The sequence below is a fragment of the Leptosomus discolor genome, chromosome 2, assembly GCF_034619465.1.
Source record: "Leptosomus discolor isolate bLepDis1 chromosome 2, bLepDis1.hap2, whole genome shotgun sequence".
NCBI lineage: Eukaryota > Metazoa > Chordata > Aves > Leptosomiformes > Leptosomidae > Leptosomus > Leptosomus discolor.
The window spans coordinates 77,566,332-77,849,341 of NC_141392.1; the positions used below are offsets into that span (position 1 = coordinate 77,566,332).

The following is a 283,010-nucleotide window of genomic DNA, read 5'->3' on the forward strand; positions in this document are numbered from 1 at the left end:
CCATCTTCTGCCTCGCCGCCGGCCTGCATGGGAGCGGCGCGGGGCGGCGGGGCGGCGGGGCGGGCGGGCGAGAGGCAGCGCGGAGCGAGCCGGCCCCGCGCCTGCTGTGGCGCTGCTGGCGGGCTGCCGCGGAGGGGGCGGCGGAGGGAAGGGGGAGGCCGGCCTCGGCCCGCCGGCGGGCGGGGCTTGCCGGCACCGAATCGGCCGCCGCTGCCCGCCATGGGAGCCGCGGGGAAAGGGGGGGGGGGGGGGGGCGCCGCGCTGAGCACCGGGCGGAGCGGAGCGGAGGGGGCGGTGCGCCCCCGCCCCCAGCCGGGATGGGGGAGGGGGGGGCCGTGTGTCCCCACGCAGAGGCGGCGGGGGGGGGGGTGGGGTGTCCGCCCAGCCTGTCCCCGCCGCCGTGCCCCCCTGCCTGCCTGCCTGCCCGACCCGGCCCAGCCCGGCTCCCCGCGCTCGCCCGGCGCCCGTCCCGTCCCCGCCGCAGTCAGACGGGGCTCTCCGCCGCGCCGAGGTTTGGTTACTCTTGGTTTTCCCTTTATCAGCGCCTGGCAGGTGAGGATGAATGGTTTGGTGGGACGCGCCTCAGCGAGGAGGTGCTGGGTTACAGTACATACTGTGGGGGATACATTGATTATTCCTGGGTTGTGCTTTCCCGCTCCCTGGCAGTCCCTAATTACCCGATACTATACTGTACAGTACGGGGGTGTCCATTGTTCCATTAGTCAAAATTGTAATTGTACGGGATTTTTCATTATGACTGTGGTGTACCTTAAAATTACAATTTTTTTTTAAAAAAAAAAAAAAAAAAAAAAAAAAGGAAAAAACCAAAAAACCCCACAGTCAAAAGATAAACTGCGTTCCGTGTGGGTATGAGTAGGCTCCCCATAAAAATCTCTGTTTAGCCTGTCAAAGATAAGTTCGTTTTGCGTGCAACAATGTCTAATTTACATTCTCTGTTTCTGGAGCTTAAATCACTGACGTTTCTCAGTATGAAAAGTTGAGCAGAACTCCTTTGCTCGTTTCGTGACTAAAATGAGCCTTGCTTGCTTGCTTCAGATGGAAGAGTGATTAGAGGCACAAAGCACATTTTCCCCCGTGGCATTGAAAAGAGGAAGAAACTGGAATTTTGCATAGTCTTAGCTGTTAGAGCAGCGAGCATCAAAAGGTGAGATAGCAACCAGACCTCCCTCTGTAAAATCCTAGAGCCCATCCGCAGCGGTAAGGTCACAGCCACTGTGAAGCAAAGGTGCTGCCACTCCCCTCGCTGCCTGAAAGAATCAGGCAGATGTTGGAAAAAACCAGATCAGATCGTTCGTTTTCACAAAGCGGCAGGACCTGGTGGAGACCCTCGAGAAGGCTCTGCCGGCAGCAAGGAGCTGCAGGAGTCAGCCACAGAGAGGGTCGTGCCATGGGCTCAGTCCGTTCTGTGCACCCCAGGAACACAAGGTCCGGCCTCAGACTCACCAGCAGCAAACGCGAGAAGAAACTGAGATGTATTTTTTTTCTCACCTGCAATATTTTAAAATACAGTGAGTGCTGAAACTTGGTGAAACTAACCTATGGCTCCATAGGTAACTCCCAAAGGACGGTGCTTAATAAGGAGGTTTCCCTCCTTCTGTGCCCCACCTCCACCAGCAACCTCATCTCTTATGTTTTGTTCACTATATTCTATTACAAACAAATCGGTATGGTTGAGCTCCCCTCAAGTGTGGGAGATGTTCCCAGAATCTCAACGTATTCTATCGCACAGTAGGGATAAGACAGGCAACACAAGGTGGAGGCTACACAATCTCATGTGGCCTCGGAGCCCTTTGAAATTTTTAGCTGGAAAAAGCAAGACAACCTCCGACAACTGTTCTGCTTTGAATCGCCACCAGCTTGCTGATACATGAAGTCATTCTGATGGAAAAGGCAAAATTAATTCTTGTGTTAGGGACATATCACTAGTTTCTCCGTAGAGCTGATAGCAGAGTTTTAATGAAAACCTTAGAACTTCTGCTAAACAGAGTGAGTATTGCCTCAAATGGTTCTTGTTCAGTGAAACATCTGAAGACTACTTATCAATACTTACTATATATATTGTAATAAAACAATATTTTTTATGCATAACAGTCTGAGTTGATAATCTGACAAAAAGATTAATACCAAACTCTCAACATTAACAGCATTTTCTTTAATATTGGAAGGGATGTTGGAGAGTGTATCTTCAAGCCCGAATGATGCGAACTGTCTTCAGCGGGTTACAGTCAGAAGACCAAAAAGCATGTCTTCAGGATCAAATCTGCCATTCCAGTTTTCCTAACCAATGGCTGAAGGTTTGGTTGTAAATTGAAGCACTTCCCACTCCTGTTGATAGCAGCTCTGAATGCTGATCCTCACTTCTTGATTGCAAAGTAGTGGCTTTCGGTTATGTTTTTTTTTCTTGTTGCACACTGAACACTTTTGAATAGAGATGTGAACTTATGCCTCCTGACAGTAGGCTCACTTTTCTCAGCTGCTTCTGGTAATCTTAAAAACAGCCTACAGTCCCCCAGTAGCTCATCAACCACCAGATGAGAGCCACAGTTTTAGAGCATATTCTGGTTTTCCCAGTATCTAATATAGGCTTCGGATGGTTACAAAAGTTCTACCTCTGTGTCCTAATAATATCTCTTCATCTGACAGCAGGTTATTTCTGCAACTGTCATGATTCCTATTTTTCTAGAGCTGTTATTACCTTTGCATATTGCATACTATTATACCACGTATTCTTGGGAAGTTGTTCTTCTAGTGATAGCATATGGAGGACCATCAACTGTCAACACAGAAGTTCATTCATTTTGAGTGCTCAGACGTTATCTGACACACATCGTAGATACTGAAATAAGTTTTGGAAACGGTCTAATTATCCCACTTGTTACTGTGGAGGGAAAGACTACCAAAAAGGAACGCTTTCACTTTCTAATGGTAGCTCATGAACTCATAAGGAGAGGCAGAGTATCAGAATCTGTGGAAGCCATAAATTTGTCAGTCATACAATGGCATTGATCTGAACGTCTCCAAAAAGTTATGAGAAAATAAATCTGGTATTTACATTACAGAGACCCTAACATTAGATACATTTACTGAACTGTGACAGCACATACTTCTTGTGTGAAAACCTGTATTTTTGGTAAAGAAACCTGGTTCAGCAGTACTCAATATGGATTCTGCAAATGTCTTAAACAGGTGAATAAAGGTGGCTGATTGGATCAATAGGGCTGCTCGCATTTATTGTACCAGACAGAGATACTGGTGTAAGCAGTAAGCAGTTACCAGCCAAAGAAGAAATCCTGATGCTGTGGAAATCAGTGAAGATTTTGCTTCTAAGTTTAATGAGACCAAGTTCCTTGTGAAATTTCCAAGGTGATTTTAAATCTGTCTGTTGTATAGTGTACATTGGAAAGCAAGAATTCCGTTTTCTTTTAAAAAAAAAAAATAAATGCAGGGTTTTCAAAATACATTCCCAGTCTCATTCAAAGGAAAAATAAGAAAATGAGGAGGGAAAAAAGGCTTCATACTCCTTATTGTAACTCATCTCGGAAGGGAGTAAGAACTTCCTATGAGGCTTCCCACGACGAGTGTGTGCTCTAAGCACAGTGCAATAGAGTAAGTTTCTCACTGTCTTGCCTGTTGGAGGGTTTTGGGGTGGGTTTACTTGCTTTACTCACTGGCTTCTTTCAAAGTTGGGAAGAAAAAAGCCACTCAATCTGTCTTTTGGTGGTTGCTGTCACCTGCAAGACTGAGGTTCGGGTCCCTGCTGTACCTGAGTCACAGCAAGAACCTGAGCTTTTCCTTCCACTGCCCAAGCGCGTGTTTTATGCACAAGGCGCTTTGCCAAGCTCCATATTTTTACTCTACAGTGGCTTCGCATTCCCAGCTCTGAATTTGAACTTGGATTTTTGCAAGCGCAGTAATTTGGACCTCTGCTTACAAATGACAGGTGCAAGTGAGTTGCCTAAATAACTCTCCCCAGGTTTAATTCATATGCTGTTATCTATATTCCGATTTATTAGTGTTTACATGTCTTAAAAGGGCACCTGTCCATGTACTGGAGTTGCTTTTCAGATAACACGAAAGCAAGGCTTTGCTAGAACGAAGTTCTTCAGTTTGGTCTTTATTAATGTATAACTCTCTTTAATATTATTATTGAGCTATTTCTTCTTGTTATCACCCACCGGAGAGGACGAGATAAACAAGCCGGCCTGATTTTTCAGCTGGTAAATATGTAAGCGGCACCACGGCTTCAAAACGCAAGGTTTTAAAGGCAACGGCACCAAACAAACGGCACTCCGGGGCCAGGCTGGAGACGACGGGACGGGTTTCGGAGGCAGAATTGGGCCGACCGGGGTAACTGCCGGCGGGGCTGCGCTGCCCCGGGGGCGGGAGGCGGGAGGCGGGAGGAGGGAGCAGCCCCGCCCGGCGCGGCCCGGGCCGCCGCGGCTGCGGCGAGAGCGCCCCCTCCTGGCCCTCTCCTCCGCAGCACGGTGCGCGGGACCGCGGGGACCGACACGCGTGCGAGCGCCCGGCTGCGTGCCTTTGTGCACGTCTGAGCACCCGTGCACGCCCGCACACGCAGGAGGAAGCTGAAGGTGAAGAGGGAGGCTCCCAAGGAACAGCCGCAAAGTGAAGATGCGGCTCTTAACTGGTCTCTCTTGATATGGCTGACGATGTACCTTATTGTTCCCGGCTCGCCGAGGTGTTGTCAGCTCTCCACCAGGTTGCTTAGTAATGCCAGTCACCGTGGAAAACATATGTCTAAGCAGTGTTTCACAAGCTCACCCATCCTCATTTCACCTATATCCGAGGTGAAGCCGTAATAAACAGCAATTTAAATTCAGGTATTTGGTTTGCTGAAGTGTTTAATTAAACAAAGAAATTCATTATATATGTTCATCAAAAAGTACCGTTACATTGATTTTTTTTTTTTTTCATTTGACTTGAAGTGGGAACGTTCCTTTGACTTTTTGTATGACACACTAAGGTGATAGATTATTTATGCCATTGGAAGCAAATAAATACATTGAATGGTTAAAATATCGGCTTCCAATCTTTTTCTTTTCTTCTTGAATTACAGCCGGCCATTTTCATACATATGGAAAACACACGTGTGAACGTCTCCCTTGCTTCAGTTCCACCCAAACCCCACTTCCACTTCAGTGATGTTATTTCACCCATACCTTTGAGAAGGGGTAAATTCCACTCATTCCTGAGCTTGGACGGATGCCTGCAGCTTTACTCACACACAGTAGTGTCTGTAGATTCCTTTCTGCTGTGGCTACTAATCTCAATCCAGAGTTTCCTTAGACGATTAGAGACTGTTCTGCAAAATGTCAAGAGGTAGCCTCTCCGAAGCAGACACAGTATGGCAGCTGAAATGGGAGTAGTGGCGGCTTTCCAAATGTGAAGGTCTGGAAATGTTTGGAGGTACTTTAATATTGATAAATATTTTGGGGTTTGTGCTGCTTTAGGGTATCAGTGTCAAATCTGTACAGATTAATGGCAAAATAGAGCCTTAATACTGTTAATGCTTTTTAAATTCTGGCAAACAGAGAGAAACTTTATTTAACTTATTAAAACATTAATTAATGATTGCTCTTCTTGCCTGAAACTTCACGTAATTTGATAAACAGAAAGAAATGTTAACTTGTTTCTCTGGTTCTTTGTTAAATATTTCTGAGCCTTCTGTTAAAATGCCTTTTTGTTCCTTGTTTCATTTCTCATGTTCCCTACACCAAAAGTAAGCAAAGAGAAGTCTTCTCCTTCTTCAGCATCAGAGAACACCCACGCCATTAAAAATCAATCAATATCAAACCTTTAAAAAGGTATCAGCAATGCATTAAAAACCAAATTAGTAAAATATGCCCCGGACACCAGTATTGACTTTGGGGAAAAATCTTTATCATCTGTCTACTGCTACACCCTATCTATCCACTATGGTTCTTCAGTGGCTCTGCTGTTGACGCTTCCATATTGAATATAATGCCAAAGATCAGGTAGAGAAAAGTGAAGGACCTATGGATGAGCAAGAAACTTAGACACATTGTACCAGACTTGAACTCGGCTGTGACAAACTACGCATTTGCAGCCTCAAGACTTCATTACAGCTGAAGACTGTACCTTGGAATGAAACTTGTGAAACTGAAAAGGTTTCATTTGGTTCAAAACAGCAGTCTATGTGCTCTGTCATACAGGCTGGTAAGAGCATATACAAAGCCCTACTTTCCTGTAGGCTTCTTATTTCCCTGCAGCTGACACCCAAAATGCTGACCTCCAAAGGCTACTTTGGAGAAGGTCTGAGGTACCTGAGAGACCCTCCTACCTTCTATGCCCCTGTTTCTCACATACCTTGAAAGCAGGGAACTGTCAAAGCTGGAAGCGAAACTGGTGAGGGGTGGAGACTTGCACTCTGCAGCTATCCCACGGCTGTAAAGCTCCTCCGAGGTAAACTGAGAATATTTACAGCCAAGGCAAACTCATTTCTTTGCCTGTCATTTCCTAACAACAGCCATTTCCACCCCTTCTCATTCTTTTACCTCTCCATGCAGAAGAAGACAGGAGAGGGTGTTCTTCTTTTCACTTTAAGAAACGGGTAAGTCTCTGAGATGCTACAATGACAGGAGGAGAAGGGGAGAGGTTGTGTGGGATTGGGATACAGTGGAAAGTTCTCCCCTCTTTTTAACTTAATTCTTTTTTTTTTTTTAATAGATCAATTGTGCTGATACATTCCTGAAAATATTATTACAGTAATCTACATCAAGTTCTTCCTAAAAGGAATCCTTCCTCTCTTTGTCTTTCTGTGAAGAATAAAAGATTTTTTTACAGTAAAAATAGTGGTTTATACATTTTCTCATAATCCTGTATTCCCCCTGTGAGCTTTGTTACATGATATAGTATGTCAGTTTAAGTAACATCTGTCAAGGGATGGAAAACAATTACAGTTTCTTTTCATTCATAAAAGTCATTCTGGTGTTTCTTCATCCTTAATTTTCTTGTCATGCTTTCAAAAACATTGTATCATTTTGTCCAAATTACCTCGTGCATTGCATATACAAGATACAATGGGTTATTCACTTCTTTCCTGGACCCAAAGAAACATGTCAAGGTATCTGCCGTGACATATACTAAATGATTTAGACTTGGGTAAAGTTGGGCTTTGACATGTCATTATTTGACGATTACTCTTCTACTGCAATGCTTGCTTTCCTGCCAGCATCTCACCAGAATCCTACATGACATATGATTCAATCTCTTGATCTTCTCAGTTATATTTACAGGAATTTTACACGTCCTAATATATAATGGGAATGCATTCACATCACTGTGGCAAAAAGTCTGTCAAAAAAACCCCAAACATAACTTAGGAATGCATAACAGAAATGTATTCAGGACTAGGATGTGGCATGTATTTTTAGCGTAGGAAAATGTTCTTTATTCAGCAAATCAAAGAACATCTGAGATTGGAAGGGACCTCTGGAGAGTCCAACCTCCCTGCTCAAAGCAAAGCAGGTGGCTCTGTGTCCAGTCATGTTTTGAGTATCTCCAAGGATGGAGACTCCACAGCACTTTTGGGCTACCTGTTCCAGTGTTTGACCACCTTCACAGTAAAATAAACTTTTTCTTATGTTTAAATGGAATTCGCTGTATTTTGATCTGTGCCCATGTGCCCCTTGTCCTTTTACCGAGAAGAGCCTGGCTCCATCTTCTCTAGTCCCTCCCTCCTCCCCATCAAGTATTTATACATATCGATCACATCCCCCCTGGCTGAACAACCCCAAATCTCTCAGCCTCTCCTCATATGATGTCAGATGCTCCACTCCCTTCATCGTCTCCATGGCCCTTTGCTGTCTTTGTTCCAGTGCGTCCATGTCTCTCTTATATTGGGGAGCCCAGACCCAGACCCAGCACGCCAGACGTGTCTCACCAGGGCTGAGCGGAGAGAAAGGATCACCTCCCTCAACCTGCTGGCAGTGCTTTTCCTAATACACCCCAACCTTCTTTGCTACCAGGACACACTGCTGCCTCATGTTCAGCTTGTTGAATGCCAGGCTCCCCAGGGCCTTCTCTGAAAAGCTGCTTTCTAGCCAGCCCCCCACCTGTATTACTACAAATATTATTCCTCTCCAGGTGCAGGACTTCACATTTCTTTGTTGAACTTCATGAGATTCTTGTCAGCCCATTTCTCCTTCAATTTATTCAATTTGCTTTGATTTATGATCTTTCAGGTAATTAGTATAACAATTATCTGGAAAGATTTTGTTTTCCTGAACTGTGTTGCTCTTCCTAATTAAATCATGCATATAACATTAATGATAATAATCTATGTCTCTTACTGTCATACCCAAAAATAGATTTTGCTCAAAGACAATCCTGAGAATCCTTCTCTACACAGGTAGGATTTTTTGCCTTAAACCAGGATCGATCTATGTATCCATCTTCATCCAAGAATCCTGAAGTCATGTGTGGTTATCAATTCCTTTTCACAACACTACTACTTAAAGCAGAATTGACATGTCCTCACCACTCCCTTTCAGATCACCAGAGGGTGCTGATGGGAGATGATCGCATACAACTTCCATCCCACCCAGCCATCCTGGCAAAGGCTTGCCACAAGATTTCAGCTTTCAGTAACTTCTGGGAGTCGAGGGTCAGGAACTCCGTGCATATCTCGATTAACATGTATTGAAATCCTGCCTACATACTATTCTGAGTATCACTAGAGGTCCCTGGTTGCACCACCATTCCTGCAAGCTCAGGAAGGAATTCTGTCGGCTTGCAGAGCCAAGGGTCTGTATTATTGCTTCCTCTCGCTCCCTGGAACAACATGAGAAATTGCCTCTTGCATCCTGTAAGTGTGTCACAGCTAGTGCCTCTTAAGGCCCAGGGGGAGGAGGAGCTGTAGATTGAGGTTTATTTGCTTTACCTGAACTGCCAACACCACAACCAGGTCCAAGGCCAACTTCAAAACCTAGCCACGCATATGACTGGTTGGGGTCTTCTTGTCTGTTGTTAACTAACATTACACATACCAGTTAGTATTACAGCTATTTTGCAGATGAGAAATCATCAGGAGAGAGATAAAGTGACAAAACACATGTACTTCAAGAGTCTCATGGCCTCAACTAGAGCATAGCTCTTATGCCTTGTAGGACAGTCCTGTCACCATTAGAACATGTAATCTAACCTTCTTGGAAAAAAAATGACATTTGAGCCTCCCTTTGAACCAGTTTGACTTTGAGCTCACTCATGAAATGCCAACGACCTTTGAAAGAACATGGGGATGGCACCATTGACAGATTTTGCCTCAGTTGGCTGCAAATAAAGTTATTTGAAATAACTGCCAAAGCTGTAATTTATCAGACTTTTTCACAGATTCCACAAAGGCAAAGAAATTCAAAGTTGAAAGGCTTTCTCCAGGCAGCACATGCCAGGCATTTGTGCATGAATTGCAGGAGGGGAAATGATATGTTTCTTTTAGAGCTGTTGTTGCCATCATGGAAAGCGAACAAGCATCTGTGCTTCGGAAATCAGGGGAAGGAAGGTGTTCCGTGAAAGGGAGCATGTGGGAAAGTCGCTTAAAATGGTGAGAGTGTATGAAAGTAGCAGGAGTTCTGAATGCCATTGGGGAGAAGAACTGGAACAAGGCTGACACATAGAAAGGTGGTGAGAAAGCAAAAAGAAATGCAAAGAGGAGTACACTGAAGGAAGAAAAAAAAAAAAAAAGGAGACTTTTGGCTAGAGAATAGGTCTGAGCAAATTTCAAGAGTGAAGAGGAACAGAGAAAGAGGAAAAATTATAGGGCAGATGGAAAGTGTATCTATTGGATGATGGTGCAGGTGAACATGTAAGTTTTGGTGTGTTTTACTGTGGAAACAGACATAAAGCTGAAAATCAGATGTCCAAGCAGGACTCCTGATACAGCAATGATCCATACATTTATACTACACAAAGTCTGTAAGATGACTGTCCTCTGTAGCACTTGCCACTGATCCTGCAAAAATGGGAAGATTCACATTTAGTAATATTTAATTCAAGAGGACTGCTCACCTTAAATTACCATAAGTAAGGGTTGCACCACCAGTCCTAAGGTTCTTAATTTCATTCTGGGGCTGACGATTTCCTGCATTACTACACTGTGAAGCTGAATCCAGAATAACAATTTACTACTTGAGTGCCCAGAGCCAGGCAGATGCTTTGCATAAAAGTGTTCTCTGGTGCGTGTGGAGTGCCTGCAACTCCCCCCAGGAGGTGGTGGGTGCTAAGCACCTCCGAAAACGAGGTCACTGTCACTTGGGAGCTCAGAAAGGAACTGAGGTGCCAAAGTTTAAGACTAAACTTACAAGCAAGTGACATCACCATGGAATAGTGTGTCTCTGAAGGACTGCCATGCTTCTGGTCATTTGAATTTTGGTACATAATAGGCATGCATTTGTAAATCAAATGCCTGTGTAGCTTGTAACACCCTCGAGAGATAATATGAGGATAAAAGAAAGAGGGAATGAGAGAGAAAAAAAGGAAGATGGGGGAATTAATAAAACAGCAAGGGATAGAAATGTTGTTCGAGGCTTCTTTTAGACTAGCTTGGGCATGCCTCGTTGGCTCTGAACGCAAACTATTAGGAGGCTTAAAATAAACATAATGAAGCGCGTTTTTTTCCACATAATGCATAATAAAACTGTGGAACACATGTCCACAGGGTGTTTGTGGGAGCAAAAGTCTAAACAGCTTCAAAGAAGAGCTTAGAAGAGCCAGACTTGGAAGTTCTGGAAAATAGATCCATTTTGGTTTATTAAACATGTTCAACTTGATAGCTCATCTGGCTCAAGAAGTCTCTAACGCGTGGTCAGGTGGAAGTTGGGCAGACATGCCACAGGACGTACTTCTTCGTACTTGCTCGATTTCTCATTCTCTTCCCTTAAGAGTTTCATACTGTCTCTTATCGGAGCCAGGGTATACTACCTTAGGTGCTCCTTTCATCTGGTTTCCTTTCTACAGCTTACTTAACCGTGTTGGCCTAGATCAATTGTTCTTCCTCTTGTACAGCAGCAGTAACTATGATTGCTATAATATTAAAATTTTAATCATTTTAGTGCATGTACTGAAGTGGCAGGAAGGCATTTTAATTACAGGGATTGAAAGGAGAACAGTCAAGTGCTAGGTAAAAAGAAATGCATCGCCCCTTGTACCCTGAGGGTCATCACTCTGTCTCCAACGGATTGACATCAGGATAAATTCAAACGCAGAGGGAATCGTACTGAAAATCACCTATATTGAACAGAAGGGTTTCCCTAGGCTGGGGGAAAGCATATAGTTAGTACAGTATAGTATAGATGAATACCTTTGTTTATCTTGTTTTAACTTCCCCAAAGCCATTTAGTCAGTATTTAAATTACATTATTTTGTTCAGACACAGAATTACAAGAACAGATTCAAATGATTTTGTTTAACTTGGGTTTTCTAACTCAAATTTTAAAATAATTTTCTTTATCATCCAGGTTGACTTTCATATATTGAGACCTGGTTCCCAGACAGACATTACACTCCACATGGTAGCGAGGCAGTGAGTGGGCACAGAAAGAGAGTAGCCCCTTAGAAAATCATTCCTCAAGTGCTCTGGGCTTTAAAGTTGATCAGTAAACAGCAAGCCAGTGCCGAGTCTCTGGTGCGGAGTGCTCGTGCTGTGTGTCACTGCTCAGGGAGCGGGTAGTGGCTTTCTCAGGAACTGGATCTTTCAGGCATGCTTCAAAGGGGACTCATAAATCGAAAGGTACAGAAACCCAGGTGGAGGCAACAAAGACACCGGTGACTTCTGCAAAGTTTACTTCAGAGGAAATGTGCAGCCAGCCTTGGTGGAGAATACGTAGCTTCCCGTCTAAGTAAAAAAACAGAGAAAGATAGAAAAAGGTGTACAGATCTTCTCCCCTCAAACCCAGCATTACTAGCAGAAAGAACACTTAGTATCATATCTATGTTTTGATTATGCATGTGACTAGCAAACAGCAAAATATAAATAACACTTCATAAATTACATATATTTAGTCCCTGAGAAACAAGCATTTCAACTTAGAAATGCTTCCATTTCTTTATTTAAATCCATATAAAATGTGTATGTGATATATGTTTGGCAGTTTGCTGCTATACTATCGCTTTAATCCCTGCCTTGTATTACCACCTGGTAATTGTGGAATGATTTAGGTAGAATTTTTCAATCTGTTTTTCACCTAACATACAAAACTCCGATTTTTTTCTGCTGGACCCTCCCAAATCACATCATCTTTTGTGATTTTAAGGGATGCTGAGTTGGAACACACTGGAAAAAAAAATCCATAGAAAATCTATAGATTTGTGTGGCAGGGAGTTTGACAGAGGGCATGTGAGTAAGCCTTTGTTCAGCATGGCTGTCATTTCCTCTTTGCTGCATTTCACTCTTGCCCAGACCATGAACTCCTTAGGCAAGGGGCCATCTCCTTTGTTCCAGTTTTGAAATGTGTCTGGTTGGAGTTTTCCACTGCTGCTAGGGTTCAATTAAATACAAATAATAAATAGTTAATGGGTTGCCAAGCTGCAGAGGTGGGGCTAATCAGCTGAGGCTTCATGGGGTGGTTAATGATGGATTAGGAATGGGGGAACTGATAAAGCTGAATATTTAAAAGCTAATATTGTACAGGGTGATGGATGCTTTGTCAGCTTCGATTGCATATGACCAGAACTAACATTGTGCTTATCTTCCTCCTCCTTCTTCTGTAGATTACTCGGCTCCAAAGCATTGCTGTTTCGAGAGTCTCTGTCCAAATTCCCCTGAGTGAAGCACTGCCTGTCAGAGGAGACGGCCTAAGAGGCTGTCTTACAATTGAAATTGAATTGGGAGGTGAAAAAACAGTGACTCTACGAAGGAGGGGCGTTATCAGCCACACACTCATCTGCTCCTGTTCCTATTCAGCTTGCTGAAATGGAGGGATATCCATTGATTTTGTTTTCTTTGCAATGCTGGCTGGCAAGCCAGTGAGAAGGGAGCTGTGTTCTGCGAGCATGCGGCACAGGAGGGGCATGTCCCACTGCATGTGCAGCGCTGCTGAGAGCTACCGGGAGCTTTGGCTTCTAGTCTGCACTGAGCACCGATGAGCTACTGTATCACTGCGTTTGTGTGCAGAGTGAAAAGGGTAACATACACCTACCCATACAAATGATCCCTACATATCACCTCTGTATGTATTTATTTGTCAAATAAAATAAAAATAATTATGCATTTATTATAATTTATTAGCCAGCAACGCACCATGTTCTGATACTGGTATGTCAGCAGGTCTATCTAGGCTTAAAAATTAATACCTTTTAGTGCCAAATTCTGTCCAAGGGATGTGACTCCTACTGAAATCAACTGACGCTAAACGATGCTGTTTTTTCAGTGTCTAACTATAGGATCAATAAGGCCTTCGTCCTTCCCTATAATCTGTCAGCTAGTAGGAAGACAGGCAGCCGTGTAGACAAGACACAGACAACGAGGTCAAGGGAAGTGGATTCGTTTCTCAGTCTGCCTGAGGGGTTTTGCAAAGCCTTGGACAAATCACACAACCTCTCTGTTAAACCTCCTGTCTTCCAAAATGAAAATGATCATAACTGTCTACTTCCCCAGGATGTCACAGAAGAAATCAATTCTCTGTGTGTATGGAGGGGAGAACAACTACTTGGATGCTTTGGAAGGAAGGGACATATTTCTGTTAGCTTTCATCTTCTTTAAATAGCCTTAGAGTACACCTAAGCTTTAATGTATTAAAAAATTAAGCAACATCTAGAAGATTAGGTTATATAAGCAGGGTATAGTTAGTATAATATATTAACATTGCTAGTCTCATTCTCCTATGAACATCATTTATTTTGGATAGGGCCAGAGTAACTGTGAAAGGTCAAATGTTCCCAATCAAATGAGAATACTTTGCAATTGTTTCACTTTAGATGGTAGTCAGGAAAATATTTCCACATTTTATTTGTCAGAAAAGATATCCAGAGCTGGCATGAGCGATGGCTTTGATGTATTCTCTGGTACATTAGTCCAGAGCATGCTGATGTAAACAGAAGTGTCTCTTCACCTTTCATCTTTGTTCTTCAACTTTGATACTGGCCCTCTGCAGTGGCTTCTTTCTCCTCCTGGGGCGGCTTAACAAAGTCAATTGATAGAGAAAAAGAGAGCTTCATTTTTTTGCTGTACTTAAGACTCTAAAGAAATAGACACATCTATTGTACCATCACTGAAGCTCTTGAAATAGTGTGGGTTTTTCTTTCGAATCCTGAGGGCAAGTGAGCAGAGAAGGGGGAGGGGGGGGAAGCATGGGCTTTTGTCCACAACTTAAAATATGATAAGTACATCACACTTTCACTTCTGATGTTTTTTTTGAGAGAAAAACTGAGAAACTCTAAATTATAGGCAGCACAAGCAGCAATGCCTATGGGTAAGTTGGTCCATCATTACCCATTATAAGACCCTGGCTTTTGATGCCTGTAACTGTCGAATATTAACTAATTTGTAATGATTCCTTCTGTGATTGGTGTGTCAGCCTGAAGCTGATTTTTAAAATAGTTCAGTCAAAATAAGATTAGCAAAAAATACATTTTGCTTGTGTTAAAAAAATATTGTTAGACTGCATGTCTCAAAAACTCTCCTATCTCCATGCTCTAAAATGGAAATTTGGCAAAGGATTTGCCAAGGATTTTATGGGTGGGGAATGTCTCAGACAGTTTCCATTAAAAAACATAAATTCAGACCTCTGATCAGAATGGTCTTTCCACATTCTACTGTCTGAAAAGTCCAACAGTAATGGACATGGATATCTGCTATAGGTTTGCTGGGGATGGGCAGGACTTTCTGGCAATGGCTTTTCCTAGCAACAGAGGCCTTTGTGGAGGTGAGCACAAGAACTCAGAGAATGTTCTGCTGTTGTTCCCCACAGTCCCACCCATAAGCTTGTATGAAAAGAAGAGTCCACGATTAGGATGTAGGCTGTGCAGTCAAGAGGATGATTGGAACTTAATGAGAAAAAGATGAGGAGGCTGTGACAGGAATGAAAGAACAGTAGCCAGTAGGGATGGTGTGTGGGACTGAAAAGAAGAAGTGAGTAGGTTGGGAGAAAGAAACCATGAACTTGGACCAGGAGTCAAAAATGGACTACTCAAGTAAGGCTGTTACATTGTTAAGAGAAGGGAAAGCGATGGAGGCATTGGGCTGAGAGTGAGACACAGAAGGTCCTTGGGTATTACAGTATAATCTTTTCAAAGAGTCTCTGTGGTCAAAAAAAAAAAAAAAAAGCCCTGAAACTCACTGACAAAACGTGTGCTTTATTTCTCCAGCAATTGCTGCATTTGAAGAACAACCTACCGTTGGCAAATCCCGAGGAAGGTCTAGTAGCAGTGTGCAGCGTTGTGGATATCAGGGGTCTTGTCCTAGTTCTAAACCATTTGGACTTAGGAGAATTCTACATAAAGGGGGCAGAGGTGTTCAGTTTCTTAGACTGTAACACAAAGAACAGTGATTTTTAAAAGCTAAAGTCTCACGTGTTAGAAGACGGTAGGTTTACTGCCCACAGAACCCTAATTCTCCTCAGTTTATATGTATTATTTTAAGCAGACTTTAATTGCATATCCATGTTAGTTTTCCACAGAACGCTTACCACATTAAGTGCAAGAATGGATATGGCTCAGGAAATGAATCAAGGAACTTGTCAACATTACAGGATGAGGTGCCTTGGTCGCTCTTAAGTGCATCCCTCCGGCAATTTTCATTAACTTAGTCTTTCTGCACAGAAACATGCCATTGCATTCTGTCATTTTTAGGCTGTGTTTACGAGCTGAAACTCCCCATTTAGCAATAGTCTGTTCTGTGACACCAGCTAACTAAACTGACTCAAATGCAGCTCTTTCAAAGCAAAGCTTTATTCTCTCACATAGGCAGCACAGAAAGCAAAGATTTGACACCAGAACCTTAACTCTCCTGTCATCCTTCCAGTTTTTGCAGGTTCTCTCCATTCTAGTTTTTCCCTTCTCCAGTTTGGGAGAGGCCACTTACGACATGCCACTTGTCGACTCCATAGTCAACCCCCCTTCTTTAGGTCAGTAACTTTTACAGTTTTGGTGTCCATTTTGAGTTGACTCAGTCGTAAGAAAAACAAACACCTTCTCATTGCCACTGGAAACAGGTAAGGGTGTTCCTTTGTAGCAGCTTCCCCCTTGTAACCTCAAAAGTTATTTGTGCTTTCCTGGACTGCCCTCCATCTTTCTTTGTGATGGAACTATTTTCTATTTGCACCTTCTTTCACAGTATCCTTCAATGTAACTCTCTTTAATCATGTGGAGTAATGTAAACAAAGTAAAGTGATTTGTGTCTTGTATTTGTAAAGATAAGAAATGTAATACCCTCACATGAACGTAGTCAATGGAACCTTTTTCTCATCAGAACTCTGCCTGATTTGTTGCAACAAAGCCTGGAAGTTATAGGAGGAATGAAAGTGAGGACTGTAAAGACAGAATAGATCATACTCTTGCTAAACTATTTGTGGAATTGAGGAAGTCGCTCAAATCCAATTTCTGAAGATGGCCAGCAAATTTTCCTCCTCTGGGGTACAGAAAATCCATTCTCTGAATTCACTCTGAAAGCTTTGTGTGCACATAGCTGCAAAGAGGAATCAGCGATGGTTGTGCTCAGAATAAATCACAGAATCACAAAAGGGTTTGGTTTGGAAGGGACCTTAAAGACCATCTAGTTCCAACCCCCCCGCCATGGGCAGGGACACCTTCCATCAGACCAGGCTGCTCCAAGCCCCATCCAGCCTGGCCTTGAGCACTGCCAGGGAGGGGGCAGCCACAACCGCTCTGGGCAACCTGTGCCAGTGTCTCACCAATCTCACAGTGAAGAATAGCTTCCTTACATCTGATCTAAATCTCCCCTCTTTCAGTTTGAAACGGTTACCTCTCGCCCTGTCACCACACTCCCTCCCCACCTTTCCTGCAGGCCCCCTTTAAGCACTGGAAGGCCGCTATAAGGTCTCCCTGGAGCCTTCTCTTCTCCGGGCTGAACACCCCCAAGTCTCTCAGCCTGTCCTCACAGGGGAGGTGCTCCAGCCCCCTGACCATCTTTGTGGCCTCCTCCGGACCCAATCAAGCAGGTACATGTCTTTCTTGTGCCAGGGGCCCCACAGCTGGACACAGCACTGCAGGTGGGTTCTCACCAGAGCAGAGTAGCGGGGGAGAATCACCTCCCTCATTGTGCTGGCCACGCTTCTCTTGATGCAGCCCGGGATGCAACTGGCTTTCTGGGCTGCGAGCACACAGGTGCTGGCTCATATTCAGCTTTTCATCTTCCAGTACCCTGGGATTCTCTGCAGGGCTGCTCTCGATCCACTCATTGCCCAAAGACTACATGATATACAGCAGACTACACTGTAGAATTGCAGAACCCATAAGTCTTCAGCTGGGCACTCAAAAATTAGTTGCCACTTTTTGACATTAACTTTTTGGTTCAAAGTAACTCTTCAGCTCACAAGGGAGCTGTCCCAGCGGAGCACCACAGGACGAACCTGCAAGGAAAGGCAGCGCATGCAGTAAATAAAGCCTGGTGCTGGTGCCACATCCCAAATTAACTATGGGGCAAGATCAAAAAGAACGCCCGTATGCTTCAACTATGGAAACAGAAAACGCGGCTGCGTAGCTAAAGACTGCACGTTGAACACCTTCTGTGGGAACTCGAACTCTCTTCCCTGTCGGTCTCTGCACGCCACGCGGGCAGCAGGCAGAGCACACCCCCTCCTGTGGGGCACCCCAGGCAGCCACGAGCCCTGGCCCAGCGCGGGAAGCGCCCCCCTCCAGCCGGGCCCTCTGCCACGGCCGCGGCTCTGGGAGGGAAGGAGCGCGGAGCGGCGAAGTGAGGCGGGTGCCCCTTCACCCAGTGCAAGGGCTGAGAGTGAAGAAAAACGGGCGGTACACCCTGTAGGTATCCCCCCCTCCCCTAGGCGCCGACCTCCCGCCTCCAGGACCCCCCAACACCCCCCCTCCCGCCCGGTTTCTCCGCCCGGCGGCTGCGGCTGGTGTGAGGGGGAAAGGGGAGCCCTGCCGCCCTCGCTTTACGGCCCGGCGTGTTTTACGACACCCAAGATGGCTGCCCCCAGGGCACAATGAGCCCGCTCCGGCCGCCGCCGTGCTGCCGCGGGGTCCCGCCGCCCGGGGCTGAACCGGCCGCTGACGGCGGGGTGTAGGGGTGTTCCTCCGTCCGCAGCGAGCGAGGAGGGGGCCTCGTCCGTGGCCGCTTGGTCTGCGGGGTCCCACCGGGGCGAGTAACGGGAGAGAGGAGCCGGCGGCGGCGGGGATGTGGGGCGCCTTGCTGCGGCGCGCGGGCCGCGGCGCCGGCGGCCTCCGGGGTCTGGCGGCGTCGGGCGGCCCACCCTGGAGCCAGGTGGTGTCGGAGGCCGAGAAGATCGTGGGGTACCCGACGTCCTTCATGAGCCTGCGGTGCCTGCTGAGCGACGAGCTGAGCAACATCGCCATGCAGGTCCGCAAGCTGGTGGGCACCAAGCACCCGCTGCTCGACACCGCCCGGTAAGCGCCCGGCCCGCCGCGGGGGAAGCTGCCCACCGCCCCGCCGGCTGGGGCGCTGGGGGGGGGGGGGCCTCGGCCCGGGCTTCCGCGGTGGAAACGGGCGGGAGGCTTGTCAAAACTTGCGGGAAGTTTTGGGCTTCGTTGGTTGTCAGAAGTTGAGGCTCGGGTCGGCGGTTGGCATCGCTTGGAGGGCCTTTGGGCGGGCGGGCGCCGTGCCGCGGAGGTGCTGTCACCGGCTTGTCCCCAGGGAAAGCCTGGATGGAGCCGGCAGGAGGCCTTGCTCCGTTCCAGGAGCTCCATTTCCCTGCCGCAACAGGTTTCCCCTTTGGTTTTCCTCCGTCGTTCAGAAGTTGCTTCGCTGTAATGCTGTGTGCAATGAATGATTTCCCCGTGCGATGTCTCTTCGTTATGGAAGAAGTCTGTCTGTCTCGCTAACAGTTACGTAATTTTTTAATATGAAGGACTGTGTTGTGAGGAATCCGGTGGAAAAAAACGGAGGAACTAAGCAACTTAAAAGCTCAAAATGACACTGCTGGGGACTGCATATTCTGTTACTAAGAGCTTCAGAAAACATTGTCTGTTTTGGAATATCTGTTTGGGAGCTCTGAGGTTTTGTATATTGTTGAGATTTTTAGGGTTACTAAGCTGATTATCCACTCTCTCGTTTTTAAGGCAAACTGGTGGAAGACTTGCATTCCTGCCAGTAAGCAGAAGTCGGGATTGTTGGGCAGTGTTTTCTTTGACTGTAAAACAAGAACTGATTGGCAATGGATTTTTAAACAATAAAATGCCAGAGGCTTAACAAAATGGAAAAAAAAAAAAGTGCAATTTTCCAAGGGCATTGGGTGATGGCTTTGGGTTTTGAGGGGTGTTTTTTGTTTGATAGAGAACTGTGTTTGCTATAACTGCAAATACAGCAATGTTACTAGAACCCAAGTTTAATATGCACAGTTTGTGTTTTTGTGGTTTTGTGGTTTTGAACAGGTGTAAAACAAAAATTAGCGTTTGTTCAAAACAGATGTTCTGCTTTCCTTTTAAAGTACAAAAATTGTATCTGTGTAGTGGACCTTGGCAACTCCACAGTCAAGGTGTGATGATATAAAAACAAGATTTGTTTTTCAAGCTCTCTGTCTCGTTAAGTGTGGTTGTCTGGAGTGAACAGAAGGAGTACAGGGGACAAACAGCTTCTTAAAGAAATATTATTTTCAGGGAGGGAGATTTAGATACTGGCTTTAAGCAGACTTTTCTGGAAGAAACACATCAACTTGTTGATAAAAGTGGGAAATACCTGACTTTAGAAAATGCTGGTGGAGGGGATTTTGTTGAATTGTTTATAAATGCAGGTTGTGATATTATGATAAGCTTAGGAAAGATTTTTGCTTTTCTTTTTTAAGAGGAGGGGCAAGAAGAAAATGTTTTTCCGCCTTTGGAACCAACTTTAAGGTTGGTTGATGGAATGCAGGGAAGAAGAGGACCGAAGCGCGATGTATTTGGGCTCTTAAGCTTCCACTGCAGACGCAGAAGTATCATAGAGACCCACAGTGCTGAAGTGGATGGCAGCGTTAGCTTTAGAGAGCCTGTTCAACGGGCAGTAGTTGCTGGTTCATTTGTGGATTCAGTTTGGTTGGAGGTTTCATGGTGGACCGTGCAGGTGTTTTTGTTGTTTTAAATGGGCTGCCTTGGGCTTAATTCTGTAAGCCTGTGGCTTGTGGAACATCAGTAGGAAGATAATCATGCACAGCATCAGCAGGATTGAATCCATCATTTTTATATTATATATATTATTATATATATTAATAGATGTTTAAGAGTACACTATTAACCTGATGTGTCATGCTGGAAACAAAAGTCAGAATTTACTCACATAAAACTGAAACCACGTGCCCTTATACCCACTGGTATTTCCAAAGGCTTCGTTGCAGATGCATTTCTGATGGCCTTGACCCTTGTATTCTAGGAAGAGTTAATTTCTTGCTGACAAGTTTTAGTACACCTGTAGCAATGCACAAATCGTACTTCACCTTGTTTTATGGTATGATTGTGCAATAAGGTGAACTTTGACCTTGTTCTTTCTTAATACTCTCTTTCTGAAATTTGACTGTTGTATGTTCGACTGTAAATGTGATTGATTTTTAGTTACGGGTCTTGAGATCTCTGCTCCGACTTACCACAGCAGTTGAGGAAAGAGGTCTTGATTTTTCAGTACTGGCTACATGTTTTAAATCTCTGACTCGTTACCCATGCTGATAAAGTAACATGGGTTTCCTTCTTGTGTGTTCAGGCAGATGTTTTAAAGCATGGGTATCTAAAATACGTTTTTCAGGGATTTTTTGAAAAACTGAAGTGATTGATACGTTCTGCAACTCTGACCTTTCAGATTGTGAGTGCATAAATGCTGTATATGTCTGTTAAGTGCTTCAACACTTAAAGAGATTTTTCTGTTTGTGGGAACACCTGAAAAATCTGTGCAGTAAAATTGATAAATTGCATGTGCCATTTCTCAAGTTTCTACTCATTTATTTTGGAGATTATAAGTGGTGACAATCAAATTATGATTACTTGCTGTCATCTCTAAGCGATATTAGTTTTATTTAACCTTCTTTGGTGACATTTTCTCATCAGTGTTTTTGTGTCTACCCTCCCTTGCTGTCTAAATGCTTTGATAGCCCTTGAAGTCTTCCTTAGACCATTAGGGGTTTCTTAAGCGTTGGTAGAAAAGCCCCCACTTTATCCACGCAGGATAGGTTCTGGGCTGAGGCAGCATAGGACATAATCACCACCACATTGAAAGCCTTTAGTGTAACAGGAGTGCAGATGAGCATTTGTAACCTTTTGCCGAGCTTTGGGTCACTGGGCTGTTAGAACGCATAGCTTGTGCCGAGAGCCTTAAAGAAGGCAGCTTAAAGATAACGGTCCACGTGAGATGGGACGTGTGGAGGAACAGCTGTTGGGGCAGTATATGTTTCTCTGATGATCCCATCCGTTTCTTCCTCTCGCTTGGATGCGTGGTGGCAGCTCCTGGGTGTAAGTGCCTGCCATGAATCAGGACTGCAGCAGGTGTTCTGCTGGGATGATGTGCGACCCTGATACCTCCTACTGAGCCTGTGCCTGGCCAGCAGCTTTAAAGCTGTGAGCTACTGCTGACTCTGCTCTTGGGAAGGCGGAGACGAGTAACTGAGCCCTACAGTGAGGGATTTGGGAGTTCTGTAATCCGTGCGGCAAAGTCGAGCTTATCCTTTTTTTAATATTTTTTTTTTTTTTCATTTTTAAGCTTTTGGTTTCTTAAAAGTCAGCCACATGAAGTGAACATCCTCAGTACTAGCTCTGCCAGACTTGTTGGAAAGAGGGCCAAATGTGGGGGAAAGGTTACATTTCATTTCAGAAAGGCTAATGTCTAGTGGTTAACAGATCATTGGACCTGGGGTATCTGGATTATATTCACAGCTGTGCTTTTGGCTCTCTGACTAGGGCAAATCACTTAATTTTTCATACTTGCATTTACTTATCTGTAAAATGAATAATGTAGCATCTGTTTTCTGGAGGTATTACACTTCATTCATTACAGCCTGTATTGATCACCATGATCTTGGAGTGGAAAATGGTGCATAAGCAATATTAATAAAGAATAATTTAAACAAATGCTATCATTAATATATTCACCTCTAATGGATACTCTGGAAACAAAATTGCAATCAGACTACTTCTGGATCTTTCTGTTTGTAGTCCTATGGGTCACTGTATGGTTCTTCAGAGCTTTCAGTTTTCTTTCCCTGTAATGAAGTGTTTTCAGCAGCTACTCAAAACTAACATTTAAGTTTTTTTTTTTTTTTTTACTCTTCAGTCTTTGTTGGACCAAAGGAAAACTTTTTCAGTGCATGAACGTATGACCTCCTTTTCAGTTGGGAAGCAAACAAATCTCCAATCTTCTCTCTTCACCACCTCCCCCTTCCTTTCTAGGCTAGCATACATCCTTAATGTAGGAAAGAATCTGTAACTGGCACAGAAATCTATTTTTCTCAAATACATAGTGTGAATAACGTTTTCTTGATTATTTAATCTCCCTTGAGAAGGGTATAGCTTGCTGCAGATTGTAAACAGTAAACGTTATGGCCAATGCATCACTTTTATAATATCACTAAATGAAATGGAACACTTCATACACGTAAAATTATTATGGGATACCGTTTAGCTCTAGCCATTCTGTCATTAGCTTGTGGGAGGAATGGTTATATTTCAGTTCTGTCAGAACTGTTTGTTGGTGATAAATGCTTTAGTAGATTTTGTTATGGTTTTCCTGGATTATTGCAGAAATAAAAACCCTTGATAGACCAGGTTTTGTTCTGTTGCAGCCTGCTCTATGTAGATCTCTAGCCATTTTAAGCACTGAACATAAAATGCAATCCAGAGTAGCTTCAACCGGAGTAGCTTCAAGATTACATGTTCTTCAGTTAAAATGTCCAATAACGTTGGTTTCCTGATAGTTCTGTTTCTCTGTCAGCTTGAAATGGCTTAGTTGAGTAACACCTGTCTTGTAACTTCAGATATGGCATGCATTTACCCTCTGATGTGGGTGACTGATTTCAGCATAGACCTAGGGTTTTGTCCCAACCTGGTGTTGATGGAATTGTTATTGCCAATTTATGTTTTGTCTTAACAGAATGGTGACCTTAAAACTATCCTTTTTTATGATTGTAGGTGCTCTGATTGACTACAAGTAGCTTTTTAACAACTTGCTTCTAATTTTTTTTATTTTTTTTTTTTTTTCTGGGCTAGAAAAGTGAAAGTGTCTATTTATTTGGGAGTGGCTAATAAGATAACTTTATTTGAAAACAGCCAGCAGCCGGATTACTCAAAGTGACAAGGAGAGGGTCTGGTCAATTTACAGCTTCTAAAACTTACTACGGTGTTTCAAATTTTACTGGGTTGCTCAATCTGTAATGGACCTTGGAGGCATAAAGTCCCTCTCCTGCTGTTGCTGGAGCAAAAGGTAAAGCATGTTTGCATTCACTAAATTGTACTATTTTTTTCAACCTGCTGTAGAGAGGTGTTTTTTATAGTTGTGGTCAGAATGCCTATGAAGTTAGCTATGAGGTAGCAGTTGTGTCATTTCCCGCATTTACTGCAGAGATTGTTGGACCTCCTGGAAGCACTGGCCACCAAAGCTAGCATGCACTTCTGCAGAAAGTCTTAGTAGTGATGTCAGAAACTCAGAAATGTTTTTCCTGCTCGATATGTTTGACACTATTCATTTGAGGTTCACAGTTCATGTTTAAGGGGCCTTAACTTTTTTTTTTTTTTTGTAAAACATTACATTTTTGTTGGGTTTTGCAGTGAGAATCTTGTTCTTGAAGGTAAAGCATGTTAGCCAGTCGTGTGTGTATATATATATATATATATATATTTAAAAAAAAAAAAAACAGTTTGGAACCTAACTTTAAAAAATCCGACATATACACAGTACTATTCTAAGCGAGACAAGTTGACAGTCTTAAGTTGTAGTGGCCTTCTTGTTTACCAGATCTGTACTGGGCAAACTGTAGTATAGTGATGAAGACATCCTGAAGGAGTCAAACAAGTGCTAACTCGAGTTTGGTGCTTTTATTCTCAAAGATTCATTCCTTTTTTTTTTTTTTTTTTTCCCCTCCCCCCCAGTATTAGTAAACCCTAGCTTAAGAAGTAAAGGCGGTCATTGTCATGATCATGGGTCTTCTACAAATGTTGTGAGAGGCTGAACTGGTGAGGTAACAGTGAGTTTTCAGATGTGGTACTGCTGAGTTCTTGTCTTGTTGTTCACTGGTAGTATTCATGTGGAGGAATTTATGCAAAGGATCTTTAATTGTATGGTACAATACCCAGGTTTGCTAAATATTTTGCCACCGTAGGCAAGGTAGGATTGAGTAGCAAATCTGCAGTATGGATCTGCAAAAGCTAGGCTGGAAATTAAATTCTCTTGCATTGGAATAATTGGTTGTTTGCAATGATTATGATTTAAATATCTGTGTTGAATCCAGGCTCTGTCCTTATGAGGAATGTATTATTTCAGCATGTAGGGTGGCCTTAGTAAATGAAGCGTATTCAGTAGGTGATGATGCTGTTTGGGATGTTCTGATAGAATTATTTACAATGAAAACTAATGTTCTTCCTGATACTGATAATTTCTAGTATACTTTTGTAGGGAATATGAGTCTGAAGATTTCAGCAGAATTTCATGTACAACTCATTCCAATTAAATAAAGACCTTGGGATTTCTTAAGCTTGCATTTCAGGCATGTGAAAATGAAACTGAATGTATAACGAACAGATCCAAGTGCCAGTCAGTCTTGAAAGGATGTAGTATACCACACCTAGAGAAAACTTGGTTTTAATTTAGGCACACGGTAGACTAAGCATCTTTTTAAAATAAAGGTAATTTTTAAAGTTCATATCTGTTCTCTCCTGCTTCAGGTACAATTGATTCGTAATGTGTGTGGGTATTGAATACCAAGTATAATGTACCAGTGAACAACTGTTATGTCAATGTTTGCTTTACACAGGAAAGGGGTACTGAATAAGTGGAAATAGTTTCAAAATAATTCTTTCTGTAACCCAGAAGAGGTTTACCTTTATATATGCCTTTATATAAAGTGCAAATGAGAACCAGTGTCAAAGATTAATCAAAATTCATATTTGGGTCACTGGAAATCGTTTTCAATCAGTGAATCTTCTTTGCCTTACAAGAGTAAGGCAAAAAGTAGTTTTCCTAGGGCTTTTACTGTTTCTGAGGTCTATATTTTGTAGCTTGCAAAAAGTATTCTCCCCCACTGAAGTTATTTCCCCCCTCCACCGACTTTTTTGTTGATGCTGCCTCTCAGTTGACTTCTTTCCTTGTTTTAGAGGCCCTGACAGGGGCAGGAGATTCCATTAAGAAGTCAGCGTGAGCACTTTCAGAACTCCTCCAAAAAACATGGGTAACACTGTAACCTCTACAGCACTTTGTAAATCTGTTCAGGAGAATACCAAGTTCCGAAAGGACAAACGTAAGCTCGGGAGTTAGAGGTTTTCGTACTTAAGACTATTGCTTTCTCCTAGGGGTGGCAGTCCACTGTCTTAAATTATTAATACCTTTCCTTTACCCCACATCTGAGTGTCTTAGTTTCCCTCAGGGTAGGCAGACTGTCTGCAGTGCTTGCCCTAAAGGAACTACTGCTAGAGACAAACCTGACAGACTATAAAGGAACACCATGAATTTAAAAATCGGATCTATTACAAAAATTAAGTTTAAAATCTGTAGCAGCTGCTTTGCTGTCCTTGAATTGTCCCTGCCAATTCTCTGGCACTGACAATCACTTTAGCTTAATTTTTTTTTTCTTCTTTCTTGCTGTGTGAAAGATTCATTTAAGGAAAGAAAAACTGATCATACAGGAAAACTGGTGAGACTCGTTATACGTGAGCTTTTATCAAACATATGCTGTGAACTAGCTAGATTCTACTTATAATGGTAGATAGGGCTTAGAAATTTGCCTCAATACCTTACTTAACTGCGAAACTCTAGGACCTGTTCAGCCTGCTGGACGTTGTTCAGGTGAGCTACAGTCATCTCTTCTGCAGTCTTCAGCTATTCCTAAAGAAGCATCAGGGGCTCCAGCTTTTGCATTCAACTTTTTCATTTCTTTGCTCTTAAATTACAAGTGATGGTTGTTCCTATTTCCCCCTGTTCTTTTCTCCAAAATAACAGTATTTAGTTCTTCTCCATGACTGGTTTTCTGTTTTGGGGAAAACCAAAGAAAGGCCTACAAGTAATCCTCTTTTTCTTAACAGAATGCAAGTATATAGTGAATATCTAGTTTGTTTTGTTCCCCTTTTCTTCTTCCCAGCTAGGGAAAGAAGTCATGCCTAGGAACTACTGATTCAGCTTTATTTTTTTAGTTAAAAAACATGAACAAGCAAACCCCACAGCCTTCACCCTCTCAAAAAGCACTCCCTTTAGAAGGAGCTTTCTTCAAAAGCAAGTAGAAATTATTTTCAATTATTTGTTACTTAAACAGTCCTATAAACATGGATTGGCTGGACAGCTGCCACTAAGTGCGCTCAAAATTGATTAATTTTATAGCATTTGAACTCTTTTTTAAAAAAATAATAATTCCCCTGACAACTTTGATTATTTGTTTTCTGTATCTTCACATTCATGGTGCAAACTTGCTGGAATGACAGCTCTTTTTCATTAGCTACCTGTTCAGCACACTGCACAAAATAACTGTAATCAAAGGGTTAATACATCTAAATGCTGTCACTTGAAATAGCTTACATATTGCACCCTTTAAAAAAAATAATAATCTGTATTTCAATCACAGAGTAGGTCTAGGTCTGTAATAGGATGTGCTTGTGTAGACCCGTCCTGCAAATGCATAGTCCCGATTAAGGCAATTTGAGGGCGATGGTCCGTGCCACCACACTTTGTGTCTGGTTGTCATCCGAATGATTAGCCGGTAGCAGAAGCACCGTAATTAGTTAATTTGGTAAGACTGCTTTTAATCAAGCTTAACAGAAAGTTCAGGTTGTTAAGAGCTAAATGGAATGCTTGTTAGGCCAAATACATAAGGCAAAGCTTTTTGATCACAAGTGGAAAATCACCTCTCTTTTGCGCGTTTGAAAAATGATTGTGCTAGCATATGTCTGTTAGTGATTTTTTTTTTTTCCCCAAAGATGCGTTGTGTTCATGTTAAATTAGTGGTGAACTTTGAGGCTGAATATGACAGAGCCACCATGTTTACATATTATGAAAATTCATATATTTTCATAGGCTAGAAGGTAAAGGCTCCTGTAATATATCAGTGCAGCCTCTGCGAATGTTTGTTATACAGGGGAAAGTTTTTATCCTAGTAACCTTCCTGTCTCTGATTCCTAACTGCTTTTCATTTAGTGTCGTTTGTGAAGATGAAGGTATACTGTGTGCATATTTTAAAATGATTTCAGTGATGTTAATGCTACATTATGAAGTTCATATTTGGTTCATTCTTTTCGAAGTTGACTTCTGAATGTAAATCTGTCTGGTATGACATATTTCAGTAATTAAAAACTAATCTACAGGAAAAACGTGTCTTCCCCAAACCTGTGTTGGCTTGTGGAGGTGAAGCTGAAGAGTAAAGGGCCGAGAGATCAATTAATTGTCTGTTCTTGATCCTTGGTTGTTAAAGCCAGAAATAGCGGGGAGGGTATATGCTCCATGTTTTATTGTCCACAGGAAAAACCACTTTCTGGTTATTTGCGAGTTTAGATAGTGAGTCATTGACGGGCTTTGCAAGAAATCAGATGCCATCTATCAGTAGGAGTAATAATGTGAAAAAAACGTTTTCAGAAATGAGGCTCAGAAGACTGGAGTAAGCTGGAAATATGGAGACCTTTAGGGTAGCTGTGGGGGAAGCCCTTCTTCCAATACGCATTAACTCAAGGAACTGAAAGCATTAAAGGAGCTTCTTCTATTAGAATTTATAGTATATTTTATATTTCTTTTGTCCATAATATAACTTCATAAAAATGAAACAAATAGTTTTGCCAGTTGGAAAGTAGGGAATGAATCCATGTAATGACTGTAATGTGTCATAGCAACCAAGTTTTAAAATAGTCAAATTCCAAAATAATGTTATAAAAATGACATCAGAGGAAAAAGAGTATTATGTGTTATGTTATAGCAACAGAACATAGGCTTGTTTGTTTGTTCGTGAATCACTTAGGATCATATTGCTGCCTGTGGATTTGGGGGGGCAGGAGGGGGCTGGAGCGATGCTGTAACACATAGTTTGAGGGGGTGTGGGGGGTTGTTTTTTGTTTGAGTGGGTTGGGTTTTTTTTTTTTTTTTTGGCCATCCCTGTTCCTGTGACACTTTGAAAGAGCTGAAGTTAGGTTTTCCTGTTTTGAATTTATTTTCAAATAAAATACTAACAATATTCACCTTCTCATTTTCTTTTCTGCTTTAGGAGTTCCCTTGAATCTTTTGTGTCTTGTCAGAAAATGATAAAGCTTTAGTAGCAAAATGTTATGAATGAAACTTTAAGAGGTTTGGGGTTTTTTTTATTAATGCGAGCATAACATTATTGGAGGATGCCAGCCTGCAGTGTGAAGTTTCGGCACTTCCCAGAGCAGCGGTGAGATTTGCAGTGGGTGCACGTGCGTCCCTCTGCTACCTTGCGCTCACACCGGGCTCCAAGCCGGGAGGAGCTGCCTGGGTGGCGAGGCAGGCTCACTCTCTTACCTTCTTACTTTACAGCTGAAACTACGGAGATCTGTTGTAAGGAGTCAGCTTGCGACTACGGTGTCTGGTAACTGTGTGAATGTAAACGGTTGGCAGCGTAGCTCTGTGTCACGTTCACGGTGTGGACCCAGAAATGGGATGGGTTGTATCTTGCTCTACTTGTACAGGTGTTCTGCTTTGTAAGATAAGCACACGCAGTCAGCTCCTTTGACTCTGTTTTCATTTCAGGGCTTTGATTTCTAATTTTGACTGGTTTCAATCTCAGTCCACAGCATTCTTTTGGATATACTATCTTCCTAGTAGTTAATTTATCCAAACAAACTTTTTCAGATAACTGCTTAGAATTAAACATGCATTGCAACCAGAAGTTGAGGTGTCATCACAACTAGAATTGTTCCTCTCTCTTTCCTCTTCTGTGGCAATTGCCAGGTGACTGACTTGCTAGAAATACCAAGTCTGGATTAATATATTGTCCCTGGGTGGTACCACTGCTTCAGATTACCTTGGTGTGCATGTAGGTATTAAATATTGAAAGCTGTTTTCATGTTCTCGTGTGGTGAAGCTCAGTGTAAACAAGTCTTATTTACTGAGCAGTTTGGGAAGTGTGTGCACACCGGTATGCCTTAGGAAATCTGCCGTTTAAGCCTTTGTCCTGATTTTCTCTGGCGATGACAAATGGAGTGGTAGACAAGGAACTATAATAATGACTGTTATTGACAGGAAGAAGCATTGTCCTGAGAATATGAACAAAAGCTGTTTAAGCTCATGAATAACTTAAATGCTTACCAACTACTGTCACTAGACCTCATGAAACATTTTTCAGTCTGTTTTTCAAAGGAATCTGAAAGCAAAAGCCTCTGATGTGTAAAATAGTATCTTTATGCTTTAAAGATTTGTACCCCATGTGTTAAATCTGGAGATAAACAAATATAAGCCCTTCTTCTGAATATAATTGTTAGGAAGGCAAGAAAATACGTTAAAGTATGAAGACATATTAATACTTTAAATCTACATGGAATGAATGTTGCCATGCTATAGAATGTAATAAACATATGAAACTTGAGAATGGTGTTGCTAATTACTGAGAGAGTATAGTTGTACACTTCACATTTAAAAAAACCCAACCAACAACAACAAAAAAAACCACTTTGGGAAGTGATAATGTACAGGTTTGGTTGGGCTTTTTTTGCTACCTCCCAGCGTGTATTGTTAAAAATGGCAGATACTCAAACCTTATATATGTTTAACCCTTGCTTTATTATGAGTAATTTGAAGATGTTTTTACACTTCTATATTAAGAATGGGAAATCTTTTCCTTCTTTGCTGAGTGCTAAATGAACCTTTCAGAGCTGTTCTAGCTCTAGAAGGAGAGAGGAAGAAAGAGTGAGCTAGCTCTCTTTGGGCTCTAAATTCCCTATTTATTATCTTTATGAATTCACAAACTATTGAAGATTTATTTATTTATTTTTACTACTGAGACACAAAAGGCAGAAACCTGAAGGATGGTTATGGTGAAAGGAAGTGTAACTGTGGGTAACCTGTTGTGTTTCCATACCTGATGTAATTTTATTTAAAAATGGAATTTTGTACTTGTTGACCTCAAAAATGTCATCATTTGTTGCTGCGAATAATTTAAAATTCTCCTCTCCCCTGTGAATGATGAGTTATTCTTTCATAAGAGATCTAGATTATTTTAATTAATTACTTGGGGGTTTAAATCTTTAAATTTTAAATTGTTACAGGTGAGTTAAGCTCTTCCCTGAGGAGCTTTTACTATGTTAGCAGTGGAAAAGGATAATATTTGCTGCATAATTCTCTAATGGGCTGTTGTACACTGCTCCGTTGAACAAGACTGCTGTTTTGCTTTTGATTTCTGGTCTGTGTCCAGGATTTCAGGGAACAACTTGGACAATTAGAAGATATCACCAGAAACATATTTTCCTGTCAGCTGTGGAAGAGAAGGATTAAGACCCATTGAAATATATTGCTTTGTGCGGTTGTTGGGGACTGCTGAAATTTAATGGAAAACTAAATGAGGCACTGATAACTGCATGTATAAAATTTTTGTACACAATAGGCAAAATGCAGTGGCACGTTTATTTCATATCATGATTTCAGTAGGTATTCGGCTTGCTTAAACTATTTTTCATGTATGTATAAAACCATATGCAATTATAAAAAGGTAACCTTATCAGTTGCTTATGGGCTATGGGGATTGAACCAGTGCTTATTTTCTTCTTCTCGAGTATGGTTACTTGTTGAAGATATGATACATTAAGCTCATATTTGGCATGTCTTTAAACTGAGCCTGAGACTGATTTATGAAGAAGAGGGAATAACAAACCTAAACTGTGTTTTCCCTTGTGTGGCTATTGCAGCCAAGCTGCAATTTATTTTGTAGTGTTTTAAGTTACGATAAAAGATACATTCATAAAACAAAGTAGGGTAAAGAGTTCAGTCATTAAACCTTTTTTTTTTTTAAAGTTAGCTTTCATCACTGTGCCTTTAATTGTGTTAATTACCTCAAAGAATTTTCTTGGAGGCTAGTTGAAGAGCAGAATCAAAGGCGAAGGAAAATTGCCTTAAGCAAAAACTTTTTTGTCAGGACATTCTTACAGTAACTTATGAGAGAGACATCACTAAACCAGTCACTTTTAAAATCCCCCCCTCTTCGTGCTTTTTTTAATCTTAATATTTTTGGTTTCCTAATGATCTTACAGAATACCATAGTTCAATGCCTGCGGCCAGTGGTAGAAAGCAAAGTGTTTGTCCTCTAATTAAAATTTTCTCATATATTTTGATTTTTTTTTTGTACCTGTGGAGGACAGGATGCTAAGTTAGATGAATTCAGTTGTTGAATTTGGTGTGCTCTCTGGGCTACGTTTTTTACCTTTCTCTGTCCCCCCCTAATGTTCAATGGTTAGAGTGCTAGCCTCTTAAGCAGGAGGCCCAGACTGGATTCTTCATTCTGCCTGTGTGACTGTTGGCAAGTCTCTCTTTCTGGGCAAATTGCGGCAACTTTGTGTGCAGCACCCTTGAGGGATAGGGGCTCAGAACCCTGGCAGGAGCATGCTGCCCCGGATACCCTGAGGTCAGAACTCATGTGTATGTCCTGCTTCCCACTCCATTGTGCTGGGGAGATCCCACTGAGGAGGCTATTAAAAAAAAAAAAAAAAAATGCCCTAGCCTGGAGCCGCTGCTTGCCAGGGTGCAAGAAAAGTTCATAAAAAAATTAAATGTGGGTAATGGCATTTTGTGAAGGTTGGGATATTTTTGTGTAGTTGGGTACCCTAGGAAGCAAGTGGTTGGAACTCCCCCATGATGTTGTGCAGTTGATATCCTTCAGTTTTGCTGTGTGGTGTTTTGGTTTTTGTTGGGTTTTTTTTTTTTAGATTTTTACCATCAGTTATTGTGAAGTCCTCCATTCAAACACTACCTGCAGTTAACTTGGAAAACGCCCAATTGTTTTCACTACAAATGATCAAGATTGCTTTGGTTGTTACAAATTCAATATAACTAACTTACTAATATTGAAACACAGTAACCATTTAGGATATCAAATAGCAAAAACATTATTTACAGAAAATGTTGAAATTCATAATGCCAAGTAAATGGGAACCTTTTATTGGCACCCTGTGATACTGAAAAAAAGAAAGTCTTTGTTTATTTCATATGTAAAGAAAGTTACATCCAACCTGATTTATTTATTTTTTGCTTCATGCACAAGTGGTCCTAACACATTTTCAGACTGAGGCAGAAAGTAATCTCCAGGTAACAATATTCTGTGCTATTTTAAGGATGTATGCCCTGCTGATGATTTTTAAAGCACAAAATAATGATGACATACCATGCAGAGGTCTTGCTTGCCTGAGGCAAATGATCTGAATGCACTAGATGCAGACTTCTGTTTGCTGATGAAAGTGTTGAAAAGGAGCTGGGTTTCATAGTGTTGTGGTTGGTTTTTTTTTTTTTAAAGTAACATTTATGTCTTTTAATTTGCTATTAATTATACTGCATTCAAATAACAGCTGAAATATTTTACATAGAATAAGAAGAGAAGCATAAGTGCTTCTGGGAAGGAAGTTGGGAGCTCAGTTTTGGCAAAACTAAGGTTCAGTTGACTGCTTGATAATGGCAAGAAGGATGCCAGGCAGTTTGGATGAAGCGTGCCGAGCCAGGGGCAAGGTAGCTTTTCAAGCAAGGGATAAGGGTCCTGACGGATTTCCTAGCAAGTAGGGAATAGGAGTGTTACCACTAAATTGTTAGAGAAACAGCTAATGAGAGAGGAAGGAGTCAAGACAACTAAGAAATCCCCGGATTTCAAGAAAGGAAAGTAAGAGGAGTACGTTACAGAAGTCAGGTGGAGTGTGCGTGCACTAAGGGCTCATCACAGTGAGGTTGTTAGAGATACATGTGAAACGATTCCAGTTTGTGTCCAGAGCGTTCCAGTGATTTCAGAAAGTTTTCAACTGTGTATGGCTTTTAAAAGCTAAGAACCACGTATACTCTTTGCATGGCTTTAAATTGAAAACAGCAGCAAAATGTAGTTCAGCGAGCTAGCAGCTCCCCTTATGGACAGCAGTTCATGAACTTTATTTGCCTTGCACTGTACGTCTGTATCGTGCAAACGTGGTCTGACAGCCGTTTTTCAGCAACAGTATATACCTGTCAAGGAAAATTGGCAATACTTAGTGTTTTTCAGACTAATCTTCAGCGAACTTATGATACATAGAGGAATGCAATGTGTCTTTTTTTTTTTTTTTTAATTGAAGAGGTATGTGAATAATATACTAGAAAAACTACAGGGAAGGAAAACCATGACTAATTAAAACTTTGTCCTAATACGGAAGTGAAGGTGGTGTCTGAGCATGCAGATGACCGAGCATTAGCTTATTGCAAGTGTGTTTGGATGCAGGAATAGGAAGTGCTTTCCTGTTCTGTTGGGACTTACACTAAATATTTCTAATAGCTTTATATTTTGTAATGAAGTAACTTCCATTTTAGTCTCATTATTTGCCAAGGGATTTAATAGTTCATCTGACATCTTGTATTGACTCCGGTACAAACTCTTGCAGTTTGAATCTCTGAAATAGAGAGAGGTGTTAAAACTCTACAAAGCTTTCCTTTGGCAAGGGAAGTTCTCAGGTATAGTGGGCTCTGCAGAGTTTTACTCCTGTTGCCTTCGCCAATGTGTTCTTACTTCTCAATCTTCTAGTTCAAAAGAGCTCTATAGAGGAAAAAAAAGTCCTTAGCAAAATGGGAGAGAGCAAGAAAATCCCGAATAAGGGTTAATCTCCTTTTCCTGGAGGACAAATGAAAGCTGTGCTGAAATTGAGGAATGTTGTGGAAAATTAGGTTTGTATCAGACTACTGTGTCAGAAGTTATAAACCCATATAGTCACCAGAGTTCAGAAATAAACTAAATCTTTGTTTTCTTTTCCCGATTTAGTATCAGTAACATTTGTTCTGTATAGCATTACCGTATGACATATATTTATTATTGCCGTATTGTTGTTGTTTGAGTTTTAATTATTTCTTTTGGGGAAGAAAATTTTTTAAGGTGGAAGGAAGAAAAATCTTTGCACCTACAAGAGGATGACTCATACTTTTGTGAGCTTCTAAATACGTGAGTTTTTAATGATTCAGGAAAAACTTACAGATAAACAGTTTTATGAACTGAAAAAAGTCTTCTTTCTGGATATATTGCACATCTTAATTCAGAAAGCATGCAAGATATCTATTTGTTTTGGTTGGCTGCTAAGTGATAAAGTAGGATAGTTTTAACAAGTGGCTTAGGGCTCATTGTGTTGAGTGGAAGAAGCAGAACTGCCGAGAGAGGTCTTGGATTGTGGTTTCACAAGCAGTTGAGTTGGTCTGATGGCTACTGCTGCTGGAAGGGAGAGATCACGCTCTTCTCTTCCCCTGCTCTTGCCTCTACAGGTCTACCCCTCCCATGCATTGGCTATGGTGTTCGTCTGGCCTTTCCGTGAACCACTGTAGTTTGTTAATCCAGGAAAAGAGGAAAAAGATGTGTTTTCTTCATTTTGGGTTTGTTTTCTGTTAGGCTGATGTGATTCACTGATGGAGGTAGTGTAATATGTACTCTCTTTCAATGCGTGATATTTAGGTTCCTTAGTGAGGCTGCTTTGCTGTGCAGCAGTTACTGCTTCCCTTTCTGTGTCGGCAGTCTGTAAGGATGCTCTTGCCCCTGCTTCTGAAGTAGCATCTGAGCTTCTAAATTCTGCCACACCTCGTGTGGTTCCTCTAGTTCTCTGCTATTTCTCCTTTAGTTGAAATTAAAAAAGCTTTAGCAATTCTCAGTTTGTCCTTGATTTGAAAATATGGATGAATGGCCTTGCATATTGTATTTCTCCTTCTTTGCTGTTAATCACAGGCTGGTTTCATTTATTAATGTAGCTCTACGAACAAAGAGTGATTATCAAGCCATGATTCCAAGCATGTGTCTAGATTTTCTCTGTTTAACCCTTCACTTCAGGATCAAGTTAGTAGGGGAGCACAACTGTTGGCATTCCTTGTATGTGTCTGGCAGGAGCGATCCTTTTCTAATTCCTCATAGTTTCGTATTAATACAGAGCTCAGTGTAGGATAGGATTCATTTGTCTTTCACAGGCTGTCTAGCCTTGTGAGGTGAATAGGTGTCAAATATGCCTTCAATATTTTAATAACTAGTTTTGTCTTAGCCATAAAAAGAGAAGATTACAGATTTATGTTCCTCTTAAGGATAGCCAAGGTCATGCCCAGTCACCTCTACTTTTGTTCTGAAGTTTAAGTTGCCTTAGGAACTAAATGCATTTCAGTGCTATTTTATAAATACCTCGTCTGAAGAATCTCAGATAGGCTGAGATGAGAATGGCTGCCCTCCCAGACACGGTAAGTGGGATGCTTAAAATCTTCCAGCTGTTTGTCAGATACTTAACTCTCTGCTCTGAACTGCTGTACCATCTGTCTAGCTAAAAAAGGTGCATGAGCAAGAAGAAAAGCGTGTTTCCAATTCAGATTAGTCTACTGCATCCTGTGAGATAATCAAGTCACAGATGATTACGAGAACAGTGAATTTTAAATTTTATACGAATAGCTTCATAAAAGACATGAAAGATGAAGTTTGAATGAATTCAGCTTCTGGGTATCTCAAAGGAGCAACATCATACCATCCTAAGTTTAAAGTCACATTTTTGTCTGCTGCATGGATTTATTTGTTATTCAACCTTGCAAGTAGATAATGAGGTTTGTTTCCTCTGGAAAATGTGCCATTTTATTTAAATTAATGGTGCTAGCTATCCATTACTTTATATTATTCGTCACAAATGCCTTACATTTGATGAATAAGATTATTTTTTTTTCTGAAATTTGTGAAGAGGTCCAAAAGGTACAGCAGGAAGACAGGGTAAATTTTATAGCTTTGAAATAATCAAGACACTTAAAAGATGAGTTCTACAATACAACTCAATGGACATTAGATGAATGAAGTGTAAAAGGCTTCCGACAAGAAAAATATGAAAGAAATTTCTTTAGCCCCTAGTGCCATCTGCAGGATTACCACTGGATCAGGCAGGGAAAGGAGGGGAACAGAAATTTGGGTGGCAGTTTGCAGTGTCCGGTAAGAAAACAAGAAAGTATCACCTCCAACAAACCTGATGAAACAGGATTTCTTTGTCATGCTGAGTTTTGTAACAATGTATATGTCAATTTGTTTTCAGCTTGTGAGGGGCATTTGGTTTGCTGGGCAGGGAATACACTGCACCATGAGGTTTCTCCATACATCTTGTTTTCTGCTCCTGCAATAGCAGGTGGCTTATCCAAGCTTTCTTTCTTTAGACTTCTTGAAAGAAATAACAATTACTTAAAATCATATATCCACTATGAGCCATTTTTGGAATGACTGGCCCTTTGACTCTGCTTCCTTTTTTAAAGCTGTTTCCTCAGAGACAAGTAATGGACCCTGAATATTTTCCTAATATTCCTTCCATTGGCATTTATGTAAAGGTACATGCCAAAAATAATGATGTAATCTGCAGCTCCACTGCTAAGTCTGTTCTTTGTGGTATTAGAAAAGAATTCTTCTCTCCACAGACCAGTAGGCAAGCTGACTGTAGATGCACATGCTAGCAGGAGGGAAATGATGTATACATGAAAGGATATAAGTAACAACCAAGAAGAATCAAAGTTGGGGTTTTGGGACAGGGGGTGTGTAAGCTGAAACCAAATGTGGGTAAGATGGAGGTCATAACGGTGATGGTATCTGGAAAATTGTTAAGCCCTAGGAAATTGCCATTGGTTAAGAGTACGTATCTGCTGCTTGGCATGTGGCTACAGCAAGACGCCTGGGAGTGTTCCCATCTGTTCTGCAAGAGCTTAGCATTGGCAAAGAATGTTTTCTCTTGCCTCTCACTGACAGGAAACTCTCCGTTGTCAGAAGCTGACCTGACCTCAATTACTTACCTATTCATCACTTTCCTCCTGACTGTTGTAGTGTGATACTCCTGGGCACGAATCCTGCAGTTCATCAAGCTCCAGCTGATTTAGGGTCTTGTGTGTCATCTCAGCAGCACTGGCTGCCACAAGTTGAATCTGATCTTTGTTTCTATGTTGACTTTCTGCAGAACAGCAAGCTGAGGTATTGGTCCTTAATCTTCAGACTGCTTGCTGATTGGGGTTCAGCATGTGTAAAAAGCTCAGGAAACTGCACGGGGAAAACTCTGGCTGCTTGCTGTGCTTTCTAGCATACTGGAGCCCTTTGGGGTGGAAATCGTATGTGGCAGAACATTCTCCGGGACCTGTCTCTTACCTACGGAGGTAGGTCCCTTTGGGACTAACTGCATTGGGCAGTTTTCTGGTAGATGTCTATTGTAAACAGAAAGTTAATCAAGTAAAATTTTTGAGTATCTTGGACTTGGGACAAGAATTTTAGTCTGTGTGTTTACATGTCTATCAGGAGTTAATTTTTACTGTGTCAGTGTCTGTATCTGAGTTTGTTGCTGTGGACAGCCTTTATAATGAACATAGGGAAATGAACGCTTCAGAAAGCACAATCTGTGGCATCCTGTGCTGTGTTACTCAAGTAAGTTCTATGGATACTTTTTTGAGGAGCTGTGCAGGAGGGAGGTGAATGATGCATGCTGACAGTGTTTCAGGTCTACGTAGGGCCTCGCTGCTTCAGCTGAAACTGTGTGAATCTCTAGACTTCTGTAGTTACTTTATTTGAAGGAGTCTTTGGATCAGCGTAGGGAAGTGAATATGGGAGGGAAAGATTTCAAAGGCGTATCAGAGGTCCATTGCACTTGTTGCACAATCATATGACGGTAAGTCAGGCTTACGGGGTTGGTACTGTGCTTTTGTCTTGTGAAAAACTGAATCGAAAGATTCTTTTAATCCTGGGAGAGCAGGGTTGGGTTTTTTTTCCCAGATATATGCATTACCATAGAAGAGACACCAAGACTTGCACAATAGGAGCTGGGTTAGTAAAGAGGCTTCAGTACCCAAAGAGTATCTTTACTCATGATGCTGTTCTGATGATCTTCTGAAAGCAAGAAAGAAGCACTCTAGCAGGTCCGGGGATAGGAAGAGGCAAAGGTCTTACTTTGTTAGGACTTCCTTTGTAAGTAAGCTTTTGCTTGTTTAAAAAAAGAAAAAAGCTGTAGTAGAACTATGTGTGCATGTGATAGAAAGACTATGTCTCTCCGGCCTGATTAACCTAGCATTATGTTGCAGAACTGTAAGAAGTTTGCATTTCTGAATCAGTTCTTTGCTTGGACCAGACCAAAACTAGAGTTCTGAAGTGAATTACTGCTCCTACAAGCCACCAGAGGAAAGTAAACAAATAGAAAACCATAGTTATATTGTAAGTGCACAGTCTTTGTCAAGATGCATGTTAAACAGGTAGACTCCTGGACTTGAGTTCTCCTAGGAATGGTCTATCTTTTTATTCTGTCTTTTTTTTTTTTTTATGAAAAACAAAATATGAAAGTGAACTTCTGATGTAGATCAGACATTTTCAAAAAGCAAGGGTGTTTAGAAATGGTGCTGATGCTAAATGAACAAATTACGGGAAGGTTGCCGTTGGGCATTTATTCATTCTGCACATTTAAAAGGCAAGTGTCTGCTCATATGAGAGCATCCAGAATGAGATGTTTTCATACAGAAGCATCAGTCCATTTCTTGTGACAGTAGTATTTTAATCTGCAGGATAATGCTGGCTTTCATTGTCATTTGTGTTGTGTTTGTTTTGATTCTGTCTTGGTTTAGAACATTATTGGTGTTTAGAAAGCATGCAGGGATAAAGAAAAGTCTCAAACAGCAGGCTATAGTACATGACATCAGTTCTATCTGCTTCATTAAAAAAAATAATTATCCATTCAAATCTTTTAGAAGTCTAATAGAAATCGGTATTTATTTGCTGTTGCTTATTAAGAGCTAAGTAGGAATGATAAACAGTTTGAGATCAGTAGAGTGGTTTGGTCAGAGTAGAAGATGTCTCATTGTTTAAAGGTGGATGCTAAATGAAGTGTCTTGTACTGTTCTTTAGCTGAACGTATACGTATATATAAGCTCTCTCTCAATAATTGATTTCCAAGCGCCTGTGGAGAAGAGAATAATTCCATTAGGCAAGTTCTTGTAATGAAAACATATGTGCTTTTGGCCCAAGCTCTCCTCTAATTTGAATGATTTTCTTCAAAAAGAATTTGCCTATGAATGCACGTGCACTGAAAAGCAAGGTTAGCATTAGCTAGAAAGAGTAAAAGTAGATGCCAGTTGATGCTCGATTAGAAGAGCTTTCCTCTCAGTTTTAAGTGACATGATTAGTCCTTCACAATGGCACGGTGGGGAGGGTTTTCAGTGCAGCCTGCAAGAGTGCAACAATGAGTTCTGTTCACAATGGGAATGGCGTAGTTAAATCCTCACAGGTCGTGCTGAATGTCTGTCACATCATGTCAGTTATTAAGATATGAACCTACTGGGCAAACCAAAGAGCAAAAGTTAAAACACTTCTCAGGATAATATTTTTACAGCCACTGGAAACTTCTATATTAGCAGGGCACCAAATTTATCTTAAGGTATTTGTGTGAATGTTTTTCTTTCTGTGTCCCTTTGTATGTGAGAACTTCAGAAGGGCGCTGTAGAAGTTATTAGGACCAATAATTAGTTTTGTAAGTTAGCTATACATGTGTAGTCATTACTTGTTCTGTGCTTGGATTGCAATGAAAAAAAGTGACATTTAAAAAAATCCATACCGTAGGGTGCTTATGTCCTTACAGCTTAAGTAGTCAACAATTTGATATTTATATTCAAAAGCAAGAGCATAGAGAGAGTTAGAAGTTTTTTCTCTTTAACCCTCCTAAGATAATTTGACCACAAAAAAATTATTATTCTTCTTTTCATGGCAGTGAAAAAGCCTGCCTGGACTGTGAAAACTTTGGATTCGGGGTTTTGGTTTCATCTCCTAGCTACTTTGAGCCTTTTCTCCCCTCTTTGTCTTTTCTTGTTAAAGAAAGAATTAAATAGCTGAGGTGCTTTTTTGGTTTTGTTGTTGTTTAACTGGATTCATGGCTGCAGGAATTCTGCTGGTAGTGAAAGTCCTGAAAGTGAATTGTTTTTCTGGTGTAGGGCCAGTCTCCTGACACAAAGCTTTCTCTTAGCTAAAGAGTGAAGCACCAGCCGATGAGAGTGGAAGATTACTCTTTGGCCAGGAGTCAGGAAAAGCCCTGGAGCCAGAGAAAACTGGGAGCTTTCCCTGTATGGATTCCTAGTTAAAATGTAAATTGAGGCACTCCCATTTGCTCTTACATTCTCTAGAACCTTCCAAGAGACCCTGTACCATAGAGTTGTGGCCTGATGGGATGGTGTTTTGCTGCATTTTTGAAAAGAGAGATAAATTCCATCGAAAGTCAAGTGCATTTTGGAGAGGAGGAATCAACTCCATTCGGTCACCTTTTACTCTGTTTCCTCACCTTTTTGGTTTGGGTTTTTTTTTCCTCTCCGTGTGTTCACCTTCCCTTCTTTCTGCAGTACCTTCCACTGTTCAACAGTGGCATGTCGTTCAAAAAGTTTCTGCAACAGCTTTCCAAAACGAAAAAGTGAAGAGCTCTGACCAGGAGCAGAGGAGTGGACTACTGTGCTTATCTGGGGAACTCCAGAGATATATATGCATCCATGTAGATTAAAACGCATAAAATGGACATTTGGGTCTGGTAAGAGTTGAAGGATGTTTTTATGGAAAAATGTCTGTTCTCTGTAAGTAACTGGATCTTTCCAAGCTGTCATGAAATTGATTTGGGTGTTCATTTGGGTGCAAGTTGTAGCAATATCTCACTTTAAATGGTAATCTACACTTAGAAAAATGGTGTCATTTTTTGTATCCTGCTTAACAAAAAAAAAAAAGAAAATTAAATCTTACGTGAGAAGAGGTGGACAGATGTTAACCACAGACTTGCAATGGCCCTTGTAGTGAAAATCCTGTAAATTCCTTCCGTGGTTTTAACATGTATTTAGCTGCACAATGGGGACTTTTTTTAGACTATATGCTAAATTTTCAGGATCTGTCCTTTGTATTGCCAGTGGTGGCATCCTGTAGCTGTACAACGTTATCTCAACACGTGATTGAGTCTTAAAACCAGAATTGTTTGTAAAGGGTCTGTGGTCAGGTTACTGCTCATAAGATGAGCTGTGAACACTGAATAATGTGCATTCACCTAGCCCAAAGCAAATGCAGAATAATGCCATGTAGCTTGACCTTTTCTCATTGCAAGTTAACCTGAGTCTAATTATCTTGGGTTTGCCTCGGGCTAAGAGTGGACAGGAATCACAGCTTGGCTGAGTAGTAACTTTTTAACTCTTAGTAACTTGCTTTTGTGTTTACATCCTGTGCTGCTAGGGGTGAGGCAGCGAATTGGGGGTAGAACAAAGGAAGACAAACCAAAAGTGCTTGTAGCAGCAGTGGTGGTCGCCTGCTATAAATCTTAACTGAAGTTCAGGACCCATCTACTCGGTGTTGTGGTATACTCTTCAGTAACTTACAGTCCAAACAGCTTTAGGACCAATCCTGCAAATGAAAAGGGATCAGTAACTTTGTAATGGCAGTACTGTTTGGGGTTTTTTTTAATTGTATTTTTTTCCCTTTTTGACATGGTGAGAAAATGAAGCTGAATTATAAATGTGCAGTGTTGAAACTTGTAGACGTGTCTAAAGTGAAGTTCTTAAGTTTTAATTTTGTTTGGCTTCATGGTATTTGAGGGAGCTACATTTTAAGTATCATGTTTATTTCTTTAAACTTGTGTAATTTTTATTAACAATTATGAAAGTGGTTTCACTTCAGAAGTCTGTTTTCTTCACTAACTCTAAATGAGGCTACTGAATTGGGGATTCAGTGCTCCAGGTTTAAAGTTTAGAACAAAGAAATACCCAGGTTTGGGAGATGCTTGGTTTTTTCTGTGCCCTGTAAATTCATGAATTTGTTGGTTTGCTCTGAAAGTACTCTAGATAGGGTTAATGAAGTAAGCTCTCAGTCATATGCCGAGGTAGCTGTTGTGGCAAAGCACTATCGGAACTGTCAGTAGGAGCTTTTTATTTCATATGAATGGTAAGTGCTTTCCTTGCTGTATGTTCTGCAGTGAGATCTTGGTCATCGCAGCTTGAGATACCAGTTGAAAAATTGGTAGCTTATGCTATCAGGTCACTTCCAGAAGTTCATGCAAATTTTTGAAGGTCATATTTGTGCCAATGTAACTGAAAAACAGGAATTTCACTACCTCACTGCAATTAATGTGTAAGGTCATGAAACTGAGAAATACGCAGCTACATTCCAAATTTGCGAAGTGCCATATAGCTCAGCATGAAATTCTGTTTCACGAGTTATCAAAAAATTCACTGTGTAAAGTTTAAAAACCCACACTTAGAAATAACTTTAGTTAAGCTAGTGATGGTATGCGCCAGGTATTCTCGATGTGTTTATGCCTTTATTTTGAGCATGGTTCAAAATCTCCAACACTTCAGTCTAGTTTTTCTAGCTAGGAATAAATATATCAAATAAGCAGCCTCAAATGGGAATGGATTTATGCCATAGCTTTTCATGTAGCCATAGCAAAATGAGAAGTGAGGTAGGGAAGTCTTCACTGATGAACTGGACTTCAAAACTATGTTAGCAAGTTTGCTATGAATTATTTGAAAATGCTGTGTATATCTGGACATATGAGACTCTTCATAACACGGTATGGACAAATTAATGCTACACTTGCCATGCGTGCAGCAGCTGCAGCATCCCTGGGGAATTGTTAGGAATGATTCAGAAAACCATTCTAGCTTTATTTTGAAGAAACAGTAGTCTTTTTTTCTTGTTAAGATTATGGCCAGCATCCATGTTATCCTGTTTCTTGGCTTTGCTTTGAAAAAATAGTTTTGGTCTGGAAAATGACCAGTTTTACCCTGAAGAAAAATGTTTCTGTAAAACTGTAGGAAAAAGGGTGAAGTCTGTATTATAGTACACTTGCAGTTTTGTTGCATTTTTTCCTTTTAACTTGAAAAACAGCCTTCTGTTTTCATCTGAAACAGCTTTAAAGTGTTTTCAACATCTCTTCAGACTTATGTAGGGTCTACAGCTGAAGAAAAAACAGTGTAAGTCCATTCATTGATAGTGTCAATAAGAATTTTGAGCCAAATCCTGCTCATCCTTTTTGACATCAGGAAAAATTTCTCGTGTACTTGGTAATTGACCTAGCTATGTATAGTACATCTAGTAATACACAATATTTTGCTGTTGACCTAGGAGACAGAAGGATCAGCCTATTGATTGCTTAAATGAAAAACTAACCTATTCACAACCCTCATACTCCTTATATAAAACTAACACACCAGACCATGCGCATGTCTTGGTGGTGGTGGATTTTGGTGTGTTTTTTAATAGGAACCTACCTAGCAATAGTGCTTTTCCTATGCACAGAATTGACTGGCACAACTACAGCACAAGAATCTATTCTGGAGGAGGGTGTAGACTGTCTAGAAGCGGCTTTATTCCAGAACAATTGTGGCCCTTTCTGAACAGTGCAATTATTTAAAATGGCTTTCTTAAGTGGTATTTGCCTATAGCTACTGAGATGACTAGTTTAAAGACCTGTAGGGGTAGTTCTCAGTCAGCATCTTGTGAACAATGTCTTGCTTATGTGATTCTTTGTAGCCCTGGGAAAGAAAAAGTCAAAGCTGATACTGCCACTGCTATATTGACATGGAGAGCAAGTTACTGTGGTAGCGCTTTGTAGTCCAGTTTGCTGAACATTTTCCCTGGGTCAGCAAATGTTTTGCATCACTCCTTTCTAGCTATTGGTGATAAACTTCATCCTTCAATTTGCTCTGTTCTCTTGTAAGAGAAAACAGTTGTCATCTTTTCAGTTGATGCCTGGTGATGCTCAGGATGTGGTGTGTAGTTCCCTACACCCAGCTGATTTTATCTGTTCTACATATATTCCAGGAAGAAGCCTTGATGAATGGTGTAGAGTCTGTGAATAGGGTTCAGGCCCCTTGAGGAGGAAGGCAAGGAAAGACAGTGAACTTCACTTGTGCCTTCTGTTAATGGATGTTTTGGTGTCATTCCCTCCGGAAAGAAATCTATTTGCCTGACTCCTTGAACAGTGCAATAGATGACCTCATCCCACACGTCACCAGTAGGGCTTAAGGACGCACTTAACTGCTGCCCAGTCTAAAATTTTAATTATTTTGCACAGGAATGAGATTGCTGATCACTGACCTGCAGTTGCTTAGAATTGTAGAATCATTAGGTTGGAATAGACCTCTAAGATCATCAAGTCCAACAGTTGACCTAATAATACCGTGCCCACCATGTCCTGAAGTGCCATATCTACACATTTTTTGAACGCTTCCAGGGATGGTGACTCCACCACTTCCCTGGGCAGCCTGTTCCACTGTTTGACCACTCTTTCGGTAAAGAAATTTTTCCTAATGTCCAATCTAAACCTCTCCTGGCACAACTTGAGGCCATTTCCTCTTGTCCTATCGCTTGTTACTGGGGAGAAGAGACTGACCCCCACCTCACTACAACCCCCTTTCAGGTAGTTGTAGAGAGTGATAAGGTCTCCCCTCAGCCTTCTCTTCTCCAGGCTAAACAACCCTAGTTCCCTCAGCCGCTCCTCATAAGACCTGTTCTCCAGACCCTTCACCAGCTTTGTTAGCCAACATCATTGGATATTCATAACCTTTGGGTTTAGATGAGGATACATTTCTAGAGGCATTCAAAGTGATTAAATGGGTATGAAATCAAGTGAGACCTCAGTGCCTATAGTGCTTATATCTGTCCATAACTTTGTGAAGTGTTATTCAACTTGGCTGTGGTGGTATGGCAGGAGTGAGTGACCCAGTACCGTGGTGGCTCTGATCCTCTTCAGCAGAACTCAGCACAATGACTTAACAACCATTACCCCTGCACTGAGCACTCCAAGGATAGCTTCTGAGCTCTTCCAGAGTAATGTGCTTCTTGGGGAGATATGTGAAAATACAAACCAAATATTGTTAAATCTTGTTTCCCCAAGATTTAGGGGAAATTTTAGAGTTTTGTTGTTCCCAGATAATAGCAAAAACCTTTGTTGAAAGATCCTTCCGTTGAAAGAATTTTAATAACCATAATCTTTCACTAACCTTAATAGCTAAAGGGGAAAATCTGCCTCTAATTCAGTTGAAAGTAAAGTATATTGATTCGAAAAGGAAAATAAAGCTTTTCTCAAGCTAAATTTTATCTTAAAATGTAACAGATGCCAGAGACCAAATGTACTCGGATATGGAATTTTCCTCTTGATTTCATGTGAGAGGTACAAGAAGTAGTGATGGACCTCAGTCAATTTTGTCCCAGGGTTACTAAAAGAAAAGAGTGCAATTTCTGCCTTTCACTCTTTTCCAGTGTGCAATGTTTTTTTTTTTTTCCTTCCCTAGTGCTTGATGGAGTAATTTTGACTGTAAAACTTAATTGGCTTAGTGCAGTTTGGCATGACTGCCACCTTTTCTGAGATGAGATAGGAGATTGCCTCTTCAGTGCTCTGCTTCAGCAGCCAACCTCCTCCTCCCCCATTCCCAGCTTGTTTAGGGCTGGGCTGTTTCTGGAGAAGGAGTTGGTGATCGTTAATCCACGTACATGTAGACTCTCCCACAAGAAGAGCAGCTTCAATGGGTGCTGTGACCTGTGGCACAGCTGCCACCCTCTCTCTGTCCTTTCTTTTTGCTTTCCTTTCGGTCTTGTCCCCCCTCCTTGGCCTGTAAGAGCAAGGACAGGAACTTCAGCGTGTGTGGCAGTAACTGTTGCGCTGAGGAGGAGCAAGGTTAATAGTAGCACACCGTAGGCAAAAAAAGGGGAGACTGGGAGCCAGCACTGCTGCGGAATGCTATGGGAAAAGGTCAGTGAGGGAGTAGCCCAGAGCTTTAGTGCCATCACAGAAGTTGCCAAGATTGTGTTTCCCAAGGGCCTCCCAAAAAGTCTCTGTTGCCTGGATTAAGAAATTGTTAACCTTAAACTGTATTGTATTCTTTCTCAAGGATTGAGGATAGTGGTGACGGAAAACAATTCTAACTCCTAAAATAAATAATAATAATTAAAAAAAAAAAAAAATCAAGTAGACACTGAGTCACATTCCCCAGAACAATGCTTTCTTGGTACTGGTGGCAATACTACCTTGTATTACACAGCAGATGTTTGTGTTCCATTGTGTATACAATGCTGCATTAGCTAAGATTCTTTCATTAGGTGTAGATTGTGTTGTGAGATCTGATTTGGGTTGCTGTGTGCTTTACTACATATCATTTATGAGGACAGTATTCTGGTGATGTCTAGTTGAATAGTCATTCCTCTCCCTTCCCCTCTATCTTGCCCTTCAAAAATGTGCAAAATTAAAAAAAAAAAAAGAATAGTGAGATACATGGCTGAAGTTTCACATTCAGGAAATGCTGATGTTGTGTTTGTTGTCTTGGAATAGTCATAGTATACTCTTAGATCAAAGAAGATGTTTTTGGTTTTCTTTTAATCTGCAGACTAATAGTAGGATTGTAGCAGATTCATGAATAAGAGAGTGTACCAGAAGCACCAGAAAGTCCATGCTCTTTGCAATAAGAGCTCATTTTCTTTTATTAATGGTACGTTACCCTTCGGTTAAATCAGTCCTGCAACAAGCTTCATTACTCTGTTAGTTACAGGATGCAGTTACACTCTCTGCGAAATTCGAAGGAAATGCAAGGTTAGCGAGGGATTATTTGTTCCCATCTCTGTTTATCTCATATGTTACACTGAAAACTTCCCTAAGAAAAGAGGTAATTCGAAGAGACCATCAGAAGAACTTTAATTGCACAGTCCTAAAACTGTGAAGTTAGTTTTCACTACAAACCATTTTTCACATGAAATTGATGGAAGATCATGACTCAAAGGAAGAATTAAAGTCCCAAGACAATGTAAGAGTAAAACTCTTCTGAGTGTTATGTTCATGGTTACTATTGTATTATACAAGCATAATCTATGTAGATATAAAAGTAATGCTTAATTTCTGTATAATGAAAAAGGGAAATTATTTGAGAAGAAAGACTTTGTGCTGTTTTATAAATTTTTGGCTTGAAGTAATTTAAGTCATCAGTCTGACATTTTGGTCTCTTTGGATATACCTGGAAATACAGTTTATGTATTTTACTTGTCATTTATACCAGCTAACTTGAATTTTCTGTTTGATGCACTGTCTCAAATGCTTCTCTTCTTCAGAGCCAAATTGAAGTGCTACAAATTCCAAAGTCATCTTTTTTATGGATTTTGAAGATATGTTTGGTAAATTTGATGCAGCATCATTGACTGACAAAAAAGAATTTAGATGTTCTGTTATACATTTCTTGTATTATTTTACAGAAAGAATGGTTTAAAATTTTGTGTTTTGATTCTTCTGCAAGCATAATAGGCCTTACAAAACTGGAAGACCAGTACTACAAAATCATTGTCACACATGGTAGTAAGAACTTGCGAATATAGGTTAAAGACAGTGGGATACTGGGCTTATCTTAATATGAAGTCTTTGAAAGAGGGGTTGCCCTAATACATGAATGTGCATGTCCCTGGTCAAGGACAGTATATTCTAGTAAATTTGATATTAAGTTAGCAGATGAAACACACCAAGAATTATCATGTCTATCCTCCCTTTTATTGCCCGGAAGAAGCATTTACATTAAATCATGCCGTTGTCATTCATGTCTCTAGATGGCATTAGCAATGTCCTCTGACACAGTCACCAAATTTCTGTCTAATATGAAGACTGAATACACTGTTTTTATTCTTTTATCAAAATAGGCTCCATGGAGTCAATTCTGAAAAGGTCAATAAGGGGAGCTAATTAAACTTTACTTGTTGAGAGTTTGCATCAGGATTGACATTTTCTATATACAGTCTATTAACATTTACAAGTTCTTACTTTTAGATTTCCAACTTATCTGTAACTTTCGGATGCACCCTTGACAGTTGAATTATCATTTTTAGTCATTAAATCTAGAGAACAAGAATCTGATTACTTAAAGACTACAAACTTTAATTTGATCTTACGTTCTGCTCAGTAAATATAAGTAGTAACTACTGTTTTGGTTAAATGTAGTTAGCCTGCATTGTTCTAGTTCCTGCCGTAGTGTTAAAGTGCCCTCAGAAGTTGCTGTGTTTTCAAAGCAGTGATTTCAGTATGTGACGAGAAAGTACTTCTCATGAATGAGTGTTTCTATACATATTGCGGTGGTTGAGAATGTGAAGTACTTTTGCTTGTGGATGTCGTTCTTTGTATTTTTGCTCCGTGTAAGGTAATGCAAGTGTGTAGTCTTCTCTGTGAGATAACAGGCTGTCAGTAATTTGAAGTTTATTCTCTGTCCAAGATGGGCGAAACTGAGGCTGTCTCCAAAGATGTTATTGTTGGGAGTTACCCTGCTTATTGAGAAGTGTTGCCATGGTACTATCATTCTGTTTTGTAGCACTGGTCAGCAGAAGTATATTTCTGTAAAGAGAACAGCGGTCTTCCTAAAGTGTGCAAATCCCAACGTGGACATGGTGGATCATGTTTGATTTTTGTCTGCTTGACTCTCTTGCTCCTAGTGCTGAAAGAATAAGAACCCTGACTCATCACTGGTTTCAAAGGTTTGGGGTTTGGTGTGGGTTGTTGTTTTTTTTTGTTTTGTTTTGTTTTTTTCCTTGTGGCTTGCTACTAAGAGCCTGCCCTTCTCTAGTTTATAATGTGGTGAAAGAGGAAGTAATTTGGGGAGCTTGTTGAGGTTGAGGAGGGCACTGCCTGGTCTCTGGTCTGCTGAGACAGCAAAGTTCTTGCAAGTTTGCTTTTGGAGTGGAGCCCATTTGCTGTGAGCGTGTGTGCAAAGAACTGAACTGGGTTTGTTCTTTGAATTTTTTAAATTTGGGAAAGTTAAGGAGGATGGTGAGCGTAATATCTAGAAGAAAGTTTGCTGTAGCATTATAAGCCTATAATTAAAGTTGCACTTCAGTACCTTTTAGTGTTTTGGGAGCTGAACTGAATGAAAGCTTGCCTGGCAAGTTGGACAGAAAAGTCAGGCTAAGCTTCAATGTATATTGATGGCTTTTTAATCACTGGCTTTTGCAGGTTTATCTGAAGGTTATCCAGGTTATAAAAAATGGGGTGTGTGTTCTTGGGTGTTTTTTTTCTTGTAAGAGACTGAATAACGTTTGTGGCAGGGGGTGGTGGATCCACAATTGTCTTCCCACGTAAGCACCTCTCCTGAGGCTCGGCTATTAGGGAACAGGGTAGATGAGCAGGAGTGCACATACAAACGTTTTTTGTGAATTATGTCTTTCTTGCCTCTGGGTCAGTGTGTTCATTGTGTCTGGAGATTTTTGTACAGTTTCTACTTTCTTACTTCCAATGGAGTAAAGTGTTTTCAGTTTCCTCACAGCAGCATTGCATGTGCCTGCAGAAATTTGTCATGAGAGGGAAGACCTTTGTGATTTTTATTTTTTCTTGAGGAGTGAGTAGCCAAAATAGAATAAAGAATAGAAACAGATACTGTTTTTTAAGGGAGAATCCAATTTCTTCCTTTTCTGCCTTTTCTTTATTTCTGATCACTGACACTTCACCACAAAATAATAATCGCATTTCATTTTAGAAACCTCAAGATCCGCTGTGGCTGGCCTCGTTGGCAGAAAGGAGACATCTGAGCGCAAATACAGAGGCACCAAAAGGTTCTAGCATTCTAGCTGGCTACCTCATAGTCTGGTGAAGAGTGAAAATGAAATCTCTGAAATTTTTTTGGAATAGCATCTAACAATGCTAAAAGCGGTATTTGCCAATTGGCAAAAGCAAAGTTGATAGGTAAAGAAAATTGTTGAGAACACTGTGTATTATAATTGTAGTGGTACTCCTTTTTTAAAAAGCTCTAATATATAATTCCAGTTACAGGCTTCTTAGATAGCTATACATCTTTCATTTACATTTTGACATTTAGATTTACATCGCTTTATGATCCTGTAATTTTACAGCTCATCTTACATACGCTTTTTTCAATGGCAAATTGAAATCACAGATGAAGTGTGCTTGAGGAAAGTAGAAGAAAAATGTTTAGTGGGATAGGAAAAAAAAAAAAATCATAGCACACAAACATATTCCTTGGCTGCAAGCTTGTATGTGCAAATTAAGCTCACATATGAGAATGACCTTTCTCATTTTTGCTTGTGATAACAAATCCCAAGGAAAATGCATATGCTTCCTCAAAGTATTAAAATGTATCCCACTGTTGGCATGGTAGGGAACACAGTTTGTACTACTCAAGAACTTGCCAGCAAACTGCAGTGAAAATATAACTGGACTGTTGGATTTATGGTGGAAGTTTAGCAAGTTTGCTAGAAGTACTTTGACTGTGATCCAAAGTTCTAGCCTTCAGATATAAGGTAACATAGGAGGGGAAAAAAAGTTCTTTGTTTATCTCTTTTGTCATGCTTATCTCTTAATTTTTTAAAAATATGTTATTTTGTAAGTCATGTATCTTGGAAGCATTTTCTGCTGAAGTATTTGCCCTAGAATTTGTCTTCTAAAAGAAACTTCATAATTACACGTGCGTACCTTAAAGATAATAAACATCACCATTATATGCAGCGTAGTGGGGAGAAAATTTTATTTGGATGCACAGTACTTTTTTTGACCAAAGATAGCCAAAGAGAAGACTAGAACAGGCTGGCAGTCATCATGGATTTAAAATCTTGAGCATGCAATCTTAACCTTTTTTTTTTCCCCGAACTGAAATTGTGTAGCGTGTGTTTCATTCATCATATCAAACATAAGCTCCTCAATTATCAAATGATTTTCTGTGTAAGTATTACAAAATGGCTATTTCTAAAATCTTATAGAATGATGTAGAAAGTGAAGTGAGAGTTTCAAGGCTGTCCAGTTGTGCTGAGATGGTCTTCTCAAATTCATTCAGATTTACTTACAGGAGTGTTTGTAGTTGCATGTCATAAGCAGAATGTGGTTATCATCATTGTAGTGATTAATCAAGTCACAGAACATCAGGCAATGTGTGTACTGGATTTTGTCTTTTCCGCTGTCTCAGGTGAACTAAGTGAGGTCAGGCATAGTTGGTGTTTAGCTAAAGTAACAGCTGGAAAACTGGTGAAGGGAAAACCAATGTTAACAGGTAACTTGTTAACTCGCTTCTGCACATCAGCGCTCTACTAATATTGACAAAGTATCGTTTAGGAAAGTCTGTTTCATAGAAGGTGCTAAATTTGGGGTGAAAGTTTAAAAAGATCCTGAAATCTGAGATTTGATTTTTACATATTTTTTTCTGCAGATGAGATGTAGCACTGCCAGTTGTGTGCAATAGTTGTTACAGGTTTTCTGGAACATTTTTCGTTTTTCAGAAGGTGATTTTTTTTTTTTTTTTTTTTCCCTTAAGGTCTTGCTTTAATTTTCTGACTGTATTGCTAGAGGTAATACTGAAATGGTGTTTGTATTTCATTCCAGAGGTGGCATATTTAACCAAAAACCTAAAAGGTAAAATAATGGAGTACTGGAGATAATTGTGGTTTTATTCATAATTGTATTTGCTGATTGATTTCCCACCCCCACCCCCCTGCCGAAATGTCAGTAAATTTGAGAGAATAAAAAGCCTGGGAGTTGTCATAGTTTTCAGTGAGTTACATCTTTATATGGGTTCCTTTTGCCATTGACGGTACTAACAGTTTCTTTTGGTACAGCTAAAGAATATTTTGAATAAATGTAGAATTACTTTCAGAAGCATTTGACATCTTTTGTCAGTAGGGTATTGTTGGTGTGGATAATGTTACGCTGTATGGCTGCAAGCAGCATTTTGATCATCTTCATTCCAGCCAAATTAGAAATCCCTCCCTTTTTTTTTGGGGTAAAAGTTTAGATATTTTTACACAGTGTTGAATTGCAGTTTATGTGAATGAAAGTACTAAGAAACATTCTTTTAGGTCTTTATAGAAGAAACATATATTCTTCAAAATAAGCTGGACTTCCTGTAGCAATTTGAGTTCACATTTTTTATGTAACATAAATTCTATCATAATTTATCTCAGATTAAGCTACTGCTGAAAATGCCAATCCTGTCCTGAGTTGCTGTCAATAGAAACTTTTAGTGTTGTGAGCTATGTGGCAAGATGTGTGCCAGGTTAGAGTAAAATATCAGGTACACTTGGATAATAAATCTGTATTATAAAAAACTACATGTAAACTACATGTAAAAAACATTAGTTACCTTCTTGTGTGTCAGAGGCAAAGGTTCTCTCTCCTCACTCCCACTCCACTTTGTCTGAGCAAAGGTTTAATATCAGTGCTATATTCCTTTGTCAGAGCCTGGCATTTCATTTTTATTTGCCTCTGTATCTCTTGGAGGCAGGATCAGAGCAGTGACTTAAATTTCCTTCCTTGTGACTCTTAATTCTGGGGTAATTTTGCTTCTGGCAGCTTCACCTTGAGCTCTCTTCTGTTTTCCCTAGGTGGTGGACCTTGGAAGAATCTTTATTTTTCAGGTTGCTTGAAAAAGATTCCTCTATTTTCAGCTATCCTATTACGATGTTTGTCTTGGAAATTTTTCCAAGGTTGCCTGACTTGATAGTGAATAACAGTTTTCCTTGTACTGTAGGCACCTGAAGTGGTAGATATGCTTCTGTAAAGTAAATTGACAAGTCTGGCATGTGAATAACTTTTCATTCTTACTTCTGCTCCAAGACTGACATTTTAGTAAGGCGCCCTCCTTTTTGGCAGTTCTGGAGTGGCTCTTTTTCCCCTATGTTAGCAGTGCTGCTTTCTCCTTGCTTGTCGTGCATCTGAGGTTACTCTGGTGGGGAGAAATGAGATTCCTGCTTCACACTCTGGCATTGCTTCCTCTTGCCAGGTTTTTGTCGTGGACTGCAGTAATTCCTACAGACTATGTTCCTTAACTTTGCCCTCCAGACTCTGGCACCAGGCAGTCTAGGAAAAATTGAGGTGGTCAGTACCACCACTGCTTTTCCTGAATAACTACATAGCTTTAGTACAGCAGCTCCATCTCTTCTTTAGTTGTGTTGGTGTACTGTTTTGAAATTGTGGCCATCTTTTTGTATTATGTCTTACAGAAATAAAGCAGTCGGGTTTATTTTATGTGAGGGCTGGGTTGTCTTACCTTACGTGTGTAGCCTAGAATCCTTTTGAATGATACAAAACATGGTTTTGGCTTTCACTTCCTACCCCATTCCAAATTTGGTGGTGTTCTGTATACTTACCGAACTGAAGTTCACGCTTTTCACACAGTGCTTGTTTTGGTTTGCCACCCCTTTTAAAAGGGCTTTGTTAAATTGAAGTCTCAGTTATTTGGAATGCTAGTTAAAGGTTTTACCCCTACCCGTGTACTTCCAGCTATCTTTGTAGTTTCTCAGCTTCTTCCTCACCCTTCTTGAGGGTAGGAGTGATACTTGCTTTCCTCCTGTTCTTGGGAACCTCCCCTGCTCACCATGACTTTTTAAAGTGACCTGTCAGTAATGTCAGGTAGTTTCTCCAGCACTTGTGGGTGCATCCATTGACTTATGCACATCTGATCTGTTTAAATGTTCCCTAACCTCAACTTCCTCTGCCTGATACTGGTCAAGTTTATGTATCAAACATAAAGATTAACACTGGATTTATGCTATGGTGGAGATAAGTCACCTGGAGCATGGAAGTGGTGGGTTTTGGTGTAGTCAACAGGTGAACGACAGTATCCTAAAATCATGGAAGTATACTGGGATTGCTGGAATGCTGATCACAGCAGTGGGCAGTGGCTTGATCCTTGAAGGCATAGACAACAACAGAGACTTGTCGTCTGAATGTGTACTTCTGAATAGGCTTGTGCAACTGAACCAAACTAGGAATTTTATGTTAAGTGCTGTTAGGTATCTACAGTTTAAGCACTGTTGGGATTTTGGCAGAACGGACCCCACCATTAAATTGTACTTGTGCATCATTTGCCCGGTATCAAACAGGCAAATATAAAACTAGCAACACAAAAATTGTGTGTGATTTTCTGTCGAACTTGTTCCTTAATGCAGTCCCATTTGATGTGCAGGAAGACTTCTCATCCATACCATAGCACATTTCTGGCTTCTCTGTGCATATTGAATGCTTATTATCCTCTTGATCTTTGCCAAACATATTCACATCTTTAGTACTTTGCAGTTCTCCAAAATGTGTTATTGGTTGGTTTATGAAGTTGAATGGGTTTTGAGAGCTTTGCGTTGTGTGGGGATTTTTTTGAATCTCCAGCTTATTAGTGAAAACTGCTGTGAGATTGGTAGCAGATCGGATACGAATGGACCTGGAAATTTATATTTGGGGTATAGAAAAGGTAACTTTTTAGATATTACATTTGTCCTTGAGATGCTACTGCTTAGTGAAAAAAAAAGCCAGATTTCACAAATTCTCTATTGTTTATTTTTGTTAACTATTTTGTGGGAACGTTATGTGCAGTCAGTGATTGAAATCGTCTGAATTCAGCAGGAGTTGGATCAGAATTACTGATATTTTTAAGAGTTTGATAATAAAATAATTTGTAATCTGGTTAGAATACAGGTGATACTTTGATCTAAAAATGTGTAACTTGGGCTCCTGACATGCAGTCAGAAAACCTGATTGGAGTTCTGCTTCTACCTTTCCTCTACTTTTTTTTTTTTTCTCCTCTGATTTATGGCATGAAACATATTAAACAGCTAAAACATGGGAGGAATAACCTGGGTGCAATAGCAAAAATCTCTATTAGCTTGCACTGCTAGCAGTTAGTGCTTCAGACTTTTCCAGAGAGGTACCAAATCAAATGCTGGACCAAATCAAATTCTCTTGCTACATCCAGCCATCTATGAAACAAGAAGACTTTATCTACATGGTGTGCTATAGCTACAGTTGGAAGATTAAAATACAGAGAGGTGGGGGTTTTAATTTTACAAATCACCTGCAAGAATAACCTCTGCTTATTATGACATAATGAAGGTGAGTTTAGTTTGGTACATCTCCTCTGAATAATTCTGAATGTAATACAACAAAACCATAATTCTAAATTACACTTTAATACCAGTGGGTGTAAATATAGTCACATTTCTATTTCCTGTTCAAATTATTTATTTTAATCCCTGTCAGATTCATATTTGTGGTAGTAATGTACCCTGCATGGCAAGTGCTGAGAAAACATTTGTAAAAAGCTTTGCCAGAGAAATATGACTATGTAGACTACAGTGACTTTACTGTTGAGAATCTTCATGCGTTTATGGGAAAAAAAGGTACTTGTTAAGCAAGTCTGATTTGTAGATTTTGTTGCTCAAATACCCGAGTTACTTAATAACTCTAATACATGAGATAGAGTAGTACAGCAGTTCTATTGATATGTTGGCAAAGAAGCAAACATGACCGGTCTTTACCATCTGTTTATAATGCTATATAAAGAAGACCTTACTGGTTGCCATGGTAATCAGCGTTTCCAAAACCACAAGTGTTTGCTTAAAATCTCAAGCCTTCTAAAGCCTTGTCTTTTCTGAAGGAAAAAGAATAGAAAATCTCTAAAGTTTTCCAGTGATTTTGTTCCCCCCCGCCCCAGCAGTTGCTTCGCTGTAAAATGCTTTTGGTGTTTTTGTGCTGTATCTTCTTTCATAACTTCATAAATTTAAAGCATGCCAGTGGTGACTTAATGAGCTTATTTGATGCTTAACAATGATCCAGGAAAAGGGGGCAGATATTTGTTGGGTTTTATGTTCATCTGTGTAAAAGGAGGTTTTCTTGTTCAGATGAACAAGGCTGGTCGTGACATTGACACAGCAGAGTGAGAACTATGGAATTTGGGTGGAGGTCAAATTAAAAATACTTCTTACCTGAGTAAAAACCCAAATTAATCTTAATTATCAGAGTCAGCTGCCTAGGTCTCACTGAAAAGAGCCTCGCTAGAATCAGTAATGCAGAGAAAAACATCAAATGAAGATAATACTGGCAAGAGTTAGGTCTAAGTTTGTCTGTGTTCACCACTGACTGATTTTTAATTTTTTTTTTTCCATTTGAAAGAAACCGTTGAGAGGTCCTCAGTGTATAGTAGTTAGAAGTGTATACATTTGTCATAGTATCTGGGAGTATTTATATTATTTCTCATTTGTGACTGTAGGTACATATTGCTGCCTTGCATTCTGTCCTATTTCTCCACTGTATTTTAAGGTGTTTTCTTCCCCCACCAGTTTACAAAAGGCTTCTGCTGCATATGACCGCTTAATTCTAATAGGTAGTGACACATGTAGAGGTGCTGCATTTGGACTAATGGCACTGGTTGTTTTCAACCACTTGAAACAATTTGTGTTTCTTTTTATTTAAAAAGAAGATTTGTGTTTACAGGACTCTTGGTGTGTATTTGGCTTAAGCTACTTACTTAAGTGTGAATAATCCACTGAAGCACAGAACTTGGAACCTCTTTTTCACTACTAGTGAAGATACTTCAGTGTTTTTAAGGAATAAATATTTGTGATGAATTTATCTGAATAATGCTGAAGATCAGTTAAGTTGTTATTTAGAAATATTGTTAGTACAGAATAGATAATTTAGATAATTCTGTAATGACAATACGTATCCTAACATTTTTGCCTCTTTATGTTTCATGCATTTGTAAAACATGCTGTGAGTGCTTTCAGTGTGAGATAATGGCCAGGAGTTGACCTGTTTCATTGTTACATTTCCCTAGTACAGTTTATTTAATGCAAAATACATTTTTACAACAGACTTTACTATTACAGTATTGCTGAAGTGACACTGGACTCCAGAGGTGTCTGAATCCATTAGCATCGTGAAGCTAATCATATTTCTCTCATTCACAGAACTCTTCCAAAATATTTGTATTGCTTTCTCTTAGCAGAATATGCCTGTGTCTGAAAGCGCCTGTTTTCAAAAAGGTAGTCTTGTGCTTGAGTAGATCTGTTCATATTGGTCAACAGTGGGGTGCTAGACCTCCCACAAAGTTTAAATAAAGTAAATATTGATGGAGAAATCAGACACACAAAAATTAGGCTTCTGTCTAAGTATTTGTGGTTATCAAAACAAGGGTGCCAGACCTGCAAGTTACTGTTGGTCAAACTAATTGCACTCAGACACTAACTGCATTTTTTGGTATTGGCTTGCTTGCTATCCACATCACATTCCACTATCCACATCACATTTCAAGAGCAAGTCAAACACTGACCAGGGAAAACAGCAGAGACTGGCAGTTGGTTTAAAAATACATTTTGGTGGTTTGTTTTCTGTGTGGTATTTTAGTGTCATCCTTAAGGTAGTCCTTTTTGCCCTGCCCCTGCCACTTGTAAGATCTAATGGGTAGAGGGTAGAATTATTTAAAAAAAAAAAAAAAAAAAAAAAAAAAAAAATTTCTGGATAATCAGTGTCTTTGAGATAAATGTCTGATTATAGCTGCCCTTTATTTTTATGGTGGTTTTTTTCCGTGTCCATAGTAGGCTGTTTTCAGATCTTAAATGACCATGTGACCTAAAACCAGGTCTTTTGAAACTTTAGTTTCAAACTGTTGCTGCTTGTCTTCATTCAAATGAAAAAACTTCCTTCTTACCAAGCAAAACTTTTTCCTCTTTGTCCTCAGTGGGTTATAAGTTTTGCAGAAAAGTGGGAGTTTAGTATGCTTTTGTTTGTTTGTTTTTTAACTGCAACTCTTCCCATGGATCCTGGACCATAATGTATCCTAAAGGAAGTAAGTACATCAAAACCCCTGTAAAATAATATGCCAGTACGTAGCTGATCTTCATGGCAATGATTCAAATAACCTCTGCCTTTGGGAAACTAGGTAAACCTGGTAGCAGTAGATGGTACACTGATACATGTGTCTAAATGAGGTTCTACAGGCTCCAGGGAAAACTTTGTGTTTTTCTTTCAAGAATTCGAAGGCTGTATTGGTTTCTAGGAGCTGTAAACGCTTAAGTATAATGAACTGCAAGTAACCAAGGCCAAATATCAGTATTTGCTTTGCACCTGCCCAAAAACCTCTGGTTTCTTAAACTTCACCTTTATGATAAGATTTGATTTTTGTGGGATCTTGTCCATTTGAATCTCCACAACTTTAACCTTTGACTTTTATAGTTTCCTAGAAAGGTCCATCTTTTGTGATCATTGCTCTTTTAAAAAGGTTGTTCAAATTGTCTTCCTGAAAGTAGTATGGTATTTGGGACATGTAACAAAGCTTGAAGAAATAGGTACATGTAGCAACTGCAGAAAGAGATCACTCTTTCTTCTGATCTTGAAGGGTGCTCTGACTTCTCCTACAAATCCTTCCAGAAGGATTTCTTCAGACTTTCCCTTGTGATAAATTAGTTCTGGGAATGATGCAATTGACCCCAGGTTCTGTGCACCTCCTCCTGTGCTAAGCATAGTTTTCTACACTCACAGGCCCTGCGAAGATCATATTTAATAAGCAATGGAGTGATGAAACTTTGCGTGGAATTTTTCACCTTTAGTTAAGAAATATTTCACCTTGTAAGCAAAATCCTGTGAAAACTGAGCAGCTATTTTCTACTCTTGTGGAGTCACTCAGGTTGAAAAAGACCTTAGGAAGTTCCTCCAGGAACTTCCTGGTCTAGAAGGTACGCTCCTGCAACCTTCTTTCAAAATAAAGCAACTGAGATGATCTTTGTTATGTTTCTATTCAGTTTGTGAAGAATATATTTAATGTTTTTAAGACACACCTTATGTGGATTTCTGGGGCACTTGAATACCTAAATTTTCATACAAGCTGTATTTTAAGTGTATGTTGAGTGATCTTCAGTCACTCTCTCCAGCTGACTAGGTGCCTGAGACTTCATAAATGCAAGACGAGTTACCCAAATCTATAAAGTTCTTTGCATCCTGAAAAATGCTGTGGCTTTGGTGGAACTGAGCATTCTGAGGCCTGTTTCTCACTGAAGGCTTTGGTTGTGATTCATGAAATATTCTTTAGACTAAGATTAGCCAAATGAAAGCACAGATACAACATTATCTGTATAAGTTATTCAGCGACTGTGCCTATAGAGATGCAGTGGTGGACCTGTGACTTTCAGGCAAGTACTTTCTCACAACCATTCTCTTGCACATGATTAAGTTACCATCTTGGCTTAGTCTTAACTGTCCAGGCATCATACCGTGTGGTGGCTGGGGTTATTCAAAAGTTGCTTTGTACCATAAGTGAAGGCCACACTACTTCTAAATTGCCTTTTTTATTATTTTTTTTGGCTTTTGTTGAAGAGCCAGTGCAGACAGGCCTCTGTCTTCTTCACGCCAGAGTCCTTTTTGGTTCTTGGTTGTGAAATCTTGTGTTTCTTTGTGATTGGCTTCACAAAGCTAATGGATTGAGACCCCTCATTTGCTCAGAGGCAGGGAGAGCAGGAGTGCCGTTAGAGACACCTCCCTTGTAACCTGCCATAAGAGCACCTTCCTGCAAAGTGGGACAGGAGGACCAATTCCCCTAAGCCTGGCCTGACCCGACCCATTACACAGGTCTGCTTTTACTGGATAAACCCTTTAATTTACTAAGCAGTTATGTGACAGTAATGAGCCCCATTCCCATCACAACCCTGTTTTTCAGGTAAAGAAATTCCGCTAATCCCAAAACTTATTTTCCATACGCAGAGATGTTTAGTTGTCCACGCCCAGGATTAAGTTTCTGAAACTCGCCTGTTCTCATTTGCAGCCTCCGGCGGGCTTTTGAATCAAGATGGTTTGTGGGTTCAGAGCATCCCTCCTTCTATCATCCCCTATCAGCTGGATATTTAATTTGAATCCCATTTTTAAATTCTGTTCTCCACATGTGAACTAAGTTTGTCTTCTCCCCACCGCTAAACCGTGCTCAAAACACATCATGACAAGGCTGATCCCCCTCTACAGATCTGGCCGTGGATATTGGAATGGACCAAGGTTTTTAATGTGTTTGAAAGTATTTTGTGCAAAAGGGTATTTAAAGTATACTTGAAACTTCAGTAGCAGGTGAAAGTAAGTTGCTATAGACTGCTGTCAGCTTACATCAAATACATAAAATTGAATGCTCAGAGTATTTAAATGTATGCATGTTTGAGTGTAATCATATGGTCTTAAGGTGAACCCAAGATTCAGATAAGCGCATCTATAATACAGCAGTTTAACATCCATTTGAAAAAAATGAGTATGTCAGAGAGTTTTCTCTTATTTACTTCTGACAAGTCATTAATAAAGCAAATTGGATAAAAGCCCTGAGGCTGGTAGAACTCTTGCATTTCTAATAAGGAAGCCGACATTCTTGCCAAATAGCCCCATGCCTTACCTCTAGCACTAGATATAGAATTGTCAATTATAATTAATTTTGAAAAAGTGGGGGGGGGGTTTCAAGTGTACCTGCACCTGTAACCATGAGTGCATCCTGATAACCCTTCTGTATTGAGCAAAATAGGTGTTAACTTTCCCGAGACGTTACAGATTTAAAACTGTGTTTATGTTGTCACATCTGGGATTGTCAGTTTGAATAGAGGGGTTTCTTTCTCAGAGCAGTTTGTATTTCAGCCTAAAACTAGCCTGTGCTCTCAATGACATTATCCTAGGCTTATAAATCTTATTCATCAACATAATTGATTTTGGTTGTGTTACAGACTTTCCCAGCTGCTTTTTATTAGAGCTCTGAACAGGTGATATTTTTTTTTCCTCCTTTTGTTTGACATCTGCAGTGTGAAGGTTGGAGGAATGGCTGATCACCACCCTGCATTCTCTCCCTGTTTTCCTTCCCCTTGTAGCTAAGCAGAGCTCATGTATGACCTGAAACAGAATGATTAATCTTATCAGTGGGACACCTTCAATAAAATGCGTGGAAAGGAAGGGCAAAATTGCCAGCGGAGGTGAGAGGAGGACTGAGCTGTTCACTTAACCCCTGCCAGCAGGCCGGCGGCTAGAGCACCATGGTGGAGGGGCTGCCACTGGCCTGCTGGGATATCTGCCTGAAGGTCAGCAGATCCTTTTGTCTGCTTTGGTGTCATGAGCAGAACATTTGGGAAATACTAAGAACATTTGACTAAAACTTTAACAGCCCCTTTTTGACCCTTCCCAAATACCTTATCATGTCTGTTTTGATAGGAAATTTATTTTGTAGTCTTAGTTAAATTTGAACTAGTACTACTACCTGTAAGTATGCTCTCTTCTGCTATACCCACTTGCAGAGTCAGCTGACTTCATAGGTGCCTGTGATTCCTACCCCCCCCATTTGATACCATCGAATTTCCCCCATGTCCATCTCTTCCTTACAATAACTGTTGTATTTACCGTATTTTCTCTCCATTGTTTAATTTAATGGAAAAAGTGGTAAGAACATTAGCTGGTTTTATCCCATGCAGATGATAATTTTAAATCTCTGCAGTATTTAAACAAGATTGCTCAAAACCTGCTTGCAATAAATAGTCTCTTTTTTTTAATGAAAGTGTATCTTACTGATGGAGTTAAACCTGACAGTTATTGGAGGCTAATATTTTAACTGCAGAGTCTACTGAAATGGCTGCACACGTGGAGAAATACACAAAGCATTAAGTGAAATGCTCATGTTTGCTTGATTTATTCTCTGCAGCAGACGGACACAGGTAGTAGGTGGTGTAATTTGCAGCACGTTAGCTATTAGCCAGTGTCATTGCTTGAGTGGGTGGTGTGAGTCTCCTGTGCCTGTACAGTGCCATCCTGCGCATGTGTCGGAGCTGGGCGCTTCTCCCCTGAGCTGTAAGGTGAATTTTGTGTGAACAGCGTTCTGTTTAAAACACCGAATCTGCCATTTTTCGAATGGGTTATTTTGTCACACAGATAATATCTAGAGTTAAATGCTTTTTGATCTTTTGGGAGTGGTGTCCCCCCCCCTTCCCATCCCAGATTCTTAATGTTTTGCAAAACTGAATTGTAGAAGTGTTTGTCTTTCCTACAGTATTTGGTATGTCGTCCCCTGCGGATGAAGTATGTAATTTGCAAGATACCCAGCCTGTAACTTCGAGCAAGCAAAATTGTGCTAATGTTTCTTTTTTGGGTACCCTGTGCCTGTACGTGTGGTGTTCAGCAGAGGTTTTCCGAGAGTCTCAGCTTGATGCATCTGGTTTTTGTGTGCACAATTTCACTTGGGTTGCTTTTAGTTCACTTTTTTCCCCTAGAGGCACCTGTCTCCTGCCACATACCCATCAAGACTAATTGCACCATCTGGAAGACTTTTGTGTAGCTGTTACTCGGGCAGAATATCTCTTGGGAGCTTAATTCAGAATGTGAATGTGACCCCTGAAGCCATGTCAAGTAGCTGCAGTGGTTTCTAGTGTCTAAAGGATGATCACCGTAGGCTTCATTTGTTTCAAGTTTAATGCGGTTTGCTTTAGTGTGGATATGTTGCATGTCAGCAACAACTTCAGTGGTGTTTTGAATGGGATTAGACTTTGACTACTGCTTTGGCAATTCATAGAAAATCCTGTCTAAAATTACTTCCAAACCATATGTAACTTATAGGCTATATGATAGGTGTAAGAATGACAGGCATGTTGCCCCTTATTATTACACTATTTGATTTTTATGTCCTGTTCTTCCCCTCCACCCACAGCTGCACTCTTTCTCTCCCCTCCCCCCCAATTTTCTGCTGAGAATGCAGGGCATTTCTTGCTAGTGGTGTTGCAAGCCCCCTGAACAGCTCTTATTCTTCTGTTCCTCATGTAGTCCAAACCAGGTAAAAGTACTGTACTACTTCACTTCTGGTGGTGTCTGTTTAGGCAGTGGCTTATTTGGCCTGTGCTTTATAGTCCTGTGATAAACAACTTTCTTCTCTCCTTCTGTAATAGCCTGTCCCTTGGAAAGCTGTAGAGCACTGAGCATGAAAAAACCAAAGTGTTCCATTTGTTGAAAGTATCACCATAATTTGCTATATTTTTTGGTGTTTTTTTTTTTTCCTAAAAAAAAGGTTTTGCTCATTTCTCATGGGATCCTGCATTTAGTAAAGCACAGTGTACATCTATGGAAAAAAGCAATTTTTTCCTAAACCCACTTTTCTTCAAAAAAGATTTTCTTTAAAGAAGGAGTTGTAAATAGTGTTGAGGAAATATATTTGTATTTAGTTGCATCATCTATGTGACTTGTGGTTCTGAGTAATGTGGTCAACTGAAGTTCAAGCCAGAGAAGTACTTACACCACCACAAACAATTATGAATTTGGTATACAGGATGTGTACACTCTTATGTATTATTCATGATATGTATTTTCTGTTTGTTTTGATTTTGTTGGGTTTTTGGTTGTGTTGGTTTGGTTTTGTTTTGTTTTTTCCTGGGTAGTTTAATGTTCATTGTGGTTCTGACTTTGGAAACCTGTAGAGTTTTGAGTGTTTAACTGTCTTGGCTGCATTCTGCTGACTGTATATTGGAACACGGTAAGAAAATAATTACTTATTTGTGTGCTTGGTGAGAGTAAAGGTATGTAAGTTATAAATTCACCAAATGCTGAGGGCAAGCAGCTGTCCGCTCCTCCTTAAAATCCCTCACTACATGTACCTGGTAAACAAAATAAAGGTGCACATTGCAGGACCACAGTGTGTGCTCTTGGGAAGAGATCTGAGCTGCACAAGCTTTCCTGGGTTTGAGTGGTTGGGAAGTACTGGGGAACTGATAAAAAAGAAATAATTTCTGGTCTGGGAAGTTATATACTATCTTCCCTTTACTGTTGTGTTGTTTTCTTTGGGTTTTTTTAGTGCTGTTTTACTCAGGGTTGTGTTGTTGGGGTGTTTTTTTATTTGTTTGTTGTGGGTTTTGAAGACTTTTTGAGGATGGAAGAAGTGAGAGCTGGTGGCTCTATGGCATGGTTTCTCCTCAGGAAGTTATGTTTGAATCTCACGTGCTAAAACCTGTGCTGAATGTCTTCCACCAAAATTTTGATTACCCACGTTCTCCTAATTTTGAGAAACATTTCAATTGGTTTATTTTAAGATAGTAAGGTAATATGTTAATTGTTATTTGCATTTTACTGCTCTGTTAAAGAGAAACTGACACTGTATTTTTGCAGATTAAGATTGATGGCTAGTGCTTGCTTTTGGCTGAATTTCAGTTTTGACTGCAAATGTTTGGTATCCACTTGGTTCTTGAAACCTCAGCTTAGTTGAACCAAACTTTGTTGCTGTCTGAGGCCATGCACACTCTTTTGGAAATTTAGCAGAAGTTGATACCTTCTCTAATGCCACAGGTGCCCGTGTTGCTGAGAGCATGGGGTATAGTGCTGCCAGGCTCAGTACACCCCACCCCTAACACAGCCTGGATGGGCCAGCCTGTTAGTCTGCAGGCAGAGCAAGTGGGATGTGGGCATATTAGAAAGGCACAGAACAAAAGGCCGTGGCCTCATTTGGCTCATTAGACCCCACCAGAGCTAAAAACGTTGTGGGTTGTGGTAGAAAGCCATACTAGCCATACTGGCCTCCTCTTGTGTTTGTGGGCTGCAGCTGCACTTAGTATGAGCTCAGGGCTTCTCTGGAGGGGGAAGTATTAGCCTGGAATCAGCGCAGATGTGAAGATTAAGCCCAGTAACTGTCTAGTACCAGCTACCTGGGTGGACCCTCTCATTCTTCTCCTAGAGCTGTTTGAGACAAGTAGTTTGGGCCGTTTCCCCATTGCTAGGAAAGGTTGTAAAGACTTGAGAAAAGAAGTCAAGATTTTTTTTTTTTTGTGGTAGCACAGGCATTTTCACACAGAAGGGTGCATTTAAATTATGATTTCTAAAATGTTTATATGTCTGTGTAAATGAAATAGTATACTGAAGATATTCTTGCGTTGTGAAGTGGTGTAAATGTAATGAAAAAAATACATATGAAACTTAGGGTTGCATCCACTGTTTTCTTTATTCAAACGTATTTCCAAGATCAACATCTTAGATTTTTCATTCAGATGTTTTAAAGACTGTTCTGTTTTGATTTCCTCCAGTGATTAGGGCTAAAATTATACTCTGGAATAAAATTAGTTGAAGTGTGTAGTAATCTGATGTAGTTCTTCTTATGATTTATTTAACAAATATTTAGATGATATCAGAGATGGGCTTTTATTTATTGGAAATTAGTTTACAAATTTAATAGCATCTGTAGTGTATTATCCTTTCTTCTAGCTATTTAGCCTTATTGATGAACATAGGAAGTAGAAAGCAGCTTGACAAGGACAGGAAAAATACGACTGGAGAGGTTGCAGTCAAAAAGGAAAGCTAAGCTTGCTTTTAAAACAAGTTAATTTCTGAATTAGAAATTAATTGGTCATTTAGAATTGCTTTCAACAGATATATTTTTGTGGGCAGTGCCCTTCTGACCCCAAATTTAAAGGTGCAGCATTTGAAACAGTTCTTTTGTTTAAAATGGCCCATCTGTACTTCATGTATCTCTTAACTTATATTTTAAACCTTTCATCAGTTTCTGCAAAGTCTATTCCTAATATACTTAGGCATGTTGTATGTATTGTGCAGTCTGGTCATAACCACTCTGATCTAAACCGTTTTCTTTCAGCAGGTTATAGATTTTTCGTTGTACATTTCCTTCTTTCCCTTTCTTCTCCTGAAGTATGAGGCTTCTTTCAGCTTTTTTGTACTTCAGACAACAAACTGAAAGCTCTTATGTTCCTGTTACAGTAGATCAAATTGAATTATTCTGAAATACTCCTTTCATGGCATGACATGGAATGCAGAACATGTGCTGCTCCTTGGAAAGAAACAAGATTTAATCCCGAGTACTTGCTTTTCTCTGCAATAGTAGTATGTCATTGTAAGTGTCAGGTAATGGATGACAAAAGATCGTGACTAATAATTGCAGCTTATTTCCATGCAAATGTGAATATTAAAGACTTGATGAAATGATGGCAGCCTGAGATTTGAGTCTGTCTTTCCACTTTGGTATGACCAGTGAAAATGGATTGTGAAAACATGCTTTTTCTTTTTTTTTCTTTTGTTTTTGCAGGGGTTTTGTGTACGATAGCCGAAATAATTTACAGATGCGTGGTTTGGTCATATTGCTTATTTCCAAAGCTGCTGGACCCAGCACGGCAGAACTCTCTTTCCAGCACAACATGGTCAGTGGAATTTATTCCAGGTACGTGGTAACTTTCTTTAGCAAGATACACCAAGGTACATTTGATGGGCAACTTCATGGTGGTATGAAAGCATCTTAAGTGGCCTGCTCAGCTGTTAAGGAAAATTAGTACTTACCTAATCACAAAACTTTGTTCCTCAGGATTATTGTGGGCTTTCCATGGTGAAAACAATTTCCTACTCTTTGTATAGCTCTTACAATATCCGCTTGCTTTTTGTCACAGCCAAATTAAAAACATTTGGATCAAGATAGTTATTTGAAAGTTTTTGTTAAGAGGTACTTGGAATAAAAAAAATAAAGGTGCTAGAAATGATCTTTTAATAGAGTATTTTCATATTGAGTTACTCAAGTGTTACTCGGGTACACCTACTTACTAGAAATTTCAGAGTCAGATTGCCAGTCTTATGGAATACCAATTGGATTTACTGAGCACATCAGTTTTGATGTAGTCCTTTGAAGGATATTTTCCCATGGAACAGCAATGTAGAATAAAGTTTTTACCTCCCACGCGTCACAGCAGAATTACTGAGCTTACCATTAAGGTTCCTCATGCTCTCACTGTGATAATGCAGCTTTGTCAAGTTCCTAAATATTTTTTTAAGTATTTAAACTAAATTACTTAATAGTAGTAACAACAATAATCGGAAGTAGTGGTTGTTCTGCTTTGTATGTTTGACAGTTAACTGTTCTACTGAATTAGTGAGTGAGATCTGATTGAAAAATTATAAAATTTGACTCTTTGAAATCCTTTTGGAAAATTGTGAGTGTTGCTTGGTTGAAGGAACAGACTGTCGTGCTTTCAGTTAATTGTGTTTCTGACAACTGTGATGTTTTAGATGAAGATGCACAAACTTAGTGACATGTTTGTGTCCTGGGTTGTTTTAAAAGTGCAGAGATAGCATTGTAAAATTGAAACGACTGAACAAATAAAGGTGTTAAAATATATGTAGTATCTCAAAATAACAGAGAAGGAAAATGTGTATAAATGGGTAAGACAGAAATAACAATAAGTAAGAAAAAAAGACAAGGGTATAAAAGAGACTTGTTATGAAGGGCTGTGTGGTCCCTTTAGCTGTTTAATTCCATTCTTGTTTTGTTTTGTCCTTAATGTCCCCTTAGGGTTGTAAGATTTTTATATTTATATGCAAATGATGCTATATGAAAGCATAATTCTAGTTCATTAATTATGGCACAAGAGGTATTTTAGTTTGTTTTGTAAATGATTAAAAAAGTTTACCTTAAGTATGCCTCATAAAAGGAGAGAAAAAGCATTATTTTTTGATAACTAAGTTCTTGATTATGATGATTCTGACCATGGAGAACATTTGGGGGTTTAAAGCTGCCATTGGGAAGGTGACTAGTGGAAGTATTCATTAAGGAGCAAATAAGACCTTGAATTAATAATGAGACATTTGGTATAAATGGACATCATTGGAACTATGCCAGTTCAACCAGCTGAAAATCTAGCCTAATAATCTAAGTTTGAGCAAGTCAATAGCCGTTATAATGTCTAGTTCAGAGTTACAAAGGTGCTCCAAAAATGAAGCAGTTTTGAAAACGCCCACACAGGTTCACTTAAGGTTCATTACTGTCTGCAAAAGTGATAGCTATGGAGTTGCTAATTTAAATGGATTTTCAATGACACTTCAAGTCTGTAGCATGGTGTAAATATGAGCAAGCTGATACACGCTAGGAGAATGTTGATGCATTGTTTAATTTTGTGCCGTAGTGGCCAGTTCTTACCCTCCACTGAAGTCACTGGGGGCTTTGCCTTTGCATGCCTTTATTTATAGTGCTTTTCCAAAACACTCTTAAATGTGAGTCTAATTTCTGATTTTGATTTCTCCATTGTGTAAGGCTAAGAGAACAGGCAGCTTGTAAAATTGTTATCTTAAAGGGCTTATGTGATGGTTTTAAGTATTACAAATACTGTTTTACAAACTGCTTTCTCCTGAATAAGAACAAAAGGACATTGTTTTCCATTAGTACATTTTTGTCTGCTATCTTAGTTACAATGGAATTATATATGGTGTGTATATTAGACATACATATCAAAGGCAAAGTATATCCCATAGTGATATGAAGTGAAGAAATACACTTAATTCTTTATTGTTCATATATGTCTCCAGCTTTGGAAAATATTTTTTTGAAATAGATTCTTACAGATATTCAGCTCAGCTGTAAACTATATAGCTCTTTTTGTTGCCATGCCATATAATTACTTCATCTTTATATATAATATTTTGCTGGAAATATTATTTCTGGCACTGTAAGGAGAATCTTTATTGCCTGATACTTACGTGCTGTGAACGTTATATTGTGGACTATTAGCTGGGCTATGGCTCACTTGATTTTAGGGTACTTAGTAGTGATTAATTAATTGCCTTCCTGAAATCTGAGCACGAGCTAAGTTGTTCCAGTACTTGTCAGTGATTGCACGAGCCCAGTCTTTCTTTTCCCACTGTTTGTATTGGAACCAGCTCTTGTGCTCTCTTTAAATATTCGGTCCCACAGCAGATAGCCAGGTTACATCACTCATCTATATCTCGTACTACGCTGAACGTACAACCTGTGACCAGAAAGATCTAACAATGCGATAATTATTTAACTTAGAAAACCACAAAAAATACATGGTGGACTTTTTCATCCTGGAATCTGGCATGTTCTACATAACCCCTTCTCCCTGTTTCATATTCTTTACTCGCAGTGTAAGCAAGCAATACGATAACTATAATTAAAACAGAAAGACACTGAGAGCTGAATTTGGAATAGCAAAAAAAAAAATATTTTTTTATCCTATTCTCCTGTTCTCTAGATATGTCAGTTCATGGGACAATTGACCTAAATGTATAAAAATAGATTAGCTAGCCTCTTAGCTGGCATCTGTTTTTTACTGGTACACAATAGAACAAAACTGATGCCTCTTACCAGAGAGCAATCTTTTTGCAGAATAATGAGGATTACAATTTAGGTAGTTACAGGAACAGGGCTAGTGTAGTTATATGGTGCTGCCTCTGGCCGGGATTGCCTCCAGCTTTAGCACTTCATAATTTGCAGAAGACGTGATCTGCCCGCATTAAGCTGGGGGTGTGGGGGTCATTGTGTGCAAGGATATCGTAGTAACTGCTGGTTGCCTTATGAGCTATGCTGAAGATAAGGGGGGAAGTGTTATAAAAGCTTATTTGGCGTGCTTTACTCTGCACAACCACCTCCATATCATGTTGTCAGCAACCTGACTTTATTCCTATTGGCGGGGAAAAGAACCTGGCTTTACTTACAGCTCAGCACCAGTGATCCCAAAAGAGGATGAAGAGAAGTAGCAGCGTGATAAACAGCTCTTTTTCAGCTGCTGGACAGATTTCCTAAAGTTGAAACTTTCTGTTGGTCTCAGCCTTTAGGAAAATATTTCCTTGGCTACAGAAGCATTGCAAATGTATTGATGAAGTGCAGCGCTCACTACAGAGTATGCAAGCAGTATCATTGTAAGGGCTGGTGTCGTTGCCTGTATGCAAGCAAAGCGTGCGTCCTGTAGTCCCTTGAAACTCCTTCCTACTCCTGTGCTGAAGAGAAGGCAGAAGTCACATTTGGGTTTAGGCAGAATCTAAGTAATGATAATTTATCATGCTAATAGTATCGGAGAACACCTTAGGTGTGACACAGGAACCTAGAGCTTCATAAGAGCTTGGAGATGCATTTCCTATCTGGTGCTTATAGTAGACTCTGGCACTCCTCTCTGCCTTCTTTCAGAGCAAAACTCATTTGGCTAGCCAAGTATGCAGCTTGCTGTTCTTTTACTTTGCTGCTGGAAGTGAGGTTTTTAGTTGAAGCTCCAGCATCATATGGTTTCTGAACACTTAGAACTTCATGCTTTATAGTTGGAGCTGGATTCTTACAGTTGAAGATACTAAGACTGGCTTGGGTCCTCTCACTAAAGACCAAATGGAGTATCTTTTCCTATCGTGTCTGGCACTGCCAGACACTACTGGCTGGGGACTGAGGAATCTCCTTGGCTTTATATTCTGTAATGAATTCCTGACATAGCCTCTATATTGCAGCTTGAAATGCAAGTGACACCAAAGAACAAACTTATACCATCTCTTCAGGCCTCTGTATCCTTGGCTCTAGTACAGAGAGTTATTTTCTTCTCTCCCTCATGTTTTACGTCTGTGGGTTTTTTCCTTGCCATTAGTGCCAGTTTCAAAAATACCCTCTAGTACTGACAGCCATTGAGTCAGCTCTGCAGATTTCCCTGGATGCTTGTCAGAGGTTTAAAAAAAAATTACAAAAAAAAAAAATCTTCTTTTCAGTCAGATCTGCCTGTGCATTCACACTGGTGAATCCCATGGTCATTGACAAGACCTTTTTATTCTACCATACTCAGCAAGTGTGTGTCTATGTGTATGTAGAGTGGAATATAGGAAGTACTATTTCAGATCTTTACTAAAACCTGGTATATCCAGCAAACAGATTGCTAGATTGGTACTATCAATACTGGGCTCTGTCCTGCCTCTTCTCCTTCAGAATGATGCAGCTGGCCCTTAAAGCTCTAGGAATTCGTCTCTTGCAAGATGAACATGCTTTCCTACAAGAAGGTACTCGTTGGATACAGAGAGTTCTTCCTGCTCCTTGGAAGAGTGGTGGTAATACTGTAGTCAGTGATCATGAACATAGATTCCTTTTACTTAGTGTTTTAGTAATGATTTTGGAACCAGCATTGATGCTGCTTCCAACAAAAGCCCAGTTTAAATGGAAGTTAGCAGCAGATGCCAACTCCTTGTTATGGTGATGGGTCTTTTGCTCATAGGGTTCCAGTAGCAATTCTTACTAAGTGCCCTGGGTACCCTTTTTTGGAGACACACACACAGGTTACACAGTCTGATTTCACATGGTCTTTGTCATTATGGCTATGCCAAAGTCATCTTGTTTTCACCTTCTCCAAAGGAACATTGATTTGCAATTTAAAGGTCTCCAAGAAATACCAGATCTTAACCAGAGGGTTCATTTATCCATTGGTTGCTTTTCATCTGCACGTTTCTTCAGTTGCAAAGAAGTCAGGAGGGGTGGGTGTCGTTCTAAGGATCCTAAGCACAGAGGACATACTGCTCTGTCCCTTTGCAGTTCCATCTAGCTTATTCCCAGCTCTTCTTTGCTATATGTGAAAACAAAGCATTGCTTTAACTTAATTTCCCTCTCCTGGATTCCAAAGAGCTTTACGCCGCCTTCAGGGAAGGTTCAGCCTTCCATTACCCTTCTTTCAGGGTAAACCAGATGCTGCTGATAAGTATGTCTTGGTTTGCAGGACAGTTCAGGTTGGAAGGGATCTCAGGAGGTCTGTAGGCCAACCTCCTGCTCAAAGCAGAGTCACCAATGAGGTCAGACTCATCTAGTTTTCTTCATGAAGGTCAGGACTTTCAAGAGCATAGTCTTCACAAGGTGATAATCAAAATGTTTTAAACAGAAGAGTGAACTTTCTACCCCCTGCCTCTAGCCTCGTGCTCTGTGTTTAATGCCATAGTTGGTGTGCATACATGAATATGTAGCTCACAAGAGGCTGCACTATGTTGGCAATCTAGCGTGTTAGGTGTCCTTAAGGTCATTTGAGAGCTAAAACATCCAAAGAACTTTCCATCCCAAGATTTTCAGGATTAGTAATGTGCCTACTATGGTTATATATATATATAAATAGGCCTACTATGGGAACACTAGTTGTCTGTCTTGGGACTATGCCGCCAAAAGTTGCTGTGTATTAGTGGGGACACTAGGAATCTCTTCCATTTCTCATAGGTGACAGCTCGCCATCTGCAGCTCTATCTGCTCTTTCTCCAAAACCCATGCCATGGCAGGCATAACAGAGGTGATGCTGTGCTTGTTAGAGCAGTCTTTAATTGCTGTATGCATGAAAGGCAATCAGGCTGTCTCCAGGGAGCTGAAGCTATGTGAGTGATGATCCTTGGACAACTTCAGTCTGTAAAGGTAAATATGGACTAGCGTATTCAAAAGTGTAGAGGTTATATACTGGTTTTAGTATGCTTTTGAGACATGCAGGCCTGTACAAATTTACACAAACAGACATTGGTTTGTTGACTTTGCTTCTGTGTGTGTCCTGCACTGCTGTTGAACTGGGATTTTGTGGTTGAGAGGGATTGGAAATGACAACGCTCTGTGTATTTAGCGTAATAGTGTATGAGGTGTGAGCACACTTTCTCCGGAAATTGAGAAAATGTAAGAGGTGTTCCACTTTGAGTGATAAACAGAATAAATACTCCATGAGCATGAGCACCTTGGGCTCTGCATTTCTCAAGAGCTCCAATTATTGGCAAGTAGCCTCTGTCCTGTCTTTGTGAATGCAACCAAACAGCTGAGAGATGATAATGCTGTTCTTGACTCACAAAACAGTCACATCTCCAGTTGGGAGTGCATGACTACAGTAACATAGGGTTACCTTCTGGTTTAGGAACAGATAAATGTTACTCTGGCAAAGGAGATCTACTGTGTAATGTGTCTTCACTTGCTCAGCTCATCAGTAAAGTTTTGCCAGCAAATTCTGTCTAGTGTAGACAAGTTTAAAGATGCTTGTAATTTTTAATAATTGTTTAAATGCTTTCCAACTGAATGTGAGTGTCTCCACATAAATCTGCATTTAATTAATTGATGTTTCTATGCAAAGAAATTGGATCGTCTGCCTTTAAAAGGAGGAAAGGAAAATGCAAATCCCTTAACAAAGCCGCTTGGCTAATAAGCCATGGCAAACATGAGTAAATTTTAGTGAAGGTGAGATTAATTGTATTGTTACAGTGTGACACTTAGAGGTTGCCTTGACCTGTTTGCTACTAAATTTTATAAAAACCTTCTTTCTACTTTGCATGGCGTAGGTTTACTTGTGGAAAAATTCCTTTTGAGAGTTATTGTGAAAGAGAAAACTCAAATGAAATAAAATCAAAGAATGACCATACCAATGATATATTTTTTAGGTACCAAAATCAAAAAGCATGTGTGTGACTTTTGACCTCATCTCCAGACCTCATGCTTCTTTCAGTTTCTGTACTCTGAACTGTCTAGTGTGTTAACTTGGGATATTGAATTGACTGGTTTACGTTCATATTTTGAAGTAAATAAATGATGCTTAACTTTACTCTTGAGATGACAGGAGTCCATTATACTTCCATATTTGTAAGAAGTGGGTTTTTTCCATTACAACTTGTCTGAGTTTACTAGTAATGGAAAACTAAGTTAGATTTACCCTGATCTGGTGCAATGCAGAGGGAGTGAACTACAGTTTGGGAGACTTAATGCTGCATTGCACCTATCCTCATCAGTGATGTAAATCATGATAGAACATGTTTATACAAAAAGCAAGAAATGAGAAAGGTGTCGTAAGACCAATAGTGTATGTTGGAACCCAAAACTCAAAAGAAGGCAGAGCTTTTTTCTTTTGTGTGGTGCAAGCATTCAGACTGGGAGTTTTAGGGCAGAATAGCTGTTGCACTTTAAATTCACGCTGGCTTATTGCACACAAGCCCTGGGTCTCAGCTGCAGATATTGCAGAGATTAATCTTATTAATGAAACTGCTAATTGGTGTTTGACTTCTAATTATAGTAACAATAGGCCATAACAATCAATCCTCACCTTTACTGGGGCACATTAGGACTCTTTATCATAAAAATGATTTCCTTTGGGACTTACTGTTCTTATTCCTATCTTCTGGAAGGCTGGCTTTCAGCAAAGGTGCAGTATCCCAACTAGATGTACTTTGAAAGCTTAGCTAATTAACTGGTGGAGAAAATGCATGGTCCTAAAATATTCAATATTGTAAGTACATTGATAAGTACAATGCTCTTGACAAAATTATTTGTTTGAAAGATAATGGGAAAAGTAACTCAAAATATGAGCAGTGGTGTCTTTTATAATCTTTAAGAAATGTATAATTTTGTTTCCCAATCCTTGGTAGTCTTCCCTTAGCTTTTAGTGAGAGGAAATGTAAATGATTATTCCAAATTATTCTATTTAGTTTTTGCTTTCCAGGATAAATCCTATGAGATTCTTCATCTCATTTACAAGATGAGTCTCAGGAGATGAAAAGCACATACAACTTGATTACATATTCCTATTGATCATCTTCCACCCACAACAATAAAAATCAACTCCAAATACAAATCTAACAATATTACTAATTCATTACAACCACTACTTTTCGACATTAACTTTTTATTGTTTTCAGCATACACAGCATATGCAAATACAGCAACTGTTTGCTGAATAAGAAAAGGTCCTCTCCTTACACTGTAGAATGAATCAAAAGGCACTGCATTAAAGCTAATCAAAGACCATGCAGAGATATGAACTCAAATCTTGTTCAAAATAAGTCTGTTTAGCACTAGACAGCTGAGCAAGGTAAACTCAGTATGTATATTACAACAGGTTTTGCTTTTGTTTTTTAAAAAGGAAGTAATTTTCAGTATTGTAGAAAGCACAGTAAGGATGACTTACCTTGGAGAGACCATAACGCTGCCTGCTGTCTGTCTGTCTGTCCAGCCCCCCCTTTTGCTGCCTGGCGCTTCTTCCTCCCACTGCTTGTGAAGTGAGTAGTGGACTACCACAATGTGCAGGATAGCATGCAAAACCGGAACAGCACTGATGAAATTCTGCAGTGGGTCAGGAGCACCTGTGGGAGCAACAAAGTCCTGCCTTCACCCTCGTGGGGAGTTTTTCAAAGAAAAGCCACATGACCTGTGGGTTATAAGACCTAGCACAGCGTTCCTGGGTCATGGCATCTTCACGCACCAGAGCACTTCACCAGAGCTGTTCTTTGGTGGTTTGTTGTAAAAATCTTTCCCTTGCAACAAATTTCTGCTTGAAAACTTACACATTTTCTTTGGGGGAGGAAAAAAAAAGTGTTTGCGAAGAGAAATTTGCATCCGTCACCTAAGCACAATCTAGTGCTGCGCCGAAAGCGCGCGATAGCTTTGGGGACTGCTTATCCCTCAGAACTGTGATGTCAGTATGACCAATTGCTTCATGGCAAGTTCTTAAGTAACTGCATCTATGTAATTTATTTGTCCTACAGTCCCAAAATATCTCCCATGCTTTCCCATCTGCTGAAGTACCAGCTGTCTTCTTCCCAGGCACAACCTATTAACTTCTCCCTTGACAAATTCTACAGTGCAATTATGTAGTTTCAGTACAAATCTCTACAATACTCAGAAAATTGTAGCAATATGAAGTTAAGTATTACGAGGCTTACTGAACCAATTTAGTCTCTTAATATGATTCAGTTAGTACACTGATATAATGTAACTGAAGACAGTGTAAAATTTTTCATCTGCTGGGATGGAGTTGAGGAGATGATCTTCATTATACTCCACAGGTGTATGCATATAAAAATATTTATGGGGAATATGTTGTTTCTGTGGTGGTAACAGATTGTTTTGGGGTTGAGTATAAGAAAGAGTGGACCTGACTGCTAATGAACGATACCTTCCTAGTCCAGAAGGTATCCTTTTTTCTTACAGTTCATGAGACTTTGTAAAGGCTATACCACATCCACTTGGAATAACGGCATGTTCTGGACCCTGATCACGTTATATGTTAAGTGAGTGAATATTTCTTATCACTTCACTAGTATATGGCCTTTCAGTAGATTTTCGTGTGGAATTTGACAGCTCTGAGATGCTTCTAGAGCGAACAATAATGAAAAAAGCAGCATATTATCGCGTGTGGTGTTGTCAGGGTATTGAGTTGCTGGGCAGAGAAGCTTGGTTATTTATCGTATATTCCAATATAAAGGCAGGCGTGTGAGTAAATACAGATAGCAGGTAGATAAAGAAAATACAAGGAAAGAGAGAGAAGTTACCACTTACTGTAGTGCTATAGCCAGGTTGTTTCAAGGTAGTAAGAAATTTTCTTTGGCAAAAAAAGCTTTGGCAAAATAAACCTTTCGTCTGTTTTTTATTATTGTTGTGTTGGTTTGTTTTCTGTTTGAAGGTGGGGAGGAAGGGTTCTAAGTTGAATTCTGGGAAAAAAATGTCAAAAATCCCTTATTTCAGAAACTGAGTTTTCTTTCTTCAAGGAGTGACAACTGGACTGGGAGAAACAAGCTTTTGGATTGACTCCCATTTAAGTAGATGTTGAATGTGAAGTAAAAGTTCATGCTGACATCTTCATATGGTAGATCTTCATCTTCACAAGCAAAGTGATTTTTTTATTTGATGCATAAGTGTAAGAGAAATTACTAAGGAACAATAGCAAGAATTAGCCTGATGTAAATGACTCATTAATAAAAATGAATGGTCTTTGCTGAAACATTTTCAATGGGCATGATATGGTATTTCAGTAGATTGGAATGGAGAGTTAGTCCTTGTTATGTTGAACCTTGGCTATAAGATGAAGAGGAAAGTTAAATTGTTACTTAAGTTAATATGAGGTTTTAGGTATGGATGGATTACAAGACTAGCAAGTCCAGATTTGAAGAGAATGGTTGCATTCTGACTTTAAATTGCTAGAAATATGTATGGTGACACTGATCAGTGATTTGAGAAGAGGAATAAGGAGTTAGAGAATTAGGAATAAAGATTTCAAGAATATTAATGTATGGTATTCTAACCTTGTTGTATTTGAGAAGGTGCTTAGGCAATCAGAAGATAAATCAGAAAGATCATGTTTTTTCTAGGGTTTGCAGCAATTGAAAACTTCTGATCAACACCGACAGCGTGATTATGGAGCATGTTCCATGCATGTGAGATTTTGGGAGCTTGATTGTCCAACTCTTGAAGTCCGCTTTTAATTTTTCCAAAGATTTGGCCAAATTTGTGTAAATTTTTGTGGAAAGAGAAGATGCAGCCAAATAAATTATACATCTAATATTTCCAGAAAGGGAAGAAACATAAAGTTTCAGATACTGTGCAGTATTTCTGATTTCTTTCTCATAATTGTTACGTTTCACCAAAACCATGTTTTGTGGAAAGCTTACTTCAGCGTCTTATAGCTGCAATTTCATTTTGCTTTCTGATATCCATGCAACAAAACCAGTGCAAAAAGTTCAGTTAAATTCATGTGCTGTTCCAGTCAGCAGACTGAATTTTAGCAAAACTACAGTAGTGGCTGCAATCAATATATGATCCTATTTTGTGGACTCAGGTAGGAATTCTGCAGAAATTAAGTTTGTTCTTGAAGGTGGTTTATGAGCATGTAGCTGTCTCTCCACCATCGCTTACTTGGGGTTAATGTTGCTTGAACTGATGTAATTTTATCCATTATTAAAATGTGTAGATTGAATCATTCTGGATGAAAGGATCAAAAAATGGAAGCATGAGATTTTCAAATACCTTACAGAACTGTGTCATGGTTTAGGTCCAGCCAGCAGCAAAGCACCACGTGGCCACTCACTCGCTCCTCCCTGCCCTGGTGGGATGGGGAGGAGAATCAGAAGAAAAAGGTAAAACCTCACGGGTTGAGATAAGGAAAATTTAATAGGATGACACAAGGAGAGAAGGCACAATAATAACAATTATACTAATAAATTAATATATAAAGCGAGTGATGCACAATTCAATTGCTCACCACCCGAAACCTAATGCCCAGCTCGTTCTGGAGCTGTGATCCCTCCTTCCCTCGGCTGCTCACCCAGTTTATATACTGAGCATGACATCATATGGTATCCAATATCCTTGGCTAGTTTGGGACAGCTGTCCTGGCTGTGCCCCCTCCCACTTTTTTGTGAAAATTAATGCTATCCCAGCTGAACCCAGGACAAACTGCTGTAAATGAGGTAAAAATAGATGGAAATTATACCAGTGGTATAATAGTAAGTAGGCTTTTTTTCGTTAAAAGACACATTTTCTCAATATCACACAATACTCCATTTGCATTAAATGTATACTAATAATCATGGTAAAACTTCGCAGACATCGACAGCACCAAATGCTATTTACTATGCTGATACGGTCCCAGAAGCAGCCGTCATTGCCTTGCTCTGAAAGGTTTATTACCCTCTCCCTGCTGGCAATTCTGGCAACACACCTGGTGTAAGGGGCAAGGTCTCTGAGAAGTCTGCCCTCTCCCTTTGGTTATTAGTCTTGTTCCTTGTACATGGCAAGCAATATCCATCTGCTGCATACTTCTGCTTTGTGAAAAGCAAAAACATTCCTAATAAACCATTTTAATACATGGTATTAATGTCCCTATCCAGTTCTGAACACTGAAAGTTCAGGGGGGGAGAGGAGAGCAGGTGCAGTGACCATACTTTTAATTGCTGACTAACATTAATGCAGTTACAGCTCTTAAGAATAGGATATGTTTCCTTGATGGTATGAGGTATCCGTGGTTGTGCAAGCAGTGTACCTTTTGATTATTTTTTTTTTTCCCCTCTGAGTTGGATATTTATTGGTATTTCAGAACATGCAATATGTTTTATATAAGCATGACAAAATATATATTTATATATATAAAATAAACCCCAGCCTTATCTGGTATAGTGTATTCTGGTGACTCACGTGTTATTTTTTAATGCCTTCTTCCTGTGCAGTTAAGAGAATAGATTGTTCATAGGTCTAACAGGATTGCTCATTTATCAGTTATTTGTTCTTCACTGCCTAAAAAAGGTTACCTTCTTTTCTCTTGCATAAAAAGGTTCCATGTATTTTGAGTGTCGTTAGTAGCAGAGCTTTAATGTCAAGGTTAGTGCACCTTAACTTTCAGCTACATTAAATACAATTATACACAAATTCTTCAGAGATATTTCAGAGAAACACTTGGAGTGGTAAGACATGCTAGCAGTCTCTGTATAATTGACAGTACACAGGAATGGGAATTTCTGTGGCATTGGTTCAAACAGTCTCCCATAGTCATAGCTATGCTTCAACGTCTTGGAGGGCTAAGAAAATACTAATGTAAAGTAAGAGAAAGTATGGTCGTAAAATTAATTGTTAGTAGCCTGTTTCCTCCATTTAGCTGCAAGTGGGACCTTTTACTTGCCTTCATATTCTTGCAGTTGAGATTAGTGCAGGTATTTAAATATTTTGGTTAAATAAATCTTTAAATCATGATGTGAAATTTGTTATGGAGTAGATGCATGAGATATAATTGGAGGATACTTTTTGTTGAGGGTCTGTAGAACAAATCTCGGGTAATCCTGGATGGATGGGCATCCTGGGTGATGCCTAGTCGTTCCGTAAGCAGTCTGGCTGACACATGCTGCCATCACGAGGGAAAGAATCTTGTTGTTTCCATAAAAAAATACAAGCTTTTCTCCATCATCTTGTTCCTTTTGATTTCTGCTTTGATGACAATACTGTCATCCAATCCACAAATTAGTCCTTCAGTTCATACTTCATCTTTTGGGTTTTTTTCATCAACATACGTTCTTCAGTTCTGAGTCTTGCTGTCTTTCCTTGCATCGTGTATCCTACCATCCCATTTTTTCCAAGGCCATGCTACAGCAGATGTTGCCAAAGTTTTTGATCACCTCCTATCTTGCCTTTTTTAGACTCCTGTTTACAATATCTAAAACTTGCTCGCTTCAGTAAGCCAAAAAGAAGACCTTTATGCTGGCTGCATTTTAAACTCTTCTTTTGGTTTGCTCTTCTTCCACCCCATCAGGTTCAAATGTCTTATTTTTACCTTCTTTTTTTTAAAAAAAATGTAATACTGCTGTTTTAAGGAAGCAGTAGTGGTTCTGCTGTTTCTAGACCAGTAGTAGTTGTGCAGAGGTAGGATTGCTTGTGATCAGCTTTCTTGGAGTTGACCACTGGTCTTCCGTTTTTGAATTAACATTACAGAATTTAAACTTACTCCGAAGTGTCTGGAAACTTAGCATGAAAATAACTATGTAAAACCTCTGCATAATGTTTTCCTTGCTAGACCTTTAAATCAGCCTGATGCCTTTAGGATTTTATAATAAATCAGGGGCTTGTATTTGTTTCACGTTGCACAGGTTTCATATTTCTTTCATATTTGCTGGTGTCTGCCTGCAAAAATGCCACTTCATTGGAGCAAATAGTTTGGTCAGTAATAAAATGGACTGTACAAATGGCAGGTAGTAGAGCGAACTTGATGCACCATACTGTTGTTGATAGAAAACTGTTTATTGTATTTAGTTATCAAAGTACCTGTTTAGTTATCATAGGCATGCATTGCCTGGAATTAATGGAATTCTTCTTAATTTTGTAAGCTGCTTTTTTTTAAGATCCTGTTATATAAAACGTGCTTTTTATCTTTCAAACAGTTGCAAAATACGGATAAGATTTGTTGGCTGGTTTAATTAGGGAATTATCTAGGTGGGACTCACAAACTGGAGATGTGCTGTTAACATTGCTCTGCATTCTTTAACCACTGACTGAGCATTCGCTGAGGATGCAGAAAGTCTGGTGTAAGGATGCGCTGGCCTTGTGAGCTGGGTGGCTGCCTGATGCGAGACCCAGATTTTGGAGTGATGCTATGCACGCTTCAAAAGAGGAGTTTGGGCTGAAAAGCTGTTTCTCTGCAGTTGTGTTGTCAGGTGGGACATGCAGTGCTCAAGTCCTCCCTCTCTCTCACAGTTTTTTGACTTCCAAATGCTGGCTGTCACTTGGAGTTTGAGGGACATCAGCATGTTTTCAAGTGATAAACGTATCCTTGCTTGTGCTGACAAATTTTTGCATTTACCCTGTTAAATCTTTTCACCTACATACCGTCTATAAACACAAAAAGGCAGGAAAATAAATGTCTCCAACAGTCATTTTCTAGCTGGAAGTCAACATATGCAGCTGGGTGGAAAGGTACTTTAAATCATCTTATAGGTGTTTTCTGAGATAGCACTCCAGTTATTTGAGACAACTGTTTTTCCAACCTGCTTTGAAGGATGAGTTGCCTTTCCGACGTGTAAATATTTCCATGCTGTTAAAGCAGCAAATTGAAAAGGAGATGAGAAAGTTCAAAGCCAAGGCTCAAAGTTCAGTTTCAACTTTTAGTTTTATGACTTTTGTTTGTCACTTTGTGTCACAACCTAACTGTTGTTTTCACTTAGTGTTATTAATTAAGTAATACGGAGTTTACTCATTTAAAACAGGCCGTCTTCCTTCATGGCAAATGACAGTGAATTTCATTCTTTCTAGTATCCTGTGTTAGATAATAGTTGAGACTATAATAGATTCCAGGGACCTTTGATCCACCATTACTGTAAAATGAAAATACAACTTAATTTTTTTTCCCTCTGACCATAATGATTTTAACCTTGTGTACTAATTTGAATGGGCTTGTGGGGGCAGAATCTTAAATGAGACACAAATGAAGGAAAAATTGCTAATGCTGCCACTGTATATCTAATGAGCACTGTGTAATAAACCATAACCTCTTCAACATTTCTGTGGAAAATGGTGTGATTATTTTGGATGGCTGGCCCTTTGTGTATGGCTCATTACCATCTGGCATAATGTGTATTGATATAGCCTGTAATTGTCAACTCTTATTTGACATGCTGCCTTTACTAAATGTGACTTGCATGACCAGAACCCCCTAATGGTTATATGGAAAACTGTAATTAAAGAAAATATGTATACTTAGGTAAAATACACACCCTTATATACATAAAATAATTTTGTAGATGGTCTGTTTTTCTTTCTCCTGTTCTTTGTGGGAATACTTGTATGTATTCCCAGGTTAGTACAGCGCCAAATACATTGCATTACCAATGTGGATACCTAAATGTGGGAAGACAGACATGAAATCCGAACGTAGGTTGTTTCTTCTTGCAGAACTTGCTTAAAATTAGTTTTGAAATGTTTGTTCTCTATGTCCCGTAATACAGAATTAATATACCTGTGGAAGCAGAATGGATTCCCAGCTTGCTGGTGGCTTTGGATGCTCCTGCACTGGGAATGGAGCTAACTGTAATGGGCAAAGTGGCTCTGGTTTTGATGTTTCTCCCAAATAACATGGCTGAAATAAATGGATTTGGAAATCCCAATGCTGAAAGCATCTGTACCTCCTTAAAAGAAAATGGGCTTCTGGCCAATAGTAAGTTTTCAGATACAGGGACCAACATTATCTGCTGCCAAATCTAAGTTTTCTTTTTTTTTATTTTTCTGAAATGTTTGCTTCCTTTGGGTTTATGGTTCATGAATACATGAATAAGTAAGAGAAATCATTTTGATAGATTGGCTTGCAATACAAAACAGGTTGTAGGATTTCCCCAACTTTAATGAGCTTTAATACTTGTGCTTAAATGGGATTTCATTAGGTGTTACCTTCGACTGTGCCATTGTTGGGGAGTCCATTGTTGCTCTTTGTAATAGGTTTTGGAAAGTGCCTTTACCTTATTCTTCTCTGGATTTGCTTGAATTCAAGCTATGGATCTTATTTTATCTTTGCTTGATAATCTGAGTGTTTTCTTCTCTTGAATTTGTCTTCTGTAGTGTAGATACGTAAACTTTCATTAAATGGCTGTGATCAAGTCAATCTACAGATTCAATATCAGCCTTCTCCTTACATTAAATAGCTTTAGTTTCTCACTTTGTCTGTTTTCTTTACTGTGTTAGTATGACTCTTCTCAACTTTTTCCTGTTTTCCCAAATTCTTCCTGAATGAAGTTTCCCAGTAATGATTTTTACTGGCATCAGAAACCTAGGGTTGACAGAAACACTACTTCTGTTGTGTTCTTCCTTTAAGTCATCAGTGGATCCTATTAGCCTTTTTGACCACACTGTGTCTTAGCTGATTGTCTGGGATGATCTGTTCCTTCACCCTCCTTCCATTCTTTTCCAAACCTTGAGTGTTTTCGTGACAAAAGAGTCCCTAGTCCTGTATGTATATGGTCTGCTTCCTGTAATTCTAGCTGAGATATTTTGATTTTTTTTTTTTTTGCAGTATTGCATATTATTACTTGAGTAAAGCATCTTCAACAGCTCAGTTGACTCTATATTGAGGATGATTCAGTCTGTTTGCTTTTTATCAGCGATGTCATTCCTTTTCTGTTGCCTTCTCTCCTGAGTGCAAATTCTGTGGACCTACTGTAAACTGTAAAATCTTAACCACCGCTGCTGTTCATGAGTATTATTACTCACTACTGGGCTAGAAGATACTTGTATCTGGTTGTGTAAATATATTGCTTAAAAATATAACAGGCTTTCTAAAATCCCTTGCCTTTACATTGTTGTTTATGCCCAACCATACCTAATGGACCGATGCAGTTCTTAAAATTGTTCTTGGTTTTGAGGGGGTTTTAGTATATCCTTTTGAAGTTGCCTTTGCTCAGCTCCCTGTCCATCTCTGCGTTTTCTCATTCATTCCTTTATCAATTTTCTTCCTTGCCTAGTTTCCCTGATTTGCATTTGTTGCTATCAGTTTTCCAGTTTGTTTGAGCTAGAGAGGGAAGGAATTATAGCTGGTTTAGCTTTGTCTAAGCCACAATTTTTTGGCTTTTTGTTTAGTTTTTAATCAGTCTTAGTCTTTTTAACTGGGGAATTGTGGCTTTTTAGTCATGTAGCAAAATATTCCTGAATAGTTTCCAAAAAGTATTCATATTTTTCTGTTTAATTTATCTAACTGATTCAGCTGGTTTTATCATTGAAAATATCACGCATGTATAATATTATATGTTTCTGAATATTATGTGTCATATCCATAAAGAATATTTGTATACTGGTTTTGATTATATTGTTTCATATGACAGATGTATTCAGATCATGTTCACTGGTACTTAAATTTTCAGTTCTGATATGAAACTCTTTGTGGCAAATAAAATTTTTAATATTCAAGTTGAGTGCAACATTTCTTGAGTGAGGAAATTTCCTTTTAGAAATTCAAATTAGTGACAAGACATCATTTTGCCAATATACGTTATTTGCAGTACTTGGTATTCTTGTGTAATAGCTGCATCATTATTTACAAAATGAAAGAAGTAGGTCTTTAAAGAAGTAAACATCTTAGCTCTTCCTATGACTTGATGTAGTACTTGATATGGTCTACGTAGCTGTTATGTAATATCTAGTGGACACCAACTTGAATTTCAGCTTGTCTTCTATTAGAAGTTTAAGCCTTGATAAAAGAAGACAATACTGCATTTGACAGCTTTTACTTCATTTTGGAAATGTGAATCTTCCCATAATGATAACCAGTCATTTTTAAAATGGAAATTATGGTATATGATAGTGGGCATGGGGGTATTAGGTCAACAGTTGGACTAGATGATCTCAGAGGTCTCTTCCAACCTAATGATTCTATGATTTTAATGATGTTAAATTTTAATAAATTTGACAATATACTTATAAATTAGTAGCTTTAATTTTTATTACTGATTTTTTTAGCATCAGTGTTCAAGTAATGCAAGAAATCTTCTTCCAAATATCTTATTATTTTTTTCTTTGTGTCTTCAGGTGGATACTCTTAGTTATTGCTTTGGTTTGATTAGTTAGGTTAAGCTTAAGTTCTTACCTTGTCAGCCCAGCCTGCCTGCTCCTCGTCTGTTCACACAGCTGGATTGTCACTGGTTTTCTGGATCATAATTACAATGGCTACATACTTCTTTACTGCGCAGGCGTCCTCTTCAAGTTCTCTTTTTTATTTCTTTTTTTTTTTTTTTTTTTTTCTTTTAATTGGTCCCAGCCTGCATGTCTGCCTCCAAGTCCTGGAAGACATCGGTTTGGCTTATTGATTCTGGCGATATTTTTCTGCTGGCTTCGCTGATTAACACTTTTTCTTTTTAAACTGAATTTGAGGTAGTGATTCTTAGCAGGTCTTTTGTCCAGATTCTCTTACTTGCTTCACAGAAGTGATGATTGATGCTTGTGCTTCCAGGCTGGGAATTTTTTTTTTTTTTTTTTTTTAAGCCTGTGCGATTTGAAAGGGGAATTGGCATGATGGTGCCATCCAGCACAACAAAAACGTGCTGTGCTATGGGTTGTGATCACTATTACTTTGCTGGACAGTAATGTCAAATATAGGAGTAAGCCAGACAGAGCCTTCAGACTCTAAAGTTCACCAGTTAGGGCTTCATTTTGCTGGGACATGAATGATGCAAATGTGGATCGCTTGCAGTCTGGTGCAGGCAGCTGGCTCCAAGGCTTGAAGGCTCTTAGCTACACTGTAGTGACACAGTGGTGGCCGGCTTCGCACGTCACAGGCACTAGTTGGAAACTGATACAACTTGGTTAACTTCACGTTGCTGTCTGGAATGCAAAGGGGGAATTGGTTGTTCTGTGGTAGACCTAAATGGATTATCAGTGAAGTCAGGGCTGCCAAAACCCTTCTTCGTAATTCCTGCATCAGGAGAAGGAACAGGAGCCTGAGTTTAAGTGCCTCTCTCCCTCGCCACTGACCACCCACAACACTTGGGGAAACTGGCTTGCTGAATTCAAGTGAATGTCTGCCCACTAAAAATCAGAAAACTTTTCAAATCCTATAATGGGCTGGGGGAAGAGCTTACTAAGACAAATTAGGGGGAAAAGAAACTAAGCAATGTTCAGTAGGGGGGGAGATACAGGATGAAAATGTAAGATCTTTTCAAGAATAAAGAAGGAAAAATACATGAGGGAGTATAGGTAGCAGTTTTACTTCAAAAACTTTGTGATGCTAGGAAGGGAAGGAGATGAAAGAGGTAAGATATGTAGACAGTTTAAAAATAAACTGATTGACAGGAATGCAATTAAAGAGCATATTCAATAAACTTCATGGAATTGATGTCTTTCAACTTCATTTATCCCTGAGAGGGAAGATGCCTGTACAGTAGCTTAGTGACCAAGATAGGAGGAACCACAGAAGTCTTTGTCTCTGACCTTGTTAAAGGATAACAGCGGGTAGGTATTTTCTGCTGGATAACAGATCCATGAGTCATGATCACGCAATGAATATTTGGTGCTGTGCTTATGTCTGCTGCTTTATCTTGAACTTTTTCCTGTTAGTGAAACCACAACACCTGCCATACATGTTGACTGGTTTAAACACCTTCCCCCCGCCCCGCCCTTTAATTTCTTGTAAAGGAGACTATACACAGAAGATGCAAATAAGACTTTCCGTCACCGTGATGCTATTTGTTACTCACTATACATTGTTCCTTTAATAGTGATTTTATTAGCCGTGGCATTGACTTTGACAGATGAATGGGAAAAGGAGCTGTAAAAATCGCTGCCCTGTGTTGCTGTGTAACTAAGTGGGTTATCTTGGTGCAGCACAATGACCACAGCATACAGGATCAACTTGAATTTAGTGTATGCACCTTCTTTTCTTTAAGAAAGTTTTTCTTTCTGTTCATTGGTCACCAAAAAAAGTGAAATCAGATACCAAGTTCTGCCCAAACACATTGTTAGAGCTTAAGATTATTACTTTAATTCTTTAATTAATGCTTTTTCATATGTAATTTTCCACTAAAGAACTATTTCATTTTTTTGGATTCATAGGTACATGTAGATGATTATAGTTCACACTAAAATGGAATGGATGCTCGCACTATTTTATTTATTTATTTTTTTAAAAAAATCCAGAATGTAAACCTTTTAATTCAAATTAATCTTTTGTGTATTTAAGGGAAACTATTGGAATGACCATCACAGAGAAAATGTTCAAATCTTGGGTGTATACTGTTAGTCATTTTAATTGAAAGGTGCAATGATAAGAGGTCTTAACAGAGCTGATAGATCAAAAATTCTTTGTCTTTGTTCATTGCAGTTGCTTCCATTGCTGAAAATTATGGAATATGAATTGGCTAACTTAAGCCTTTGGTACATTTCCATGAAATATTATGCCTCGTAGTAACATTTTAAATTATTAAATGGTTCTTTGCATAACCTATCATCCTTTGAGAGGGCCAGTGTAGTTCTGGCGGTTAGCCGATAACGAAAGGTAAACTGACTCAAGTCTTGCTGTTACGGAGAGCTTGAGATTCCATCACAAATATTGCAGAGGAGTATTTAAGCTGAAGTACTCTTGTTCACAGCGATACAGCTGAGGGATCTGGGGCTGTTTAGCCTGGAGAAGAGGAGGCTGAGGGGAGACCTTATTGCTCTCTACAACTACCTGAAATGAAGTTGTAGCGAGGTGGAGGTCGGTCTGTTCTCCCTAGTAACAAGGGATAGAACAAGGGGAAATGGCCTTAAGCTGCACCAGGGGAGGTTCAGGATGGATATTAGGAAGAATTTCTTTACTGAAAGGGTTGTCAGGCATTGGAACAGGCTGCCCAGGGAGGTGGTGGAGTCACCGTCCCTGGAGGTGTTTATGAGACGGGTAGATGTTGTTGTACTTAGGGACATGGTTTAGTGGTGTTGGTAGAGCTAGGACAGAGGTTGGACTCCATGATCTTGAAGGTCTCTTCCAACTGAAACTGTTCTATGATTCTATGATTGCACTACTTAATGTTTCTATTTTATCATATGTTTTGCAAAATGGTGTTATTTCTTTTTAGAGTAGGATTTGAAATTAGGGTCTGAAGTCACTTACAAGAACTCTTAAAGAGATCATGCTGGCTAGTGTTTCATAGCTGCAAGTCTTTAAAGATAACACAAACAACAAAGAGGGTATTCAGGAAGGAACACTGCAAAATTAGTTTCAAAAAGTTGCATAGGAAATCTACTATCAAAACAAATTTTGTTTCAATATTTTGCTAATCCCACTTACCATTTCATAAAGTTTTGTGTAGACTTTAAAATTTGTTTTGAATTCTACATGAGAGATGTTCATCTCCATAATGTGACCACTAGCAACAGTGATACCATGATGAGGCATACAAATAGGAAATTTTAATCCAAAACAAAATTGTGAAATGCGGTTTTTGAGATAGAAAAGTATTTACAAAGTTTCTCTGAGTTCTTTATTTTTCTTTATAGATGCAGTGCCTTTGAGTGTGGGGTTTCTGCAAAACCTGTATTCCTTACTTTGACGTCACAGCAGCAGGATGTTGCAGCTGTAGCATTAGTTTATGAGGGCAGATATAAAAGATTTCTTGAAGACTGCTCAACAGTTTATCAAAGTTCACTGAAATGTACTTGAATGTTAATGATCTGTGTGCCTTCATTGGGGGAGGGGAGCACAGAGGGAGGAAAGAAATGGCACTTGTTTTACTTTTTGGGGGACCTAATTCTCTATATAACTTAATTTTGCATTTTTCTGGTACTTTCCTGCAACTCGTGTTTCACAGACCTAGAGTCAATATTGCTCCAATGGATATTGCTGAAATTTTAATTACTTGTGAAGTTACTGTTTCCTTTGTACTTCTCAGGATGAAATTGACAGTTTGAGGAGGTAATAATCTAAGGGATACTTTATAGCAAGCATTTTACAAAGATTTAGGTTAGGCACACTGGTACTAAATGCAGGAGCAAGGAGTCAAGAGCAGAGAGCAAAAAAAAACGAGGCAACATACGTGCTGCTCACTTTTACCTGCCACAGGCAAGAAGAGTCTGTGAATTAAGATTTTCATGAAGTAAAGAGTAGGGCGAAAAACAGAAGAGAGCCAAGAACAAGTCTGAGGATCTTATGAAAGACTGGAAGAGGGGTAAAAAGTATTCACTGAAGTGGTAGATAGTAATTGACTTGAAAGGGTAATGAGCCAGTATGTCCTGTTGTCCTGTTTACAAGAAACAGAGGTTGTGGAGTCTTTATCCCTGGAGATATTTAAAATCTGCATGGACATGGTCCTGGGTGGCTGTCTCTGGATGGTCCTGCTTGAGCAGCAGGGTTGGACTAGATAGGGCCTCCAGAGGTCACTTCCAACCTCAACCATTCTGGTAGTCTCTTAGTTGAGGAGGAGTGGCAGGGGAGCGGGCTGTGTTTCACAGTTAACTCTGCTTAAATAATGCACCTGACAGGAACTTGTGCCTGTTGATCTGTGAGTCATCAAAACTTCTTAATAAGGTCCCCTAGGTATAGTCCAAGCCTCTGTACCATCCTCTTTGGAGCAACCATTACTGCATGTGCGTTGATTTTTGGAAGGGGAGAAAGAAAAGGAGATTAGGGCTTGAGTGGAGCTCAAAATAGTATTATCTCTTGAAATGTAGTGCCTGTAAGTGGAGTCTGTGGGGCATTTGGTGATGGTTTCCATGGAGTTCTTACTTCAGAGGTGAAGGCCATGGAAGTATGTTAGCATTTGGTGAAAAAGGTTTCCAGAATCTTAGCCTGCTTCCATTTAGGCACTTTGGGTGTATTAAATGATGACTGTTTTCTCAGTACTACCTTGCTATGTAGGTAATTCTTGTGGCAACCACTTCTTTGTGTGAGCCTGGACTCTGGAGCAGGAACACAATGGAAGCAGCAGGAGTTCGTAATCCCATTGCCCTGTTGTTTCTGTTTTTGTACTCTGTTGTATGTTGCTGTTCCAAGTCCAGCGTTGCATAAACATTAATTTTTTGTATTTTGGGATTAGCTCCTTTCAAATACAGAATTATTTCGTCACTGAATTGTACTTCAGATCGAGAAAGCTGTATATAGTATTGCTTTAGCTATTTGCTAGCAACTTCGTAATGGTAGGGTTTCTTTGTTGGATGCTGGTCTTTATAGTTGCGTCAAGAACCCTCCTGTATCCGTAGCAGCACTGTGGACTTCTTATTGTGCATGAGTATAATGCACAACAAAAAATATTAAAAAAATCTATTGCCTGGGATTTCTGCAATAGCTTTGGTTCCTATATTTTCAGTTTTCTAGAGAGAGAGAGTGGAAGAGCAATGTATAAGATCAGAATTAGATGCAGATTATCCGCCTAATATGGTTCTCGTTAGCACAAATAATATGAATACCGTTTGGAGAACAAACGGATTATAGAAAAAGAAATGAAAACATCCAGATCCTAAGCATTTGGAAAGCATGACACTGATGTATTTGCGTAACCTTTTCATCAAGAGCTATGCTGAAGTCAAAGAGGGGATTTTGATTTCCTTCATTAAAAGCTTATTAAATGAAGAAATAGGACAGTCGTTGTTTTGCTTCAGTAGTTGGGGGTCACAGAGGCGGGCCTGATCTCCTCGGGATATTAATGCCTGCTTTCAGCTGGGGGAAATGAGCCGTCGCTTGAGTTAGCTGCAGCTTTTTGTGCTCGTCACTAGGGATCCCCATATGTCCTGGGATCTGCGGCAGTCGGAAATGGCAGAGCTCGGCAGCAGGGAGCAGAGGGCTCTCATTGCTATTCATAACAGGTAGCTCGGCTCAGTCTGCCCAGAGCAAGTCTGTTTAATGTTGATCAGCTGTCCATCTGATAAACCGAATTGATATGGACATTTCCTCCAAGGGCTGCCCTGACAATGACAGCAGGAGCATCGGGATGTCTTGTTAGTCTTTTTCTCCAAGCTTGAAATCTTATTAACCCTTTGTTAGAGCCGAGCCAAGTGTGATTACAATACTGTGGCTGTAGGTTGTGTGTTTCTCCTTGCCTCTTTGAAAAACAGCATCAACCTTCAATTTTGTTTTCTACGTATTTTCTACATGTTTTTTTTTTTTTCAGATTGTTTTCCTCTGCATGGAGCAAAAATTGTGAATTATAAAGGCTGCTTTTAAAACAGCTTAGTTTTTTCTGTGTGACAATATACGTTGGGAACCTCTGTTTATCCTCTCCTCCCAGCTTGTCTACCTTATGCATGCCTGCCCAGGCTGTGTGACTCTACTAGATCTTCTCTGTTGCTAATTGGCGCAGATCACTGGCCTGAAACAGTTGCTGCTGGGGTTCTTCGCAGGTTAGATATATTTGGGGCAGAAGGTTACTTTAGATTAATATCGTTCCGGGTGGATACAACACATCTGCACTGTCCAGAGGAAGCAGTGTTAATTTACTCAGTACTGTGCTGGTACTGAGGCAGAATCGAACCTGAGCACATGTCAGCAGGTATATGGATACATGAAGGTATGGAGCCATCTGGTTACTGCAGTGCTTGGCCACTTTTGAATAAACACAGGGAGCGTATCATGTCTTTGCACTAGGTTGCAATTTAATTTGAACTTCAAGAACTTTTAGTCATCTATCTAGTTGAGGGTGCACATTGCGTTTTTGCTCATAAGTGAAGTCTCCATGACATAAAGGGAACTGTGAGTCAGAAAAGATGTGCGTGTGCTGAAGATTTCGTAAGGAGAGGGGCCTGTGTGTATCTAGGTTTGCAGTGTTAAGAGGATGCTCCAGTGTGTTGCTCAGTTCCCCCCTCCCCTTGTCCCTGCTCAGTTATTATGTCTGTTCATCACCCTGTTGTATTTCTGAGCTAAGGTGACATCTCTGGGCTCCTTGGAGTGACAGTCACTAACTATCGGGGGCTTCACGGCTGAATTGTGGGAGGAGGGGAGGAGAGGGCTGTGCTAATGACTCGTTTCATGCCTTTTCCAAAAAATGAAAATAAATAGAGGGCAAGCCTCTCACAGGGATTTGAAACCCCTAAAATCAGAATGTAGCACAACTGTGTGTTGGAGTAAGACATGTTTTGTAAACCCGTCCAAATAAAATTGAGTCTGCCCCTTTGCTGGACAATCACCTTTGCTTCTTCCGACTAAAACAACCAGTGAAATACCATTAGTACACGGTTTTAAGATACTCAACTGTTTCTCCTCTCCCCCCTGCACCCTCCTCCCTTAGTATGGTTGAACTGCAAGGTATCCTGTTATTAATTTAGCTCTAATTTGAGCAGTCGTTGACTGCAGCATTCTTATGGTGTTCGGATCAGCTTGCTTGCGACTCCCCTGCTGATACATCCTTTGTTCCTTCCTATCGGTACTTTCTGCTTGGCATTTTCTTCATGTCAGTGTCCCTCAAGCTTCTAGAAGACAAAACAAAAAAAGCAAGCGCCATGAGGGCTGTATTGATTACTTAGCTTTATTTTGTGAAAGAATTCAAACAAAGGGCAACATTCTTCCAAACAGAACCTGTGGTACCTGCAGCTTACCTGGAAATACTTAGTGATAGTTCTCTGTGCTTAACACCTCCTGGTTGTGGCTTCTAGAAGTACACAGAAGAGCCTCACAATAATTCATAAAATATCTGTTTAGCACATGTAGGGGTTTTTTTTCTTCCTCCTAAGAATCTATATTTTATTCATAGTATCAAAAATAACTGTACTTTCTTTGCTTTCAGTCAAAGAAGCCTGGCTGAGATTACGGAACTGATCCACACTGCCTTTCTGGTGCATCGTGGCATAGTGAATATTGGTGAGCTCAAGTCCTGTGATGGCCCGCTGAAGGATATGCAGTTTGGAAATAAAATGGCTGTTTTGAGTGGAGATTTTCTTTTGGCAAATGCTTGTACGAGCCTTGCACAGTTGCAGAATACCAAGGTAAAAAGAAAAAAATTCTTCTACTGCCAGAGCAAGTAATTATTAGTGAATTTTCTGAAAGAGGGGCCCTTTAAAAAATCAGCAGTTACGATATGGATGGGTATATGGAGCATCCTTTAAAAATCAGTGTACTTACATTATAGCTGCAGATTGACAGGTTGCTGCTGCTGTGAACACGTTTACAACTGTCCTATAGAGTTACTGTGATGAGGCCTTTAACGTGCATTCTGAAGCACTGTAGTAATGGATGAGTGGTTAATTTGGTGAATTTAATGTATATGCAGTAGCATCCTCATGACATGGCAGACTGCAACATCTCTGGCAGACTGCCAGCTAAAGATGTGTTGGTTTATTATTTTGTTTTACCTTGTGCTTTGTGAAAGGTTTGGCTGTCTTAGGGAATTCTTGGGGGAAAAGGCTTCATTTCTTTGACTATGCAGCACTCAGGTGACTTTTTACTCTTAATAGAATCACTTTGTTAGGCATTTGGATGCCCCTGAGTATTGGATTGTCCTATTAACATGGATGTACTGGCTTCTAAAGGGCAACTGCAAGCCAGCTGCTCAGCCAAACTGTTTGAAACTTCACAGCGAAATGTTTTTCATGACAAGCGAATTGTATATATGTACGATCTTAGAAAATGAGACTGATGGAGACCTTAAGAGATCATATCTCTGGTTGGTTCTTCTTTTCCCCAGATAGGTTCAGCTACACCAAATCATTCTTGGCATGTGTTTGTCTAGCTTGTTCGTAAAACTTCCCATGGTGGAGAGAGATTCCTGGGAATCCCTGTGCCAGTCTGGTGTAACACCTAACTACAGGTATGGCTGAAGAGCCTAGTGTGCCATTACAGTGGAAACAGAAAGCAATTCTTTTTTGCAAGGGTACTTTTTATACATCTGAAGATTGCTGTCATATCATGATGTAAAATAAATGTTTGTCATGCATGCAATTGTCAATATTCAACATGGTTTTGATCCTGAGCATAAGGAGTCTATTGTTTTTAGATTCTCATGCTAAAGCTCCTCGTGATGGTAGTTGAGTATTTCTGTACTGCTTTGATCATGACTGTGACAGTTTCTCTCAAAAGTCATGTCATTTTGAAACATAGAGATTCAGGAGAAGAGACAGGAAATTAGATGTCAATCTGTTGGAATAGTGGGTTAAGCTGTTATGGTGATAACTGGTAGTAAGTAGTAAAAAAAAGTTTTAAATAGTGCAAAATTTTAGTCATACCATAACCAAAATTGGGTGTGACTGATTTTACTAATTATTGTTGATCTGTATTTGTTCATTTTTTTCAGTTCTTAGTAAGATGCTCAAGAGAGACCAAAGGAATTAACCCTACATCAATTTTTTGTTTCAACATAAGGGGAAACTTTTATAAAATGTAGCACCTATTACTTTGCATTTAGTACATCATTAAGTATTGCAGCAGCAATGTATAATCCCTGAAGACTTGCCATGGTACAGTGAAATGAAGTGCAAGTGCAGAGAAGTACTTTTTTTTCTTTAAAAAAGCAATCATTATACTGCATGTCGGAAAATTCTGCCAAAACATTTTAGCACTTTTTTTCATTTTTCTGACATCTAAATACTTTCATAGCTTCTACATACGATAAGTGGGATGCCATTATGGAAACTGATTGACTTAGTAAATTATTCTTTTTCATATGTCTAATCCTACTAGCAAAGTTAGAAAAATTGAAGTACAAGCTATAGAAATCTCTTGACAGGTGCAATGATTTAAACATACTGTATTTATTCTTTTGTAAATGATGATTTTTCAAATCTGGCATCTGTTTTTCACTAGTGTGAAATAACTGTGACTTTTTTCCTTCATAATGTTTTGTTTTCTTTGATGTAAAAAGTAAAAATCAGTACTGCTTTTTTGCTGGCATTTATTTGGTAGCTCGGCAAATTGACTAATGAAATAAGTGGTAATATATCGCACATGTGCTGACCATGGTAGGCTATAACCTCTATAGACATGCATAGCTGTTGTATCTACTAGAATTTAAACTAAAGGGGGTTTTATCGTTAACTGAAACAATTGCTACCAAGATAATTTTATTGTGCTGTTAAACTCTTGTCTGAGCTTGTGTACAATGCATTTATCTCTGTGCTTCTCTCAGGGCTGACAATTAGATGTGAAATTCTGTAGTCATAATGAAATGCAGAGCTATTTTATAATTGCCAAGGGTAAAATTAGCAAAGTCAATTATTTTCCCTTAGGCTTTTCCCTGAAGATATTAAAAGGCTGCAAGGTAATTGCCTTAGGTAACACTTTGATTTTTAAATAACATTAAATATAGGAATTGTTGTTGTTAATTCGTAGTAATTTTCCTCTTCTTGCTGCTGTTGTAGAATATAACTGTAATGATGTTAACAAGATTCAGGGCTCAGGGTTTATGGTTTTTTGGGGGTTTCTTTAAACGAGTGCTTATACTTCTCATATGTTTGCTAAAGTTATGCAAAAGAAAGGGTATGGAGGGTGTTTCAGTGTGGTTTTTTCTTTTTTAAATATCTGAGGTACAAGGACTCTAGATTTCTTGAAATTTCCATTAGGAAGCCTCCTGTAAGATAAATTCTGCTGTCATACTATTATGAAGTCATCTAGAATTTTGGGGTTTGAACACAAATAATAATTCAGAAGAAAGCATTCTCATTTTCTACTTTGTGAAATTCTGAGACATTAATTGTGATTACAAAGTTGGTATTGGCTGAGGCTTAAAATAAAGTACTGAAGGGCAGATGCAATTGCATGCTGCATTTTTGTAATCATGGCAAAGTTGAGTCGAGGCAATCCCAAGCACAGATACAGGCTGGGCGATGAGAGCAGTCCTGGGGAGAAGGACTTGGGGGTGCTGGTGGATGGTAAGATGAACATGAGCCAACAGTGTGCGCCTGCAGCCCAGAACGCCAACCAAGTCCTGGGCTGCATCAAGAGAAGTGTGGCCAGCAGGTCGAGGGAGGTGATTCTGCCCCTCTACTCTGCTCTGGTGAGACCCCACCTGGAGTGCTGCGTCCAGCTGTGGGGCCCCCAACAACAGAAAGACATGGAGCTGTTGGAGCGAGTCCAGAGCAGGGCTACCAAGATGGTCAGAGGGCTGGAATACCTCTCCTGCGAGGACAGGCTGAGAGACTTGGACTTGTTCAGCCTGGTAAAGAGAAGGCTCTGGGGAGACCTTATAGCGGCCTTCCAGTGCTTAAAGGGGGCCCACAAGAAGGCTGGGGAGGGACTTTTTACAAGGGCCTGCAGTGACAGGACAAGGGGTAATGGTTGGAACCTGGGAAAGGGCAGGTTTAGACTAGATACAAGGAAGAAGTTCTTCACCCTGAGGGTGGTGAGACACTGAACAGGTTGCCTGAGGAAGTTGTGGATGCTCCATCCCTGGAAGTGTTCAAGAGCATGTTGGATGGAGCCTTGAGCAACCTGGTCTAGTGGAAGGTGTCCCTGCCATGGCAGGGGGTTTGGAACTAGGTGATCTTTGAGGTCCCTTCCAACCCAATCGTTCTAAGATTCTACGTTTATTCAACTAATAAAAACAGTTTAAATTGAACAGTAATTTCTTCAAAAAACTTCTACAGCTACAAAGCATTAGATTGATCAGATCACATGTATTTTCTGTTGTACATTCATGTTAATTTTTTCAATCACCTTATATAAACTATCTTTTTTTTTTTTGGTCCACTTTATATTTTGGATGGTGGCTTTTCTTGGCCTGCTGATTGTGGTGATAAATTATGTTGTTGACTGAAGATAATATAGATAAAACCTTACTTCAGAACTGCATCCTATAGTAGATTGGACATTACTAATCCATGGATTTTAGGAGAGAATTGGGCCCAAAGATGAATTGGGTTGGCATCTTTTAGTAGTTGGTATGTCAGCAGTGGGTTTAGGAATGGTGAACCTTTGACAAGGCAGGGCATGGTTGGGTTTTGCTACTTAAATAACACCACAGTAATGCCTGATAATGTGCTGATATGTTGGATTAGGGTGTGTATGTGGGGTGATGGGCTTACTCTGATAGGTTTTCTAATTTTGAGGTTGCAGTGTTTTGATACTAGGATTGTGATAAGATACTTGTAAAAATCATCATAAACATGTAGATGTGGGAGAGATGGAAAAGTAAATTATGTTTGCCTAATGAAATAAGGTACCTCCCAGTATCCTACATATCTTGTGGGATATGTGACCATATGCAGTTTTAAATAAATATGTGAATAAATTATTAAGTGTAAAAGGAAATGTTTAATGGTTGGTTCTTTATTGCCATCTGTAGGCAATATGCCTTTAACATTTGTTATCTCATTTTGCCCAGCCAAGGATATTGGGATAAAACTGCTAACAGCAAGTTTTGTTGCATAAAAGTCCTTCTTTGACTCAGATAGTGAAAAGTGTTAGCTTTGTCTTTGATTTTAGCTTAAGTAACCTTGTAATATTTTTAGGGTGGTGTTCAGATGCAAACATAGCAAAAGTAACAAGCATTACTTGGCGGTTTTGTCACATGTCAGCCAGATACATGGTACGGACATTTTAACACAACTGTGAATGTTGACCACGATACTATCAAATAATGTGCTTTTTCAGGGTATATCACAGATAAGTTGGAAGAAACCTGTTGCATCGTTAAAGCTGGAGCCTCCTAGGGCATCTGAATCATCAGTTGTCTTATGAAACTATGGAGGGGGTGCATAAAAGAAGTAATTATGACCAGTTTTGATCCTCCCACACTCTGAAGACAGTGATACATAAAACTTTAGTCTTATGAGGAACAGCTGAGGGAACTGGAATTGTTTAGTCTGGAGAAGAGGAGGCTGAGGGGAGACCTTACCGCTCTCTACAACTACCTGAAAGAAGGTTGTGGAGAGGTGGGGGTCGGTCTCTTCTCCCAGGTAACTAGTGACAGAACGAGAGGAAATGGCCTCAAGTTGCACCAGGGGTGGTTTAGATTGGACATTAGGAAAAATTTCTTTACCAAAAGAGTGGTCAAACAGTGGAACAAGCTGTCCAGGGAAGTGGTGGAGTCACCGTCCCGGGAGGCGTTCAAAAAACATGTAGATGTGGCACTTCGGGACATGGTATAGTGGGCATGGCAGTGTTAGGTTGACGGCTGGACTTGATGATCTTAGAGGTCTTTTCCAACCTTAATGATTCTATGATTCTGTGATTCTATGAAATTATGCATTCTAGTGTAATGCCTACTGTAATGTGCTGGTGACTAAAGAAAATGATAAAATAATGTGTAAATACATTGCTTGCAACTCCGTAAACTGATAGGAAAGCATCCCTTTATATTAAAAAAAAACCCAACCAAACAAACCTAAAACCACGCAAACAAATCAACCAACCAAAACCAAACCACCAAAACCCAACATATCCAAAAAAAAAAAAAAAAAAAAAACACCACCAAAAAAGGTGTATGTGGGGAGGAAGCCTAGCCACAAAACCTGAAATACATGTAATGGGAGTGTTCTCCTTAGTTCTTACTGAAATGTAAAGAATTACTCTATTTTTCCCCACTGTAATTCAGTGAGCTCGCGTTGGAATGATTAAACTGCTCACAGAAGCACTTCAAAATCTGCAGCCTGAAAACTTGGAATCTAATTTAAGAATCTTGTCTGTCAATGCAGAGATCTGCCAGAAGACCACATTATAGAGCATTGTTTTATTAAGCATTATTTGTTTATAAATAAACAGTAGCACAGATGTAGTACTTATATAGCGGATGCATTTCCTTATGTGAAGTTTATGTATTCTTAAAGGCATAAATGTGTTGTTTACAAAATAGGCCTTGTGTTATTTTTATTATTTTATCATTTTCTTTAGTCACCAGCACATTACAGTAGGCATCAACAAGTTATTCATGTAAGTCTTCCTATGTCTTCCTGTTGTAACAATCTGAATGTACATTGTACTTCATACAAGAACAACTTATCTTGAACTACAGTTTCTACTTTTGTAGCATCAGTTGTGGTCCTATGGGGAAGGCTCAGTTTTGAACTTGAGCAACTTGGTTCCTTGCTGAGCAGTGCAGGACATGAAGAGTATCTCCTTTCTGGAGTTATGCCAGTTGCTTTTTCAATGTAAATGACATTTTTGAGAATTGACAAACAAGTCAGCAAGAATCTACAATTTTAATTTTTAAATGTCAATTAAGAAAGGTAGTACTTGTATTGGGCTTTTTTGCTCCCTGAATGATGTCAAGAGAAGAACATAAACTTTTCAAAAAATATTTTAAGTATTAAAACTGTGAAGCTTTTTTTTTTAAAAAAAAAAAAAAGTGAAGAATCATGGATTGGCTAAAGAAATTACTCCTAGGATCAGTGGCAGTTTTCTGGTCATCTCTTCAAAACTGAAAACTTAGTCTAAAGAACATGAAGAGTGCATACCGTCAAGAATCCTGTAAGAAATATCCTTTTTAAAAGGAAATACCCTGTTGAAAATGTAAAGGCCGCTACTAGCAGCCACTGATTTGTAATAGACTCAAATTACTGTCCCTCAGAACAGTGCTTTTCATTTTGTTTGAGATGAGTAGAAGGTGCTTCTTGGTAAATGTAGTTGTGAGATGAGCTATTTTCACAGCGATGAAAGTTATTTTGAAAGAGCTATTCTTCATTTTTTTTCTCAGGTGGAAAATTTGAACCATAAATACACGCTAAGTAGATTTACATTACATTTTACATAAAATAAACAAAGAGCCTTAATCTGAATTTTCCTTCTGAGATTTCTTTAGCTGTGTTGATTGGAAAAGGCAGGATGGAAAAAATCATGGAGAAAAGGTGAGAGGTGGAAGTAATGTGTTTGCTCCCAGTTACAGTGTTAATATAGAAAATTGAAGCTGATGATAAAACTACTTTCAAATTGTGTATATATTCTTAACTGTTCTTAACTCTTCACCTCTGCTCATGTATCTACTTCCTTTTTATTCCCTGATACAAGCTGCTGTTAGAGATGAGTACCTTTAAAATTATCAGCATACAGAGCAGCTCGGTGTCACTGAGGCATGAATTTGGTAAGAAGCAGAGGTCAGATTAGATTAAGAGACCCAGATTATGAAGTTTAGTTTATTAGTAAAGTTGAGTACTTGAGAGAAGAAAAACAATCTTTAAAGTTTTTTTTCTAGAGAGCAGGGTGAAGAGCTTTTCTGCAGTACATTATCATGTCTTGTCTTGCTGTACTTTCCCCTGAGGCACTGTTTGATGGTAACATGCTGGAGTAGATGGGGAGTAAGATAGTATCTATACTGCTGAGTATTTTTATTCTGATTTAGTATTTTAGAGTGCCACAGGGGTGTGTCTCAAAACCAGACACTACTGAAAAATACAGGTAAGTTTAAAGAGCTCTGAACTGATATATAGAAAAGTACAGTTAAGGAACACTGTTTTACCTAGGTAATGGGAGAGAAGAAAACCAAGGTATCATAGAATAATTTGGGTTGGAAGGGATCTTTAAAGGTCATCTAGTCCAACCCCCTGCAGTGAGCAGGGACATGTTTAGCTGGATCAGGTTGCTCAGAGCCCCGTCCAACCTGACCTCCAATGTTTCTAGGAATGGGGCTTCTACCACCTCTCTGGGCAGCCTGCTCCAGTGTTCCAGCACCTTCATTGTAAAAAATTTCTTCCTTATATCCAGTCTTAAGTCTTCCGTCCTTTAGTTTAAAACCATTACTCCTTGTCCTATCACAACAGGCCCTGCTGAAAAGATTACCCCCAAGAAGTGAATTGTTTTCTGTCAGTTTTTCAAGCTGGAAGAGCTCACTGAAGGTTAAGGTGGACACTTACGGGTGACCGAGAGAGTTGGTGGGACTATGATGCAGGAAATCAGAGGGGCAGTTGGATCCTGTCTCTTGACAGAAGCTGTTGTACGTGCTTCATTACTTAAATTCTTACAAATCTCACAAAGAAGAGAGGAAACCATGTAAGGAGAGAGATATTACTAGGGCTGCCAAAGAGGAAAAGGCTCCTCTAGAGCCTCTGTAGGCAGATAGGAGCAGCCTCACGTTCAGAAGCCGTGGTTCTCATTGAGGACTTCAACCACCCTGATATCTGTTGGAGGGACAACACAGCAGGGCATACACAATCCAGGAGGTTCTTGGAATGCGTTGATGATAACTTCCTTCTCCAAGCGATAGAGGAGCCAATGAGGAGAGGTGCTACGCTGGACCTTGTTCTCACCAACAAGGAGTGGCTGGTGGGGAATGTGAAGCACAAGGGCAGCCTTGGCTGCAGTGACCATGAAGTGGTGGAGTTCCAAGATCCTTAGGGCAGTGAGGAGGGCGCACAGCAAGATCACTGCCCTGGACTTCAGGAGAGCAGACTTGGGCCTTTTCAGGGACCTGTTTGGTAGAGTACTGTGGGATATAGCCCTGGAGGGAAGAGGGGCCCAAGAAAGCTGGTTAATATTCAAGGATCAACTCCTCCAAGCTCAGGAGTGATGCATCCCAACAAAGAGGAAGTCAGGTAAAAAAGCCAGGAAGCCTGCATGGATGAACAAGGAGCTCCTGGACAAACTCAAACACAAAAACAAAGCCCAAAGAGGTCGGAAGCAAGGCCAGGTAGCCTGGGAGAAATACAGAGAAAGTGTCTGAGCCAGCAGGGCTAAGGTTAGGAAAACCAAAGCCCTCATAGAATTAAATCTGGCCGGGGACATCAAGGCCAACAAGAAAAGCTTCCACAGATACACTGGTGATAAAAGGAAGACTAGGGATAATGGGATAATGTGGGCCTCTCCAGAAGGAAATGGGAGTCCTGATTACCTGAGATATGGAGGAGGCTGAGGTATTCAACAACTTTTTTGCCTCCGTCTTCACTGACAAGTGCTCCACCCACACCACCCAAGTCACAGAAGGAGAAGATCAGGTTCAAGACCATCTAAGGAGCCTGAAGGTGCACAAGTCCATGGGACTTGATGAGATGCATCCACAGGTCCTCAGGGAACTGGCAGATGAAGTGGTTAAGCCACTATCCATCATATTTGAGAAGCCGTGGCAGTCTGGTGAAGTTCCCACTGACAGGAAAAGGGGAAACATAATGCCTGTTTTCAAAAAGGGAAAAAAGGAAGACCCAGGGAACCACAGGCTAGTTGGTCTCACTTCTGTGCCCAGCAGGAACATGGACTGGATCCTCCTGGAAACTGGGCTAGGGCACATGGAAAATGAGAAGGTGATTGGTGACAGCCAACACTGCTTCAGTAAGGGCAAATCATGCTGACAAATTTGGTGGCCTTCTATGATGAGGTTACTGTGTTGGTGGATAACGGAAGAGCAACTGTCATCTATCTGGACTTGTGCAAAGCATTTGACACTGTCACGCACAACATTCTTGTCTCTAAACTGAAGACACATAGATTTGATGGATGGACCACTCAGTGGATAAGGAATTGACTGGATGGTCACTCTCAAAGAGTCATGGTCAACAGCTCGATGCCTGACTGGACACCAGCGATGAGTGGTGTTCCTTCAAGGGTCAGTATTGGAACCAGTGCTGTTGAACATCTTTGTCAGTGACATGGACAGTGGGCTTGAGTGCACCCTCAGCAAGTTTGCTGATGATGCCAAGCTGTGTGGTGAGGTCAATACTCTCAAGGGAAGGTATGCCATCCAGAGGGACCTTAACAGGCTGGAGAGCTGGCCCGCTGCAAACCTCATGAAGTTCACCAAGGCCAAGTGGAAGGTCCTGCACAGGATTCGAGTCAATCCCAAGCACAGATACAGGCTGAGTGATGAGTGGATTGAGAGCAGCCCTGCAGAGAAGGACTTCAGAGTGTTGGTTGACGAGAAGCTCAACATGACCCAGCAATGTGCGTTTGCAGCCCAGAAAGCCAACTGTTTTGAGCTCCATCAAAAGAAGCATGACCAGCAGGTTGAGGGAGGTGACTCTCCTCCTCTATTCTGTTCTTGTGAGACCCCGCCTGTAGTCCTGTATCCAGCTCTGGAGTCCTCAGTGTAAAAAAGACATGGACTTACTCAAGCAGGTCCAGAGGAGTGCCACAAAGATGATCAGGGGACTGGAGCACCTCCCCTGTGAGGACAGGCTGAGAGAATTGGGGTTGTTCAGCCTGGAGAGGAGAAGGCTCCAGGGAGACCTTAAAGCGACCTTCCAGTACCCAAAAGGGGGCCTGCAGGAAAGGCAGGGACTCTTGATCAAGGAGTGTGGTAATAGAGCGAGAGGTAACCATTTCAAACTGAAAGAGGGGAGATTTAGGTTAGATGTAAGGAAGAAATTCTTCACTATGAGGGAGCTGAGACACTGGCACAGGTTGCCCAGAGAGGTTTTGGCTGCCCCCTCCCTGGAAGTGTTCAAGGCCACTGAACACTTGGCCTTGGGATTGGATGGGGCTTTGAGCCACACGGACCAGTGGGAGGTGTACCTGACCATGGCAGGGGGATTGGAACTAGGTGATCTTTAAGGTCCCTTCTGACCAAAACCATTCTGTTATTCAGTGATTCTATGATAGGCACCTATGAATCAGTTCTTAAGAAAACTGTTATTTGTTTTTCTAGGGTGCACCAACGTTTGCTAATTTGCATCCACTTCTGAGAGATAAATTTGATTTTAGGTAAATTTAGGTTTACCTTAAGGTAAAACATAAAAGAGATGGTAATTCAAACAAACTTTATGTCCACGTAATGGACGTGTATTGTTTTTTCTGCCCAAACACTGGATTTTTAATAATATTTCTTTACTAAAGTTTTGTTGACAGTCATGTGAAGTTCCTCTGGTAGCAAAAAGGCACTCTCTATAATAGTTGAGGAAAGTATTTAAGTGTTAGGGGGGAAAAAAAAAATCCTGTATGTTAGCGATGAAAGATGAAAATCTGTTGGAATCAGTACTTGGTAATCAATTTTTCCCACGCTACTGCCTTAAAACTTTCGTCTAGCATTTCTGCTGTCATTAGAGGTAACAGTTCTTGTGATGATGATGATGATAAAATTGTAGAATGATGGTAGTGAATCTCCTAATTACTGCATTGTGCTCTTGCCATTGCCCCTTTCAGTGCTCGTGTCAGTGGAACAGTTCCTTAGGAAGTGCATCATTTGCCTTTGTTTTCAAGAAGTAACTTTATAGCCCCTTAAATAACACCTGAGCAAATGAAGCATTCGGTTTTCTGAATCTTTTACATTTTTTTTTTCTATTTCACTTTTGCTGTCTATAACTGGTAATATAATTAAATATTTGTAAAATTTCATTATCTTGATGACTGTGGTTATATGTTTGAAAAGTAATCTTTTGGAGAAGTGAAATTAGAGGATTAGATCTTATTAATTTATTAATTTAATTGAAATTCTAAAAATTAGACTTAATCTGTAATTGCGGTAATAGGTTGGAAACAGTCTCCTTTTTGATGTGCAAGAGTTCTGTTGCATTGCAGTGACTGTCAGTTTTGAGATTACAACTGCTTAACTCTGTTTTGATTCCTAATCAGTGCATTCCTTAAATAGGTCTATCCTTTACTTTAGTGACCTTTTGCACCTGTACTGGTTTTTAAAGCTGATGGTTATGTTAAGCTTTCCCAAAGCCAGACTCCGCTGGGGTTAGTATAGTCTGTATTTAAAGAGTTTATTTTTCTGTGGTTCTTGGCCATGGCACTGCTGGAAAATTTTATGTTTAGATTTCAGTCTGTTTTCTGTCCTCCCACTTCTGCATGAAAAAATAGTTTTTTAAGGAAAAAAAGAAAAGGAAAAAAAAAACCCAAAACAAAACCAAAAAAGCAATCAAACCCAGAGTGATTTCTGCCACTTACCTTATGGACATGTATGACTTACAACCAGTGCCTTGTAGCAGAATGACTGCTGCAGAACGTGGAAGGACTGAGGTTGACACTGATATCAAAATACGTAGTCATAGGTATCGCTGTGAATCAAGTCCAAGATTGAAGCTCTTTCCCAAAAATATAGTGCAAGAATATTTTGAAAACATCAAGGCATGGAGCTGTCAAGAACAGAATTGTGAGTGTTTCAGATTCTGTCTCAATGCTACGTTGACTGAGCAAGTAACAATCTCAGAAGAAAGTTATTACTCAGTTCTGATGAATTTTCAGTAGACTACTGAAGATTTTTATACTGGTTTGTACAAAGTCCATTTAATGTTCTTGCCTCTGAATCATCTCACTAACAATTTCCTCAACTTTCATCTGAATTTGTTTTGCGCATACTGGCAACTGGGCTTGCCTTTCTAGCAGAAAAGTCAGTGTTTACCGCTTGAGTTCCCAAACCAAATACCTGTCATTATTCCAGGTAAATATTGTCTTCCTCAGAGGTAAACCACACAGCTACTTCTAACATGTGATTGAGTAGTTGTTTTTCTGATTAGAACTACTGTATGCCTCATTGTTATTAACAGAATGAAAGAAGAAACAGAAAAAAATGAAAGAATGAAAGAAGATAACTGAAGAAAAAGCTGATTTTGTTGAGAGGAAGGTCAGAGGTCATTCAAGTACTCAAGAGAATCGCTATACCTGGGAAATGTGTTCTGTATAGTTCGGGTAGCAGCATCTGTCCTTTTGTTGTTTGCTCCCTTAATGTATGATACTGAATTGGCAGTTGACTAGTGGTGAAGTCAAACGGCTTAGGAGTCAAAAAATATTTGCAGGCTTTGAGATACATGTGTATATATATATGTCACATGTGCGTATATACATAAAAAATCAATTTCATTGAACGTTAAGGCCAAATTGTGGAAGAAAGATTCTTATTATATTTTTTAAAAGGCAAAGGCCCTTGCTTTTCAGAGAAGAAACTGCCTTTCAAAGATTTAAAGCAAACATTAAAAAGTGGCTATATTTGATATTTCCTTAACTGTTAACAAGAAACTGTATCCAAGATGTTGATCGCTGCCAGAATATGTGGGAAATGGTTATTCAAAAGAAAACAAAATTTATTCTAAGAAATTGAAGTAATGAAAACTTGTGGGTATGTGATGTTTTGTTCTGCATGAGATGCACACTGTGAGAAAGGACTCTCAAGAGCCAGCAGTTCTGCTGCTTCATTCAGCGCTTACTTAGAATAGGTATTGGCACTGTCTTGGTTTCTTAAAGCAGAGATGTTCATTACAGCTCTTTCTTTCACAGCCATGAATAGTCATCATGGGGGAATTCATTGCTAAATAGCTTTAGCTCATACACAAATTATAAAATGAAAATGAATTTTCATAAAGTTGCAGAAGGTGATGTCCTCCATGAGTGATATTTGCCATGCCAATTTCATTCTTTTTATAGCTGAAGCAGTGGCAGATCATGAGTTCTGTTTCCTTGGCTTATTTAAAGTCTGTTTCTTAAACATAAGAAGATTCATATTGAGAGTGCATAGTAGGGTAAAAAGCAATCGAATCTGTTTCTGCTGAAATACTGTCTTAATAGTATCTCGAACAGACTTTTTTTCTTATGAGTGAGGTCTTAATAGGTATTAACACCCATCTTTGGGTGGGTGGAATTGTAGGACATATTTGGTTCTAGAGGTGGGCTTTCATGTCAAGGTAGTTAATTTTGCAGAAGGACTGGAGATCACAGTGGTTAGTATATAGTTAACTGTCCACCTGGAGTACAACTTTAACAGAGAATACACATTTAAAAAGTGGAGATAGATTTTTGTGATGATTCAGTTGCAATTAAAAGCTGTTAGCAATAGTGATAAGAATCTAAGATTTTTCTGGATGGCCTTTCTTAGTCTCCCAAGAACGTAACTATTCATAGAAGGGAAATCAGTAAACTTAACCCTTCCCCAAGAGAGTATTTGGCACCAGCTTTGTAGCCTTGGTTTTATTATTTCAGTGATGAGAAAAGTTGTTATTATGGATGCTACAGATGCAAGTATGCCAAATCATCTGTGGTCCTCCTCCGCCAGCTGCTATTATCATAGAATGGTTGAGGTCGGAAGGGTCCTCTTGAGATCATCTAGTCCAAACCCCCTGCTCAAGCAGGGTCAGCTAGAACAGGTTGCCCAGGACCATGTCCAGATGACTTTTAAGTATCTCCACAGATGGAAACTTCGCAACCCCTTTGGGCAACTTGTTCCACTGTTTGATGCCCTCACAGTAGAGTGTTTTCGTGTGTCCAGATGGAATTTCATGTTTCAATTCGTGCCCATTGCCTCGTTCTGTCAGTGGGCACTGCTGAGAAGAATTTGGCTCCCTTTTCTTCATTCCTTCCCAGACGGTGTTTATACATGTTGTACTACTAGGAGAGGTTAAAATATATTTGTCTTGGAAATAGGGTGATAGATTATGTTTCCTCCCCTCCTTTTGTACTGCTGTAAAGTTTGTCTTTAAAATGAACCTTCCCAGGGTAAAATTTTTAGTAAACGCGCCTTTACATCTGGAGTGGCTTCAGTGCAATAATATAGTGTAGTGCATAAAATTATAGCAGTAACGTAGATGAGTTAATTGTATTTTTAAACAAAACACTGAGGTATTTGACATCTTGTTGGCCAGCAGGAAGACTGAATCTTTGGATGGACTGTAACTGGTCATTAGTATTAGTGTTTTGAAATTCAGCAACATTTCACTCGGAGTCTAGAATACGATTGCTGCTGCTACTGGTACAGTGGGGTTGTTGATGTGGTAGTTTAACAAACATCTGCAGCTTCATTTAGTTGATTCCATCTGTCAAATGGTATTACTTCTCAATCACGTTTATTCGGATACAGTCTATGCAAAATATTTAATGCCACTTGCAGGTATAATTCCTGTCAACTTGGAGCTGATCAGATTTTCTTTTTTTTTTTATTCGGTTTAATCTGCAATTCATTTATGAGCATATCCCAATTTAATGGTCATCTGCACCAGCATGACTGGAAATAGCATTTTACAGCTATGCTCTTCTGCATCATTTGTTGATGAGGAGGGGTTTGTAGCTACAGAACCCTGTAGTCACAATACCTTCTTTGTTCACTGTGTTTTACTGAAGAAAGATATGTAATGAAATTACCCCATCCAAAAGGATCAAGCAGAAGAAATCATACTTCTCTAACATGAGTCACTCGTCAACAGTCGGTTGAGTACTTCAATGCAAGGGTCTGCTGCATTGGATCTGCAAAGATATTAATACACTGTGTAAGGTCCCACGTGGAAATAGGGAAGGGAAAATGATGTTTCTTCTGTTGGTTATGTTATTGTTAAGGAAAATGTTAAGAAAATTATGCACTAAAAGTCTTTATAGTAGTAAAAATCCTCCTGTAGATAGTGTTGCATCAGTATAAAAAGGGTAACTTAAAATTGTTGAAAATCCCTAAGGTAGACTGACCTTAAGGTATGAATTTGACAATACTAACAGTATTCAAATTAACTGCTGCTGATTATTTTTAAGGATTTTTTTTATGTCTAGGAAGTACCTTTTAATCAAGTAGTGGGTTTGAGTGATGTGTTTACATTGCATATTGTGTTTTGCTACTAATTCATCATTAACAGAGTGAAGAAAACCATAAATGTGTTTTCCAAGAGCATTTAAAACTTGCTAGAAAGCAGATCATGAGAAGTCCTTTCTGTGTCTTTCTTTTGAGAGAGGGACAGCTTCAAAAAATAGTAAAGCTCAAGATGATTTCAAGTAGTGAATACAATAGGATTTGAGAAACCTACATTAAAAAAAATTCTGAAGGTTGGCATGCTTAGTTACCTGTATGGCTAATGATGTTTGAGGAGATTACCAGGAAAGAATATTGAATTCCAGTGTTCTTGGAACTCCTTAGAGGTTTTGCTCCTTTTTTTTTTTTTTTTTTTTTTTTTTTTTTTTTAAGGTATTATTGAACAATCAAAATCCAGTGTCAGCTGTTTACTGAGTTTAGTCTTTATCTTCCTAGTGTTGCAATGTTTCTGTGTCAAATGCAGGAGAGTATTTAATTTTAAGAACTTTCTGTGGAATTTTTAAGTGTGGAAATATTTCCAAAAATGAATACTTGTTTGGGGAGGGAAGTAAAATGCATGTTAAAGGAACTGTTATCTGTATATTTAATGTTTCCTGACTATAATTTTCTTCTTTACTTGTATGGAGAAGCCTTGCTGTGTTTTCAAGTCTGCATCAGCAGCATGGAGTAGGGTCTGTCATAGTGAATGTGTGAGGAAAGGATATTGTTTCAACACTTAGAAAGGAAGGAATTACTTGTGGTCCTTCTTGAAAGGAATTTGGCAAAGCTAAGGAAGTTTGTCAAATAGAAATTGGGAAGGATGAGAAACAAAGATACATCCATTGCTTTGTTCTTCCTAGTGCTGTTTCCTGTCTTTCTGCAAGAGCTTCATCCTTCCCCTGATGTTCCCCTTGAAAATATCTGTGAGAGTCTGCAGAGATACGGTATTACTCCTCTGAAGTAGAGAGGTCTGTGTAATCAATTCCATTTCAGCTGCTGAATTTAAAATAAAACCACTGCACTTTGGAGCTCAAATTCATTCCTAGAATGAAAACCAGGAAAAAATACGCATGCAGTGTTGTGTTGCAGTGAACTTTAAACAAAATATTTCAAAGACAAGTAAAAGGAACAAAGTGCTTGAGTTGCTAAACTGATGGCAGCAATGTCTTCTTTTCACCCAGGGTGTTTAGAAATCTCGTGAAGGACAAGTGGGCCCAGAATCCATCCTTTTTACGGTGTTTGAAGGAGTCTGAATCGTATCTTCTAACTCTGAAGAAAAGACCAAAATGTCTTTTATTTTGTGATTTCCCTGCAGTCCTTCTAGCTTTAGTGTTTCACCTGGATTAAAATATACCTCTGTTTTATAGACAGAGCTGGATTTCCCAGGGTGGTCAACTGCAAGCGAGAACCAGGCTGCTGTACCTGTGACAACCCTATTCTGTGCCATCATGTATCCAGAATGTATTGGGAATTCTGAACCCTGAATTATCTTATAGATGGGACCTCAGTAAGCTACCTGAAAGATTTAGTCTGATTTTAAGAAAAGGAGGGAGGATATTCAATGTGTGGTTAGTTAAATGTCCTGAGTAATTTTCTGAACTGCTAAGAAAATTACCACCATTTTGTTTCATTTCTTCAATCAGTGTTTAGAAAATTTGAGCTTGAGAAACTAGACTCAAAGTAGATTTAAAGAGCCTTGAAGACCTAAAGCTGTGCATTTTTGACCAATAAGTTACTATACCAGAAAAGGGTGAATTAAGTTTCACCAAACTTCTGATCTTCAAACCTACAGAGCTCTTCTGGCATTGAAACATAGCACAGTCTTTTGGACTATTTCATATTTGCTTAAATCAGAGCGGTCAGGGCATGAGTTCTGTCTTACTATGGAATGACCAATCACGTGCTTGTGTTCAGAATTTACAACATGTTATACGCTTAGTCTGCCTAGATAGTACGAGAGTTTTTAGCTTTAACAATCATCTCTTTTCTCTATGTTCATCCTAAATTGATGGCCTTTGTGTTGACCTTTTAAAAGCAGAGGAGATAACATCTCTGTAAAAGGTGTTGAAGTAATACCCGCTTAAGAAGAAAAAAACCCACAGAATAAAACCAAACCAAACACTGGGAGAACTGTTGCAGAACATGTGTTTAAAGGGCGTGAAATTATTTGCATGTGCACTTGTCACCTGCAAGTAACGGGTATCCCCTGGGCTGTTCCTAGCCCTGCAGACGCTCGGGGGGAGCAGAACACACAATGCTTTGGAAGATGCTGATGCAGAGCAGAAAATGAAAAATAGAGTGGAAGTTTGTTTTCTCTCAAGATGATGTTACTCCTGCTCATCTCAAGTATGTAAGAGGGACCAGGCTTCTCAAAAATGTGTGAAGGAGTGGAAAAATAACAGGAAGAGAGATTACAAATAGGCTGCCTTTGGTCTCTTTTGAGACACTGCTGTTTTCACGTACTTAATTCTGGCAATCCTTTCTTCCCATCTTTGAACATGTTTTAAATGGAGCTCAACCTTCAAATGAGAAGAAAAGCAGTTGGGAGCACTTGATTTTTCATCTTCCTTTCCTGCTGTTCAAACGTGCTTCTCAGAAATGTCAGCAAATGGAACAGGGCACTGGTCAGGCAGAAAGGCACTGGTGAGAATAGAGACAACTGGGATACTGTTTTCTGCTCTTCCACTGGCATGCTGCATGATTTGGGGGAAAATCCGTTCCCTGTCACTGTTTTCCCCTTATAGAAAACAGGAGGGAACAAGTTTTACAGGGGATGTTGATTGCTTTTGAATTTTTTGATGAATTTTCCTCCTCTATGTCAGTTTGGGATGCAGAGGAAAATTACCTATTTGCCTCATTTCTCATTGCTTTCCCCAGTGCTCAGGACCCCAGGCCACTGATGTTAAGCAGCAGATGCTTTGCATAGATCAGATTAAGGGTTGATGAAGTAACAGAGCCTCGTGCAAGCATCCCACTGTGCTCTTGAAACTGGAATTTCATTCCTGGTAGTGATCTGTATGGCCTTGCATTTACCTTAGAAAAATATTATTTAAAAAAAAAAAGATATATTTGGAAAGAAGGGAGGTAACATTAATACTAAATTCTCACTAACATATGGTGTTCAATAGGTCACTAAAGGCCTGATAGTATTTAATATATGGATTCTTCTAAATAATGGGTGTGTAATTCTCCTAAGATGTTTTATAAACTATAAGAGGAAGAGGTACAATTGTTCACAAATGTTTCACCGAGATTTGTTTTAAGTCAGTTAAAATTGCCTTTGAGAGTAGAGTTGCACTAAAAAGAGAGAGGAGAGATGGAAAAAAGAAACCCCGAAACAGGGTCCTGCTCAGTCTAGAGTTTCAGGCGAGGGAGGAAAAGGTCTAGTTATCCAGAGCCAGCTGCATTGTTAAAAGTTCATACTATCACTTTGACATTTAGAGTAGGACTCAGTGTCTTTGTAAATTCCTCTTCGTATTACCAGTGTAGGTCTCTGAGCTCAGACCATTTCACAAACCATAACATTTTTTAGCAAGTGATTGATCTGTATTATGTGTCCTAGCCATCAGAAGAATCTTGGGATGTTGCTTGTATAAACTGTAATACAATCTGATCCTGGGCATTTAGTTACAGACTTTCATAGACCTATTGGCGATACTCAGTCCTCCTGGATTTGGGAATAAGGCTTATCTGATACCTTAACAAAAAAAAAAAAAAAAAGGGCGGGGGAAAAAAAAAGGAAAAAAAAAAAAAGCCCCTCATTTTCTCTGTTCCCCACTTAAATAACTCAACACATCTGGCAACACTGTAGGATCATTGTCCTTTCAGTTCCTCTGCAGCTCGTATTGCTATAATATTTCTTCAGTATCTAGTTTCCTAAAGGGCAATGTGAATTTTTTTTTTTTAGGCTGTTTTTATAGGTCTTGCAAATTAACCCATATGCATTGCAAGAAAAACCATGACTTTTAATCAGCACCATTTCTAAAGTTAGCGCTTGCTCTGTATGTATGAATATGTATATGAACCAGTGTTTAAAAAAAAAAAACCCACACAACCTTTCTGCTGGTACTCAAAACTATCATACAAATGTGTTTTTATTATCAAATAAAGTGTGCCTAAATGTTAAAATATCTTTCTGTTAGGGGTTTTATCATTTAACTTCTTGTCTTCTATTACAGGAATGATAAAAATTGAAACTAAATCTTTTAATTCAATAAGAACTACGTTGAATTTTAGGAAGCAAAAAGAGGAATCAGATTTAGACTCATATGCATAGGAAGTTAAACATTCAAGAAATTAAAACTGTGAGCAACGAAAGGGGTAGCCTTAAGGTGTGCTTATTTGAAATGCCTGCATTTAATTTTACAATAAATCTGAGTATTCTGTTCCAATTAAGGCAGTTCATGTGCACGACTTTAAATTGTACAGTAGTTCCAGGGAGACCGTGGACTGCTTGTTTTACATTCTGGATTAAGTTCAGAATTTTAGGCTTCACTTGAATAAAATAAAAAGTCTGAACCCTGAAGATAATACAGATTGATAAATCTGATTTAAACATTCCCATGTAACAGACTTGCAGTGTATGTGGTACAGCTGAGCCTCAGGCCATGCACTAAATACATCCACAGTGCATTCCCAGGGCACCCGAATACCAAATGATCACATTTGAAAGGTTACCTTTCTATGGATTCTGACTTTTCTGTATTAGCCACGAAGATTAGAATTTTAACAGCTCCCAATGAGAGGTATTGTGAAGTATTTACTTGGCAGGAAAAAAACAAAACAAAACAAAGCCCAGATGAGGTACTGTCTCATATTCATGAACTGGGATTTATTAGTTCTGTGAACATCCTTGTGAGAATACACTCCATAGTTCACACTTTAGGAAAAAAAAAAAAACAGTCTTGTTTTTCATTTATATTAAAACTTTGATAGAAGAGTTACTGTAGTAGAGGTTTTAGCAGAGAGACAGGACGCTTGTACAGAATATATCCCAGTAAATCCCTCAGTCTTTAACAACTAGCTTTCTGCAAGGAAAGTTATGACTGTTTATCTTTCTAGAAATCTGGCAGTAGCTTTGTTAGCAAATTTGGTGACAATTAAATATGTAAGGCTTTTTCTTCTTCTCTGTTACAGGTTGTGGAACTCATTTCAAGTGCTATTGGTGACTTAGTTCAAGGTATATATTATGAAAACTCAAAATCATCTGAGGTAAGAATTTCAATAGTTTTACATACCCAAGAAGTTTGGTGATATTTATGTGTGACTACAATAAATATGATGACTTCCTTATCTGTTTAAAAGGAGGAGGGAACAGGAGGAAGAGTTAGCTGCAGTCCTAGTGAGTTTTAGCAGTAACAACATTATGACACCTGTGAACTCTGATGGAAGCTTCTAGGCAAGTTTCTACGAGTTTCTGTTCTCAAGGAGGCACTATTTTTTTTCTGTGAGTGCTTAATAAAATAGTATCATGTGATTACCAGGAGCTCTAGACATGTCTTACTATGGAGCTCTAGACCTGTCTTAGTATGGGCTTTCCAAACACTTCCAGAGGTTTCTGGTCAAGGTTCTGTTAGAGGCATTTATTACAATGTTGTCAGCATCATTAATGTTTTCATGTTAAATCTCTCATTTCTGAGCCCAAAGGTGTTTACAAAATGCTTCACCCAAACTGATATCATGTCTTTTCTTCTTCTGAGTGTTCACCTTTTGATAGTATAAACATGAGTTTTGTCCTGAAGCATAATGTAGCACTGTACTCTTCTCCCACCAAAAGTCACCGCGCACACATTGCAGGAGTTGGCATGGGGAAAGGCAATGGCTGCCAGCATTTCACACCAAGTAATCTTGTACTTCTTTGAGGGCAATTAGGGATGTTTTGTGTTATTGTTTGGCCAGAACTGTAATGAGAATTGGTCATCTAGGTATATTTGTCTTTACTAGAATATTTCAGGAAATTTGTAGAGACACTTCGTGAATCAGGCTTGTTTGGTCAAGTTTTTGGAACAAAAGAGAGTTCTTTCTTTCATTTGCTATGACTGTATCTTAACACATGCAAAACATTGATAATTTAAAGTGGTCATGACCTCTAGAAGTTTTAGGATAGCAATTTTTCACTATATGGGAGTGATGAGCAGTGTGTATAGGTGAATATCTATCTTGAAATCCACTGAGGTAGATAGATTTACTTGTAGTGACATTGTCTCATGTGCCTAGTTTACCTCAAAGACCTGAATCCTAATGTTCAGTAGGTGAAATGGCTTGAAGATTGCAGAAATACATGAATTCATTTATATTTGTTGTGTATTTAGATTGCAGCTCTGGTTTACTATTGCCATGTTGTAGTATGTAGCAAAATCAATACCTAAGTGGAAGGCCTGATCGCATGGGTTACCGCAACAGTAGATACCTGCACTGATGGCTCTGCACCAGCTCAGCCACGGTGGGCAAGCAGAGAGTGCCATCAGCTACCAGCGGCTGGGGCCTGGGGCATGCTGCTGCACCCAGGGACTCGCTGGTCAGCATCTGTCTCTCCTGCTGTGCAGCAGCAAAGACATGTTACTGAAACTAACCTCTTTTAAGCTCATCCCTCTCGTTTTGATTGAAACCACTTAGGTAGGAAGCGATCATGCTGATGAGCTGAGCTCTTCCCTCAGAGAAGGCGAGATGCTGTAGCAGGGACGTGGCAATGGCAGGCTGGGAGGTGCCCAGGGCTGTGGGCTGGCCAGGCAGCAAGGCTGTGCACAGAGTGTCCTCTGGCACCTCTCAGGAGGAGACCTTGTGTGGAAGCGTGACAGCAATGTGAAGTTGGGAGCTTGGTGATCCTTCTGCACCTGCTGTGTTTAACCCAGCCTTTGGGGCTGCTCCCAAGTACTGTGCTTGGGGTGTGTTTTAGAATAGATGACACCTTTGAGATTTTTGCAAAGAATTTTAAAATTTTATTTTCTGTATTCAGGCAGGTTTCTAAATACAAGTCGATCCCAGATATATCATATTTAAACCAACAACTACTCTTTTGCATGTAGAAGTAAAGCTCTACAAGTTCATCTCAGCAATGAAACTGCGTTTTATTTTAACCATGGCCCCTGTATAAATGAGAAGTGTTGTGGACTCTTTTAGGTTCCTGCCACTGCAGAAGGTCTTAATCTTCTTCTTAGTCTTTCTTTTTCTGGTTATTTTCTGTTGCATTACTGAAGCACTCCACATGTGTGAATTGCAAGGGAAGTGTGAGAGAAAATAAGCACAGCTGCATGATGTTTACCCTGCCCTGGCCCAATTACAAATAGCAGACTTGCTTTGTTTCAGTGGCTTTTTCTGTTTAAGGAGAGTTGAAAGTACAGTATACCCTTCCTGAGGGAAACCCAGTAACTCAAAACACAATTAGTATGATGGCATAATAGATACTGAAATTTACATGACAGCATCTGAGGTTTAGTCGTTATAATGGGTCGTGCATGGCTTCTGATGAGACCTAGAACAAACAAGTGTGGCATCTGCTTTATTTTATTTTATTTTTTATCTTGTCCTCTGAGAAATTTGGTTTCATGTTGTGCATGAGACATATCCCTGCTGCTTTCTCACACTGTTCTGCTGAGGCAGTGTCCCATTTGTGTCCTGAACATCTCTTTAGCAAAGATTGCTGGATGGACTGGGTCAATTGTCTGCCTTATTTGTATCCTTTGTGCATCTTCCCTCCATCCCTAATGGCAATTTAACTGAAACAAAAAATGTGAAATACATTTTCTAGAGGTAAGACAAATGCTTTAATCTACTCTGCAACTAAACCTCAAATGTCAAACTTTATTTCTTTTTAACAGTAGGGCATAGGGATGTTAGTAATGGCATTTTCATTGCTGGGAATGTCTTAAATTTGGAAAAGCAGAAGGATATTTTCTCATATTTTCTTTTTTTTTTTTTTTTTTTTTTTCCTTTTTGAGGCAGGGAAACTGTTACATGTCTTTAATGCAGCTGTTAGGAAGCTTCTCAGTACCATAAAATAGACTAATTTAGCAGCAAGTTGCTTTGAGCTTTGCTAGATGTCTACTGAGATGGTAGACAAAAATACAAAAATAACTCTGCAAAATTAGCCTTTCTTCTCTGAGACCCTAAGTTCATGTTTACCAAAAAAAAAAAGTTTCAGTTTGCTTCATTTGGATGACCCAGTAGGAAAATTGAAAGAATCATTTGACCTAACAAGACTGACCTTATCTACTCCTGAAGACATATAATGGATATAATTATTTGACAGCTCTCATTACCACTTTTTTTCCTTTGTAAAACTACATGCAATCCTACAGCCATCCCATTTTAGTTCATTCTGTTTGGTCCTTCTTCATCTTGTCTGCATAGTGAGTCATTAGATCTGTGTGAAATGGGGAAAATAAAGATAATACTTAACTTTTCATCTTTACTTGAAGTGACAATCCAAACTACAAAGGGTAGGCTTTGGTTGCAAAGACAGCCTGAAGGTTAGGGCTGCTACTCATGTTCAAAGTACCAAATAGCTGCTGTGGTTTAGACATTGCATTAGCAATATTAAGCGAATATTTTGGACTGTAAGCTGGAGCAGAAAGGGGTGATATGATAAACCTTTGCAGCTTTGTGTACTAAATCCCCTCTCAACCCAAAATTCTGTGACTGAAGGACATTCTTCGCTGTTCCCATCTGACTTTCCTAAATCTAGGTCTAATTTGGGAGTCAAAACTTGTACCTTCGTGAATGCAGAGATGAAAGTTGTCTAGTCTGGCCTTCGGTTGTGATTGTGGTATCTATTTTTAACAGAAAAAAAGCTTTACACTCAGTCTCTGCTTCCTACTTTTAGGAGACCGAAGGCTTCTAAAATGTTTGTTAATTCACAGAATACCGTCGCACTTTTAGAAACTTTTTGTCTTAATATCCCAGATCATTTAACAAATATTAAAGAAGAATGCTTTAATATCCCTGTCAGGTCACTGAACAGGGACGAGAGGTACAGGGAAGCTCAAGGTCAAACAACAGAATCAAGAGCAGGACCTGAGTGTGTTGGTTCTTGTGCTTTACCTGCCGGACATTCTTGCAGCATGCAAGTATTAGGGACTTTCATGGGAAACTGCTTTGTTGTTGGGTTTTTTTTTTCCTCACCTCCAGAATATCTAGCTGACGCTAAATGTGCATTACCATAACTCATTTTTAGTGTCAGAATGGGTTTGTTATGTAAGACAAGACCATTTCCAACATGTTTCACTGACGGCTAGAGGAGCTGTTAGGTATTTTTGAAATTTTCAATGCAATTGTGTGAAAATTGAGCATAACTAATATGTAAAACAAGTTTAAAAAAGAAATACATCAGTCACAAGTACTCACTGTACCAAATAGTGAATTAACAAGTATTTGGTTTAGACCAGTGTAGGTTTTTTTAATGAAAATAAGTTTATTTTCCAGCAAAGCACAGACTACATGCAGTGAATTGTGCCAGTTCTTTGATGTTTGGGCACCAGGCCTGCATTGAGGAGTAATGTTTTGGGATATGGCTGTGGACTGCTATGAGTCTATGTTATAAGTAAAGGATTTACTTGTAAATTTTACCATAGGAGATAAAGTAAATGTATTTTGAGTTATGTAAACCATCTTTTAGTAAGGCAGCAGTCAGAGTCAGAGCTTTCGCCTTTTTTTTCTTTTTTTAAACAAGTGTTTCTGTTGCAAGACAAAAGGGAAGGATAAAATATGGAATTTGAGTAAAGAACATCTGTGAAAAGAATGGATAAATATGTCAGGGGGGAAAAAAAAGCATGGCTAGAAAGAAGGCCAATACTATTTGTTTACTGCTTTTGTTCTTTTAAATACTAAGCTTTTCCAGAGAGATTTAAAAGTAACAGATGTGAAGAGATACTTAAATCTGTTACAGGTTTTCAAACTTTTTTTTAATCGTGTGTTGCTTTTTTTAGTGTCACGATAGAAGTATTAGGTAGTCGGTGGCATGCTTTATTGACCCATTTGCAGACACCCTTGTTCCTTCAAAAACAGTGAAGACATGTATTAATAGCCCAATAAAACATGCCCTGTCATGTTCAGCAAGCAGGAATACATCTGTTGAAAGCTTATGTGAACCATGTGCAAGATGTTTTGCAGGGTGTTGCTACTGGGAGAGATTCATAGTTGCATTGGATTTTATTTATGTAAAATAGGAATTCTTGAACTACCTGATTTAAATATTTAAAATGTTATTTAAAAATATTTTGGTGTGTTTTTGTGGATTATTTGCCCGTTGAGAACTGAAGTAAAGTTTGATATGAGTGGTTCAGACATTTCAATCATTTTGTGCAACAGCAGATGGCTAAGAAAGAGCTGCCATGGTATGGAAATAAAATAAAGGCTCCCTTAGAAACCATAACTGAAGTTTTACATTGAAGAACCTCTGACTTCTACTCCTTCCTGGTTTTGCGAATGGTTTACTGCACTTTTAAGACACGTTTTTTGTTCATATTTTCCTTAATATGTTTTCAGCTGAACTGCGTATAAACATCATCTTTGGTGTGACAAATCAAACTGAGTTACTCTAAACGCCACTTTTGTACTGAGGATCCTTGTTACCATCATTAAGAGCTGCCCTTCCTGATGGTTATGATTGCATGTTTTGTCTGGCAATTTCATTTTCTAAAAGTTTTTTTGTTTCCTGTTGCCTGAGATGATTGTTTCAAACCCCATTTAAATTATGGAAGTAGCTTAACAAAAAAATCTCAACTAGCCAGTTTCTTTCTAGCAAAACAGTAACCGACCTTGCCATTAGTAAAATGGGAGCACCCTCAGCTGTTCTTAATTTCCCATAGGAAATGATGATCGACAGAGCTGGATTTGGATATTTTTCCTGTACTCCCATGCCGACATTATCCAAACTGTATCTGGAGTTGGCTGCTTTCTTCCAGGGATGGTGAGAGGTTCAGCTGTCCTCATCCAGTTTCTGCTACCCAGACAGCATCAGGGTTGGTTGTGATCTGGACTCATTTCTTGGTGACAGAACTTGTGAATGAGGTCACTCCATAGGCATTAGTTAATCAAATGTCTGAGCACTGTCAACTACAGCTAGAATTAATTTGAGTTTGAAAAGGCTTCTTTATGAAAGGCTGCTAGGAGTCTTCTGGGCCAGCTAATGTCCACTTTTATATTTATCCTTTGAAATATCCACTGCTGACAAAATGAAACAAAGCTTACAAAAAACCTGAAAATGTCTCTTAAAATAGTGATTGCTGCCATGATGTCAGGTTTCACAGACTTTGCAATCTAAAACTAGTTTCATTTTTTCCTTGATGTTTTAAAATAGTGTTTAGATCTTGTCATACATACCCTTGTTGTAAGAATGCAGTGTGGTTGGTGGACAGTTTACACGTAACATGAGAGTTAAGCCTGGGAAAAAATGGCATTTGGATTGTTGGGAAACTTTGCTGAAGAAAGGTTGTGTTTGCTTCTGCCTTCTGAAGCAGCGGAAGCTTTAGGTGTATATGGTCATGAGACATTCTGTGATTAAAATCAGCTATATTTTGGCTTGCAAGCTCGTATGCTTTTATTTCTGTAATAAAGCAAGCACATCCATATGGGCGTAATGCATTTTTACAAATGACTTCTTTCTGTAATGCAGAGATTCATAATACCCATGTTTTTAAGCTTTCAATGCTGTGTCTTCAAATATGACTCAATTTTCTGTCTTTTTTTTTTTTTCTTGAAGTTAGATGTACATTTTAGGTGCTTGAAGGTCCTACGTGATATTCTGTAGTGGACAATAACTCGTTGTGCCATCACTTTCAATCATGTGATGAAATTCAGACTTGTTTAGAGAATAATATATTTTTGTAACAAATCATAGAATTAATTTCCTTGTATATGCCAAGTTACAATGACTGTTTAAGCTTCTTCAGTTCGATATTGCAGCTGATATTTGGTAATGTCCATCTTTCTGTTACTGCTCAAAGGTTCCAGCAAGCAAATGTTTTCAACTTATGGGTCTTCTGAAAGAGGTTTTAACTTCATAAATTGTTTCAGGATACCTTTCTAGAATATTTTTGTCTTGGTTGGATTTAAAACAAATAATTATAAAAATCACTGCCAATTTTCAGTATCATCCAGCAAATTTTTGTAAATACTGTTTTTTCACTGAGCAGATTGGTTGTTAAGGAAAAGATTATGTTGCGTCTTCCAAGAGCTCCTAATTTTAAATTTAAAATATATTGATCTATATCTGAGTGATAAAAAAAAAAAAAAAAGACTTGATATATAGGAAACTACTTGAATTAAATGCTCATTTTGACATTTTGCCAGTCATGGGAGTTTGCACATGCTCTGGGCTGAGTTAAGACATTAAAAGAAAACTACTACAGTAAAATGAAACATGAGGAAAGTTTAGGCTTGACTTTGTAAGTTATCATATGCATAATAGCAAACATGTGGTTTCTCTGTTCTTCACTTTCCTTGTATAAGTTAATAGTATGTCTGAAAGCAGAGGCATTTTGATACAGCTCTGTGTTACTTGGCATTGCAGAATTCTCCTAGTTTTTCCATTAGTCTCAAATTATCCTCTCCCTTGTAACGCAGCACTTCTGGTTGATATCCATAAGGGAGGAAAATTAGAGCTGAACGGATAGATTCTATTTCATTTGTTACCGATTTCATGACAGATAATACCTTGCTAGAAAACGGTAGGGTCACACAGAATTACTTCTTGTTCATTTCTAAGTAATTTAATTGACGTCACTTTGAGGGAAAAGGCTTGTTATATAAGAAGGTTTTTTTATATTACTCTTTTAAAGAATACCTTTTGGCTTAGTGCGTGCTACAGATTTGGCTGAACTGAGAAATTACGAACTTTTTAACATTTATATGCCTGACATTTTTTCTGTAGCTTCTCATTACTGATTTTAGTTTTTTCTAAGCAAAACAACTGATCTTTTCTGGTTTTGTTTTTTTTTTCCCTCTTTAAAGAGTACCTAAAGGTGTGACAGTAACATGTGTATGTGAGAGAGATTATAAGTCTAGCTTTGAAGACTCATTAGTAAAATAGTGGCATATTAACACCTTATGAGCCAAAGGAGCTGCAGTTGAATTTGGGTTTGCGGGGAAAGGATTGGATTTATGTTAATTAAAACACTGTGGAAAGTGATCCAAATTAATATTTTGGATACAAAGGATTTTGAGAAGCATTGAGCATCTCTGACCTTACAGTCAAGGTCATAAAGTTCACTAGAGGCATCACTGAGCTCTCTATCAGTCCCCTGGGAAAATTAATACCTGACTTCTCTAAATCACAGCTTTTTTTTTCCCTTTGAACTCTTTCAGTCATTCCTCATCCTTAATATGGAAGTAGAAAGAGGTACAAGCCCTCTGTCACAGCCTTTCATTTTTCCAATGCAGTTCTATAAGGATTTTTTTATACTTTTTGTAATTATTTTTTTCTTGACTACAAAGGAGAAATTATAGGGACTTCTCAAGCTTGTTTGGGATTGTTGGTTCTTGGTAACTGACAAGGGGCTGAAATGCAGATGTACCCTGGGTGTTTTGGGTTTTTTTGTCTTTTAATCTTCCCCCCCCGCCCCCCCCCCCCCCAATACCCCATGAGGAATATAGTCAGCTGCTAATGTTTGGTGTACTGATACAGTCATTAAGAAAAGGATCTGTGTTGAATCTGTTGACAGCTCCACATATTTTGCATTGTTCTTTTTGAGCGGCAAATAAAAATGTTGTTTGTTGAAGCTGCCGGTATATTTATTCTGGTATTTTTCTCTACTCCTACCCAAAAGAATGTCCCTCTTTATTTGGCACTGTGGCACCCAGAGTTGTGATACTCACCATGTTTCACGTCATCCTGTGCCACACCATTAACTTCTGTGAGCTAACACAGCTGCAGTTTTGGTGTTTTCATGTTAGCCTTTGTTTCACTTTCAGGAGAACTGTCTTACAGATGATATCAGCATATCTACGTGGAAGGAACAGGTTTTCCTGTCACATAGTGCCTTGCTGGCAAAAAGCTGCCAGGCTGCAATGGAGCTAGCAAAGCACAGCGCTGAGATTCAGGACATGGCATTTCAGTATGGAAAGCACATGTCTATGAGTCATAAGGTACGCCTTTTCCTTTCGTTCTGGGATCTTAAATACAGAGTGTCTTGTAAGATGTGTTGCTCTTGAGCTCTGTTATGTACTGCCACTACGCTGTAGACTTTTGCCAGCAGGTCAGTGATGTTGAGAGATTTGACTGCTGCCTGGTGTGAAGATGTTTGCGGAAACTGCTGGTATGAACAGTGCTTATCAACTGGCAAAATCACACTCCTGGCATCATAGCTTATTTCATCCAACGTCCTGTTAATGTCCCTCTAGCGCATCTTTCTTCTTTAGCAGCTTAAAACTTTACCTTCTCTACTCCTACATTCTTCCTAAAGCCCCTGTCCCAGTAGCAGGAGTTGCAGGAGGAAGCATGTGTTGGGTCTCAGCTGCCACCAAGTAGAGATTTGTACCGAGAGGCTCAACTGCCTGCAGCAGCACACAAGCTCAGGCATGACCTGCAGTAGCTGAAGGACCTGCATATGTTCCCTTCTGAATAATCTGCTGTGGGGGTAACTTCCAGAGCGGGTAGCTGGAGGGTAAGGAGGGAGGTCACCAGATATGGACAGGAGCAACCTATACCTCTGCAGCAGCAAGATTTCCCAGAGAAGTCCTCTGACCTCCATTAGAAGTCTAGGGTTGGTCCAAAGGAAAACACACATAGTGTGGAACGCTGATCCTTGGCACTCGTTTTGCCCTAAAGATCTGCTCTTGCACTACTTGCAAGTATAGGTGTAGCTTGAGACAGGCAGACAGACCTCTCGCCCACTTCAGCTGAGTTGGTTTAGACAGCTTCCAGTTCCTCCAGGAGAAGGAAGTGGTTTTATAAAGCTTTACTGACGTGGGAATGCCACTATACACTATTACTAGGTACAACTCTACCAGTAAATTGCTTCTAGTGCAGACTATGGCCTTAATATTTTGTGTATGCTTTGATATTAATACATTCACTACGTTGACATATAGTTGTGTGTAAAGGATTGCATAATTTTCATAGAAAGCTCCTAACCATGTAGTGTTTCCTTTGTCAGAAGGAGGGTCATATTGCATCAGCTTCTTTGGGTACTGAAAAGTAGAATGTATTACCCTTCATTGATTAAAAACTGATATTCTTCCCACCACAGACTGGATCATTCTTTCCGTTATATTTTTTTCTGCTTCCTGCCACTCAATAGTCACCTGCCTGGCTGTGTCCCATCCCTTCTCCAGCTCTGCAAGCTGTCCTTTACCCGTTTCTTTGCAGATTCTCTACATGCTTCTCTTTACCACAACTTTCCGCCACTGCAATGCTTTCAACATCTTCCTATCCCTCCCCCAAACTTGAAAAGTGCAACCAAAGTACAAGTGTCAAAGCAGAAAGTGGTGAGTAGGTACAGAATCAGGATATGGACCTTGATTTGGTGAGTGGGTGGATATGTATAGACTGTTCCTGGGAACTGAAGATAGATGTTTTTCTCTTTCAGCTACATTCAGACCTTCAGCCATTTGTTAAAGAAAGTTCTAGTGACACCATGGCCTTCAGTTTGAATTCTGCTCCGGCAGTCCTCCATCAGGAATTCCTTGGAAGGGAGGCATGGATTAAACAGATCAGAGAGGTAAATTAAAACATTGTTTAGAATTTCCAAGTTTTGCCATTTGTATCTCTCTTCCTATCTATACTTTCAATCTGCAAAGAAACTTAGAAACTAACAATGAACAAGACAACATAGAGGTTACCTCTGCTTTCCAATTCTTAACACCTCTCTCTTCCAGACTTTCAAGAGAGGGAAATCTAGGGACCTGACAGTCGAGCTCTGTCAGACTTCTGTGTGTCAGTGTAACAAGCAGATTCATTTGCGTGGAGCATATGTCTGTTCGTCTGCACTACTTGTGCAGTCCCACATCTTAACTTAAAGCTACTTTCACTGGCATCTTAAAGCAGAGAACCTTGCGTTATAGTGGTTGAAAGGTAGGCACACGTTTACTTCTGCCAACTTGGTCTGGGAGCAGTAATTTGGAGGCGGGGAGAAGATCAGGGGGACTTGGCTTCCTGACCACTACAAGATATTTGTGAGATCGAGCTGGCTGATGTCCTTATTCTTCGTTCTCTTAATTCGGCTATTCTTTTCCTATAAACCTTAAGATGAGGAAGGTGATAAGAATAAGATAGCTGTGTGGTGTAGACTTTTTTTTACATACCATGTAGCGCAGCAGGATTTGAGTCCATTAATAGCTTCCTGGATGTTGCTGAAACATAAAGAGATAACTGGAAGACAGCATGGAGGGAAAGGGGAGAAAACACCAAAAAGGCCAAAATTAAGCGTTCTGTTGAGTTCCTGCATCAGTTGGACATGTTTTGTCTGTCTAAACAGCAGTGAGGCCTACCGTTTGGAAATTCCTGCAGTCGTTACAGAGATTTTTCAGTAGAAAGGCTGCTGCCTTCAATAAGAAGCTAGCTCTGTGCAAGCATAATCATTCAAGGTATACCTGCCAATGGCTTCTTTCCTTGCTAGTTTGAAAGCAGGACTCTAGACTAGAGGGTGTGCCTAGTTCTGTGTTCATCATGGCCAGGTTGCGGCACATACTGCAAGCAAGAGGCATAGTCTCTTCAGCAGTGAAATTTGGGGAAACGTATGCAGAATCTACAACCTTACAGTGGTGTGGAGTTGGGAGATCTTAAAGTGAAGCAAACTTTTTGTCATTTTGAAATTAGGGGCTGGTAGTTTATAATGTGTGATGGGGAATTTTGGAATTGTACAATCTCAACACAAGGCTCATGTGCGAATTGAATGTAAATGGATTGGGATTATTGCAGTTGGAGAATAATGGTATTACCACAGCACAGTGTATAAAAGCTTTGAAACTGTTTCCCATCTGCAGAATCTAGAGGAGGTTGCAGGACTCCAGGAGTGCCGTCTGTCTGCTTACTAATTCTTATACCAAAAATGGGCATTATAGAAACAATGAAGCGGTTCTCTCTGAAGGGAGGGGGGGGAAAAGTGACATGCACTATGCAAAAGTATCTACCAACTACTACTTTAGCTCAATACAAAGTGGGACACCTCATTCAGGAGCCTTTCTTGGCTTGGTGTTGATTTAGAAAGGACAATTACCTTTCATTAACTACAAGCTCTTTGAGATATCATCCATAGTCACATTCGCAATGTGACATTCAGTGTAGGCCAAGCACTCAAACCAGAGACTCTCATGTTGTAAAAGTATGCTTATAAGCCACCACCCTCTTGTGCAATGTCATTGGTGTGGTTTAAATATGGAAAGCACGACCAGTGCACTCAGTTGCTGTCAGGTAGAATTTTTCTTAGTAGCTGAGTTTATGACTAGACATATGGAAATTGCATTATGGACCTTTAATTACAGCCAAATAGTCTGGCTTTCTCCTTTGATTGTTTGACCACATAAGCATTCATACCATGGATTAACGGCAGCACCTCCCCTTGGCAGCTTCCTCCTTCTGCAGGAAGGTCTTGGAGTTCAAGAAAGCAGAGGCAGAGAGCCCCATTGCGTCTAGTAGCCTCCACAGTGGTATACAGCTCAGAAAACGTGTGGCTGGGACTCGGTGCCTGTCATGCATGTCTTAGATGAAAACGGTCGTTCAAGAGAGATCATGAAGGATGGCTGAACTGCTGTGGAGTGCCCAGAACTTGTGTGATTGTCTCGCCACAGTTCTCTTGTCAGAGGTCCGGATACAGTTGCTGTTCCCAAGGTAGCCTTTAAGTGGAGACAGCCATATGCATGTTTCTGCTGCTGACCTCTTAAAAGCCCCATTTCCTCCTCATTTGGAAAGAGGAAAACTCATCAGATATCCAGGCGCAGAAGGTTACATCAAAGCTAAATATACGTGTTTTGAGAAGATTAGTATCGTGGTTTAAGGCCACCCAGCCGGCAGCAAAGCACCGCCCAACACTTGCTCACCCCTACCCACTTCTCTGAGGGATGGGGAGGAGAAAACCAAAACCAAAAGGCTCGAGGGTTGAGACAAAGGACAGGGAGGGCTCACTCACCAATCATGGTTATGGGCAAAAGACAGACTCAACTTGGGGATAACAGCATCAATTTAATTTAAACAACCACCACCACCACCACTGGATAATGAGAAATGCAACCAGGTCTTAAAAACACCTTCCCCCACCCCTCCCTTCTTTTTGGACTCAGCTCTGCTACCTCCTCCCCCGCAGGGGGGCAGGGAATGGGGGTTACAGTCCGTCTGTCACAAGTTGTTTCTGCTGCTCCTTCATCCTCAGGGAGAGGGGTCCTCGCAGCCCTCCCCTGCTCCAGCACGGGGTCCCTCTCACGGCAGACAGTCCTCCAAGAACTTCTCCAATGTGAGTCCTCTCCCACAGGGCTGCAGCTCCGTATGAATCACCCCAGTGCGGGTCCCTCCCATGGGCTGCCGCCCTCCCACCGACAGGCTGCTCGGATGCGGGCTGCCTTAGAGCCACGGCCTTCTTTCGGTCTGTCCCCTGCTCTAGCCTGCAGTCCTCCACAGCCTGCAGGCCAACCTGTGGGCCACTGCTGATCGCCGTGGGCTGCAGGGGGTCAGACCACCATCCCACCATGGGCCACAGAGGAACCTCTGCTCCGGCACACCTCCCCCTCTCCTTCCTCACTGACCTGGGTGCCCACAGGGCTGTTTCTCTCACATCCACTGATGAAGTGAAGTTTTCTACTTTTGTACGAATTTTGATTTTGCTGACATTTGAATTACGGGTTGTGAAACTATGTGAAACTTTGGGTCCTGAAACTCTGCATAGCCTGTTTGCTGATGAGAGGAATGTACTGAAACTACAGGAACCCAGAAACAGCAGGAGCGCCCTCAAAGCTATACTTAACAGATAGACATTTAAGAGCCATTAAGGAGATATCAAGGAGACCAAGCTAATTCTCTGTCTTCAACAGGTATCCAACATCTAAGCAGTGAGGTATGAAAGATCGAAGTTTGAGTGAAGAAACTAAGTGGAATCCCTCAAGAACAGGTCTAGAATCCATCTTAGCTCTTAGCATTTGTAATTTAAAGAAGGGAGTAAGTCAGAAAGTAGAACCATCTCATCTAGGCCAAGGTAATCCGTGTGCCTTTCACTGTATATTTCTGAGCCTTCTCAGAAGAAGCAGGGCTGGAAGAAAAGCATTTATCAAGTACTTTATCAAGCATTTCTCATGTATGAGAAATGTTTAGGACATGTAAAAGGGACCATCTCATATGAAAAAGAAAAGTCAGTCCTGGAAAGGATCCTGAAAACCCTCTCCAGAAGCATCTTCTTAAACCATCCACTTGTGGTCTACTTATCTGATGTATTTTGAGTAATTTCATGGGGGGGGTCAGGGATCCTTCTTCCTGGCAAGGTGAGCTGATTTCACACCACCTCATTTATTCATGAGGAATGTCATGGTATTACTGTCCCTCACTACTGGCACATGGTGATCTTTGGTGTTCAGGAGGAAGGCGAAGCTGAGTTAGCTATTCATGTCTCTAATATGCTGGTAAGCAGATGCTTTTCTTTGGGGGCCCAGGGCCCCGACATTCAGAAGCTGAGCTCCCCAGTCGAGCAGTGAGACCTAGAAAGTTATCTGTGTTTGACAAGAGTACATACCTTTTGCAAATCAGGCTTAATACCTTTGAGGAAGCTAAACCAGATGTAGAAGTCTGATGTAAAAGGAAAAAAAAGATCTGTGTGTCTGAGATGGGACTTAGTAAAAGTCAAAGAGCCAAACTACTATGAGGATAAAAAGAAAGACAAAAAGCAAAGGTTCAGTTGTAAAGAAAACGTAGGAAACAGATTAGATAAGGTTACTGCTTGGAGAAGCCCAACTGCCATTGACTTGAGTGCTTGAGAGGAGCAGAGCATTAGAAAATATTCTTCCTGTTTGTCATGCAGCAGGAGGCTGAGCACACCTCTTCTGGTCTTGCTAAGACAAAAAACCATCTTCCTCAAACATGTTGGCAAATTCTCTGCTGCAGTGTGAATCTACATATAGGCAATCACTTGTTAAAGAACATATTTCTGGTGTGTTCTGATATATAATATAAGTACTAGATATATTTTGAAGAAGCTGTAAGATCCAACCGGTACAAATAAAAGTTGGCAAATCAAAGAGGTGGGAATACACAAATAAGGAAGTAGTTATTGGCAGTAGTTTTGCTACTTCCAAATGCTATCAGGCTGTTTCTTAATATGCATTGCAGAAAAACTGACTCTTAAGAAGCTTAAAGAGAGTAGTAAAGGGGTTTTGTGGATCAATCCCCTTTCTCCTTCAGAGAAATCAGTTTTGTTATCTACTGTTTTCCTTCCTGTTCTGCTTGCTTAGTCTCTTGATGATACTTTTCTCTATTTTATTTTTCCTCCCTTACGAAAATTAATTTCTTTTCTAAATCTGTGCCATCTCGGCAGCATGTCTTCAAGGCCATGCTTGCCACATAGTGTTCCTCTTCAGTGCAGGCCTCAGCTCTTCTGCTTGTGCCAGTTGGCATGTTCCTCTTGGCTGCTTTCTGAAGTCCCCGCAGAGGACACAAAGAGGTAGCGCTCCTAATCTACATCTTTTCGGGAGACACATTCTAGAAGAAATGAGGTTTGTGGTCTTCCCTTGTGGAGGCCAGAGGGAAAGAAACGTGGGGGTTTTTCTCAGTGTGCCTGAAAAGAGAAGAGCTAGAGCTGGATGAGGTGATAATGATGCTATTGGATCTGACCTAGGGGAAGGGCTTCAGGTTGGTTAAGCAGGAATGCTCTGGCTTAAGCAAGGATGCTCTGGGTCTGGCAGAGCACTGCCACTGGGTGGGAGAGACATAGGCATCTTCTCTTCTACATAGTCCTGTGACAAAACTGAGGAATTTGGACTATGTACTTCTCTGCATCTGGGAAAGAAGAACTTTAGAATTTATTCATACTTCTTTCTGAATGTGTTAGGAGTTATAGGTTGTAAGTATCTGCTGCTTAGGTAAAGGGTGATGCTGCTACAATTCTAAACCAAAAGCACCTCCAGCCTAGGTCTAATAGCACTGATGTGGTCCTCACATCCCCTTTTGAGAGCTTTAGACTATTACCTGTGTGCAAATCACTATAGATACACTGAGAGTTCTCTTTTAAGAAAATAAATCCTGTTACTGCTGTTATGAAGTATAGTTTATTTCAGAATCTCATGGGAGAGATTAATTAATGCAAACAGCAAGATTTCGAAAGACCAAAACATTTTGGATTCAACAAATGTTTAACTACAAGTCATAACAAAAAACCTAAAAATTACATTGAGTATCTGCAGCTCTCATCTGAAACAGAACCATGTTGTATAAGCTGGTAACACATTTGGTTGTATTTTAGGTTTTTCCTTATCAGATTCCTAAAGTAAGTCAGTTATGTTTAAAGTAGTAGCTCTTTTAATTGTGTTCTTTATTCTTGTAACTCTAGTTTGTGGTATGTAATGTCTTACATAAAATCTCTCTTTCTCTTTAAGGCACAAGGAAAAGGAAATATAATGGACTATAAGAAGGTTGGTAAATTACATTTAAATCTCCTTATTTTTAATGTTTTTTGCAACACTTTCAAGGATATTCTCGACAGTTGAGAAACTTCCTTATTAAAGTCAGGTTATAATTTGTGTGTGTGTATGTGGAGGGAGAGAGAATGGTTTGTGCAATTTCTTGATTTTAAAAAGCCGGTAATAGTCAGCTGTACTCTTAAGTGTCAAATGTAGCTATTTAATATCACTTTTGCAATTATTTATCCCATTTACTTCCCCAAACTTGATTTTGAAACCAGGCTTCTGATGGCTTTTGCTTTCTTCTTTTTCTGCAGTCATTGATAGGTTAGCTCCTATCAGTGGTCTCTATGTATTGATAGAATATGCTGTTACTTTTTTTTTCTTAATCTCACCTTAATACCGTTCCATCTATTAAAAACCATGCATACACGTGTTTTATAGTAATTTATGTTTCTTCCAGTCCCCATTACAACTTTTGGCTAAGTCACCACTTTATTTGCTACTGGGGCTGCTCTATAGTAAAAGGGAGACCTGAACTATCTAGCTAATCTGCTGAAAGTAGCTGGGACGCCATAAAGCTCTTGGAGAGCTGCAGGAGATGGCCGAGAAGGTTCCCCTGGTTAAATACTGGAGCACACTGTGCTTGTGCTGGTGACAGAGATGGCGTTGTGTCCCCAACTCACTCAGTGAGCATGAGCCTGACTTGTTCTGAGTCTTAAGTAGATCATGAGGGTCCAGTTAGTTATCTCCAGCGTCATTGGGAAATAATATATAAATTATCAAGCCACACGCATGATTGAGAATTGCTTCTTGAGCTGGGGCCTGAAAAGTGTTACCACTATGACTGATAGCAGCTAGTATGGAAGGCCAACACACAGATACAGGCCAGATTTTTAGGTACAGGTCAGATTTTTATTATAATTATTCTGTATTAAGAAAATTTGCAATTTGGATTATAAAAAAAAGCTCTCTGTCCTTTCTTCCTCTTAGAACATAAAAAGGATCTCGACCTCAGCTTGCTATTTAAAATCGTCATGCTTTCAAGGTTTTTTTCTACAGTAGGAAACAATTGATCCAACTGTGACTTTCTAAATCACCACCGAGAGCACTAAATTCTTTCTTCAAATATGTCTGAGTATGTGAGACACTTCTGTGAATGTTTAAACTAGGCTACTTGCTCTCGTAAGTCCAGAATGGGTTTTCTCCTTGTAATTGTTACAATTGTGATCCACCCAATGTCACTTCCATAGTTTAAAAAAAGAAAAGGGGAGAAGGGGGGAGAAAAGCATCTAAAATTGCTTTACTGAATTAAATATTTGTCAGTGTATTCTGTATTTTGATATTTTGACTGAAATTATTTCGTATTTTGGATCCTTCCCGTGAAATTTAAAAACTTGTGATTAGGCAACTTGGACACTTGAATAAAAGGAGAGGAAGGGGAAAAAGCCCTTCAAGTTTTGTATTTTGAGCCAGAAAGCATGTGATTTACTACCTGTGGGTAACCACCTCTATTATGAGTTTGTAATGACAGTGAAAAACTTTCTTCATGGTTTTTGTGAGCTCAAAAAATAATCAACTTTAGTTTTGTAGAAGTCAGTTTCAAAACTGTCAAGTCCCTCTCTTCTATGTTTCTTTGTTTAAAATAAAAGTGGTCATTAATTACATCCATGCTAAATGAACCCGGTAACCTGTAGCTCACCCCAGCATAGTGGCCTGGCCAGTACATGCACACAGCCAATTAGAAGGCATGTTGTGCAGTATAAATTAGTATTTCTTTTTTGCCCTTTGCCATGTCGTCTTTATTTCTACATTGCTAGAGTCAGTGTTTTGCACATCACTCAGGCTTTTCTTTGCAGCATCAAGGTCCTGTCTCATCTTTCTATTCAGTTGCTAGAATTACTTTAACATTCCTAATTAAATGTGGGGGCTTGTTTCTCATTGAGTCTCCAGAATATCTCCTCTTTAATTTTGTAGAAGTGAAGGTCACTAAAACTAGCTGTAGAACTTCTGGAAATTTGTATTATTTTTGTTCTCTTAATTTTTAATATGAACTTCAGGGGGCCACTTAGTTGAGAAAAAAATGTTGTTCCTTTAGTTGAATACATAAATATGTGTAAAAAATTTGTTAGCTGTTTAGCCTGCTTAAGAATATTTTACCTTACTCACTGTGGCTTTCTATTAAAATAATGAATTAAGGTAAATTTGAGAAATTGAGATCCACCCATTTAATAAGCCTCCTTAAAAGGTGAAGGTCTTACTTTATTTCAGTTTGGAGACTACTCGAGGATTTTGAACTGTTCTTTTGATGCATGTTATATTAAAATGGTATCTCTGATTTTTTTTTCACTGACAAAAAAAATATCTAGATGGTACTAGTAAATTTAGCACGAGCTTTGACATAAATATAGAACTGAAATACTTTCTATTAATTAATTATTTGCTATTCTCGAGTGGACTGGAGAATAGCAAATGTGAAACTGGTCTACAAGAAAGGCTGAAAGGAGAATCCGGGAAACTACAGACCTGTCAGTCTGACCTCGGTGCCAGGCAAGGTCATGGAGCAGATAATCTTGAGTGCCATCATGAGACATTGACAGAACAACCAGGTGATCAGGCCCAGTCAGCATAGGTTTATGAAAGGCAGGTCCTGCTTGACTAACCCGATCTCCTTCTATGACAAGATGACCCACGTGATAGATGAGGGAAAGGCTGTGGATATTGTTTACCTTGACCTCCGTAAAGCCTTTGGCGCTGTTTCCCACTGAATTCCAGTGAAGCAACTGGCTGCTCATGGCTTGGATGAGCATATACTCTGCTGGGTAAAGCACTGTCTAGACGGCCGGAGACTGGTGATCAATGGAGTTAAATCCAGCTGGCGGCCAGTCACAAGTGGTGTTCCACAGGGGTCAGCACTAGGGCCACTTCTGTTGAACATGTTTATCAATGATCTCAATGAAGGGATAGAATGCACCCTCAGTAAGTTTGCAAACGACACCAGGTTGGGTGGGAGTGTTGATCTACTTCAGGGTAGGGAGGGTCTACAGAGGGACTTGGACAGGCTGGATCAATGGGCTGAGGTCAATCGTATGAGCTTCAACAGGGCCAAGTGCCGGGTCTGGCACTTGGATCACAACAACCCCACGCAGAGCTACAGGCTTGGGGAAGAGCAGCTGGAAAGCTGCCCGGCAGAAAAGGACCTGGGGGTGCGGATTGACAAGTGGCTGAACATGAGTCAGCAGTGTGCCCAGGTGGCCAAAAAAGCCAATGGCATCCTGACTTGTATTAGGAATAGTGTGGCCAGCAGGAATAGGGAGGTGATCGTCCCCTTGTACTCACCTCGAATACTGTGTTCAGTTTTGGGCACCTCAATACAAGAAAGACATTGAGGTGCTGGAGAGAGTGCAGAGAAGGGCAACAAAGCTGGTGAAAAGCCTAGAGAATAAGTCTGATGAAGGGTGGCTGAGAGAACTGGGGCTATTTAATCTTAAGAAAAGGAGGCTGAGGGGAGACCTTATTGCTTTCTACAACTGCCTGAGAGGACATTGTAGAGAGGTGGATGCTGTTCTCTTTTTCACAGGTAATTAATGACAGAACAAGAGGGAACGGACTCAAGCTGCACCAGGGGAGGTTTGACATTAGGAAAAATTTTTTCACTGAAGAGGTTGTCAGATGTTGGAATAGGCTGCCCAGGGAGGTGGTTGAGTCACCATCCCTTAATGTGTATAAGGTCATTTAGATGTGGTGCTTGGCGATATTGTTTAGGGGTGTACTTGGTAGAGTGGGGTTGATGGTTTGACTTGATGATCTCAAAGGTCTTTTCTAACCTGAATGATTCTATGATTTTGTGAATTAGGTCTGAGACTGTCATGTCAATAAAGTCATTATGTTGTGCAAAACTTTTTAGTATTTTCTTTCTCACAGTTTTTCTCGATCTTTGTATCAGAAGGACTTTGATAGCACAGAAGGCTTATTTTAAGATCTGTGTTTCTGAATATAATTTCTCACATTAGCATCTGAATGTTTCACTCTCCCCCACCCTCCATCGCATCCAGACAAATTATTGATCCATCATTGTCATGTTTGAAAGTCTCTCCCAGAGAGGAAAAAGTAGGTTTAGCTCTGTTTTAGTGGTGTTTCTCAGATAACAAAAGAGAAAGTGCCAATATATGGCAGGGACAAAATTTATGCATGCCATTGAAAGAGACAGCAACTTTCCTGTCACCCTCATTTGTATGTGGGATTTTGGCAAAAATTTCAGACTTTTTAAAATCAAAAAGCTTTTATCCATTTTACATCTACTTTGCATGCAAGATAAGCTGTGTAATTCTAAAACAACAAATTGAGATTCTCAATTTAATTGTTACTCTTTTACAATATTGATTAAAATCTCTCTACTGAAGTCAACACCTTAATGGTGCTTGGCATTATACAGACTTGTTACATGAACGTAACAAAGGCACAACTAGTAGCAGAAATGGCTAAGCTAGGAATAATTCCTGTTTTCTGGCCAGAAAAATTATAAGGTAAGGCTAAATAAAGAAACAAATCCTGTATTTTGCAAAGAATATGCTACTACAAGGATTTCTTGTTTTTCTAAATCCAATATTCAGAAAAGATAAACTAAGTCAAGTGAAAGAGGACGTAGCAAAAGGTGGGGGTTTTTTTGCTGTAGTCCTGTCCATTTGCTCTGCAGTCTGTTACAGAGACCTTTTATCCAAACTGGCATGGGAAATACTTGGGAAACACAGCATAGTATGCTGTGACATACTTTGTTGGCTTGCATATGAAACACTGTGCGTGACGTTAACACAGGGAGCAGATTTTGGACAGTGCTGGAAGTAACGCAAGTTGAGAAGTGGTAGATCCAGCCATTCATACACTGCATGGCACAAATGTCTTGACTTCCCATGTGGTGGCAAAGAGAGAAGAGAAATGGGAAAGGTCACATTCGGAAACAAGGAGGTTTCTCAGTGCTAGCCTGCTGTCATGCAACTAGTAAATACCACCACCACAGTGCCATCCAGTTGCATTAGCAAGAGTCGCATGGTCGCATGGCTCCCCTTCCCCAGCTCACCATTGACAACCGTGGTTAGTGCATTCATCCTGCTGCAGCGCTGTCTCAGAGCAAGTTTACAGTCCCATGGTGTCGGTGACAGTAGTGCCACAGTTCTGTTTGTTTAAATGCCAGAGGATCATCATGAGATGTGTCATGGGACTATAGGCCATAGATTATTCACTCTCTTGCTCCAGAAATGCAACAGGGAGTTAAAACCAGAGATTGTTGTTTGTAGGTGCTTATGATCTGGGGCAATTTTCAATGAAAATTTGTCTTGTTTGTTCTGGAGCAGCCACTGCCATTAGTTCCTTTTCTGTTTGTTTTTTTTTTTTTTTAATATACATAACAACAGTCAGTGGCTTAATTAATATGGGGGGTGGGGTGTTAGATGTGTTAATAATATTACAAAAGCAGCCAAAACCATTCAAAAGAAGCAATTTTTTCTTTTGTTGGAATTAACCATATTGGAATTATCAAGGTGTACATCCAGTACCAAAACTCAGTTGAATCTTTGTTTTTAATCAATGGGTACTTGCCATGGCTTCTTTGGGGTGAGAATCCAGCACAACTTTTGTTTCATTAAAGCAAACAACTATCACATCTTTTAACACAAATATAAAGTTAATTTCTCGTGTATGCTAACATGACAATTAACAATCACTGTTTGCATTAATATGGTTTAAGAAAGTCATGCTTTTCGGTAAAAAGTCATGACTTAGTTACCATTGTTTAGATTTAAAAGCTAGTGGGCCTTGTTAAGTTCATTGTGAAAGACATGGAAAGGCCTAAGGAGGAGGAGTTGATGTCTCTTCTAAAATATTAGAGGGTTTGTACAATCAATCAGTGTCTTGGGATGACTTCTGTTTTTTTGGCAAAGTGTACTACAAGAACTGGGTAACTGCTGGAGTAGCAGTGTTCCCTGTAAGCCAGCCATCTTTCCTCTGCTATTGGGGGTGACTCTCTTCAGGCTTGGCCTCTTCCTGGATACAACGGTTTGGGGTTTGAAGCAAAAAGAGACTTCTTCTGTTTGTCAGATGAGTAAGGAAAGTAACTCATACTCTACTAATGGAAGTTTCTGTGGGGTGTTTATGCCCTTTAAAGATGCATTTCTCTACCTTTTGTATAGAAAAAGTTTCTGAGAAAATATTGGATAGATACTGCCCCAGTTTCAATGCTGCATGTAGCCACAAAGATTTTAAAATTTAAAAAAATTACCTTGTGACATTATGAAGTGATGCAATTAAATGATTGTCCATCCCATTTTGAGAAGGAAGAGCATAACCCTGTATCCAGCCACAAAAACTGTAAGGGTGGATGCTGAGACATTCCGAGGTACTTAAAAATACAAAGGAAAAAATTGATCTACGAGCTGTGAAACACATTGGTACCCTTTCAAGGTAACATTTCAGCAGTCTAAAACGTCAGTGCTTACTGAGCATGGTGTTCTCACAAAAGGGAAAACAAATTTAGAAAAGCCAGTGCCAAACACTTAGAGCATTAGTCAGTCACTCGGCTACGAATCAATTTGAATTTTGTGTTTTGGGCTTTCTTTTTGTTTCGGTGAGTACTGTGCACTTCAGAAATGTCGAATATTTTAGCTCACTTCAAGATCAGAGAGAATGCGTGATGTTTGAAGATTTCAGTACATAACAAATTTAGCTGTTCAGGATCATTCTTCTAAAACAACAACAACAGAATCTGAAGTTACTCATTGATATCTTGTCACTGAAATAATTAATCCTAAGTTTGACCATTGCAAAAAAAAAAAAAAAAAAAAGACTTTCAGTGTTCTCGTTCTCCCTTTGCACATAGTCTAGGACAGCAAATGTTCACCACGTATTCAGGGAGTCTTCCCCCACTGAATTTGTTGTTCCCTGCAGGTAGAGCTGTCTGAAAAGAGTATTCTTTCGTTTGGCTAGGAAATTAAGCAGAAATATCTCAGCAGAGAAGATTTGAAGTTAGTTGTCTTTGTACTTGAACACCTGATTACTTTTTATCTCCTTTAATTCTTCAGTCTCCAAAATCCAGCAGTCCCTGGCTTGCCTCTTTGACCTCTCGTTGCCCTCAGACAAGCCGTTCGGTCCAACAGCAATCCGGAACAGTTGGTCTGAAAGGCAAATACTTAACTTCCATGGTATGGGTGAGAAATTTTCTCTTTGCCTTTTTAAAGCAAAGAGACTGGGAAACGTAGTACTTTGAACTCTACTTTATTCACAGAATCATACAACAATTTAAGTCGGAAGGGACCTCTGGGGGATGTCTGCTCCAACCTCTCACTCAAAGCAGAGCCAGTATAGGTTTGCTCAGCTGAGTTTTAAGTATCTGCAAGGACAGAGATTTCATAGCCAACCCGAGCAACCTATTCCAGTGCTTGACTTCCCTCCCAGTGGAAAAGAATTTCCTTGGGTCTAATCAGCATTTCCCATGCTGCAACCCGTGCCCATTGCCTCTCATCCCTTCTGCGTACACCTCTGAGAAGAGTCCAGTTCTGACTCCTTGCCCCTGAGGTGGTTGGGACAGCAATAACAGCCTTCTGTTCTTAAGGCCGAAGTAAGCAATTCCCAGCATTTCCTTGTAGACCGTGTGTTGCTCCAGCCCCGTGTCAAGTCAGCAGCCTCCCACTGCACTTGCTGCGGTATGGCAATGTCTTTCACTTAGTGAGAAGCCCAAAACTGGGCACAGCACTCCAGACACAGTCCCACAAGCCCCAGACAGGGAGCAGTAATTGCTTGCTGAATACGCTTGTTAACACAGCCCAAGAAGTGGTTGGTGATCTTTGCTGCATGGATACACTGCTTCAAGAAAAAATAGGTGTGTAGATAACTAACTATGAAGGAAAAATCGTAGACTCATAGAACAGTGTGGGTTGGAAGGGACCTTTAAAGGTCACCTAGTCCAACCCCCCTGCAGTGAGCAGGGACACCTTTAGCTGGATCAGGTTGCTCAGAGCCCCGTCCAACCTGATCTTGAACATTTGCAGCGATGGGGCTTCTACCACCTCTCTGGGCAACCCGTTCCAGTGTTTCACCACCCTCATTGTAAAAATTTTCTTCCTTCTATCTAGTCTAAATCTGCCCTCCTTTAGTTTAAAACCATTACTCCTTGTCCTGTCATAACAAGCCCTGCTAAAAAGATTGTCCCTGTCTTTCTTATAGGCCCCCTTTAAGCACTGAAAGGCTACAGAGTATAGTTGAAAAAGGGTATAGTTGAAAAACAGGATGTGGACCTCTAGGCCAGTTGGTCATTGATTTGAATCTAGTTGAATGTTGTCAAATCTGGTTAGAGGCAACTTCTGTTGGATGGCCGTTTAGTACCATACATGAAACTAGCAGTTGGTTTTGAGATTCACCACCGTCACCATTTCATTACTCTTCGTGTATTTGTAACAAATCAGTAGAATCGAAAAGCTGTGTAGACCCTATCGAGGTTGTTAATCCAAATTCAGAATATCCCTTATGAATGTGCCTAAATACTTAATAAAAAGCACCAAACATTAATGCTACAAAGTAGGAGCAGGAATATGAATTCACTACAATTTTATATATGCTATGACCTAAACAACACAGGTTTTCTTTTTATTTTTCACTTATGCTTTTCTGCAGGAAATAATTTCTTAGTTATCATCTGTAAGCATCCTCCTGTTCCCACATGTAGGGCCGGAACCATGAATGAACTATATATGGTTACATGGCCATTGCTCCAAACCTACCTCTATTTTGTCCAGTAGCTTTTAACGTGAGAGATGGAAGCAGTCCTGAGCCCAAGGTCATGAAACCAGATCCCCCTTTTCATAGAAAGCGGCTGCTGTTCTGGGTTTTTGTTCTGTTCTTGGCCCAGCAAACCTCAGAGGGTTGAGTGGAAAATGCCCCAACTCCAACTATTTGGTGCTTGTGGTTGTCTCCTGAAGAGTAGGAAATAGAAGCTTGAAACAAGGTGCTGGTATAAAACTCTCCTTTCAGTGGGCAATCTCTTTTTCAAGGGGCAATCTGCAAGGAACAATCAATGTCTTTTACCACTTATTTGCAGGACATGCCTAGAGCATAGGGAGATAGTGGAAAGCAACCTTGAAGTTGGGAGGGCTCAGAAAGCGCCCCTTTCTCCTCCTCTTGGTTTGCTGATATAAGATGACTGAAGAGAAGGAAATGACGAGAAGGGAAGGAGGAAGCTGGAGAAATAGAGCCCAGTCTCTCACTCAGCAGTTTGACTGTCTGTGTGTATTCAGAGCATTCCCTCCTTCTAGACAAATACTAGGGAATTAAAAGAAATGAAAATAAATTCATGGCGGGTCAAATGGATGAGTCTGGGCTTAGTGCCGATAGAGCAGGCTGAATGGGAGCAGGAATCTTGAGGTGCTCTGTTCTCAGTGCTCAGCCAGGCATCGCTTTCCCAGACTGTGAAGACAATGATGTTGCTGTTGCTTTTCCTTAGATTCATAGAACAACCTTCAGCCATAAAATTTGGGGGTCTGAGCTTCATGTGTACCAGGCAAAACTGTCAAGCTTGGTCAATATCTGAATATATTGAGGAAGACAGAAGGTGCTGAAGGAAAACAGTGCTGGTATGTTGAGGGAGGGCATCACTTCTCATCTTAGTCTCAACTTGGCTGTGCTATTGCAAGACTATTCTTTAAGCTGAATTTAAATAACCAAAACCCAGTCGGTGATTTTTTCAGATTCTTTAGAATGAAGTAGGGCTCTAGTGCCAATGGTCTGAACAAAAGCTTAAAAGTTAAAATGCAATATTCCAGCGTATCTAGCAGTTCAACTGGAGAAAAGTGTGTTGAATCAATCTGTGTTTTGACTTATATTCAGTTTTAATTATTGAATGCCACTGTGGAGAAGGTTGTGTTTTAAAGATGGATGAAATTGTTCCTAGAAGTGGAAATACGTTTGATGCACAAAATGATGCCGTATAAGTAGAGACTAAAAGAGCAGATTCCTTTATTTAGAAGAAATTAATGAAGGAGCTTAATTAAAGTTTATAAGTAACAAATAAAAGCAGTTCATTTTGCTTTTCTGTTTACTTGCCTGCAAAATTAGCTGCTCCCATCCAAATGAAATTTAAAAATAATACATCTAAACTGGATACATTGATTTTTTTTTTCTATGTACTTAGTTTGTGAAGTTCATTACATAAAATCATTGAAGCTCAAAAATTGAGAAAGTGTGAAAGTGTAACTAATACAACTAACAGTACAGCTAAAGTCTTAAATTGGGGTTTTCAGCGTATAGCAGGGCTACTGAAGCCTGGTTCCCCGTGGAGTTATATCCTGTATTTCTTTAATAGCTATCCCACTACAGGAAGCCAAATTTTTACTCTTTATTGTTTTTTTTCTCCTTTTACAACCCCAGCTGAGGTAGAGGTAGCATACAGTCAGGTTAATCCAGACTGGTTTGCCTCAGTGTATGCTTATTTGAGTTGATCAGCTGATTCTGCAAATGGAACATAAAACAGGTAAGTGTTTAAGAACTATAAATTGTTCATTATATAGGATGTTCTCTAACTGAAAAGCTGAGGAAGGAGCCTGCCATGTAAGGAGGTATTTTTTATTTTGAGGTTCCTTGAACTTTGTTTGGAAACGTTCAATAGCAGATTAGTCTGATTTTTGTATTGTAATTCCTCTGCGTATAGTTTGACACCAGCTTTGCAATTGTTTTGTCTTCAAGGGACTATATGTGTCTAAGGGCTTACACAAGACAAGCGTGTAAATGGATTGTGTCCTTGCATTAGAATTCTCTCCCTTTCTAGATTTTGGTGTTATGAGTAAGTCATTGTACATGTATGCAATCATATATGCTTAAGCTAAACTCATCTGCTCTTTGACCAGTCTGAAGACATTTTAGGAGCTATTTTCTGTCCTGTTTACATCTCAGTGTATACTTACATGAGTATGCTAAACCTTTTTTAATGAGCTTTAGCAAATCAGCAGAGTTTGCTTCAAGATGTGTGGGTTCTCCTACTATCTCCACAAAGTTGTGCCTCAAGGAAGGAAGGGGGAAGAAACACCTTTTCACGCCGCTAGGGTACCTCATCTCACCTGCCCCCACCTTTGCTGTAGAGCTGTTGTTATATGGCCGATTCCCATTCGTTAGAAGACATGTTGATTTAGCTGTGCAATGCATTTGTGCCTCAGGGCAAGTTCCTTTCCAGTGCACAGTGCTGGAAGATTCTAACTGAAGTGGAGAATAAAATTTATATGAACTGGGACTTGAACACTCAAATGCTGTAATATGGTTTCAGCTAATATCATCTTTAAATGCAGATAATGAATCTGCTTCAGTTTGTATTCAGATAAGAAATGTCATTCATTCTGTATGAATGCAAGTATCTATATAAAATGGGCGACTTTTACAATTTGGTCATAGCTTCATTTTTACGTGATTTAAACTAGATAGATAAGGTTATACTGATGTATTTGTAAATTAATTGGGTCATTAGGCTGTGTATTGGAGGAAAACATAATTTATAAACCCCTGTATAATTAGTTACCGTAGATACCTGTGTTCAAGAAAAGTCCTTTTTTGAAAAGCCAATACAGTGATGTAAGCCAGCTATGAAAGCCAGGTGGGGCACATTAAAGGTCATGAAATGCTGTCATGCTTTTGGGATAATCAAACCCCAAAGATCCATCTGGCCTTGGTTCCCAGGCTCTGGCATGAGGCATCAGGCTGGAGTTGGTCTGGGGACACCTGTATTGCACGGTGGAAAATGTAACAGTGTTTCATGACATTGTCGTGATACTGTTCAGGAAAAAATAATAATTAAAAATAAAAAGGCCCTTAAGTGTGATGACTATTTAAAGCTTCAGCTAAGCTGAGGAACTGGAAAAAAACAACGTTTTGTTTGTCATTTTTGTTTGTGTTATTTCATAGGAAATTTAACCTGTCATTTACCCAAGTTTTTTAGGTGTCAAACCTTCCCAGCAGCTTGCCATGGAATGTCCGTTATTCCAGGAAAATATTTTCTCATATGGTGTATCACCAAACCGTTGTCAAATTCCCTAGCCTTACTGAAAAGACTGAGTTTGCATGGATATAGCTCAGTACGATGAAGGTTAACACATCCCCTTTTACTGACAAAATTTGCTTTTGTCCACTGTAACAAGTGTAATCATGGGGTGTATAAATAGAAACCTGTATTACAAAAGACAGGAGTTCAACATGTGTCATCCTGTGCCTGTTTCCAAAAATGGGATAGAATGGGTGTTCATAAAATCCAGTTTTTGACTGCAGAAAATGAGGGTGTGAGCGAGCGGCTGGTCTGCCAGTTCTGCACAAAAGCTCAGTGGCTTAGGTATGAAATGCCCAGATATATAAATTTTATTTTTTTTTTTTTAATTAAGTGTGCCCTCTGGAGAACCCGCAGCTTTCAGGTGTTGAAGTAATGGATGCTGTAGTTTAAATTACCCACAATTTTGCTGCAGTGGGGAGCCAAAACAGAGCAGCTGAGAGTAGTTAAGAGCTTTGTCTGACGGCTTCGGTTCTTGCCTTTGCCTCGGGAAGGGGCGGTGGAAGCCCTGTGCTCTCAGAGGTAATTGTGCGCGCCAGCACTGCCGAAACCCACCCCGTTGTGCCTGTGTTTTCCCGACAGCTGCAGGAAGCGATCAAGGGCGGCAAAGGTGTGACTTCTGCCATCGACCTCTGCCGCTGCCACGGAAACAGAGCACTAGCAGCCCTGGAGCGCTTCCCTCCCTCCGAGGCCAGAGCCGCCTTGGCCAACATTGTCTACGCTGTGACCAGGTTTCCCTGACCCTCCGCCCCGGGAGGAGCCGCTCTCCCTCTGCGGGCCGGAGCGACCCAGTGGGGACGCCGACACGACGCCCTGCACCGCTGGTCACCTCATCGTCCCGACGGAGGAACACGCGCCGGCCGCCGCCACCGCCACCACCAACAAAATTCGGGAGGGGGAAGAAAAAAAGGTCACAGCCAGCTTTCACTTGTCGTGCCAGAAGCGCACTTGAGGCTGCTCCGGTAGAAATAATTAATGAGTCCCGTTTCCGTGACCTCAGCAAATGGACAGGAAATAAGTCGGTATTGATTGGGCACCGGCGGGGACGGCGCCAGGGCGGAGGCCGGTGGTTTTCCTGCCCAAGGGAGGGATGGAGGGGCGTGAAGCTCCAGGTGTCACAAGAAACCTGCTCAAACCTGCCCAGAGCGAGCGAGCTGCCGAAGCCAGGAATTAACGTACCTGCTTATCAAGGGGAAGGGCAGTTTGAGGGATTAGTGGGGGAAAATCCTCTCTCTTGTCTGCGTGCAGTCATGTCTCCTCACACTGTTTTTATGTATTCAAATGTAAAATTACCCTGTGCCTAATGCTTTCCGTATTTGAGAAACTTGCTGAGAAAATGTGTCAAGCATGGTAAGTAGGAGCTTTAAAATATTTAATCAGATATTAATGTGGCTCTGTTAAGGGAACTGATTGCCTGGGATTTATACTGTGCGTATATAATATGTTGCTCTGGGTCAAAGAATGAGGTTTTTCCAGTGCTTCTGGGGGAGGGAATATCCCTCCCACAGGTCCAGCAGTTTGTTTCAACATGGTCTTACACAAAAGAATCTCCTAGGTTTGTGACACTTGCATTCATTTAAGCCAAATAAATGTTAATTTGTAAGGCTAGACATCGGCCTTTGGCAGAAAGGAAGAAGGAGTGCTCTTCTGTGAGTACAGTCTTTCACACCGCTGAATAAAATACAGAAAATACTGGAGAAGTTTTGAACCTCAGTGTGTTGAATTTTAAAGTCCAATTACAGACAGCATATAAGGTGTATCAGAAGCCTGCAATTTGAGACCGTCTCTGTTTTGTTCATAGGAGATGATTTTTGTGGTTTGCATGCATGCAATTTGAGAACACCGTTGACAAGAAGGCTGAGTTTACATAAATGATCTAGATTGAGACTCAGCTACCTTTCTTCCTTCTGTGGTGTAATTACAGCCCAATCTGGAGACAGCTAGCACAGCAAACAGATTTCATTACATCCCTCACTCAAACACTAAGTGGAGTTATTTCTGTTAAATTCTGTCCTCCCTCCTTCTCCCCCTGCACTCCTTCCCCGTCACACAGCTTGTTTGTCATAGACCAGCGTGTTGCATTCCACCAAATGCAAAATATAAATAAAAACTCTGTCCTCTAAAAATATACTGAAAATACATCCTGCATAATGTACATAATACTCTGTGTAATATATGACTATATTACACCATATATTGTATGTATGATAAGCAAACTTGAGACACAATCTTTGTCTAGGAGCAGCATCCAGAACTCAGGACTCGCTTGATTCTGGAACAACTTCAACACCAGACCCCTTCTTGCTTGCCCTTCCCTTCTCACGCCTGTCCTGGCATTTTCTCTCTTCCCAAGACTTGGGTACTTCTGCCTGAGTTAGTGCTGTTGCTGCAGCAGGAAGGCTGGAGACAGAAGAGGGGCACTGAGGTGTGGATTAGCTCAAGCAGTGGCAGTCGCAGGCACCTGCCTTAGCTAACCACTGTGCATTTTCACCTGTGAAGTTCCCTGAAGTTCTGCTAATGTAAAACATGTGCTTGAAAGAAATGCCTAAGTTCAACCACATTTCAGCTTTTTTTGGCTCTGTCTTTTACATATTACATATAGTAGGAGCCATGCATCATCTTTTTGTCTTACATCTACACTAATTGGTTCATAATGATTTAGGGCTGCAGGAAGCTTGGGTCTGCTGGAGATACTCTGAGTCACCTCACCTCAGTTGTGTGAAAGGAGGTCGAAGATGCTGCAAAACTGTGTACACCTGGTTTATTTTTTCATGGAAGTAAATTTTTTTTTATTTGTACATTTTACTAATAAAGGGAAATCAGCAAAAATTAATGACCTTTTTCTGTATTTTTATCACCAGAATGTTATGATTGCTCTTAAACTATTCTTCAACCTTAATTTAAAAAAATCAACGTGAATTGTCCCTTATCAATATTATCAAGTAATCTTACATGGAAGATATTTGCCTGCAATTGTTGAGAAATGTTTGTTGTCTTGTTTCCTCCAGGTAAACTACAAGCAAAGTATTGTACCCCTCTGTCAACCTTGGTGAATTAGTCGTTGCTGTGTATTAATACACTCTCCACACCTTACACAATTTCTGAGCAGTGGTGGAACCTTAGGGCTGTTCTGGTTTTATTTTTATCTCATCGATTCCCTTCCCCCACCTACCTCTATAAAGAGGTCAGGGAGAGGGAGGCCTGTGGTCTAGGGGGCGACTGAGGAAGGCATTCACACCATTCACTGCAGTTATGCAGCTACTCGACCAGATGTATCTGTCAGCTGCTCCTCTGAAATTACCCCAGGTATTGTATTGCTGGACCGTTCCACAGGTGCACAAAATACAGGACAAGGTCCCATCTGCTTTTTAAACCAAACTAAATTCACCTCCTATAAAGAGCACTAGAATGGCTGTTTCATAGGTCTGGGATGGAAAGTCATTTAACTGCCAGCCAGGTATTTCCAGCTCCACAATTGTGATGATGCTGTATAGGAAGGTTGTTTGTAAAATGAGGTACTTAGAGGAATAGAAGTGTTGGCTGGAGGGGACTGCTGAAAGTCATATAGTCAAATCTCCCATTTGACATGGACTGTTGGCTACATGGAGTCTGGTTTTGGAAACCACCAGGGATGGAGCTTCCGCAGGTTCCCCACACAACCTGTCCCAGTGCTTCCCTGCCTTCCTTGTGAAGGAGTTTTCCTGATGTCCAGCATGAACCTCTCTCACCTTAGCTGGTGGCCATTGCCCATTATTTGTCACCTGCCCTTCCCAAGAACTGTTTGTCTCTGGTGTCTTTGTAATTCCCTGTCCTGCAGCTGTGCGATACAGTTCGATTGCCTGTTAGCCTCCTTTTACGGGCCAGAGCAGCCCCAGCTCTGTCAGCCTCTCCTGGTGGCCACGTGTGCTAGGCCATGACTAATGGGGTAGCCCTCCAGTGACCTGCATGACTTTTGTATCACCCCTGTAGGGCTGTGAGCCCAAACTAGACCAGTTCAGGAGCAGACTCACTGAGTACGGTAAGGAGGAGAACAAAAATTTGCCTTGATGTACTGGGTCTTGCTGTGATGGAGTTAATTTTCTTCATAGCGTCCCATATGGTGCTGTGTTTTGGATTTGTGACCAAAACAGTGTTGCTACCACACTGACATTTTAGCTATTGCTCAACAGTGCTTGTGTAGCTCCAAGGCACTCTCTGCTCCTCAGTCTGACACCCAGTGAGTGAGTTGGTGGTGGGTAAGGGGCTGGGAGGGGGCACAACAGGGACAGCTGACCTGAACTGACCGCAGAGATATTCCGCACCATATAACATCATGCTCAGCAATAAAAATGGGATGGGGTGGGGGGTTGTTCCAGGGGGTCTGTTGCTTGGGGACTGCCTGGGCATCAGTCTGCTGATGGTGATTGCTTTTGCATCACTTACTTTACTTTGGTTTGGTTTGGTTTCGGTTTTTTCCCTTTTACATATTCAACCGTCTTTAAGCCACGAATTTTCTCGCTGTTGCGCTTCTGATTCTCTCCCCCGTCCCACTGTGAGGGGCAGTGAGTGCGTAGCTGTGAGGTGCTCAGGTGCCATGCAAGGCAAGCCCACCACAGTCCTTTTTGGCACCTGTTGTGGGACGTGGAGGGTTCAAGATAACGAGACATTTGACCAGAGTGTGCTAGAGGGAACTTACTCTAGCTGTCTAGCTGTTGCTGGTTGTGATGTTGACTTACTTGTTCTCAATGCAGGTTTATTTGCTCCCCTACCCGCCCCATGTCATGCTCCCTCTCGTGCTGTACATCAGATTTGAGAGTTTGTAAAAGGCTGGGTTTGGCTTTTGCTGTGCCATGTAGCACTCAGTTGTGTTTTGCCCGGGAGAACTATGATGAAAGCACTGGCCCTGAGCCTAATCTGTTATTTGGGCCCTGCGTTGCTGCTCTCCCAGTACTTCGGGAACCATCTCGTGGAGACAATTAACAATTACACCTTTTCCCTCTTTTCCTCTGAGAGCCAATTTGTGGAGGAAACAATGGCACCTTCCCTTTCATCTCCTGCAAGGTAGCTGCCTTCCACCTTGTTACAATGACAATTTAGTATTTTGAACATCCCTCGGTAATCAGAATGCTCCCATTGGTGTGTCTCAAGAATCTGTTTCCAGCTTTTCCTAAGGTTAACTGACTATTTAGGAACATCACACAGGGATATGCCCTGAGAAAGTGTGGTTGTGTGTGGCAAGGAGCGTGGGAGAATAAAGGCAGGTATCTAGAACATTTTTCACCTCCGATGGTGTGGGACTTGACCCGCTAAGTGCTAAGGATCCTGATAAAGTGAGAGAAGAATGTCCTTAAATTGAGAAAAGAATGCCCTGGCTATGCTAAAGGGACGCAGCTCCTCGCACTGTGCTGGGCCTGGCCTATGCCTACCGAGCACTGTTCAGCACCCTCAGGGGGGAGAGAGGGTCCTGGATCTGAAGACAGTACAGATGGGCACTGTGGCTAAGCCAGAGACACAACTCTGAACTGTTGCCCCTATAGTCAAGAAGAAACAATGGAACCAGAAGTCATCTCAGTCAGGGAGGAAGAAGCTTCTAAGAGGGAGCAGGAGGAGGAATCAGAGGGGCAGCCAGTTGTGCAGCAGAGCAGTCACAAGAACAGGAGGGGAAAGAGACAGAAATCATAAGCGAGCCAGAAACCACCAGCTCCTTATCCCTGAGTAAGCTGCAAGATATGCACATGGATTATAGCTATCAACCTGGTGAGCTAATTAGCAGCTGGCCGCTCCAATGCTGGGATACTGGGGCCGAGAGTCAGGAATTAGAGGGCAAGGAAACACAGCAGCTGGGATCCCTGGCAAGGGACTGGGGCATTGACAAAGGGATTGGAAAAGGAGCAACAATCAGCAGGCTCTGGAGGCAGCTCCTGTTGAGCGTGAAGGAAAGGTATCCCCTGAAGGAAGATCTTGTAAACTATCAAGGCAAGTGGACAACAGTGAGAGTGGGATCCAGTATCTGAGGGAATCAGCAGTGGCAGAGGTGATCTACAGCAGCCTGGACAACAACCAAGCATCTAAAGACCTGGATGAAGTCCAGTGCACATGGTCCATACAGCAGAAGTCTGTATGGAGCACACTGTTGTCGTACACCAGCACCCTGGTGCCAATGAGCTGGCCAGACATCGAGGCCGCAACTGTGGGCAGATTGGCTGGCCAGCTCCAGCAATTTGAAGAGAATCTTTCACCCCAAGCCTACAGGCCTGTGTCTCGGCTGGGGAGAGACTGTCCTGACGCTTCCAGTTATTAAAAGGCAGTGTGTCTTCCTCCTCGCCCCTAGCAGCCGTCGTCTCAGCTGTCAAGTGAGCTGTTCTCTGCTCAAGGGGAAGGGTACCATGGGCACATTTGCGTGCCACCCTGTGGTTCTGTCTGTACGACCACGAGGAGTGCATGGGGAAGTGGGATGGTGAACCCGCCTCAAACCTGGAAGCTGGAGTATGTGAATTGAAAGGAAAAACAGTGGCCAAAAAGGGTCCATACAGGAAAATTACTGCTCCAGTTGCTGTTGAGCAATTCCCTGGACAGAGTAGAAGGGCTGATATTCCTCCTGACCCGAATAAGGAACTTCTGGCTTGCAGGTAATCAGGTAATGAGTATTCCGTCCGGGAACAGAAGGGCCCTGTCTCAAGCCAGGCAGAGGAAAGGGACAACCAGGTTTATTGGACTGCATGGATTTGATGGCCTGGCACACCTGATCAGCTGGCTGTGCCTCTCCTCATGTAACCCAGCGTGTGCCTTGCCTTATTTGCAATGAGGAGTGCATGGGTGGCCCATATTCGACTTAGCCTCCAACTTGAGAGAAGCTGCTAAAAGATTAAAAAGCTCTTTTTAGTTTAATGGAAGCATTAAGGAAGCATTCTCTGGAGTGGTTGGGGAATGCTTCTTGCCCCGAGCGGTGTTAAAGATGCCAGACCAGCCTCCTCAGGGGTAAACTTGCTGGTGCGATCTCTCCGTTGCTTTTTCTTCTGAGCAGGTAGTGTTTGAATTTTCACAGATGCAGAAGGCCAACTCAAGCAACTGTGTCATGCTGCAGATCTATCAAGGAAGTGGCTTCTGGGTCAGATCACTAGCTGTCGCTACTCTCATCAACTGCTTCAATCTCACGGAAAAGTGAGGCATCAAACTCTTTTTTATTCTTTGTAGTCTTCAAAGTACTTTTACCTGCACAGCGTCTTATGAAAAATAAAGAGCTAAAGCTTTTCAGTCTCTCAAAGCAGTTCAAAGGAAAGAATATTTCTAGTTCTAGAAGTCACCTGTTCTGACGGTCTTTGCATTAAATTACTTTTTTTTTTTCCTTTCAGAAACCAATCCCTAATATGCATTAATTATTTACATAATTAGCATTCACGTGTTTCTCTTTTAGGGTAAGCCAGTTTTCCTAAAGCTAAGAGAAAGTACCCATTAAGCTAAAATTCTGATAGCAAATGCCTTTGAAGTAACCAAAAAGATAAAGCACAAAGCTCACTGTAAGTTGCAAAGGGGAGAAGAGGGTGACAATCGAATTGGCACTCGATACACCAAAGCTTCACGCAATGACCTTTGTCCACATCTTCAAGCACTGGTACTTGTGCAGGACTCTGCCCGCAGCTCCCGGCGTTGCTGCCAAATTCACCGCCCCCGAGAGCAGCCAGAGGAATGCTCTGGCTCCCCCGCGCGTAGGAGATTCGTTCTCTGCAACGCGTGGAGTGGACTTTAATTCCTTCCTCTTTGCAAAACGCTTTTGTCCGGGTACATCTCATGAGGAAAGGCAACCTTTTTCTCCAAAATAGAAACAGCGACAAGACAATTTACTTATTGGGCTGGAAAGCAGCATTCTATAGTATTCTGCTGACTTCACACGATGAAATTGCAGTTCTGTCTGCAGTAGGAAAGAGGCATCGCATCATACAAGAATGTTGCTCTTGGCTCACAGTGACAGACAGGTGTCCCACTGATAACTAAAACAGTATTTCTCAGATTGATTTGTTTTTTTAGGAACTTTATTTATAAAATTCAATTTGACACGTATTTTGGTATGGTTATATAGAAGAACTGTAATTTTGCAGCAACATTATAAAAAATCTTGCTTTAACATTTTCTTCTTTACCCTATTCCATTTTGCCTTCCTTCCTTCACCCCTTCCCCCAAATACCAAAGACTAAAAAATACTCTGCTGTATTATTAGAACAATGGTCAACAGTTTTAGTTTTTAAATTGTATACAAAGTGAGTATTTTACTTTCACCAAAACCAGTATCTTAAAACTTAGAGGGGTTTTATGCCTTCAACATTTACAGCAAATGACTTGCATCAACCACAAGGTTCAAATTTTAACAGTTATTAAATGTCAAATTATAAAAATGAAATGTTATGTAGAAGTAATTAGAAAAATCTGAAACAAGTACTGATAGATTAGATTACTTCTTTTTTTTTTTTTCCTCCAGAAAAACATAAACACTCATTTTACAAAGCTTTACTCTTTGCAGATGAGCATGATGCTTTCTATATGTGACCGGCTTATCCAAAGCAGAGCGTGATTAGGAAATGAAGCATTTTTCCCTCTTGGCTAGTTTTGGTGAAAGCTTTCCAACTTGCACATTGTGTCGGAACATTTCTTCATTCATAGCATGTGCCCATCGAAAACTGTTTTCTGTTTGCAGCATTTCAGCTGTACTATTTATAAGCCGGGTGAACAATGCTAACTAGAGGCAGTAAAAGGTGTGTGTTTCATATGCAAATCACTAGCAATAATTTTCTACAATTACACTTACTTGCTTGCATCATTATTTTCAGCACCAACATGAAAAAATGGGGTTAGCAGGAGAACATTGCAGAAAAAATGTCTGTGTTAGTAAGACTTATTTTTAATCAAACAATGTTGTTGCTTTTGTCAACCTATGGAAGTTAATATGTGAACACTTTATATCCATGTACAAAACCCTATGAACGTCCCTACCTCTGCTCAGACGCTGCATGCCCACAAGCTATAGATGGCTTTTAGATGTACATATGCTAAGATGTCTTTGCAGGAAAGTAAACAGGGGTTTAACATCTAGTATTTCTTAAAGGCGACTGCTACTGCTAAAAATGGTCACATTACTAACGACTGGAAGTATTTCCTATATAAACTTATAAGAAAAGTAATTGCTTTAATCACATTTGTAACAACCACTAAGCAGGTGGGATTTTTCTGTTCTTGCAAACCCAGGTCCCCACACCTACATTTTTTATTAAAAAATTAGTCCAGATTAAATGTTACCAGTTGCAAAGGCAAATTTCTGTTGGATAAAGTGCATTATTTTTCTTAATAGGTGCATGTTCTCAAGGTCATTACTGAAGGGTATGACTGAATTACGCTAGATGGGTTAAAGCATCTAGTTGCCATGAACCAGAGATCCACATTAATGCAAATTCCAAAGGGAAGGTTCCTAATGAAGTGAAGTTTTCTACTTTTGTATGAATTTTGGTTTTGCTAACAGTTTAATTAGGGGTTGTGAAACTATGTGAAACTTTGGGTCATGAAACTCTGCATAGCCTGCTTGCTGATGAAAGAGGAATGTACTGAAACTGCAGGAACACAGGAACAGCAGGAGCTCCCTCAAAGCTATACTTAACAGATAGACATCAAGGAGACAAAGCTGCAGATATCAAGGAGACATTAAGGAGACATCAAGGAGACATCAAGGAGACAAAGGTATCTACACATGCCAGATGTTAAGGAGACACCTAGCAAACATCTGCAGGACTGATTGTTAAGGTTGCAGAACAAACAAGAGGTTGCATCAGAAAAGGGGCCCTGGCTTGTGCTCAAGAAGGAAGATTCAACTGGGGGACATGGTGAGGAGGACTACAGACAACCACTAGAGACCCTCGAAAGGGCACCGACCCATTTAGTTCTGCTTGATAGAGCATGCGCAAGTGGGAAGGAACCTTCGTAAAACATTTCTGGGAAATCATTGGAGTAACACCGCCTTTTGGGGGGAAGATGATGAATGTATAACGAGAAAGGTCTATAAAGGCTGTAACCGTGCGACCAAAAGGCGCGCTCACCTTTGCGAAGTGATTCACGTGTGCGCCCAGCGCTGTAATAAAGAATGCCTTGCTTCCTAAAACCGACAGACTGGTCTTAGAGAGTTACCGATCCGATATTTCAGTAACATTCCCATCCACCCTAAGAGCAAGGTTCAGGAGTAGCTTCCCAGGAGCAGTGAGACCAAAGAGGGAAGATCAGTAGCTGCTTCTAAGACAGTGGCTTGTTTGTGAAAGGAGTTATATAACATGATGGCCATGATAGAAGTGGCTGGGACTTAAAAAACCTAGAAAGGCTGTTTCAGTTTTAGGTTCTGAAACAAAGAGGATTCCTTCCATAAGGATTTCTACAGTCTGAATGCTGCTATATCCATTTAAAAAAAAAAAAAAAAGAGAAGTGTGTACATAGTAAAAAAAAAAATACAGCAAACCAGCCAGCTGAGTTCTCAAAGAAACCTAGTTTTCTACACTGCTTAATAATTTTTTTCAAATATTGTTGCAAATGTTTGAACTTACATATCTTAATGAGGTATGAGACCGTGCAACAGGTCCAAAATATTATTTCTTTATGTAATGGGCAGGATATGGAACTGAGTGTTAAGCACACAAAGGAGAGTGCGCTGTTTGAACTTGACCGGGAGATGTGGACGTCTTTGAGAGAAAGGACTTTCCAGGCTATATTTACCTCTTTTGGATGTAATACAGAATTTTGACATGCAGACCCTTATGGGATAAATGTTTGATCATTCAGAGTTAGTTGTGGTGTAGATAATACAACGACTGTGCATTAAGTGAACATTACTTCTTTTTAAATGCAAAGCTGTGAGATAGCACACAATGGCGCAGTTCTTGGCTGAACTAACATAGAGTAAAGAGAACCGCAATTTCATTGCCAAGAGATTAAAAGAGGCTTATGTTTCCAAAATGTGAAATTGCTCAGATTTCTGAGTTTTTTAACAGTTATGGATGCAACTGATGTATAAGTAAACTGCCGCAGCACAGAAGGAGATTTTAGGTTGCTCACTGGGTTAGTTACTCTATTCTTGAAGCTCCTTTACATTTCTGTCCTACTCCATCTTCCACTGCAGCTTTGCTCTGATTTTTATTTTAAGCTTTTCTATCAAATTCTCCATCCCTTGGTGCTCAACTGTTACATATCTGCTGTCTTGTCAGTACACTCGGGTGCTACTTCAGGCTAGAAAAGGGGTTTTTTATAATGAATGTTCATTCTTTGTAACTTTTTTCCTGTGAGCTAAACTCTGAGATTTCCAACCCACATGCACTTGGAGATGAACCGGCTTGTGTTTCAAATCCAGAGATGCTGTGTGGATTCTCTCTGTTGATATCCTTGATTCGGCAAGCAAGACAATGATGATATTTCTTGCTCATGTCCATGAAGTCTGGCTAAATAGCGATTTTGAAAAGTTCCCAACAGCGTCTATCATTGTACCTAAGAACAAGATGCAGTGTTGTTATAAAATTTTTTAAAAAAGAAAGAGTATCATGTAACGATTTTGTTTCTCGGAAAAAGAAAATGCAATTGTATTAACTGGCACTCTAAACCAGTGTTTCCCAACCAGTGTAATATGTTGCTGGCAGAACCCTCCAACGCTGCTTGCAGCCATAGGAAGTTTGAAAATCTAAATGAAGTTCAGGTGTCTGCCACTGTTCTTTTCTGCCTGGGTTATAGCAATGTATGGATATTGCCCGCAGCACGTTACTTGTTCAGTATTGTTGCCTGTGGGCTAACAGAGCTTCTAAATATTACTGTGCAATGTGTCCATACATGTCCTTTCAGTCTGACTGGCAGTGAAAAGCATTAAGGTACATGAAATTGGTTATCATGTTGCCTTATTTGCCATTAAATATTTCGTTTTTTGTAAACTTTGAATAGCACACCACATTTTACTGCAAACCAGATGAGTTAGTTGGAGTGATTTTTTTAATGGCACCTCTCAGATTCTCTGAAAGTCCTAAAAATCACTTTGGTTTTTAATTTTAATCCAAGGCGGAAGATTTCAAAACCTGTGTGCTTGCTTTTCTTTTTTTTTTTGGCAAACCTATTCAGTCTCTTTGAAGTTTATTTATATCGAATACACGCCTAAATAATTTAAGGTGAATTCCAAGCTGCCTAATTTAAGTACCTGCCCAATTTTGGTGAGTCAGTGCCTGACTCCTGCTGTCCTGCCGAGAGTGTGTGCTGAGTCCAGCTGGACCCCCGCCGCGGGGGCAGGGGTCCTGCCTGCCTGGCTTCCCCCCAGAGGGCAGGCCGGCCCGTTTGATCCCGTCCACTTGAAGCCAGCCAGCCCGTCCGGAACCAGCAGTCAGCATTAGCCTCCACCCACTAGGCCATCCCCGGGGCGAAGCACCCTTCCAGCGGCAGCTTTCAAGCCACGCTCGGGTAAGGAAGTTGTGCCCTGTCCCAGAAGACCGCTGCTGGGCTCTGGGCTGCTTTGCAAGAGGGGGCACCCACCCCCCCGCTGCGCGCATGGTGTGGGCGGCAACATGGGAATCACTGAAAGTCATCCCGAGAGCAGGCAGAAGGAAGCCTGGTTACTGGTGGGGGCTTGTCTTTTTGGGCAAGGGGCTTGTTTTCCCATTAGGGTCTTAACTTAAAGCACATATGAGTTAAGGACCTGGCTCTGCACACTGCGGCTGTTTCCCATCTGCTTTCCTTCCGGACTCCGTGACTCTTGTGCCTGGCTGCAAGGTGGCCTAGTTTCAAGGCATGTGGCGGAGAAAAGTGACAGACAACGTACTGGTACCATAGCTATACTTTTTACAGAATCAAACTGCCAAAATTAGTTGGTGCTGAAAGTGCTTTTGACATCTCGTGCCACGTCTCTGCCTACTGAGCGCTGTAGGGTATTGCAAAGATCTACAAGAAAGAAGCCTTGCTGAAGGTTTCGGCTTGGACTCTCGCTTATTCCAAATGTGTGCAGCACAGGAAGCAAAAAGGCCTCTAAATTTAGAATCATTCTTCTGCTCCACGTCGCCATACTAACCTTCAGCTTACTGAGCTGTTCTGACTCCCAGCTCAGGGCCTGCCGCAGCGAGGAGCACTGCCAGCTCTGCCGCCTCCCTGCCAGCCACCCTGGTTCCTCACCGCTGTCCCCGGCAATTCTGTAGCTGACTAGATCCTTTGAACTGACACAGAAAGGGCATTCTGCGGGGCGGGGGGGGCTGGCACCTCACACTCTCTTATGGGTAACCGTCCAAGGAGCCTCCATAGGCTGCCCTTACAAAACTCCATACAGCTGCAGCCAGTGCTCTCAGCTTGCCAGGGGCTCTGAACCCATTTTTTGTTGGTGGCGATGGCTGAAGTCTAGTTGCAGTTTGGTCAAGTGAGTAACGGCCTCGGGAGCGACGGTGATTTTTTCCTAAAGGGTTCTCTTGCTGGAGCACCACAACTCCCCTCCCTGGTGACCTGGAATTTTCCAGAGATTGCCGCAGTGTCACAGAGTGGCTTTTGAGCCAAAGGCATGAACGGGGAAAGAAATGAACATTTGAATAAATGAGTTGTGTAGCACAAGTTCAAATGGTGAAAAAAAAATGGGACTTGTCTGGCTGGGAAGCCAATCTAAGCTTGCTACCTGCATTGCCTGGAGACAACTTGGCTCGCTCCCTTTTCGATGAATGCTGTTATTGCAACAATATGCTCGTGCTTCTTTATGCTTAGCTGAGGCCCTTCAGGTCTCCTCCTGGGCTTGGGTCCCTAGTAGCTACAATGCCTCAGGCCAGCACTATAGAGCAGAAATGAGGTGGAGTTCAAACTGGCAAGTATTTTCTCAAGGGCTCTGAAATTGAGTTTGGGATTCCACTGGCTTGCTCTCGCCTTATGGTTGCCTTTCGTTAATCCCACTAAGTAGAGCATTCGAGCAAAATCCAACTGAGATCTGGCACTACTTAGCAGCTGGGCCAGGTGTTAGAACATGGTACCCTTTAAGTAAACCTTCAATTAGCCTTACATTAAAGGGAGAGGGCAAATCGTGCCGTAAACTTCAGCCTTCCCAGTGCTAACCGACTCTGCAAAGTTACGGGGAAGAGCTCTGTATCTCTGCAGAGTGAATGAATCGCTAACTGCAGAACGCTGGTTTTACTGTTAATAAAAGGTATCCTTCATGCCAGGGGTGCCTCGGAGGAGTTACCGTGCTGGGTTCCTGGTTCCTGCGTTTAAGGGCTCCTTTAAACAGCCATCTATTAATAACAATAACAAAAAGAGCGGTCACAGAGTTAAAATCAACAAACTATTATCTGTTAGGGTTATTCAGGGAATATGACACTGTAAACACACCAAAAGCCCTTAAACGCCGAATTTAGAAGAGCGACATAAGTGGCAGAGTGAAATTTTAGAGAACTGCTTCTAAAGAAAGCGCCAAAAATCTGAAACGGTGAGGACTTTTTATTACGAGAGCCGCTCTCTGTATTGTTCAGTTCTAAGGAAATAGGAAGTACTTAGGAAAGTGCCGAGTTATTTATCGGGCAGAAGATTTATCTGAGGGGTTTTTTTCTGTACCGTTATTTCTCAATTGACTTCCATGTTTTTATGTTTGCTTTTAATAAATAGAAAAAAAAAAAAGAAAAAAAAAAAAAAGAAGGCTGCTTCTGATGAAATGCAGTTCACAGCAGCGCTCAGAGCCCGTGTGTTCTACCTGCGTGTTTACTTGCCACTTGCCCGGTGTGTCCTTGCCGTGCTACTTCTACCCCATACATCCATCCTGTTGGAATCTGTCACCCTCTGTGGCAAGATCCATCCTCCCCTATTTATGTTATAATAAACACCTTTTATAAACACCTTTAGACTTAACTCCTTTCACGCTGGAAAGGGCGAAACAATCACAGCAGAATTAGAGCACTTGGCCGTCCGCTCTTACCACGAGGCAAAAGAACCTATTTCACAGGAACAGCAGCACCAGCCGAGTTTGCTGTGTCAGTAAAACATTCCACGAAAAGCTGTCAAGTTTGAGATGCTGCTAATTTCGGTCGTTGCATATAGCCAAAAAATACAATTGCCATAACTGGCTACGGGTTACAAAACCGGGCTTTGCTCTCCCACATTTATATGTTTCTTTTCATCTTTGGGAAACGGTTTGTTTTTCTACAAGCTGTTAGTAGAAAGGGCACGTAGGGTTTGCCAGGTGACCGTGATGTCTAGTGCGCTCCTGTCAAACTCAGGGAAGATAAAATCTACAAGGATACTTAATTAAAGAAGAGCGCCACCCCTCTTCGGTACATCATTGCTGCCACCCACCCCCTAAACGCCACGCGTGGAAGCGGGCTCTCGTTTAAAGCGCTGCAGGAGAAGAGCAGAAACCCCTTCGGCTGGGTGGGAATTAAACCAATTTACTGAATTAACTTCTTTTTTTTTTAAGTACAGGCTTAAGCCTAAAACGGCACCAAACGCCAGCCCTGGCAACGACCACAGAAACCCGCGCTAACGTGACGGCACGGCAGGCAGCGCTCCCACGAGTGCCCCGGGCCCGCCGCGGCGGCTCGGGCACCGCCGCGGCAAGCCGTACGGTCCGGTCCGCGGGCGAGTGTCGCCACCCGTTCGTGCGAGAGGCTCCGCTCGCCCGGCCGGAGCCCGCCGCCGCCTCGGGATGACTGCGCGGCCCGACTCCCTCCGCAACCCCGCCGCGGGGCGGTGGGGCAGCCCGAACAGCCTGCGGGGGGGGGGATCGGTGGGCGGCGGCCACCTCCCTCAGGCCGCGGCAGGGGGGTATAACGGCCGTGTGGGGCGGCGCGGCCACGTGCTCGCCGCCTCCCGTCACCGGCCGTGGCCACGCGGCGCTGCCCGCCGGCCGCGCGCGGGCACGGTCCCCCGCGCCCCCCGCCCGGCTGCCGAGGCGGGCAGCGCAGGCGCACGCCCGCTCCCACCGCCTCCACGCGCCGCACGCGCGCGGCCCGCGTCTGCGCCCGGCAGTGGGTGCCGGTGCCGCGGCCACGCGAGACCGCGGCCGGCGGAGCTGCCCGGCCCCGCGAGCGCGCTTCCACGAGGCGGGTGGCTTGCGCGAGCGCGCCCCGTCCCGCGCCCCGTCCCGGTCCCCGTCGCGCGCGGTCGCGTCCCCGAGCCGTGGCCCACGTGCGGCCGTGCCCGCCGCGCCGCCCGCGGGCGCTGTGGGGACGGGGAGGGCGCGTGGCGGGGGCGGGCTGCCCGCGCGGCGCCGAGTGGGCGGCGGGGCGCGCGCGGCGGGGGCGGGGGCGCGCGGGGTCTCCAGTGGGAACCGCGCGTTCCCTGTGGCAGCGCCGGGGAGGGCGGGGGGTGGGGAGGAGGGGGAGGGGGGAGAGCGGCCCGCTCCTCCCCCCCCTCCCCTCCCGCCTCTGCCCCTGCCCCGGGGCGGCGGGTGGCGCTGGCCGCGGCGGCTCGGGGCTCAGTGTCCTTGTGCGGAAATGACACACGGTCCCGTCACGTCACGCGAGAGCGCAGCGCGCGGACCCTCGCACACAAAGAGCGGGGGGGAAACGCGGGCACCAGCGGCGGCCGCTCCAGCCGCCCCCGCCGTCCCGGGGCTCCCGTGCCCAAGCGTGGAGGCGAGGTAAGTCTCGCTGCCGCCGCTCTGCCGGCCGGGCGGCGGGAGGGGCGCCGCTCCGCGCAGTCCTCGGCGGGGAGCGCCGCCCCGGCGGGTAGGGGGGGGGAGGAACGGGGAGAGGGGCCGCGCCAGCGGGGGAGCGGGAGGCGCAGGGACGGCCCCTCCTCCCGGCGGCGGCTCGGGGCCCCCGCTGCCGCTGCGGGGCGCGGGCTGCCGGGGGGCGGGGGGCTCTTTGTTCGTTGCTGGGAACGTTGCCGTAGCGCTGCGGCGCGGGGCGCGCGCGCCCGGCCCGGGTGCCTCCATCTGCGGGGCGGCGGGGGGGGGGGGGGGGGGGGGGGGGGAAGGAGAGGGCGAGGGGAGAGTGGAACGGTCACGCCGCCGTCACCTCCAGCCTCACCTTATCCCCTCCCCACCCGCACCCCCCACCCCACCCCCGCGCGTCGGCCACATAGATCCGCCCGGGCAGGGTTCGGACCGGAAGCACCAACCACCACCACCGCCGCCGCCGCCGCTGCCGCCGCCTCGGGCTCGTGGGTCTGACCGCGGAAGCGGCCCCGGCCGCCGCGTGCGGGGCGCGCGGGGCGTCCTCACCGCAGCCCCCGCCTCCGGGCGGGGCCTCGTCGCCGCGCCGCTCCCACGTGGCGGCCGCCGCCGCCGCCCCTCCGCGGGCAGCCCCGGCGGTGCGGGGGGCCGGGCGGCGTGGCCGGGCGGCGTCCGTGCGTCCGTGTGTGTCCCCACCGGTACCGGCTCCGCCAGGCGCCGCGCTTCGCCGGAGCCGGCGGGACAGCTCGCCCCGCAGAAGCGGGGGCTGGGGTCAGGCTCCCGCTTGGGAAAAATGCCGGCGGTAGCGCGGAGCGGGCGGTTCGCATCGGTCCTTGGCGGGCCACACGCTGAGGGGACCGCGGCAGGGCACCGCCGCTGCCCGGATGGCCGGCTGCCTCTCGGCTCCTTTCCCCTGCGGTGTGCCCGCACGGCCCTTTGTAAATAGAAGGGAACAAACTCTGAACCAGCAGAATGCGATCCGGCGGCGGGCCAGCGGCCATGTGACGGCTTCCACATAGCGTTGACGCAGTCCCAGGGCTTTTTGGATTGAAGTGCGGGTAGAGTTTGGCGCTGCCACCTGTGAAAAACAGTGTGTGCCCGACCCCCGGGGCAGAGGCGTTTAAAGAGGGAGAGAAAAACCTTGTCCCTGCTCCTGGCTAGTACGTAACCATCAGATTATGAATTTGCGTGAACGACTGCATCTAATAAAACGAATAGTTGCCAGTATATGTTGGTACATTTTCCTTTTCTCTCCTGCTAAATCAAACTCAGCGTTGGACCAACTGCACTTTTTTATCTTTGCTGAGTGTTTTCACAGCTTGGGTAAGTCCGGTGTATAAAAATAAAGGAGAGTTGATTGCAGATTGGAGGAGATTTCAAACTGTCTGTACAAAGTTCAGATGGAACAGTAATTTAAAATTAAAGCAAGGAATGAAGAGAGAGAGAATGAAGCATTGAGGAAGACAAAATGTTTCTAATAGACCAGGGGAAGACACCTGTCTGAAGCAAAACCAAATTGATGCATTAATGCTAGAAATAAACTTGGTTAGTATTTCGCTGAGCAGTGCAAGGTTAAATTGGTGTTTGATAAAGTACAGAGAGCAGGCTGAGAAAACTTCAGCTTTAGGCAACTTGCGGGAAAGCAGAGAAGAGTGATTATTTTATTTTTCAACTTAAACTGCATCTGCAGATGCCAGTAAAATGAAATAAAAAAAGACCCAAATTGAGAACATGCCCTGTAAGTCCTATTGGCAGAGTGCCCTTGTTGCAGGCTGGCTTTGGTGGAGTCTTGAGGCTCCGGAGGAGGTTTCCAGACTATGTTAAGTGTAGGGGTTTTCTTGTCTGTAAGGGTAATGCTTCCAGCAACATCTGCTGGTTCTTTTAAAAATATTTTTTCATAGTTTTAGAACTTGTTATACATGTATTTATAGTCAGAACATGATTGTAATGTTGGAATAATGTTTTCTAAGGTATTTAATATTTCAGGTGTCAGTACTGGATATCAAGATCAAATGTTAATTCAAAACCTCCGCTCTTGGGTCACTATAAAGCACCTTACGGTCTCAGAATTGATAGAATAGAAAGCACCTGCTTTTAGTATTCTTTATATTGTCTACTTCCATTTTGCTCGTTCAGTTCACTGAGGCGACTTTCTTATTTCACAGTTTAAGATGGGTAGTCAATTTGAAATCAATTATCTTTGTTTGTTTGTTTAAAATTAAGGTGGTTTTAGGTATCAGACTTCTTCAACCTGCTGCCTTTTCAAGTAACTTCCCAAGCCTTTTCAGAATTTTTGCTCAGAAAAGTCACAAGGAAACCCAACTAAATATATTCAAAGTACAGTCAGGTGTACAAATCAAACAATACAGATTTCTCCCTCCCTGCCTCCCTCCCCAATTTCTGTCTATTATAATAGTTTTAGGTGTAATTTGTAACGTTAGTAAGTAATGTTTCAGGCAGCATACTAACAGTGACCCTTTCTAGCTATTTGCTTGTTCTGCACATCATACCAATGAGCGTGGTGATGAGCTTTTCAGCAGTAGAAAGATACTTCAATGGAAAATAAAAATATTAATGAAAATAAAAAAAAGTCCAGGAAAAAATTTCATTGTTTTGTTTTTTTTTAAGAAGGCCTTGTCAAAATTCAGTAATATTGAAAGTCAAACCACTGGCCCATGGAACTGAACAGAAGGTGAGCACTGCTTCTAAGAAATACATTTTATGGCTCAGTTTTGCAGTGGTATTTATGTGTAATTCTGTTGAATTGAATTTTTCACAAATTGGAGGAATCAAATGTACCCCAAGGATAATTGCAATATTGAAATTACTGAACCCAGTGCTCCAGCTCGGAAGTGAAAGATGCAGATTACTTGGCTCCAAAGCAGAAGGCAGAACTCTCAGTTCTCTAGGTTTGCTCCTACAGCCCAGCAGGACAGCTTTCCAAGGGACAGCCTGGAAAGCGACTCGTGCGCCAAGCAGGGGCCAGCTCCTGGGCAGCCTGAGCAGTGGCGCGTGCCTCCGGTCCTGTCCCCTCCTGGGACCGAGGGGCTGGGTGTTGAGAATGCGTGGTTGCCCTCGTTATTTCAAAACGTTAGGCAGGAATCGTTCCTCTAGAACAGTCACAAGGGACAGTGTTTTGCGCTGTCAGCAGGCACTGGGAGCAGCTCTCTGCTCACCTGCTGCACGGGACAGGACTGCTCCCACCTACCCACACCTGCTTTGGGGACTGTGGGCGTCCCTTGGGAAGCATTGTTCACTTTCTGAATTTATCCACTGCGTGTTCCCTATGAAATACAGAGACCCAGAGACAGGGAGCAGGACCTCAGACACTTGACTCTCTGGCGAGTGCCATAACTACTAGATTGGTTAATCATTGTCCCTTGCTGAGGATGCATAGCTGTACAATAGTTTGGGCTGGCTCTGGGTGAACCACACTAGCTGTGTACTATAACACCGTGGCAATTTTGTGATAAAGTTCTGCGACGGGAAGGCATGTGTAAGAGGAGGTGCTACTTTTGGCTGTTAAACAGCAGTTCAATGTATAGGTCTTGTAAAATTTATCCAATGTTGCCTCCTTAGAATATTGGCTTTTTTGGTATTCCCACCATTTATTTAACTTTACTAGGTTGCCTGTGCTCTAAGAGGAGCGTTGTATCTTTCACTGTGAGCTGAAAGCAAGGAAATTGAGCAGCTTGTTCCACATACACTGTTAAACACCTATTTAATGTTACCAGAAAACACATGTATCTTACCTTTTGACCAAAATGTAAACAACAGTTAGCCTCTTCAAAGCAAATGACATTCAAGTAGAATTCTTTTCATTGAAGCCTCTGAGTTTTGTATATGAAGCAGTGTACCACCATGAGGCTTTAAAAGGAATAAACATCTCATAGTGCACGATGTCTGAACCCCTATATTTTTCATAACATTCTAATGCAGCATTAGAGATATTCCTTCCAACCTATATGAAGATCCTAAAATCTTTTAACGGAATGGTGTGCATTCAAGAAGCAGCATCTACACGTTTACCATGCGTTAATGAACTAAACGGTACAATGTTGTGCAAGCATTTAAATTACAGGTAGCAAACTTCTATAAATCTGATAGCAGGCATTCTTATTTTATTAGAGTATATTAGTTAAGACAATGATTCATTTACATTCGTAATTATAATTAACAGTTGTTATGAAATCAGAATTCCTTTCCACATCCAGCATGTGTGCACTTTTGTACTTTTCTACAGGGTTTTCACACTGTTTTTTTTCTTTTGTTGTCAGAACTTACTGTGTTAGATATGGGAGTTTGAAGAGTAAAGAGGTTTTTTTCTCAGTTACAAACAGCAGAACAACAGTATTTTTTTCTGATGGATTTTGTTTGTTTGTTTTAGTCAGAACTTGAAAGTGATCAATCAGGCTTTCTCCAAGAATGATTGCAAAGGCAGAGAACTGCCTTGATCTTAAATTACCAGCAAGGTCTGTTCTCTTTGCGTTGTACTTTTAAGATGGTCACAATTGTAAGGCAGCAGGTAGGGAAGGCATCCTCCGAGGCCAACACATGAGTAATTGTTAGGCAGTAAATAGGAGGAGGAGAATGCACACCATGGGATGGTTTAACTTGGGCTTATGATTCAATTCTATGTATCAGTAACTAGGTACACTTTTATGCTACTTTTAAGTGTCATTATGCAGTGTACTGGATAATATGAGACTGAAGTACATTTAGAATGTGATTTGCAATTTACTCCCTTACTCATAAAATCTTTTGTACCCAAGTGCTTTAAATTCTTGAGGCTTCAGTGCGTATTTCAGGTAGGCACATTTTGGATAAATGGATCACATTTTTTGCTCTACTTGCCAAAGCAGCATCAGGGTGGTAGTTAGCACTAAATGCACAGAGGTCCCGAACTTAGTTTTTTTAAGGTATTCTGCCATGCTCTGGAACTCGCAGCATTGTGCTATGCACTGAGCCTCCCTGTTAGCCACGGTAATACCATTTCAATGTTGAATCTTGTTACCAAAATGGTACATGATACAATTAAGTGTCACGTGATAAGCCTTTTGAATAGGGGCATGTGTCTAAGTGATACCAATGGGAGTAGGGAGTGTTAAGTCCCTTCGTTGACCTGTCTAATCTGATGAGAAGAAGCCATCCAGGGGAAGGGGGTATGGCCAATAATGGCAGCCAAGGTGTGCTGGGACACCCCCCCCTTCTTTTTCTGCCCGTTTGTGCCCAGGCCCACCGCTCGTCTTCCCACTTGCCCTCCAGCATGCCATAATGTGGTGATTAGATCACTCTTCGAGGATTTGGGGACCTGGATTCTGGTCTGTGCTGCAAAATCAGGAGCAAGAAAGTTAAACAAAAAAAAAAAAAAAAGAAAAGAAAAAGAAAAGAAAACCAGGTTTTCTGGCTCCCAAATACCTCTTTAAGCATTGTGCCATTGATACATGAAATACCCTACACTTATTTCTGACTGTCCTCTCTGAGAGTCCCAAAGTACTGAGCGTGTTCTGAAAATGGGTGTTGAATCTCAGCCAGTAGGCCAGGTGCAGTGGAGTTCCTACTGCAGCAGTCCCAGCAGGGCCCAAAAGGTTTTGTGTATATGGCTTACCTGAAACTTGGTATTTAGAATCTATAACCACCTACAAGTTTAGCCGGTAGCTGAGTGGGATTTGTGGATCTGCAAATCAGAAAATCACAAATCAAACACAGATGGATTGGTGTCTAGAGTTAGACTGTAATGCATACTGAATTTATTTGAAGCGGCTCAACTTGAAACAGGACATGATGCTGTATATCGCATCAGCTCTCTGCAGATAGGCTCATCGTCCATTGGTTTAAAAAGAATAGTATCGTCGTTTGCATAATTGCAAATCTAGGGTTTTTTACTCCTCTTAGAAGAACAAAGCTTTAATCACCTTAAGAAAACTGTCCTTTTTGATTCATCTCTAACTATTTCAGAAGTGTTCTCAAGAAGACCGTTCTCAATAGATGAAATGTAGGCAGTAAAATCTAATGATTTATTTTTACGTTGTGAAGATAGGGTCCGTTTACCTCTTCTTCCTTGATTGTTGAATTTGTCCAAGTGTTACATATCTTACTGTTTATCCTACAGTAGACAGGTTTAGCTAATGACTACTAGAAGCAGACTGCCATTGATCAAAGGCAGAGTCTCTTCTGAAGAAGTGAAAGTATTAGCTATTCGCTTCATTTTTAGAGTTCAGAGGTGTAGGATCCATAATCAAGGTTATAAAAGTTATTATTTCTGAGTGTTTTACCCATGTTTTAGCATAGAGAAACAACGTGTTAGTTTACCTGTTGTATGCCTGTGTTACACAGAATCACATAGTGTTAGGAGCTGGGACCTCAAAAGATCATCTAGTCCAACCCCCCTGCCAAAGCAGGACCACCTAGAGTAGGTCATACAGGAATGTGTCCAGTTGGGTTTTGAATGTCTCCAGAGAAGGAGACTCCACAACCTCTCTGGGCAGCCTGTTCCAGTGCTCTGTCACCCTCACAGTGAAAAAGTTTTTCCTTATGTTAATGTGGACCCTCCTGTGCTCCAGCTTACACCCGTTGCCCCTTGTCCTGTCATTGGCCATCAGTGGGAAGATCCCTGCTCCATCCTCCTGACACTCGCCCTTTACATATTTATAAACATTGATGAGGTCACCCCTCAGTCTCCTCCAAACTAAAGAGACCCAGCTCCCTCAGCCTTTCATCACAAGGGAGGTGTTCCACCCCCCTCATCATCTTTGTGGCTCAGGGCTGGACTCTTTCAAGCAGTTCCCTGTCCTTCTTGAACTGAGGGGCCCAGAACTGGACACAGTATTCCAGATGTGGTCTCACCAGGGCAGAGTAGAGAGGGAGGAGAACCTCTCTTGACCTACTGACCACACCCCTTCTGATACACCCCAGGATGCCATTGGCCTTCTTGGCCACAAAGGCACATTGCTGGCTCATGGTCATCCTGCTGTCCACCAGGACCCCCAGGTCGCTTTCCCCTATGCTATTCTCTAATAGCTCAGTCCCCAACCTATACTGGTACATTGGGTTGTTCTTTCCCTGATGCAAGACTCTACCGTTCGCACGTTCTTTGGAATTTAACTTTATACACAAGATAGAAACAAAAGAACCCAGAGAAAATGCTTCTAAAATAACTTAGTTCACAAATCAAAATATTTACAAGCAAAATCCTAAAACTTGAAGTTTAAGGTTTATGATCATATTTTGTAAAGCATGATTTTTTTGGCCAGTTCAGGTGGAAATACAAGAAGTTTCAGCTAAAATTTTAGACATACGGGTGTTTAGGCTACAGCGCCAATTGACTTCATGAGGATCAGAATCTGGCTGTTGACGTAGCTGCTGTTGTAGGTGTTTGGTGTGTTTTGGAATCCTCCTTCCAGATCCTCTTTTCACCAGCAAGTAGGATGTACTGCAGCATCTGTCTGTACCCCAGCAAGATAAAGCTGCCAAGGCTGGTTGCTCTGCCAGTCACGGCTGCAGACCCGGGCTCCCAGCTTCAGCACAGGGTGTTCGCTCCTTCCTAGAACTAGCTAACTGCCGTCCTGTAGAAAGCATTGAGTCAGTATAAGGCTAAAGATGATAAATATATTTATCTTCTATTTTGAAAAAAGACACATCAGGTAAGAATGAAATACGTTTGTATACTCAACATGACAAGGAACAACTGTCAGGTGTTTGCTTTACTGGATGGATTTCCTACTCGGTTGCTTTTTGCACTACTTTGTCCCGAGCTCTCTTAGGTCTTTTTTTATTCCAGCTTTGTTTACTCTCTCTCTCTGGGCCAGAATGCAACCTCAAAACAGATTTTGATACTGCTGCCTCTTCTGCAGAGGCAATAATTATTTTCATAAGTACTGATTCACTGCAAACAGTATTTTAAAGAATCTGAAATGTTTTATCTTTAGTGGACTTTAAACAATCAACAAAATTGTTAACCATACATAGATGCGTGGACATGCTCACACACACAGACTTTCCCCCTTCCCATAGGTCCTAATTTCCTGAGGAAGCGATGACACAATTGCTCTGTTGATATCTCTGTGACCACTTACTACTCACTTGTGAGTCCATTGCTACCCAGATTTGAAGCGAGGTGGTGGTGCAAACAGATGACAAGTGAAGTTCCATGAAATGGTTGATCCAAGCCAGTGGCTTGCTGGTATGAGAAAGAGATTGTAATTCCTCCTTTCCATCCCAGACCTCGTGCGTATTCCTGAGCTGGGCCCAATTACTTGCCTTACCCTTTACCTCTCTGAATTAGAATAAAAGTAACCTGGCAAAGAATTATACAATGGTTTGGGTTGGAAGGGACCTTTAAAGGTCACCTAGTCCAACCCCCCTGCAGTGAGCAGGGACATGTTTAGCTGGATCAGGTTGCTCAGAGGCCCGTCTGACCTGACCTTGAATGTTTCTAGGGATGGGGCGTCTACCACTTCTCTGGGCAGCCTGTTCCAGTGTTTCACCACCCTCGTTGTAAAAAATTTCTTCCTTATATCCAGTCTTATGTCTTCCCTCCTTTAGTTTAAAACCATTACTCCTTGTCCTATCACAACAGGCCCTGCTGAAAAGATTACCCCCAAGAAGTGAATTGTTTTCTGTCAGTTTTTCAAGCTGGAAGAGCTCACTGAAGGTTAAGGTGGACACTTACGGGTGACTGACGGAGTTGGTGGGACTATGGTGCAGGAAATCAGAGGGGCAGTTGGATCCTGTCTCTTGACAGAAGCTGTTGTACGTGCTTTGTTTTGTCATGATACCGAAGTTCTTACAAATCTCACAAAGAAGAGAGGAAACCATATAAGGAGAGAAATATAACTAGGGCTGCCAAGAAGGAAAAGACTGGAGCTCATGCTTTGTTTGGCACCAAAGAGTTCAAATATGAAAGCCAGTCTTTCTAGGCCTCATTGATTCTGATGCTGGTTTTGACTATTTGCTTTTAATTCTATTCTGGCAGTTTTGAAATTTAAAAAAATATCAAAATAAGTAATAACATTTTGTTTCAAATTTGGGAAACAGTGTTTTGACTTAATGTTATTTGACCTGAGTTTGGGATAGCTTTGGTCTTCCTGATGTTGCCTGTTTTAGAAGGTTAACTGTTAACAAGGGTATATGCTTTGCTTTAGTTTTCACTTTTTTCCAGTTTTTGAAGAGTGGCTGTTGAGATCCTTATTTATCTTCTCCTTCCAGTTTGCTTGTGTTCTCTCAGAGGAATTCTCGTGAAGCATTCTTCCTATTTGAATTGCAGTAATAGCAGGAGAATACAATTCCCTATATCCGCTTCTAAATATTTCGTGTCATTCCGCCTGCCGCCACCTTTATAGTCTTCCCTTCTGGCTCTGTCTTTACTGTCTTTTCGTGTTTTGCTCTGGTAGAGCACTCTAGGGTTATCTGGAAAACCATTTTGATTTCCATGACAGAATATTCTGTAGTGGTATTTGCCGATTTGCTTACTGTCACTTCAGACCCTCATAAAATGCCTCTGTGTCACACTTGAGCACTGGCACATGTTGGTCTTGTACCACATCCCTCAGAGCTAAGCCTAGTGCAGTGTGGAAAAGTGTAGGAAAGATCTAGGCACTGAGTATCAATGTGTCTGGGTTACTGGGGAAAAATACATTTAGTACTATGTGCTTTTCTTAAAGTCCAACGTACTTTTTGATGGTGCTGTACAAAGTACACTGTCTTAGGACTGTTCATAAAGAGCTGTGGTGGCTGTCTAAATTCATAAATACTGTTGAGTTAGTAAGACTTGGTATTAACCCTCACCAGTGCTCATCGGGTGGCTTAGAAGTTGGTGTGGGCCACTTAGTTTCATGCTGTTGTGTCTCTACAGAGTTTGCAAAAGTTAAGTGAAGTGATTAAGGTACTGTTAAGCTTGCATAATTTATATGTGAATCAGTTCATAAATGCAAGTCCTGAAATAGGGCATTACAGTGGGTATAAGGAGTAGATATTTAAGGGGTTTGCGGTAGCTCTACGTCCAACTGAGAGAGGCTTTTTTTCTGGTGATGTGATGATGAAGACAATCTCGTGTTATCCTCTTGAGGATGCCCTTTACAAGGCTGTACATAGGGCCCGTGTCAAAGATCAGCACATCAATTTGGCTTCTGGAGAGGCCTAGTATGAGCTGATTTTGTAACTCCGTGCATCTTTTTCTTTGGGTGTGTGTGCTTCCCATTGTCATCCAATTGTACAATATCTTATCCAGAATGGGATCTCATACTTAACATTAACAGCCATCCCTTGCTGATGAAGAAAAATTCGTAGCTACACAGCATTCATGTGTTTCCAAGAGTTTTATAACAGTATTTTGAGATTTAAAAAAAAAAAAAAATCTATTCAACACTATTCAGAAGAGAGGTAGAGACTTTTTTTCCCCCTCCAAAACAGATTCTCTGCCTCTTTCTCTCCCCATCTCTCTTTTAAATTTCATTATAATTTCCACTCCTGGTTTATATGTACACTTTTTGTTTGGTTTTATTCACTTGCTCCAGCCAGAGAGAAGCCTGTCTTGATTTTAGACCTTGGCTAAAGGATAGGCAGCAACAGTTGAAAGAAAACTATTTGAAAGAAGAATGTAACTGTGGAAAATGTAATAATATTCTGGGGCCAAGTAAACGTCATGCTGTGTGGAGATGAACATGAGCGGTGTGTGACAGTTTACCAGTCACCAGCTTACCAGTTGAGAGTGTCAGTTTGCAGCTGTGTGCCCTGTAATGGTCACTGAGATCTGATCAGGTTGTTTGCTTTTTAGATCTCCAAAATATTTAGCATCTTCTTTTAGGAACATGTCCACAGATGGATGTTTGCCCCAAAGTGACTTGCAAAATTAGTTTTCAAGGAAACAGAAATACAGCTGAGTCTTTCATGTGAAAAGTAATGCTAAATCATGCTAGAATAATACATGTATTTGTTTTTCCTTACAAAATCATTCTTACATTACTTAGAGGCTGACAGGGGGAGAAAAAAAAAAGATAGTTACTGTAGATCTGTGGATTGCTCTGCTTGAATTGATGCAATCCATATGAAAAGGTCAAACATTTTAAAATGAAAACTTACTCCAGCATGTATTACAGTTTATGATGAGTTTTCCTTTTGTGATGACTTTGGGTCACCCACAATGACAATATAAAAACATTTGACTGTAATAAGAATTAGTGACTTGGTACAGGATGGAGAGTTTAATACAGTTAACTTCCATTTATACACTGCCAAGATACTTTATAGAGAAAGTTAAAATGACTTCTACTTTTCTCCATACCAGAAAAAGACATATAGTTTTAAATACTTTTCTATGTTGTCTGCAGTATAGTTTGCATGTTGACAGGTCTATAGATGGCCATGAAATTTTCTGAAAATGGCTAGTTGTTACAAACATACAGACTGGAAGTTACTGGATGACTGAATGATACCTAGCCAGCTGGTAATGCCCACTGGCTCTAAATTAAAAGTAATTCTAAAAACAGATGTAGATATTTCCTGATTCCAGAAGATGCTGATATTTATTTTTATATTTTTGTTTTGTTCTTTAGAGAGATAGAAGATGAATTCAGCTGAAATCACTGATGATGATGAAGGTAAAATGTTATACTTTGTGTAACTTATGATCAGGCAAAAATATTTGTTGAATTAAAGCCTTTGTAACCTGATAAAGAATGCACATGGATTGAGACAAATTACATTTTTTTTTAAAGCGATCTAAAATACACCATTGACTTTGCTGCTCATTATGTCTTCTGCTCTACATCCTTCGACCCCCTCCAAAAAAATCTTCCTACTGTAACTTCATTTGTTTATACTTTTGACTCTCCTTTGGGGAAGAAACTGTCATTTACTGGATGACTGAATGATTCCTAGCATAATAAAAACTTGACTTTGGGGTGGCCTCAGCATACACTTATCGTGCAAGTCATAAAAAATAATTATGCTCTTCAAAACACATTTTCATAAAAAGAATCAAACCAAGAAAGATTGTATTAAGGGTGTCATGGTTTTCTGGAGAGAGTGCTTTATCTTTCTAAACCTTCTCTTTTTCCAGTAAAATTTCCTACAAAATGTGTTGTGAAAGTAGAAACAGAAAACGAAGACGAAGCTCTAGACTGCTCAGTAACATCCAGATCTGCTGAGAAACACTCACTGGATGGTGCAGTTACTTGCCTACAGGATTCCAGCAAACGGAAACAGACCTCACTTGGTTGTGATAGTTCAGGGAGCCAGCAAGATGTCTTATCCAGTGTGAAGAAAAGACGCTTTACACAAGAGGTGACTTCTCTATACATGACTGTGTGATTTTTCTGTTCTTATTTCATAGGCTGAATTCAGCGCTGCAGTAAGCAAAATGCAAGTCATTTGACTAGTTTTGCATTAGTAATGAGTTTGAGGCAAATATGGCTAATCTTAACCCAGTTTGCACACGTTACTTGTCTCGGTATTTCTTTAAATAACGTGGGAGTGATTGTATCTATGAAATAGTTATAGGTGAATTCATTCATGTTAAGTGTATTTTTGTTGTTCGTAGGAGCAGGTAGTAATTTGCATTAACTGAGCATGACTCTGATTACAGTCCTCATGTCACAGTGTCCTTCAGCTGGATCCTCAGTGGTAGAATCAGGGCTGTAATCCTTCCTTCTGTGACACAGATTACGATGTCAGTGAGACAAGTATAAATTTGTGTATTATTTGAAAGATAAAAATGCAGGAATGCAGAAGACTTCAGCATATCAAGAGCAGAATGTATTACAACTTCTGCTGCAGTACCCCACTTGTGACAATCCAGGTGTTTGTCCAGCCGGTGAAGGAGATGTCCAGTCTCTTCCATTACCCTGTTCTAGTTTCACCTCTCCAGCAATTGGAGGTTTTCATTAATCTTTGCTGAAACTGAGCAAGTTTCTCTTAGTCCTTGTCATTTTCAGTAGGGAGAGGAGTGATTATCTATTCCTATAAAAGTCTTCTGCACATGGGAAAATTGGTGTGATGTTGTCCACCCTCAGCCCTTCCTTTCCAAGACCAAAATTCTTGGTTTTCAGCTCTTCTTTGTTGTTCTCTTTGAGATTCCTGAAAGGGTCGTTTCCAGTGTTGGACAGTCACATCTCTTCTAACACCCTCTAGAGCAGTATAATGACCTCCTGTTTTTCACACTCAGCACTTTATTAAAATAACCTAGATTCAAATTCATCCTCTTTTGAATAACTTCAGGCCCTGGGTTATATTTAGTTTATGACCTACTCTAATGCACATATCCTTTTCTGCTGTTCTGCTACTAGCCAGTTATTCCATGTTATATTTGTGCATTTAATTTCTCCTTTCTAACCATAGCTCTTCATCTTTCTTTTTCCTGACTGTCATCTCTCTGACTTCTCGGGGCTGTTTTATTCCCTGAATGCCTGTGGTAGGTAGGTTTTAATCTTATTACATGTTTTCTTTCTTTTCCTTTCTGTTTTTCTTTTTTACAGTTGTTTCACTTACATTCAGGTTCTTAAAAGAGCTTCAAAATGGTCTCTGAACAGTGCTTTCTTTGGATTTTACTGTTTATTGTTTGCCTTTAATAATTTTTTAAATTTAATTTGAAATTAATTATAACTTTGGACGTATACTATCAGAAACTGACCCAGTAACAGTGATGAAAATTCATTCTTAGCTGACCCCAATGAATCAGCATGTTTAGTTAAATAACCAACCAGAAATATTCCTCAATCCTAACATTTTTAAAGTTAATTACTTTTCCAGTACCAATATTTCTGGTTGAAGACTTCATTAACTATTTCTGTTTAAACAGAGGACAAAATGTTAATTATATTTCAGAATATTGTGCTTGTAGTATATTTTTACTGCACATCACACAAGCATCTATGTATGATATAAGCAGAGCTGTACTTTTTTTCTTCTATAACTGTACTATTAGGCTGGTGATTATAGTACTAAATTGCTTTCTATCAGAAGACATTTCGCTTTTTTTTTTAAATTCTGATTATCATGTCATAACCAGAAATTCATTTTCCCTAATTTTCAAGTATAGGAAGATTTTAAGTTTAAAAATTTACGTGCAAGACAGTTTCAAGTTCTTGTGTGTTTGATAGAATCTTTTTATGTGTTTCTCATGTATTTTTTCTTCATTACTCACATGCTAGAATATTATGGTTTGTATTCTTACAGATATTTAGACTTTTTTTATTAAGCATAATAAAGGTCATAAATTAGCTGGACTTTAGCACTGAACAGAGCAGTAACTAAACAACTTTCAAAACTTGGCTTAGGACTTTGAGAGATAATGTGAGAGACTATTTCACAATTACTTATATTGGTCAATATTTACCAAAATACTACATTTTGCAAATGTTCAAAGCATGTATATAATATAAAAACTTGCTGTGCAAATGTAGTGTGAAAAGCAGCACTATCCTATGTACATTGAGTCTCGTAGAACAATGCTTATTTTTTGATGGTACATTAAAACTGATCATCTTAAATGAGTGTAGCATTATCTGAAATACACAGATGTTTAAAGATCAGTGTTACAGAAAACGAATTTGAAATATTAAATACTAGTTTAATTGAAGAATTTATGAAAAACTACATATTTATGCTGTGGATATTGCTGTTCCCAGATGGGAACTGTGTAAAGACAAGATAACTAAAAGCAAAAGGAAAGAAAATGAGAATGCATCTGAAATAGAAAGTCCTTAAATATAGGCCCAAATGTGTTGTCATCTGTTAGTTGAACACTGACTATGTGTTTCTGAAATGCAGATAACCAAATCCGTCCCACAACCAGATCCAAATACAGTGAGCTGCGACAGTGACAGGGCAGAAGTTCTGCTGCGATCGCAGCAGAGATCTGCTGTAGTTGTTAGCATGAGCACTTCTCCAGAGCACCCCATCCAAAACTGAGAATGCAAACTTTCACAATAGTCACTGTCAACTTACAAATTTGTGCTGTTTAATACACATTCTCATGTTGCTTTGCCCTGGCTCTGTGTGTGAGGTGTGCATTAATAGAAATTACCCCCACGTTGCCAAGTTTTATTATATAATTAATTAGGGAAAAGGTACGGCAGGAGTTCTGACGAGAACTGACAGACAACTGGTGGCCTGCAGCTAGCTGTTTAGTAGAGAAGGAATTGAATGGATCATACTCTGTATGCGAAGGAATATTTGGAATATTCCTTCATAAGTAAATAATAATAAGTAAACAGGACTGTTACTGGAAGAGCTAGCTACTTAGGCAGCAGGTCTCATTGTATGTGTAAGAAATGCATTCTGCAGAATTGCTGTTTTGTTTTGTTGTTTTGATCTAAAATGGTAAAAAAAAATTGTAATTCAGTCTGTGTTTCTGACTGGGGAGCAGAACTATGCTTATTGTCAGTGGAGATTTTCATGACCTGCTTTCAGGTGATGTCTGTTTGGGAGAGTTCTGTTACTGTCTGGAAAGACCTCTGTTTCTCCACTGACAAGTATAGGTGGTGTATGACAACTCCAGTCCCTGTGTAGGAGCTTACATTTAGGTGGTAGCAATGTGAATCTCAGTCTGCTCACAATCCAGTCTCCTGTGCTCTGGGATTTTACAAGTCACAAAGAGCTGGTTTAGTCAGGGTGTATCACTATGTCACCACTTGCTGGGGTAAGTCACCTTTAATAGCTTGTGGTGTTCCAGGACTCTGGTTCCTCACTGTCCTCATGGCAGACGTGCTTTAATATGGGTGGGACTGGAGGGGCAGTCTTCTGAACGGGTCCTGGAAGTCGGGTGTCCTAGGCACCACCGCGGCTAGGGATTCTGCGCACTGTGAAATATAATGCCTTCGTGTTACGCTTTCATTTTATCATCCGTCCATCCACACAGCTTTGGATGTGAAAACACGAGGTTTCGTATGTAGGGTTGTGTGTGTGAGAGCAGAACTTGGAAACACAACTTCAGTTTAATTGAGTCTGCTGGTTTCTAAACTTGGAGTGGAAGCCAGCTTGTTCTTTCTGAGCCTCTTTTGAGTATATATTGCATTAGAATTTAAAAAGTAATTAGATTCAATTTGTCACTGCAGTAAGCGGATGCCAAGTGTGAGCACACATAGGGACCAGATTAATTTCCTGAGTGTTACAGTTCTGTTTTTTCAGAAGGGAACCTTAATTCAAGTTTCTCACTGTAGGATGTAGTGGGGTCTTCATTAGAATTTCAAATTGCAAATTGTGGCTCTCGGCTCAGACCTCAAGTCTGTGTTCCATTTGTTTTAATACTTTAATGCAAATTCTGTGGTTTATATGTAATTAACTTTCTGTGGAACAAGCCAAGCAAAATGTTTCAGTACGGTCTTCTCTAAAGATCTATGTTTTCTCATGTTTGAGTTCTGTATGTTGGATTTTGATTCTGTTATAATTATTTGCAATATCCATGTGTTTGCAAAAAAACCCAAACCCACCCAAGCCCTGCAGATTTGCTGTGAGTTGAAGACGATGCTGGCTTCTAATTTCAAGCAATGAAAAGAGTTAGAAATTATTGAGAACATTAATTCCTTAAGAGCTCATTACTGTTTTTAGTAGAAATAATTCAGAAAATTAGAAACCCATGAGTCTGAACTTCCCTGCCTTTCAGAAATAAATTTTAGGCTTCCCTTTTTAAAAAGACAGTAGCAAGGTACTTTTCACTTTGTTTTGAAGTTTTTGTTATTTAAATAGAATACTTTTAAAAAATTACAGTTATTCTTAGAACTTGTTTAGGAGTTGTACACCATTATAAAGATTAAAAAAAAAAACCCCGATGTAAACCTTTTACATCAAAAAGAAGAGAATAAGCATAATTTTGGTGTCTTATAGCCTTTGTGGTATTTTCAAAAGCTAACCTAAAGAGAGTGCTGGAACATTAAATGCAGTTCTTGGAGGCAGTGGCAAGGTCACAGGACTAGGAGTCAGAAAATCTAGATTCTATTCTTGGCTCTCTTGCTGACTTGTTGCCACCCAAATTCTCTGCAGCCCAAGATCCTCATATGCAAGGTGAAGCATAATGATACTTAATTTGGGAGTGCAGAGCTCTGTGGGTGAAGAGTACTAAGGATTATTATTGCATTTCTGTCCGTGGAGAAAGGCACGAGCAAAAAAAAAAACCCAAAATAAACCTAAATAATACTTTACTCTATTTTTATTTGTCCTAGGGAATTTATTAATTTTGATGTGTTTAACACAACTAAGTCCTCTGGAGAAAATTTTACTTTGCACTTTTATGTAACGGTGCCTGCTTAAGGGGCACATATTTATAGCTAATATTTTTAAGGCAGTCTTACTAATGCAATATTTATTCATTCAAAGGGCCCCCTCTCAAACATGAAGAACAGAGATACTGGCTCACCCACTCAGGTAAATGCAGAGCAGCCGAACAAGAACAAGAATCCTAACATAACGTGGCTCAGTGAGGAAGAATCCTTCAGTGACATAACCACTCCATCTTACAAAAAACCTCTCTATGGCATCTCACACAAAATCACGGAGAAGAAGAACCCACCAGGAGCAGAGCAGTTTGCTTCTTATGAGTTGTTTGAAAAAATCAACCTCAGCAGTCCCTCGCCTCTTCGGACTTTGAACGACCAACGCAAAAGGGACTCGGCTGCAACCATTGCCGTAACAGCGGCCACCGCGGATTCTGACCCAAATATATATTCTTTGATACAGAAAATGTTTTACACGCTTAACACTCTCAATACCAATATGACTCAGCTTCACAGTAAAGTTGACCTGTTGTCTCTGGAGGTCAGCAGAATTAAAAAGCAAGTCAGTCCAGCAGAGTCTGTTGCAGACTTCAAGCCTCCCCCGGAGTACCAGCTGACTTCTGCGGAGCTCAAACAAATTATGGATCAAAGCACATCAGGCGGAGACCTGGCTTGCCGGTTGCTAGTGCAGCTCTTCCCAGAGCTCTTCAGCGACAACGAGTTGAGCAGAAGCTGCAGCGCGTGCGGCTTTCTCAACAAAAGGAAACTTGAATCTCTTCATCTGCAGCTTATCCGTAACTACGTGGAAGTTTGTTATCCTTCTGTGAAGAATACAGCTGTGTGGCAGGTGGAGTGTTTGCCTCAAGTCAATGATTTTTTCAATAGATTCTGGGCTCAAAGGGAAATGGAAAACAGTCAGCAGAATGTGCAGTCGTCCAGTTTTTATGAAGCTGAGCAGGTCGAATCCTCTCATTTTATGGAGGCTAAAGAGCAGGAGGAGGCTTTGTCCTTGGACAGGAGTAATGCCATTGCCTCGGATTACATGCTGGACGCTCAGGATCTCAATGAATTTTTAGATGAAGCTACTTCCCCAGGGGAATTTTCTGTTTTTTTATTACACAGGTTGTTTCCGGAACTCTTTGACCACAGAAAATTATCTGAAAGGTACAGCTGCTTTGGAGACTCTGGAAAACAACTGCTGGATCCTCATCGGCTTCAAATAATCCGTAGGTACACTGAAATTTACTTTCCAGATGTGCAAGAAGAAGAAGCCTGGTTGCAGCAATGTGTTCAGCGAATAAATGATGAACTTGAAAATACGTATATGGATGGAAGTGAATGTGATCAGATGAGAGATGACTGTTACGACTCTTCTAGTTTACCCGACGATGTATCAGTCATAAAAGTGGAAGACAGTTTCGAATACGAAAAGCCTGGCAGACGCTCAAAAAAAATTTGGCTTGTACCCATAGACTTTGACAAACTTGACTTTCCCCCTCCTGATTTTGATGTCCCTGTCCCAGATTACCTGTTGAACAAAGAACAGATTAAGAGCATATATGAAAGCAGTCTTTCCATAGGCAACTTTGCCTCTCGATTGCTTGTTCTCTTATTTCCTGAACTGTTTACTCCCGAAAACTTGCGGAAGCAATACAACTGTAGCGGATCCTTAGGGAAGAAACAGCTCGACCCCACTAGAATTAAATTAATTCGACATTATGTGCAGATACTGTACCCCAGAGCAAAGAATGACAGAGTGTGGACATTGGAGTTTGTTGGGAAGCTTGACGAGAGGTGTCGACGAAGAGACACGGAGCAAAGGCGTTCGTACCAACAGCAGCGGAAAATCCACGTGCCAGGGCCTGACAGGAGGGAATTTCTCAGCTATGTAATAAACCCCGAGAGGTTTCGCGAAGAGTTCGAAGGGCCGCCGCTGCCACCAGAAAGAAGCAGCAAGGATTTTTGCAAGATACCACTCGACGAACTCGTGGTTCCTAATCCAGACTTCCCTGTGCCTTCTCTGTATTTGCTGTCTGATAAGGAGGTAAGAGAGATAGTGCAGCAGAGCCTGTCAGTCGGCAACTTTGCTGCCAGACTTCTCGTAAGACTCTTTCCCGAACTCTTTACTCCGGAGAATCTCAGACTGCAATACAACCATTCAGGTGCTTGTAACAAAAAACAGCTCGATCCCATCAGACTGAGACTGATCCGTCATTACGTGGAGGCAGTTTACCCTGTGGAGAAAATGGAAGAAGTATGGCATTATGAATGTATACCGAGCATTGATGAAAGGTGCCGGCGTCCTAATAGAAAAAAGTGTGATATACTGAAAAAAGCAAAGAAAGCAAAAAAAGTGACAGGCTCTTTAAGTTCCTAAGACTTTGACCACTAAATTATTGTCAGGATTATGCTTTGGTTTAGACTGAGGGGCCTGTCGGGAGCTGAGGGTGCTCAGCATCTAGGACAGTCAGGCACTAAGTTTGTTGCGTTTTAATGTGTGTGTTGCATCTCTGTGGGCACCGCAGCCGTGGGAAGTGGCTTACTACAGTTGTACGTGGGTAAAGACCATAAGTCATCAGTGACTCGCTAAGAGCATGATTTTTGCTGGTCAAATACATGTATTGAAACTGTATTAGTCCGCTGCCCATTTCTGCATCTTCCTTTTTTATCACTTTCTAGTAACAAATTTTTTTTAAATCATTGTGCTCTTCAGGGGCAGTTTTTCATTATACCCTTATAAACGATCTTGTTAGTTAATTAGGAGTTTGAAATTTAAACTTAGTTTAAATTTGAAAGTGCCATGTTCATTGGAAACCATTGGAATATTGGACTTTGCTTCTACAGTAATTGCAGCTTCGTGTTTGTTTTGTTCTTGATGATACGGAGATTCTGAAAATAATAATACTGTGTCAAAGAGTGGATCAGAATGGTGTCATTTGCACTTTTGACTGTTACACAGGTTTTATTTCTAAAACCAAGAATTAACTGTTGAAGAATTGAGACGTGAGCGTAGACACAATGTGAATTTTTTTTTATATTGACACCACAAGCTTGATCCTGCCCTTGTGAGTTCTTTTTTTGTTTTGTCCAGTGTCACTGCAGGCATGACTGAGGATGGCTCGTCTGACTAAAGCCAGCAGAACAGACCCAAGCCTGTACCCATGGAATGTCCTGCCATCACCTGCTTGCCACTGTGTTTGTAAAATAACAAAGACAACAACAACAACAACAAAAAGACCTGAAACACGAGAACTTAGAAAAATTTTGGACCTTACTCTCTATCAATATCATGATTCCAAAGGTTTCCAGTATTCCTATTGAATTGCCTATATAAAAAGTATGTGCAAAGATTGGTTTGGTGCTGAAATTCAGTGTTTCAGGGTCCCCACTTACGAGCTGTGTCAGTGTAACTCATTCTTAGCGTGAATGCAGCAGCGTCTGGATATTTCGGGTGTAGGGATATGGAACTCCCTCACTTTGCCAAATTGATGTAGTGTAATTAGTAGCTATTTGGAGGCATAACTGTCTATGTATAACTTAGGTTCATATGGTCAAGTTTGCATCATTAGTATGTTCAAGTGTAACAAAGACCACCCAGAACCCAATGTGAATTTGCTGTATGACTTGTCACTGGAGAGTGCTGCTTTAAAACTAGTTCTCCTCTTTTCAGTTTTTTCTTTGTCTTTTAATACTGATAGAAACAGTGAGAGAGAGTCAAACATGGATTTTTAAGACAGTAAAGACAGTGATTGCTTACTGATCATCACTGGAACACCTTGGAGCAATTGTTGATGTTCTCTGTGGTCCTTTTTTGTTGTTTACTTAGATGAGTCATGGTATCAAATTTTAAGTCAGTTCCAGTGTAATTTTCTGTTTTAGCATTTGTAAGAAAGTACAAAATGCTTGATGTTTTTAGTTCAGATTTTTAGAATTTATTGTTCTTAGAGTCGTATCGATCCCTTTCTTTTAAAAGCAAAGCAAAATGGTTTTTTCCTGATGGCAAGAACTAGTAAAAGTATTATGTTAAACCAGGAGTAAATCATGATAGATAGTAGCATTTGCTCATTTTCCCCGTATGCTAGCAACATTCTCAAAGAATGTATGAAGAAAGTCATGAATGTACGAAGTAATACACTGATACTGTTTATATTCATTTAAATGTTTCCTGTTGGTTTAAATAGTAGCAGACCATGCACAAAATGGATATCAGAGCAAATATGGCTATAATAAAATGAAAACATTTTACCAAAGATAAAGAACTGATACCACAACGTCTGCATCTTATCTTTCATTTTAGTGCATAAGTTTAGCAAATTGAATGTATCAGAAGCCAAGACTTTCTCTTGTAAAGGTGTGCTACCTAGCACCTCTGTGAAATTTTTTACCTGCACTTTTATGGGAGATACAAAGTGACAGAAAATATTAACAGCTGCTTAATTTGTTGTTGCGAATGGCTGGCCAGAAGGTAAGAAATATGATTATATTTTCTTACCTTAATGTCATACATGTTTCACCACTTAGTGATGTCAAAGCTCCCAGAATTCGATATATATTGAACTTTTTTACCATTGAGAGATGTTACCAGCTAGCATGCAAATCTGAGACATACTGGCTTTTACTGTAGATGTTGACATTAAGTAAAAAAAATCAGATCATTTGTATTATCTACTAAGTAGTGAAAAAACAATTTTCACCTTTTAAATTACATTTTTGAAAGTGGGTATAGGAAGATTTTCATTGTTGGGTTTTTTCTCTTGCCTTCTGTCTAATTGCTGTGTACATTCCTTTTATCTCGCTCTTCACAACCCTTTCATGATTCGTTCGATTGTGTGTTTTGTAACTGGTATCAAGAAAATACAGACGTGTGAATAGTGACATGGTTCACTAATGAAAGTTTTTGCAGTGCACCTGAACTACAGCCACATCATCCAGTCGGTCAGTCTTGTAAATAAATTAAAGGTATATTATTTTCATACAAGAGGAATGTTGTCTGGTGATTGCTTGAGTACAAGCAGGACTTTTTTCCTATAAAGTGTGTTACTAAGATCTGAGATAACCTTAAGTAATTGCACAACACATCAGCGAAAATACCCTGGTTTGCTGCAGCCATTTAAAAATATTTTTCTGGCTTTTAGATTTTTTTTGTTTAAAAGAATAAACTTGTTGTTTTGAAAGTGAGGCTCTAATAGGAAGATTGCTAGATGTTGAAGTGTTTGGGACATACGGAGCCATGCACACACTGACTCTCTATGGATGAACATCACTTTCTACGTCCCAGGTCAGTAAACCCTGTTAAGGAGAATATCAAGTGTGTCTGTCTTCTTCTTATAGTTTCAATACATCAGCTTTGGATAAGCGTTGAACAGCCCACTTCTAACAGCTTTCTAAAAGGAACAGGGTAATAGATCATAACTCCGTATCTCTGTGTCTTAGCCATTTTCCACGAATTAAAACTTACTCAGAAGCACTTTAGAAGATGTAAACCAGCACATCAAAAGGGAGGTCAAGTCTGCATCAGTTTGTTGCCCATTGACTGTATTCAGCTGACAGAATCAACAACAGGTTTGCAAATGAGAAAAATCTTTACTTGAAGTCAGCTGCTTTGTTATGCCAAGGCATTACAGCCACCAAAGTGTTTCGTGCTCTAGAAATGTTTGTGACTGGTTTTTTCTTATCTTCAAAATGCACATAATTTATTTCTAGGTATATGTATTTTTTTAAATCTGTCATTTGTGTCTTTTCAATTGTTGTTTGATATTTATACTATATATATAGCAGTGAGAAACAGAGAATTGTGTGCTCAACGCTCTACAAAGGCACACCAGGTCTAATTTCGTGCTGGAAGGGGCCAGGATGAATTCTACAGCCCCAAGAAGCACAGAAAATAATATGCAGGTTTTATTCAAAATTTTGTTTTTAGTCAGATTTTGTTTCACTGATGAGAGGGATGCAAAACAGCTGGAAAATTCAGTGTCTTAAGCTTGCCTGTACTGGGGGTGGAGCATAAATTGACATAACATATTTATGGGAGAAAAAGTGTGGCAGGTTCAAGCCTTACGATTTTTCTGATGAAATGAAACAAACTCCATTACTGTCATTGCCAAAATTTCTTCACTTCCTCGGTTTGACTTTCTGATTTTTTTCATTTTTACTGCAATTCAGTTAGCACAAATGGAGTTACGTTTTTTTTTTCTCAGGTCAGGAATGTTCTGAAAACATCTTTCTTTTAAAAAGTGCTTGAAGGGGTTTAAAATGAATAGATGAACTGATGGCTTAGTTCCCTCTCTTAATTCTGTCTTACGATTTCTTTGTTAAGAAAGACAGAAAAAGAAATAAATTTGCATTTGTCTTCATCCTTTCCTACCTACTTTTTCGTCCTAGTAGTTATTGATAGATACATTTCCAGTAGCAACAGTGCTTTCGAAATCCTCATTTTACAAACTCCTCCATTGTAAAAGTCATTCATCTTAAACTTCTCACTGGTAGCGATAGCCTTCATTTCTTACAGAAGTTTCTCACAGAATACATAATAACTCATCATTATGTTTGTCACAGCTCATACAAATCCTGTTCTGAGAGGTCATCTGTCCTGCAGCAGGGTGCTGGCTGAAGGAGCTGCCCTGGGCTGGCCAGTCCCAGTGCTGGACGTAGATGATTCGTAACAAAATCAGAACTCCATCATAGTCACATTTTGGTTATACCTCATCTGATGGGCAGGAGATTAGCCCTTACACTGCATTATTTTTATCCAGTATATTCCTTTTCATTTTTGTCATTTTCTTGATGCTGTCTTTTCTAGTTAGTGGCCATAAAAGCCTGTGACATGGGCAGACCACCTGCTTACTCCATTTCCTGATCTGTTGTATGATGGGGCTGTGGTCCCCACTGAGCATTTTTCTTTCATTAACAATTGGGAAAGAAGAACTTTGATCCTCACAGGATCAAAGAGCTGTAATAGAAAGGAAATAAAGCTGTTGTGGACAATAACTGTTCTTTTCCCACTTCTCGCCCCCCGCCTTCCCCAAAGACAAACATGAATAGAACAAACATGGTTTGTTGTTTTGTTTTGTTTTGTTTTACTAGGTTTTCCTTATTTTCAACTATTAGCATGGCTTCCCAGTCAAAAAAATGGGCAAAATTACGATTTGTGTTAATAGATGGAAAGAAATTGTGATTACTGAAGACTGGAGGAAGACCAGCTAATTAGTATCTATGCGTGCACACACACACACACACGCACGTCAAGTAATCATTCTCAATTTCCTTCACAAATCTCATTATGGAAAAACAATGGTTTGTCATTGTTTCCAGAGGCATGTTGTAGTCTTGCATGTTAATGCTCACTTCTCTGGGAGGCAAAGTGTTCCTTCACTCGTTACACTTTCAGGAATACCACTTTGGTTAGCTCATGAGGTAGTGTGTTAGCAAGGTCTACAAATGCTCCCTGCAAAAAGAAAATCCTGAAGTACCTCTCAGCAGTAGGAACAAGTCACTCACTCAGTAGGATCGCATCCTACATTTGAGATTTGTTCTATTGTATAAAACTTAGAGTTTGGTGTTACATCATGTAATGCTGTCCCTTGTCTCTCTTGCTCCCTACCTCTCCTTGTTCCAAGAATTAAAAAAAAAACAACCCCAGGGCCTCCTTGAAGTGCTTGTCTGTATGTGCATTAAATGCTGAAGCACTGGAAGCAAGAATTTTAGCTTCAGCAGTACTCAGATTTGCATGGCTCACACCCCCCCCCCCCCCCTTTGCGTTCCTTTCCCCACACATGCCATTGTGGAATGACCACCGCAACTGGCCTGCACAGGTTGTTGAGCGCTGTAGGTGCTGAAGGTAGACTGTCCTGTTCTGACATGCCATTACAGAAAAAAAAAAACCAAAAACCAGCAAAAAACAACAAAACAAAAATAAGACCCAGAAACACTTTGGTGCTTTTCTGGTATATGGAAAAAAGAATTGCCTATTATTTTGAGGGGCCAGAGTATAACGTCCCCTCTCTCTCTCTGTTGAGCTGTGGGCAGCAGAACTCAGACCCTGTTCAGGGGCGTTGGTATGTGCCTGCTTTAGTTGACCAGCCTGACTCTTCTGCCAGACCCATGTGAGCAATTGTCCGCTACTCTGTCACAGGATCCTGTGCCCTGCTCCGTAACGCAGGCTGGCCCACGTGCAGCAGATGCTGCAGCGTGTAGCATTGCTCCTGCGGCGGGTAAAACAGGCAGAGCTGTCAGATAAAGCTGCGTGCTGTGCTGGTGACGGCCGGGTCCTGCACCCACAGGCTGGTGGTGCCTGCCTCTTACAGGGCCAGGCAAAGGCTCTGGATCAGGTCAGCCCCCCCGTGCAAGGGCAGGCGTGCTGGCCAGTCTGGGCCTCACGCCTGACAACCCGCGTAAGGTTGGCTTAGTGGTTAATGCAGAGGTGGCTTAGACAGCATAGTCAGCTGTGCTGCCTCCAGAGAACTTGTTGGTCACTTCTCAAGCCGTCCAAACCTCCCTTTATGACCTCTCGGCAGCATCTCCGAGAGGAAGACCTTTCATATAGGTCCTCCACCACGCAGACTAAGAATGGCTGATGCTGACGTCCTGGAGCAGGACATTTAGTAGAGCAGTGACAGAAAGGCAGAAGCGTCGATCACTTACCCAATTCACTGTCCGTACCCTGAACTCCAGGCAGGAGGAAAAGCATTTGTGTGTCTCCCACCACTCAGTAGCACTAGAGATTTGGTAGCGTTAAAACCTTCGTTTGACCATTTCTTACTACTTTGCCATGTCATCTGACCAGACACTTGACCATGCTATGAGATGGACTCTATCACCTTAAATTCATGGCCGATGAAGGGAAGGTGCACAGCTGATGCCCAGATAAGTTTATGTGTGCTTTACATACACACAGTCTATGTGAGCCTGCCTGAAGCCCCCTGAAGGTCCAGCAAACACTGTGGCTGTGATGTGCCTGTTCCTATGCCTCTCAGAACACATGCTGGCTCTGCTCGCCTGGCACTTATGTCAGTCATTAGCCAAGCCTTGCCCTTCTTTAGCTCACAACCCAAAAGTTTAAAGGCTGCAGAAACAAGCACAACCTACTCAGCAATGTCTGGCCCCAGTAAAAAGGTCTGATCGATAGAGAAGCTTATCCAGGACAGATCAATGCAGCCAAGTGAACAGCTACTCGCCTTCCTGCTGTCATAGTTTACCTCTGAGATCACCCTGCCTGTGACTGAATCTTTCTTTTCTGAAGCCAATGGATACAGTTCTCCCTTCAACCAGTTCAATCCTGAATCCACAGAGGGTGCTCTCACCCATCACAAGACTCCTTAGGAAGTCTGCCTTTTTTTCTCCTTTACTTTGCTGATACCGCTAGTGGATCAACACTCAAAACCTATGAAAGCCTGTTGCTACCTTAATCTATCACCGAAGACCTGCTTTTGGTGCCAGTCATAGAATAACAGAATGGTTTGGGTTGGAAGGGGCCTAGTTCAACCCCCCCTGCCATGGGCAGGGACACCTTCCACTAGACCAGGTTGCTCCAAGCCCCAATGAGCCTGGCCTTGAACACTGCCAGGGAGGGGGCAGCCACATCCCCTCTGGGCAACCTGCTCCAGTGCCTCACCACCTTCATCATAAAAAATTTCTTCCTTATATCCAATCTAAATCTATCCTCTTTCAGTTTAAAACCAGTGCCCATAGTTCTGTCACTACAGGCTCTGGTAAAAAGTTTCTGTCATCGTTAGGAATGGGCTAGGTCTTGATTGCAAGCTCTCATCTACTATCTATTATTACTTCCCAATAGGCTTCTCCAGAAGTTAAAATCTAAGGTTTTTGGCCTAATATTGCAGTCATATTCTGTCCAACTCAAGAAATTACCCTGCCATTGGCCTTTCTTATGTCAATGGCTTTCAGGGATGCAACTTTCCTGTCCATCTTGGATGCCAGGCAGGTTTTGGCTTCTTTTTATCATTATTGTTTTTAACCTAGACAGAACAGACCCTTTCAGAAAGTTAATCTCTTCATGCCTGCACCTTGGCTATCCCCAAGGCCCAAAGCATTCCTGGGGTTTACGAGTGGGGTCCCGTTCTGGCCCTGTAAGCTCTGGTGTGTAGGCTACTGCTGCTGGAGGTGGCAGGCAGCGTGACTGTACACACTGATACGCACTCGACAGGTGACAAACGGTTGCTGCCTAGCAGCTGGTGCTCACTGACATGCTACTCGTAACACATCTTTCTACTTGTTTCTCTCAGCCTCCCTGTAGATTATGGGAGCCACTTAGAATAGCAACAGTCAGTGGAACTGAGGAACAACGATGCATCTCATCTCTTTATTTTCTATAGCATTTGGTGCAAGCTCCAACCACTAGAGTGGAGACAACGATGCCCGCAATGGAAGTGCAGCCTGCCATGTTCCTCTGCGTGCTTGCTATGCTGGATCTCTTCACTTCTGCAGTGTAAGGATCACCAAAATCCCCTAGGAAAGCTTTCAGGATCACGTCCTCTTAAGAACCCATTTTTTTAAAAGGTCACTATGCCTCTAAAACTAACTAGACATGTATCTGCATCTTTAAACATCCACACAATCACAAAAAAGCCCAAAACAGCACAGATTTTAGCTATGCCTGAAGAAAGCCAGGAATTATTTCACATCCTGCACTCAGCAGCCACCACTTCTGGGGCTACAGACAGCAGCAGGTACAGCCTGCTTAAACACAACCAGTGAGCGGCTGTTGGCAGCTGAGCCCAACTGTTAGTTCCCACGTGCTCCTAACCAGGTGAGCACCATTGCTTCTTCTCGCCTCAGAGATGTTTTATTCAGTGAAAATCCAGTCCTTAACTTGTCCTGGTTTGGCTGGGACAGAATCCCAGCCCAGCCATGCCGGGCAGGCCATTACCAGCTTCATGTTGGCCAGGGCAGCTGACCCGAGTTAGCTGCAGGAGCAGCCCACACCGTAATGTCATGGTGATCATAAAGGGGGAAGGTTTCCTGAGGAGAGAGGGCTCCTGTGGGGTTCCTGCTGAGGTTCCTCCTGCTCCTCCTCTGGCTGCTCCCCAGTCGATTATGACAATGGGATGTTCGTTTTGCTAAGTATAGCTCTGTATCAATCTCTGTTGGTATTGGTGGTGTTTCATTAAACCTGTTTCCCTTCTACCCACAGGTCTGCTCTCTTTTTTCCCTGATTCCTCTCCCTGGCTGGTGAGGGGTAGTCGGGTGATGGAAAAACTGTTACAGTTTAGCCCCAGGTACAGGCTCAATGTAGACATTACTTTACCAGAGCTTTTATATGTACCCAACAGCCCAATGCGTAACCAGGGCACCAGGTTTGCTTTGTGAGCAACAGTTTCTTGCCTGCCCATTTAGATTTCAGGAGCACCAAAGTGTCCTGGAGCACATTCGTGCTGCCTGCTCTGGGCTATCTTCCTCCCTCTGGGTGCTCCAGACTAGGCAGGGAGCAGACCAGGACTGGATGAACAGTAGCTACCTGCTCCTCCTGGCCAGCTTTCCCTAGACACACACCTTAGGCATGTGGCTGCCTAAACGTGCATAAACAGAGTAAAAATTCTGTCTGCACCACTGCTCATCCAACAACTTGCTTGTGTTGGGAAGAGGCGTATGTTCAATGTTACAAGTGCGAGGGGTTACTCCTGAGACGCCTGTCCTAAGCGACAGTTATTTTCCTGTAGCAATATAGATGGGCTTTTCATCACAGTATGGTCTGACCTTTGCTCAGATCTCTACCCCACCTAAGTATTAAATATTGTCTTAAATGCCACACTGAAGTGAATTTGTGACAAAATGTGAGATTTCATTTTCCTCTGCACCGTTACTTAAACAGTAAAAATCAGCAGTGCTCCAGGTATCTCCTCACTGCCCTGCCCTCTCCACGGGAGCAGAGTATCATTCCCTGTCACTGTGAAGTCTCCTGCTTAGAAACACGCAGCTGCAATCAGTGTCCTTCTGTGCCCTTGCCATAGCAGCAGTGTACGCGAGGACGGAGTTGGTGGTGTGAACCCGGACCAAACCAGTAACGAACAAGGAAGCCATTTTACACAACTGGGGTTTCCACCCCTATTACCCCTATTACGGTTTCACAGCTCTAGAGATAAAACTAAGAAAGCGGTTCTGCTTGTTGTGATGTCAGCTTTAATCACAGAACGTAACCTTTCTGATTAACAAAACTGGATAGCCATTAAACAGTGATCAAATTAGTCTTTATTGGTTCGCTATTTATAACATCTGTAAGGAAACTGCCTGGAAACGTAAGGGTTGGATCCTCTATCCCACAGTACCACGACACGAAACTAACAGCAACAAGTGACAGGCTTATTGCATGAACACTGATGTACACAGCAGAGGGAGATAACGTCCTGACACAAGCCCTTAAAAAAGGGTACTGTAATTTTGTTTAACCAAAATTCATACTTAACAACAAATACAGTTTTCTGCAAAAATCTGATGCTGCCACGTGCAACCCTCTGTTACTTAAGTACATCCTGTTTGGGCACTTTTAAGTTTTTCCAACGTCGCAAAATTACTTTGTATTTTTCACTTTCAGTTTTGTTAGATAATTTTTTTAAGACCACCCGCATAACTACAGCAGTTCCTGTTTCTTTGTCTTCACCTACTATGAGATCCAGTGTGTCACCAACTTTCACCTGGAAGTAGAAAGAGAAGATGAGTTATTAGAAACATTCCCTGGGGAAAACAAATCCCCGCAGTCTATATCCAATTTTAATTTTGTTCCTTTCTTTCCACTAAATATTCTTATCTTGCAGGGGAGGAGAAAGGCAGGCCATACTAGACCCATTATAGATCCTCCAGCTATGAACTTCTAGGACAGCCCTGGCAGTAAGCAATTAAATGTCTCATGACCTTCTCTGCCAAGAGCTTTGCCCTTCCCGTTCCACAACCGACGCCTAGCTCTGTGAAAAAGGTGTAATGTAGTACGTCTTCTTCCTGAAGGGTGTTCCCTGCCAATCTTTTTGCATCAATGCAGACACAAAACAGCAAAACCCAAAGCTCTCCCTCCTGCCTTTAAAACAGTCTGAAGTGTTTAGGAACAGGGTGCTGGTCAACCGCTGGTGCTCCTTTCAAAAGTCACAAAAGCAGGCTGCCTCTTGGGAGCTAGCTGTCACTTGAGGGGATCAGGAATGAAAACTTCTCTTCCTGTTGCCCTTTGATGACAGTAAGCACCTGGGATCACCCTCACATAAAGGGTGGGCAGACGTACGTTTGTCACCGTTCTGGTGAGCTCTGCTGTGAAAGAGTACGGCCTGCAACCCTTCCGGCTCTTCTCCTGACTGCGCTCCTGTGCGCTCCGTTACACGTACAAAAACCCTTCCTGAGCCACCCCAGTTTCAACCCCTTCCTATCATCAAACTTTCTCTTTTTCTTTAACCGTGTGCCTGCTCCACCAGAATCTCAGATTTAATCATTCCTACTCCATCGACCTCACACCGACCATCGCTTCCTTCAGCCACTTCTGCCCTTGCTGCTGTCCGCCTTCTCCCAACTTCCAGCCTTAGGCTTTACTCTCCAACAACCCAAGTCTCCCACCTGCCTTAGGGAACAAAGTCTTACCCAGGGAACCACAGTCACGCCAGTCACGCACACGCAAAGCCGGACGTGCTGTTAGCAACGCTATTCATTCGCCTTTGCAGAGCGATTTAGAGGGAGAAGAAGAGGTCATGCCTTAGTTATTTTCTTGTACTGTATTAAAAGATTTAAATTTTAAAAAGTCTTACAGTTCTACTTTTCTTCCATAGTTTTTCTCCATTCAGCCTGAGTTCATTATTGTAGAATGCATCTTCTACTTTACTGAAGAAAAACAAGGTTTTATTGCATTTACAGTGTGCAACAGACCAAACGCAATTGTTTCTTTGCAGATATACAAGAACACCATTCACGTGCAAGGCACGTTTCCACAGCTCTAATTCTTGCAGTAAAGCACACCTTTATTTAAGGTCAGGACAGACTTGAACTGGAAGAAAAAGTCTCTCATAGATATTAAATGAAATAATAGGATATAGTTGCTCTGTGCCACATGTGCAAGCAGCCAAAAGCTGTTTCTAAAGACCTGTCTCCTGAATACCCAGCAAACACCGTCCCCTTTCCTGCACCAGCCAGAGTAACAATTTTTAAGTGACCAAGTTATACCCACACTCTAACCACACTGCAACACAAGGCTTCTGCAGGTTGCGTTAGATCACACGTTGTGATACATTTACAGACCGCAGAGTTACCTGACTGACCTAGTACGTCAGGTTCATACTTACCATCACCTACTTCTACAGCTATTAAGTAGCACATTATTTTACACCCTCAACCTCAATTTAGACCTTGTTGTAGGATTTAGTACAGTATTTCGAGTTTTCTTCATTTTAAATACACAGTAACTGATAAACAAATGCCTCCTCAGCAGTCTTAGAAATACTGCAGATGGCAAAAAAGCAAAACCAGGGTTCTTTCAAGGGAGGGAAGGTGAAACAAACAACAATACCCACACATCCAAGCCACATTTTTAGACAGTCAAAACAGCTACAGCCAGAAACTCAAATACCGAGCTATTCCAGCAATAAAAGGGTATCAAAAATCAAATCTTTCTCATCAGCAGCAGGTCGTTTCTTCCATACTTACTTTCTTGCAATGTCTAGACCAGCTTTCATGATCACATCGTACCGAAGAGACGGCACTACTTTTTCAAGATCCTTGTAATCTTTTACTACGTTGGGGTCATTTTCAAATTCATCTTCCAAATCTCTCTCGTCTTCATCTTCATCCTCTTCTTCCTCTTCTTCCTGTACAGTTTGTCTGCTCCTTTTAGAGCTTTTGTTACTTTTGTTCCGCAGAGAAAGTACTGAGACATACTCTGGAGAAAGTCTTAGTGCATGAAGTTTTACTGGGGAAAAGCTGAAACATCTTCTGTAGTTTACTGTGCTTGCTTGACAGCTACAGAACACGCTTCTCCTCCAAGAGGGATACAGTCTATTAGAGGGGAATTTCTCCCACAGTCCAAACCAGACATTCAGTTTTCTAAAAGTAGCGATGGGGAGTCTGAAGCCAGTCATAGCATACCCTAAAATGAAACAAACATTCATATGTAAAAGCGAATAGCTGCTTTGACTAATGGAAAGATCTCTCCAGGCACAGAGTAACAGTTACTACAAAACCATCATTATCCAGTTCCCCATAAAGCAATGCATCACCTCAAAGCACAAGGGTTATACAGGCTTTATGATCCGCTTGTCTCATACACCGTCCACCATCACAAAGAGCTAAAACACCAGGTGAAAAACAAACACTAAACCCCCCAGTAGAATACTCCCTAATTCCTCTTCTGGTGTTTAATATTAACTGTCCAAACACATCTGTGGTATTTTCCTCCCTACATCTGAAATGTCGAAAGCTGCTTAACTTCAGTGCCTGTTTGGACCTCAAACACTCCTGCGTGGCAGAATGCTGCAAAACATTCAACCCGCTTCTCCAAATGGGAATTAGCACCACGGTAGAGCTCAGAGAAATAACCCTGCTCTGTGTAGCGCGACAGGACCGATGCAGCAACAACAGCCTCATGCGCAAGCTCCCCAGTACTGCTCCTTTCTGGAGCCACCCCTAACCTGGGACAAGTAGGTAGAAACACCCCCAAAAAAACCCCAGATGTCTTTCAACACTCTTAGAAATTCATTTACAGTCCTTCCTAGCTAGGTGGAGCACTGGCTTTTATTACGGCCTTATATATGTGGAAACAAGTGTTTCTTCATGAGACTGAAGTTTGTTTTCCCCACACGCAAGTGAACCCTGCCAAAATCTGATTAAGGCATTTTAATGTGGTTGGGGAAAAGCCCTGATCAACGCAGACAATTTCTGGCCAAAGAGAAATAACCACACCTTGCTTGGCTTTTGCTGTATTTAAATATGTGAACTTAAAATAAATGACATTTGGTTTAAAATTTAGGATGGTGCAATCCTCACATAAGACTTATGCCTCTCCTCAGTTTGTTGACAAATTCCTAGAACAGTCATTTGAACGTTTAAACAATTATAATTGCTTATTACAGTGCTCCATCTCACTTTGCTCCCCGGTGGCCAGCGGGTACGAGCGGCCCCTGAGACAGCCCCTGCCAGGAGGGCCGCAGCCCGCCCCAGGTACCAAGGGCGGCCTCTCACCCTCAGGAAACCTTAAGGCGCACAGATCCACCCACACCCGCCCGCTCGGGGGGACACAAGGCCGGACGCTGCCGAAGGCTGGGAGCCCGTTCAAAAGCATACAGCCAACACAACGCCAGCTTTCGCGGCGGGGGCCCGCACAGCTTCTCCCTGCCCCGAGGCCGGTCCTTGACCCGCCGTTAGGCCACTCGGTGGTGGGCCCTCCGCGGGTCGGAGAGCGCGGAGAGCCCCGGCTTCTCCGGGCGCTGCCCCGGCGGAGGCCGCGGCGAGCAGGCCTGGCCGACGCCCGCCCCCGGGGTGGCCGCGCCAGCCGCCGCAGCTCCCCAGCCCCGGGACCCTGAAGCCGCGGCGAAGCCCGCCGCTGCCGGAGGGGAGGCCCGGCGAGGCTCGGGGCGCTGCGGGCCGCGACGCCGTTACCTGGGTCCTGCGGGCGCCTCGGGCCCGGGCCTGCCGCTGCCGTCCCCACGCCGCCGCCCGCAGCCCGGAGGCGGAGCCGCTTCAGCCCGGGCTCGGCGCCCTCTGCCGGGGCTTGGGCCCGGCGGGCCGGCTGCGGGGCTCCGCGCCCCGGGGCGGGACGGAGAGGGCGGGGGGCGGGGGTGCCTCTCCCCTTGTCCTCCTCCCGTGCCCGCCGGTTTAGGAGCGGCGGCGGGGGGGAGCTGGGAGAAAGGTGGGAGGGCGGCGGGCCGAAGCGGGCACCCTGCCACCCCCTCCTCAGCCCCGCGGCGGGAGGTTTCCGGCGGGAGCTCGCTGTGCCTCGGCGCCGGCCTCTGCCCCTTCCTCCGCCGGTCTGCCGCCCCTCCGAGATCTCCCCGAGCCGCTTCCCGTTATCATCTTCCCCATCGTTATTTCTTCCAGCGTGCGCCGTTTCAACGTTCGCTGGCTCGGCGGGGTGGAGGGCGGCAGACCCCGCATCTGCCTGCGGTGGGTCTCGGCAGCAGCTTCCCCCGGCCGGCCGGCGGCGAGCCCCGCTGGGCAGGGCTCTCCCGCCCTCGCCGCCGACGCTGCTCTCCAAATCTCACAGTTAAAGCACTCGGGAGTAATTATGTTAATACATTTTGTCTCGTTTCGATTTTACACGCCTCTGATTTTCCCTTTGCAGTGCGTGTTGAAGCATTTTGGCCCTATGAGAACCAAGCCGCCCGGATCTCGGTGCCAAGGGCCAACCTATGTTTTCAGCCCCTCAGGCTCTGCACACGTGTCCAAAACAGCAGTGGAAATCTCTCACTGGGAAAACGACTCCAGCAGATGCTGAAGTTTCCTGACCACAGATTAATTTGAAAAGCTTGGCCACCATGACAATCTAATCCAAATCCCATTGTGGCCTGGGTTTCCCCTGTCCTTACCTCTGTTACTTTCCTGCGCCTTCCATCTCCCTCTTTTACTCCACAGCTCTGTTACTGGTGGTAATCCATAATCCCTTCACTTTGGAGCTCAGAAACTAGGAGAGGTCCCTCTCTCCTTCTGCCTTCTCCCAGCTTTCTCTCTGCTGTGCACCAACCACACCACTCTTGCTGCTTCTGAATGCTCTGATTGCTCAGCTTTTGGGGAATTCTCTGTATCCATACAAAACAGGTACAAAATGCAAACACATCATGCCTTAATGCAAACAGCAGTACATGGTTCAGGGTGATTTTGGTAGAGGGAAGAGCTCCTCAGCTTTAAATTTCTGCCTGAAAATGCCTGTCACCTCACCTGACAGACCCATCCTCCCTTGGGAAATGATCAGCAGATGCGACAAGTGGTGTAACTGTGAAGCTACTGCTGCACAGCAGCTGTGCAATCAGCACGGACATTACAAGTGATTAATTTTTCACCTGTATAAACTTTGTCATAAAACATTTGAATGAGAGGGGTTTTATGTCAGGGATATTTTTTAATGGAGGAATTCCTTGGCAAAGCTATTTCCCCTCCTTAGAAACCTCACTGGGAAGGAAGCTGTGAACATCTTTTATGTATTTTGAATGTTACAGTGCCCACTTCTGTGAGATTCTGACCAATTTCAGCTGGGAATATAGCTGTTAGCTTTTTAGCACTTCCCCCCCATATGTCTTAAAATACACATACATCCTTACCGAGGAAAAAAAAAAGTTGGTAATAGTAATTTTCTTACATTCATAGTGGCACATAGTGAGTCAGAACAGAAATGAATGTCTGAACAGTGGGGATTCCCTGAGCAGAAATGCTACCTCCTCTGTGGGGGAAAAACCCCGCACTAAAAACGCAACCCAAAAAACCAACACTAGCTTTCCATATACCTCGTTCTCTTGAGAGCTCTTAGAATTTGTCTCACATAGGATTAAAGTCATGCTCTAACTTTGCTAAGAGTGAAGATAACTTACCCTTAGTAAACAGAGATACAAGTATCAGTGCCTTTCTAGGTTAGTCTGGTATCTTTATTGCATCTTCATATTGAAAAGCAAAGTAAAGAACCTGCCTAAAGTCACTCTGTCTTTTATGTTCTTCACATATGATGATATAGTGGTGTCTTACAAAACCAGAAAGTATTCACTTCACCACTCTTTCCTGCAGGCCTTACAGTTTGCAGAAGGTTAGTAGTGTAGCACTCAAACAGGTCCCTCTCCTGTCACAGAGGAAACGTAACTTGGGTGTCACGAACAGTCATCATGCATTTGATTGGTCTCGTCATTGCTCAAGCCCAAACAGTGACATCACCTCTGTCACACTTGCTTCATTTCCTAGTCCAGCTACACGGGCAACTGTTCTAGTTGTACGAGTTAGAAGGTACGTCAGGTTACTACTGTGTCTCGGTCAGGAAAGCAGGTGCTTACCGAGGTTTTTGCCAGGATTCATTCGGCCCTGGTCCGTAGAGGAACTTTGTGTCACACGGGTCTCCTTGTTGTCAGATTCCCTCCATGCCACACAGTACGAAGGGCCATGAAAGCCCTCGTCCTTAAGATTTGTAGTCCAGTTGTACGAGGTCTTGGCAACTCCTCACCTGGGTCATTAAGTGCATTCTAATGACCAAAAAGGCAAAAATGAAGTTAATACTCACTACTCCTGCTTTAATTATATCAAACTGTAATTACATAACCAAAACGTTCCGACCGGGTGAGAACCAGTCTAATTTTTCTCTTCTTCCAGTTTACCATTAGATGGCAGTGAATAGCTCCCTCTCAAAGCTCAGACTGCGCTCTCAGGAGGCTTTGCTCAAACGCAGGCTAGGCATACATGCATCTGATGAGGTCTTTAAGCTGCTTTCAGATGATTTGAAGCTGCTTTTGAATTTTTTTTTTTTTTTTTAAATCATATGACATCTCAGCAAGAGACAGTCAAAAGTTTCAGCTTTGGTAAGAAGCAGCAATCATGCATCCCTGTCAGATCAGTGGTAAGTCTATGCAGCCTTCTGAAGTCTGGGTGAGAAATCAGTCTGACCAAGATGTGTTCTTCTTCCCACGGCTGTTCTCATAGATTTGCTTCATTTTTTTTTTTTTTTTTTTTTCCCAGTGGAGTCGTCTGCTGCCTAGGAAAGGTAATTCCTCTCTTGCTTATGCTTTTCATTTTGTGCATTTCAATATACTCCCTATGACATTCACTTACAGGGAGATGAGATTTTTAATTTTGATAGCTCAGAGAGAAAATTCTTAATAGCTTTTGACCTGTATGTTGGAATCTATGATCAGGAATTCCCTCCCCGCTGCTTAGGGTTTTTCGTTACCTTTATTCTCCTGCAAGGTCAGTCAAGTGACAGCAGTAGATCTGCAGACACCTGTTGTACCTCAAAATAAAGTCAAGAGCACCGTGTTGGCTTTCTAGCCCCGTGAGTAGCTCTGACTAACATTCTGCAATGCACATCTCGCCAGATTACTTGTCACTGCAGATTTAGCTTCGCAATTACCTCGTTGGAACCACACGCCTTTTAATTTACACTGCTTATTTCAAGGTGTACTCAGAAGGTGACTGGACAGTGTTCTATGCATATTTATGCAGCCTGGGAAAACACAGTGTCCCCGTGTAAGCATCACCTTTAGGTTTGTCCATACTCATTTGAATAATGAGCTAAAGCTCCCTGACTGCTAATTCACCTCTTCCAGTCTCACACCTATTGTAACTGCTTAGGTCGTCTCTTTTCTTCGTCCATAGTCAGGAGGCAACTCCTCCAGCTTGTTACCTGCATCCAGTTTGTGACCAACTAATCCTACCACCTCTTTCTCTAAAGCCCGTCTCTGAAAACTAACTTTTCATGCCACAGAAGCTCCTTTTCTAGCCCTTCCAGTGCTGCCTTTTCAGTTGGCATGCTACTCTAAACTGCTTTCCCTTTCACACACATTTATCCATACCACCTACTGTGTCATTTTTCCTATAAAATGTTGGGTTTATTTGCTTTAGCATACCTCTAATGTCTCCAGCCCCCAAGTACACCGAAACTTGGTTTTGTCTCTCACTACTTACCAACTCTTTGTGTTACCATTTCATCTCTTGCGACATCAAGCACATTATAACCTTTTGTCCGCTTTTTCCTGCAGCCACACTGGCATCCTGCACAGAAAATCCCTTTCCAGAAGGGAGCGAGGTCTCGCAAAGCACCTTAGCTTGCAGCCTACTTATTCCTTGAAAACTCATCTTAGACATTGCAGGAGGATAATTAGATGAGTAAGGTAAGGCGGATGAGTTTCAGGTGTTGTTTTATATCTCTTTAAGCGATGGAGATATAGGCACTTGCTAAAGTAACATTCTTTTTTTTTTTTATTTTCCCCATCCTTTTCACTCCCTGACTAATTTGGCTTATGTCTGCATATTCTGTTTTGCAGTAAAAGGCCACACTGAGCCATAATGAGAAAGAAAATGGAGGTGGGCAGTGCAGATTGCTCTGACCAGCACTGAAGAAGCCGATAGAGGCCACCCTGGTAAGTCAGAGCATGGTGACCCACCTAAACCAGAAATACATAGCTGTCTTGCCAGTGAAAATTGGTGTTACATCAGTGGTTAAGCAAATGGGAGGAAAACAGTGAGTAACTTCCTTCAGTCAGCCTGGTATTCAGAGATTAAAGGCTCCGCAGTTTCGCTGCTAACTCTTCAACTCCCCAATTTGGTGAGAAGTTTGCAATGAGATTTGTTTGTTTGTTTTCTCCCCCACTTTCTTGTTTGCCAATTGTCTAAAACATGATAATTTTTTGTAGGAAAAGTTAATGTACTGTGTCTTAAGACAGGCTTTTAGGCTTTCATTCATTCTGTAGCTAACACGCTCAGGATCTGCTGGTTTTGGTTGCTGCTCTAGGACTTATCAAGTTACCACTAATAGTGGGTGACAAATGCAATAAAAAGGGAAAGCAATCAATTAAGCATTTGTTATTTGAACCTTACTTATTAGCCATAAAACTACTCATTCCATGAGCAAATGTTAATTAGTTTGAATTATTTGTTTACTTCTGTGTGTCCTCTGTATTCTCCTCAGATTAACGGCTTTATTGTTTAGAATATAATGTTCTCCTTTCTAATTGATAGTGACTAATTCAAGATATATGCATGCAAGTCTAACATAATTAATTTCCAATGAGGAAATTTAGATTGCTCCTCCATCTCCACACAATTCAAGTTTTGTATTGTTTCGTTTTGTTTTAAATTATGCTTTGTGTCAGGTTTGCTTTTAAAAGCAGAAAAAAGGCTGTTCAAAGTCCTGCAGCTTCCATTGTGGCTAAGGGACAAAGTTGCCTTGATTAGCATTTATAAACATCACTGCATTAGGAAAGAAAAAATTATCTGTAGGTTTCAATACACCTTTGATATTAAAAAAAAAAAAAAAAAAGAAATAATATAAATAAAGGTGTAATCGGGAGGGATAGAATATCAGAACAACCATACTGCTCGGTGCCAGGGCTGTCTTGTCCTTTCACAGTGCCCAGCTCCAGAGGTATAGGAGACTGTAAATCACATAGTAGGAAGATTTGGGATGATCTGTTTCCCAGGGAAGTGTGTCTGTGCAACGCTTGCTATTTAAACTCTGGATGTTCTCCTCACTACGCGACCACTCCTTCTCTGCACCTTGCCTAATGATACCCTGTGACAAAGAGTTCACCATCTAAAAGGCACATGAAGTCTTAACACTCCTAGTGACATGTGCTTCCTTTCAGCAGTTCATCTTTTCATATCCTAGACCGGTCCCCTGTTCTATTACGAAATGGGAAGAAGAGCTGATCTACCTTCTAGAAATTGCCCATTTATACACCTTTTAAACATGTTTGTTCTTATTTTGTCTTCTAAAATAAACAGTTCCAAGGTTCTCTGTTCCTGTTTATCAGATTTCTCCATGGTTCATTCTCATTACCATGTAATCTCTTCCTGTCCTGCACTCGAACTAGAAATTACCCAGAAAAGGTTACAAAAGAATAAGCCTTTCAGGATGCCACGCAGCAGTCATGACTAGGAATGAATTCTGAAACTGAATACTCCATAAGGCAGCAACCTTTTTACATAGACTATCTCTTAGATAACCGTGGGTAAAAATCTCCCTGTCTGGTGGCAAAGAGAAGGCAGTAAATAAAGATAAAAAAATAAGTAAACAATTACAAACAAAAAAGGGAAACGGAAGAATACTAAAATTGCAAGATACAGTATTTCAACATTTTTCAAGCGAAGATAAAGACTTCCACTGTTATGAGAAAAAATGCTTGATAGACAGGGCTAAAAACATAGGTCTTGAAATGTGTCAAGGATAGAAGAAACCCCAACGGTCATAAACTAATGATGGTAGTTAAAATGACTAATAAGGATGCAGGGATTTTCAGTGAATATTTTTACATTTGCTTAGAAAGAAGCAGAATGAAGTAGTAGTATAATATCAGAATAACTAACGTTCCATCCACTGGTAAGAGAGGTAATGCAGAATATTATATCCAATGGGAGAAATCACAGATGTACAGAGCTAGGGTTCAAGCTAATGGCGAGAAGAACTTGTTTGCACTAATTGCAATTAATAATGTCTTATCATAGACAGAAAATTCAAGGAGATGGTAAAAGCGCTAAGATTGCACTATTGTTGAGATAATCTCAAAATTGCATCAGATCACAAACATTATGAAGCTGCTGCTGCAAAAAAGACAAATTTTTTTCTAAGCTGCATCAACAAGAGTTGTTGAATGCTGACCTCTCAGCTTGAGTAGAGTGTGCTGCGTTGGACAACATGATCTAATGCAGATTTGAGAGTACAAAGGAAAGCAACAAAAATGCATAGAAATCCCATGAAGAAAGGTTGAAGAAACTGAACCTGTTCCTTAAAATAAGGGAAAATATAGCAGCAAATGTCTGAGCTAACTATCTACACTCTTTTGATAGCGAAGAGCTGTAGTCATCTCCAGGATGTGACTAATCTGTTTCGGCTATCTATGTTGAAATGAGATGAATTAGATCATAGAAGCACTCGTTTCCCTTCATCATCTATCAAGGGTTTCCAGGGAGACTCACTTCGATGTAGACGGCTGCTGCCACATGACCCTTCCTTCCTCCTCTCAATGAGAAGTGCTTGGTAAGTTTTCAACCGGTAAACACTTTGCTACAAATCTGGCCATAATTATTATCTGTGCACTTTACTATGACGATGTAATAAACCATTACTTTACATTTGCAGCAAAGAAGGCTTTGTATTAAGAGAGATATTCTGCGAAGATATTTTGGCAAAGAAACAGGAGGCCTATGGGCTGTGGAATGCCCTTCACTGATTTTTCTGAGAATTATGTCTAAACCTGCCTTAAACCAGAAGATGGAGAAAATGATCTTTGATAATTTTTACATCTTCATGTCTACAGACCTGTTATCTGACATTATGCCTTGTGAGTTGAAGGAAAGCCTCGTCTTGGTTTTGTCCTGTATCAAGTAACATGGTCACAAACAATTCCTGAGCATGATTCAGGGGTTGGCTCAGGCCAGGAACAGCTACCTACCAACAGGCAGTTTAGAGGCTAGGCAAGTTTAAAAGTATGGACGTGGCTAGATATGTCAGTTGGCCTCTAGGCCAAAGAACAGGCCCTGCCACCATTTAATTTGTTTGTACTGATGTCACCCAAGAGTTTGTTTGACTTAGGGAGAAAGGTGTGCTTTCAAGCAGATCCAAAGCCACACCTAATTGTGCAAGCTGACACCATCCCTTGAAGTCTACCCAGAAGTCAAAAGATCCATGTGCATTAGGGTGGCAACTCTCAAACATTTCTTCTGGAGACTATTTCCGGAATCAAAATTTCACTTCTGCTCAAACCTCCAGACTTATGATTCCAGGGCTGGCAATCATGGCTTTGTTTACTTCCATAACTACATACCTCTACTTAAGCAGCCCGATGCTTTTGCCTCAGATCAACACAGAAGGGAAAGAGTGGCACTGCTGGAATCCTGGTGTAATGAGGGTCTGAATGATGGCAGCAAGGCCCGTGTCTGAAGACATGTATAGTTGAATCCAATCAACATTTATTACCAAGTGGAGGTTTACAGTACCAACAATCGTGCCTGCCATTAAAAGCTTTAGTAACACAAATTTAATGTAAACCCTCTGGTGGAAGAGGGAATGTAATCCTCAGTATATATTCCAAGTTCTTACCCAAGACACACGCCAAAAAGCTTTGCCTGGTTGTCTAAAATCAGTTTCAACCAGCCAGCTCCCACCAGTATTTCAGTCTTGTTCTTCAATGGTAGTGAATGTGCAACTGTAAGGAAGGTTACTGGAGGGCAAGGAAGGTGGCAAATTTTGATTGTATGGCTGGAGCTTTGATGCCACTGCAGGACAGGTCCTTTTTGCTAAACAAGTGGCAAGAGAAGGGCCAGCCTAGCTTATGAAAAGATAGTGTTCCTACCTATTAGAAAACACTGACCTGTGAGTTTCTCAAGGCAAAATCCATATGGCAAAAATGGACATCAGAGAACCTCATCACCAGATGATGTCAGCGTAGATCAGCATATAAGGGCTAGTTGATACTGCAAGGCTGGATTTTTCTTTTCAGAGTTGTCCTTTGAAAAAAGATCAGGTTCTAATATGTAAATGCATAACGTGTTCATGGATGGGTATTAACTAAACTCCTAATATGACCCAGGTGAGTACTGAGAGGTGCAGTGCACTCTAGCATGAGCTCGAAACGGGTGAAGACCCTGGGATGAGCCACAGGGTGTAGTAAGTTCTAGTCTGTGCACAGCCAAGGAGAGTGAAGAGCTGGTTGGGAGCACAGGATCCAGTGATTCTCAATGGCAATTGATACTCCTAAAATATTGAAGTTCAGATGGATCAAGATTGGCAGCTACGAGGCAAGAGTAAATTAATAGTTCAGTCAAAATTAATTCTTATGAACTCCGGCTATGCTTATTTTGCTAAAGCTTGTCCAAATTTAAATATATTACTTCAAAGTCTTGGAGACTACTTCTCTGCTTCCTCTGATAGACAACTATTTTTTTTTCTGTCAGTTGTTTTAACTGATCTTGTTCGCTAGTGCATTACACAAAGCAGCACAAGTTTTGCTTCTGATCACTAGAGTGAAAGTTATGCCTGTTGCAAAGTTCAATCAACTTGAAAGTCACCAGTGGAATATACAGATGAACTTACATTTAACCCAAAAGATCAAAGTAGTTTTCTCCCTTCTCTTTATTAAGCTTTCTCATCAAATATTATGTATTTAACTGGGAGAGGTGCTGAGTACTATTCTGACCTAGAAAAAAATAAAGGAAGCAGAACAATGGGGATTTAATGACAATGTTTAACACTATATCAGCATCATGAAGGATCTTGGAGCACACTGCTATCAAAGGATGTTTGAGACGGTATATTGTCTTTTCTGACAGAAAAAAAAAATCAGAAGTACCTTTTGGCCACCAGATAGCAGTGCTTCACTTTGCACAGCTCTCAACTCAATTGCAGTGGTTCTTGCCTTGTAGAAAAAAACATATATTGGGTCCTGGTTTCTTGCTCAGATACATCTTTTGCAGACTTTGTTATAGACTTCAGATCAAAAAAGTAGATTTTTGAATTAGGAGTGCGGGTGATTTGTGTGTTCAGGAGGAATTAAGAATATCGCAGCTTTCCTGAATGAGGAGAGTTGGTCATAGACATCCATTATAATGGAGCGTAGGCATTATAACTTCCAATGACAAAAGTTTCAAAGGAAATCTTGGGCTGAAAATATTTTTAGCGCTTCTCCCTTGCTGCCAGTACATTTCCTTATTTGCATTAGTATTTCAGGAATATTTCAGAAAGGCATGTTTTTTGGCCTCAGAACATAAACTTAACACAGGTGTATTATTTCAGTTATTTATAATTTCTGTCAAACGTTTTAAAACCTCTGCATTTTTCTTTATTTTTAAATAAAGGAACAGACTTCGTAATATTTTTAGCAAAAAGAAAGATATCCCCATTTTCACTGAAACTTGTTAAAATGTCAAAAATGCAATACACTATACAATAATAATTAGCAGTTGCATAATGCTGTGTTGGTCCATGTTACCTTATAAGAACCGTGCATCACCCTCATTTTTTACAGATGCAGTTCCAGACCTCAGGTAAGATGCACTGGGTAGAGAGAACAGGAAAGGCCATCTGGTAATTATTCCCTCATTCTCATCTGTCCCAGTTTTGGCATTAACATTTCTCAGCTGCTGCTTTAACCTGTAACAGCCAGTTACGACCCCTATGGGATCATGCAACAGCTGTATCACTTCCTCTTCTCCTAAACCAGACGGTAGAGATTATAATGGAAACATCTCTGTTGGCTTTACACTAGAATATTCTTCACTTTGGCTATTGTAGAGCCCTAACTGGGTTCCCTTCCTTTTGCTTCTCCTCCAGGGGACCTGGTGTCAGAATAGTGCGAGCCCTCCCTTTATTGCTGTGATTCGCGTGATCTCTCTCACAGGGATTTTCACTTTTCTGTAGTGTTACGCATGTCTACTGAGTGAAAAGGTGACCTTCCCTCCCATTTGTGATTTCATTTAACTATGACAAGTAAAGCAAACGTTTTGCAAATAGCTATAGGAATGTTTTCAACTTTATTACACCCTCTCTTATTTTAAGTCCATCACAGTTTCCTTTTTTCTCTTCTTATATGCCTGTAATAGTGAAAACCCATCTTCTCATAACTAGCTTTCAGCAGACACCCAACAAATATTCAGAGACATAAGACCCTCAACATGCTGACTATTCCCATAATTACTCTATAGATAGACTATGCCCCTAATAGTTAGGAACTGAACTGTGGCTATGATCAGGGATTTATAAAAAAACAGGCAAATGTTACTTCAGCAGTGCTTCAGGCTTAGTGTAGCTCTTAGAAGATCTTTCATCTTGGTATAGAATAAGGATGGATATCTTGGGTGGTACAGCTTACAAAATGCCTTTATTCCTGGAAAAACAAAATAACTATAGCTTTGTCAGGCATTCTGAAGCAATTAGATATATAAGGAACACATATAGATAGATATAAAGATATAGACGGGTATAAAGAATGATATATTTTTGCCTAACACGAGTCCCAGCATCTGGTTCTGCAGCGTGTCTCTCCACATTTCCTGCGCTTTGGGACTGAGTTGTAGCAATGCACTCAGAAACTCTTGAAAAGCAGTCCTGCCCCTGGAGAATGCAAATAAGTTATGTAGTGCTGAACCTGGATATCTCCTCAGACTTTTTTGGTGAGATAAACACGAACATACCCTATTTTAAAATCCATTGAATATTCTGAGTTAAGAGGACATCTTCCTCTTCTTTTAAATGGAAATAACTGCTTTGTCACAATAAAATCAGTGCGTGTCTCTTTTTGTAGTCTATAAAGTGGGCACAGACTATTGTTAAGTTTGTCTGTGCACCGAGACACCTGACTGATTTGGTGAGACACTGGCACAGTCTATCTTCAGTGCATTAAGGGATGAGATACAATTTAACTACAGTATTCACTGTGCCAGAAGCTAGACCCTTACGTAGGCAGAGGCTGCAGCTGGAAGAACCTTCTGTTCCACTTGTTACACAAGTTTCCTACTCTTTAAGAAATAATGGTTTTAATAAAATATTTAGATCCAAAAAGTGCTTGAAATGGCAACCTGTGGTCTGAAGTCTGAGCGCTAGTGGTAAGGCAGCTCCGAACAAGATGGGATCTTAACTCCTCTGCCTTTCACCTGCTGTTCCCATCGTTTGGAAATACTTACAGCTTTCTCTACCTTTCCTTCTTTCACTCACGATTTGAATTTTTTTTTTTTAAATAATAATAATAAAAAAGCCTGCTGCTTTTGTGAACATACGCGTTTCTCTAGAGTAACTGCAACTCAACCTCTGCAGCCCTGTGCCAGCCCCTCGAGACCAGAACACGACGCCGGCACTAGACAAAGGCACCACCGCCTCTGAGACCTAAACGCGGGGGAACAAAGCCCTGGGGTCTGTCGAGGAGAGGCCGGCAGGACCCGGGCGCGCCGCTGGCGGCACGGCCCTGCAGGAGCTGCCCCAGCGGCCCGCCTCGGGGAGGGGAAGCGGAGCCCTCCGGGGTGCGGGGGCAGGGGCCGAGGGGGAGGCAGCGGCTTGCGGGGCGGCGGGCACGGAGGGCGGGAGCAGAGGTGTGGGGAAGAGGAGGGGGAAGGCGGCGGCGGGGCGTCACGGGAGCCCGCGCTGCCATAAAAAGAGCGAGGGCGGCTGAGCGGTGCATCTTTCTCGCCCGCAGCCACAGCGACAGGAGCAGCAGCACTAAGCAGGGCGGCCCGCGGTGGGACAGCAGCAGCAGCAGCAGACGGGCATGGGGACGGCGCTGGCGGCGCGGCTCGGCCTGGGGCTCCTGCTCTTGGCCCTCCTCCTCCCCACGCAGGTGAGCCCCGGAGCAGCTCGGCGCTTCCCTGCCGCCGGTCCGAGTGCGAGAGACGGGAGAGCGGCCACGCCGAGACCCTCCCTCAGCCTCCCCACCCGCCTCAGGAGCGGGGGGAGAGGCGCGTTTCCCCTGAGGAGACGTTGGGCGCGTGGCCGTGAGGGGTGCTGCCGCCATCTCGCCGCCCGGTGCCCGCCGTAGCGCCCCGCCGGGCGGCTGTGGGTGGCGGGCGGCTCCTTTGCCTCCGCCCCGGGGCGGTGGCGGGGCGAGAGAAACGAGCCCGGGCAGCCCCGGCTGGCGGGGAGCCGCGGCGCCTGCGGGTGGGCTCGGCCCGCAGCCCCCCTGGCGGCGGGGGACGAGGGTGAGCCCAGCGCCCCGGGATGGCGGTGTCGTGGGTTATTACCCCGGTCGCATTAAAAAAATGAAGTTAGGAGTTCGCTGCCTTTCTTCCCGTGGGCTTCTCGAGGGGAAGCCGCGGAGCCGTGGTGTGAGCGGCGGAGGAACGTTCGTTCCGCCGCTGAACAGAGGGGGAACGATCCCTCCAAACCCGGATTAGGTCCGGGAAGGCAGCGAGACCCTGGTCTGAGTCCCCCCCGCGAAGCCTGTGGGGCTCTGGGTCCGGTCCTAGGGCGCGGGGTCATGGCAGGAGTGGGAGGTTTGGGGGCTTGAAGCAAGGGCGGCAGCCGCGCTGCTGGGCTGGCCGGGGCTTGGAGCGCAGGTAGCGAATGCAGCAGTGATCCGCCTTGCTGGAAGCCGTCAGGCCAAGCGGGGCTCCCAGGTGCCGGATCGATGTATTGTTCCTAGAGACCACCTTTTGAAAAGGGCCGACAACACAATATCATAAAAATAAACGGCAAAGGGGTTGCTGGAGATGGCTTTAATTTTTATCCCCCCCCCCCCGCCTTTGTAAGGAAGAGACCTTTGTAAGGTCCCTTCTCCATTGCGTTCAGTGGAGTCTTGCCCTTGGCAGTGTTAAGAGCAGGATTAGATCCTTTGGGTTACTGGTATTTGTCACTTGCTCGTTACGATCTGTCTGAGGTCCCATCTCCCTCTGTGGAACTTGGCTCTAAGCCCTTCCTCTTCCACAAAATAAAAAAAAAAATGTCCGGAAATTAAGCTTTCTGTTTAAAAAAACCTTAAAAAATTTACAACGAAGTGTGAAAGAGCAGTGGAGACTGTATGAAGACTGAAAAAATTCCAGGGCGGGCTGGGGCTTGCCTTGCTCGTGTCCCGCTTATTAACTCTGCAATTCACCATTGATCACTTCCAGACTGGTTTCAACAGAAACTTCCACACAGCAATTTTTATCCTGCAGTCCTAAATTGCTTCCAGCGTGTTGCTTGTTGCCAAAATCCCTAACTGCCAGAAGCTTTACACCATCCTGATATTCTTCTACTATATGCCTTTTTTTGGTAGAAAATACCTAAAGAAAATACTTATTAGAAAATTGCATGAACGTTTTCTTTAAATCTAACATTGACTTCATGGCTTCAGCATTGAGGGACTGTAATAAATAATACTCCCCAGAAAAGGTGTCCTTATTGTCTTGTATTTCTAGTGCTGTTGAGAGAAGTAATCTTATTTAGCAGGAAAAAATAATTAAACTGACCTTTTTTTAAAAAAAAGACCTTTGTTTTTACTTCAGCTAACTCTATCAGAGCTTACCAGAAGGCTCTGGTATAACCCAAGTTTGCTGCCACAGAGCTGAAGCCAAGTTTGCTAATCTAAGCTCATTTTTGGGGAGCAGTTATGCGATTGCTGCCCTTGTCTTTCATCCTTGTGTATCACATGCTTTTTTCACTGGAAGAACATGTTAGCTTAGCTTTGAAAGTTTTCCTGTGCATGTGTAGGAAATAGCTTGATACTGAGGTTACATAGGGTGGAAATTTTTCTTCTGTCCCTGTAACGCAGAGTTACGGGGGGGAACGTGTTTTTTGATTTTACTTTCTGTCATCATATTTTAAATTTGCTAATATTATATGGTCTTTCCAACGCATTTCCTATTTGTATGCTCTAGCGTGCTGATGGGTTATGATTTCGTCAGTGTAGTTCCATTGTGTTAAGTTCTGCAGTTCAGTTCTACCACAGTGAAATATGAAGTCCACTCACACAAGCCCCACCATTGCTTGAAAGGAATCTCCAAACCAGCCCCAGAAACAGTATCGATAGATTCTTTGCCATTGTTTGTGGCTTCATCTGCAAAGACAATGAATTCATGCAGTTTTCGGAATTTTTTTTTTTAAAATCTGAATATTTGTCTTTGCATGGCTTTACATTTGCATTTTTTTGGTGTGAAGTTTTTAAAACCGACTTCTCTATCTTTTGTTTTAGTGCAGGGTTTTGATCAAGTGAGTTATGTGACAACAGAAAAACATTTAGAGAAGTGTTAGATTTATTTCTTTAACAAATCCAATGCGTGCAATTCAAAATGTCTTTGTCCTTAACTGCACAATGAGAGGCATGAGCAATTGTGTGTATCGTATCTGAGTACTGTGACTGAGTGGTGCTACACACAGTTGGTTACTACTGAATTTGTCTTCTGATTTAAAAAATAAAAAAAAAAAACCCCACAAAAAACAACCCCTCAAAAATCCTTTTTGTTACTTTTTTCCCCCCCCTTGCGTTCTAGATCTACTGCAATTCCAATGGAACAAGTCCAACACCTTCAACCAATTCTTCAGCAAGTTCCACTTCTCTGTCAGCTGTCACAAATTCAGTGAACAATACCACCACTCAGGGACATGGAAATTCCCTTCACTCAACCACAAGTCTTCTTTTCATTCTCTCAGTTTCCCTTCTGTATTTTTGCTGTTAAGAGACTCTGGCATGGAAATGGCTACCACTCCCCACCCAGTTTCCTGAACCATCTGAGATGGCTAGATCTCCAACCCAGCATGAAAATAAATCAGTCCAAACTCCGCATCAAACCAGCTTGGTTCCACTCCATACTCAAATTAGTACCAGTCTGACCTAGAGAAGCACTCTGTATTCTGACTTTCCAAAGCTGACCAGTGTGAAAAGACCGACTTCAGCAAGGAGGGAAAACGATGGGCTCTTTCACCAAAAGTTGGAATTTGAAAAACAAGATGGAAGCAAAAAGAGACAGTATTGACAACCCCTGATATAAAGCTGAGAAGAAGAAATGCAGTGTCTTATTATAAGGATGGATAACAACACTCCACCAAGAAAAAAGGGTAGAGGGTTTATCTACCATTTAGAATTAAGGACTCAAAGATTTTTATTTTCTGTTTGAATTCATTGAAGTCAACAGGCTTGTAGAACCACTAGAAAACACAAAAAGGCTTGAATGGTTCTGTTTCTCACACAGCCTGTACGGTTATAACCTATGCGTAGTAGGATGTGTGCAAAAGAAACAAAATATCAGTGAAAAGGGTTTCTTCTAGATTTCATTTGTATGGAATTGTTACAAGGCTAAAATAGAATAACAAATTTTTGTAAGAATTCTCTTATTTAATTCCTGAGTCCTAACCAAATGGCTGCCCAGGCAGGGCTAGTTTTGAAATAGCTAAACCCCATCAGTTTTCGTAAGAGTTGAATTATATACTTTGGGAATTTGAATTTGACATTTTATTTAAATAGTTTGTATCTTAAATCATATGTACCAGAGGAAGGAGGTGTGGAAACATTGGGAAAAGTACCAGGAGCTTTTTGTAAATGAAGTTCAGGAAAACAAAACAAAACAAAAAAAACCAAAAGTCAAGGGATAAACATCTCTTATTTCCCCTATTTTTTCCTCCTAAGTTCTATAAGTTAAGTTCTTTTTGCTCCTGGAACTTTCCTCAATTATGAAGGATTTATGGAATCTTTTGAGTAATGTTCTAGTGCTGCTTTTTTGGCACAAGGTGAATAACTTACTGTTTTTTTTTTTTTCAAGAGTTTTAATTGTTATCATTTACTTTAAACATGGGCTAATATTTGCGGTAGGGAGAAGGAAAGGGGAGAGGAGAGCAAAAGGCCAAAAATAAGAAATTAATTGAACAGGTGTTTGGAATATGAAGACTGGAGTCTTAATTTAATCACTGAATTTAAAAGTTACCTTTGTAAATACTGCTTTTTTTTAAGATTTTCTGAATCAAAATTGCTACTCTTGCACAGATTGTTTCTGTATCAACCAACACTTTAGCTAATAGTATCTGGTACTTGATCAAAGCAAGCTTTGTTGAGGAGGTTCAACTACCTTGATGATAATACCTTGTCAGAAAAAATACTAATGTTGGTATGATCACATGTGAGTATACATGTCAAACATGAGTGGCGCTCTGTATTTTTTTTGAATACACATCTGTCTTTCAGTTACATTACCACCAGTCCAGAGTATCACATATTAATAGCAAACTAACAGCAATTCATGTCAGTGGGTGTACATGGACATTTCCTTATGCTTATCATTTGTATCCAGTAAAACGTTAATGATTGTATTTTTGTGTTTGTGTAATTATGCTTTGATTTATTAGCTACTGATTTTCATTGGAAAGAACTGTAAATAAAGCAGTGGACAGGCAATGTGTTCTAGATGCACTTCCAGACACTTCTACAAAAAACTTGTAACTTGCCTGCATAAAGTGAATGAACTGTTAAGCAAGACAGTATATGTGATTAAAAACCTCAAGGTCTAGAAATGCTGAAGTGTAAATAGTTTTATTTCTCTGTAAGGTTTAGTGACACTGGGAGTCTGGATTCTACTCTGAAACCAGCGAGTGAGGTTTGATTAACATCTCTAGTAACTGTAGTAAGTTTTCCCGTACTTATTACAGCCTCTTTCTTTCCAAGTATTATTATGCTTCCATTTTAGACAAACAGTGCTTAAACAGAGTTTTTCTTTGTTTCTTACCGTGGCGATGAGTTATTTTCTTTACAACAGCTGAAGCTGTTTTTCGGCTTCTGGTTATCAAGTATGCAAATTAACTGTTTGAGGTTTCTGGCTCCCATGGACTACACTAATATAGTAAGAATATCCTAATAATACAAGTTTCACCATGCTTGATGAAGGACAGAGGCTGGAAGAGGTAGGAATTTGTGCAATATTTTGTTGAAAAGCAAAGATTAACTGGGTGAGAGTTCAAAAACGAATGGTTACAGTTCATGGCATTCCAAAGCCATATCTTTGTTTTTCAGGTATGCTCCTTTCTGATAACCCTTAAAGGCCCGACAATACTCCGAGTGATTACCTTCACTCCTGAGATGTGGAGAAAGGCATTTAAAAACGCCTGGCCACTTAGGCATGCTGCACAGCGTCTGCATTTTCAAGTGGGAAAGAGGCCTCCCGAGGGAATGCAGCGCGGCAGGCCTTTGATTGTGTCCCTTTACTTTTCCAGTAGGCTGAACAAACCCGAGGAGCAGGATGAGTTCGTCAAAGCTCACCATTTGAATAAATCTTGGAATCTGCAGGGAGTATCGGAGCACATTGTTCCCTTGTTTAGCTCTCTCTGAAGGCTCTGGAAGAATGCCTGAAGATAAAAGCATTACACCAACCATTACCTGGCTGTGCATCTCTTTAAAAAACATAAACCTGAAAATAGAGATGCTCTCTGAAGAGAGAGACAGAGAACAAGAAAGGCTGCAGCAATGGGCCTTAATTCTTTGTTGTACCAGTAAAATAAATGAGGTATAGGAGTATGTTTGAAGTTAAGTTGTTGCTAAATATTCAAATGAATTGGGATGATTGGCTTAACTGGTGGCATGCCTTTGTTTGTTTGGTTTTTTCCTTTTTCTGAAGAAATAGGGCCAGATTGCTTTTTAATAACATCTAAGCATATTTGAAGCCTCTTGAGTTTTTGAGTTTTCACCAGACTAGTTGAGTGATTTAGAAAAATGATCTGGTAACCTTTGTTCTGTCCCGTTCCATCACAGAACAATGGAATCGGTGATGAAGAAATCCACCCAGGGAAAGAGGACGTGATGGATTTATTTAATGAAATGGGAAGGCGGGAGGGAAGGGAGGGGAACGGAGCCTACGCACTTCATGACGACTTAATTTTTTTAAAATGACACCTATAATAACTGGAACCAGCTCTTACCTACACCTCTCACTTTCACGAATCTGTCCAGCTGGAGTGTGTCTGGATAATGTATATTGCAATGACTGAAACAATTCTGCTTCTGTTTGATGCATGGCACTGCTGTTGTTGTAAACATGTGCTAGCCACATATGTCCTGAATAAAGTATAGTGTTATTATTTGAATGAAGTAGCGTAAAATGAGCACGTACAGTTTGTGTGCAGCCTACTGTTCCTTCCACAACATCATATTCTGAAGAGCCCTTAAGTTTTTTTTCAAATTGCAGTTTTCAGCTGGTTTAGAAATCTGCAGGGGCTTTGAATGAATGACTTTCATTCAGCAAAAATCTCCACAAAGTGAAGTATTTTGGGCCAGATCCAATGCTGTTATACCCATAAGCTTCTGCTAGTGGCTTCCCTGTTTCCAGCGAGATGAAATCGCATACTCTGAGCCTTTCTCTGTGTGTGAAAGGCAGCGTGCGTGGTGCTGGTGTATTGTGCTAAGGATAGCCCCGCTTTGTTTGTGTGGAGATGTGATGTTATTAACGTTTCAATAAATGACTTTTCGAATGAAATCCAGAGTATTTTGACAAGCCATTCCCAGCTTTTAGCCTAATCCCTCAAACACTTAGGATTTGCCTGTACCACACCAATACTCCCGAGCTAGCTTGAGACAGCAGCCTACTCCCTAATGTCATTAGTGCAGTATTGCATATGGAGTCATTTCTCCCGAGAGGAGTTCGTTCTTCCGCAGGCCAACAGGCTGTGGAAGGGCTCATGAGAACAAACACTTGCCGGGCTGGGCTCTTTGTCATGCATCTTTCCAAGTCAGCATTTCCCTGCACTCGGGTTACATCAGGCTCCGCAGCAGAGCTCACAGTGACACCTTGTATCTGACAGCGAGGATGTATTTAAACATGCACATGTTAGAGGCAGTTCGGGGTGATCTGCGTTTTGTGTGCATTCAGGCTTCGTAGGGATTTGATTTCCCATACATGGCTGAAATTATTTAGGTGGCAGGCTTTATCATGCAGCAACTTCATTGTAATGGATACAATTGGGAACGTTTCTTGGTTTTGCATTAAACATAGCTTTGAAATAGGATCTGTCAGCTCTGCCTCTTAGCAGCACAAAGCTCTTCATTATAGAGCGCACGTTACATTTTATGCGCTGTGCAGGTCTGCCGGGCCCTAACAGGTGGAGACGCTAGTTATTTTAAATCCATCGTTTTACCTGCAGCAGTTTAAAGAGCATCACTAGGCTTTCTGCAGCATGCGCTTTAAGATGTGGTGTTTTCATCATTACGCAGTAGCCTTGGGAAAGATACTTGATCCTTACTTTGGTTATCAGCCTTTGCTTTTCCAGGTGAAGCCCTCAGCATCCTGCTCATGAATGCATAATTGCTCTGGTTTAGTCTTCATCAAAATGTCTGGAATGAATGACCTGGAGCTGAGGAAAAAACATGATGGATTTTATACAGCCCCACCAAAATCCTGAACTAACAAAATCTGATCTGTGAAGGGTCGTTCAGTTCTCTCTTGATCCAGCAATACACCCTGCAATGTATGTGCTACAAATACATGAATAAAACATTTTCAAGCTTTTCAGAAGTGACCTGAGACTCTTTCTTTTATGTTTTCAGCTTAGCAGGAGCTACGTATGCTTTAACAGCTGATGGGGGTACGATATGAAAATTGAGCACGCAGCAGAATCGTGGTAGCCTGGTTTTGCTGCATAAACTGAATGATCACATTCCACCAAAATCTCTCTTGAATGACCTAGTGTGAAAAGTATTCTTTCTGTGGCACAAACTATTAAAGGAAGCAATGCCTCTGGAAAGCAATTTCCCTCTTTTCAACAACTCTCAGTGAAAACATAGCGTGGCCTTTTTTTCAGGTTGCTTAGTGTGCATAATTTGGACTTAAAGTCTGTCTTCATTGTATTGAAATACGTAAACTTCATATGACAAAACCTGTGTATTTTATCTACTAAATTATATAAAGCACAAATGTTTTTTGAGGGGTAAGACTGAACTTTGAGACTGGAGGGATGTATATATGTACCAGACTACAATAACAAATGCATGTTGTCTGATTTGATTAGACAGGTAGGATTCAAAGCTGATTGGGTACATACAGCTAATTATAGCGCTCAGAGCCATAATAGCAAGGATTAAAACACAATTTAAAATGGATAGAAATCATGTTTTGAAGACCTGCGTTGTATTAGGAGCGAGGGAGAATTTCCTCTGCAAGCAGATTACCTGGTAGCTGTTGAGTGCATTTTCCCTTAAGAAGCCCATCTGGGACACGTTAATAGCAGGAAAATGGACTCAGTGGAGTTTGTGCTCAAACATGGCAGTTTCAGAGTTTTAATGCTTAAGTACAAAGAAATTTTTGAATAATGAGCAAGAAAAGTCCTTTGGCAGGACTGTGAGAGTAATGCAAAGACATGATGGCATTGTTATCCTGAGACATGATGATGACATTTGCTGTCATGTATCTACCGATGATGACATTTACTGTCATGTTTCTACTAACTACAAATTTTTTGGTATGTTTTCTAAAACTTGCCAGCATTTAGTGTCTTTTTCCAATAGTACCTTCAAATTCCTTTTTAGGGCTATTCTCACTATTCTAATTTTGTCATCTTTCCTATTTCAGGAAAGTAACAGAAAACTACATGCAATGCAGCAGATTTTTTCAACTTGTAATTAGTCATTGCCTCCATTCCAAAATTCTCAGGCTTCCGTAAGGTGTGCCCTCTTGCAAAGTACTGCCAGTAAGTGAGCCAATGTGAAGCGTTACCGGTATGAGAGACTTGAGTTTTTCACTACCAGTCTGTGTTTTTACTAAAATTAAAATGTCAAAACAACACTCAGTCATTTTCAGGACACAATGCAAACTCCAGGGTAATTTAGCCCTGTTAATCTGGCACTGATCTAAGCCCTCTGCCACAGTTTCACAGTAAGCAAAAGCACGTTGCTAACATAGTGGAGGAACTAGATGAAAGGCAAAGCATCTACACAAACTCCTGTGACCTGTCCGAGATGTCAGTTTTGATCCCAAAATGTGGTCTAACACGCTGGGGATCTGAGGGTCACACTAGGTAGCTGATAGGGGTCTGTGACTTTAATTAGTATTTCAATGTGTTGACATTTAGCAGCTCTGTTTTTACTCAGCAATGCAGGTTGATGTTGTTCATCTTCTACTTCACTCTTTTTTCCTCCAGTCTTATATCATGTGTTCCTCAGCGCAGAGGCAGTCATTGCTGAGTGTCTGCAAAACTCCTACTAGGCATTAGCTACTCGTCAGCAGGTTTTACACTGCTTTCCGTAACAGCAGTAATTACAGCCCAGGTCTTCAAAGGTAATTTGGTGCCCGACTTCTAATTCCTGTTGAAATCAGTGTCCTTGTGGGTTGTAGTCTGACTGCCTTCCTTATAAAGTTAGTACGCAATACTGAAAGCTTTTACAGACCTTGTGGGAGCTCTGCTTATTTTTCAGGGAAACAACTAAGCCCCTCTCTTTTTTTGTTTCGCTTGCCTGCTTGCTTGTTTTCTGTGTTACAGAACCTATGATTGCTATGGCAGAAGGAGTGTTTGGAAATACCTTCCCATCAAGGCGGTGATGTTCATCCCTGCTACAGCTGGATGGAAGGTTTGCTGGAGTTCAGTGCTGCCTGGTCTCTGCAGCCTGCCTGTACTCTTTCCATGGGAAAGGTCTCTTCCAGGCTCTCACATGCAGGGGGTCAGTGCCGTCCCAGAGCAGCCACACTCCTTTGGTGGTTCAGCCCAGGGACAGCTGAGGGCCTCAGTCAAACCTCAGGTTTGGACTTGAGCCAGTCATTGGGCTGAAGACCCGAATGGTGGTTTTATACTGATTCCTAAGAAGACAGAAGGAGGGGCTGAGTGGGAAGCTAATGAACTGGGAATCTGGAAAATGGCATTCTCTTCCAGCTGGACGCTTCACATTTGATTTCCAGTAACACTGAAATACTGTATTTACTCTTACCTATCATTTGTGTTATTGTACCACTATAGTGTTGTACCACTATACCCAGACTGGGTACTGGACCCCGCTTGTGGGACAACATAGCTAAGTGCCTTGAGAGGGTCTTGGCCCTGAAGAGCCTGCAGTCTTACTTCAAAAAAAGACACAGCAGATTTGTAGACAAGGAAAAATGTGATTCCTCATAACTCCAGCACACCCCAGCCTTGGGGATGTGGTGGCAAGGTGTGCCCTCTCCCCTCCTCACCTGTTATCTGGAGCAGGCAGGTCTCCCCTGCCATACAAGCCACCCTGAGGGGAGAGGGAGCTGGTGGCTGCAGATAAGGAGCAGGGCAAATGCCTAGGGTGGGATTGTAGCCTCAGGTGTCACCCCGGGGCAGAAGCTGAAGCTGAGGGCAGGGAGCACCTTGCCTGTGCCCCCCTGTTGAAGTGAGGGCCCACGGTCATGGCATGCACTTCTGAACTCCCCAGGATAGCCAGCAGGTGATGAACAGGTTGAGGGAAGTGATGGCTACCCTTTATTCATCTCCCGTGTCGTGTCACCACATTTGCAACACAGTGTGCAGTTGGGTGACCCCAGTACAAGAGTAAGTTGAGAGAGGCCGGAGGAAAGCCACAGCAGCAGTCTTGGTTCTAGAGCATGAAGGGTAGGAGGAGAGGCTTGGGGATCTGGGTTTGTTCCACCTGGGAAAGGGAGGAAAAGTTGGGATGTAATTGTGGTCTTACATCAGGTAGGGGGTTAGGGAGGTTGGGGAGAGAGCAGGGCTGGGATGGCAGGTAGTGTGATCTGATGGGGAAAAGGGCAGCATCATGGAGGGACTGAAAAAAAGAAAGAAATGTCTGAAAAATGCTTATAGCAAAACCTTCAACGGAAACCTTACAAGCCCCCCAAAAGAAGCCCTGTGTCCAGTTTTAGACACTGCAATTAGCAGATAGGAACTGGTAAAATTCAGAGTAGGGCAATGAAAACCGTGAGTAGATGGAAAAAAATAGAAAGAGTGGAGCATATTCAGTTGCTAAAAGAGAAGTGGGAAGGATAATGAAACCTGCATGTAAAAGACAGTTACTAAGGCATAGGGAATAGTCTGTCCTTCCTGCATGCTCTGAAGAGAACAAGCTACATGCTGAAACATTGAGCTAAATTGCTGGGGGAGCTTGTGGATGTTTCTGAAAACAGGTTAGATAAACATCATTCAGGAACAGTTTAGATCTAGCTGATCATACCTTTGGTCAAGGGGAGGGCTGAATGGCCTCTCACAGCCCTTCCCGCCCACCCCCACCCCCCCATTCTAGGATAATAGTGTTGATGCAATCCCAGTGCATGAAGAGCACATGTTAAGTATCCCTCCTTTCCTCTCAATAGAAATTTTCTTCTGTGTTAAATGTCCCTTTAAACCAAATAATACGAATGAATAATGCTGAGTCACTCTAGTTTCCCACTTTTGTGAGTGCTGCCTCCCTGAATCAGTTGCTTGGGTATTGAAAGTTCAGATGGATCCTCTGAAATCATCAGCTGGGTAACACAAACAAGCTTAAATGTGGTACCTGAGTGAGACTTTACGTTTCTGTGTGCCCAGCATGTAGCTCTTTGTTTCCCCGGAGTTAACGTGATAAATATAGCCACAGATTTCTGCAGGCTTGTGGATTTATTATGTCATTTTGTCCTCTTTGTTGTCAGTTGTTGGCAGTCAAGAGAGGTTTGGAAGTATCTCTCCTCAGCTGGTGATAACAAGACTTGTGGGTATCTCCAGCTCCAACCCATGCTATCAAATTCTGATAACTAGATTGTCCATTCAAGTGCTGGGAGTAGTGCTATACTGGGTGTGTGTTAAAAAGGCCTAACTGACACAGCTCCACCACAACCCTAACCACGGGAGGTGGAACGTGTGAAGCCATGTGTCTCTTGCAGAAACAGATGCTGGTCTTCCAAGGCAGAAGGACAAACTTCACCTTGCACAGCATTCCTTGGAGCTGAAGATCTGCAAAGTATATGTCAAAGAGGCTAGTGTCTCCATAGCAGATGATATTAGATGCTGTCTTTACCTCAGGTCTGCAGAGAAACTTGTGTAGTGGGAGACAAAAAGGGCAGAGCAGCCAAGGATTTGGCAGGTATGGAGAAGCCATATAGCATGATTATGTAGGACTGGCAGAGTCGCTATAAGAACAAGGGAAAAAAAAAGAAGAATAGAGAGCTTGCATGGATAAAAATCAGATAATGTTAATGATGATGCAGGGGGAGGATAAGGAATTGTTATCAAACTACTATTTCACTGCTTTTGAAGTTAACTTTATTGCCCTCTAATGAACAACCCCATGAATGCCGAAGCTAAGAGAATTCTGGTGCCTAACAGACAGCTTCCGTGTGAGCTGAGCCTTTAGAAAGGCTCACTGTCTCTCACGTTTGACAAGTGTATGTCATTCCCAATCTATTAATTTGGGGTTTTAGAAGATGGTTCTCTTTTCCCCAGCCCTCTGTTTTCATAGGTTGAGCAGGAACTTCATTCTGTTTGGGACTTCGACCACCTTGTTAAAAAGCCTGTTGAGATGGGCCAGGGGGTCCCAACATATAAATTAAAGAAATGTGAAGATGTAAGCTAAAAGTCCCAGGCTGGAAATGATGAGAGTTTTAACTAACAAAACAATTATCACCCAGTTGATGGCATGGGGAAGAAAGTAAGGAAGAGAAAAACAGGTTCAAGAAAGTTGTTTCTCAATGCCTCTCTCCTTGAAATATGCTTCTATATGTAGCAACACTTAAATAAAACGGTGATAAGGCGTTTGCCAAATGGCCCAAATTTACTGTGCTTGAAATTGGAAGAGGAGTTACTAAAATTTTAGTAAGTGCTCAGGAGACCTGGAGCTCATCATATACTATGAAAGGTTTGTTTGTTTTGTCTAATTTACGTCTTCCAGCCTTTCATTTTCTGTGGAAGGAGATAGATTATGAATTACTTTTTTAAAGCAGCTAAGATTCTCTAAAGGTTACTACAGTCTCGGTAGTCCATTCAGCACATTCAGAATGCAAATTATTTCCACATCAGAGTCTTTTTGTGAGGCTTTTCATTACAGGGGGACAAGTAATGCACTCAAATTTCTTTTTTAATTTTAGATAAAGGTGGATCAAAAAGTGGATAGATCTTTTTATTTGTATTTTTAAGAGTCTTTTTAGTACTTTTTCCTATCAAACATGAAAAGGAAAATAGTTATATTTCTAGGTATTTGGGGACCCCTTTGAAGCAGTGCGCAAAGGAATGCTTAATACTTTGAAACTATCTGTTACTGAAACTATCAATTATTTTAACATTTTTTCAAAGGCAAAACAGGATCCTCACCAGACTAGCTTTGTGTCTCGTTTTTCTTGTTCTGACAGATTGTCTATCTGTAGTGTAATGAGAAGATGGTCAGACTAGCTCAACATTTAGCACACTACACTTTTCATCTTCAAAATGCTTTGCGAACATCAAGCAAGCATATCAACTTCTGTTTCTCTAGTGAATACTTGTGTTGAATACAAGCAACAGATCACGACTTTTTGTAAAATCTTGTGGGAGTCATTATATACTTGTGTTAATTTTAAAACCTTCAAAATATTAAGTAGGGCAAAATTAGACTTTTTGGCAAACTAAACTAAGACCTGTTGGATTTCTAGTGATTAGTGACATTGTCTGCTGGGGATTTGGCATTACTGAGGCCTGGTTTTGTAATTTTAACTCAGGTTTTTGTTGAAGCCAAAGGCTGCAGCACTGAATTCTGATCGAAGCAATTGATGTATTATTTGCAACATGTAGGGTTTGATTAAAGCTTTTGTGACTCCTGTTGTTCTTCTTGTTCTTACTTATATTTTGCTACCACTTTAAGGATGCATCAACAGAGGCATATATCAACTATATGCTGGGCCCTGACAAGAAAGGCAGGGAATATACCATGAAAACCTTACATCTTAGAGGTTTGTTGTGAGAAAACTATGTTGGGCGGGGTGCTTATTCTCTAAAGAGCTCTAATTTATCAGGGAATACATAAAGGTTGCGGTGCCAGGAAAGGTGGTGAACAAAAGGACCAGTTAATTGTTCAGTTCTTGTTATCAGATACTGCTAGATGCTTATTTAGTAAGACTTGAATCGTGATGTGTGCAGTGGTTAGAAAAATGAAAACCTCTTTCTCTCAAAGGAAAAAATAACTTGAAAAGTCAAGGAAACTGCACCTGAAAGATTTCTAAGGAGAAATGACACTTGCCCATGTTCATATTGTTAAACATTCAACATTTGTGTGTAAGAAAAACGTAATGATGTACAGAGGAATATAAAATGGGACATAAAGTTTTCTTACTGTAAATTATTTCTTATTTTCTTCTTCTTTTCCATTAGAAATAATCTCCTTTTGCTGTTTCATCCATTTCTTCTCTACTGCTCTGTTTTTAATGTTAATTTTTTTTTTTTTTTCCATGTGATATTCAATGCCTTAATCTGTGTCTGGTTTTGGCTTTTTTAGAGATAGCCATAATGCTGCCCCTTCCCAGTCTTAAACTGTGCATATTTCTGACCGGCTTTTTTATGACCTCGAAATTGGTGCCATATCTTAAAAATTTGTTCCCCTGCCTTTTTTCCCCATTCCCAGGATTTGGGCTTTTTCCCCAAAGAAATCCTTACTTTTTTAATAATCATGTACAATTGATCCCTTTTACAGTTTTCTGTAAAACTTTTGTTATCTTCCTCTGTTTTAAAATCGTAAGTGGATAATGCAGACTTTGAAATAATTCTGAAGTTGTTAAATCATTACAAAAACTCTGTAATTACACTTATTATTAATGGTTTTCATTAGTAAATTCTTCGAGTTTACATTTGTCCTTTCATCCAAAAGTCTTATGGCACTATATAATAAAACATCCATTGCATCTTAAAACATCCCTGGAAGACAAATGAGTCCTCAGACTTGTCGAGAGGTGTGAGAGAGGAACTGAGGCAAAGACTGTTTACAAGACAGGAGCGGTAAGCCAGTGGCAGTAGGAAGAATAATTCTCATGAGGCCTGACTTCTCTCCTTGTGTTTCAACAATCTGAATTTTTGGGGGCAATTTTGAAAGAGTTGTAGCTACACCTCACGGTGTCACAAGCATTGTTGCAGAGGGAGCAACTTCCTTCTGCCCAGGAAGAATGAGATGGCTGGAGAACAAGGGAACTGGGGATTTCTCTGTTCAGACCCTGAATAACTGATCCTACAATCACAGAGGCTTACACTTAACATGGTGTGGTGGTGTGCATCTCCTTTTGCTCAGCTCCTGGTAGACCTGACTGCCAGAAGCCAGAGGCCGTGTTACTTGAATATGCACCTGAATTTCCTTCTGGGTTTAAGCCCATGATGCAGCTCTGCTTTGGCAGCACTCTCAGACCCCTTTGAATGGAGAAACATGCACTGTGGTATCAACATCACATACCACTAACCTGTGACTAGAAAAAAGAGACAGAAATGAAGTCACCAGAATGAATTATGTCAGCTATCTTGGATGTGCAATTTTTTATTTTAATAACAGAGAAAAAAAATGTTAACAAGACCTTGGTTGGTGCTTTCTACCCACCTTGGCACTGAAGCGGTGAATAGCTTCCAGTTAATCACTAATTTGATGGAGCTAGAGAAAAAAACAACGTCTACTGTTCTGGGGAAGTCAAATGACTGAGCTGTTTGTCATGAATGGCTTCTGCTAATGGCATGATTTTTAATTTTACAAATAACCAGAAGTTTGTATTGATCGTGGGAGTAAGAGGGAAGGAGAAGTTACATATGAGATACTGAACCTCACTGATGGACAGACTAAACTTCTGTCCATAGTACTTCCTTGCAGAGACTTTTTTTTAGTGAGTCTTTTTTTTTTTTTTTTTTTTTTTTTAGGTGAGTAATATCCTGGATGACAGCAAGAAGTCAGGTACTGACACCTGAATTGAGGGTATAAAAGACTTCCTTTGGTGCATAGTTGCTTTTTGCACCTTCTAGACTGGAAGCTTCTGTTTATTTTTTTCAATTCATCATGTTAGAGCAACTTGCCTCTGATGTTGAAACAAAGGAGATAACAGAGCCTTCGAGCTCTGTTCCTCCCAGGAATCTCACTGTGCATCATGGAGGAGGAGAAAATTCACTGTTGATAATAGAGTCACTCCACTTCAGGTAGAATTATTCACCTGCTGTTTCCTCCTGAAAGAAAAGTCCTTTGATCAGGTGAAATAACAGCAGCATTTCTCATGGGCTTGGAAGTGAAAGGAATTGGACTGTCTTCTACTGAACCTAACAATTTCTTTCACTTTCCAGACTTCCTCATCATTTGTTGTTGCTGTTTTGGGGCAGATACTTGCCTTTTTGTACCTCATTGTTCATTTTCACTTCTTAATTTTAATCTCAGGCCCTCATATCTGTCATATTTTTCTGCCAGAATTATCAAATAGATATTCTTGATTTTTTGCCCCTTTAGGCTGACCAAAAAGGTGATATTGTGAATGGGAATTATCCCTCTGCTTTGAAAACTGTGACATGTTCAGGTATCCACCTCAGCTGTGGGCGGCATGAAAAACTTCATTTCAGCACCTTTTCAGTTGCCGCCTTCTTGTGTTTCACTGCCAGGAGTGAGTCCTTCAATCAGTGACATCTATCCATTTCTTGTTTTAATGCAAATTGTTTGAGGATATTAAAAACAGCGAAGCCTTTATCTGACAGCTCTTCACAGACATTTGCTGAGCATCATTCACAGTGATGCCTTTTGGTTGTGTGCACATACGTAAATATGCAACGCTATCTGAATGGAAGGAGAATGTAGAAATCATTCCTCTGCAGTGCTCCCAGCTGAGGCAGCTCCAGGTTTGGGGCTGGAGCACCTACAAGTGTGAGAACCATTGCTGCAGCTTGATCTGGTTCTGCTCAGCAGGCTCAGAGGCCTCTCTGGCCAGTTGTAGTGGTGCCTGAGCTGCATGACTCCCTTCTGTAGGTGGATGCTCTCAACTTGGCTATGGTTTACTGAACTGCAAGAGGTCCCTTTCTCTGCACGCGTGTTAAGAGTACGTGCATGCATCTGATAACAGGATCTGAGAGGCCTATACATCTGAACAGTGGCAGAACAAAGGGAAAGCTTCATTTTTCCAGAAATACTCTCCTACCTGTTTCCTGCCTGAGAGAACTTCACATACATGAGAGCTAAAGGGAAGAGGCCATCAAGCTGTACCTATCCATTGAAGCCTGACCTTCCTTTTTTTTTCTCAAGGAAAATTATTTGGGTTTAATTGTTTTGATAGAGTAATTTCTTATAAATGCTTTCCTCTCAATTTGTTTCCCTATCCTCAATCCAAAATACAACTCACTATTTCAAGTGGGAAACCTTTTTACAACGCATCAACAATGTATGCAATACAAAATAATCTGCTTGTGCATCGTCTTTGACTTGAAGCTAAAAATAATTTTCTCTTGGAATCTAGCTTCACCCTTTCGGGCTGAAATAATCTGACTTGTCATTCATTCCATTACAGGATGACATGGACACAAGCAAACACAAAGCTATTGATGACTCAGTAGATTAATAAGTTCAGAAGACTTGAAATGAAACACTTTCGTTATACTGACAGTAATTCCATATGACCACGTGAACTGGCTGTGATGGAGTGAGGAACTGGGAGAGTAACACATGAGTCCACCTGGCAGAAGAATAACAAAAGCTGTTTAAACAGAAAAATATTGTAGCATCAACCTACACTCTGTCTTGGTTTCAAATGCAAATTACACTCAAAAAATGAGAAAGGCCAAAAGGCAGATAGAAAACAGAAATTCTTTCATTGTTCCTGAGAGTGCACATCATGCAAAGGCAACATTTTCTGAATCTTATTCACACTGTTGACTTCTAGTCATATCAGTTTCCAAGGCAAATACTTTATTTTTCAGAATAGTCTATAGTTCTTATGATTGAGAAAACAGACACCTAAAGGGGTGGAAAACATCATGCAACAGAAGGACTGTGGGATACTCTTAGTCTGAAAAATTCCCATCCAATAAGAGACTAAATTGTGTGAACTAGATTGACTGTAAGGAAAGCTGAGTCCTGACAGTAAATGTCAGGAAAGATATATTAATGTACAACAATGGAGTTAGAAGACAGCCTTTTTTTTTTTTTCTTTTATTGCAACTTCAATAATTACTTGCACAAGTTGTCTACTAAGTGTCTTTTAAAAAGACATAAACCAAGACAGACTATTCCTTATATAAAAGATTGAAGTAAACTATTTAAAAACTAATTGGACATGTGTAGGAAGAAAAATTGATACAAGAGGTTCCCCGACACTTTGTAATTGTGATTATAATTTTTATTTCTTCTGGCTTTTTAGAAGAATTAGGCAAAATGTTCAGTGCATTCTTACTCTATTTTATTGCAATTTTTTGAAAGAAAACAAGGAGGAGAACCTGCATCATGCTTCCAGTCTCTCTCTTGAATGACCAATCTTTTTGACATGAACACACCTACTTGAGCCCCTCTCCTGTGAAATGTTAGAGCACAACTGGGTGAAGAACAGCCCTTCCATTCCATGGAACGTTCTCGAGGTTTTTGATGTCTCTCTGTATCTTTTGTGGGAACAAAATACAAAGCAGCCTCTTTCAAATTATTTTGTGAAAGAGAGCTGCATTGAAATGCCTAGTCTGAGATCAAAAACCTCAGATATCCAATTGGGGGTTTTCATTTTGATCACAAGCCAAACTCTGTTGAAATGTTCATGTTCCTCTGAGATGTTTCATCTTTGATCTAGTGGGATATTTGACTACATACCACTTTGAAAATGTCCTGGGTTTGGTGCCATTGTGCTAGGAGGAGAGGAACTTAAGCAGGAGAGCTAATAGAAAGGCCTGGAAAAGGAATATGAACACTTAATAAGGTGGTAGCTCTGTGCAGGATCCAGCCTGCTTAAATTGAGACTTTCATGCCCAAAGCCTAAGGCTCAGACAACAACGCAGTCTGTCTCATTCTTGCACTGCAAGGCGTCTCTATACTGCGCTCGAAAATTTCCTGGGCACTTACTATAGTCACCTGTTCATTCCTAAAAGCACCTGTTAGAAAAGAGACAGGTATCTTTCACTCCCCAAAACGGTTACGGTTCAGGCAGGCAGCCACCTGAGTGGTGCGAGTGCTCTGGGGTGGCCCGAAGGCCTGGATGTGGCTGGGGCTGTGACTGCCTCTCTGTGATGGGTTAGTGTGGTGGAGGGACAGGACAACCTGCCCCCAAAGAAGAGTCAGACTTGGCTGTGTTGCCCAAGTCCACATGCTGTATGCCTGTGCACAGAGGGAAGGCTTTCCCCAAAATTCTCTAAGGCCCAGGGATCAGAGATCTGTCTTCAGTGTAGAAAGTCCAAATTCAGTATTTCTTGGGCTAAGTAGGGTTTAGAAATCAAGTCTTTTGCCTTATCAAATACTTTCATCATGAGGGGATGGAGACACCCAACACTTCCCATCACAGCAGAAAGGGGCAGCTTTATACACGGAAAACCTCCCTGCACATCTCCAGAGACTGTGCTGGGAATTGATGCAGTTAAGGCAGGCAGACTGGCCGGTGTCCTGCCAAGGGGTCTAAAGCATGTGGGATTTTTGCAAAGTGTAAAATGAGAGCTGAAGTCAGGTTTGTATTACAGCTCTGATTCTATATTCTCCAGCTTCCAGCATCAGTGGTGGTAAGATCAGGCTTTTTGTGTGCTGCTGCCTTGCAAATATATTGATGTGTATTCATAATTGTAGGCGATGTGATATGCAGTGCAAGTGACACCTCATCCTCCTGCAGGCGGTGGGTGTGGAAAGCAGTGATTGTTTTAAGAGATCTGCATTTGTGCAGATTGTATTATACAGATAAGTGGAATTGAGAAAGTACAGTCTTGTGGAAATGGAGGTGAAAAGAAAATTAAATGCTGGACAGGAGAATTTTCGTGTCCTGGTCTAGTGCAATTGCAATGCCTGCTCAGTATCAGGGAAAAGAAAAAAAAGTGGCAAAGCTGGTAAGGTTTGGAAAGTCATGTCTTTGTTCTCCCAGGTATAGTAAGCTAGATCAAAAAGCATCTCTTTGTGAATCACATTTTCAGGCACTGATAACAACAGAAAATCAGGAACCCAGAAATAAGCTTATTTCAGATGTTGCACCACACACGCACACAAATGGAGCACCTGGATGTGAATGCTACCGTCTATGGTGCATCCTCCTCCATAGGGGCTAAAAATATTTAACTTTCATCACATGGACAGACAGATATAAAAGCTCGATTACTCTTTGAGATTCATATGTAGTAAACTAGGAAATTAGAAACCGCTCTTCAGAAAGAATTACACGTAGAGATGGAGTTTGTGGGTCCTGTAGATCCTCACAAAATCTTTCAGTTTTGTCCCAGAGTTTCTCTTAGAATGACAGCTTAGTGCCAAAGCTACTGGCAAGTATTTATGGTAACTCAGTTCCAGCTCTACCCTACACACTCTTTATTATGTATTTGGCTGAACAGTTATTTCTGTATCCCATTCCTCATCTGTAGAAGAGATGTCATGTATTTTTTTCCTCCTATAAGGTAAGTTTCCCTGCTCTGGTACTGTCTTTTATGATGAATATGGAGGAGGCAATCTTGTTTAGTGCCTCTGAGCTTCCACAGTATGCAATTATCAGCGTTAATGTCTTCAAATTGAGGGAGTGATTGGATCTAGCAGACTGCTTTGTTGTTTGTGTGTTGTGTAATTATCAGCATTCATTACAAACAGGTATGTCTAATTTTTCCAGCTCTCAGCAAGCTGACTACAATGATGGTATTATGGGTTGGGTTAAACTGACTGGAACTGGTGAGTGAAATGGCTGCCCTTCTGTAATGAATAAATGCAACAAACACAGAGCTAGGCAGATTTTTAAAAAGGGAAGAAAAAAAGACTTGTTCAGTATGTGAGCTGTGGATTTGAACTGCTCACAGAGGAGTTGAAAGCATGGAGCTTTGGTGGGATTTCCCAGGGTATTGTTTAACCATGTGCACCCAGCTCTCTTCAGTGAGCAAATAGCAGGTGAGAGAGAGGCACAGGAAACAGCAAAATTGGAAATATTGTTGTTGCACACCGGGTACCGGACCCCACTTGCAGGACAACAATATGGTCTAAAAAAAGCATGCAAGAGAGAAAGCATTTGAGCAGTGTTGCTAGAAACTGAGAGCAAGGAGCAAAGAAGCACCTGCTGTGGCCAGAGACTGCATTTTGGCCAGCCTGTACAAGTACACAGGGTTGTATCAAAGAGCCTGTCCTCAGCTAAAGTGCTGCAGCAGTTGTATTTCACCAGGAACAGTGTTTTTGCTTGAGCACACTGCTTTGCATCTTGTCTGTCATGAGACTGTGAGGCTGAAGCTGCACTGGTGGTCTGCCAGTCAAACTGCTTGCAAGTAAGTTTATAATCAGTGAGAAACAATACCTCCTAAGGAAACATTTTTTAAACATGAAAATCCCTTCATACCTAAATGTATCTAGGGGTGCTAATATTTAGAAGAGAAGAGTATTGGTATTCAAGAGGATATCTGGCCATTGCTTCTCCTTTCCCTGTGTTTTCCCTGTTTTGCTTTGGCACAGATGTTAGAGCTTGCCAAAGAAATGTGATGTGCTTACAAGCACAAAATCATAGCCTGCATTTTCAGGCATGCAGGCAAATCACCTGGATCCAGAGCAGCCTGTACCACACAGGGCAGCTGCCAGTTTACAGAACAGTTGCAGTTACAGCGTGGTGGGAGGCCCTGGGGATGCAGGGAGGGAAATCAGCCGTGTGTGTCTCGGTTGCTGGTGTGTCGGGAGCCAGGAGGGACTGGGTGCATTCCCCAGAGGAACGACAGCTTGAGAACAAGCCCTGCTGCTCAGTGCGGGCACAATCGTGCCTTTGTTTGCCGTGGTGGGAAGGAGGGTACCTCGGTGTGGAGGATGACATGGGGAGGACTGCCAGGTGGCAGGCAGGGCCACTGCGACACCCTGCCCGACACAGAGCTGTGGCCATTGCTGACCGTAGGAAAGTGAGGGAAAATCAGAATTGAAAAGCTCTTTTGAAAGAAATTCTCCAGGAAAATGTGCAAGAACAGGCACTGGCGCCGTTTTGAAATCCAGGGCAATTTTTCACTTCGTCTCGATAGTAGGAGGAGAAAGCAGAAAGTGTTAATTCTTCATTCATACGCCGGGGGTGGTTTGGCTAAGGGGGAGGTAGAGCCATGCTCCGTGCAAGTTTATATAGGTTACTGTGCCAAGAGAAATTAAGAGGTGTCGCAGAAGGGCAGTTAGGAGAAATGTAATACTCCTGTTAATAAAGGCAGATGTTACTCATGTGCCACTACAGATAATTTTTACATGCCCCCAGTTTTGCAGCTCATGGTGAAATAAAGTTAAGTCAGCTAAAATATAGAGAAAGGTCATCTTTGTGGCACAGTTATTTAGCTGAAATGAGTTTAAGCACTTCACACAGAGTAGACACCAGTCTTGACATTTGCACATGCCGAAGAAAAAACATCTTGTTCACACACTTCCTAAGTTTGACATAAGGAAAATAACATCACAGCTATGGATTGTTCACGCAGGTCAAGGTCTGAACTGCAGGAAATAACATGAAATTTTCAAATCACCACTGGTGATGCAGAGGGGCCATCCAAAAGCACGAGCAAGAATGAATGTCAAAGCTTCCTTGGCTGCAAACAAAATAAATAAATATACTGTGGGGAGTTCGAGGAAGTATTTGGTGTTGGGCTTAGTTTGGCCTCACTAATGTTTTGTTTGATAGCTGCAGTCATTTTGAAAATTGTATCCTAGACACAGGGCAGAAGATAGAGAGAAGAATAGTCCAGTTCTTCTTATATAAGCGTTACCAAGGATGTATCAAGGGTGCTGAGACAGGTTTTTGACTGTTAGAAAATGTCCAAAGGGGTATTTCCCCTGCAAGTTTCATTGTGCCCTTTATTTGTGTTTCTGCATGCCGTTAGTGTCAAAGAGCACTGGCTGTAACGGGGTGTTACAAATTCCTCCCCACTTAACCACAGTGAGTGTCTCTAAGTCTGGTTGGTGCTCTGGGGTCAGCTTCTGATCGCTGTTGCAATGAAGGAAATTGAGGAAGGATGTACTGCACTGCCCAGGGTTTGCTCCTGCACAAGCAAAAGGAGGAGTGGGAGGCTGATGGGCAGAGACGGCCAAAGAAAGAGCTAATGGGGACGGACAGTTAAAAAAGAAGCAAGAAGAAAACATACAGCAGTAGTTCTTTTCATACATAATGTTTTATTTAAGTATCTTGATGATGTTTTGTGAGTGCTTTCGCTGGTTCCTATTTTTTAGTCTATTATCTATAAGAGCAGGTTGTGTAAGGTTTTCAGGTCTCTGTGATGCAGGCGTTGCTTAAAAAGATGACTGAATATTCTGCCCTGTGCTTCTCTGTGTTTTGCTTCTCTGCACACACTTTGCTCTGTGAATAGTAGTTAAAATTCTAGTGGGCTGCCCCCCTATTAAAATACCTTTAATGTTTTATTGGGATACCTCCCACTTGAAAATGGTTTAACACATAAAGGTGCTTTGCTCATTTGAGAAAAAAATTAAACTGTATTTCTGATGCAGAGGTGAGATTGTTTGGGCAGCTCTCCTGTAGATTGCTCTTTATGCAAATAGTGCCTTGGGAATGGGCAGATGAAAGTATTTCAGGGCGGGATGGCGATGCAAATGTTTCATCTACCTGCCTGGGAGTGCTCTGCTGGAAGAAGGGAAACAATCTCTCCTGCGCATTGCTGACTTATCTCTTTCTGTCTGAAAGTTTACTGTTTGCCCTAGAAAATAATTACTCATTTAAAGCAAGGAAGGAAAGTCTAGTGTGCCTGTTTCTGAGCACTTTGACTTAAGAAGGTCGATTCAAATGTTTGAATCACTGTCTCAGTGAGGATGGAGGGAGGAAGAAAAAAGTAAAACTGGAAAGGGTGATGTGAACTGAAAAACAAGAAAGAGCAGATGAAATCTGACTGTCAAGAAAATGTAAGTCTACACAGGTTAGTTGTCTTAAGTGACTAGAACAGGATTTTCTATGACTGGAAAAACACATTGAAAAGAGTGTTTTCCAAGCCAGTTTCATGAAAAAGAAAGCTGCACTTTGGTAAAGGGAGGAGAGACCAGACCATCCAGGCCGGGAGCATAGAGGCACAAAAAGTTCAGCTCCAAAGACTTCGATTAAAACTTTTTCCAAGAATCAGCCTTGGCTGGGTTTACCCAGCCCTCGTTTTAACACAGTTGTTGACTGTCTGCAAAAAATCTTTCTCTAAGTGTTCCTGGTGGATTTTTTTATTATTAAAGCCTGTGGCTACTGTAAAAAATGATTTTTGTGTTTAAAGTGCTGCACACGTAACTCTGATGCCAGTGTGCAACAGCTGACAGAATTTTAGTGGGACATTTGGCTGTCTGGGCTATTCCAACCACAGCTACTTCCAGCCCTGAAGGTCTCCTTCAGGCTCCTGCCAGGGCTTGGGACACAGAGCTGTTTTTCTTGGGAGGCAGCATGGCACTCTTGTTCTCACCCAGTGTCGTCTTCAAAGGGACAGTGGAGCATGATCCATGAATTGCTGAACATCTCAAGTTGAATCGAAGAGGCTGGAATAGACTTGAAAAGTCTCTGAAGGAGCTGGAAGGTTTTGGGGGTGAAATACAGTTAGCTCCAACTCTGCTCCCTGCACGACTCTGAGCAAAGGCCTGATAGGTAGCAGACTTCATGCTTCAATTCAACAGTGTCTTTCTGTGCTCCATGGACATGCCTGCAAGGGGTTGACTGAGAAAACGTCATGTTTCATGCCAGCATTTCCAGATGACAAAGGAGGGACTGGCACCTGGGGGGGTGTCTGTGGATAATTCGAACACATAGTTGTGTGTAGAAAAACCTTGTTGTAGCTACCAGTAACCATGGCATGAATTTTCTGTTTGCCATCCTTACACAGCGTTTTCTTTGTCACTGAATTAGTTTCCAAACAACTTGCCGTTATCCTGGTTGTCAGAGTACCCACAGCATGCAGAAGGAGATTAAGGGAGGCACTGTGAAAGACTGAGACACCACAGGTATTGCAAAGAGCTAATGGGACTTTCTTCATTGGAAGAAAAACCCTTTTACTGCCCCATAGAAATGGCTAAACCCTTTTGCTCAGCCTCTCTGCAAGGAGCAAGGTGTTGACAGCATCACTTCAGAGCGTATTATCCTAAATGGTGTCTGTAAACCAGACCCCTGCCACTACTATTTTGGAATGTCTGCATAATAAATATCTTTCCAGCTATATAATTGAAATATGATTGCTGCTTCTCTCACAACCTTAGTTAACAGCCTGCTGTAAAAACAGAGTAAACTTGCAATTCCAGTGCTATGGTACAGACCTGCTATGTCTGCCTAATTTAATCAAAATGTCTGGAAAACAGCATCTGAAGAACAAAATGCCTTTTGCTATTGTGCAATGACTCTTACTGGATTCTCTTCAAGTACGACTGAAAGAGAGCAGACATTCACCACTTCCATTTCCCCTCCCTCTCATCCATCCAGAGGAAGAGAGTCCATTCCCTCCACTGATTTAATTAAGGACTGAAAATGTAATTTGTAAAGAAAGAGTGGAAGTGAAGATTTATTTTCATATGCAAAAATCTGAGGGTTTGCTTGTTGGTTGTTTTTTTTTTCCCCCTACGTCTGGATAAGAAGGGTGCTCTGAGGAGTGATGCTACTTGGAGTGAGATTTGTCAGGTATGTACTGTCCATCTTCCAGGCTGGAGAACTGATAAGGCAGACAGAGAATTTGATGGCTTGAGTGTTGCAAAGAGGGTAAAAGTAATTGTGCCTTGAATGAACAAGCCATCAGCCCCAAACAGAAATAGGTCTCTATATTTTCTGCAAAGCATTATTCAGGAAAGTAAATGGAAAAAATAAGAGGGAAGGGAGTACAGCTCATACCTACAATTTAATTCCACTGTCAGTACCCATTTTCTACTTGAATTAAATTTTTCAGGGCAGAAAAATGGGAGGGGAGACAAAAATTATGGAAGTATGGTATATTATATTAGTTACATCAGAAATAATGAGTGGTTAGATCTGAGCTGTTGAAGAAAGTTAAAGGAGAAAGTTATTAGCAGAGCAACAAGTGAAATGTCTTTGAATCCAAATTTTGAGGCCTTGCTGGAAGGTGTTATACAGGGTATTCAACACAAGTTAATGTGCTCAACAGGGAAGGGTAAGGGTGGAAATATGTGGTGTGAGAACACTCTGGAAGTCATACGATGATTGTGTCATTCCTTCCCAGCCTTCAAATTGTAGAGATCAATTTTTTTAATAATTAAGAACTGAAGGCACTGGAAAGGTGGCTGGTAGCTCTCTGTAGTCGTGCGGGGGTGAAAATAATTCCAAGCCAGTGGTAAGGAGGAAGAGATCCAGGTGCCTGGGGCAGGTGGACGCAGCAGTCAGTCTGCTGTTTTGGTGGCAAGTGAAGTTGTAGCTGTGACTTGCACGCTGCATCTCAAATGCTGTCAAAAGCACTGCAGTCCTAGTTCAGCCTAATGTAAACAGTGTTTTAAAGGGGCTTTCAGGTAGGAAGGAAAGAATCCTAAACATGAATGCATTGCTGTGGCCAGCAGACATCTCATGACGACTGAAGATGTTAGTGACCTCTCCAAAGAAGAGGGGAGTGATAAGATGAAATGAGGCAGTACATTCACGGCCATGCTGCTAGCTGTCAGAGTACCAAACATCACCTGCAGCAGCTTAGAATCAGGATTTCTAAACTGGGAAGGGAATTTACAAGCCATCTTGACCATCAATTTAAAACTAAACTAAATGAAGCTGCTGCCTGTGAAAACGATTAAAAAAGAACACTTGAAAAGTGGGAATAAAAACCTCTTGTTAAAATTTTGTACGATTATTTGGTTCGGTTTTTTGTTTGTTTGTTTGTTTGTTTGTTTTGCTAGTGTTAAACAATAAAACAACTACAAGTGCTAATTTCTTTTTGTTCTGTTTCTTAAAACTATCCCTGTTTGCACTGGCAATGTTCTCGTTAGCTGAAAGCCCAGCCTGAACAAGGCTTCACGCAGAAGATGGTTGCAAAAATGACTCCAAAGGTGGCAGTATCTTTTAGGCTGCAGGGAGAGAAGGTAATGCTTACACCTTCCTTGCACCTGGCTCGTATGTCAGTGATCAGGGAAGCTGGGACAATGTTTCTTATTAGGTTTCTGTAATATGATGCACACTCAGATAAGTAAGGCACTCTTTTTTTTTTTTTTCTTTTTTTTTTTGTCTGCATCCGTTGTGAGATAGGAAGGGGGAAATCTAGGTGAGCCTGGTGGGGGTTCTGTCCTCTCCTTTTTTTTAAGGTTAGAGGCTAAGAAGAGAAGACTGTAATGGCTACAGGGAGGCAGTGACCAAGAGCAGTCAAAGGTACTTCTGCAAGTAGTAGTTCTGCCATGTGTACTACCACAGAGTGAGTCTTTGACAAGATCTACTTACTGATAAAATTCAGCCTTCTGCATGTCTTGAAAAGGAAGATCAGAGGATTAGGAAGATGATGCTGGAGGCAAGGGTCGAGTTCAGATAGAGATATGTAGATATTCTGAAGGAAAGGGAAGAGCAGCTGCACAGGCTGCTCACAATTTGCCCAGCAAGAACACCTAGAGCATGGACTGTTTAATAAGGAGGGTGACCATCCAAGAAAGAAGCAGTTATCATCTAGTGGAGCAGACTGATCTTGAAACATAGACAATCACAAAAACAAAAGAGAGGGATGTGGTGGTGTAGGAGAGAAGACATGACGCATATGAAGAAGACATGGAATTTCCATCAAATGTCCAAAGTTGTGTAGAATTTGTGAAGAGAAAAAGGCCAACCACGAAGATTGCTAGGCCAGACAGAGAATCTCTTAAACAAAACCCACTCCAAATCCCTAGGCAGAAGGTGGAGAGCTTTTGAGGAGTGAAGCAGTGGCTGTTCAGCAAAAAGAAGTTCCATTTTGTAAGTCGAAAATTGTAGTTATGAATTGAGACTGGATAATAACCAAGCTAAGACTTGCAAAGGATATTAAAAATAAACCATGAAGATCCTACAGCCATACCAGTAGAGCAGGGACAAAAGAAGTTAAGCTTTCACCCTGGCATAAAATTAGGAATGCGCTAATGAAACTTGTTTGTAATGTGCAGTTAGAAGTACTGGTAGTGTGAAGGAGAATGAAAGTGTCATGCAGAAAACATTAGATGATGGTAAGAACTAAAGAAATAGAAATGCAATGAAAGTTGGTAGAATGAGGTCAAATTCATGAGCGGTGACTTCTAATAGCAGTTTATGCTACAGTATAGGTCTGCATGAAATGAAAGAAAAAACAAGATTGGTTGTCTGTGTAGTACAGAGAAGGAGGAAGGGCATCCAAAATTTGTCAGAGGCAGTATTTTCCCTTTCATGTGGAAAATACGAATATTGTTGTAGAAAGTACTTGCAATACCTCCTTTGCATAGCGTCTGAAAGCTGCTCAGAAGCATGAATTCAAGTGAAACAGTCACAAAAAAGGGCTAAGAGAAAAACTAGAGAGTCTGTAACATGAAAGAAAATCACAAGATCCCAATGAAACAGCAGTGGAGATGACTATTGGTGCACACTATGCACTGTAAACTTTTGCAGTGCATTTGCACATTATGCACTATAATCTTAGTGGAGAGGAGAACCAAGGCAAGGCTGAAACAGCATTCAGAAGAGTAAACTAATCATAAGTAACTTTGGTTATTCATAATCAGTAAGTCATAGTTCTTTATAAGCAACAACAATATTTTTAACACTTGCACAGTGAATAGGCTAAGGATAGGATTTTAAGTTTCTGTGTGGGGAGGGAGATTCTTGGACGACTCTCCAACAGGAGTAGTGAGGATAGAAATTTTAACTAGGCCTGTGACAAAGCTTGAACATCTTAACAGAAGGGTATTATGTGATATTATGCCCTGCCACACTTTATTTTCACGTGTGCTCTGGAGAAAAGTTTGTCACCTGCTGCTTTTGTTGTTACCACTGCTGGGGCCCCACGGCTTGACCCTGTCCCAGCACTGTTCTGTGCTACCTGCTGCGCAGAGGTCCTTAGACCAGTGGCAATGGATAGGGGAGTGGAAGGACACCCAGCAGACAGCCTCATGGACAGTAGTGTCAGCACGTCAACAGTCGATGTGTGCGCTCAGCAGTCTCTGTGACAAAGGATAGCTTGACGGAGAAGGAAGGAGATTTCTGGGGGTTTATAAGGAGCTGCTGCCCTCAGCATGACAGCCAGCGGGGTAGCAAAATCTAAGATAGTCTCTGAAATTTTAGAGGTGGATAAGGCTGGCATTGGAAATGTAAGCCAAAATCTCAGTAAATGGAACATGAGAATCTTCATGGACTACTTCACCTGGGCTGATCCAATGGCTCAGATGTTCATGGTTGACCTGAAAGAGGAAAGGAGAACCTATTGAGAAGCAGGGAGTGTGTAAGAGGTTTTGTGTATAGAAACCTGCCATGTGTGAAAGCTTTTGTGCCTAGAAAAGGGGACTGTATCCTTGAGACATGGGGAGAAACAGCATGGTTTGATAAAGCTTGTGACATGACGTGCAGGTTTCAGGTGTGGGTGCTGGGCAGGTGGTGGGGCAATCCATGCTGACCAAGAGGTGTGGTGACAATGAGGAGCTGGTGGAGTTCAAGAAGTCTGTATTTTGCCACATGCTTAGTATCATCCCTGTGATATATGCAGTGGTGATCTTGAGTCTGTCTTTTGCCTCTGCTTCCTGTAAGTCTCTGTCATGAGAAGTCAGCAAGCACTCTGGCTTTTACTTTTGTGAATGAAAAGTCCATCTGTTACTGCAGTTATGAGATCACTTTCATTTTGATTCTGCTCTGAAAACTGTTCCACAGATGTAACTGCCTGTCTTAAAACTGTAGGCTTTTATCCTTTTACAACAGAAGTAACTCTCTCCTACTTTATCACGCTCCTGCTGCCTGCCTAGGGTGGTGTTTTGGTGCTGGCCAGAAATGCTATTCCAGTGCTTGAAAACATCTAGAATGACTGCAAGGTTTGCTCACTTATAAATAACAGGATTGTTAGTGTGTTCATAACAACACTGATTGAAATTTGGGTATGCTAGATTACATGGGAGACACTGCTGATTCTTCTCAATTTATCTCAGCCTGTCTCTCTCTCTTATCCCAGGGAACAGGAGGATGAGGGAGAACTGGGATAACATGGGTAAAGCAAAACCAAAGATAATGCAAAATCTTTGTATATTGAGAAAATATTTACTTGGCTTCTGCTGACTTTGTTCCTACTTCTCAGACCTAATTCTGCCTATCTGAATTAGGTGAAGTGAGGGTTAAAACCTGCTTCTGTTCTGGAGCCCCTGTTTGGGGCATCCCAGGAATGCTTGATCTCATTTATAATCGTATCATACCTGGCCACAACTCAGTCATGGTCTGGTTAAAGCCTCTAGATGGTACATGATAGACCTGACTGCTGGGGTGTGATACTCACACAGTGTGTTTCTGTCCTTGAGACAGAGGCAGTGTGGAAATGAAGGAAACTATCCCTTCCCGTAATGTGCCCTGGTGTTCCTTTGCTGTAAATGTAAAATAATTCCATGCAGAAAATGTAATCTTGCAATTGAAATGAGACTTTAATTTAGAAAAATATTAGTTTTCAAGTTGCCCATGGGCAACCACTGGGCAAAAGTGATTGCAAAAGTGGTACCACTGTCCATTTGACTGTGGATCTTGTGTGTGTGCTGGAGGTCTGCTCCCAGGAGGTTCCACACCTACCACCCTCGATTATTTTGGGATATGGTGAGGGAAGGCTGGAGACTGGTGGGTGCCCACAGAACACACAGGGGCTCTCTCCTCCCTCCAGCTGGTGGCTGGCAATGCGTTCCCACAATAAAACTTTTAATTAGAAACCTTTTGCCTCAGGAGTGAGTATATGTGGAGCTAAACTTACTTCCTGACTTCAGTGAGGTTTCACTTTCTTCCCTAAATGTTTGTTATTTTCTTTCTTCAAACAGGTGCTAGATACACTCCCTTTTCAAACGTTTTAAATCAGCAAGGCTGATCTAGATGCCTGTAAGGCACAGTTCAGTGCGATGCTGCCTTTTCAATGTGGTAATCAGACTGGTGAAATTTGTGGGAGTTTAGGGGAGGTTTTCTGTACCTGCTTTTGTATGATACAGTACATTCTTCTTAGATTAAACATTCACTGGAGAAAAGTTGGGCTGCTATTGTGTGGATCAGTACACCTGCTTTGCTTAGCAAACTGCAGTCTGGGCGGGCCTGGCAAGTGTCACCTCTTGATAAGAACTGGGAGCCACATAACTGTGTTCAAGCCCTTGGATATCTGTGACCAGAGCACAGCTTCTTCACAGTTCTTCAGGGGGTTAATTTGATTTTTGCTGTTGGCTTCACTGCAGTGTTAAAGTGCAGGGATTGCTCTGGCGTGCAGATCTAATTAGGCAGAAATGTAGAAAAATCAGGAACAAAGCCTCTTTTCTCTGAAACCTGACAGTCCAATGAGTGCCATATAATCAAGTGATATTTAGAAAGCCTTAGATGGAAAGGAGAAGTTAGCTGAATGGCTGTCACATTTGCAATCTGTATTTCAGGCCACATGAAAGAGAAATTTGCGGAAAAAATCTGGACTGTGCATATTTACTTTCTTTTGATAGAAAAACTTGCAGGTACCAGCCTTTCACATAGACAATGGCAACATTATTGATACACGCTGAGACTGGAATTTTATCTATGCTATTTCTTTTTTTTCTCAAAGCCTCGTATTTATGAGGATTAACTGCAACACATATTGAACAATTAGCTGGTAAATAATCAGAATTTTACATTCACGTATTACTAAGCATCTGCATACAGACAGAAACTGCAGCTGATTTGCTACTGTCCCTTCCCAAACAATGAAACTGCTTCATATAATAAAGGAAAATTAAATCTGCTGTCTAGCAAAATGGGTTTTTTGTTAAAATTACAAGAGACAAAATTAGAGATCCAGACATCACCTCATTTATGAACATACAGACATTTCTGCCAGTTTAGTAAGTGATGCAATGTTTATTCTTTCAATAAACTATTTTAAATTGGTTGTTAAGCCACAGTTGTAATTCACATGAACTACAGGGAAAACCAGAAAGGCTGCAGCACCTCTTCAGTACCAGGGCTTTTAATTGTGCCTACTGCTCTGCAGGGCATGCAGCTCACACCAGTGCTTCACGCTGTACTTGTGCATTGCACAACACAGGTAGGAGAAGTGATGTGTCAGTTTTCAGATCACTGCAATGCCTAACTTTGAGTGAGTCTACCTGCTGAAACCTGCAAATGTCGTGGCCCTCTAGGTGCTATGGGCCAGACCCAGAGGGTGATGTGTGTATCCAAATAATATCAGAGCAGCCTCCCTGGCTCACTGTTCCGATGGCAGTGGCTCACTCTGCCACAGTACCCAACACAGACCTGTTATTCCACTTTCCAAGGCGTCTTCACGACTTAAGCTGTTTCTAAATTGTAAAGCTGGAAGAGCTGTCCCAGGCAAACTCTGAGCAAGGCATGATAACACCAAATAGAAGCGACTTCATTTTTGTCAGAAAAATAAATTGTTCTTCAGGAGGACACTAATTATTTTGGAACATAAGTGAATATTTTCTTCCAGAATCTTCCAGCCACCCAGAGAAATCATCATCTCTGTGTTATTGGTGTCAGCTAGTGCTCCCAGGTCTCCTCTGTTTACCATCTCTCCTCCATGCTGGCCACTCCTTGCCATTCAAAGGACTGCACGTGACCCAGAGGTCCCTCATGCTCCAGCTCCTGCAACATGGCCACAGTGCCATACCCCAGCTGTGCTGGGAGCAGGATTTTCCCAATGGTTTATTCTTGTGTGGAGGGGTAAGCTATTTTTTTCCTGTGCAAAAGAGAAGAGCCTGTGTGTGGGCTGCTGTGTGTGTCACGGCAGAGCAGCTGGCAGGTGGTAACTTGTTTCTCCGCAAGAAAGAGAGCTGCTCCTGAGAGAGCAGGAGAAAGAGAGCTTCCCTGCTTGCCCAGCTGCAGCTAGGCTGGGGCTTGCCTGTGGAAACAGGGTGGGAGTCAGAGATTTGGGAACTGGAGGCTGTAAGGGGAGAGAGGTAGATTGGGCAAGGATGGGTATGGGCTGCAGTCGGACACTTGGGACGTGCAGGACTGTGAGGATTTGTGGGAGAGAGAAAAAGTGGGGTTGAAACAGTGTCTGTTGGTTTGGGTAAACCAGTGTAGAGAGACAGAAGGGGAACAGAGGACAGGCAAAATCATTATTCTTCAGAATAATTTCCAGCCCTGCCTCGGGCTGACCCTGCTCCTACAGCTCCTCCTCTGTGTTTGGAAGAAGGCACGAATTGCACCGCAACTGCCTCCTACTCTCTTGCACCCATCCCCGCAGGCTGCCGCCACTGCCTGGTCACCTCTGCTAGGCAAGCGGTGCGCTACAGAAGTAGCTGCCACCCTTGGGCTGCCCGTGCTGCCCATTTCCCATTCAAACACGGGCAAAAACTAAAGTCTTCACATTCTCCCAGGGATGGACATGTCTATGTTTGCTGTCTGTGGCTGTCCTTTACAGTGGGAGTTTCCCAGGGCAGAAGACATATCCCCACCACCCCCCTGGTCTGCTTGGGGGAATAAGGTCCCAACTTTATTTCTGAGGTCTTTATCAGAGTATAATGTTTTTATTACTGCTAGTAGTGGCTGGGAAATCGTAGTTGCCATTATAATCAGCCAGAGTTGGAGACACTCAGCACTTCTCTGGATTGACCGTGTGGGGCGGGACATCTAACTGGGGACTCAGGAAGTTAGACATCTGAGCCTGAGATAGTCACCCTAGACACTTATTTATACATTAGATAAAGCTCTCACTTCACGTGTTTTCCTGTGGCACAGAACTCCAGCACGATTTAAACTGCAGCAGCCAGTGAATCAAAATCTTTCAGAGATGATGATTTCGGCAAAATTTACTTTCCATCTTTCACCGGTCCGATAAACTACCTTTGCGCGGGAGGCCAGCCTCGCAGTTAGATGCTCAGGAGTACATCACATTAAATTGAGTCTGCTGTTGACTGCGCCGCTGACTGAAGGCAGAGAAGATAAGTGGTGACCTCTGCTTTGGCTTTCCCAGTTGCACAACGCCTTACCAGTTCTTTTAGATCACAGGAGCTGAGTTTTCTGATGTTGCTACTTGAGGCTCTTGTGGGTTTGGTTTGCTCTAGGTTTCTAACTCTTCTGGAAGGCTCCAGTGAGTTTCCACCCAGAGTGAAAGAGACAGGATTTCCTCAGCAACACTCTTCTCCAATGCGGAAATGCTCTCAACAGATCCTGCCTTCTTCAGGCAGGAAAGACAATAGGTTTGCTTGGCAGTGTCTGGATGTTTATCAGGTATTCTATGTTCGTTAAATGAAATGGAATGGGGCTTTTAGCAGTATTATTAGCAAGATTAATATAATTTAGGAGAGTAGGAGAGTGCTTCATTTCCTACCTTTAGCAATAAACTGAAAATAAAATGCAAATGTCAAGTGGTAATGTGGCAGTGTGCTTAGCAACCAGATGATCAAATGTTATGAAAATGCCAACAGCAGTAAGTCAGAACTGAGTGCTTGTGTGTTTGTGTGTGTGTAAATAATCTTCCTTCCCTTTCTAGGACCTAAGTGTTGGCAAAGGTTATTTTGTTCCTTTCTGCTTCTCCATTTAAGTAGTAATTAGCTTAATGAGATTAAAAGATAGCGGAGAGCCAATATAACTTTGATAGAAAGACAGGTCCGAAATCAACAGATACAATAATATGCCTTTGTATTAGTGTGGCAATCACAGTGGTACTAGATGGATAGAAACGTGACAGACTTTTCGGACTCCTCACAAGGCTGAAGTTGGTATGAAGAGTGGATATCTGATAAGTGTGACCTTATGAGAGGTGCCCTTAGGCTTTGAGATCGAGATCAGCTATGTTTACGGGGATTTAGATAAAAGAAGTATGTAAAGGGACAGCCTCCCACTTTAGGGTGTTTGTGAGCCCTTCATGTCCATTGGAAAATCTTGAGAGACAAAGAGAAGGCACTCCTAGGCTTTGGGAAAAACTTGTTTGACCCATCATGAGGAAACAAGGGAATTATTTCACAAGCAATGCAAGCTTTTGCGCTAGGTATTTGTACGGACTCACTGACCACTATTTCCCTGTCTTCATGTTTTCCCGATTATACCTATTGCATTTGTTTTCCTTTCTCAAATATGCGTAGAGTGTTACCAGTCCTTGCTGATATGCTTTTAAGGGGTTTTCTTGCTTTTTCTGTTAAGTCAGCCACTCTAGGGCATTACGCATTTTTTGTTGGTTTTCACTGAACTACCTGTATTTTATCAACACCTTTTTGGCAGTAAGTTACCAGGTGTCACTGTGCTATCTGAAGAGTGATCTCATGAGAGCAGCAACTATTTCTCCTAGCTGTGGAACAGCTGCATTTTATAAAACCAAGATTTTTTTTTTTTCCCTCCGAGCCACGTCAAGCAGCCTGCAAACACTGCAAACACAAACCTTTAGGACCGAGGTACTCCACAAGAAAACTCTTCCCGTGTGTAACGGCAATGTGTAAGCTTTATGCATGAACATGCAACTAGACATGGTGCTAGGAAGCTGTGAACATCTATGGACACCACTAGTGGAAAAGGGCCCCAAGCTTTTCCCCAGATAGCATGGAGATTTTTGGAAAACCTGTTGGAGCGTCTGCTACTGCACAGCTTCCCAGTGCAACCACTCACTGGTTTGAAGGGCTTATAGGCTGAAAGACAGGTCCTGGATGAATATAGTGCCTTGTTTATGTCTTTGTTACTGTTGGATTGGTTAAATTTTACTCATCACCCTCTGCCTCACCCTGCCCCTCCTGCCGTGTTGATTTTCTTCATATGGGGTAGGAAAGCTTTGTTCACCTGAGAGTGATAACCCTGGCCTCCTGCTGTCCTGCCTGCCTTGGATCTCAGCCCAGGTGCTGCCTGTCTCCTTCCCATTTCAGCCACCTTCCTCAAAAGAAAGGCCACGGAGCTGAGCAATGTTTTGTGTTGTTATTCATCACCAAAATAAAAGCCGAAGCTCTCACTTACTTTGCTGAGAACAAAATTCATGTTACTTTAGGGCTGCTATTTTTTTGTTAAATAGGAAATATATGACTTGATATGTTGTGTCATCTGTGTTGTCTATACATCCAGTTGGATCCAAACGAAGGTTTGTGTTGCGAAAGTACAGTTATCATCAGTTAACCCAAAAGGGAGGATGAGACCACAAATATTTAACATCTTTTTCAATCTTTCATCTCCCTTGTGCCTATGCTCAAGGGCTGTACTGTTTGGTAGTGACTAGATCTAGGCAGGAGCTGGATTATTCCCCTTGTGAGAAATTCCAGGGGTTCCCAGACCTTTTATTTGTTACAAAATTGACTACAATTAAAAAAAAATCCCGTTTCTGTGGAAAAAAAAAATCTGAAAGCAATCAACAGTAAACAAAAATGAAACTGTTCTGATTTTGATGGTTGTCTTAAAAATTTTGAACATCTGAATTTTAAAAGCTTGGAAAAGTTTTATGAGTCTTTTTGCAATGGTAAATGAAAGAGCATATGCTTAAAAAAAAACTGAGCAGATGCTACTTCTGAAGACAGTATTTACATTCCAACTTTCTCTCAAAACAAATCTGCCTTTGCCTTTAAAAACATTTTCTTAAGAAAAATTTCTTGCAAAGTAAGCGGCTGATGTCCAGTAGCTTACTTTTCCCACCTGTGTTTCAGTTTGCTTAGCTCCTCTAAAGCCTTCTGGGGTGCAAAATCCTCTAGAAATATCATGAACATGGACTACTACATGGCATATATGGTTTTACTTTTCTAAGTCACTGCCATGAAACCATCAGTAGGGATTTCGGAGGCTGAAGGCTGCTCGTACAGCTGGCTCCGGGCTGTGTGAATGCTACGCTGGCGGCAAGGGCAGTGACAGCCACCTTGGCATGGTCCTCACTGCACAGGCAGTGTGTTGGCTTGCTTGCTAGAAACCAGAGAGGGATTGTTTTTTAATGAATGTTATTACTAAAAGTATCAGACCTTTAGAGAAAAAGTAGTTTTTGAAATCTAATTAAGTTCTTCCACTGAGTTAATGAAGTGAAAATAACTGTAGCTGCCGCCTTTTGCTGTTGCTCCTGTTTAATACCAGATCACCAGCAGCAGAGGATTCTGGTGAAGTTCTGCTTTCCTTTATTGACTTCCATTTAAACTTTTCACACCAGTGTAATGACCACCTTAAGTTACAATGATCTAGAAACAGCAAACATACCTGACTAAAAGAATGACTATCTGAGCAAAAGAAGATCTGTTGGCAGTGCTTAAAAACTCCTCTGAAGTCTTTGACTTTGGCTGTGTAACTATAAATCATCACTAGCATCCTTTTAGGGTCTCATGTGTATAAGGGTTGGTAACGAGTGCAGTGTACATACAGTTCTGCATAAAGCTATGGTGTTCTGCTGCCTTATGTTAAGTGAATTTTTGGCCCTGTCAGTACTGATCCAAATCTGGTCTGAGCCATAATGCTGCGATTCCCCCACCTTCACAAAGTTGCACTGGGCGCAGACCTGGATCCACAGCCCAGAGAGTTTTATTCTGTACAATTCATTTGTTAAATACCAGCAGGGCACAGATCACTGCACAGTCTCCGATCTGCTGGAAGAAGTTGCATCCAAGGGGGAAAAGGGAGCTAAACAAGGAGCTTGGAAATTTTGCCCTGGCATCAAAGCCAGGAAGAAGTTAAAACGTCAAAATACCTGGACAGCTGATATAAGAAAAATTCCTGGAGGCCTGAACACTGCTGTTTTCTGCAACAATGTAAATTACTTTTGCTGGCATTTTTGCTGCTTAATGCCACTTGCACTCAATTAATAGAGCCTATGTGCATAATGTAAGGAAAATTGCAGTAGGCAAGAACATAATAATGAGCCTGCTTGCTCTCTGCACTCCCAACAAGGAAATAATGCAAGCCATTAGTTTCTCCTTGATGATTTGAAAGCCCAAATAGTGCATTTGTACACTCTGTGTGTGTTTATTGTATTATAAAATTTGTATTAGGTGGATGTTTACAAAATTGGATTTTAAGGATTCATGACTAATTTCATAATTTTTTCCAAAATCTCTGTAGCTTTGATTATTTTCTTTTTGAACATAGGAAGATGTTTTTATGAATTAGATAGCCTGGGGAATTTTTTTAATGTGCTTGCTGGCTCATGTTTCACATATTTGTTTTGTTTTGTTTTGTTTTTTCCCAAAGACTTAAAGTGAATACAACTGATACCAGACTTGAGTTCAGTGCAGTTGGTTTTTGTTGTTAATTTTAGCCGGTAATGTTTTCACCAAGACCTCTCTTCACTGCTCTCTAAATTGCAATTACTCTCCTGAATGGGGATAAATGTCGCTTACCCAAATTATTCTGTATGGCTTTATGTAGACTTAATTTAACATATTGATCTCATCTCACTCCAGGCTAGAATAAGAGCATCTCGCATGTTCTCACATTTTAAAATTAGTTCTGCCAGATTCACTATGATTAATTTTTCAAGAGAATTTAACTTTCAGAAATAGGGAACTATCAGAGGGTTTGTCTTAATGAAGCTGTTTCCATTCTGCTCCTCCATGACTGATAGGTTTTATCTTAACTAGTTAAACAAAAATGCTGTGATGAAAAAGGAACTTTAGAGAGAAATAATCTCTTAAGATATTCAGTGTACCAGAATTAGCTCTCTTCTCTAGAAGGCTGAGTATATGAATATATACATATAATATTTTTCCAGACTTCAGCTGTCATTTAATCGGCTTGATATACTTTCTTAGGAAGATTAATAGATTTACAAAGTTCCTAAGAGGATTTAGACACATTACTGATCACAAAGCTCGGAGACTGGCAGTAGATAGTTTTTAAAAACCCTATTTAACAATTTAATGAGACTGCAAACAGTTCTGGAGAGTTTGCTCGCTTTTGTATGTGTGTCTGCGAGGAGAGAAAGAAAACATTTTCTGTCAAAATCTCAGTGAAATGCTGCTTGCTGTGTACGTGGCACATGGGCTGCATCTAGGACGTCAAGTCCAATGTCTGGCCCTACGGTATTTTTAATGGGATAGGGTACGTATGATGGACGTTGTGAACCCAGGACCAGCAATGGGCAATTCACAGTGAGAGCCCACAGTAAGTTATACAAAGTTTTCCAATCTGTTTGGTCAACTCTTTGGGAAAAAAAAATAAAATAGCACAACGAAATGGAAGAGCTGCACAATTAAATGTCAAAAAACGCCACTCTCTTCTGTTGGTTCCTTTGATTGCACTGACACATCCAGCCAGGCTGGAGAGTAGTGTTGGTGGGCTCCTCTGCCAGCACCCACCTCAAACGCAGGCAGGCTCACAGGGAAGGAGGGAGAAAAAAGGGAGACTTCAGGCTTACAGCTGGAGGCACTTCTAGAGCCAATGGCTTAAAAAGAGGTGGAATCTTCTGCAGAAAGTGAAATATTTATCAAACTCAAAAAATCTTTTGTATTCACCTACTCTGATCTTCCGGCTAGCATCAGCCCTCGGCTTTCCTTAATTCCCATTTGGAGTTAAGCACATTTTTAGAGAGAAGTAATTATAGCTTGATATGTTTTTAAAAATTTGAGTGATAGAGAAGCTACCAGAAAATCTGAAAGCCTACTCTGGTATCTGACAGCATGTATAATTAAAACCTTGCACCTTTTTATTTTGCCTACCTTTGGGTTCCTGCCTTTATTCTGAATGGCTCTGTATCTCTAGTCTTGTTCTGTATGGCAGCTGGTATTTATAGACAAACACACATTATATAGATACGTAGTGAGCTGGGACTTGATCAAGATACAGAACTCTGGATATCTGTGCTTAAAGTATGTTTTCCAGTCCTTCGGTTGTTCTTATGGCTTTCCTCTAAATCTCGTCTTGTCTATTAACCTCTATTAACCTCTTTCCACAATTGCGGGCACTGGAATTAGTCAGAGTTCTCTAATAGCACTCACATTCCATTAAAAATACAGAGGCAAAATAGCATCTCTGATGCTGCCCTGCACTCCTTTGATGCTCAGCATGGGATCATGCTGTCTCTTTCAGCTGGTTGCTTCAGAGATCCAGCTCAGCCGATGGTCACTGACGATACCCAATTTCTTATCAAAGTTGCTCTTTCCTGGAACAGAGGCTTAGGCTGTGAGTCTGGACTGCAGACTTTGTTTCTAGATGTTTGACTTCACATTTTTGCATCTTTATGTTCAGTTGTCCAAATATTTCTAGCGTTGTGCCATGTTCTCCTAATTGCTCCCCTTCTCTGTTCTTCAGATTACTTGCATGCTTGGGTCAGGATCAGGTTTTGTACCTCCATTTCACCGATAATAATGTTGCAGAATGGATACCCACATGAACCTGTTAGAAACTCACCTCTTCAGTTATGATTTCTTGCTTATAGCACCCGTGCTTGTAATTTTGAATCCCGTATTCAGTGTTTGATTCCTCTTTCCTCTATTTTTTTACTATATTAAAATACCTTGTATATACCTGATATATATATATCAGTGCTATTACTTTAACTTGTAATATCACAAAAATGTCATCAAATCTATGAGGCAAAATTGATTTTCTGTAAATCTGTATTACTGGTATTAGTTGTGTCATTTACTTTTAAATCCTATTAATTGTCTCTCATTTCAGGTATTGAGTAATATTAACCAGGATTGCTGCCCAGCTGACAGTCCAATATTTACTTATTTCAACTTCCTTTAGAAAGTCTTGGCACTATACTAGGCCTCTTTCCAACCTTTGGAACTCCTCTAATATTCAGTGAGTTACTGAAAATCAACATATTGTCTGATTTGTGTAACTCCTTGACCAACTCTTTTTTTCATATTTGGCTACAATTTTTCAGGATTAGACTTTTTAAAAAATATTTTTATTTTGTTTAGATTTAACTATTCATCATCCTTCTCAGATACAGATAAAATAAAAAGCTTCTTACCAGCCTCTGATTTAACCATACCGCCTGGCTTTTTTTCAAATTGAAACTCAGCAAGGAACTTTTGAACTGTAACTTCCTAAATAAAATATCAAAAAAATGTTCTATAACCAAGTTAGAAAATGGAGCTGCAAGTCAAATAAAGTTATCCAATTAGAAGATATAAACCAGGATATTTGGATAATCCTACAGAGGGATAATGAGTCTCCAGAAGTCCTGTACTTTCAAAATCGTCTTGTTGAAATCTGTATATCCTTGAAAAGACCTAAACATAGCCTTCTGTTTCAGAAATGTGTTCAGGTTAGTGGAAATACAAAATACCCGATTTGCTTAATGACAAATGTGTGGTCAAGGCAGACAGATTCTTTGCTCTGAGACAGTGTTTCCAATGGGAGAGAGACAGAGAAGTGCCAGCAGGAGGGAAGGGTGGAAGAGGTTGCACTTGATTTTAGAGGTTGCAGCGCTGCCTGCCTGGGAGGGAGAGGACTCCCGAGGTCCTTATCCAGCAACGATGTGCAGACATCGGAGGAGCTTAAGAACTACTCCAGCCTTGTGGCTGACTTCCCACTGAGAAGTGGGTGACATGAATAACCAGGCTTGCAAGGAAAGGTGAACAAGGGTATGGCGAGCACCGAGAAGCCCTCAGGGTGCATTGCAGCTTGCAGTTCTTTGGATCATCAGGGTAGGAACTGTGCTACTGCCACGTAGCCACGGTGGTAAACGAGCATATCTAAAACTGAAATCACGCAGCACTTGGAGCAGAGGTATGTCATGCTGCGTGTCTCTTTCCCAAGCCCTCAGATGTGTTGCTTGTAGGTCAGGTGTATAGTGTAGAGGGATAAATAGGTGGTGAGGCAGAGATATAGAGCATCCTTCATGGCTAGCTCTCTTCTCCATATGGCGTTTCCTCACCTTCCTCACCCAGACCAGGCAACAAAAGAGAACTTACTAAAAGCCTTGTTCTCCAGAGTACTTTTGTGAGGTTTACCTACTAATAGCACACTAGTGGAATAAATCTTCTGCAGCTTAAGGTAAATTTGCTTTTGTAATAAGAATGATTTTACAGAGAAATTCAGAAATCGGGAAATCAGACTCCTCCTGTCAATCAGCCCTTTTCTCCGCATTCCCCAGATAACTTTTGAACACATTGACCAATTCCACCCTTGCCTGACAGAAAGATATGAGGTATTAGCCTCCCATTGACTTTGTCAAAACAGCTGCTGTGAGGCAGAGAGGAACCACCCTAGGTTTGATGGAAGCTGCAGCACGTGCTCAACCCTTGTTAGCTATCAGAGAATCCACGCTGTTGCTTACCTTCAGAATGCGAACCACAGGACATCAGGTTTCCGTGTAGCTCACCAAACTGCTGCCTGCTGCTTTGTTTGTTTATTCCATATCCCTGTAATTCTTAATTAAAAATATTAATGACGGAACAATTTCCTGTTTGTACCTTTCTTTATATCATTACCCAGACCTGAAAACAAACCTGCACTGACCCTTTTTCAGTAAAGCAGAACTTCTTATTGACAGAGATTTCCGGAAGAGTGTAGCTCAGTTTGCCTGTAAATGTTTTTGGTGCTACCCTGAAATGTTCTTGGTAAGGTGGGTTGGTTACTTGTCTGCTCCATCAACGACTCTTTTTGGGATGAAGTGGTGGGGTTGGTTTTACTGATCAAAAGCTAATCTACCATCTGCAAGATTTCAGAAAAAAATGCTGTCTGCAGTGTTACAAATCTCTTACAGTCTCTTTTTTAGGACCCATTTCCATCCCTGAAAAGATGAAAAGAAAAAGGAGTTCAGATCACATGAATTGCAGCTCCAAACACCCTCATGAAGACAAGCTGATTCCATTTGTTTTCCAGGAAAAACGTTTATCTAGGTTTATCTCTTCAATTACATTGAAACTGATTTGTAATAAATCTCAACGGAGCAGTTACAGAAGCCCCATGAGCAAACACACGCTACCCTTTGTCCAGGCACATTGTCAAAGTGACAGCAGGGTCTCCTGAACACCTTTTTGGAGACAGTGAATTGGTGTGAATTACTGATATCGCTTGCACACCTTCTCTCTCCAGCTGTGGAGCTGAGAGAATAGGAGGCTGAAGGCCCTCCACAAGGGCTTTGCCCCTCTCAGGGCTGAGCCTAAACCCGCTGTAATCCTGTGCCTGCCACAGACACTGCCACGTTGGAAAGGCATCGTCTTCGGTCACTCTGCATTCATTGCATCTCCAGTGCTACTGAACTTCATATGCAAATGGCCAAGTTAGTTAAGCAAGAGCCCCATTAAAAGTATTTTCTTCCTCTCTGTATAATTTGTTTAAGGGAAAGTGACATTTCTTTTTATTTTGCTGTAACAGTTTCGCTTAAGCCCTTGGGTACATTGCTCCCAATTTACTAAAACTTCTGCATATGCCTAATGTATTCTTTCAAGGATAGCTTTTTCAAAGTGTAGAAGTCAGCTTAGTTACCGTCAAAGCAGTAAAATCCAGTATTTCAATTTTCCTGTTAAAGCTTTATTAAGTCATTAGTTGTGCTAGTGCCAGCAGGGTATCCTTGCAGATTTAAAGAACAAAGGCAGTTATTTTGTAATATGCACATTCCAGGACATTTAAATTATTGACCAGGTATGTAAATAATTGATGGCTCACAAACGTATCAGCATAAGAGCCCTGGAAAGCATCGCATTCATTTGCCAGGGAGATGGTGGGGTCAGGACTTCTGCAGCAAATAATGATTCATTCTTTCCTTCCCGACTTGACTGCCATTATCCTGCTCAGCTGTGTGAACAATACGTTTAGGCTTGAACCAAGGAATAAACCCTTGACGCATGCACTAAGTGCAAGGAACATTGTGTAAAGGTGCCTTTTTGTGATAAACACGTGAGTCTGTTTTCATTTCTGTTCTGGCCCCAAGCTAAAGTGGCCTTGGAAATGAGGAAGCCCTGTGGATTTCTTAAAGTACGAACTGGCAAAAAAGAAAACAACTGGGTCTATTGAGGAAAACTGAACCCCTCTCACTGATACCGCTCTGTGCCATGCCTCCTGTGGACCCAGCAGCTCTGCCCTGGTGCAGCCACCACAGGCAGGACCCCCCTATGGGCAGTGTCACAACTGCTTGGGACAGCACAGAGACATCAGCTCTTGGGGGAGGGTATGGGAACATGACCTGTGTCCAGCCTGTGTGGAGTATGGGAACAGAGATGTTTTGGGCTGTGGATTACAAACAACATGCGGTCACTGTGGGCCAGCTGTAATGCCAGGCTCTCCCTATTCAGTGGCACCAAAGCATCGGTGGTATGGGAGCAAGCAGTGGTTCGTAGGCAGTGCCCTGCACAGGCAGGCTGAGTTCCCATCCCCACACCGTGTCCTTGGCACAGAGCTTGCCAGGGCTGCCTGCACGGCTGCCGTTTGGGTCTCCTTTGGAGCCAGCCAAGGGAGGAACACGGCCATGAGTCAGCCAGTGCCTGGGATGGTGCCCCCTGAGGTGTGGAAGGACATGGTGTGGGAAGCAGTGTCAATGAGCTACAGATCCATAGCACCATATGTGAGCAAAATCCACGCTGCACAATTTAGAAACATGCAAATATTTAGAAAGTTGACCAGCAGGATGTAATATCCAAAAGCATATAGGTCACTTGAGAGGCAAAAACCCTCTGTCCAGCCTCTGGCGTAGGAAATGAATCCCTTTTCCTAATACAAGCTTCTCCTTTGCCTAACATGCTGTTGAAGCCATGTCCACATAAATATTGAAATATTTTTTTTAATCAGTTTAAGTTATCGGTCTTTGAGGCCAATGCTTTTCTTCAACTGGCTTTTGCCACAGGCTTGCTGACACTTTTTTCATATATTAGGTTTAGCCCAATGCCTAAGATGGAAGAAGGGGGCACTGCAACATGAAAGGTGATGAATGATGTAGAAGTAGAGGTGCAAGAGCATGACAAAAGGTGACCTGAGCTCACCCTGGGCAATGGGGTGCTCCGGCAAAGGGTGAGAAGACCGAGGAAAGGCCAGTGGGAAGCCCAGAGCCCAGAGAATAAAACATCAAATGAGGTTAGAAACCCTTCATTAAAAGGAAGATGCAGTGCGCCCTTCCTGCCAAATGAGAAAAAGGAACAATTTAGAAGTCAGGAATGGTGCGAGAAGGTGAAGTGTAAACAAAGAGCCTGAGCCAGGTGGAAGGAGAGGGTATCTGAGGGGACCAGCAGCCGCAGCACCTAGGGTCAGTGCTCACCCAGGGTGAAGGAGCCTTGCCATGCACCTTCCCCATGGGTCAGATTTTCTCAGCACTAGTTATTCCCCTCTTAAATCTCTCCAGATTGGCCTCCCCTTTGTCTTTTAAGTGCAATACTCCAAAAGGGACTTCGTATAGTATCTCAGGGCTGGAAAGAGTGAAATTGTGCCTCCTGTCTCTCACAAATGGTATCTGTCTTAGAGGGCCCCAGACTTACACATCTTCATGCTACTGATACTTCAGTTTGGATCCATTTTACGCCCCAGGTTTCTTGCCAGTCAGGTGCTCCTTGTTTTGTATTTGATTTTTTTCTTCTTCTGCAATGTAGCACTCAACTTCGCTGAACTTCCTCGTAGTGATTTCATACCCTCCCTCCGAGTTATTACAGATCACTTTTAGCTCTAACACTGTCCTCCAAATCATTTACAACTGGCAGTTTGGTGTCATCCACTCTGTGTACCATCATTTAGTTGTTAATGAAAATATTGAGCTAAAGAGAGCAGATACCACCAGGTCTCCACCTGGCAGCCTCTTCTCCCCATCTGACAGTGACTCATCAATAACCCCTGTGCTAAAAGCAGGTTTTCAGCTCCTTGTGCCCATACCTAAGGCTGGTTACAGCTAGACTCTGCTGCTGAAGCTTGTTTATGAGGATATCATGTGAGATGATTGTAAGTCATGTATATAGCTTCCCCCTTAGCAAACAAGGCTGGTTACCTTGTCAGAAAAGGACACTAGACTCATCTGTTTTTTTTTTTTGATGAAGCCAAACTATTTGAGCTGTTTACATAATCCCTTTGTCATCTTCTGGGTACATGTGGACTGATTGTTCCCTTGTTTTCCTGGGACCCCGGTCAGTTTGTTCTGTAATTTCCATGTCTTTCTTCGTATCAAATTTGCCTTCTGCAGACCTCTCCCCTCTTCCACACAGTATTGAAAATAATCAGTAGTGATTTGAAGGTTTTGCTGGCGCGGTATATTATAATGAAATACACTCCCACCCACCCACCCACCTAGGGGAGGGCTAGGTGATGTCTCAGCCAGAGTCTTGTAAGAGTTTTGACAATTGCTAGACCTTTCCCAGCTCTGGGAAGGCCAGTGATTGTTCAGAGCAAATAATCCAGTTATAGGTGAGAAATAACATCAGGCAGACAGATGTGAGAAACGGGGAGGGGAGAATTAGGCCTCTTAATGACAGCAGTGTTTTTGACAAGCTGATGGTAACATGGTATATAGGAAACCTGTTTAAAAAACCTGCTACTGTGAGAAAGGTGAGTCTTTCTGGTAGTCTTTCTTCTTGTTAACTGCTATTTGCAGGCACAAAATAAGAAGTATGATTCAAATCTTCCTTTCCAGAGATTTTTCATTTTGGAGGATCCTGAATCTCTCTGTTCTTCAGGGGGTTATTTTCTCAGTCCTGGTTATAGATGATGTCCAGAAATTCCTCAAAGTCAGGGAAATCGATGGTGTTTGTGTTCCCTCTGGGCTTCCGATTCTTCCTAGACCTAGGGATTTAGCTGAGGACAGACATGACTGGAAGAGTATCAGGAGGGGAGATAAAAATATACCTAAAATATTTAAAGAGACTGAGGTAATAAGCAAATTTGAAGCTAGCTAGCTCTCTTTGCTTCTGAAAATCTTTTCTTAATCTGAAGTACTCTAATATATATATCCTACGTATTTCAGAAAAATGGAAAATAGATGTCACCTACTGTGTGTCACCTTCCTAAGTCTAAGCTAGTCACCCTAAGCTTTACGTACATCAGTGGAGAGAAATAGACCCCTCTAGAAGGTAATTCATCACACCCACTTTATTTACATCCCTTTATGAGTCATTCTCTTGAGGTACCTGTAGCTCCTTATTGAGTATAAGCAGAGCCTAGGATGATGTGGATAACTTCAAGATGTCCATGTTAGATAACACAACTGTTCATCAAGTATGCCTGAAATTGTTTTGAGAAATATGAAGAGGTTTTGGGTTATTTCAGTCTTTGATTTAAAAAAAACCCACCATACCAGCACTAACAAAAGAGCTATAGAAAGCAAGTTAATACGTTTTAGCTGGAGGCTGTTGGGCCCAGGGGGATTCAGAAATACTCAAATTCCATTCTTCTGAAAGGCAAACTAATTACCATTGTCAATTTTAATGTTAGAAAGCTTCAAGAAAATGCAAAAGCATTCAAAGATCAGCAATTTATGCCTTGCATTCACTACAGAAGTAACTGAACATTTGTTTTCCTAATCTTTTATGCCTACTTTATTGTCATGTGTTGTTTGACATTCAGGAAATAACACAATGCCTTAATCAACAGTGTAAGATTGCATTAAAACTTGATGGCCTGTGGCTTAATGGTAAAACTGAGTAATTAAAGCTGTGGCATAAGTATAGTAGGATGCAAGTTCTGGTAAGATTTCTTCTGCAAACGAGGTAACTCCCAGGACTTACCCACCCACATCCAGGGACATAAAGATTGAGGAGCCGCTTGTATTGCTTTCCTCTGTCTTGGGCTTTGTATAGTACCCACCAGCAACTATACCTTCAAATAGTCATGCATAATCTAGCACAGCATGCTTTCCAAGGTGCAGCCCATGGTGATGACAATAGTGAGACTGCTGCCTAGCTTGCCAGACACACTACCCGTTGGGCTGGTATTCTTGTAATTGGGATAAACAACAGCAAGGATACTGTTATTGCTAAATATCAAAGCTGCTTCTGGTGCAAGCAGAGGAGGAAAACTCTGCTATGACCACTCCCACATATATATATCATGTGTGTCTGACAAGTTAATGGGAGGATTTTTATTATAACCAAGAAGAAAATCCATACTGAAACAGGCTGGTATGAGACACATTTTCTATTGTGTCCTGGAGCCCTCTTCTCACTGTCACAGGTCACTTAATAAGTCAGGTGTGAAAGATGCCTTAATCTTCAGCTTTGCTGTCGTATCCGAAATAGAGCATGTTTTAAAACTTGTGTCTAGGGTGTCTTGTTTGTAATATCTTCTAGCTGTATGTAATAAAGTAAAAAACAGTTCTGGAACCTTAGAAGAACATTGCCTTCCTGGAAATATTTGTCATCCACATGCTTGCACCGTGCAGGTGTCTCAAGTTTGCCTATGGTACGTAGCAGTTAGAAAAGGCAGTGTCATGGGAAGGAAGAGGGTCATACCATTTTCTGACTGCCAGCTCTGCTTTTCATAATGTTATCACCTCATAGGTATGGAAGTGTTTGAAAACGAAAGCTTTGAAAAAAATGCCCATGTAGCAATGTCCTTTGAAGGAGTCGTGGAGTGAGACGACATAAACATTGCTCTCTGAGGACACAGATCCCTGACACAGTGTGCCACAGAGCGCTGAAATTTGGCCAAATCTTAAGAAGAACTGGGAGAAGTGAGGCTCCACCAGCTATGCACTGAACGATGCCTCACACATCTCTGGGGCTGCATTTCCACCAGGAAATTGAACAGAGCGCTTAGAGCTCTTCCATTGTGAAATCTAGTCATATTACATAATAGAAAAGCTCTCTCTGTAATGTTCCTAGTCCCCCTATAGAATTCAATATACATTCATTTTCCTCGTGAAAAATGGCTTTTTAAAAACCTTAAGAATAAGACATGTTTATGGTTTGTAACACAGTGGGTGTAGCATCCTGCGGGTTCTGTCTCTCTTCCATAGGGCATTTCCTCAGGGCATTTTCTGATGGAGTTCACTTATTTTAGTTAGTTTTCAAAATTATTTGGCTTTGGGTATGGATCTCAGGGATCATTAAGAGAAAAAAAAGTGCACTTTTGTTCATACAGTCTTTGCTTGCAGTCTTACCTTCCTCATATAGACTGAATTAAGCTCTAGTTTTTCAAAAGGAATAATGTGATTGCAGTGAAAGTACTATGGCAGGCAAAAGGAAACCTGCGGTCCATATCCCTTTTTTTATTTAGTGTAGAATGATTAGGCGAAGAGCAGCAGGTATTTACCACTGCATCCAAACCTGGCCCTATGGTACTTGCTTTGGGAATCAGAAAAACTTTCTTAAAGCATTTTTTAAGAGGCTGATGTTAGTCCAGAGACAAACTAAGTGAATTTAGGTCCTACATGGTACTTCTCAGCTGTCCTGTAAAAATAGTATTTTTCTGTGTTACAGCATAATAACCGTTCTAATTAGTAAAATAATGCAGTCCCTCTTCTTACTACTTCTTTTTTCTTTGTGGGATGTAGCTTTGCCCTCTGTCTATCTGACTATTTCTGCTGATTAATAAATAGAGAAGGAAGAATCAGGCTTTGAGGCCTTTCTCTTAGAGACCCTGAACATGGGGTGCTAGTATTCCTCAGAGAAGGAGCTTAATTGTTGTTCTCTTCACATATGCACTAGAGAATGCCCCACAGTTAATCTTCAATTTCTATATTTCATATGAATTGGACAGAAGAGATAAAGTAATTACGCACCAGAATTTAAAGCACAGTTCACCTCATCAGTCTGTAGCAGCAGAGATGAGAAGCCCACGCTTACCTGAACAAAAAGATTGCCCTGGCTGTAATAGTGTTCATTTGTTCATTCATGTTGCTCCTCGTACAGAAAGATCATCCAGGAAAGAAAAAAACCTGATTTAGAAGACAAAAATAAATGCATTTACCTAGCAACTAACTGGATTTATTCCAGTACTTGCTGAACCCCCTGTGGAGCAATTCTTATTGATTTGTAATGGAACCTATCAAAAGGCCTTTTCAACTGTAGATGGGCTGTCTGTGAGACTGAAACTGGTGAACCATATTGTGGTCTATTCCTGCAAACCTTTCTGCTCCTGAGATCAAAAGAAAAACTGAAGTGTTTTGTTATTTTCCTGTCCTTTTCATTTGCTGGTATCTCTCAGCTCAAATAAATCAGATGCTTCTCAAGTGAAATTGGCAAAGGCTTCAGAGTGGGAGAAATTATTTACTTGTGTGTGCAGGTTTGCTACCAGGTGGTATTCAAAAAAATAACCATGCTAATTATGGGCTGAGATAAGGTCTACACAGTCTGGCTTAAGTTAATCATAAACTGGGTTCTACTGGGTTGATTTCTGCCTTTCACAACACCATTAAAAAAAAAAAAAAAACCCTAAAAAAACCCCAAACCAACAAAAAAACCCAACCTCTTTTGTAATTCAGACCGAAGTTTTGACAGGAAAAGATTAAAGGTCCTTGTACTGGGAACGGCTGTACCACTGACTGCTTCTGTGCATGAAGAACTGCGGTCAGGTTTTGCCTGACAATCTCAGAAGGCTGTCTTGTAATGGTCTGATAGCATCGATTTTTGCTCTGAGACCATTTAGATGTCCATACTGATAAGTAAGCAGATTCCAGGAAAGGCAACCCCTCCTCCTCTGCCACAGTAGTATATGGAGAGTTATTCAACCAAGAATGGGAAAAACACACTAAGAGCATTGCTAGAAGAATATTGAATGATCTAATTGAGAGAGAGAGTGAGCGGTAAAGCCAATGTAACAGAAATGATGGGAATAGACATGTCTGAAAATACTTGAAATTTATGGTGTTCACACACTGTTTTTTATACTCTAGAGCATCACAATTTACATTCAAACAGCCTGGTACGTTTAAATTTTAAATGAAGCTGGCTTAGAATTATGAATAAGGCCATTAAGTGTTGCCTTAATAACATTTTATTGCATGGAACAACTTCTATAATTGCAGAGGGGAAAAGAACTTCAAGTATTTGCGTTTGAGTAATTGATGAACAATTTACAATGTTTGTTTTCTGTTTGCTGGGGAGAAACCAAAGGACCTTAATTCTGTTGTTGACATTTGTTTTTCTCTAATGGGATCTTGAAAATCCAGTCCCATTGATCTGGAGTAGTGTTCAGAGCTTATAGAAATAGCCAGTCAGTTTGAACAAGATCACAGAATTTTGTGGGATGAAAAGTGTGGTTCTAGTTTGGGCAAAGTAGTTTGTGCTCACTTATTGCTGCTCTGTAGGATTGTCAGCTCCACTGATCTTACTAGAGTTGCATCTTCCCCTTGATTCTAAGGTTGCAACAACCCAGAAACAAACCCTGAATACCAGATATTCCCCATGGATTAGGAAATGAGAAACAGGACAGAGAAAGAGTTCTTTAGAAAAACATGCTGCAATATCTGCCTTTTACATGGGGAAATACACAGTCCCACTGTTAAGTGTGACTGCTGAATCAGAGCAAGTACTACAAAGAATAGGAGGGTCAGATTGATTGACATCATCCTGGCATTGCAAAGTGTCATTCAAATGCAGCAATGGAGATTAAAAGGTTGCAGTAAATCAGAACCTTGGTTGGCTTGAGTTATGCTAGAAGTTTGTCTTGATCCTTACAATGCTGGCTTTGAAAATCTCTTGACGGATTTCACTTTCCACTCCAGGTTCCTTCGGGTCAAGGCTAAGTTATGTTTTACCGGTGCTGCCCATGCAGTCTTTGTTTGTGGATAAATATTATGAGTGTTCTTAGCCTGGCAGTTTTCACAAACCTTGAATAGTTCTTAAAGTTTTAATTGATTTTGGCCAACAAACGAGGAAAACGGAAAATAAACTAGAAGCATGAGGCAGAGCAAGACAGTAGTACCAGTATTCAGATTCCCCTAACGCAGATGAATTTCTTAGAAAAAACCCTCTGGTTGAATAGAAGCTCGAAATAGTCCAATGGGGAAGTGGCAGAAGGTGAAGAATACCTAATGAAAGGCACCTGCAGTGGTAGAAATGGTATTTGGTAAGGCACAGAGCAGAAACTTCAAACTTCTCCAAAATGTCCAAGTGTCAGGAGCTTGGGAACTTACTTATTAATAACATATTGTGTTTTCTAAAGGAGCTCAGAAATGAACAGTGATGCATGACCTTTAGTTTATATATTTGAAGGACTGAAGGCTTTTACTATGACACCAGTTTTTGAAGGTGTTTCAGAGGAGATCTGGGAAACTAAGGATAAATATATAGATCTCCTGTGTCTATACCAAGCAAATCACTAGGAACTGCACTGAAGAAAACAGTTAGTGTACACATGGGTATGTATGATCTATAGGGAAACAGCAAACACTGCAAGAGTTTATTCCTCAGAAATGTATCAGAGCTTTTTAATGAAGAGGTCAGCAGGGACGTTGGTATAGGAGATCCAGCTGCTTAGACTACCAAAAGGCATGCAACAAGGCTTTGAACCTGGCTGCTGTGTATATCCTAGATATGTAGCTAGCTAAATGAGGAGGGAAAAGAAGTTAGAAGTCTTGGATAGTTTTCACTCGGAATGCCAACCAGCGGAGGTTTATGTAGCTTTATGCTGGGGCGGAGTGGGGTTCAAGGTCAGTGCAGTGTCTGAACAGGCAAAGTGACCAAACTAGCAGTAAGATATTCAGGATAGTAAAGGCAAGGGCTAAATGTGAAGGATATCTTAACACTGTGTGATAAAATGGCAGATGAAATTCAACATACATAAATATAAAAGGAAGGCAAAAAAATGCTTCTAATTTTACAGTGTTGGAATCTGAGCTGCCCTTTTTCATGCAGAAATGAGACATTGAGGTTATTGCAGACATTGCTAGGAAACCTTGGAAGGGAGAAACTAAACAATTTTTTTTTTTTTATGGTCATTATGTTGTCGCGTACTCCTTTTGTGCTCCAGCAACCTTGTTCCAGCTCCCAGAAAAGGTATAATAGAACTTGGAAACACAGAGAAGACAGAGTGAAGGGCTGAGAGCAAAAAACGATGACTAAATAGCCATGGACTTTTCAGCCTGGAAGCTGGGTGACTGAGGGAGGGTCTGGCAGATATCTGTAATACTGCTAGCTGGTATGAGGAAGAAGGCTGAGGAAAAACAGCTTGTTGTATCTTGCAGCTAGGAGTCCTCAAACAAAACTTGTATGCAGCATGTTGCAAACATATAAAAAAAATTTTTTTAGAAAAACTGTAAATAAACCAGGGAACTTCAGAGACAGGCCACTGTGGGAGTCAGGGGTTTATATTTGTTCAAAATACGACTGGACATATTCTGGAAAAAAAATTGCAAAGATGCCATCTTTGACCCCAGAGACCCTTGAGTGGGGGTCTGGGGCATGTAACAAGGTATAAATACAGCTGCTCTTGGGCATCAGTGTGGTTCAGTGATGGAGACGGAGCAATTGAGAATATTAATCTGTAAGCTCCCCAAGTATGACTGTTCTGCTCCTACATCAATGTTCTTCTGCTCTTCAGATAATGAAAAATGCAAAAACAATGAGTGTGTTTTGCCTCTGGTTCCTGCTGGAGATTAGACCTGATGGAAAACAAACTTTGGACACAAGAGTGCATCCAGACCATGTGACCTCTAGTTATGACTTGCTGGGACTGGAGTCACCCCAGCAGACATTATACGGTATACTGTTAAAAAGATAATTTCCCTGTGATTGCCATGGCATTCTATTTGGCAAGTACTGCACAGCATGTCTCTTGCACTGAAATTTTAACATATTCACTTTAAATGTCCACCAGTTTTCACTACGCCTGAGAAAACTCAGTGCTTTTGTCTTTCTCCCTGCTAAAGCTAAGAGGTTATAGCATATAAATTCAGGAGATAAGTATCTTCTGGGAAAGTTTACAATGAGGTAAGATGTGAAGCTGAATAAGAAAATAGCGTTTTAAATGGCTTTTGTTTTTCCTTTTACAAATCTGTAATGAGTTGCCTTTTTATACCTTCAGGTGTGAAAGAACAAAAAATTCAGTGGTTCTTTAAAAAGATAACCTCAGACCTGTGTTTTACACTAAACCAATTTTGAGCTACAGCAACCAATACTCGAGCCAGATGCATTATTGACATGCCACCATATTACCTGTCTGAGTGCTTCCTGCGGAGCAGCCTGCTACAGCTGAGGTAATTGTTTCCGAGTCTCAGTCCTAAATGTGCATTTCCAGATGTTATCTGAGTGCAGCAGCGTGAAGTTCAGCCTGCACTGATCCCAGCCTGTGCTTGCCCATGACTCCCCGTACACACACGCTGCACACAGCTGAACTCTGTGCTCATACTACTTCTGATAGGTAAACCAGCTCATTTAAAGCTTTCTTTGGCATCTCCATTTCTTGGAAGCCTTAAACATAGGTGTAATGTCAACTGAAAAAAAACCATAACTGGAAATGAAAGCCGTATCCTGGGAAGAACTGCAGGCTTTCTACTCCAGTGTCCTCACACACAGCCAAGTTTTGCTGCGGGAGGGATTACAACCCTGGTTCATGGGTAGGGTCACAATTTTCAATGGCTGTGGCAGATGGATCAGACATGTTATGTAGACCATTGCAGCAGAGGGAAAGAGGAGGATACTTGGTGCTGTACGGCAGGACTGGAGATTGAGAAGGTGCTCATCTTCCCGTCGGAGTGACAAAAGAGAGGCAGTCCTGGCTAGGCATTAAATGCAGTTTTGCTTGTAAAAGTAAAAAGGTTTTCACTACAAATGTTTGCATAAATTCCAGCAATCCATGAAGATTGCAGAAAACAACTGAGAATGGGGTTCTTGAAACCTGATACAGAGATGCCATCTGCAAATGATAGTCACAGGCTGTGCTGGAACAGCAGCTTGTGATACAGATCTGCTTGTGGCATATTTTTGCCTTTTTTCCTGTGTTTCTTTCTTCTTTTTCAGTGTTTTATATGAGATTTTTGTCACCCTGAGTTACCTGCTAAGATCCTATATAGATCTAATTCTTTTATAAAGGAGTATAAGGGAGGATTTTTATGGTTGGATGGGGTGGGTTTTGTTTTTCCTTTTTCCCCCCATTTTTATATAAAAAGAAGCTGTGGCACTGAGGTTGATTAACTTGCACACAGTAAGAAACAGGAACAGGTCCAGTTTTGCTCATTTCCCTCCCCTTGGCATCTTATCTGCTGACTCGCATTCGCTCTCATACAATAAACAGCAGAATTATTGCCAAATTTAGCTCTGTACATCAAGGCTTACCATGGACTGCTGTACTCTTCATACCAGCTAGCCACTTCATTCAAAGCTCTTACCCATCTGTTGTTTCCTAGAGGTCAGTTCTTGTGCTTGCCATACAAAGGTTGACATATTCCCTTTGTTATTTTCTTTCACAGTTGGATATTCATGGTTTTGACAAGCTATTCCAGTCACTTTCTGGATACCAGTTCAGGGAGAGGGAAGGAGTCTTCTTCATTGTCACTGCCATCATCAGAAGCAGCAAAGACACCAGGTAGGCGCAGGGCAGGAGGCACTGTGGGACTGTGTTTTTTCTTTTTCCTTAATGGTGCAGAAACACTTATGAGAATTTTTTACTTCATGTTGGAAAATTCCTATCAAGCAATCTCTTTGGAGTAACAGCAAATGCTCACTTAGGGAGCGTGACCCATGTTGCAGTTAGTCAGAAGGATGGTTTGGTGTGCAATGTGCACGACTGAAAATCTCTTATGATGCCTCCCCTCCCCTTATTACCCTACCCATTTTAGTAATAAATGAGTCACAAACTGAGTACAGAAATATTTTCCTATTATTTGACTTGCCTCTTTTCACAGCAGTGCTACTCTATATGCCTCACACTATGCCCTCCCATGGCTGCAGAAGGCTTTTTTCAATAAAATACGCTCAAGCTAAAACTAAATGTCACTACATCATGGGTCTTAAAAAAAATATTAGTAATATTAGTGGAAGCAAATTGCTTCCACCACTTACCATCACTTCCTATGTTCTAAATCACTTCTGAAGAACACACCATTGACGCTGCTCTTTTTTCAGTTCAGCATTGGCAGATGTCACTGGAATAAATGTCTTGACAAGCGGTTGTCATAACTTTTTTCCTCCTCCTTTAGATAGTAACTGGCTACATAAATGCCAGTTTTCCCACACACTGTGTCATATGTTTAGAATGCATTATGTATTAAATTGCTTTAAAATAGTTGGTACAAACTAGCTGGCATCTCTCTGATAACTCCTGAGGAAGCCAAACATAATACATATGCACTTTTACTTTATCTATAAGCAGTTCTGTTCAGTTTTCCAGAGTGAATGCTCAGCTGTGTTTCAATTCCAACCCATTTTTGTTTAAAGCTCGTATTTAAATGTGAACGTAGTAGTACGTGGGGAAAAAAAGGAAACTAATCTGTATTGTTAATGTTTGCACAAATTCGAATAGTTTCAGGTTTTGTACTTCAAGTATGCAAATGGAGCACAGAGCTAATTAAAATAACAACAAATTTTGAAGGAATTTTAAAGTAGGATCTAAAACTGTATAGTTTTAAAACTACATTTTCTTGAAAGTGAATGTGAATTCTAACTTTTGATGGCGTTTTGCCACTTTGCCTTTAAGCAATTTCTCTATTCTTTTTTCTATCTTTTTTCTCTATCAACACCCAAAAGACTTCGGTAAGAAAGGAGAAATGGAGAAACCGCTTCTGCAATCAGAGCTCTGCTTTCTAATCATGAATTGCCCCTGGGTCCATGGATAAAAGTTGATAAGACTTTCTTGAATTTGAAAACGGCACTACTTACTAAGTTGTTTTTTATTAAAATGAGACTTAAAAAAGAACTAGATGAATAGCTGTGATAAAGCTCCTAGTAAAGTTTGGGAAATATTTTTACATAAAAGCAGATCCTAACATGACTGCATAGGCCAAAGAAAAATATGAATAAGGGACCCGAAGCATGGCCCTGCAAAAATGGTCCCCACTGATGTGAGGAGACCGGCTGTTGTGTTTATCAAAACATCTGTCAATAGCGATATTGCAAGGTAAGTGGTTAGGAAACTATCCAGTAATGATGTCCCACAGTATGACTGCCACAGTATGTCTTAAAAAAGGGTGTAGATGGCTGTTTCTCTGATTATCATCCAGGCAAGAGTTTCGGAGACACATTACCAAAGCTACCCCTTGAATAAACGGCAGATTAATATGATTCAAGAGCAAGGGGAAGATTTGTGAATAGAATTTCAAGGGAACCCCAAGAAGGGACCTGGAAATTGAAAAGAAAACAAATAACAGTCTTGAGAAGCTGAGACTCTCTCCTGAGCTCATATCTTGAGGGATGCAAGAAAATGACAAATACTCAGGTACAGCTGGTCTGATAGACACATAGGGATTAGTTAAGTAGGTCAAACATGTGTTTCTTTAATTTCTGTCTTTAAAAGCCTTTGAACTGCCTTATTGCTTTTGGCTTCTGCAAATAAACATAAAAGCAAATGAAAGCATTTATCCTGGCTTGTGCTAAGAGTAATTTTGGGATATTAGCTAACAGCAAGCTATTCCATGGTTATCATGATAATCTCTGAACCACACAAGGACTCTGGCACTTCAGTGCTTTTCCCCAAAGCAGGGAAACTGAAATGGGCTGCATTCACTGAAGCTGTTGCCAAGCCTGTTTGAAAGTTGGTTGCATGGAGTTTTAGTAGAAGGTGTTTCTTCAGATGGCAATGTGAAACAAAGAGAACCTGCTTGAACCTCAGGCAAATCTATAATCACGACTTGCCTTGAAAATTATAATCAATATGTTGTAAATAAATGTTTGGGAAACTCTGTCTTGGAGAAAGTAATAACCTGCTACCTCAATACTTGCTCTAAATCAAAATGTCTGTAATCATGACCTGTTTATGGTGATTTAATTTGCACTGTACACAGAATAAAACAGAGAAATGATCTGCTAATGGGTCTTGAGGACAAAGAAAACCCCCAGTCTAAATAACTAGTCTAATATTTTAGTGACTTAGACCTTACTCTAAAGATATCTCACAATCTGTACAATATGGTAGATGATCTGGAGGATGCTTCACAGCAGCTCTGTCTGAGGACTACTTCCCATACTGTCTTCAGTCTCCATTTACAGAAGAGAAGCAGGATTTCCCTCTGCAGCCTAGACTTTTGTCAGTTGCTCGTATTCAAGGTTTTCCTCTCCTTGCCTCCTCTTCACCATTCACTGACCCACAGAAGAAGTGTCCCAGCCCCTTTCCTCACCCATCATTGGTTGCTGCCATACAGCTCTAGGAGGGCCTGGCATCCTTAAGCATCACCCAAACTCTAGGTGGAAATACACATTTTTTTCTTCCTTTTTGTTCCCATATATTTGCTTTTATAAACTGTTCATCTGTATTGTGTGTTTGGATTTTGTAAACAGACGCTTTTATTTACTTTTAGTTTAACCTTGTTTGCCTTAGAGTGCTTTTAAAGTAATTATCTGAACTCTTATAATCTCTCTGGCAATCCTGAAAAATAAGATACTGGCAGCTTTGCAGGTTCACAAGTGCTGTAGTGTGTTCCACAGGTTATCTAAATTCAAAGAGGCTATGTCTCTACCTGTCTATGGAGGATAGTTTGAGAGATGGTTAAAAAGGGTTTGGGAAGAAGAAATGTTTCCCACTTACCATTGTCAGCCAGGAGAGATCTCTTGCATGTAGCAAAGAAGGAGAAGCACAACTGATCTCCGAGGGCACTTTAAATTTCTCCTTAATAGATTGATTTATCTTCTGAAGGGAACATCATGGGTGTTTTGAAAATAGGACAATAGTTCTTCAATAAGTATCAGCTGTGATTTAAAAGTGCATTAACAGTTCCATTCTTTTAGTTCATCTTTTCTTCATTTAATCCATTTAAACTAGAAAAAAAAAAGAGATGAGAAGGCTGTGATAGGAAGGCAGAAATGAGATAAATCCAGCTTTAGGCTAGCTGATGGGGCATAGCTGATAGTATAACTGTGGCAGCATGGCACTGGTCTAAGTAGGGTTTGCAGCCTGTGCTGTGCTCAGTATGATTTCAGGTACTTTACACGTAGCACCTGAGCCAAGCCACTTAGGCACATCTACTCAAGCTGCACTGTAGCAACTCACATAGTCGTAGCACTCATTTAATGGGTGGAGTTTTGAATATTCATATGGAGCTAATTCTGCTTTCTCAAAAATAAATAGAGTGTGACGCCAACGACAGGCAATCACTCACCCTCTCTTGAATATTCAGTAAGATATTATGGCTTGGAGTATTGTATCTAAAAATTTTAATATAGTATTTGGAGGGGGTGTGGTTTTTTGATCTGTAGCTAAGTAAGCAAAAAGCTGTGGTAGGGCACTAAAGACTGAATAAAAATACAGTTGGCTAGCTTAATTGTCATTCACAGAGAACGTATATGCCTTTGGTGGTATGATAGAATTGAAATATCAGTACATTACATACACTTATTACTGTGAATCAGCCTCCTAACTGGTCCATGGCAAATGAACAGGCACCAAGTTTATACTTAGAAACTATTCACTCTCACAGCTTCATATTCCATAATCAGACACTGTGGAAGGAGGGGTGGTCATCATTTAATTAACCATGACTAGGAAAGGATGAGCATTAAAAATATAACTTTCTAAGTATCAGCTGAGAAACCCTGATCGTAGGGTTGCAGATGGCTCTTTTCAGCTAAGTAATTAAGTATAATATGTAAGAAGTAGGTATTATATACAGCAGCTGACTAAAACCTAGTAAAGAGTAGAGGAACATTTTTACAATTCCCAGAAGCTGGACTATTTGTTTTGAAGCATTCCCCAAAGGTGACTTTATGAAATGCAACCACCCCTGGTAGTGGTGATCTTCTAATTTCCTTCCTCTGGTTCTTGTGAGGTGGGAGGAAAGAGATCCCAGGCCAGATGTTCATATGCTATAAATTGCCACCGCTCTGCTGAGTCTCAGCCTCACTAGGCCAGTCTTTGCCACCTGACCAGCAGACCTAAACGAATTTTGCAATTATTAAAAACATTTAATTAGACTGGATTCTTCTGTATTATAGATGGACTTAATTCTGAAGCGGAGATAATAAAAAAATAAATCATTTGAACAGATACAAGAAATCCCATGTTATGTTATACCCTTGAAAGTCTTTTGTGTGAAGCTATAAATCATACTGCTGTGAACACAGCATGTATGGAAATTTGCTGATTATTCAAGATCCTGAACTTGCAGGTCAGTAAGCAAGTTTAAAAGATTTGTCTGACTAAATGTAGATGTCTACATCTGAGCTACTCACCTACAACCGTTTTCATAGTGACAGAGATATAGTTGAAGATGAAAAAGATTCATGATGAATAAGATTCATGTCATTTGAGAGCAGATTTCTAAATTTAACTCAGAGGAATTGCTCCTTCAAAGTATCTGTTTCCCTCCATCAGATATAAAGGAGTTCCAGAGTGTCTAGACATCTGCAGTATAATTATCTACATCTGGCCTAAAGCAAAATGTCCCCTATCATCAGTGACTTCAAGTTTTTGCCTGCAATCACAGTAACGAAAAAGATTGGGAATCTATACCAAAACTGCCTAAACTGTGGTACTCCTGTGGTACCCTGTGATACTGTTTGTACTGGCATTTCAAACTCAAGAGAAGCAAAACCACTTTGTGAAACCCCACAACATTCCTTTTCCCTTAAACATCAAGTCAGCGTCCACCATATGTAAGTGCAAAAGACCCCTTTTGCAGGCAGCTGTGTTGAGTTTTGTTTGCTTGGATGTGACTTCCATTTCCTCTCCATCCACCACAAGAAAAGTAAGTTATTTTCCAGGAAGCCTCATTTGGAGCATGCCTTCTGTGAGGGGTCTCTGATTATGATAATGTTAGTATTGGGTTTGAGTTTTTAAATACGAAGTACCAAATACCCAGCTTTATTTCTTACCCTGCAAAATTCACTGTCCTATTGCTGAAGGTGATGCTGAGATAGAATCACAGATTTATGCTCTGTTTTGTTGCAGGTTAGAAACTGCCAGCTTCCATCATCTAGTTTATAGTGTCTTCATAATGGAAACATGCCATCAGTTTATGGCTCTGGATGTCTGGGATGGAATAGTTTTTTTCTACTGGTATGCTTTGCAAGGCTCTACAGTGATGAGTCTAGGGTTGGTTTTAGGAGGCAACAGATATTAAAATCTCTTCTGAAGACGTTAACAGTCACTGAGTTTTGTTTGGTGCCAGGGTTGGAACTGAGGGCAGGATCTGGGTTTGGAAGATGAGTGCTGAAAAGGTAATTTTATCACTAGGTCTTGCCAGATACTCATGTTTAGAACTGAGGAATGGTGCCTGAAAAGGTAGATTAATAATGTAGAGTGTCCTGTGGAGTAAGGTTCACTTGGGGTGTAGTTAAGGTTATGCTTCAGCTTCATTTGTTATTCAGATCAGTCAGAGCTACAAATGCTAGATATTTCTGAATGACAAAAACGACTTTTGGAGGGAGGCTGGGGTGGGGCTCCAACCTTTAGTTAAGTTTGGGGTCAGTGCTTGGCCTCTCCTTAAGGTGATGGGCAGCTCAGCTGAACAACTAGGCTTTTAGCTGTAAAAGGAATATTGCCCTGGCCTTGCTGGTTTCATAAAAGAAGACTATTTTGTGTCTTTCTGCGGCCTGCAGCTAAGGCAGAGGTTATGGTTGGCAGGGCCTGATGGAAAGTAGCAGTTTAGGGTCAGGACTGGTAGCCATAGGGGAAGACCTCATTCTTTTTTCAAGCTGTGATAAATATCTTGGGACTCTAACTATGTCCAGACATCAGGTTAGCGTAATAGACAGCAGGGCCAGAAAAGCAATGTTTAAAGGTGCAATACAGAAGGCACTGTGGACTAAGATACGGGCTTGTGCCAGGAGGCAAGAATATTTTGTGCTTCTCTACAGCCTGCATAAGGGTTTCAAAGATACAAGCAATTTTAAAGTTGGAAACAGCAGAGCCTGAAATACTCGTTTGACTAGATTTAGAACCTTAAAGGTGCCATGTCTATGAATCAGGCAGGTGTAGCTTTTGTAGACTCATAATCCAGTCTATAACTGTATCAACTGGAGTTTAGATTTTTGAGTACCAGGCCCTTACGAGTTTGGCTTAATCCAACAACATGCAGACTCTGTCCAGGATGAAGAGCTGTGCACAAGGTGGAGAACGGTCTTCATATTACTTCAGCCTCCTCCAGAAGGCTATACGCACATACACAAATGATGCATGTGTGTGTGTGTACTTTTTAAATTTACTTTCTGTGTTTGGGTAAAGGGTTAATAATCTGCCTTGTACTAGGGCTGGTAGAGTTATTAACAGCAGGACATGAAAACATATTTATGGCTATGGTCTTCAAGGCCTGGTATCTTACAATGAGGACAGTCGCTAGAAGGGAAGGCTAGTGTACATTTTGTTTTTTTTCTCTCTCTGTATAAAGACTAAAGCCTAATTTTATGGGTGGGAATAAAGTTATAGTATGTAGAACTATATACACTCAGTATGTAGGACTAGCCTAAGCCAAAGTCTTGTTAATGAGTCTTGTAAAACTCTCAAATTTAGAATGAATGGTAGAGAGGAATTTTTTCCCCACCAGTGCTGTCCAGTGGCCACCTGCTATCCACACTCCTGATGCAAGTTTTACCAAGAGGCACAACCCAGCAGCAGATGTATTCATTAAGAGTTTGCTTCCTTGTGGTACCAGTACTCATCCTAATCTGCTAGGCCTGACAAGATCCAAGTCCTTCAGTCTCTGCTCTCTATAAACCAACCTTAATTGTAAACATAACCACAACCGTAGCCACAGGCTTAATAATAATAAACAACTTCTCCAAACAAGAAGAAAGATCATACTTTCCTATTGGTAGCAGTCCAGTCCACAGGCATTTCAGTATCTGTAAATCAAAGTAGCTTTTCAGTTGAATCTTGGCTTAACTGTATAGACCAGAGCTGACTCTTCTCATTAGTTCTCCCTTGAACTTAGAGTAACAAAGAAACCATTATCACATATGACCCCATGTCTCATGCTTTGTCATTGAACCTTGCACCACTAAATTGAGATTTTCAGCCCATTTTCCATAAGTCTTATCCCCTCTCCAGCTTTAATCTTGTCATGACTTGTCCTGACTACCCTTAAACCAGTTTCTCTTTTCAGCGTGAATCTCCATCCCACTCCTCTGCATATGACAGATCCACGACAAAGCTGTTCCTGCTTTCAGTAATTGTGACCCTAACCTTTCTTCACTAGTGTTCCAGAAGTCTGAAACTAAAGGAAAACCAAGCAGGACCCAGCAGATGTCCTAGCGATTTGATCACAGAATCACAGAATGGCAGGGAGTGGAAGGGATCTCTGGAAATCACCTAGTCCAACCCCCCTGCTAAAGCAGTTCAACTGCAGTGGGTTGCACAGGATCACATCCAGGTGGGTTTTGAATATCTCCAAAGAAGGAGATATTCTTTGGGCAGCCTGTTCCTTCCAGTCCAGAGCCTCACATCTAAGTCCATCCTGAACTTAGACTTGCCTAGGCCTGGGGAGATCCCTGTTACAGCAAGAACAGTTTAATTTCAGCATTGGTCCTTATTTTGGCCCAGAGTGTGTTGTATTTTACTTTGGCCTTCAGTTGCCTGCTCTTTGCAACCCTATCTCTGGCACCAGTTCTAGCTTTAATGTAACAATAGCCTGGAAATATCTACCTGGACAAAAGAAAAAAAAAGTATAAGCTATTCTGTCCTTCTCTTGACCACATTTGCTTTCCCTATCAGTGGAGCATGCAGAAGTGAGCCTTGCCTCCACTGCCTCACATGTTCATGCCTTGTCTCTGTTCCAGCTCATTCTTTTCCTGTCCTACAAGTGACACCACAGTTGCTGACCCACCGTTGAGTTTGGTCTATGGCCAAAGACACTGTGTGGGAGAATGGTGGGCTTAATCTTATAAATACAGCAGCTGTTCCTGGAAAACACCCCAGATTAACTGCTTGTGGGCCTCCTGGACATCCTTTTGTTTCAGGAAGAAGACAGGGGCAATGAGTTCCTGGGAATCTTTGTGTTAAAGATCTCTGAAGCTTTTGTCCAAACTCTCTACTTCTGGATAATGAGAGTGGGAAATGAGTATGAACTCATCCAGGCATTTGCTTTCCTTGAGTTCTTAGAAAATACTGGTGCTTTTAATGGGATGCAGTCCAATCGGTGCCTGGCTGGCGGCAGGCAGAGCTGCATCAGCCTCCACACGTTCTGCAGCCTCTGTGGCTCATCAGCTGGGACAGCCAGACAAGGAGAGAGCTGCCAGATCTTCAGGGAGGGGGCAAGTGAATCCCTACAGTGGAGGAAGAGCTGTTGTGGCCTACCATCACACTTCAAAGTGCGAATACAGAGACACACAGCCATCAGGCTGTAACTTTGGGTGTAACTTTAATATCAACAACTATGGGACGTTTTAGAGCAACTTTGTATCTGTTACAAATAAGCAAAACTGTAGTTAAATGAGAGCTGATCAGATTTTACACGTTACCATAGAGCATCCCAGGTTCTTGTGCTGTTTCTCCAGTCCTGGCAATGCTCCTTTGTGTTGGATCTTGATCTGTATATCTTTAGTTTTCTTCTCCACTCATCTCTCCTCATCAATCACTCTTTACAAGCTCCTATGTGCTATGCAAAACTGTTTTTTACATCCAGTCAGAGGTTTTATCACATTTACTGTGGATATCTTACTCTGACTAGACATTTCTTTTAACTTGCTACAGCCTCTGAACTGTCTATATCCATTTTATGGTCTTACTGAGCTAGGTTAAACACAAGCAAGACCTTTTCTGTTACAAGGTCAGCTTTTTCTCAGGTCCTTGCATAGCAGTTTATCTGGCCAGGTTGTTTCGGGACCCACAATACTATCTGAATAACAGTGCCTCCCATTGCAGCTTGTGACCTGCTGCTAAAACCTGTTTGGGAAACTCAAAGAACAGACTGTTCTGCAGACCTTGGTGCTTTAGCAAGACAGAATTACCGACCCACATGTCCACTTTAAGGGTGGGAGTAGGCTTGGAGGGTGCCTTTCAGGTTTATTTTGTCTGCAAGGAATCCATTTACATGCACCAAAGCTGCATGCAGTACAGCCCAGTGTACAGTAAGTGGGAATTATTAGACGATTAACTTGAAAAGCACATTGTAGCTCTGATTTAAAAAGCTATTTTAAACTCACACAGTAATATCCTTAGACCTACTCCAGTAAGCTCTACTTGGCCCAACACAAATATAAGCCATTCTCCGTCCTGATAATGCTGCTACTTTAGGACAGCAGGCAATACACCTACCTCCTCCATCTTACACACTCTACATTTTGAATCTTCCCCAATTCGTCAGCAAGAGGGGAGCAGCAGCCCTCTAACCCCTCCTGTGAGCAGCAACAATTTTGTCATGCTTCTCATCCTAACTGTCTTTGTCCCTGCTGTCCTGTTACCTCATGCCAATCCATAGGCAAATAAGCCCTGCTCACATCTGAGCTAAGCTCTAGTCCTCACACACAGGTCTTTCTTACTCTAGTCCTTACAAATTTCAGATCTGGCTGCAGACTTTTGGACCTACTGTCAGTAACTCTAAACCTGCTCAACCTAAAAGCTAAAGTTAAACCTTCCACCCCATATGCTATTCATATTGCTTTCTCCTCACTCTTCACTCTCTGCTTTCCTAAATCTAGCCCTTTCCTAACCTAGCCCTAATCCCAGTGCAAGCAGTAATCTTGTTACCTCAGTATGATCTGGTGTTGGTTTTATGCCAAATGACTGTGAATCTTTTTGGAGCCTGGTGCTTTATTTTTTAAAAAAGTGCACTGTAGGTCATTGTATTTGGTGCTATTTATTTTCTCGTTTGTTGGAAATTCTCTAATTGATGCTAATGAGCAAAAAAAAAGGACACATACTCTGGGCTACTGGTCCAGCTATTGTCATGGTAGGGATTAAGGGTTGGGGTGTTTTATCATTCAAGGCCAACAGAACCAGAATTTGGGTGTGGAACTAGGTGTCGAAGTAGGGCAGAAAGGTTTGTCTTTAACACTGGTTATACAGGTGTCTCTGGCCAGTGCTGTGGTTATCGGGAAGTTCAGATCTAAAGTTAGGCTGTTACACGCTGAAGAGATCGGTTTGCTGCTGGATCCCACAGAGCCTGCATGGGTGGTCCAGAAAGGGCTCTCTGCGAAGATACTGCCCACACCAGCACCCAGTGCTGTTCTGTAAGTAATGAAGGGACCACGTGCTTCCTCCCTTTGGTCTCGCTTGGGGGCCAGTTTGGTCAGAGACCTGCTGCACGTGGCATATCCAAGGGCGCTGGGGTGGACCGTTGGGACTGGTGGCAGTGAGCAGTGCAGGGACTGAGAATCCCACTGCAGCGTTTTTATTGCAGAAGCTTGCCTGAGAGCAGGCGAGGCGAACACCTCCTTCAAAAGACATGGTAACCAAGATTTTAACTCACAGACAATTAGTGTTTATGCCATGGTAGTACCACCAGTGAAATGCAGGCTCTAATAGTCATATTACCACAAGGGCTGGAGAGATTTAAGGTATAAGTGCCTCCATCATCCTTATTAATTTAAGCAAGCACCTGAAACTCGCCTACCATGCCGGCAGACCTGAGCCAGCATAACAGGTTCTACTTAGAGTTGCCATAGCATCTTGTTTAACCTAAAAACCAATAGAACCTGAAATTTTATTCATGTGGCAAGAGGCTAATTTTGCTGAGCTAAAGGGCCTGTGGATAAACAGGGGTCCCATGACAAAGATAAAGCAACATTTGCACTGATGGAGGTCCTTAAAAATGGTCCCCGACTCTTGCTGGGATTTGTATAACAAAAAAAAAATCATACAAATATATTAAGAGGATACCTTTAAAAACTCTTGTTGAATATATCTTGAATATAACTCTTGTTGAAACATGTCATATTGACAAGCCTAGAAAATTAATTCATTGGTTATGTAGGGCTAGCAGCAATTTATTCACCACAATTTACAATGCAGGCCTGTGTGAAGGCTCAATTCGTCGTGGTGGTCTTAAAGGGAGACTGCATACATCTCTCAAGCAGTTGGTCTTTTCTGAGTGATGACGAAATCAAGGATTTAAAAGGCAACTTCCAATCACTTGGGTTTTTTTTTTTTTTATATTTGTATTTCCGAATCTCTCAGCTGCTGATGGAGAGAAGGTAGAAGGGCTGTGCTGTGCGGCTGGGTTTCAGCCGCGTGCGGGTGTGTGGCTGCGTCTCGGCCTGAGACATTACATACAGTGTCTAATCCCGTAAGCCATAAAATCTCACGTGAATAGTGCCATTGATGAAGCTTGCAGGTAAGGGCTGCTTGTGTGAATGACTGTTTGAAGGACCCAGGCCTCTAATTTCAGTCTGTAGGAAACTTTCCTAGCTGTGTTTTGTGTGAAAACACCTAAAAATCAGATCCTAATAACATTCCAGGCAGACTTGCTGCTGTGGTGTAGAAGGTATTGCTGATACTTAGCCGACTGCTATGACTGCGAAAAATGATGAACGGATTAAGACCCTGGCCAGGCTCCCAGAGGAACCGATCGGTTGCACTGGGAGTAGCAGCTGCTCCCAAAAGTTAGCAAGGCTGAATACTGGGACTGGGGATAGAAGACAGAGACAATCCCTGAAAACACTGTGAAACACAGTGAAGCTGACCTTCCAGTCTTAGTCTTACACCCAAAGGAGAAGAAGGTGGGAGGCAGGGAAGGGGGAAAGCCCTCAGTTAATAAACTTGTGTTAATGATATGAGTCATTCCTCCAGTGTCTGCAAAGAAGAAGTTAATTTGTCTGCCAGGAATAAATTAACACTGTAACTGCTTTCCCAGTCTAATTACCTTGCAAGCTGAAAGGAAATGAGGGCTTGTTGTTCCTTAATAGCTTTTTCTTCAATGAACTGCTTCAAACATTTGCACTAGAAATAATGGAGATGAGGAGGTGAGTGTGCAGCAAGATTTATGTTTTGCTCTAAGTAGCAGGGTTTGTTCATTCTTACAGAAACTGGAGGGAGAAAAGTTTTATGCTCTGCGCTACACAGATACATTGGATATAACCGACAAATGTCCCAGGGTACAACACTTGGAGAGAGAGCCTTCTTCCTTGCCAAGGCTGCTCTGTTCCATACAAGGAAGATATCATTCTCTTAAATATCTTACATGAATATGAATTGTTGATCATTTAAGCCAACATACATATAGACTTTTTAATTTTTTTTTTTTTCATTCAGTATCTTCTTCTGTGCAAGGCATAAATGGAGAGGTAATTCACTTCACGTAATCATTCGGAATTATGTTCCAATAGAGTACTACATTTTTTGTCACTAAACATTTTTTCTAGTGCTCCTAAGGAAGAGAATATTAAAAACAATATATTCCTGGGAAAGTGAATTTGAAGATTCCAGATATCCAAAACACAAATTCTGTGCCTATTTGCTCTTCTCTGGAAGTTTCAAATGATGCCACAAGTGTGATTATGGACACTAGCTGTGGAATAAGTCACTGGCTATAGCACATGAAACTTGATTTGAGGAAAGTTGACAGGTAGTCATTTATCACACAGTAACCTTATTCCTAGACATTTCTCTGGGCAGAATCAAACACTTTAGTATGATTATAAAGACCTATGAATGATGAATGATGAATGATTATAAAGACCTCTGCAGGCAAGTGTTGTGGGATTTACTATTTTAGTCTGAAAATCTCATAGGATGAAAATGTCACAGAACTAAAATGCTGCAATGTACATAAAAGAGAGATGAGCTTATTTGGAGACAATAGTTGAAGAAGAAAGAATCAAGAAACTCACACTGGGAATATTTGTACCTACAAGTCCCCACTCAAAATCAGTATTTACTGTGAACAGGCTTTCAGAGACTGTCTAATGTGACAGTTGGTTGGATTAAGTGCCAATTATTCATTACTTAGTCACTGAAATGTCTGACAGTGCATCAGTTTCTTAGCAATTGTACAGCTGGTTAGGAAAAAAAGATCAATAGAACACCTACTCAGCAGAATTTATTGGGTTTTGTCAAAATTAAAATGTTACGTGGAGATGATTCTGATCCAGTAGAAGCCACAAAGAGATATTTTCTCCCAGGAGCACTGTGATTGACGAAAGGGGTTGTTGTAGCTCCTCTGCCATAGGATACTTCCCCAGGTGAGCTGCTGGCCAAGTACTCCCCTGGTGCCCCACCTGCAAAATCAACCCTGGCAAATTAAAGAGGTAGATGTAGAATACTGAGCTTGATTGTTTAAATTTGATTTAAATGAATGAGGGAGTCCTCATGTAGGAAAATCCTGGGAAACACTAATCTCTCCTGGCTGGGTCTGGAGAGGACACCCAGAAACCTGAGTGCCCATGAACCAGGTTTCATCCTGTCCCTCTTTTGACTCCCGACAGCTTGTTTTAGAATCATGGAATCATTCAGTTTGGAAAAGACCTTTGAGATCATCAAGTCCAACCATCAACCCTACTCTACCAAGTACACACGTAAACCATATCTCCAAGCACCACATCTAAATGACTTTTAAACACATCAAGGGATGATGACTCAACCACCTCCCTGGGCAGCCTATTCCAATGTCTGACAGTCCTTTCAGTGAAAAAGTTTTTCCTAATGTCTAGCCTAAACCTACCCTGGTGCAGCTTGAGTCCATTCCCTCTTGTTCTATCATTAATTACCTATGAGAAGAGACCAGCACCTGTCACTCTACAATGTCCTCTCAGGTAGTTGTAGAAAGCAATAAGGTCTCCCCTCAGCCTCCTTTTCTTAAGACTAAACAGCCCCAGTTCCCTCAGCCGCTCTTCATAAGACTTATTCTCTAGGCTTTTCACCAGCTTTGTTGCCCTTCTCTGCACTCTCTCCAGCACCTCAATGTCTTTCCTGTATTGAGGTGCCCAAAACTGAACACAGTACTCAAGGTGTGGCCTCACCAATGCTGAGTACAGGGAGACGATCACCTCCCTACTCCTGCTGGCCATACTATTCCTAACACAAGCCAGGATGCCATTGGTTTTTTTGGCCACCTGGGCACACTGCTGACTCATGTTCAGCTGCTTGTCAGTCAGTACCCCCAGGTCGTTTTCTGCTGGGTTTTTCTAGTTTCTCTGGCAGGTACCCAGTGGTAAGGCTTAGGGGTTTCCAAGCCCCATAGATCTGGGATGCCTGGCTAAGCAGAGGGTCTTTGGTGGTATTTGGTGGAGATACTGAGTATTTTTATAGTGACAGAGAGTTTTAAATTCTCCTGGGGACAAAACTGTCTTGAAAGGTTGAAGTCTTCTGCACAGAGGAGTTTCATCTCCTAAGATGTCTCTGGCTGTTTGAAAACTAAAATGACATTTTGACTGAAAGTACATGAAAAGGCAGGCTCAAAATGTGCTGAAGACTGAGATATATAAGCAGTTCCTGTGCAAAATAGGCAATTCTACTAGCTGTCATGGGGTTGCAGGCAACTGAAAGGACGGCGAAATGAGTTTGGAAACTCTCTTCCAGCAGAAATAATTTCAACAGGCTTTTGAAAATCTTATGGACATATAGAGAAGGCTCTGTCACCCCACTTCTTTTGTATTTCTGAAGTAGAAACAGTAGGATAGAAGAAGGTTCGATATGCAGTAATCCTCGCAAAACCTGCATGAAGAATGTACTTTGAGGCAAAGAATTGAATGGAAGCAATAGAAAATTAGTTTGCCACAAAATGGCTGAAAATATTGTTATGGTACCTCTCTGAATTGCTTTCTTACTGAAGAGTCTGTTTGAAATATGGAGCCTACCTGTGCTATGACAGTAAGGCAATGGATCTCCCACACTGTGGTCATATAGGGTGGAGGTGCTACTCGGGAAAGCTGCCTAGTTTCTTTTATGTCTGTGAAGTATATGGTTTCTACATGAAGACAGCCGTATATCATGAATAAGGCATTTTGTAGATCTTAAACTCTTGTTAGAAAAGCAGTAAGACCAACAGAAGATTATTTTATCCTCAAGTCTTTTATTGGTGGCACTAATTCAGAGGATTAGATATTCAAATTTTGAAATTGAGATTTAACTGACTTGAAAATTTATGAATTTTGGGTAAAATTACTTGAATCTTGTAAAGAATTGCAGAAAGAACTATGTAACTGAGACTTCACTTAAGACTGTGCTTTCAATCTGTGTTTAAATCATTAAGTGCTGCAACCTAAGAAAACACGAGTCTCACAATTTTATATTTTCAGTAAAATAGTGGTCTTAGTATGTTTTGCTTTCATTAAATTCTCTTTCCAATTCTTGATTTATGTTCCCATTAAAGAGATTTTTATATACTTTCTAAACCAATGGTTGTGGATTTCAAATCTGTTGGCCAGGAGAGAGTAACAAATCACAGGAAAAGTAAGAGTTTTTTGATGCGGAAGAAGTTTGTCCACTGGATTTTCTATTAGAGAACCAAAATTGCCCAAGAAAGTAAGGGGCTTCGCTTTGTAGTTAGAATTTCAACAACAATGTTCTTGTGCATTGGTTTTGCTTCCTGACAAATCCTACATTGGTAAGATATGACTCAAAGTATCCCCTGTTGATTTTGAATTCGCTAGGGATTTTTATAATCATCCCTTCATTGGGGGAAAGGGAGAGAAGAAGACGGAGTGCTAAAGAATTAAATTATAACTGACTATGATTGATTACATCTGTATTTCTTCTCTTTGTTTATAATGCATTTTTCTCTTAGAATAGTTTGTCTTAAGTGCCAAGATGTCAAGAAGATGTTTGTATAGTAGTTATAAATCCCATTTTAAGCCTAGAAAAGGAGATGAATAAGTAATACAAAATCAGTCTTAACTTTTTATATACCTTCTCAGTTACTGAGGATTTCCATACAAGGTTAGATCTTTTTATACATCCAGGATACATTGATATGTTATACTTTTAACCTTGTTATCTGTCTCTAGTACAGGAGTAGGTGTTCAGTAGTTCACATGTACAAACATTTTGAAGACTGTTCTGCAAGATTAGACCATTCTACTCGTCTGTGGAGCTGCTTTTTCTGTATATTCAGTACCTTGTTTCTCAAAAGACAGGCATAGTCACAGGCTCCAGAGAGTAACAGGAGAACCACTGAATTGACTGCTTAGTGTCACTGAAATCTGGGGTTTCTTGGTCAGTTTTGTCTCTGAATACAAGCAGCAATGAAGATATGTCTGCATATGTGTCTGTATTTTATTTTTTTTAATTACTAGAATCTGAAGATCTCTGGATAGATATGCTGGGTTTATAAAGTGGTATATATATGGGGTGAATAGTTGAATTTTGCATGCCAGAAAAAAGATCTTTCCTTAGCTACAGCTTCACATAAATTAGAATTAATATATAGGATTGAATGAGAGCAGAGACTGACATGTAGGTCTCTTATTAGCACGACATAAAAGCAAAATACCAGAGTGAGTTTCTACGACTCCCTTGTGATGACCTCTAAGGGTTATCACTGTTGAGTGCAGGCAGAATTCTGTCACCAAGAGATATTTGCCGCTAAACCAGGGCAAGGAAGCTCTGGAGAACCTCACCCGGGTGTTGTGCCGAGAGCTGAGAGATATATCCTCATCTTTCTTGCAAAAGGAAGTTGTCCTCCAGGTAACAGCAAGGAATGTCCATGGGGTCCTCTGCAGTAGCTCACTTCCATCAGGAGATACTGCATGGGGACACCTTTGTGGGGACACCTTTGTATCTACTCTAACATAATGGACAAGATGCGCATCAGTTGATCAGCACTCTTGGGAGAATGGGGGGAGTAAAACAACAGCTGAATAAAACTAGAAGATAATGTTAGTAAAGTTGGTCAAAACTTTGTGATTCATTACTACTGAATGTGCACCTGGCACGCTGGTTTTAACACGCGTGCTGTCCGGAAAACGTTCATCACCATGTGGAGACAAGTGTTGTTATAATAGAGAGTTCTTCAGCCTAGAAAGTGGTCATAAGAAAGTTTAGTGCTGAAACTAGAAGAATTGCACCAGAAATAAAATGCGTAAGACCATTGAAAATGCTTACATAAGTATGAGTGATTATTCAGTTATAAAAAGCCTTTAACTTAGTAAAATATCTCCCGTTTAGGAAAGGCTGGAATTCATATAAAGGTTGCTCTGGGAATCAAAATCTATTAAAAAGACTTGTGAATAATTACTTGTAGTAAATGTTACTGACCTTAACTCTTAAGGCCTGATGTGTATGGGTTTAATGTTCCTAGTAACAGATCTTAAAATCCAGATTCTTCTACTTTAAAATGTCCAGAATATCCTGAGAAATGAAGTCTTAGATTAAGACTTTGTTTGATTAAGATAATCCAATAAATGTTTTAGAATTTGCATGACCCTTATTATAAGAGGTCAGCTATGTTTTTCCAGAAAAGCACTAAAGAAATAATCTTAAAATGTTGAAAATTAATAGTGCATTTTGGAAGACAGATAGAATCTGGAGCCTCACTTTCTCATTACCTCTGAAAAAATGGATTAGGTTTTCTTCTTTGGCTTTTCCTTTCTTTTTGTAGCATCATTCCCTCTTTGCTCACAGAATCAGTGTTGCTGAGCAAAGATGGGTACAGGGTATTTGAGTGTCTTTAGCTCAGGACATGGACAGCAGTAGTTGCAGTGCGTGAAGAGAGCAGAGCAGGAGAACCTGGCTGGAAGGGCTCAGACGTACCCCCTCGGACGGAGGGCTGCCACTGCCAGCCAGGCTTTATGAGTACGTGGCATTTTCTCTGTAACACAGAGAAAGAGAGAATGAAAGACAAACCCCATAGAAGAAGAGATTGTGGTCTTGACTGCCAATGTGATTGACCTGTGTGAGGAACAGTGCATTACATGGAGGTCCTTGGTGCAGTGAGCATGGGGAAGGTCGGAAGGTCCCTCACACACAGATGGCAGGTGACAGATGAATGAGGAGGGTATATTTGCACATCACAGGCAAGCGAGTTGACCAAGTCTCATACACACAGCTGAACAAGAGACAGCAGGGCTTGCAGCGTCTGCTAGGGCCAATCTGAGCTCAGTGAGAGAAGGTACTTCCATGTACTGAGGGTGTGTGGGATCAGCCACGGCTTATTTTCAGGAACATCCCTTGCTCCACTTCTTTGTTGTTTGACAGTGGTAGTTAGGGGTTAAAAATCTGTCTTCAGTGTGATCTGTCTTTTCTGAAGGTACTTGCCTTCAGTGTGAGGAGCCCCAGCCTCTGGATAAAACCAAGAAATTCAGTCTTCTAAAGAAAAAGCTGTTAAACCATAGCTGAGGATGACAGACTTTACCCATGAAATTACTATATTACACTATGCCTTAAGTGTTGTACCTGTACCCCAAGTAAATAAATCTTCTGTGAGGAGAACATCTGAAAAGCTAATGTTAGTGACTATGTAAATATGTTTTATTGCAAAAGTCAGTTCAGCATTTCATGAAGAGTGTTGCGCTAGAGTGCAATGGTATGCCAATTCACTCGGGCATGGCATGGAAACTTCTGCTCAGAAGTCATAACAAGGCCCTCTGGAAATGTTCATCTCGCACCTTACAAATAGGTGAGGCCCCCAGCCCATAAAGAGTTACTACGTTACTGGCACTTTCTGAGCAGGGAGGGAAGTCGTAAAATTAGGGTTACATGGCTTGGTCATGGAAATGGAAAGAGAAAAACATTGCTTTCAGAGCTGGGGAGAAGAACTGAGCAAGAGTTCGGAAAAGATGTCAGGAGGAGGAAGCCTTCAGAAGGCCTGGAGTGGTGGCTCCGTGGACGGCGTCTGAAGGCTTGCGCTTGAAGGCTGAAGAGCCAGGCTGGGTGAAAGACAGGGAAGGGTTTACTTCTCCAGAAAGGTTGTCTGACTGTCTGTCACAGACAGTGCCAGGAGCCTGGGTGCCCACTACTCGTTGAGACACCAAGTCTTTTGAATTTAATCAAACAACAGTTTACATTGCAAAGGATTTGAAACATCGTTAAATCCTACTGAACTCCGCTTTACATTTACTGTCATCTCTATAACAGCTATAGCCTATGTAAAAGACTAGAACCTGTGATTACGCTTAAATGTTTGAGCTTCTGGGTGACTTTAAGCCCATTTTTCATTACTTAAATATTGCCTAAATAGAGTACATCTGTGGCCTGCAGGCTGATTGTTAAAAAAGACCAGTCTGAAATACTAGTGATGTGTCATTGGTTTGACTGATCTCCATGGAAAGTGACTGTGAGTACGATGGTAGCATTTCCCCCAACACGTCTGCTCCTGCCTGTGTTGAAAGAAATGCTCTGCATTGCCTTCCTGAGTGGAGGAATGACTTTGTACAGATCAGATTAGGCACATGGACATAAGGCTTATCAGCACACGCAGAAAATATTGCTTTATGACTGATGGGGTACTGTCAGATGCAAGAGGGCAGGAAAATGGAATAGATTAGAAAAAATAATTGTAATACAGCTTCTACAATAAAAACTTAATAGGTTTTTAGAGAGAATAACAAAAAGTAGTGTTGTAAAAGCAGCAAACAGCATTTGTACTCTCTGCAGCCATTCACATAAATCTCTTGTCTATGACAGGAAATTCAGTAACATTTTCTACCTATTTCTGAAGCAGCCTAGCTTTTTAGAGCACGAGCTTCATTTACTGTGAATAACACAACCCTTTTTCAACTTAGAAAACAATTAAAGATTGTGGCTATTGATGCCTCAAAACCCCAGAAATATTCAAATATTTCCAACATTTATTGTTGGGTAAGTACAAAAGAATAGTGTGCTCTCTAAATGAATATTTTCAAGACCTCAGTGAAACAGCATTGTGAATATCTAAAAATGTAACAAATGCACTACAAACAGAAGAGCTGGGCTTCACTGATGTACTTTTTCTTGCAGTTGCTATAGCTAATGTTACTATTTAGAAAATGCCATGTTGTCCACAAATTAGTAGCAATACTTACTTCCAGCTACTTTTCTAGATCGTAAACAGCGTAAAACAGGGGACAAACATACTCCTGAAGTTGATATGGCAAAACTTTTTGATTGTTTTTCTGCAGATCCTAAGAAAAGACTTGGGAATCATTCTGTTAGCTCTCAAAACATGGAAATGTTGAGGTACACCCTACTAAGACGTTTATCTCTCTAAGCTGCAGCGAACAGGTTCTTAAAACATTTTACAGCTCCTATAAGTTATTTCTGCATATTAGGTAAGAAATAATTAAACTTTTTTTATTAAGGATGATGAAGAGACTCTTTCAGTAATTGCATAACGCTTCTCTTTAGCAGCATACCAAGTGTTTCCTGATAGCCTGAAAATCAAAATTGTCACATCTTGACTGTGATATATTGGAAGAACTGCTATAAATACATTAGACCATTAAAAAACAGATGATAAATATTTTGGTTATAAGCATACCCATGCAAAAACACATTATTGCCCAGTAAAACACAAACATGTTTTATGTGATAGTCTGTACCATCTCTGAAATACCTGACTTCCTTCTGACTTCGGAAAACAATTGCCTTAGTTTACTTCAATCACTTTCTCCAGAAAAATAGTGTAGAGTTCAGGCAAGCCTACCGTTTTCTAGTGCTTACAGACCTGACAAAAGGTTGGAAGCTGTATTTGTGTGAGGTGTATTATGTACTGAGAGACTGAGGAGCATGTATTCACATTCTATGGGAGTATTGATTTCAGAAATAGTATCATTTTGTATCTATCTGTAAAAGCTCATTTTCTTGGTTACCCAATAAAGTCTATAATTACTACATTCATATCTACTCCTGATGTAATAGCTGAAAGACTATTTCCCTAGGGTAAGCTGACTTTGACATACTGTGGAAAACTGATAAATAATGATTGTACTGAGGCTAACTTTGAACTAATTTATAGTGCATGTATAAGGAACGGATTTTTTAAAAAATCTAAATAGAGAAATGTTACTTCAAGTAATGGATAATTGTATTTGAGTACATAAAATGTGCACTTGCCGGAAAAGTACCTGACCTGTTGAGAAATGCTTTCTTAAAATCCCTCTTAAATTAAACTTTGTCAGTGAGAAAGAGGAATGCAAAGAGGAATGAAGAGTTTATTCTGTCTGGGGGTGGATATGACAAGAAAGACGTCTCACCTTACAGTAACATTAGGCAATGGGAAAAGCTTTCCAATGGTAAAACTAGTGAAGCAGTGGAGCAGATTACCTGAGAAGTCCATCGGAGTTTCTAGACTTCCAGCTGTGTAGAGCAGATTAGACAAGTATCAGGAATTAATTTCATGTGTTTGGTTTAACTGTGGAGGACAGCTGGTAAATTATTTCCTGGGATCCTTTTAGCTTTATTTTCTTTTTTTTGGCCTTTCCCCTCTCCCCTCCCCCAAGAGGTAGGTCTTTAGCCCTTTTCAAAAGAAGGAGTGAGCCTTCATAGACATTCCTGGAAAATCCATGCCAATTGGGTTATAGCCCTGAGGTTTCTGTATCACTAGCAATGAGTCAACTATTAAACCACGTGCCAAGGCACCTCACAGAGCTGGTGCTTGTTGAGGCCTTTGTTCGTGGACGTGCTTTCCTCTCGCTCTCAGACTGAGTGTGAAAATCCCCAAATGTGGGCTTTTCTCTGTGCCCTGGCTGTGGAGTTAAAGCAACTCTAATTCCAAAGCAACCCTCTGGAGGGAAATTGGGGAATAATTACTGGCTTATTCCCAGGGAAAGCAGATTCATAAACCCAGCCTTTACTGGCCATCTGGATTAGAGATGGGCCAGACTAACCAAGATTAATTCAGTTACCTCTTAAATATCAATAGAAGTATGTATGCCACAAAGTTGCATGCAGTCTGACATGCCCTTCTTAAAGCAATTTGTTTTCCTGTGATTTTCATTTCAAGCAGAGAAGGGCTCATGGCTGACAGTCAATGTCTTCTGTTGAGATGTTTACCATCTTTGGCAAGTTGTCATTCTTAGAGTCATGGCCTTCTGCCTCAGGATCAGGTTTTAGTCCATTTGTTTCTCTTTTTCAAAGAGCATGCAAAAAAGATGAGGTAACACGGCAAGCACGTAAATTTTAAAATACACTCTAAAGCATTTTTATGTTACTCATTAGCAAGAGGTCCTGTGCTTCACCCACATTTCACCTGGTGGCATCTGGCTTTACTGACAGTGTTCTGTCAACTTCTGTTTATCTTGTGATTCGCTAGGCACTTCAGATTTTGAAATTATGCTGAGTGGCCTATAGTTTTCCCAGGTCATACCTAGTAGCCTTCTTCGGCAATCAGGCAATCAGGTAATTCACTTGCTCTCTGTGTGTTTTCTAAAGCTTTTGAGATTGCTTTGTACTTTTTAAAACAATGATATCTTGATTTTCCTCAGACTTGGTGCAATTTATGTTGCATTTAACCGATGACAACTGTAAGATTGTCTTTGTTCCCCTACACTGTAAGTTAATTCCCAATAACACTACTTGCTTATAATAATAGCTAGCTTGCAAAGACAGAAAAAGAACAATCTCTTTGAAAACACCAGAACAAGTGAGAATGAATGAAACCTTACTGATTGATTTACAAATGGGGAAATTAATTTATAATGGCTTTTTTAATCTCCAACTGAATGTAGGCAGTAGCTTTCTAATGAGAACAGATATGCATATTAATATAAAAAGTAAAAAATATAGTGCAGATGTTTAGGGATTTGTTGGTTGACCAATCTGGCTTTTTTAACCAGTGGCTCAAAACTAATAACAAAATAAGTGTGTTAGACAGTGTTAC

General features: G+C 41.2%; 4 protein-coding genes across 6 annotated transcripts; 3 read left to right on the forward strand and 1 right to left on the reverse strand.

The window, feature by feature from the left end:
• The first annotated feature begins 18,367 nt into the window (after nt 1-18,367).
• Nucleotides 18,368-142,291, forward strand: PDSS2 (decaprenyl diphosphate synthase subunit 2). 3 transcript variants are annotated; one of them, XM_086461321.1, is made up of 9 exons: nt 18,368-18,597; nt 66,281-66,412; nt 92,413-92,611; nt 113,092-113,166; nt 121,864-122,037; nt 123,480-123,611; nt 129,460-129,499; nt 133,408-133,469; nt 142,139-142,291. In XM_086461321.1, the coding sequence occupies exons 1-9, from the start codon at nt 18,368-18,370 to the stop codon at nt 142,289-142,291; spliced, it is 1,197 nt and encodes a 398-aa protein (XP_086317447.1). The 3 variants fall into 3 exon arrangements, with proteins under 3 accessions (XP_086317447.1, XP_086317448.1, XP_086317449.1); XM_086461322.1 differs by lacking the exon at nt 133,408-133,469 and having other exon boundaries at nt 129,460-129,495; nt 142,133-142,291; XM_086461323.1 differs by lacking the exon at nt 133,408-133,469 and having other exon boundaries at nt 121,867-122,037; nt 129,460-129,495; nt 142,133-142,291.
• Nucleotides 142,292-169,722: 27,431 nt separating this feature from the next.
• Nucleotides 169,723-177,743, forward strand: BEND3 (BEN domain containing 3). Its single transcript, XM_009950860.2, has 3 exons — nt 169,723-169,756; nt 170,218-170,441; nt 175,470-177,743. Exons 1-3 carry the CDS (start codon nt 169,723-169,725, stop codon nt 177,741-177,743), a joined length of 2,532 nt encoding a protein of 843 aa, XP_009949162.2.
• A 9,801-nt stretch (nt 177,744-187,544) lies between these two features.
• MTRES1 (mitochondrial transcription rescue factor 1) lies at nt 187,545-191,974 on the reverse strand. Its single transcript, XM_086461325.1, has 4 exons — nt 191,939-191,974; nt 189,992-190,430; nt 189,100-189,172; nt 187,545-188,010 (listed from the first exon to the last, which is right to left on the reverse strand). Exons 2-4 carry the CDS (start codon nt 190,420-190,422, stop codon nt 187,834-187,836), a joined length of 681 nt encoding a protein of 226 aa, XP_086317451.1. The 5' UTR covers nt 190,423-190,430; nt 191,939-191,974; the 3' UTR covers nt 187,545-187,833.
• Nucleotides 191,975-204,219: 12,245 nt separating this feature from the next.
• Nucleotides 204,220-207,690, forward strand: CD24 (CD24 molecule). Its single transcript, XM_086461326.1, has 2 exons — nt 204,220-204,288; nt 206,915-207,690. The coding sequence occupies exons 1-2, from the start codon at nt 204,220-204,222 to the stop codon at nt 207,098-207,100; spliced, it is 255 nt and encodes an 84-aa protein (XP_086317452.1). The 3' UTR covers nt 207,101-207,690.
• The last annotated feature ends 75,320 nt before the right edge of the window (nt 207,691-283,010 follow it).

Bases quoted from the DNA above. Each gene is read 5' to 3' on its own strand.
- BEND3 (XM_009950860.2), top strand. From the start codon at position 169,723: ATGAATTCAGCTGAAATCACTGATGATGATGAAG. The intron at 169,757-170,217 runs GTAAAATGTTAT...CTCTTTTTCCAG, and splicing joins AATCACTGATGATGATGAAG to TAAAATTTCCTACAAAATGT. The intron at 170,442-175,469 runs GTGACTTCTCTA...ATTCATTCAAAG, and splicing joins AAAGACGCTTTACACAAGAG to GGCCCCCTCTCAAACATGAA.
- CD24 (XM_086461326.1), top strand. From the start codon at position 204,220: ATGGGGACGGCGCTGGCGGCGCGGCTCGGCCTGGGGCTCCTGCTCTTG. The intron at 204,289-206,914 runs GTGAGCCCCGGA...CTTGCGTTCTAG, and splicing joins CCCTCCTCCTCCCCACGCAG to ATCTACTGCAATTCCAATGG.
- MTRES1 (XM_086461325.1), bottom strand. From the start codon at position 190,422: ATGACTGGCTTCAGACTCCCCATCGCTACTTTTAGAAAACTGAATGTC. The intron at 189,173-189,991 runs GTAAGTATGGAA...GTTTTTCTTCAG, and splicing joins GGTCTAGACATTGCAAGAAA to TAAAGTAGAAGATGCATTCT. The intron at 188,011-189,099 runs GTAAGACTTTTT...TTCTACTTCCAG, and splicing joins TATGGAAGAAAAGTAGAACT to GTGAAAGTTGGTGACACACT.
- PDSS2 (XM_086461321.1), top strand. From the start codon at position 18,368: ATGTGGGGCGCCTTGCTGCGGCGCGCGGGCCGCGGCGCCGGCGGCCTC. The intron at 18,598-66,280 runs GTAAGCGCCCGG...TTGTTTTTGCAG, and splicing joins CCGCTGCTCGACACCGCCCG to GGGTTTTGTGTACGATAGCC. The intron at 123,612-129,459 runs GTAAATTAAAAC...TTTCTCTTTAAG, and splicing joins GGATTAAACAGATCAGAGAG to GCACAAGGAAAAGGAAATAT.